At 53.1% G+C, this 278,699-nt stretch overlaps 8 protein-coding genes, 1 long non-coding RNA gene and 2 other non-coding genes across 18 annotated transcripts; 1 reads left to right on the plus strand and 10 right to left on the minus strand.

Annotated features, from left to right (window-relative positions):
• Window positions 1–9,129: 9,129 nt before the first annotated feature.
• On the minus strand, window positions 9,130–39,226 carry CRK (CRK proto-oncogene, adaptor protein). Of its 3 annotated transcripts, none has more exons than XM_021671311.2 (3): window positions 38,947–39,226; window positions 28,290–28,825; window positions 9,130–9,580 (listed from the first exon to the last, which is right to left on the minus strand). In XM_021671311.2, the coding sequence occupies exons 1-3, from the start codon at window positions 39,185–39,187 to the stop codon at window positions 9,443–9,445; spliced, it is 915 nt and encodes a 304-aa protein (XP_021526986.2). In that variant the 5' UTR covers window positions 39,188–39,226; the 3' UTR covers window positions 9,130–9,442. The 3 variants fall into 3 exon arrangements, with proteins under 3 accessions (XP_021526986.2, XP_021526987.1, XP_021526988.1); XM_021671312.2 differs by lacking the exon at window positions 38,947–39,226 and adding an exon at window positions 36,574–37,119; XM_021671313.2 differs by having other exon boundaries at window positions 9,491–9,580; window positions 28,460–28,825.
• Window positions 39,227–40,218: 992 nt separating this feature from the next.
• On the minus strand, window positions 40,219–44,046 carry LOC135275684 (uncharacterized). The gene is made up of 2 exons (XR_010343274.1): window positions 43,115–44,046; window positions 40,219–41,208 (listed from the first exon to the last, which is right to left on the minus strand). It is a non-coding gene; the product is annotated as an uncharacterized LOC135275684 (long non-coding RNA).
• Window positions 44,047–49,990: 5,944 nt separating this feature from the next.
• On the minus strand, window positions 49,991–78,822 carry MYO1C (myosin IC). Of its 2 annotated transcripts, none has more exons than XM_064378090.1 (32): window positions 78,551–78,822; window positions 70,593–70,748; window positions 70,369–70,484; window positions 69,002–69,200; window positions 67,868–67,948; window positions 66,281–66,460; window positions 66,103–66,201; window positions 65,493–65,606; window positions 65,335–65,406; window positions 64,353–64,472; window positions 64,172–64,254; window positions 63,845–63,950; window positions 63,419–63,499; window positions 63,047–63,138; window positions 60,883–60,977; window positions 60,759–60,805; window positions 60,578–60,658; window positions 58,144–58,249; window positions 57,806–57,923; window positions 56,843–56,956; window positions 56,695–56,771; window positions 55,842–55,910; window positions 55,662–55,746; window positions 55,403–55,562; window positions 54,718–54,801; window positions 53,861–53,954; window positions 53,713–53,768; window positions 53,452–53,587; window positions 53,306–53,376; window positions 53,125–53,222; window positions 52,921–53,020; window positions 49,991–51,516 (listed from the first exon to the last, which is right to left on the minus strand). In XM_064378090.1, the coding sequence occupies exons 1-32, from the start codon at window positions 78,623–78,625 to the stop codon at window positions 51,490–51,492; spliced, it is 3,192 nt and encodes a 1,063-aa protein (XP_064234160.1). In that variant the 5' UTR covers window positions 78,626–78,822; the 3' UTR covers window positions 49,991–51,489. The 2 variants fall into 2 exon arrangements, with proteins under 2 accessions (XP_064234160.1, XP_064234161.1); XM_064378091.1 differs by lacking the exon at window positions 78,551–78,822 and adding an exon at window positions 72,464–72,529.
• Window positions 78,823–80,640: 1,818 nt separating this feature from the next.
• INPP5K (inositol polyphosphate-5-phosphatase K) lies at window positions 80,641–103,403 on the minus strand. Of its 2 annotated transcripts, XM_012448349.3 has the most exons (12): window positions 103,305–103,403; window positions 100,322–100,429; window positions 99,902–100,010; window positions 95,734–95,850; window positions 95,237–95,412; window positions 94,594–94,705; window positions 93,443–93,552; window positions 83,881–84,067; window positions 82,625–82,762; window positions 82,322–82,405; window positions 82,084–82,188; window positions 80,641–81,911 (listed from the first exon to the last, which is right to left on the minus strand). In XM_012448349.3, exons 1-12 carry the CDS (start codon window positions 103,346–103,348, stop codon window positions 81,855–81,857), a joined length of 1,347 nt encoding a protein of 448 aa, XP_012303772.1. In that variant the 5' UTR covers window positions 103,349–103,403; the 3' UTR covers window positions 80,641–81,854. The 2 variants fall into 2 exon arrangements, with proteins under 2 accessions (XP_012303772.1, XP_064234162.1); XM_064378092.1 differs by lacking the exons at window positions 99,902–100,010; window positions 103,305–103,403 and having other exon boundaries at window positions 100,322–100,408.
• A 2,034-nt stretch (window positions 103,404–105,437) lies between these two features.
• Window positions 105,438–147,133, minus strand: PITPNA (phosphatidylinositol transfer protein alpha). The gene is made up of 12 exons (XM_064378093.1): window positions 147,083–147,133; window positions 143,495–143,525; window positions 137,265–137,410; window positions 134,442–134,533; window positions 128,346–128,353; window positions 125,638–125,712; window positions 123,121–123,204; window positions 120,944–121,021; window positions 120,684–120,794; window positions 119,762–119,884; window positions 109,057–109,124; window positions 105,438–108,021 (listed from the first exon to the last, which is right to left on the minus strand). The coding sequence occupies exons 1-11, from the start codon at window positions 147,100–147,102 to the stop codon at window positions 109,080–109,082; spliced, it is 813 nt and encodes a 270-aa protein (XP_064234163.1). The 5' UTR covers window positions 147,103–147,133; the 3' UTR covers window positions 105,438–108,021; window positions 109,057–109,079.
• Window positions 147,134–155,494: 8,361 nt separating this feature from the next.
• SLC43A2 (solute carrier family 43 member 2) lies at window positions 155,495–210,298 on the minus strand. 2 transcript variants are annotated; one of them, XM_064378094.1, is made up of 13 exons: window positions 210,128–210,298; window positions 199,211–199,418; window positions 196,854–196,909; window positions 194,721–194,797; window positions 178,464–178,556; window positions 176,885–177,018; window positions 176,127–176,329; window positions 175,677–175,823; window positions 170,596–170,734; window positions 168,278–168,407; window positions 163,739–163,812; window positions 162,098–162,221; window positions 155,495–161,362 (listed from the first exon to the last, which is right to left on the minus strand). In XM_064378094.1, exons 1-13 carry the CDS (start codon window positions 210,285–210,287, stop codon window positions 161,201–161,203), a joined length of 1,707 nt encoding a protein of 568 aa, XP_064234164.1. In that variant the 5' UTR covers window positions 210,288–210,298; the 3' UTR covers window positions 155,495–161,200. The 2 variants fall into 2 exon arrangements, with proteins under 2 accessions (XP_064234164.1, XP_064234165.1); XM_064378095.1 differs by lacking the exons at window positions 196,854–196,909; window positions 210,128–210,298 and having other exon boundaries at window positions 199,211–199,335.
• On the minus strand, window positions 198,842–198,945 carry LOC135275796 (small nucleolar RNA U13). Its single transcript, XR_010343376.1, has one exon. It is a non-coding gene; the product is annotated as a small nucleolar RNA U13 (small nucleolar RNA).
• A 5,705-nt stretch (window positions 210,299–216,003) lies between the features above and the next one.
• Window positions 216,004–230,416, minus strand: SCARF1 (scavenger receptor class F member 1). 2 transcript variants are annotated; one of them, XM_021671314.2, is made up of 11 exons: window positions 230,307–230,416; window positions 229,927–229,988; window positions 229,589–229,690; window positions 228,215–228,740; window positions 223,376–223,594; window positions 222,844–222,972; window positions 222,601–222,704; window positions 221,465–221,588; window positions 219,525–219,646; window positions 219,302–219,448; window positions 216,004–218,316 (listed from the first exon to the last, which is right to left on the minus strand). In XM_021671314.2, the coding sequence occupies exons 1-11, from the start codon at window positions 230,414–230,416 to the stop codon at window positions 217,463–217,465; spliced, it is 2,499 nt and encodes an 832-aa protein (XP_021526989.2). In that variant the 3' UTR covers window positions 216,004–217,462. The 2 variants fall into 2 exon arrangements, with proteins under 2 accessions (XP_021526989.2, XP_064234166.1); XM_064378096.1 differs by having other exon boundaries at window positions 218,106–218,316; window positions 219,302–219,411.
• Window positions 227,097–227,200, plus strand: LOC135275828 (U6 spliceosomal RNA). Its single transcript, XR_010343398.1, has one exon. It is a non-coding gene; the product is annotated as a U6 spliceosomal RNA (small nuclear RNA).
• Window positions 230,417–231,119: 703 nt separating the features above from the next.
• On the minus strand, window positions 231,120–234,457 carry RILP (Rab interacting lysosomal protein). The gene is made up of 8 exons (XM_012448347.2): window positions 233,986–234,457; window positions 233,822–233,915; window positions 233,614–233,720; window positions 233,315–233,536; window positions 232,965–233,110; window positions 232,486–232,608; window positions 231,561–231,644; window positions 231,120–231,313 (listed from the first exon to the last, which is right to left on the minus strand). Exons 1-8 carry the CDS (start codon window positions 234,211–234,213, stop codon window positions 231,136–231,138), a joined length of 1,182 nt encoding a protein of 393 aa, XP_012303770.1. The 5' UTR covers window positions 234,214–234,457; the 3' UTR covers window positions 231,120–231,135.
• A 562-nt stretch (window positions 234,458–235,019) lies between these two features.
• On the minus strand, window positions 235,020–268,299 carry PRPF8 (pre-mRNA processing factor 8). Of its 2 annotated transcripts, none has more exons than XM_012448345.2 (43): window positions 268,212–268,299; window positions 267,901–268,010; window positions 266,955–267,123; window positions 265,827–265,991; window positions 265,524–265,742; window positions 265,182–265,394; window positions 264,625–264,750; window positions 264,422–264,527; window positions 263,165–263,355; window positions 262,859–262,978; window positions 262,583–262,772; window positions 262,328–262,447; window positions 262,111–262,245; window positions 261,153–261,282; window positions 260,545–260,741; window positions 259,904–260,110; window positions 259,612–259,775; window positions 259,335–259,461; window positions 259,020–259,212; window positions 258,590–258,777; window positions 258,227–258,465; window positions 257,845–257,991; window positions 257,456–257,666; window positions 257,144–257,260; window positions 245,347–245,594; window positions 245,052–245,231; window positions 244,714–244,849; window positions 244,436–244,605; window positions 244,143–244,272; window positions 243,884–244,030; window positions 243,537–243,697; window positions 243,064–243,255; window positions 242,281–242,518; window positions 242,014–242,142; window positions 240,755–240,868; window positions 240,448–240,621; window positions 239,770–239,963; window positions 237,892–238,131; window positions 237,671–237,812; window positions 236,014–236,154; window positions 235,739–235,878; window positions 235,436–235,638; window positions 235,020–235,322 (listed from the first exon to the last, which is right to left on the minus strand). In XM_012448345.2, exons 2-43 carry the CDS (start codon window positions 267,998–268,000, stop codon window positions 235,168–235,170), a joined length of 7,008 nt encoding a protein of 2,335 aa, XP_012303768.1. In that variant the 5' UTR covers window positions 268,001–268,010; window positions 268,212–268,299; the 3' UTR covers window positions 235,020–235,167. The 2 variants fall into 2 exon arrangements, with proteins under 2 accessions (XP_012303768.1, XP_012303769.1); XM_012448346.3 differs by having other exon boundaries at window positions 268,229–268,281.
• Window positions 268,300–278,699: the final 10,400 nt, after the last annotated feature.

A 278,699-nucleotide genomic window follows, 5' to 3' on the forward strand; every position in this document is an offset into this window, starting at 1 on the left:
GGGACTTGCTGTGATCCATAGGATGCCAGGGAATTGACATTGTGGCAGTTCCAAGGCTAGACCTTAAGAGACCTTGTGTGATGCTGCCTGCTCTCCTGGAACCCCAACAATAGCCACGGACGCAGTCCAGGCTGCCCTGCTGGAGGACGAAGTAGAGATAAACTGTGTCAGCTGAGGGTCAAGACCCACCAGCCCTGGCCAATCAGCAGCTGACCTCATCCATAAGTGAGACTGGCCAAGGCCTGGAGAACCACCCAGCTGAGCCCAACCCCAGCTGCTGACCTGCGTCACTGTAAGATGACTAAGTGATTGTTGTTTTAAGCACTAAGGATTGGCATGGTTTACTTTGCAGCAAAAGCTAACAGATATACTTTGTTTTTTTGTTTTGTTTTTTGAGACGGAGTCTCGCTCTGACACTCAGGCTGGAGAGCAGTGGTACAATCTCAGCTCACTGCAACCTCCCATTCCTGGGTTCAAGTGATTCTCCTGCCTCAGCCTCCTGAGTGGTTGAGATTACAGGTGGGCGCCACCATGCCCAGCCAATTTTTGTATTTTTAGTAGAGATGGGGTTTCATCAATTTGGGCAGGCTAGTCTCGAACTCCCCACCTGAGATGATCTGCCCACCTCGGCCTCCCAAAGTGCTGGGATTACAGGTGTGAGCCACATGCCCAGCCCCACATGGCATTTTTTTTTTTTTTTTTTTTTAAAGACAGAGTTTCGCTCTTGTCACCCAGGCTGGAGTGCAATGGCGCGATCTTGGCTCACCGCAACCTCCGCCTCCTGGGTTCAGGCGATTCTCCTGCCTCAGCCTCCTGAGTAGCTGGGATTACAGGCATGTGCCACCATGCCCAGCTAATTTTTTGTATTTTTAGTAGGGACGGGGTTTCACCATGTTGACCAGGATGGTCTCAATCTCTTGACCTCCTGATCCACCGCCTTGGCCTCCCAAAGTGCTGGGATTACAGGCATGAGCCACCGCACCTGGCCATCCCATATGACTTTTGATGGCCTTTAGCCCACCTATCGTTGGTTTGCATTCTTTGATTCAGAATACAACCCCTGGGTATCTGCTGTGTGTCTAGCAGGGCTGGGTGTTGGAAATACAGCAATGAATAGCCTTGGATGGACAATTTCAGTTCAGTGTAAGGTCACAGCAGTGAGTACATGTTAGCAAGACAGGACACAGGACAGGCACCTAACCCAAATTAGGACATTAGATAAGACTGATCAGCCAGGCGCAGTGGCTCACGCCTGTAATCCTGGCACTTTGGGAGGCCAAGGCAGGCAGATCACCTGAGGTGAAGAGATGGAGACCATCCTAGCCAACACAGTGAAACCCTGTCTCTATTAAAAATACAAAAATTAGCCAGGCATGGTGGCACGTACCTGTAGTCCCAGCTACTTGGGAGGCTGAGGCAGAAGAATTGTTTGAACCTGGGAGGTGGATGTTGCAGTGAGCTGAGATCGCACTACTGCACTCCAGCCTGGTGACAGAGCGAGACTCCATCTCAAAAAAATGGCTGACGACCTTTTTGGCCTCAGCCTGCCTGCACCCAGGTGAATAAACAGCCATGTTGCTAACACACACACTCACACACAATAGGCCGGGCCCGGTGGCTTGCGCTTGTAATCTGTAATCCCAGCACTTTGGGAGGCTCAGGAGAGTGGATCATGAGGTCAGGAGTTCAAGACCATCCTGGCCAGCATGGTGAAACACCATCTCTACTAAAAGTACAAAAACTAGCCGGGTGTGATGGCGTGTGCCTGTAATCCCAGCAACTTGGGAGGCTGAAGCAGAGAATCACTTGAATCTTGGAAGTGGAGGTTGCAGCGAGCTGAGATCGCACCACTGCACACTCCAGCCTGGGCAACAAAGCAAGATTCTGTCTAAAAAAAAAAAAAAAAAAAGGAAATGGCATGAAATCCCAGTGTGGCTGGAGCTCAGAGCACCAGCGGGAGACTGAGGAAGATGAGGCGGGGAGGGAAGGAGCTGGAGCATGAAGAGCTCCACTTCCCCTGGCAGGGAGTTTAGACGCCGGCTGAAGGAGAATCTAATCTAATAGGAGATGAGTCTCACAGGGCTGCGATGTGGAGGATGGACAGGAAGCCCAGTCAGCCGGCTACTGTCCTCCAGACGAGAGGCGCTGGCTGCATGGACAAAGGTGAGGGTTCGTGAAGTGTGCAGGAGTAAGGACCTGGTAAGTCATGACAAAGAGGAAAGCGGAGAGGACGGCCTCCAGAGCTGGGGTCGGCCAGTGTGACAGACACTGAGAGAAAAGTTGAACATGGAGCAAATGGGGAAGGAGATCATGAATTTGTTTTTGAGATGGGGTCTGACTATTTCGCCCAGGCTGGAGTGTAATGGTGCGATCTCAGCTCCCTGTAACCTCCATCTCCCAGGTTCAAACAATTCTCCTGCTTCAGCATCTCGAGTAGCTGAGATTGCAGGCACCCACCACCATGCTTGGCTAATTTTTAAAATATTTTTACTAGAGACGGGGTTTCACCATGTTGGCCAGGCTAGTCTCAATCTCCTAACCTCAAGTGATCTGCCCACCTCGGCCTCCCAAAGTGCTGGGATTACAGGTGTGAGCCACTGCGTCCAGCCTATTTTTATTTTGTAGAGACAGGGTCTCACTTTGTTGCCCAGGCTGGTCTCGAACTCCTGAGCTCCACTGATTCCCCTGACTCCACTTCCCAAAGTGCTAAGATTACAGATGTGAGCCATCACACCCACCCGGGATCATAAATTTGGCTTGGAATATGTTGAGCTTGAGGTGCCTTCACGACTTCCAGAAGGTGACATCCATTCAGTGAGACATGACAGTAATTTTTTTTAACAGACAGGGTCTTGAGCTTGGTGTGGTGGCTCACGCCTGTAATCCCAACACTTTGGGAGGCCAAGGCAGGCGGATCACCTGAGGTCAGGAATTTGAGACCAACCTGGCCAGCATAGGGAAACCCCGTCTCTACTAAAAATACAAAAATGTGGCGGGCGCCTGTAATCCCAGCTACTCAGGAGGCTTAGGCAGGAGAATTGCTTGAACCTGGGAGGTGGAGGTTGCAATGCGGCAAGATTGTGCCACTGCACTCCAGTCTGGGCAACAGAACAGACTCTTGAAGAAAAAAAAAAAAAAGAAAATGTGATCAAAGACGGAATTAAAGTCCATCACGTCAGGAGCGGTGGCTCATGCCTCTAATCTCAGAACTCTGGGAGGCCCAGGTGGGTAGGTCACCTGAGGTTGAGAGTTTGAGACCAGCCTGACCAACAAGGAGAAACCCCATCTCTACTAAAAATACAAAATTAGCCAGGCATGGTGGCATATGCTGTAATCGTAGCTACTTGGGAGGCTGAGGCAGGAGAATCGCTTGAACCCAGGAGGTGGAGGTTGTGGTGAGCTGAGACTGTGTCACTGCACTCCAGCCTGGGTGACAAGAGCAAAACTCCATCTCAAAAAAAAAAAAAAAGACAGAACATCACTTTGGTTGGGCACAGTGCCTCATTCCTGTAATCCCAGCACATTGGGGGGCCAAAGCAGGTGGATCCTTTGAGTTCAGGGTTCAAGACCAGCCTGGGCCACACAGCAAGACCCCATCCCTACCAAAAAATCCCAGTTCCTCTGGAGGCAGAGGTGGGCAGACTGCTTGAGCCCTGGAGGTCAAGGCTGTGTGAGTCCTCCTTGCGCTGCTGCATCCCAGCCTGGGAAACAGAGTGAGTTTTGTCTCCCAAAACAACAAAAACCCATCACATTCATTCCTTTTTTCGAAGTATCATAGTTTTTTTGCTTGCTTGTTTTTTTTGAGACAGAGTCTGGCTCTGTTGCCCAGGCTGGACTGCAGTGGTGTGGTCTTGGCTCACTGAAACTTCTGCCTCCCAGGTTCAAGCAATTCTCCCACCTCAGCCTCCAGAGAAGCTGAGATTACAGGTGCCACCATGCCTGACTAATTTGTATTTTTTTGGTGGGGGGATGGAGTCTCGCTCTGTTCCCTAGGCTGGAGTACAATGGCGCAATCTTGGCTGACAGCAACCTTTGCCTCCCGGGTTCAAGCGATTCTCTTGCCTCAGCTTCCCGAGAAGCTGGGACTACAGGCGCCTGCCACCATCCCCAGCAAATGTTTGTATACAGGGTTTCCCCAGCAAATGTTTGTATACAGGGTTTCACCATGCTGGCCAGGCTGGTCTCGAATTCCCAACTTCAGGCAATCCACCCGCCTCGGCCTCCCCAAGTGCTGGAATTTCAGGCGTGAGCCACCATGGCTGGACTAAGTATCATAGTTTTTTGAATGGCCAAAAGTGTCACCTATTAAATTGATCTCAACAGAGAAAATATAAAAGGTTCATCCTGCTGTTCCAAATTCTAGTTGCCAGCCCATTAAGTTGGTGTTTTATCTTTCCACTAAGATGAAATTTGCCACAAGTCATTCCAAACTACAGCTTTCCCGGTTCTTGCTTATGTAAATGTCGATCACCATGACAACAAAAAACGACTGCCCTTGATCACATGGCAGGGCTTGCTGAAGGACAAGAAGCAACTAGCTGGTCCAGCCACAAACCTGGTCCCACGGCATGCCCAAGAGAAATGGGAAACTGGGGCAGAGTTTTCTTCAAAAGAAAAACCCAAAGTAGAGGCGGCACTGATTCTAATGGGAGAAAAGATGGGACCAAATCATTTAAACAAACCACTTCCTCTTCCATTTTTTGAGGATGGTATCTAGCTTTCTTCTTTTTCCTTGGTATATTTCAAGGCTCCTAAAAGGATGCGGTCCCAGGATCAGGCCAATTCTACCTTGTTTTTTGATGGGAGTCTCACACTGTCGCCCAGGCTGCAGTGCAGTGGTGTGGTTTCAGTTCACTGCAACCTCCACCTCCTGGGTTCAAGCAATTCTTCTGCCTCAGCCTCCCGAGTGGCTGGGATTACATCACTATGATTGCTAGTTCTGTATCTGTAGTAGAGACAGGGTTTCACCATGTTGCTCAGGTTGGTCTCGACCTCCTGACCTCAGGTGACCTGCCCATACCAAAGCACTGGGATTACAGGCGTGAGCCACTGCGCCCAGCCTGCTGTTTTTGAGCTTCACTTCTAGATGGCTGTTTTTTCCTCTCTACCTTCTCATTTCAACGTCTTCAGGACATGGGTGGCAACAGCACTCGGAATTCTTGGCCTCCCCTGTCAAACTCAGCGGGTTTAACGGTTATTTTCACATTTTCTTCTCTACTGCCCCCCTCTCATCTTTTCATACCTGTAGGAGGAACAGAATTTAACCTGAAGTCAAGGTCACAAAATATGACAGTTTGTATGAATACTGCAGACCACACCACTCAATGTGGGTTTTGGTGTTTGTTTCAGGCAGGGCTGCAGTGCAGTGGCACAATCTCACTGCAACCTCAGCCTCTCAGTTTCAAGCAATTCTCCTGCCTCAGCGTCCCAAGTAGCTGGGATTACAGGCATACGCCACCCCGCCGAGCTAATTTTTTGTATTTTTAGTAGAAACAGGGTCTCACCACGCTAGCCAGGCTGGTCTTGAACTCCTAACCTCAGGTGATGCACCCGCCTCATCCTCCCAAAGTGCTGAGATTACAGGCATGAGCCACCACGCCTGGCAAGAGCTAAATCTTAGTAGAGACAAGGTTTCAACATGTTGGCCAGGCCGGTTTCCAACTTCTGACTTAAAGTGATTCGCCCACCTCCACCTCCCAAGTGATAGCATGACAGGCGTGAGCCACCTCGCCTGGCCTGCTTTCAGACCTTTATATAATAATTCATATTCTCTCTTGGAATCATAATTTCATGACTCATGGAGACTCTTAAAAATATCACCAATGGCCGGGAGCAGTGGCTAACGCCTGAAATCCAGCACTTTGGGAGGCTGAGGCGGGCCGATCATCTGAGGTCAGGAGCTCAAAACCAGCCTGGCCAACAGGGAGAAGCCCCATCTTTACTAAAAATATAAAAATTAGCTGGCCATGGTGGTGGGTGCCTGTAATCCCAGCTACTTAGGAGGGAGGGGCAGGAGAAATGCTTGAACCCAGGGGGCAGAGGTTGCAGTAAGCCAGGATCATACCACTGCATTCCAGCCTTGGTGACAAAACAAGACTCTGTCTTAAAAAAAAAAAAAAAAAATGGCCAGGTGCTGTGGGCTCATGCCTGTAATCCCAGAACTCTGGGAGGCCAAGGTGGGCAGATCACCTGAGGTCAGCAGTTTGAGACCAGCCTGACCAACGTGGAGAAACCAGTCTCTACTAAAAGTACAAAATTAGCTGGGTGTGGTGGCGCATGCCTGTAATCCTAGCTACTCGGGAGGCTGAGGCAGGTGAATCACTTGAACCTGGGAGGTGAAGGCTGCAGCGAGCCGAGATTGTGCCATTGCACTCCAGCCTGGACAACAAGAACAAAACTCTGTCTCAAAAGCAAAACAAAACAATACATATATATATATATACACACACATATATATATACACACACACACAGATACACACACACAAACACATATATATACACACAAATACAGATATATATACAAAATCGCCATTGATTAATCCTATCTTTAATAAGCACCCACAGAGCTTGTATAACTGTTTGTTTATCTAATTATATGGCTGTAGGCTGCTGAAGGCACACACCTCCTATTCCCTAAGCATAAAGATTTAGCTTTGCCGGCGCAGTGGCTCATGCCTGTAACCCCAGCACTTTAGGAGGCCGAGGCGGGTGGATCAACAGAGTTAAGGAGTTTGAGACCAGCCTGGCCAACACGGTGAACCCTCGTTTTTACTAAAAATACAAAAAATGAGCTGGGCATGGTGGCAGGTGCCTGTAATCCCAGCCACTTGGGAGGCTGAGGGAGGAGACCTGCTTGAACCCGGGAGGCTAAAGCTGCAGTCAGCCAAGGTCGCATCACTGCACTCCGCTTGGGCAGCAGAAGTGAAACTCCGTCTCAAAACAACAGCAACAACAACAAGATTTAGCTCTTCTGTGAAAAATATTCAAAGATTACTTTTTCCAAAAGATCACCAAGCCAAACATTTGGCCATATTTTTATTTACTACATATACTATAAACATATACAATACATGCTACAAAAAAACACATTTTTTAAAATTTAACTGTCAAGAAAGTGTATAGTGTTATAATACAATGGCACATGTTTATACTTTATTTCAAATTGGTTTGCTTATCACCTATTTCAAACCATTAATAGTGAAATGTTACTTGTGGATAATTAAAAATTATCTATTTGCATTATTAACAATAAACAATTCCAACAAATTAATAAGAATTAACCATGTCAAATATTAGTATTCAAAAAACGGGATTTGCAGAAATGATTAAATAAAATATAGCAGCCAATTTCAGTTTACTTTGCCAATATGATTTCAGCATTTGCTTTTTTTTTTTTTTGGAAGACATGTGTAAGACATCCTTTGATTTCTTGAGGTGCAGGACTGCCACATGCAGCCCAATCGAACCCAGCAGTTCATCAGTGGCTCTGGACCACACCCACTGAGGGGCCTCAGGACGTGAGTGGCGCTGCATGCTCCTCTGAGATTACATATGATGAAAAGAGACACAACAAGCCGAGACCAAAGTGGAAGGAAAAGAAAATATGAATATTCGAATCAGTTGTGACAAGGCTTTTCTACAAATATTTTAGATGGCATACTTTCAGGAAAACAAGATTTAAGGTGTATCTGGATTTTACAGTATCTATGCTCTAACTGGAAAGTTAACAAAGCAGTCAGATGGATGACATCTAGTATCGGGGATTTGTTCACTCAACATTACTGAGCACCCACTGTGCGCAGAGCACTGTGCTAATATGTCTTTATCAAGCATTACCTTAGTGTGAGGTAAAAATACTTTAAATTAGCGTCAACGCACCAGTCTGCTTGTGGCCATGTGGGGATCCTGTGCCACGTAACCAGCTTCTCAGTCTCCTCATTCACTCAGACAGACACGTGCACACTGACTGTGTGTCAGGCAATGTGCCAGTCCCTGGTATACCATAATTTAGTGAATGTTCAAAGAATGCAAATTTATCATATTCACCTATGCAGAACAATTAGAAAGGTAGATTCTTCTTCCAAAACGAGGTCCAAAGCAAACGATAAGGTGTTTCTATTGTCATGCCACACCACAGACCAGTAAGGACCTTTACGGACTGAGAACTCACCTGGAAGTTTCATGCCGTAGTCTAAATTGCCTAGCTCATTTTTGGTCTCATCTGTCTATTTTTTGGAGCACCTGACCCCATATAAATCATTCCATACTTAAATGGGTTTGTAAACGAAACCTGAACATGAACAGAAAGAGCCAGAAATGAAGGCGGTTTATAATGTAATGTACTTCAATAGCATCACTCTGCCCATAAGACATGAGGGATACGTAAGTAACTTACCATTGCTTCAAACACTTTTCAAAGCACTAACCCTACCCCAAACTCATGTAATACTAACTTGACTTTTATACAAGTTGCACTGAATACAGAGGGCAGAATTTGGCCTCAAAAACTTCCACAGAATATTAGAGGTGATTGGTCCTTCCACTCCGAGCAGAACCTAAGAATTCCAATAGTCTCCTGATAGGATACTGGCACTCGGCAGAAACGGCCCTGCTGGATCCCATTAGTTAGGACTCTGTTGAGCTGCTCTAGAAGGGTGACCTACCACGACCCTTTTGGGGAAGGCAGAGAGCTGGGAGACTGGCTGTCCACTTAGTGAATCCAACACTGGCTTAAAGCTATGCACTGAATAAAGTGCTCGGTACATCCTCCTTCTCACCTGGAATGAAAATACAAACTCATCTTAGGAATTAACCTACTTACAGGTTTGGGGGAAAAGAATGACAAGGGCTAAAAGAATCCCAAGAAAAAGTATGAAGCACTGACTAAGAAGGAAGACAAATGCTTCTAGTAGTGTTCTTAGAATTCTTAGGGTCTGCAGTGTCAGAATGAGTCATACGACGGTCATGTTCCATAAATGAAAGCGGTCCTGCTCAATACTATTCACACGGTGCATGATTACTTCATGGGGGTGGTAGGGAACAGTCTGTTGCCATTCGATAGTATGGTTCCAGAATGAAAACAAAACCACTGAATAAATCAGGGTAAGCAGTGTGTAACACTCCTTCCTGTCCGTCGGTTTTCCACAGGTGAGCTGCACTGCCTGAGAGAAAGGAGGCAAGACACCTCTCCCTCCTGATACACGGGCACCGCCACTACCTCCTTAAATCGCCAATTCAGAAGCTAACACACAGCCCTCCAGTTCGTACCCTGAATGTGCTAAGTAAGACTAGGAATGGAGTCGTTCAGTCTAAAAAAGGTCACAGGTAACAGAATGCTTATATAAACTAGACTGCTTTTGACATCTGTAAGAAAATTGTATAGATGGCAGTTAGAAAAAAAAATATTGTTCCCATGTGTCAGCAAAACTGTTGAGCTCTACTCAGCTGAAGTCCTCATCGGGATTCTGTTGATCCAGCAGACGGACATGTGTGAAAGGGAAGTGACCTCGTTTGCCATTGCACTCCCCTTCCCACTGACCACTCACATTAATCTTCGTAACCTTTACCAGCTCACCGACCTGCAGGAGGAGAATAAGGACAGCACTTTATTTCCAGTTAGGAATGCAGCGGACAAACTCCATTCTCTGCTTAGGCATACTCTGCCCATGTGATCGCTCTAGGGATGTCACAGAAATGGCTATTTGCTGCCTCCCCAGCCCCAGCCACCAGACTGATTACTTGTGGTTAATGCAGGCAGAAGAAGTGTTTTTAGCAGTGCAGAAAAACACAGAGAATATAGAAAGTAAAAGAGGATCCCAGATAACAATACTTTTTGATTAAAAAAGAATGATAATGAACAGAAAACTCAAGCTCTCTGCATGAGCAATCCCAGTATCAGTGAGCTCACTAGTGTTCCCTTTCTTTGTACTAACTGCCCTCAGTGTTCTGCCTGCCTGCAGGCCCTGTCCCAGGAGCAGCAGCCTTCCCCTCTCTTTGGCATGTGGTAGCAACACAATCCCGCCGCCCACTAGCACACACATGTCCTGGCCTGTTGCTGCTTGCACAGCATTAGCGATCATGGCAAGCATACGGTATGTGGTCCTAGAAAATCCCGTGTTCCTATCACTCCTGACGAAGGTAAGCCTTTTCCCGTATGGGCAGATAGAGGCCAAAACTCCAAATCCAATTAGCTTCCTGAGAAACCCCGACCTAATTCTGCCAGCTCTACTTGACAAGCCACTGTCCGCCTCGCCAGCAATCCCACCCTCAGACAGACCTTGAGGCTCCCTCAATGCCCCTTGGTACCCAAGCATTACCCAATGAGGGGACAAAAAAACAACCATGGTCAGGCACAGTGGCTCATGCCTGCAATCCCAGCACTTTCTGAGCCTAACACAGATGGATGGATTCCCTCAGCTCAGAAGTTTGAGACCAGCCCAAGCAACATGGTGAAACCCGTCTCTACAAAAAAATACAAAAATTAGGCTGGGCATGGTGGCTCATGCACTTTGGAGGCCAAGGCGGGCGGATCACCTGAGGTCGGGAGTTCAAGACCAGCCTGACTAACATGGTGAAATCCCGTCTTTAAAAAAAAAAAAAAAAAAAATACAAAAATTATCCTTACAAATAGCTTGCTTAAAAATAAATTTAAAAATATACAAAAATTAGCTGGGTGTGGTGGTGGCTGTCTATAGTCCCAGCTACTTGGGGGGCTGATGTGGGAGAATTGCTTGAGCCCAGGAGGCAGAGGTTGCAGTGAGCCGAGATTGCGCCACTGCACTCCAGCCTGGGCAACAGAGCCAGACCCTGCCTCAAAAAAACAAAACAAACAAACAAAAAATCCCTGTTTTGGCACATATTTATAAAATGTCTTTTGTTGCAAAATGAAATATGAAGTTCTATCAATCTACGATACACTTCTATCCTGCTACAAAACTTAAGAGGTCAGCCTGATGAATGGATTCACCCTGTGGCAAAATACTAAATGGTGAGATAAAGCCTCAGATGTCACTGGACTAGAGTTTTTTCTGGTTGTTGTTTTTTTGTTTGGTTGTTTTTTCTGAGATGAAATTTTGTTCTTGTTGCCCAGGCTGGAGTGCAATTGCGCGATCTCGGCTAACTGCAAGCTCCGCCTCCTGGGTTGAAGCGATTCTCCTGCCTCAGCCTCCCGAGCAGCTGGGATTACAGGGGCACACCACCATGCCTGGCTAATTTTGTATTTTTAGTAGAGACAGGTTTTCTCCATGTTGGTTAGGCTGGTCTCGAACTCCTGACTTCAGGTGATCTGCGCGCCTCGGTCTCCCTACGTGCTGGGATTACAGGCAGGTGTGAATCATTGTGCCCACCAACTAAAGAGTTTTATGATCGGCCAGGCGTGGTGGCTCATGCCTGTAATCCAAGCACTTTGGAGGCCAAGGCGGGCGGATCACCTGAGGTTGGGAGTTCAAGACCAGCCTGACTAACATGGTGAAACCCCGTCTTTAAAAAATATATAAAAAAATAAAAAAAGTTTTATGATCATCCTTTAGGTAACAATATTTGAATTCTGAGCATACTCTGTTTATTTGGTTTTATTAAACTAATTACTACTTACTGAATTATTATATAGTATAGTAGAGGGCATTCTTTTTTTTTAAGACAGTTTCACTCTCATTGCCCAGGCTGGAGTGCAATGGCACAATCTCGGCTCACTGCAACCTCTGCCTCCCAGGTTCAAGCAATTCTCCTGCCTCAGCCTCCTGAGTAGCCAGGATTACAGGCATACACCACCATGCCCGGCTTATTTTTTTGTATTACTAGTAGATAGAGGGTTTCACCAAGTTGGCCAGGCTGGTCTCGAACTCCCAACCTCAGGTGATCCACCTGCCTCAGCCTCCCAACGTGTTGGGGGATTACAGGCAGGAGCCACTGTGCCAGGCCAAGGGGATTTTATATTTTGCAATATAATAGTTGATGTTAAAATAAGAAGTATTTTTTAAACCTCATAATAATCCTGCAATACAGTACTATTTTCATTTTACAAATGAAGACAGCAGTTTAGAGAAATCACATGATATATGTGAGGTAGCCCAGTTAGTGACGGGGCTGGGAATTTGAGCTCAGCACTACCTGGTTCCGAAGCCCATTTATGCTTTTTTGAGACAGGGTCTTACTCTGTCACTCAGGCTGGAGTGTAGTGACACCATCATGGCTCACTGCAGCCTGTAACTCTTGGGCTCAAGTGATCCTCCCACACTCGCCTCCCAAGTAGCTGGGACTACAGGCACACTCCACCATGCCCAGCTAATTACAGGCATGAGCATCTGCACCATTTATGCATTTTATATAGTATCAGAAACTCAAATTATGCTCCTGGGGCTGTACTGGGTTCTCTAAAAACGTCCGCAGGCCACAGCCAACCTACGTCCAGGCGCAGGCCTCTTCCAGGACCAGTGTGGCCTCACTCACAGACGGACAGCTTGCCTACTAGCCCCTCTGATGTTTCCTAAAGAACTCTCTAAAGATTACAGAGGCCTGGCTGGGCGCAGTGGCTCATGCCTGTAATCCCAGCACTTTTGGAGGCCGAGGCGGGCGGATCATGAGGTCAGGAGATCGACACCATCCTGGCCACGGTGAAAGCCTATCTCTACTAAAATACAAAAAATTAGCCGGGTGTGGTGGCACGCGCCTGTAGTCCCAGCTACTCAGAGTGCTGACGGAGGAGAATTGCCTGAATCCAGGAGACGGAGGTTGCAGTGAGCCAAGATCATGCCACTGCACTCCAGCCTGGGGAAAGAGCAAGACTCCATCTCAAAAAAAAAAAAAGATTACAGAGGCCTAAAGTCATGGTATGGGTCATAGGATTCTGAGAAAAAAGGGACAGAGATAAGCAGATAAGATACAGAGGCTGAGAAAAAGCAGCAGCTGGCCGGGCGCAGTAGCTCATGCCTGTAATCCCAGCACTTTGGGAAGCTGAGGTTGGGGGATGGCCAGAGCCCAGGATCTTGAGAGCAGCGCTGGCAAAACAGTGAGACCTCGCCTTTACAAAAAAATTAAACATCAGCCAAGCGTGTTAGTGTGCGACTATGGGCCCAGTTACTTGGGAGGCTGAGGTAGGAGGTCACCTGAACCACTTGGGAGGTTGAGGCTGCGCTCTAGCCTGGGCAACAAAGACCCTGTCTCAAAAAAAAGCAGCAGCTACATCTGCCTATATTGTGAAGATTAACGCTGAGCACACGTGTAAAGGAAGGAGAGGAAGGGATGAATGATGTGCTATTCTTACAAACAGATACAGTCCTTGTAGGCTGTTATCACCAGGGTTCTGTTCATTCCTAGCAATTTTGTTTGTACTTATGTTTATGTTTGTTTGGGATGGAGTCCCAACTGTCACCCAGGCTCGAGTGCAGTGGCTCCATCTCAGCTCACTGCAGCCTCTGCCTCCTGGGTTCAAGCGATTCTCCTGCCTCAGCCTCCTGAGTAGCTGGGACTACAGGCGTGTACCACCACTCCCAGTTAATTTTTATACTTTAGTAGAGACGGAGAGCCCTGTTGGCCAGGCTGGTCTCAAACTCATGAAGTCAGGTGATCCAGCTGCCTTGGCCTCCCAAAGTGCTGGATTACAGGAGTGAGCCACCGTGCTTGGCTGGCCAGCAATTTTAGAATTCAAGGTTTCTCACATCTGGGCAGGGTCCTGTGGTTCACACCTGTAATCCCAGCACTCTGGGAGGGCAAGGAGAGAAGATCACTTGGACTCAGCAGTTCAAGACCAGCCTGGGCACCACAGTGAAAACCCATTTCTACAAAAAATAAAAAAATTAGCCGGGCATAGTGGTGTGCACCTGTAGTCCCAGCTACTCAAGAGGCTAATGTGGGAGGATTGTTTGACCCCGGGAGGCTGAGATTACAGTGAGCCAAGATTGTGCCACTGTACTCTAGCCTGGGCAACAGAGCAAGACCATGTTTCCAAAAAAAGAAAAAAGAAAAAAAGATTCTGGCATGCCCCAGCCTGGTCAGGCTAGGCAACAATAGCAAGACCATGTCTCTTGAAAAACAAAAAAAATTAGTAAGGCACCGTGCTGTGCACATGCAGTTCCAGCTCCCCAGGAGACTGTGGCAGGAGCACCACCCGAGCCTGGGAGTTCGAGGTTGCAGGAGCCCAGACTGTGCCACTGCACCCCTACCCTGGTCAACAGAGCAAGATCCAGTCTAAAAAAAAAAAATCTTGCAGTATTTCAAGTGAGACACCAGCCCCTTCAAATGAGACTGCTCCTTGGTGAATTATCTGTACCGCTGACCTGCCAGCTGGCAACTCTCCACCCTCTGCAAACACTCATACACACACTTCGCACGTCTTACTGGGACTAATATCTCTGTGATACTAATCCCTGGCTATGTTAAGGTAAATTACATTAAATGCAGCACTTCTTCCCTCACTTTTAGTATTTATCTGTACTGTCTGTTAAAAACTCATGTCACAGGCCAGGCGTGGTGACACACGCCTGTAATCCCAGCACTTTGGGAGGCCGAGGCAGGTGGATCACGAGGTCAAGAGATCAAGACCATCCTGGCCAACATGGTGAAACCTCGTCTCTACTAAAAATACAAAAATTATCTGGGCATTTGGCACACGCCTGTAGTCCCAGCTACTCGGGAGGCTGAGGCGGAAGAATCGCTTGAACTCAGGAGGCAGAGGTTGCAGTGAGCCGAGACTGCGTCACTGTGCTCCAGCCTGGCGACAGAGCAAGACTCCGTCTCAAAAAAAATAAACAAACAAACTCAGGTCACTTAAAGTGCTCTTCTGCTAGCTGGAGCTGGAATCATATGTTCCAGACCTGAAGAAAGAGAAACATGCCTGAGGGGATGTTTTTGATGCTCAGGTCAAAAAATTTAAACTGCCTGAGCTGAGACTGCACCACTGCACTCCAGCCTGGGCCACAGAACGAGACTCAGTCTCGAAAAAAAAAAAAGAAAAGAAAAGAAAAAAAATTAAACTGCTACTCAGACTAGGCTGGCCTCTATTTGAGAACTAAGGGGTCAGTCAGTTTCTTTCAAGAAGCTGGTTTGATGACTTAAGGCCTGCCTTCTCCGCTAACATCCCCAATATTGGCTATTATCTGAATCTGTTAACGTACTCATACTGGAAACACACACAGGAGGCCGGGTATGGTGGCTCACACCTGTAATCCCAGTACTTTGGGAGGCCAAGACAGGTGGATCATGAGGTCAGGAGTTCAAGACTAGCCTGACCAAGATGGTGAAACCTCACCTCTACTAAAAATACAAAATACAATTAGCCAGGTGTGGTGGCAGGCACCTGTAATCCCAGCCACTTGGGAGGCTGAGGTAGAGAATTCCTTGAATCCGGGAGACGGAGGCTGCAGTGAGCCGAGATCATGCCACTGCACTCCAGCCTGGGTGACAGAGCAAGACTCCGTCTCGAAAAAAAAAATGGATGCTTGTTATATTTTAGTCAGCTTTTCCAGGTGTTTTGTGGAAGGTGGATCTTTAGAACACAGCCTTAAGTCCACCCTTCTACTTGATAGCAAAATCTGTTTAATCACCTCAATGTTATATTGTCTTTATTCTTAAGCATTCAAAGTGTAGTCTTGAATCACATCCCACATAGCTCTAAGAGGTGGAGGGCAGGGTAAAAAGTGGACCAGCCCACCCCTGCTGTTACCACAGAACCACATCAATTTCTCAAAACGTAGGGCAAAGGCTACTGATGTGCCTCCAGATCTTTCTTCTTTCAGCCTTCTAAGGGATAAATGAGTAGGGATTCCTATGAGGCAAGATGTTGCTGGGGAAAGGAATTATGTGTAAATTAGACCTTTGGACTATATAAGAACTATCTTTAATGTACAGATTCTCTTGGTTCTATCCTACAGAGGAAAACCACACCAAAATCCAAAACTTCTTTTTATGCCAGGTGTGACAGCATGCACCTGTAGTCCCAGATACTTGGGGGACAGAGGGGAGACGACCCCTCAAGCCCAGAAGGATTTTTCTTTTTGAGACAGGGTATTGCTCTGCCAACCAGCTGGAGTGCGGTGGCACAATCTTGGCTCACTGCAAACTCTGCCTCCCAGATTCTCCTGCCTCAGCCTCCCGAGGAGCTGAGATTATAGGTACACGCCACCACACTCGGCTAATTTTTGTATTTTTAGTGGAGACCGGGTTTCACCACATTGGACAAGCTGGTCTGAAACTCCTGACCTCAAGTGATTCACCCACCTCAGCCTCCCAAAGTGCTGGGATTACAGGCATGAGCCACCTTGCCCAGCTGAGCCCAGGAGTTTGAGGACTTCCTCAGCAACATAGTGAAACTCTTGTCTCAAGAAAAGGGAAAGGGAGAGAAAAGAAAAAATAAAAATAAATAAATAAATTTTTTAAAAATTAAATAAAATGAAGAGAAAAGAAAAGGAAAAGGGGCCACAGCTGGGGGGGGCGGGGGGGAAGGAAAAAAAAAAGAAAAGAAAAGGCCAGATGCAGTGGCTCATACCTATAATCCCAGTTCTTTAAGAGGCCCAAGCAGGACTGCTTGAAGCCAAGAATTCAAGATCAGCCTAGGCTAAAAAGCGAGACCCCCATTGCTACAAAATTTAAAGTACAAAATTAGCCAGGTGCAGTGGCACATGCCTGTAGTCCCAGCTACTTGGGAGGCTGAGGTAGGAGGATCACAAGCCCAGGAGTTTGGGGCTGCAGTGAGCTATGACTGGGCACCCTAGCTTGGGCAACAGAGCAAGCTCAGATCTGAAAAAAAAAAGACAAATCTTTTCTTTACAATTGATCAGGTTCTTGGCAGAGAGGTTTAAATATCAGGGGATGAGATAATGGCTATGCCATAACTGAAATGACTCAGATTTTTTCTTTGAGATGGAGTTTTGCTCTTGTTGCCCAGGCTAGAGTGCAATGGCACAATCTCAGCTCACTGCAACCTCTGCCTCTCAGGTTCAAGTGATTATCCTGCCTCAGCCTCCCAAGGAGGTGGGATTACAGGCATGCACCACCATGCCCAGCTAATTTTGTATTTTTATTTTTCTTTCTTTCTTTAAGATGTAGTATAGACCCAATAATTTTGTACTTTTATTATTTTTTTGAGATGGAGTTTCACTCTTGTTGCCCAGACTGGAGTGCAATGGCGCAATCTTGGCTCACTGTAACCTCTGTCTTCCGGGTTCAAGCGAGTCTCCTGCCTCAGCCTCTGGAGTAGCCAGGATTACAGGCATGTGCTACCACACCCAGCTAATTTTTTATTTTTAGTAGAGACGGGGTTTCTCCACGTTGGCCAGGCTGGTCTCAAACTCCTGGCCTCAGGTGATTCACCTGCCTCGGCCTCCCGAAAGTGATGAGATTACAGGAGTGAGCCATCAGGCCTGGCCTGGTTCTAATTTTTTAATGGATAAAAACGAAAAGTTGTAAGCAATCAATTGGGCTAATTAGCCTGACCAAATGGCCTTTAAGTAAAAATACCTCAAGGAAGATCTTACTAAAATTAAATAACCCTTGCACTTTTTGGGGTCTTTTTCCTGAAATGTTTAAAGCACATGAAATTCTCCTAAGGTCAAGAAGAGACAAATCCCAAAGGCAGTATAATAATATTAGAGACCAGGGTTTCCTGTGGTCCACATGAGGCCTTGGGTCTTCAGCAGTTTAGAAGAAGGAGTGGTGGCCAACTGGCCGGAGGGTAGAGGACGAAGGCCGGAGGGGTGACGTATTCTAAGAACATTTGGCCCCACTAAGAGCAGTTCTTTCTCTAATTCAGAAATGGTCAGAATTGTGACTCTTCCTGTTAATTCACTAAAGCATAATTCTCAAAGACCAGATCAGGGAAGGTGGCGGGTTGCATACACGGGTTTGAAACTTGGTGTACTACGACTTCTTTTTTCTGAGGCAGGGCTGGAGTGCAGTGGCGCAATCACAGGTCACTACAGACTCAACTTCCCAGGCTCAGTCATCCTCCCACCTCAGTCACTAGAGTATCTGGGACTACAGGCATGCCACCACACCCAGCTAATTGCTGCACTGACCAGTTGCATGATGTTGCCCAGACAAGGGTGTCCTAATTCAAAGACAAAGACAGTGAAACCTAGTACCTGCCCCAGAACTGTTACAATCTTACAATACAGAGGAATGTACTCATCAGTGAATGTAGTAGTAACAGCAGTTCTAACACTACTGATTTCAAAATTCAAGTTATAAATAGTAAAGAAAAATACTAATACGAATTACCAATGAACAAGAAAGAGTTCAGACAGGACTTGGAGTACTACAAGGCAGTTCGCCTTTCTTTCCAAGAGGGAGACCTCACTACAGGAAAGTGACTGCTGAGTCTCTCACCAGAGGAACTGTTTTATCGTCCAGTCTGGTCCTCAGCCTCCTGATCCTGTAATATATCCTTAGGGGCTTCTTACAGCTCTGTGGCATGTGATTTGAGACTGCACTTTGAGTGCCTAAGAATAAGACAATATAGGCTGGGCGCAGTGGCTCACGCCTATAATCCCAGTACTTTGGGAGGCTGAGGTGGGCGGATCGCTTGAGGCCAGGAGTTTGAGACCAACCTGGTCAACGTGGCAAAACCCCATCTGTATTAAAAATACAAAAATTATCCAGGCATGGTGGCACACACCTGTAATCCCGGCTACTTGGGAGGCTGATGCACAAGAATTGCTTGAACCCAGGAGGCAGAGCAAGATCACGCCACTGCACTCCAGCCTGGGTGATAAGAGTGAGACCCTGTCTCAAATAAACAAACAAAAAACAACAACAAAGAATAAAGACAATGTAACACTGAGGTATTTAAACACAGATTTTGCTATTAAGTAGAATGGTAGACTTAAGGCTATATCCTAAAGAACCACCTTTCACAAAACACCTAGAAGAGTCGACTGTAACAAGCACCTTTCTCTTCGCTTCTGTAGGAAGCAAGTCCGACTGTGTGTGTGTGGAGTCATTCGTAAAGGCAGAACGTGGTTACCACAGCCCCTTTGCTCCCAAGGAACGTAAAAAGTCTGCCTGCTTCCCTAGCTCTGTGTAGTTCTCAAGGCCGTCATGATCCTGGTGCAGTGAGATCTGGAACTGGTCCAGGAACAAAAGATTACCCAGCTGATCTCTGCCAGTGAGTTCTGGTGATGATAACACAATCAGAACCCAAACGGCATTCATTTCACAATCAGAACCCAAACGGCATTCATTTCTGGAATTCACTGTACCGGAGCCAGCACAGAACTCTGATTTTTTTTGCTGCTACAACCCCAGGTGATGGCTTTTCTACGTCCCTATCACCAACCAGAAGCACATCAATGACAACATTCCTCTGATCCAGATATGCTGCAGGACTTCAGTGAGCTCAGGGCAGGAAGCACACACACATTCACAGACACGAGGCCAGGGAAAGCATGTTCAGAGAGGCACTACAGCAGCCCTGTCTTCCAACGTCCTGGGCTCAAGCCATTTTCCTACCTCAGCCTCCCAGGCAGTTGGGACCACAGGTGCACAACTCCACAGCTGGCTAAGTTTTTAAAAAGTTTTTGTAGAGACCAGGTCTCACCACGTTGCCCAGGCTGGTTTCAAACACCTGGACGCCAGCAACCCTCCCACCTCTGCCTCCGGAAGTGCTGGGACTACAGGTGTGAGTCACAGAGCCTGGCCACACATCAGCCTGTTGCTTCTGTAGCTTTACTGGAACACAGCAAGCTCATTTGTTGTTTTATCTATGATTTCTTTCTTGCTACAATGGCAGAGTTGGGACATAGAATTTAAGGCCCTCAAAAATCTTTACAGAAAAGGTCTGCAGACCCCTGATAGAAGCAGCAGGTAGTATTTAGGGCCCAGACAGTCCTTCAAAGAGATGGAAACAAATAAGGACGATTCAGCCTTAACTATTCACCTGCATGAGACTGGCATGGGTGGTACTGGTGGAGAGCTGCAGGTCTTTGAGATTTAACTGGTAGACTTCCACATGAACAGAAAAAATACCCCACAGAATCCCGGGAGACAGGCCTTACCCTGGTTCTGGTGTGAGTCACAAAAGATCTCTAGCTTACCAGCTGATAATGCCTGAAACTAAGCTCCCCACCCCCTTGATGAGTGGTGACCGTATAGTACACACGTTTTAGCTCAACATAAAGAAATTTCTCTCAACAGGCCCAGCGCGGTGGCTCACGCCTGTAATCCCGGCACTTTGGGAGGCTGAGGCAGGCGGATCACCTGAGGTCAGGAGTTACAGACAAGCCTGGACAACATGGTAAAACCCTGTCTCTACTAAAAATACAAATATTAGCCAGGTGTGGTGGCACGCACCTGTAATCCCAGCTACTCAGGAGGCTGAGGCAAAGGCATCACTTGAACCCGGGAGGCAGAGATTGCAATGAGCTGAGATCACACCACTGCACTCCAGACTGGCAACAGAGCGAGACTCCATCTCAAAAAAAAAAAAAAAAAAAATTGTTTCTCTAAAAATGGGAATACAATCAACTTTATCTGAGTTTCCCAAACAGTAGTATCAGAGGCATCATAGTTAACTCACACAGATGCCACGAAGTATTCTAAATGTTCGAGGTAAACACAGTGTTACTGTGACATCTATGATGCCACGGGAACTACTAACTCAACACAGTTCTCCATTTTCACATTAGCTCATGATATGCACCTTCCAAAGATGTCATATCCTTGTAAAGCTCAGTTCTGGAAGCTGTGATGATTAAAAAAAAGCAAGGGCCAAGTGTGGTGGCTCACGACTGTAACCCCAGCACTTTGGGAGGCTGAAGTGGGCAGATCATGAGGTCAGCAGTCAAGACCAGCCTAACCAACATGGTGAAACCCCATCTCTACTAAAAATACAAAATATTAGCTAGGCATGGTGGTATACACTTGTAATCCCAGCTACTGAGGAGACTGAGGCAGGAGAATTGCTTGAAGCCGGGAGGCAGAGGTTGCAGTGAGCTGAGATCACACCACCACACTCCAGCCTGGACGACAGAGCAAGACTCCATCTCAAACAAACTTTAACAAAAAAAGCAAGGACCTCCTGAAAAAAAATATGAAACAGGAAATGAGGGTAGCAATGTTCAGCACGATCCCAAAGTCTGAGAAAGTACACAGTGTCTAACAGATGTACACATCTCAATAGTTAAGTACTTATAGTTATTTAATAATACAGTAAGAATACAATTTGCTGGGTACAAAAACCTGGAAAGAATGAATACGATCTAGTATTTGATAGCACAAGAGGGTGACTACAGTCAATAATTACCAATGTATTCATTTGTTTATAAACGACAGGGTCTCGCTCTGTCGCCCAGGCTGGAGTGCACTCGTGCAATCACAATTCACTGCAGTCAACCTCCCGGGCTCAAGCAATCCTTCCATCTCAACCTCCCTAGTAGGGGGGATTACAGGCTCAGGCCACCACACCATGTTACTTTTTGTATTTTTTTTAGAGATGTGGTTTCACCGTGTTGCCCAGGCTGATCTCAAACACTGTGGCTCAAGCAATCCACCTGCCTCGGCCCCTCAAAGTACTGGGATTACAAGTGTGAGCCACTACACCCAGCCAACAATAATTTATTGTATAAAGAACTAAAAGAGTGGGGCCGGCCATGGTGGCTCACATCTGTAATCCAAGCACTTTGGAGGCCAAGGCAGGTGGATCACCTGTGGTCGGGAGTTCAAGACCAGCCTGACCAAAAAGGTGAAACCCTGTCTTTAAAAAAAAACAAAAAAAAAAAGTAAAAGAGTGGAACTGGAATGTTCCCAACACAAATGATGAGTGCTTGAGCCAAGATACCCTGCTGTGATTAGACACTGTTATGCCTATTTCAAAGCATCATATGTACCTCATAAATATGTACACCTACTATGTACCCATAGTTACACAAAATTTTTAAAAGGCTGGGTGTGGTGGCTCACACTTGTAATCCCAGCACTTTGGGAGGCCGAGGTGGGTGGATCACAAGGTCAGGAGTTCAAGACTAGCCTGGCCAAGATGGTGAAACCCTGTCTCTACTAAAAATACAAACACTAGCTGGGCGTGGTGTCAGGCGCCTGCAATACCAGCTACTCAGGAGGCTGAGACAGAGAATTGCTCGAACCCTAGAGGCGAAGGTTGCAGTGAGCTGAGATCATGCCACTGCACTCCAGCCTGGTAGGAACAAAGCAAGACTCTGTCTCAAAAAACATAAAAATAAAAATAAATACAATTTTCTAATTATGTTTATTATTTTGTTAAATGGCTAGTAAGTTATTAGAATATAAACACGTCGGTTGTAGAGACCTAGCTACTTAATGAACTGTGAGTTAGGTATTTCTTTTGGCCTAGGGGCACTATGAAATATTACTGAGACACTAGGGTTGCTATGAACCAAGTTTGGCGCCTCTGAACTACACTGTTGTGGTTGATAGTTCTCCCACTGAAGAGATATTCAAACAGATTGTTAAAAAATAATCTGGGCCGAGCACTGTGGCTCATGTCTACAATCCCAACACTTTGGGAGGCCCAGGCTGGAGGATTGCTTGAGCCCAGGAGTTTGAGACCAGCCTGGGCAACATGTTGAAACCCTGTCTCTATAAAAAAATATATAAACTAGCCGGGCATAGTGGCACACACCTGTCCTCTCAGCTACTAAGAAGGCTGAGGCGAGAGGATCACTTGAGCCCCATGGGTCAAGGCCACAATGAGCAGAAGCCGAGCCACTGCATGCCAGCCTGGGTGAGAGCGAGTCCTGTCTCAAAAACAAAAACAGCAACAACGAAAGGATATACCCTTTACTCCAATTCTCCATACACAGCTCAAAAGGCCTTCACAATTTTGGGGTAATACAGAGCTGATATACTCACTGCTGCATATTACCAAGAACCCAAAGCATTTTACCTTCCCTATCTGTACCCTGAAGACCAGGTTCAAGCCTGAGAATACCCATAGTGCACCCTAGTTCTCCTCAAGTCTCATCACCATCTATCCAATGCAAAATGCCATGCTCAATCAGGGAACGAAGTTACACAATTACTGCATTTAAAGAAAGGGTCAGGTAGATGCAGTGGCTCACACTTGTCATCCCAGCACTTTGGGAGGCCGAGGTGGACAGATCACCAGGTCAAGAGATCAAGACCATCCTGGCCAACATGGTGAAACCCTGTCTCTACTAAAAAACTATAAAATATTAGCTGGATGTGATGGTGTGTGCCTGTAATCCCAGTTACTCGGGAGGCAGAGGCAGGAGAATTGCTTGAACCAGGGAGTCAGAGGTTGCAGTGAGCTGAGAATATGCCACAGCACCCCAGCCTGGGCGACAGAGCAAGGCTCTGTCTCAACAACAAAAACAAACAATTCAAAAATTAGCTGGGTGCGGTGGGCCACGCTTGTAGTCCCAGCTACTCGGGAGGCTGAGGCAGGATAATGGCCTGAACCTGAGAGGCAGAGTTTGCAGTGGGCTGAGATTGTACTATTGCACTCCAGCCTGTCAACACAGTGCGACTCTGACTCAAAAAAAAAAAATCAGTCGGGCGCGGTGGCTCACACCTGAAATCCCAGTACTTTGGGAGGCCGAGGCAGGAGGATCATGAGGTCAGGTGTTCAAGACCAGCCTGACCAATATGGAGATACTGCATCTCTACTAAAAATATAAAAATTAGCTGGGCATGGTGGTGGGTGCCTCTAACCTCAGCTATTCAAGAGGCTGAGGCAGGCAACTGCTTGAAGGAGGTTGCAGTAAGCCAGGATCACGCCACACTGCACTCTAGCCTGTGCAACAGAACAAGACAGTGTCTCAAAAAAAAGGGAAAAAAAATGTTCGGACACGGTGGCTCATGTCTATAATCCCAGCACTCTGGGAGGCTGAGGCAGGTGGGTCACCTGAGGTCCGGAGTTCAAGACCAGCCTGGCCAATATGGAAAAACCCCGTCTCCACTCAAAATACAAAATTAGCCAGGCAATGGTCATAGCAAATACACCATGCAGAAAACATCCACCTATGAGATGAGTGGCACACGCCTGTAGTCCCAGCTACTCGGGAGGCTAAGGCAGGAGAATCACTTGAACCTGGGAGGTGGAGGTTGCGGGGAGCCAAGATCGCGCCACTGCACCCCAGACTGGGCAACAAGAGCAAAACTTTCTCTCAAAAAAAAAAAGGGCCGGGAGCGGTGGCTCACGCCTGTAATCCCAGCACTTTGGGAGGCCGAGGCGAGTGGATCACAAGGTCAAGAGATCGCGACCATCCTGGTCAACATGGTGAAACCCTGTCTCTACTAAAAATACAAAAATTAGCTGGGCATGGTGGCGCATGCCTGTAGTCCCAGCTACTCGGGAGGCTGAGGCAGGAGAACTGCTTGAACCCAGGAGGTGGAGGTTGCAGTGAGCCGAGATCGCACCATTGCACTCCAGCCTGGGTAACAAGAACGAAACTCCGTCTCAAAAAAAAAAAAAGCATAGTATAAAAATGAATGCCTGCATATACAAGATAAGATTTGCCACAATACAAGCTCCCAAAGGAACCACGAATCAAAAAGCTGGAATCTAAGATCAAACAATGAATGATGCCTCTGCACTGTTCCAATGTTACTGTTCTCTCAGTATCTCTTCTTCACAGCACCAGTGTATCTGTGTGTTTTCGTCAACAGCTCCAGGATGGGGAAGATGGAGTCTATCTTCCTCACTGTTACATTGCCCCAGAATATGTGACTGCTTGACCCACACAACTACGGTGGACAGAGGACTATCTCTCCTTTGCTAACTAGTTAGTCCCTTCTGTCTAAAGCCTTCTTCCCTACTAAAGAAATCTAGTGGGTGGGGAAAGGGAAAACATTTAATAACTTATGTTCTTTTTTTTTTTGAGATGGAGTTTCGCTCTTGTTACCCAGGCTGGAGTGCAATGGTGCGATCTCAGCTCACCGCAACCTCCGCTCCTGGGTTCAGGCAATTCTCCTGCCTCAGCCTCCTGAGTAGCTGGGATTACAGGCGCACGCCACCATGCCCAGCTAATTTTTTTAATTTTTAGTAGAGATGGAGTTTCACCATGTTGACCAGGATGGTCTTGATCTCTTGACCTCATGATCCACCCGCCTCGGCCTCCCAAAGTGCTAGGATTACAGGTGTGAGCCACCGCGCCCGGCTTTTTTTTTTTTGAGACAGAATTTCACTCTTGTTGCCCAGGCTGAAGTGCAATGGTGCAATCGGGGCTCACCGTAATCTCTGCCTCCCGGGTTCAAGCAATTCTCCTGCCTATTACAGGCGCCCACCACCATGCCCAGCTAATTTTGTATTTTTAATAGAGATGGGGTTACTCCACATTGGCCAGGCTGGTCTCAAACTCCCGACCTCAGGTGATATGCCTGCCTCGGCCTCCTGAAGTGCTGGGATTACAGGCATGAGCCACCAGACCCGGCCTACTAACTTATATTCTAATGAAAGACTCTGGTCACAGCAAATACACCATGCAGAAAACATCCATCCGTGAGATGACGGGGGGTGGTTCTTGAAACAGTGTTTTCTAAGTTTATTTATTTAAAAAAAAAAAATACTTTTTTTTTTTCTTTTGAGACTGTCTTGTTTTGTCTCCCAGACTGGAGTACAATGGCAAAAACATGGCTCACTATCGCCTCAACCTCCTCGGCTAAAATGATCCTCCTGCCTCAGCTTCCCAAGTAGTGAGCCTGGCATACCACCATACCAGGCTAATTTTTAAATATTTTGTAGAGACAGGGTATTGCTACATTGCCCTGGCAGATCTGGAAATCCTGGCATCAAGTGATCCTCCCATCTAGGCTTCCTAAAGTGCTGGGATTATAGGCCTCTTTATTTATTTAGAAACAGAGACTCTGTCGCCCAGGCTGGAGTGCACTGGCATGATCTCAGCTCCCTGCAACCTCCACTGCCCTGGTTCAAGAGATTTTCACGCCTCAGTCTCCCAAGTAGCTGGGACTACAGGCGCATGCTACCACACCTGGCTAATTTCTGTATTTTTAGTAGGGACAGAGTTTCACTATGTTGACCAGGCTGTTCTCAAACTCCTGACTTCAGGTGATCAAGCCATCACACCTGGCCAAATTTATTATTATTTTTTTTTGGAAGCACTGAAACTTTCTTCAAAGAAAATCTTAGTGACCTCAATATATAAGACAATTAGAGGTGTGGGCCGGGCGCGGGAGCTCATGCCTGTAACCCCAGCACTTTGGGAGGCCGAGGCAGGCAGATCACAAGGTCAGGAGTTTGAGACCAGCCTGACCAACATGGAGAAACCCCATCTCTACTAAAAATACAAAAATTAGCTGGGCATGGTGGCACATGTCCGTAATCTCAGCATTTTGGGAGGTCAAGGTGGGCGGATCACCTGAGGTTAGGAGTTCAGGACAAGCCTGGCTAACATAGTGAAACCCATCTCTACTAAAAATACAAAAATTAGCCAGGTGCGGTGATCCCAGCTACTTAGGAGGCTGAGGCAAGAGAACAGATTGAACCCAGGAGGAGGAGGTTGCAGTGAGCTGAGATCTCGCCACCGCACTTCAGTCTGGGTGACAGAGCAAGACTCCATTTCAAAACAACAAGATACCCAAAAAGGAAAACTTACGAAGATCATAAACTAGCTTTCTACTCAAATCTTTATTTGTAAGACATGTACTTCACAGCAGGGAGAGAAGCTCAACCATTTTTCTGAGCAGTAACGCCTCTAATCAAGGCAGGCATGATTAAACCTCTTGGAGAAAGGAAATGCCAACAGGAGCAGAATTAATGAGATAACTAGTTTCTCCTGGGTGTCAGCTGGCTTGTTCCGTGGCTTTTTTTTTTTTTTTTTTTTCCCTTTTTTGAGACAGAGCCTCACTGTCACCCAGGCTGGAGTGCAGTGTTGTGATCTCGGCTCACTGCAGCCATGGTCTCTCAGGTTCAGGTGATCCTCCCTCCTCAGCCTCCCGAGAAGCTGAGACCACAGGCATGAGCCAAGGCACGTGCCATCCGCCTGGCTCATTTTTCGTAGAGACAGGGTTTTGCCATGTTGCCTACGCCGGTCTCCAACTCCTGAGCTCAAGTGATCTGTCCACCTTTGCCTCCCCCAAGGTGCTGGGATTACAGGTATGAGGCTGCTGTGCCCGGCCTTTGTTTCATGTTTCCATACTTACTTCAACCCAGTGTTAACAAAATCTGTAATAAATGTCAAGAGTTTCAGCTAGTGACTCAGTAAAGCCAGATAAAAATAAAGAGAAAGAAAAAAGAATCACATCCATCATATGTACAGCACCATGTTGGATGCTCATCTGAACTTAAGGGAAAATCTGAGGCTAGAAATGTATTTTTCTTAACCTCCAAACAATAGTAGTGCTAACCCCAGACAGCACACATTCACTTCTCATCAAAGCTGGGACTACGGGTGCATGACCATGCCTGGCAACTTTTTAACTTTTGGTTAAAAAAGCTGGGGTCTCACTGTGTTTCCCAGACTGGTCTTTAACACCTGCTCTCAAGTGGTCATCCTGCCTGGGCCTACCAAAGCACTAGGATTACAAGTGTGAGCCACTGTGCCCAACCTGTACTAGCTTTTACACTGAACCATCAGCTCTTCTGAAAAGGAAGGAAGGGAGAGAGGAAGAAAGGAAGGAGGTGAGGGACAAAGGTATGAGTGCAAAAGAGAATTAACATGATATAATGGCTGGCCAGAAGGAAATGGGTTACCAAAGATACTTCACCAGCAAAAGGCAAAAATTAATTCCTCAGGAAGAACTGGCTTCTTGTGTGTGAAATGATTTAACAACAAAGACCATGTGCAGCTGCTGCTCCTCCTCGGAATGAGCAGCTTTGGGTCTCAATCTCTGCACACCTCGACAAGGCCTCACTGTTTCCTCCTGGGTTCTTACTGAATGCACACAGTTAGTGGTAAGGAACTTCACGCCCCCTGAAGCAAAACATGTTTTTGTGGGAAAATCCCACGTAAGTGCTTTGCTAGAGACCACTTCTTACACTCAAATCCATCTGAACCCACCTTCTTTCAGACAACAACAAACAGAAAGCAAGAGACAGGTGAGGATGCAGATGAGGAAAAGCATTTGAGGTTAATTCTGTGAATTCAGGTGGTGTTATGAAAGCAGTCCACGTGTGTTTAGCAGAGCAATTAAGAACATTCAGTTACACAGTTTTAAGCTTACTCATTCCCAAACAGGTTTTCTATGAAAAAGAGAAAACCCAACATTCAATGCCAACATCAGTACTTAACGGTTTGACATCTGCAACATCCCAGTGCTGCCGAGTCAGCATTCCTACAAAGCTCTAAGAGGACCGAGGCCCTGCGGCAGATCTCTTCCTTCTACGTTTTGCACATTATGTACCTCCAAAGCCAAGGCTGTCTTGTCGTAGGCATTGGGGACTCGCTTCTGGATAACCCTGGCATATATGGGCCCATTCTGGAGGTTAGGGAGCGGAGTGTTGACGCTGGGTTGCGCATAGGGCCCCGGCTCCGGCCCACCCAGTGGCTGCGGGTGGGAACCCTCCTGGTTACCTCCAATCAGAGCCGACACTGAGGCGGAGGCAGGTCTATACTTCTCGACGTAAGGGACTGGGATCATCCCCCTCTTGCCTTCGCTGTCCTCCGCATTCCACCACTGCTCTTCAGGCTTATCCCGGATTCTCAGGATGTCTCCTTTCTTAAAGGGAAGATCTTCTTCATCATTCCCATTAAAGTCAAAGAGGGCTCGCACATACTCCGCCTCCTCCTGCCTGAGAATCACTCCACTACCCTGCCTGGATCTGGAAACCGGTTCTATCAACGTTGTAGTGTCCAAATAGTGTATTTTGTAGAATTCCAGTAAAGCAGGCAATGAATCAAACTCTTGATCTCCTATTCGGAGTCTGGAGGGGCTCACCCCTGGAAAAAACAGAGCAGGGTGTTATTTAATGATGTACTACACTGGAGACGAAATGCAGATTTTATTTTTCTTTTTCAGAGTTGAGATCTCACTGTCACCCAGGCTGGTCTCGACCTCCTGGGCTCAAGCGATCCTCTCACCACAAACTCCCAAGTAGCGGGGACTACAGGAGCTCACCGCTGTGCCTGGCCAAAATGGAGATTTTATGCCTGCCCCATACATGTTTAGTCCAGATTTAATCAGCAAAAAAAACTCTAGAATAAAGATAACCCCTTCTCTTCACAGCATATCAACATCACAGCTGGAAGCAGAAACACCCCTGAGAAGAAAGACGCCCATCACTCCCAGCCCCAGAGAAGGATCAAAGGCCAGGACAGACGAGGCCACTCAGGACATGCTCGAATCTCCATCAAAGACAGGGAGACTTTTGGCGCATTCTCCAAATATGTTCTGTTGCCAACCCATTCAAAGAGCAGCACAGGGCTCATGGTTCTGTTGCATCTACTTTTTTTTTTTTTTTTTTGAAACTGAGTCTCACTCTGTCACCCAGGCTGGAGTGCAGTGGCACAATCTTGGCTCACTGCAACCTCTGTCTCCCGGGTTCAAGCGATTATCCTATCTCAGCCTCCCAAGTAGGTGGCATTATAGACATCCACCACAACGCCCAGCTAATTTTCGTATTTTAAGCAGAGATGGGGTTTCACCAGGTCGGTCAGGCTGGTCTCAAACTCCTGACCTCAGGAAATCTGCCTGCCTCAGCCTCCCAAAGTGCTGGGATGACAGGTGTGAGCCACCGTGACCTGCCTACATCTCCTTTTCAACCTCAGGAAATGTAGCCAGCTCTTGTTTTTCATGGGTCCCCGCAGCTTCTCCAGAAGAAAGCGGAGATAGCTTAGTATCTACACTGAGCTCGTACATTTTTTCTCTTCACATCTAGAATGTACAATTCCAACTTAAGAAAAACTATTTTTGTTGTTGTGGTTTTTGTTGTTGAGACAGGGTCTCACTGTGTTGCTCAGGCCGAAGTGCAGTGGCACGATCACAGCTCAATGCAACCTTGACCTCCCAGGCTCAAGCAATCATCCCACTTCAGCCTCCTGAGTAGCTGGGATGACAGGCACACACCACCACACCCGGCTAATTTTTAAGTATTTTGTAGAGACGGGGTCTCACTATGTTGCCCAGGCTAGTCTGAAACACCGGGGGTCAGGCAATCCTCCAGCCTCAGCATTCCAAAGTGTTGGGATTAACAGGCATCAGCTGCAGCGCCTGGCCTTTCCTATCTTATTTGATCTAAGATAGCTAATCTCAATTTTCTCTCTGACAGTTAAAAGGCAACAGAACCAAGAAGCTGAAACCAATAAACTAACGGGCTAACTGCTTAAAAATCAATTCCCAAGATCTTCAATAAAACATAGAAACTAGACTGCTATGAAGCTAACAGGTCATTGAAAGAAAGAATGCTTGAAAGAAAGAACACATTAAAATAAAGTGTTAAAATATCATCTGATAACACACTGAGGATGCAGAGAAAGATATTAGGGACACTTAAAATTCCTAAGACACAAGCGTGTATGTGGCCCTACACACAGAACATACTTGAGGATGCATTTCATCTATGCTGATTCTAAAGTTCAAGGAAAATAAATGAACATATTCAAACAAAATGAGTAAGTTCAAACAAGAATCAGTTTTGTTTTTTTTTTAATGAGTCAGAGTCTCACTGTGTCACCCAGGCTGGAATGCAGTGGCATGATCATAGCTCACTGCAGCCTCAGCCTCTCGAGCACAAGCAATCCTCCCACTCCAGCCTCCGGTGTAGCTTAGACTACAGACACACGCCACCACATCTGGCTACTTTTTGTATTTTTTGTGGAAAGGGGTTTTGCCATGTTGCTCAGGCTGGTGAACTCCCCGGGTCCTTGGGATCTCGGCTTCCCATAGTGCTGGGATTACAGGTATGGACCACCATGCCGGTAAGAAACAAAGTTTCTAATTAGGAATACAAACCTTTAACTGCACTCAGTTAAGCGCCCAAAAGAGCAAATTATCTTCACTGGATTTTTCACGTTTCGGTTTCCTGAAAAAATAATAAACAACTTATAGAGAATGAGTTCTGGCTGGGCACGTTGGCTCACTTCTCTAACCCCAGCACTTAGGGAGGCTGAGGCGGGTGGATTCCTGGAGCTCAGGAGTTCAAGACTAGCCTGGTCAACATGGCTGTCACTGCAAAAAATTTAAAAATTAGCTGGGCGTGGTGGCACACGTCTGTAGTCCCAGCTACTAAGGACGCTCAGGTAGGAGGACCGCTTGAGCCCGGGAGGTCAAAGGCTACACTGAGCCATGATCACACTGCTGTACTCCAGCCTGAGCAACAGAGCAAGACTCTGTGTCAAAAAAAAAAAAAAAAAAAAAAAGACAAGAAGGAAAGAGAAGAGATGAGATGAACAGAGAAAAGGAAATGTATTGGGCATGGTAGCTCACACCTGTAATCCTAGAACTCTGGGAGGCTGAGATGGGAGGACTGCTTGAGTCCAGGATTTTGAGACCAGCATAGGCAACACAGCCAAAACCTCATCACTATAAAAATTATTTAAAAATTAGCTGAGCGTAGAGGTGCACGACTGCAGCTGCAGCCACTCGGGAGGCTGAGGTGAGAGAATCACTGGAGCCCAGGAGTTCTATGAGTGTACAGTGTGCCAATGATCACGCCAAAGCACTCCAATCTGGGTGACAGAGTAAGACCCTGACTCTAAAAAAAAAAAAAAAACATAAAGAAGCTGGAAAAAAACAAAATGACCAGGCACAGTTGGCTTACATCTGCAATCCCAGCACTTTGGGAGGCTGAGGCAGGACTGATGCCAGTAGTTCGAGACCAGCCTGGGCACTAAAGTAAGACCCCATATCTTCAAAAACAAACAAATAAAAAACATTAGCCAGGCATGGTGGTGCATGCCTGTGAGTCCCAGCTAATGGAGAAGCTAAGTGGGAGAATGGGCTGCCCCCAGGAGTTCAAGGCTATGGTGAGCCATGATCATGCCACTGCATTCCAGCCTGGACAGCACAGTGAGACCCTGTCTCAAAGAAACAAAAATGAAAATGAGTTTTGTGGGTTTTGCCTGTTGTTTTTGAGACAGTGTGGTCTGGCTCTGCCATCCAGGCTGGAGAGCAGTGGTGTGATCTCAACTCACTGCAACCTCCACCTCCCGGGCTGAAACCAGCCTCTCACCTCAAGCCTCTCGAATAGCTGGGACTACAGGAGTGCACCACCACACCCAACTAATTTTTTGTAGAGACAGAGTTTTGCCATGTTGCCCAGGCATCTCAAACTCCTGAGCTCAAGTGATTCATCTGCCCTGGCTTCCCAAAGTACTAGGATTACAGGCGTGAGTCACCACGCCTGGCCTTGGCTTTGTTTTTTGAGACAGGGGTCTCCCCATGTTGCCCAGGCTGGTCTAAAACTCCTGGTTCCAGCGATCCTCTCACTTTAGTCTCCTGAGTATGCGTTTTTATTTTTATTTATTTATTTATTTTTTGAGACAGAGTTTCGCTCTTGGTACCCAGGCTGGAGTGCAATGGCACGATCTCGGCTCACCGCAACCTCCGCCTCCTTAGTTCAGGCAATTCTCCTGCCTCAACCTCCTGAGTAGCTGGGATTACAGGCACGCGCCACCATGCCCAGCTAATTTTTTGTATTTTTAGTAGAGATGGGGTTTCACCATGTTGACCAGGATGGTCTTGATCTTCTGAGCTCAAAGTAATCCTCTTCCCTCTTTAAGACACTGAAAGGGGTATGAGTGCCAGGACTGTTCTCTATGGCCAACGCTCCTCAGGCCTCCCAAAGTGTTGTGATCTTACACATGAGCCACTGTACCTGGTCTTATTAATTTTTAAAAGACAGGTTTTTGCTATGCCATCCAGGTTAAATTGTGTGGCTATTCACAGGACAATCATTGCACACCGTGGCCTTGGACTCCTGGCCTCAAGTTATCCTCTCGCCTCAGACTCCTGGGGAGCTGGGACTATAGGTGTGCACCACCACACCCAGCTAGAGACCTCATTATTTTGTTCAGTGTTAGAAAACAGCTCTTCCGGGTCAGGCATGGTGGCGCACGCCTTTAGTCCCAGCCACTTTGGAGGCTGAGGTGGGAGGATCATTCAGGCCTGCGAAGCAGAGATCGTGCTACTGCACTCTAGCCTGGTCAACAGAGTCAGAGCCTGTCTCAATTCAAAAAAAAAAAAAAAAAAAAAAGTTCTTCCAGAATGATCAGGAAAAGTACATTTTAAATTCACTACTGGAGAGAGGTAAAAAGATAAAACGTTAACTTCGGAAGCGAATCAAAAGTCCTTAACGCAGAATGAGCACTGTGAGGGCCTCTCTTTCCATCCAAATGAATGAGACCAAGACACAATCTCAAGGATAGTCACACATTTCTTACACTACACAAGGTCCACCTGTGGAACTCATGGCTGTTAGCTTAAAACAAGTTAACAGCCCAAACCCAGGAATACTGGCTGTTTCTCCAATTTCAGACACTGAAAGGCGTGTGAGTGCCAGGACTGTCCCCATGGCCAACACTCCTTGGGCACCAGCAAACGATGATCACACTAATTCTGAGCGCAGGACTGGAGAGGTGAGCTTGGTTATGGTCATGGCAGAGCACGGTGGTGCTATATTCTGGAGATTCTTTACTGAGGAGGATCACTGATGGAGAATGTCTGGTAGTCAAGGAGATTCATGGCCACCTTGCCTGTCACCATTAGGCTAATGCAGGATGACCTTTCAGGCCTATGGAGAAACTGTTCAGGACAGGGTCAGTGTGAGCACAGGGACCTACTTAGCACTGCCTGGTCAAGAAAACTCTAGGGCAGAGTGGTAGGGAGGCCACCTGAGCACCCACATCTTAGAAAGGGTTCTGATCACACCTGGGCGGAGAAACGCTCCCTTGCTAAGGTTTACCCATTAGTTGTCCTTTTGGGACAGTGTCCTTTTGGGACAGTGGTTGGCAGATAAGAAGTGCTTGGTAAGTGTTAGATACTATTCTTTCTGTTGTTGTCTTTGAGACAGTCTCACTCTGTCACCAGGCTGAAGTGCAGTGGCGTGATCTCGGCTCACTGCAACCTCTGCCTCCTGGGTTCAAGCGATTCACCTGCCTCAGCCTCCTGAGTAGCTGGGACTACAGGCACACACCACCACACCCAGCTAATTTTTTTGTATTTTTAGTAGAGATGGGGTTTCACCGCGTTAAGCAAGGATGGTCTCGATCTCTTGACCTCATGATCCGCTCACCTTGTCTTCCCAAAGTGTTGGGATTACTGCTGTGAGCCATCGCGCCCAGCCAGGTATTATTCTTAATGAATGTAACTCTAAAGTGCTGGAAAGAAGCTAAACACAACATCCTCCAAGATTTGAGAAGCTCATAGGATTGCTGGAGATACAAAGCAAGCACAGTGTGGCTGGTGAGCAAGGAGCAAAGCAGCGCGTCCCAGGAAGACAGCCTCCCCACCTGGCCTTCACTTTCAACCGGAGCCAAGTTCCTGTAAAGAACAGTAGCAGCAACAATACAGTGTCCCAAGACACAACAAAATCGCAACAAGCAGCTGCGACCATCCGTGAAGGGTTCCAAGGCACGCTCTTCACCCTAAGAAGGAAGGCAGCCACTCCCTGCCGTCCACTGCTGCGGTTCCTCAGTTGCCACAGCAGGCCGAGTGAAACGCATTTTGGGGCAGGGGAAGAGAACAAAGACTATGAAGCCAAGTCCCTTTGAAAGATCACCTGGCACGAAGGTCGGAGGCAGGCTCAGTGCTCTTGCTCCAGTGCCACATGGTGTGAACTGCACTCACTACAACTTTCCTCTTGCTCGACATCCCAATATACACAGAAATGCAAGCAAAATGCCGTGGGAACCCTTTGATGGACTTGACTTACACAGTATTATCACTTCACAGAGAAATGCCCATGTCTGTGCACTGCTGGGGCAGTTAGACTCACGGGGCCATCGAGCTTCACTGACCCAAACTCCAGAAGGAAGGGAGGAGAACAGAACATAGACAAGTCCCAGATAAGCCCAAACCTCACCACAGCTGTGTGTTCCGGCTCCCTTTTCTCTTTCCTCTCCTTCCAACCACAAACAGCCAAAGGTAGGAAACAGAAGGGCGGGAAAGGAAGGAGACACGGCCAGCCAGTCTAGAGAACAGAAGCAACCACAGGACTCACAGATGTCTGGGACCTGGAAAACCTCCTGGCTTGTTCTCCATCACCCTGTGCTAGATTCTGAACGTGGAGTTACAAATTCACACATACTGAAATCAAAATCAATGCAAGGAGAGGATATCCTTATGGCTTCTCTGTACCTGCTCAACCCATTACTTCTAAGCCTTCTAAGCACTTCAACCCTCAGGTTACAACAATTTTTACACCACCACTCCCACCCAGAAAGTTTCAGGAAGAACACCTAGGGGCTCTGTGGCTAAAACAGGTCAAATCACTTGTGGCAAGGCTACCCAGAGAGTGACTGGAGCATCAGACTCTCCTTGATCTCACAGCACTTTCTCTTTTGGTGCCATGTCTGCTCACTGCAACCTCTGCCTCCCGGGTTCAAGCAATTCTCCCTGCCTGAGCCTCCCAAGCAGCTGGGATTACAGGCGCCCACCACCACACCTGGCTAATTTTTGTTTTAGGAGAGATGAGGTTTGGCTAGGCTGGTCTCGAACTCCTGACCTCAAGTGATCCACCAGTCCCTTTCTTCCCTTCTCTCCTCAATTGTGGCTCCCTCCCTTCCTTCTTTGCCCATGGTATTTACAGGAGTGGCTTAAATACCCACCACCACCTGTCCAATACAAAAGGCTAAAAAGGCCAATGGCTTCCATTTGAGAAAGTATCCCAAAGAGGTATCAAGATGTGCAGCCTCCTAAGCAAACAGAGCGTTCTGAAGACGGTGAGGATGAGGATGGGCCTTTGCAGGTTCCACGTATTTGGGCTCTCATTTGGGAGCTGTCTGAGTTATCTAACTTCTATGTCCCTCCACCCCTAACTCTGTCAATTGGGGTCAAACACCCATCTAATAAAGTTCCTACAAGTGGCTAGTGGCTGGGTGCGGTGGCTCACACCTGTAATCCCAGCACTTTGGTAGGCTGAGGCGGGTGGATCACCTGAAGTCAGGAGAGGAGACCAGCCTGGTCAACATGGTTAAACCCCATCTCCACTAAAAATATAAAAATTAGCTGGGCATGGTGGTGCACCCCTGTAGTCCCAAGCTACTCAGGAGGCTGAGGCAGGAGAATCACTTGAATCTGGGAGGCAGAAGTTGGAGTGAGCTGAGACAGAGCTATTGCATTCCAGCATGGGAGACAAGAGTAAAAACTGTCTCAAAAAAAAAAAAAAAATGACAGCAACTGGTCAGGTACCGTGGATCACAGCTGTAATCCCAGCACTTTGGGAGCCTGAGGATGACTGAGCCGAGGAGATTTGAGACCAGCCTGGACAACACAGTGAGAGCCCTCATCTCTACAAAAACGTTTTAAAAAGTTAGCCAGGCATGGTGGCACACACCTGTGAGTCCCAGCTACTCAGGACGCTAAAGTGGGAGGACGTCTTGAGGCTGGGAAGTCAAGGGTGCAGTGAGCAGTGCTCATGTTACTGCGCTCCAGCATGGGTGACAAAGGCCCTGTCTCAGAAGCAAGAGAGAAAGACAGCAACTGAATCATGGAATACGGGGTACATAGCAGAAAGAATTATCACAATTACTTGTGAATTTTCCACACTCCATCCACAAGCTTTGGCAATCTTCGCCTTCTGTCCAGGGCCAAGGAACTGAGCTCTTATCTGTTTTGAAAAGGTGGTGCTCAATATCAAGGTAAGTGCTGAGAGAGAAAATCATTACGCTGAGGTGTGAAACAAAAGGCTGAAAAGTGAATTTCAACAACAGTTTGCCATCATGTTACCATGTGGAATGCAAAACCCTAGATACCATGCAGGTGGCATCAAAGTAGAATAGAATCTGGTTCAGGGCAAACACATGGGTATCAATATTCCCATCTCATATTATAATACTATTAAGCTGACCAGAATGAGAAGGACCCAGGATAATTTGTGAATATAAAGACCCCATATTCATTTTTAAAAATTGGTATGTGCTGAGCCAGGAGTGGAGGCTCATGCCTGTAATCCTAGTACTTTGGGGCAGGCGGTTCACCTGAGGTCAGCAGTTCGAGGTCTGCCTGGTCAACATGGTGAAACCCCGCCTTTACTTAAAAATAAAAATAAAAAAATTATTTTCCTTCTCCCTCTGGAAAAAAAAAAAAAGAAAGAAAAAATACAAAAATAGCCGGGCGCTGTGGTGTGTGCCTGTAGTCCCAGCTACTCTGGAGGCTGAGGTGGGAGGATCGCTTGAGCCCAGGAGTTCTGGGCTGTAGTGCGCTATGCCGATCGGGTGTCCGCACTAAGTTCAGCATCAATATGGTGACCTCCCGGGAGCGCGGGACCACCAGGTTGCCTAAGGAGGGGTGAACTGACCTAGGTCGGAAATGGAGCAGGTCAAACAACTCCCGTGCCGATCAGTAGTGGGATCGCGCCTGTGAACAGCCACTGCACTACAGCCTGGACAACATAGCGAGACCCCGTCTCAATAAAAACAACAACAAAACAACAAAAAAATACAAAAATTAGTCGGGCGTGGGGGTACGTGCCTATAATCCCGGCTGCTCGGGAGGCTGAGACAGGAGAATCGCCTGAACCCAGGAGGTGGAGGCTTCAGTGAGCCAAGATTGCGCCACTGCGCTCTGGCCTGGGCATCCGAACAAGACTCCGTCTCAGAAAAAAGTAAAATAAAAATTGGTATGTGTTAACCACAAAGAAACTGCCCATCCAGTTCTCTTATTTCTGGCCAGAGCAAGTACATCTAAATCAGAACTATCCTACAAGGGCAAGCGTACAAAGGCTGGCTCAGGAGCTTCTAGATTCATAGGAGGCTAGTCCGGAGCTAGTCTCAGCTGGCCGAGAAGAAGCTGCTTGGACTTGGCAACAGCGTGAAGGCACGAGAAGTCCTGACTATGTTCCGCAGACATACACATTTAACGGGACCTCAGAATGACTCTGCACCTCACAGTCTGAGCACTGAGGACACGTATCTACTCCCTTAATCCTCCCAAACAACTCAATGTCACCGGCAAGACAGTCACCTCCCTGGGGTCCCCGGCAAGTAAACCCCGCGCAGACCATTCATGTCCTCTGCGCAGTCTGTTCCCAATATCCAGGAAGATCCAGCCCGCAGCCTCAGCTCACTGAGCAAGGTCACGCCCTGGAGTACACACGGACCCTGTTCAAGTCCAGGGAATATCAAGTTCCAGGTCCTTCCAGGGACGGGGCTGTTTCCATTGCCTGACTTCGGGTTTACTTTCTGGAATAAGATGTCTTTCCTCCACTAAACACTTTGAGAACCAGAGCCTGTAACAGCGGAGGACAGCTTACGGGACGCTTAGACCGCTCCGACACCGCCAGCATGCCCCGACACTGGGTCGGGCTAGTTCCTGAAGGCGTCCTCCGATCACCCAGGCACTTAGTTCACCACCTTCGGCCTCCACCGGGGAAGAGGACGGTGGAAGTATTTTGGAAAAATGCCCAAGAAAGGAAAAAACGGACCGGCTTCCTGAGGGTGTCTCCATCCCTCCCGGCCAGTACGTGGTGACTTCCCACCCCAGGCCACCAGGGGAGCACGGCCAAACCCGGCAGGAAACGATTCCAGCCTAAAAGCCATTTGCAGGATTACCGGATTCATTCTGGGCATCGCTGCCAAGGGATGCCCCCGCAGTGCCAACAGCTCCCTCGGCTCTTTGTCCGCACGCTGCCCTGCCCTCCCTCCCCTACCGCGGGGCCCAGGGGCCAGCCCCACCCTGGGCCGAAGCAGTTCCCTTTCCCCGGGCCGCCCTCCGCAGGCACACCCAGGGGCCTCGGCCCGCGGCTCCTCCTCTCCACGCTCCTGCTCCCCCGCTGGGTGCCGCAGTCCCCCAGCCCTCGGCCCGCGACCCCCGAGGGTCTGCTGGAGCAGCCGGCCGGGCTACCAGTTCCGCGGGCCTCACCCCGCCCAGCCCCCCCGGCCCGTCCGTCCCGTCCGTCCCTCACCGGGCGGAGGCTGCGCGGGCGACGGCGGCACCGGCGGGCGCGGGCCGCTGCTGTTGATGATGTAGTGAGAAACGCGCGAGTTCTCGGACACGCTGAGCACATAGTCCCCGGGGCTGGTGCTCGAGTCCCGCACCAGGAACACCCCGTGCCGCTGGCCCTGCAGCAGCGCCACCGCCTCCTGCCGACTCAGACGCCCCCAGTACCAGCTACTCCGCTCCTCCGAGTCGAAGTTGCCCGCCATGGCTGCCTCCGCGCCTACACGCTGGGCTGCCGCCGCAGCACGCGCCCCTCCTGCCCCTAGCGCCCGCCGCCCAGCGGACCGGCTCCGGTTTCAGCCTCACAGCAGCACCCGAAATGGCGGCGGCGGCCGCGGGCCTTCCCCACCGGAAATGACGCGCTCCCTGCCCGGGGGAGGCTACCGGGAAGGGGCCCGCCGCCCGCCATTGGGAGAAGGGAAAGACGGCCTCGCGCCCGCACTGCGCACGCGGCCTCATGGGCGGTGCCGCCAGGCAGGGCTCGACGCTGCGGAGTCTGGGAGGCGGGGTCTAGGGCGTGGGGGCGGGGCCTCACCGCCTCCCGCAGAGATGTGCGCCTGCGCCGCTGGCTGCGGTGTTTTCCTCGCCCGTCCCCTAGCTTCCCAGGCTCGCGTTCTTGGACAGCCTGGGTCTTCTAGGCAGCGACTCCCAGACAAAACTGGACGAGAAAAGATGTATGTGGCCCCCGGAGTTTTCGGCCAGACTTCCTAAGGTGTCAGTCTTTTTTTTTTTGAGACGGAGTCTCGCCCTGACGCCCAGGCTGTAGTGCAGTGGCGCGATGTCGGCTCACTGCAACCTCCGCCTCCCGGGCTCAAGCGATTCTCCCACCTCCGCCTCCTGAGTAGCTGGGACTACAGGCGCGCGCCACCACGCCCGGCTAACTTTTTTTGGTATTTTTAATAGCGACGGAGTTTCACCATCTTGGCCAGGCTGGTCTCGAACGTGTGACCTCGTGATCAGCCCGCCTCGGCCTCCCAAAGTGCTGGGATTACAGGCGTGAGCCACCGCGTCCGGCTTCTTCCTACTTTTGTTTTTTTGTTTTTTTTTTTGGAGACGGATTCTCGCTCTGTCACCCAGGCTGGAGTGCCGTGGCCCAGTCTCTGCTCACTGCTACCTCTGCCTCCTGGGTTCAAGCGATTCTCCTGTCTCAGCCTCCCGAGCAGCTAGGACTACAGGTGCCTGTAAGGTTTGTTCTCACCGAGTTTAAAAGGAAGAGACTGAGGCCAGCACAAGAAGATCCAGTGCGAAGGAATTTATTCAGGCTCCTGGGTGAGGTTCTGCGGTCTGACAGGAGGGGCCGGAGAAGTCGCACGGACTCCTCTCAGACATGGTTTTGTTTTTTGTTTTTTTTTGTTTTTTTTTTTTTTTTTTGAGTTGGAGTTTCGCTCTTGTTACCCAGGCTGGAGTGCAATGGCGCGATCTCGGCTCACCGCAACCTCTGCCTCCTGAGTTCAAGCAATTCTCCTACCTCAGCCTCCCCAGTAGTTGGGACTACAGGCGCACGCCACCATGCCCAGCTAATTTTTGTATTTTTAGTAGAGACGGGGTTTCACCTTGTTGACTAGGATGGTCTCAATCTCTTGACCTCGTGATCCACCCGCCTCGGCCTCCCAAAGCAGACATGGGGTTTTATAGGGAGTGAAATAGCTCGATTGGTTTGGGATAGCAGGGTGCGGGCAAAGCAGGACTACTATTGGGTATGGTTACAAGCCTTTGTTTGAAGACCAGGCTGTGCGAGAAGGGGAGGAGAGGACATGTCTGAGCATGTCTAAGCTTATCTGAGCTTGCCCGAGCTTGTCCGAGCATGTCCGGGCTTTGGGGAAAAAAAGCGGGCGGGGGTGGGGGCGGGGTGCGTCCGAGCTCCCGGCGAGGCAACCGGCCTTACAGTGCCCACCACCACACCCGGCTAATGTTTGAATTTTTAGCAGAGATGGGGTTTCACTTTGTTTGGCCAGGGTGGTCTCAAACTCCTAACCTCAGGTAATCCACTTGCCTCGGCCTCCCAGAGTGCTGAGATTACAGGCGACAGCCATTGCGCCAGGCCACATTGGTCTGTTTCTGCGCATTCCTCTCGATTCTCCGCAGGCCGCTGACGTTCTCGTTTTCATTGATCCATTCAGCACATTGTTACTGACAGTCTGCCTGCACTGCTGGTGCAAAGGTGATGGAGGCCGGGCCCTGTCCTCCTCATCCTCCAACTCACAGACCACTGAGAGCAGCCTGGAAACTGGATGACAAAAGGATGAGAAATGCTGACGAGTGCTATCGTGGGAGACGGATATGGACACAGAGCAGCGCCCCCAGTCCACTCTATGGAGTAATCCAGGAAAGCTTCCCAGAGGAGGTGGCATGTGTTAACTGTTGAATGGCAAATGGGGAAGGACATTCAAAGCAAAGGGAGCAGTGTGCCAAGCCATGTGAAGTACAGAGTTCTCCTCTCTTTTGAGGCCTTGGGATCACCTGCCCAGATAATTCCAAACACTAAATTGTGGCCAGGGGCATCTCCTACTCTCACTGCCATCATGTTCACCTCTGGACTGTGTTCCTATGAGCAGCTTGCTCGCTGGTGCTCTTTTCTTAGACAGAGTCTCACTCTGTTGCCCAGGCTGGAGGGCAGTGGCACAATCTCGGCTCACTGCAACCTCTGCTTCCCGGGTTCAAGCGATTCTCTTGCCTCAGCCTCCCCAATAGCTGGGATTACAGGCACCAGTCAACACGCCCGGCTAATTTTTGGATTTTTAGTAGGGATGGGGTTTCACCATCCTGGACAGGCTGGTCTCAAACTCCTGACCTTGTGATCCGTCCTCCTTGGCCTCCCAAAGTGCTGGGATGACAGGCGTGAAGCACCATCCCGGCTAGCATTGCTGGTGCTCTTTTGTATGGCTGCCCCAATTGCACTGCAAACAGCTCCCCCTGCGTTTTGTAAAATACAGATCTGCCTAGCACCGTGGCTCACACCTGCAATCCCAACACTTTGGAAGGTTGAGTCGGCCAGATCACCTGAAGCCAGGAGGCAGAGGTTACAGTGAGCCAAGATCACACCATTGCTCTCCAGCCTGCATGACAGAGGGAGATACTGTCTCAAAAAAAAAAAAAAAAAAAAAAAAGGCCGGGCGCAGTGGCTCAAGCCTGTAATCCCAGCACTTTGGGAGGCCGAGGCCGGTGGATCACGAGGTCAAGAGATCGAGACCATCCTGGTCAACATGGTGAAACCCCGTCCCTACTAAAAATACAAAAAATTAGCTGGGCATGGTGGCGTACGCCTGTAATCCCAGCTACTCAGGAGGCTGAGGCAGGAGAATTGCCTGAACCCAGGAGGCGGAGGTTGCGGTGAGCCGAGATCGCGCCATTAAACTCCAGCCTGGGTAACAAGAGCGAAACTCCGTCTCAAAAAAAAAAAAAAAAAAGACCAGGCGCGGTGGCTAACACCTGTAATCCCAGCTCTTTGGGAGGCTGAGGCAGGCAGATCATAAGTTCAGGAGTTTGAGAACATCCTGACCAACATGGGGAAACCCCATCATCTCTACTAAAAATACAAAGGCCGGATGTGGTGGCTCATGCCTGTAATCCAAGCACTTTGGAGGCTGAGGCGAGTGGATCACCTGAGGTCTGGAGTTCAAGACCACCCTGACCAACATGGTGAAAACTCGTCTTTAAAAAAAAAAAAAAAAATACAAAAATTGTCCCGGTGTGGTGGCAGACACCTGTAATCCCAGCTACTCAGGAGGTTGAGGCAGGAGAAACAGTTGAACCAGGGAGATGGAGGTTGTGGTGAGCCAAGATCACGTCACTTTCACTCCAGCATGGGCGACAGAGCGAGACTCTGTCTCCAAAGAGAGAGAGAGAGAGATGAGGTCTTACTATGGTGCCCAGATTGGACTCTGATTCCTGGGCTCCAGGGATCCTCCTTCCTCAGCCTCCTTAGTAGCTGGGATTACCGATGTGCTGCCTGCTGGTCCACAGTCTCATTTAACTGCTCCTGTGTGAGTGCTGTGTTTCTTTTTCCTGGGATGCTCTTCTTTCCACTCTGGAGTCTCAAATTCAAATGTCATCCCTTTCTTCGCCAGCCCATCACACACTCTGGCTCCGCATCAGTGGCTGTATGTCCAAATTCTTCCCATGACAGCTCTTACCTGTTCTGCTGTAATTTTTCATTGGCAGTTCCATCTGTGTCCCATGCCACGGTTCCTTAAAGGCCAAGCAGCTAGTGTACGAGGTGCTCCATCCATGTTTCAGGACAGCTGCCATTTACTCAGAGATGACTATCTGCCAGGTGTGGTGCTGACGGCCTGTGTATGGATCATCTCATTTAATCCTCTCAGCAACCTTATTTGACAAGTCTCCCCATCTTACAGAAGACAAAACCGAAGCTCAGAGTGTTTAAGTAACTTGTCCAGAGATACACGGTGGCAGAGAGAGGAGCTAGGATTCCAGTCCTGGAAGGAGAAGCAGCTATGGTCACTGTGCTACAGCCTCAAATTTCTGAGATAGGAATTGGGAGGAGGGGATGGCAGAAATCTACATTTTAAAAAATCAGTCAGCTGTGGATTATGGTCTAATGAATAACGCAGCCCTTCTGCACTCACCTTACACACCCTCCAGCCTGTTCTGGGGAAGCAGGGGTGGGGGCTGGGAGGGACAAGGGCACCTTTCCTGGTGTAGGTGACTCATCATGACCCTGGCTTAGTCACAGCCTGGCAGCATGAGCCGGCAGCAGCAGTCATCCCACTGTGAATTCTGGCTGGCCTGTGAGCTCTGGACCTTACCCAGAGACGGCCTGTTCCAAAGCAGTACTTCTAAGATCCCTCCCTAGGGCACATGGAAATTATGAGAAAAAGATTTTTTTTTTTGAGACAGACTTTTGTTGTGTTGCCCAGGCTGGAGTGCAGTGGCTTGATCTCGGCTCACTGCAACCACCGCCTCCTGGGTTCAAGCGATTCTTCTGCCTTAGCCGCCCAGGTACCTGGGCCTACAGGAAAGCACCACCACGCCCGGCTAATTTTTGTATTTTTAGTAGAGACGGGGTTTCATCATGTTGGCCAGGCTGGTCTCGAACTCATTACATCCTGTTTTGCCCACCTCAGCTTCCCAAAGTGCTGGGATTATAGGCATGAGCCACCGCACCCGGCCAGAATTTTTTTTTTTTTTTTTTTTTTTTTTTAAGACGGAGTTTCACTCTTGTTGCCAAGCTGGAGTGCAATGGCGCAATCTTGGCTCGCCGCAACCTCCACCTCCTGGGTTCAAGCAGTTCTCCTGCCTCAGCCTCCCAAGTAGCTGGGACTACAGGCATGTGCCAATACGCCCAGCTAATTTTTGCATTTTTAGTAGAGACGGGGGTTTCACCATATTGACCAGGATGATCTTGATCTCTTGACCTCGTGATCCACCCGCCTCAGCCTCCCAAAGTGCTGGGATTATAGGCGTGAGCCATCACACCTGGCCCCGGCCAGAATTTTTTTTTTTTTTTTTTTTTTGAGACGGAGTTTCGCTCTTGTTACCCAGGCTGGAGTGCAATGGCGCGATCTCGGCTCACCGCAACCTCTGCCTCCTGGGTTCAGGCAATTCTCCTGCCTCAGCCTCCTGAGTAGCTGGGATTACAGGCATGTGCCACCATGCCCAGCTAATTTTTTGTATTTTTAGTAGAGACGGGTTTTCACCGTGTTGACCAGGATGGTCTCGATCTCTTGACCTCGTGATCCACCTACCTCGGCCTCCCAAAGTGCTGGGATTACAGGCGTGAGCCACCGTGTCCGGCCTGAATTTTTTTAAGAATAGGCTGGGTGCGGTGGCTCACGACTGTAATCTCAGCACTTTGGGAGGCCAAGGCAGGTGAATCACTTGAGATCAGGCGTTTGAGACCAGCCTGGCCAAGGAGTGAAACACTGTCTCTACTAAAAATGCAAAAATTAGCCAGGCACAGCAGCAGGTGCCTGTAGTCCTAGCTACTTGGGAGGCTGAGTCAGGAGAATCGATTCACCTGGGAGGCAGAGGTTGCAGTGAGCCAAGATTGTGCCACTGTGCTCTAGCCTGGGCGACACAGCAAGAGTCCATCTCAAAAAAAAGAAAAAGAATAAAAAGAAAGAAGAGGCTCAGTGTGGTGGCTCACGCCTGTAATCCCAGCACTTTTGGAGGCCGAGGTGGGCAAATCATGAGGTCAGGAGTTCCAGACCAGCCTGGCCAACATGGTGAGACCTCGTCTCTACCAAAAATACAAAAAATTAGCTGGGTGTAGTGACGTGCGCCTGTAATCTCAGCTACGTGGGAGGCTGAGGCAGGAGAATCGCTTGAACCCAGGAGGTGGAGGTTGCAGTGAGCTGAGATCTTGCCACTGCACTCCAGCCTGGGTGACAAAGCGAGACTCCATCTCAAAAAAAAAAAAAAAAGGAAAAGAAAGAAGTAATCACAGTGAGCTGGAAAATAATGAGACTGACAAGAAGGGAAGACCCAGCCATCAGCCAACACTCAAGTGTGTCTTCCCTCCTTGTAGACGGAGGAGAACCCACAAATTCAGACCCACAATATGGGAGCAGGAGTCAACCCTGGGACAGTAAGTGAACAAGCCCACCCCTCTCTTTTCTCATCCTCCTCCCTCACCTTCAAACATGAGGATTTGCAGCTACAAGGGAGGCTTCTGCCCTCTGATAAGCTGGAGACCTGTCCTACAAAGAAACTGACTTTCTTGCTTAGGAAAGCTTCCTGGTGTGTATTTCGGGTGGGGAAAGGAGAAAAGGCAGGTTCCTGAAAGGAGGCGTCTGAAGCAGATGGAGGGGGAAGAGAATGGAAGGCTGCTCATCCCAAGAGAAAAATACACCCAAATCTTCCACTCCCAACTCTTCTGACAAAAGAAGACCTTTTTTTTTTTTTTGAGACAGAATCTCGCTCTGTTGCCCAGGCTGGAGTACAATGGCGCAATCTTAGCTCACTGCAACCTCTGCCTCCTGGGTTCAAGTGATTCTCCTGCCTCAGCCTCCCAAGTAGCTGAGATTACAGGTGTCTGCCACCACGGCCGACTAATTTTTGTATTTTTATTAGAGATGGGTTTCACCATGTTGGCCAGGTGGGTCTAGAACTCCTGACTTCAAATGATCCACCCACCTGGGATTATAGGCATAAGTCACCACTCCCGGCCTAAAAAGACAATTATTTGTAGCAAGCAAAAATTGCTATTTAAAGAGAAAACTGACAGTATCACCTTCCAAAATGTGTGTAAGAGAGAAAAAGAGAAGGTGTGTGTGTGCAGGTACAATTTACGGTGGTGGGAAAATACATTTCAGCCCTGTTCTCATCCAGATATGGAAACAGGAAGGGTACAAAGGGGACAGGGAAATGTCTAAGGGATTGACTATGAGAAAGGGGCACCCCAGTCACCTCAATGGGTAGCCTGTAGTTTTGCAGAGACAGGGACCAGTCGTCTTGAAATGTGCAAAGGAGACTGGGTGTGGTAGCTCACACCTGTAATCCCAGCACTTTGGGAGTCCGAGGTGAGAGGATCACCTGAGGTCAGGAGTTCGAGACCAGCCTGGCCAACATGGTGAAACCCGTCTCTACTAAAAATACAAAACTTAGCCGGGCGTGGTGGCACACACCTGTAGTCCCAGCTACTCGGGAGGCTGAGGCAGAAGAATCACTCGAACCCGGGAGGCAGAGGTTGCATCGAGTTGAGATCACACTACTGCACTCCAGCCTGAGCAACAGAGAGAGACTCTGTCGCAAAAAAAGAAAAAGGCAGAGCTCTCACATGCATTCTGGTTCGCTAGAGAAAGGAATGTGTCACAGTTATGAAGGGTGTAATTGCCCTTAACCTCAATACCTATCTTATCTATCAGCTTCTTGGAGCCACTGTTACTACTGATAAAGTGGACAAATTATTGTGGTGCTTTCATTTCTCCTTGGGAAAATTAGTCGTGGGGAGAGGCATCAACATTTAGGGGTGCAGACAGGAGCGTGTGAAGCCCAGGGTGTCATACGTTGCGTGGTCTCTCACGTATCTCATTGAGATCCTCTGCCGCAGGTTAGAAATCTAAGCTCCTCAGGCAGCTGTCCTGACACCGGGCTAAACCTTTTCTTGCCTCTAAGCCCCCCACACACCGTTCCCTCCACCCACAGCATGCCGCTCTCTGGAAAAGCAGCCATCTGCTGGCACCGTGGTTGCAGCCTGAAGCCTTCATTCTCTCTCTCTTTTTTTTTTTTGAGACGGAGTCTTGCTCTTGTTGCCCAGGCTGGAGTGCAATGGTGTGATCTTGGCTCACCGCAACCTCCGCCTCCCAGGTTTAAGCGATTCTCCTGCCTCAGCCTCCTGAGTAGCTGGGATTAGAGGCGCATGCCACCACAACGAACTAAGTTTTGTATTTTTAGTAGAGAGGGGGTTTTACCATGTTGGTCATGCTAGTCTTGAACTCTTGACCTCAGGTGATCCACCCGCCTCGGCCTTCCAAAGTGCTGGGATTACAGGCGTGAGTCATGGCGCCCGGGCCACTCATTCTCTTTCTTGTGGAGGTGACACTGATTTCATTTTGGGGAGCCCTCTCCTCCCACTCTTAGTCCTCCTGGCTTCCGGTGAGGTTCACAAGGCTCCCTTGGGGGGCTGGCACTCCAGGCCTGACCAATCAGAACCGGCCCTTCTCGCTCACTGCGGTGATTGGCTCGGGGCGGAGTACCTCCTTCAACTTGGTGCACTGAGAATCTGCTCTGAGACTTTCAAAATTTGGGAAAGAGACACTTCCTCTTTCTGCCTCCAATGCTGAACTGACAGAATAAAAGCCTGGAGCTGTGGGTGGCTGTTGCTGCCACCTCACCTCGAGGTGAGAATCTGCTTGGGAAAGGAGCCGCCGTGGACGAGGCTGAGCCAAGCGACAGTGGCAGACACATTCCCGAAAACGTGTGAGCACCAGCAGCAGCCCTGCCCTGGGACTAAGGTGCCAGTGCTAATAAATGCCCGTTTTTTGTTTTTTTTTTTGCCCAAGCCAGGGTTTATCACTTGCAACAGAATTTAAACAAGGAGTGGCCAGGCGCAGTGGCTCACTCCTGTAATCCCAGTACTTTGGGAGTCCGAGGCAGGAGGATCACCTCTGGTCAGGAGTTTGAGACCAGCTTGGCCAACATGGTGAAACCCCGTCTCTACTGAAAACACAAAAATTAGCCGGGTGTGGTGGTGGGCACCTGTAATCCCAGCTACTCAAAAGGCTGAGGCAGGAGAATTGCTTGAACCTGGGAGGCGGAGGTTGTAGTGAGCTGAGATCTTGCGCCATTGCATTCCAGCCTAGGCAACAGACCGAGATTCCATCTCAAAAAAAAAAAAAATTTGAACGGGAGAACAATCCCCCTTTTTTTTTTTTTGACACGGAGTTGTGGTCCTGTTGCCCAGGCCGAGTGCAACGGTGTGATCTCAGCTCACCACAACCTGGGTTAAAATGATTTTCCTGTCTCAGCCTCCTGAGTAGCTAGGATTACAGGCATGCACCACCACGCCTGGCTAATTTTTGTTTAGTAGAGACAGAGTTTCACAATGGTGGCCCCCGTCCTCAGGTGATATGCCCGCCTTGGCCTCCCAAAGCGCTGGGATTACAGCCGTGAGCCACCGCGCCGGCCAGAACAAGGGAGCAATCCTTTGGGACCCAGTTCCTACATCACTTCTAGGACATGTGTACAACCCCCCCTTTCTTTCTCCACCATCTGAGCCCGTCTCATCAGCGTGCTCTTGCTACTCTACCACCTGCATGGGGGCTCTGTCCTGCCCACAGCTCTGCCCACCCGGCTGAGGACCACAGGGCCAGGTCTGCGTGTGATGCTGGTTTCTCCTCAGCCACACACCGGGTCCACAGTGCCCCTGCTGGCCACTCCCCTTCCCTAGGGTGGGGGCCCTGCCTCGCTTCTTCTGAGGACAAGGCCAACACAGCAATGCAGGCCAGGTACAGCGGCTCACACCTGTAACCCCAGCACTTTAGGAAGCCGAGGCATGAGGATCACCTGAGCCTAGGAGCTCGAAACCAGCCTGGGCAATGTAGAAAGAAAAAAAAATTTAGCCAGGCATGGTGGTGCGTGCCTGCAGTCCCAGCTACTTGGGAAGCTGAGGTGGGATCACTTGAGCCCAGAAGATCAAGACTGCAGTGAGCACTCCAGCCCAGGTGACAGAGCAAGACCCTTTAAAAATAAACAAAAAAATTAGCTGTGGCTGGGCACCATGGCTCACACCTGTAACCCCAGCACTTTGGGAGGCCAAGGCAAGTGGATCACCTGAGGTCAGAAGTTCAAGACCAACTTGATGGATACGGTGCAACCCCATCTCTACTAAAAATACAAAAATGGCCGGGCTTGGTGGCTCACACCTGTGATCCCAGCACTTTGGGAGGCCAAGGCGGGTAGATCACAAGGTCAGGAGTTCAAGACCTGCCTGACCAACATGGTGAAACCCCATCTCTACTAAAGGTACAAAAATTAGGTGGATGTGGTGGGATGCCCCCTGTAATCCTGGCTACTTGGGAGGCCGAGGCAGGAGAATCGCTTATAGCCGGAAGGCGGAGATTGCGGTGAGCCAAGATCACACCACTGCACTCCAGCCTGGGTGACAGAGCGAGGCTCCATCTCAAAAAGAAAAAAAAAAAAATTAGCTGGGAGTGGTGGTAGAGGCCTGTAATCCCGGCTACTCATGAGGGTGAAACAGCAGAACTGTTTGAACCCAGGAAGCGGACGTTGCAGTGAGCTGAGATCACACCCCTGCACTCCAGCCTGGGCAACAGAGCAAAGAATCCGTCTCAAAAAAACAAATAAATAAAATTAGCTGGGCGTGGTAGCGGGTGCTGGTAATCCCAGCTATCGGGAGGCTGAGGCAGGAGAACCACTTGAACCTGGGAGGCGGAGGTTGCAGTGAGCCGAGATTGTGCCACTGCACTACAACCTGGGTGACAGAAGACTGTTTCAAAAACAAAACGGAACACAACTCCCTGCAACCCAAGGCCCTCGGCCGCCTCCCACAGGCCCTCTCTTTTCCTAATATTTACAGGGAGACCACGTTGGCAAACACATATTGCTTTATTTAGTGTTTCTCTGGATTGCAGAAGTGTCAGCAGTGGGCTGAGACCCCCAAAGGGTACAGAGGCAGCTGGGCAGCCCCCAGGCCCTGAGAGCAGGGGTGGGGAGAAGCAGCAGAAAGAGGTGATGCCCCTGCCGCTCCTCCCATGGCCAGTCCCTTCCCCAGGCTCCCGTGCCAGGGAGGGGTCAGAGGCCAAGAAAAGCCCTACGTCCTCGAGTGGGGCCCAAGTGTGTGGGCAAGGTGTCTGCCGTGCCAAGGCATGGACCCAGGCAGAAGCGCTCTTCCCACCTGGCGGCCCCCAGGGCTAAGGGCTGGTCAGGGAGCCAGATCCACTCTTAAGAGGAGACCTGTGTTTTACAGGACCCCCGTCCCTGGGAGCGGCGGGGAGGCACTCGGAGGAGGCTGGCAGTCCTGGTTTTGCGGCACCTGCTGTGTGACGTGGGCAAGCCCTTCCCCTTTCCATCTTCCACTCTGAAACATCAGGGTTGGGCTCGACGATCTCAAGGGTCTTCGGACCTCTACAGTCTGAGACATCTTTCCCCACTCCAGCACGCCCTCAGAGCGGAATGATCATGACAGTGAAAGGGCATTCTTTCTTGTTTTTGAGATGGAGTCTCGCTCTGTCGCCCAGGCTGGAGTGCAGTGGTGCGATCTCGGCTCACTGCAGCCTCCACCTCCCGGGTTCAGGCGACTCTCCTGCCTCAGCCTCCCGAAAAGCTGGGATTACAGGCGCCCGCCACCACGCCCAGCTAATTTTTGTATTTTTAGTAGAGAAGGGGTTTCACCATGTTGGCCAGGATGGTCTCAAACTCCTGACCTCAGGTGATCCACCCGCCTCGGCCTCCCAAAGCGCTGGGATTACAGGCATGAGCCACCGTGCCCAGCCTAAAAGGGCATTCTTAAAGCAGGAAGGAGGCGGGCAAGGGTGGTCTCAGCCCCCAGGTGGAAGTCAGAGTGGGCCGCACGAGGTGCAGTGGGCAGGCAGGGGGACAGGCGGACAGACAGGCAAGGCGCCAAGGGAATGAGGAGGGTGGTGGCCTGGCCAGGGAAGAGGGCACCAGAGCCCAGCCCGCCCCACCTCTCAGCCACATTCCCTGCCCTGCTAGAGTCAGGGAAAACACATCCAGTGTGTCCTGGGGTGGGAAATGGCTTTTTAAAAAATAGTTTCCTATAAAGCATCAAAACATCTCAGAGAAAACCTCAGCAAAAGATCCCTTCTCTCAAATATTTGGCATCGGCAGTAGGGCTGGCACGGGTCACTCTGGCCCCGGCTTTGCCATTGCTGTGACCCGGCCTGGCCCACCCCCGGGGAGCTCCCGGCCCCTCTGCTCCCTCGGGAGAGGGCTGGGCAGGAGTCGGGAGTCTGCAGGGGGGGCTTTGGGGTATCCCTGGGTCCCTGTCTGAAGTTTGAGTCTTTGGCAGCTGCGGGGGGAGGTAAGCGAAGCACTGGGGGTTGGGAAGGTCTGGCGGGCGCCTTTATCACCGGGAATTGAACCGTGGAGCGACCTGTGGGGGCAGAGAGAGACGCTCAGTGGTGAGGGGAGCAGATGGGGGCGGGCCAGCACTTACGACTCTTTTTTTTTTGAGACGGAGTCTCACTCTGTTGCCCAGGCTGGAGTATAGTGATGCTATCTCAGCTCACTACCACCTCCACCTCCTGGGTTCCAGCAATTCTCCTGCCTCAGCCTCCCCAGTAGCTGGCATTACAGGCACTCACCACCACCCTCGGCTATTTTTTTTGTATTTTTAGTAGAGTTGGGGTTTCACCATGCTGGTCAGCTTGGCCTCTAACTCCTGGCCTCAGGTGATCCACCTGCCTCGGCCTCCTAAAGTGCTGGCATGACAGATGTGAGCCACTGTGCCCGGCCTGTGTGTGTGTGTAAGTGCTGGCATGACAGATGTGAGCCACCGTGCCTGGCCTGTGTGTGTGTGTGTGCGCGTGCACGCGCACGCGCGCACGTGCACGCGCATAGTGGGGCCTTGCTATATTGCCCAGGCTGGTCTTGAACTCCTGGGCTTTTGCCTCCCTAAGAGCTGGAATTACAGACATGAGCCACCGTGCCTGGCCCCAGCACTTAGGTGCATGGGTTCAATGCAGGCAGGAGCTGGGGGGCCTAGTGGCCTCCAACCTGGAGACTGGCACCTGACTCCCAGAGGAATGCCCACCACCCTGGCCGGAGTGGGCCTCTCCTCCCTCCTGGCACCCCCGTCATCCTGTACCTTCCCTGCATTGCTGCACTGCCTTTTTTTTTTTTTTTTGACAGGGTCTCACTTTGTCACCCAGGCTATAGTGCAGTGGTGAGATCTTGGCTCACTGCAGCCTCAACCTCCCAGGCTCAAATGATCCTCCCACCTCAGCCTCCTGAGCAACTAGGACTACAGGCACCCACCACCATGCCAGGCTAACTTTTTTTTTTTTTGAGATGGAGTCTCACCCTCTTGTCCAAGCTGGAGGGCAGTGGTGCCATCTTGGCTCACTGCAATCTCCCCCTCCCGGGTTCCAGCAATTCTCCTGCCTCAGCCCCCACTAGCAGCTGGGATTATAGGCACCTGCCACCACGCCCGGCTAATTTTTGTATTATTAGTAGAAATAGAGTTTCACCATGTTGGTCAGGCTGGTTTCAAACTCCTGACCTCAGGTGATCTGCCCGCCTGGGCCTCCCTCGGTGCTGGGGTTACAGGTGGGAGCCACTGTGCTGCCCTGTGCTGCCATCTTTACAACTTTCTGCATTGAGAGGCTGGAACGGCCTCTCTCTCTGGCCTTCACGGGTGGGCCAGAGGATGGGGGAGGAGGTATGGTGCCCGCTGGATTAAGGCCCATGGGTGAGATGCCCGGGTCTGCAAAGCACAGCCAAGGAAGGCTTGGCCATCGCCACCCAGGCCCAGAGCAGGAAAGCAGGCCCCACTCACCACAGCCAGGTGCCCGTTCTTGGCCTTGGTGATGCGCAGCTCCGAGCCGGGGGTGAAGTCGATGGTGCCATCCCTGCCAGGGCCCCCTGCAAATGTGATGCTGGGGGAAAAGGGTGGGTGAGGGTTTCTCATAGAGACAGACCCCAACTCCAAGGTGGACCTCGCCCTGCCCCCGTGTGCCCGCCCGGCCCCCTCACACCTCACCTGCCCTGGTTGATGTTGATGTTGTTCACTCGGTCGGCACTGAGGGCCGTCTTGGTCAGCGTCTCAATCACATGGTCACTCTGCAGCACCACATCTCCCTGGGGGACCAGGCAGGAGGAGGGGTCAGGCCCTGCCCAGAACTTGAGGACCCCCCATTTCCCCCTCATCCACAAAAGGGCACCTTTTGCTTATTGTCCTCACGCTGTACGTGAAGCACAAACAGGCCGTCGCTCAGGCTGCTGACAGAGATTCCTGAGGGGGAGGGCAGAGGTCAGAGGTGGGGCGTCAGAGCAGGGCCCTCCCCCACTGCCCTGGACTCTGGCTGACCGGTCAGGTTGGCGTAATCGATCCTCTGCTTGACTTTGGCGTCCTCCACGATGACCACGGCGTTGGGCGTGAGCAAGAGCTGCCGCGCGCGGGGCTTGTAACCCTTGCGGTCGTATTTCACGACAGGCACGGCGTACTGAGGACAGAGGCCAGGCTGAAGGGCTGGGCAGAAGCTCCCGCTGCCGCCTGTGCCCGACCTGCCCTCCAGCTCCTGGCGACAGAAGCGTGCTGCTGGACTGCGTGCTGCGGGCAGGCTCTTACCTGAATGGGCTCAGAGCCCAGGGCCTGCAGCACTCTGGGGCTGATCTCGTCCGCACCTGCAACCCAGATGGCGGGGAGGGAGGTCAGAGGAGGCGACGGGGGACCAGGACAGCGAGGAAAGCCTGGAGTGTAGAAGTCAGGGGCTCACCAAGCCGAGTGCTGATGAAGAGCCTGGGCACGCTCTGAGGGTAATTATCCTTCTTGCCCTTGAAGATCTCACTAGCCACGGCCTTCTGCTGCAGCTGAGGAGGAGGCGGGGAAGAGTGTCACGCTGGGGGTGGGGGGGCACCATCTTCGGGGGCAGGGCCAGCCTCAGGACCTGAGACAGCCTCCCTTCCCCGCTCTCTGGTCCCAGCACCAGGTGGCTGAGCCCTGCCTCTCACACTCCCATCAACCCCCCACTTCCTTACCCTCTGCTCCCACCAAGCATTCCCAGCAGCTGTTAGGCTGTGAAACTGGCTTTGGAAATGATTCCCCACCCCATCAGGCCCGGGCGCCCCTGAGATTCAGCTCCAGCTTGGGGTCTTGTAGGTAACAGATCACTAATATTCAGGGTTACTGTAGGTTATCTAAGCTGGGTGGGTCCCTGAGCATCATCCAGTACTGAGTTGGCAAATACAAGGCACATCCACCAATGGCTGTAACCAGGGCAGACATCACCAATAGATCCCAGTGAAGACACAGACTTTTCAACACAGGGTTCTGAGCAGTCTCTACCAATCAAGGGCAGTTGGCCCATGAGATGAACCCTATTTGCCACCCCAAAGGTACTCCAGTCTCCACTTCCTACATGAGACCTAGCAGGGCCTGGCATCCAACTGAGGTCGCCAGTAGACTAGGGTAAATACAGCAGACCAGAGTAAATATGATAGACTGGGGTAAACACGGTAGACTGGGGTAAATATGGTAGACTGGGGAAAGTGCCCCTCCAAGCCGACACCCTTTGAGCGACGCCTGTGGCTCCCAACTCCACTGCCATGTCCTCACCCAGCCCTGCTCACCTACCTGCTGCTTCCACTCGGGGCTGATGCTCCGGCAGTATTTCCACACCATGTTCTTCACGCACAACTCCCGCAGAAGCTCTGAGGCCTGAGGGGAAGAGTGGGGTCAGAGCTCCTGGACAGCGCGGGCCCTTCCCTCTGAAGACATCAAAGCCATGCTACCCTGGCCTTCGGATAAGCAATGCCCCCTCCATCTGGATGATGCTTCCCCTCCTAAGTCCTCTCAAGAGACCTTACTCTTGGTGGGCGTGCTGTCTCAGGCCTGTAATCCCAGCACTTTGGGAGGCCAAGGCGGGTGGCTCACAGGGTCAGGAGTTCAATATCAGCCTGGCCAACATGGTGAAACCTCATCTCTACTAAAAATACAAAAAAAAAAAAAAAAAAAAATTAGCTGGGCGTGGTGGCAAGTGCCTGTAATCCCAGCTATGCAGGAGGCTGAGGCAGGAGAATCGCTTGAACCGGGGAGGCGGAGGTGGTAGTGAGCTGAGATCGGGCACTTGCACTCCAGCCTGGGTGACCGAGCAAGACTCCGTCTCAACAAAAACAAACAAAAAAAGACCTACTCTTCACTGCCCAGCTCCGGTCCTGGCCGTCCATGAGCCTCCCCTACTGATCCTTCAGCCCCAAGAAACCAGATCCTTCTGCTGTGTACTCTGAGGGCCCCTCACGTGGTGGGGGCATCCACAAACCTCTCGCAGGGCAGGTGGAGGCGTGGGCCAGGACGTGTCCAGGACATTCTGGGGCAGCTGCCGCCGCAAGCTTAGCAGAAAAGAGGTGCGCACGTGGTCCAGGAAGAAGGCGTTCTCGGGGCAGCGCGGGGCGTGGCGCAGGATGAAGCCTCGGAGGAGCCTGGGTGGGGCCAGATGGGGCAGGGGTGAGGGGCCTGGTGCAACCGTGCAACCCCCTCACGCCCTGCTCTGCAGCCCCCACCGGCACCCTGGCGCTAACCGTCGGATGGTCTGCGCAGCCCACTTCCTCTTGGCTGCCTTCCTCCGGCCCAGCGTTCCACGCCACCATGACTGGATGCAGATGGCTGTGGAGAGGGACCAGATGGCTGACCTCCATCTTCTCACCACGGGGGCCCCACCCCAGACCCCGCCCCTCGCGAACACCCACGGGGCCACGAACCCGATCGCTTCGCCCGCAGGAATTTCTGCCGCCAGTGAAAGCCCCTCCAGGCAGCCTGGATCTTGGTGGCTGTGTTGGAAAAGAAAGGCAATTGGCCAGAGCATGGGGAGCCAGCGGGGGAGCTGGGCGGAGTCTGCACTCCAGGAGTGGCCAGACTGTGAGAAGGGAGAAAGCTGGAAGAGTTGTAAAGGAGAATGAATGTGACTTCCCTACTCCCCAGAACAGACCCCAGTGTTGGGGGCGGGGAGGGGGATGGGGAGGTTGGGGGGTGGTGTTCTTTTTTTTTGTTTTTTGAGACAGAGTTCTGCTCTGCAACCTCTGCCTCCCGGGTTCAAGCGATTCTCCTGCCTCAGTGTCTCAAGCAGCTGGGATTACAGGCACGCACCACCTTGCCTGGCCAACTTTTGTATTTTTAGTAGAGACAGGGTTTTGCCATGTTGGCCAGGCCAGTCTTGAACTCCTGACCTCAGGTGATCTGCCTGCCTCAGCCTCAGCCTCCCAAGGCGCTGGGATTACAAGCATGAACCACTGTGCCTGGCTTTTTCTTTTTCTTTTTTTTTTTGAGATGGAGTCTTGCTCTGTTGCCAGGCTATAGTGCAGTGGTGTGATCTTGGCTCATTGCAACCTCTGCCTCCCGGATTCAAGCAATTCTGCTGCCTCAGCGTCTCAAGTAGCTGAGATTACAGATATGCATCACCACACCCGGCTAATTTTGTATTTTTAGTAGAGATGGGGTTTCTCCATGTTGGTCAGGCTGGTCTCGAACTCCCAACCTCATGATCCGCCTGCCTTGGCCTCCCAAAGTGCTGGGATTACAGGCGTGAGCCGCCGTGCCCGGCCGCCTCTCTCTTACCCAGGCTCTGCCGCCGGAGCTCCAGAGCATCCTCTGTGGCAAACAGGGTCTTGGGGAAGCGGATGAAGATCTTGGTCCTGGGAGGGCAGCAGTGATGAGCCCTGGGTTGCCACCCCTCCCCCATCCATCAGGCTCGGGCACCACTCACCTGCCCATCTTATACTCTTCTGGCTTGTAGCCCAGGTGCCGCACCAGCACAGCCACTCCATCCTGCGGCCGTCCTGTCCACGAGGGCCATGTCTCTGGGCACAGTGACTTGTATCTGGGGACAGGAGGAGGGGGAATGCACACAGTCCCACCCCAGGCAGCACCCTGCTCTGGGCACCTGCTGGGTGCTCCCATGGACTTGTTCACCGCTCACAGGGGGCTCACTGGGTCACTGCCCCCATTTTTGTTTTTGTTTTTTTGAGATGGAGTCTCACTCTGTTGCCCAGGCTGGAGTGCAATGGTGTGATCTCAGCTCACTGCAACCTCTGCCTCCTGGGTTCAAGTGATTCTCCTGCCTCAGCCTCCTGAGTAGCTGGGACTACGAGCATGTGCCGCCATGCCTGGCCAAGGTTTTTTTTTTTTTGCTTTGTTCCCTGTGAATAATTTTGTGTTTTGAGTAAAGATGGGGTTTCTCCATGCTGGTAATGCTGGTCTCCAACTCTCGACCTCAGTTGATCCACCTGCCTCAGCGTCCTAAAGTGCTGGGATGACAGGTGTGAGCCACCTCGTCCAGCATCCCCCGTTTTAAAGATGAGGAAACCGTTATCTACCTAAGGCCAGGAGACTAAAAGTGGCAGAGATGGAATTCACATCGATTGAGGCCCGGGCCTCAGCTCAGAACCACAAAGCTGCTCCACCCTTTTTGAGCTCCTCGGAAGCTGCCTACAAGGCTTGCTACCGTCGCCTCTGGTGCCCGGGGCGTGGGTCAGGCCTCAGGTTCCCGACCAGGTGCTCCTGCAGGGCACGGCCTAGGGGACCGGCCAGGTGTTCTTTCCACCAAAGGCTCCTGCCGCAAGTCCCACAGCGGCCCAGGGCCCCTCGTCCACATTCTAAAATGGGGCCCAGGGGCTCCTTCCCTCCCGCCCGCCCCCACCCCGGGCGCCCCAGCGGGACCCGTCCCGACCTTTGCAGGAAAGCTTCGTATTTGCGGCGATAGGCGAAGCCGGCTCTGCGCACGCGCAGGTTCTCCATCAGCCCCAGGTACTTCACCTGGTGCCGGATCAGCACCTCGTCAAAGCGGCCTGGGGATGGGGAGGGGCGGTCAGAGGGCTGGGGGGGCGGTAAGCGGACTGGGGAGGGGGAGGGGGAGGGGCTGTCAGCGACCTGGGGGAGGGGGAGTCAGCGGGCTGGGGAGGGGGAGGGGCGGTCAGCGGGCTGGGGAGGGAGTGGTCAGTGGCTGGCGCTGACCGCCTGTCGCCTGCAGGGGACGCCGGGCCGAAGTCCCGGGTAGGAGAGGCCTACCGGGCTGCTTGGCGTCGTTGGGCTTGATGCAGCGGACGTAGGCCGGCTCCTTAGACTGCAGGATCTCCACCAGCTGCAGGAGGCTCATCTTGAACTGGGTGGCAACCTGGGAGGCCAGGAGGCAAGGAAGCTTGGCGGGAGCTGGGCTAAAGCTCATGACCCCAGCAGCGAGTAGCCCACTCCCCCGGCTGGGGACCCGAGCAGCAGCCCCTAACTCCGCCTGGCCTTATTCCTCCCACCACACCTTCCCCGCAGAAAAGGAAGGGGCCAGACTCCACCCCAGACCCCTCTGGCTGGGCGAGGGACCTCCGCTTACAGCAGCGCTCCAGCCTCACACTCCTGCTCAAGTGTCCCAGCAACCCCCTTTAGCTGCCCTTCTTTTTCTTTCTAGAAGTCCAGGGCTGCATTCCCAAGCAGCGTGTCCCATGCTATGCATTCGGATATGATCGGGGTAAACTGCTCTGCCGGACCCGGAATATCTCAGGCCAGGGGGAGAAACACTTAGCAAAGACCCACAACCCCGGGTGGCCGGTGAATAACAGGTGTATTCCTGGGGGTTCTGAGAGCGCCAGAAAGGGACAACACATCCAGTCCAAGGGGCAGGGAGCATCAGGAGAGTCTTCTGGATGTTACAGGATGAGGAGGAGGGCCAGCGCGGTGGCTCACGCCTGTAATCCCACGGGGAAGGAGCCAGAGACAAGGGAAGTTGCTGAGGACTCAAGCAAGATCCAGCAGCTGTATGAGGGAGGCAGGAGAGTAGAGAACCAGGGAGCCGGGTAGCTCACGCCTGTCATCCCACCACTGTGGGAGGCCAAGGTTGGTGGATCACCTGAGGTCAGGAGTTCGAGACCAGCCTGGCCAACATGGCAAAACTCTGTCTCTACAAAAATACAAAAATTAGCTGGGCATGATGGCAGGTGCCTGTAATCCCAGCTACTCGGGAGGCTGAGGCAGGAGAATCACTTGAACCCAGGAGGCGGAGGTTGCAGTGAGCCGAGATCGCGCCACTGCACTCCAGCCTGGGCAACAGAGCAAGACTCTGTCTCAAAAAAAAAAAAAAAAAAGGACCAGGATGACACCCAGGTTTCTGGCCTGGGGGACTGGGTGGAGAGTAATCCCTGTCCTGAGTTAGGGACAGAGAAGGAGGAAGCCTGGAGAAGAGACCAAGGGCCCATCCGTTATAGACCAGTGGGGTCCAGGGTGCCTGGGACCATGTGGGGAGAGAAGAGATATAGGAGTCTGTGGCTTGCTGGAGAGGCCTGGGCCGGAGGGGTGTGCACGCATCCTCAGCAGGGAGATGCTAGTGCAAGGAGGATGTGGGCACTTCAGGAGACGGTGGGGTGGACAGCAGCAGCAGGCAGGGCCCAGGGAGCCAGACCATGGGCGGAATGGCGCCTACATGCCCTCCCTGGTGAGCAGTCTGGCCTCCACCTCCCTGCCGACCGACCCCACTCTTCTTGGAGCTGCCCTGATCCTCTCCTTGCCAAGCCCAACGGCCACCCCTCACCCCCAGCTCGCTAGAGCTCTCCCTGCCTCTGGCACTGCGGCCACGCCTGCCTTTCCTGGTCCCTCTCCTTGACGCCATCGCTTTCCGGCACAGCTCCTGGCCTTTTCGAATTGAGTGTCTGGGTTGGGCCCCCACTATAGGTTCATCTGACATTCTCAAGTGATATCCAATGCTCCCTCCTCCAGGGAGCCTCCCAGCCCTCACTCCTTCTGCCCCTGAGGCCGTCTGCTGTTCCTCTTCTAAGTTCGCAGAGCACCCTGTGCACATGGCTGCAGGTGCACCACCCCACCGGGTGCCTGGCAGCGTCTGCTATAAATGTCGGCTGAGTGGGTGGACATGAGAGTGCCCACACAGAGGCAGGTGTCAACATATGGACACCCACACGGAGACAGGAGCACACACAGATTCCCCTACAGGCATAGCCCCCCGCTTAAGAGACAGGGCCCCACTACAGACACAGCACACACAGAAGCAGGCAGACAGGGCCGGAAGCCGAGGCTCACGCCTGTAACCCCAGCACTTTGGGAGGCCAAGGCAGGCGGATCACCTGAGGTCAGGAGGTCAAGACCAGCCTGGCCAACATGGCGAAACCCTGTCTCTACTAAAAATACAAAAAATTAGCCAGGCGTGGTGCTGCGAGGCTGTAATCCCAGCTACTTGGGAGGCTGAGCCAGGAGAATCGCTTGAACTCGGGAGGCGGAGGTTGCAGCAAGCTGAGATTGTGCCACTGCACTCCAGCCTGGGCAACAGAGCGAGACCCAGTCTGAAAAAAAAAAAAAAAAAAAGGAAGCAGGCAAAGAGGCACCTAGAAGCAGCCCCCTAGACACCCCCAGACGTGCACACGGGCACCAACACAGGCTCACACGCATGCTGCCAGCTCCCAGGCTCGCTCAACCCTCACCCACGCCCGGCCCCACCCCTCCTCACCGTCTCTGGCCGCTTCTTGTCACTGAGCTCGCTCCGGTCGAAGCACTGGCTCATAATGGGATTCTTCGAGCTGCACATGGTCTGTGTGGCAGAGCCGGGGTCAGGCTGGGGCACAGGGACACAGGTGCAGAGCTGTGGGGGGCCCCCCTCCCCCTCGGCCCCCACCGCAGGTCCCCCTCACCTCCTTCAGGTTCCGGAAGAGAAGGTCGTTGTTTTTGTCCAGAAACCCTGGGAGGGGAGAGCACATGTGAGGTGAGACAGAGCCTCCCTGTGGCCCCTGTGGGGACCCAGCCCAGAATCCTCACCGGTCACGCTATAGGTCACCTCCCCAGCATAGTGCAGAAGGCGGAATTCCCCTCGGCCCAGAGATTTCCTGGTCCGCTGGTCAGCGAGCTTGTGCCTAGGGTGACAGGGAGGAAGCTGCAGATGGCCAGGCTGCAGGAGGGACCTCAGGAGCGGGAGACAGCCACCCAGCAAAGAGTAGGTGCACCCCAGGGCTGGGTCGCAACCCCTGTGCTGTGTGGGAAGCCAGGCAGGGCCAGCAGTCTCCCCCAGTAGAGCAGACCACAGTGGCTCAGAGAGGTAGACAGCCTTGCCCAGGGCCACACAGCGCCAGGACCAGGGCCTGTGCCTCCTGACCGCCAGGGCTGCTGCTGGGAGGGCAACTCTCGATGCTTCGGGCTCTGCTCGCAAGGGGGTGGTGAGCTGCCCGCTGCTTTTCAGAATGGAATCTGCTGCCTGGAAAAAGTACTTAAGTCCAAGGTGTGTTTATACCCTTTGGTCCATACTTTTAAGAACTATTCCAGGCAATAACCAGAGATACAGACAAAGATAGAAGCATGGAGATAGGTGGTAGCCTTGAGATTGCAGCAGAAACCTGGGATTGGCCTGGGGCCCCGAAAGGCCAGGGGAAAGGGGAGTGTGTGGGTCAGAGCCTCGGCAGGAAGGGTTTTGAGGAAACTTTCTGTTTGATGCTGCAGGAAAACACTCAGGATACAGCATTGCCCTGAGCCTTATACACAGTAAGTTCCCGACTACGAAAAAAAATGTATAGAAAAAGGCCGGAGGGAAATGCCTGGCGCTGTTGACAGCCAGGGACTGCAGCTGACAGGCTCATGGGGCTTTTGCGAACATTCCAACGCTTCTCCAACGAGCAGGATCATTTTTATAACCAGAAACAAGTTTTTTATTATTTAATGAATCGCGCGGCCCCCAAACCAGCATAGATTCAGAGAGACTCCCAGAAACAAGTTTTTTCCTTTTTGAGACAGAGTCTCACTCTGCCACCCAGGCTGGAGCACAATGGCGCGATCTCGGCTCACTGCAACCTCCACCTCCCGGGTTCAAGCGATTCTCCTGCCTCAGCCTCCCAAGTAGCTAGGATTACAAGTGCGCACCACCACACCTGACCAATTTTTGTATTTTTAGTAGAGACGGGGTTTCACTATGTTGGCCAGTGAAACTCCTGATGTGAGGTGATCCGCCTGCCTCGGCCTCCCAAACTGCTGGGATTACAGGCGTGAGCCACCACACCCGGCCAGAAACAAGACTTTAACATATTATTACACAAAAAAATACTATGGCTTTGGCATTCAATGGCCTTGGGACTGAGCCCGGCTCAGCAACCCAGATGAGAGATGACCTGGGGAAAGGACAACCCCCTGGAGTCTCGGTGAGATGCAGGAACAGCAGGACAGCTCCCTACAGAGCGGTTCAGGTTCAGCAATGACGCACAGAACGCCCCGGCCGCTGGTTCCTGTTTCTACCTCTCCCCACTTTAGGGGATTCCTTCAATAAAGAGCAATTTCCAAATAAGGAAGCTAAAAAAATCTCAGCAAGTTTCATTCTCAAAAAAGAACAGGGAGGAAATCAGGCTACTAGTGTCGTCTTTTTTTTTTTTTTTTTTGGAGACGGAGTTTTGTTCTCGTTGCCCAGGCTGGAGTGCCGTGGCGCGATCTCGGCTCACTGCAACGGTTCAGGCGATTCTCCTGCCTCAGCCTCTCAAGTAGCTGGGACTATGGTTGTGAGCCACCACACCCAGCTAATTTTTGTATTTTTAGTAGAGACACGGTTTACGTTAGCCAGGCTGGTCTTTAACTCCTGACCTCAAAAGATCCACCCTTTCAGCTTCCCAAAGTGCTGTGATGACAGGTGTGAGCCACGCGCCCAGCTGTCTTTTTCACTTTTTGAGATGGGATCTCGCTCTGTGGCCTAGGCTGGAGGTGGACTGATCCTTGCTCTGCAGCCTCAAACTCGGGGCTCAAGTGAAGCTGTGGCCCCAGCCTCCTGTGCAGGTGAGACTCCAGGCGTTCAGCGTGCCTGGCTAAGCTTCTCAGTTTCTGGGTGCTTGTGAGGGGTCCTTAGCTCGGTACCTTCCCTGGACACCCTCTTGAGGCCATGAGGGACGCCCGCGCTCCACAGGCTCTGCCCCACAGGAGCCTTGCTCCAGCCGCCTGCAGCCCCACTCACGTCAGGAAGTGCGGGTGGTGCTTGACGGTGTCCTCCAACTTCTCCAGGAATGTCAGGTCTGTGGCCTCGCCAGGGCGCAGACACTCCTCATCCTGGGGGGTGTGGCACGGGGGAGGGATGTGTGGGGGTAGGGCCGGAGAGCAGAGAAGATGGGGGCACCATGCTGGGAGGCACAGACACAGGGAGAGGTGGATCTGCAGGGGGCCTCAGCAGGGAGCTTCCAACCCTAGCAGCAACTCCCTCCACCCTCCATTCACAGCCTGGCTAGGCCCTGACTCCGGCCCTCTGTGGGCCAGCCTGCAGAGGAAGGAGAAAGGGGACTTGGGGGACTCCCCTCACCCAGCCTCCAGCCTGGAGGAGTGGAGGACTCACCAGAATGGAGATGATGCCCTTGAACTTCTCCTCCACCAGATCGCAGATGACCTTGTTGTTGAAATACAGGACGGGCTCCCACTGAGGACAGGGAAGGAGGTGTCATCGTGGTGGCCCAGCACCCTCCTGTCAGGCTGTGCCCACGGAGAGCGCCCCCAGGCTGTGCCACGGAGAGCGCCTTCAGGCTGTGCCACAGAGAGCACCCCCAGGCTTTGCCCACGGAGAGCGCCCCCAGGCTGTGCCCACGGAGAGCACCCCCAGGCTGTGCCCACGGAGAGCGCCCCCAGGCTGTGCCCACGGAGAGCGCCCCCAGGCTGTGCCCACGGAGAGCGCCCCCAGGCTGTGCCACGGAGAGCGCCCCCAGGCTGTGCCCACGGAGAATGCCCCCAGGCTGTGCCACGGAGAACGCCCTCAGGTTGCACGCACCGCAATGCCCTCGGCCTCGTACTCCTCCTGCTCCGACTTGAGCGTGAGCTCAATGAACAGCTGCTGCAGCTTCTCGTTGCAGTAATTGATGCAGAACTGCTCAAAGCTGTGAGGACAGAGAAGAGCCCAGCGTGGCTCAGAGGGCACAGAGGACCAGGAGGGACGGAAGGCAGGATGGGGCCCCTGAGCACAGATGATATAAAACACAGAGCCAGCCTCTGGCTGGCTGGGCAATCCCAGAGCACGAATCAGAGGCTGGGGGACAGAAGAGAGGGGCCACGCCAGGAGACCCAGGAGGAGGACGGGACGGCGGAAGGCGGCACTGACCTGTTATGCTGAAACACTTCAAAGCCATAAATATCCAGCAGCCCGAGGACAGTGGTGCTCCGCCAGCTGGGGCTGTCCGAATCCTAGGGCAGTCATATTGCAATGTCTGCCAGCCCACATACAGCCCCGGCCCCGCCTCCGCCTCCCTCCCACCTCGGAGCAACCCGGACCAAACCCTCACCTTGGAGGCCAGTGACCTGTTGATCTTCCCGACCAGCCAGCTGAAGGTGCGGCTGTACACCGCCTTGGCAAGGGCGTCCCGCGCGTAGGCGGCCTGCTCCAGGTTCAGCGGGCTCAGGAGCTGGGGGCGAGGCGTGAGGCGAGGAGAGGAACACCACCAAACCTGTGCACCCCACCTCCCGCAGGCTCAGGCAGAAGACCAGGGAGCCGTCACCACTGCACTCCCAGCTCCAGCGAGCCTGCGGTGCGAAGAGGGGTGCTGGCAGTGGGACCCCAGCGGGAAGGTGTGGAGGGACAGGAGGCCTCATTCCCAAGGCAGGAGTCTGCTGCTCTCTTCCTGTGTGACCCTGGCCAGCTCACTGTGCTTCATTTTTGTTTTTTTGAGACAGAGTCTGGCTCTGTCGCCCAGGCTGGAGTGCAGTGGTGCGATCTCGGCTCACTGCAACCTCCACCTGCCAGATTCAAGCAATTCTCCTGCCTCAGCCTCCTGAGTAGCTGGGATTACAGGCACACACTACCACAACCAGCTAATTTTTGTATTTTTAGTAGAGACGGGGTTTCACCATGTTGGCCAGACTCGCCTCGAACTCCTGACCTCAGGTGATCCACCCACCTCGGCCTCCCAAAGTGCTGGGATGACAGGTGTGAGCCACCGTGCCCAGCTCTCACTGTGCTGCTCTGAGCCGCCTTCCTTAAGTCCCTCCAGCACTGCTGAGGGGACCCGGGGAGCAGACCGGGAAAGGGGAGTGATGGGAGTGGGGGGTGCCCTGGAGCACTTGCACATCCACAGCCGAAGCAAAGGCCTGGCCTTACTTTTTCCCCTCCCCTCCCCCTCGCCTCCTCCTTCCCCCACTTCTCCCCTCCCCCCTCGCCTCCCCTCCCCCTTAGCCTCCTCCCCCATCTCTTCCTCCTCCCTCCCCTCCTCCCCTCCTCCTCCCCTCCTGCCCCCTCGCCTCCTCCCCTCTCTCTCCCTCCCCGCTCACCTCCTCCCCCTTGGCGATGATCTTCCTGTGTGTCAGGGCTTCTCGCAGCGTTGAGCCTTCTACACTGAGGAGCTGCCGAGGGCAGAGGGTGAGGGTAAGGTGAGGGTGCACCCCCGCCCCCACCATCCCCCCCCCCGCCCTCTGCCCACCCCACTCACCCTGGTCAAATACTTGAGCTGGTTCTCGGTGGTGACCTGGGCATTGCTCTCCTCGTCGGCAGCAAAGTGGATGTTGCCTAAATGCAGGACGCTGGCCACGATACTCAGCAGGTCCTGGGGGAGCAGGCCGGGGGTGGGTGGGGTGAGTGGGGCCAGAGAGCCCCAGGAGGGCAACCAGCGACCACCACGAAGGGGTAGGGGGAGGGTCTGAGAGGAGAAGGGGCTGAAGTGGGAAAGGGCGTTAAAGGTAGAAGGTGACTGGGGGGGCCGGGCATGGGGACTCAGGCCTGTCATCCCAGCACTTTCGCAGGTCTAGGCGGGCAGGTCACCTGAGGTCAGGAGTTTGAGACCAGCCTGGCCAACATAGTGAAAGCCCGTTTCTACTAAAAGTACAAAAATTAGCTGGGCGTGGTGGCGGGTGCCTGCAGTCCCAGCTACTTGGGAGGCTGAGGCAGGAGAATCCCCTGAACCTGGAGGCGGAGGCTGCAGTGAGCTGAGAATGCGCCACTGCACGCCAGCCCGGCTGACAGAGTGAGACTCCGTCTCAAAAGAATAAAGAAGGTGATGCGGGGTGTGGCAGGAGGAAAGGGGGTCCTGGAAGAGGCCTCACCTCTACCTCGTCCTCTGTGAAGTCGATGACCGTCAGGGCCTTGTGCACGACCTTCCAGTCACTCTTGTCATTGATGGAGGACACTTTGGCACACTGGCCCTGGAGGAAGGCACAGCTGGGTGGCCAGCCCTGGCGCCGGACCCCCGGGCGGCTCCTGCCCTGCCTGCAGGCCACTCACCTTCACCAGGTACAGGTAACTCTGCGGGTTCCGCTCCAAGCCCAGCCTGCGAAGCGTCTCCTCCTCGCCGCCCTCCAGCAGCTGGTAGAAGACGTGGAAGTTCCGCTCCCCATGGTTCTGGTGCACCACTCGGGACTTTTCCAGGAGGTAACTGAGGATGTGGCCGCCCACGGGGGCACCCTGTGGGCAGGGCAGGGCACGGGGCCTGGTCAGGGGGGCCAGGGAAAAGGCCCTCTTCCCTCCTGCACGCCTGGCCCTTGCCGTCAGCCAGACCTGGGCTCCAGTTCCAGCCCTGTCACGAGCTGTGTGGTTCAGGCACGCCACCCACGTTGGACTCAGCTACTTCATCTAGGAAATGGGGACACGCCACTCCGTCCACCTGGCAGCTCCGCCCAGATGCCTGACGGGCACCCCAAATTCAACAGGCCTGAAACTGAACACCTCACCCTCCCGTCAGCGCCTTTCCGTCGCACCAGTGGTGGCCACATCCTTCTTGCTGTTCGAGCCAAGGCCTTGGCCATCCTCCTGGAAGCCTGTTTTCCTTCCAGACTCTACGTCCCATCAGGCAGCTGATACTGCTGCCTTAACCCTTAAAACATCCAGAATCACCACTTCACTGCACCACACTGGCCGGAGCCACCATCACCTCCACGATGACATCAGCCTCCTAACTGGTCTCCCCGCTTAGCCTGCTCCCCCCACCATCCATTCATCTGATCCCAATCTCCCAAAGAAGCAGCCACAGTGATGTTTTTTGGAGACAAGGTCTTGCTCTGTCGCCCAGGCTGGAGCGCAGTGGCGCAATCACAGCTCACCACAGCCTCCACCGCCCGGGCTTAAGCCGTCCTCCCACCTCAGCCTCCAGAGTAGCTGGGATCACAGGTGCACACTGGCACGCCCAGCTAATTCTTTTTTTTGATAGAATCTAGCATTGTCACCTGGGCTGGAGTGCAGTGGCGTCATCTTGGCTCACTGCAACCTCCGCCTCCTGGGTTCAAGCAATTCTCCTGCCTTAGCCTACTGAGTAGCTGAGATTACAGGCGTCCACCACGCCTGGCTAATATTTTGTATTTTTAGTAGAGACGGGGTTTCACTATGTTGGCCAGGCTGATCTCAAACTGCTGACCTCACTATCCACCCACCTTGGCCTCCCAAAGTGCTGGGATTACAGGTGTGAGCCGCCGCGCCAGGCCTATTTTTTATTTTTTTGGGGGACAAGGCCTCTGTCGCCCACGCTGGAGTACAGAGACGTGCTCACAGCTTGGGGTAACCTCGGACTCCTGGCCTCATGTGACCCTCCCGCCTCAGCCTCCAGAGTAGCTGGGACAACAGACAGGTGCCACCCCACCCAGCTGTCAGGCCTTCATTAAAACTCCACTTTCTCAGCAAGGCTCACCCTATCCCAACCGCAACTGCCCCCTACTGCTTACTATGTTTCATTTTCTGCCAAGGCCTACATTTCTCTGTTTACTGTCTATCACCCTGGGAGGCAGGATTCCTGGAATTCCAGCACCTGGAATGGTCCCTGGTACATAGTAGGCGCTTCACACCTAATGGGAGCCTCTCACAGCAGACACATAGCCGTACCTTGAAGTCAAACTGCACGTCCATGTACTTCCCGAACCTGCTGGAGTTATCGTTCCGGAGGGTCTTGGCGTTTCCAAAGGCCTAGAAGTGGACGGGGTATGAGGGACGCTTGCATTCTCTCCCAGCCGTTCCCAACCTGCCCTGCAGCTACTGCTGCCTCTCACCTCCAGCACTCAGATTCTCTCCTCTCCTCCTGCCCTCACCTCCAGCAACAGCCTCTCTCCTCCCACCCTCACCTCCAGCACCGGCCTCTCTCCTCCCTCCCACCCTACCTCCAGCACCGGCCTCTCTCCTCCCTCCCACCCTCACCTCCAGCACCGGCCTCTCTCCTCCCTCCCACCCTCACCTCCAGCACCGGCCTCTCTCCTCCCTCCCACCCTCACCTCCAGCACCGGCCTCCCTCCTCTCCTCCCTCACCTCCAGCACCGGCCTCTCTCCTCTCCTCCCTCACCTCCAGCACTGGCCTCCCTCCTCTCCTCCCTCACCTCCAGCACCGGCCTCACTCCTCTTCTCTCCTCCCTCACCTCCAGCACCGGCCTCCCTCCTCTCCTCCCTCCCTCACCTCCAGCACCGGCCTCCCTCCTCTCCTCCCTCCCTCACCTCCAGCACCGACCTCCCTCCTCTTCTCTCCTCCCTCACCTCCAGCACCGGCCTCCCTCCTCTCCTCCCTCCCTCACCTCCAGCACCGGCCTCCCTCCTCTCCTCCCACCCTCACCTCCAGCACCGGCCTCCCTCCTCTCCTCCCTCCCTCACCTCCAGCACCGGCCTCCCTCCTCTCCTCCCACCCTCACCTCCAGCACCGGCCTCCCTCCTCTTCTCTCCTCCCTCACCTCCAGCACCGGCCTCCCTCCTCTCCTCCCTCCCTCACCTCCAGCACCGGCCTCCCTCCTCTCCTCCCACCCTCACCTCCAGCACCGGCCTCCCTCCTCTCCTCCCTCCCTCACCTCCAGCACCGGCCTCCCTCCTCTCCTCCCACCCTCACCTCCAGCACCGGCCTCCCTCCTCTCCTCCCTCCCTCACCTCCAGCACCGGCCTCCCTCCTCTCCTCCCTCCCTCACCTCCAGCACCGGCCTCCCTCCTCTCCTCCCACCCTCACCTCCAGCACCAGCCTCCCTCCTCTCCTCCCTCCCTCACCTCCAGGACGGGGTTGCTCTGCAGCAGCCGGTCCCGCACAGCACCTCCGCGCTCGGGGGCCGGGCAGGTCTCCGCGTAGAACTGTAGCAGCCTCTTGGTGGCCTCCGTCTTGCCTGCCCCGCTCTCCCCCGAGATCATCACCGCCTGGTCCCGCCGCTCTGTGCGCAGTGCTCGGTACACGGTGTCAGCCACAGCAAACCTGGGGCACAGGCTCGTCAGGGAGATCGGGGACGGGGGTACGCGGAGGGCCGCAGGGAGGCTCACTCCCACCCCTGGTGGAGTCCTCGAGGGTGGGGTCGAGCACATCTTTGAGGACAGGGACTGGGCTGTGTGGGTCAGAGATGCCTCACGGTTGAGGGCGGGCATCGCTTTCAGAGGGAGGACAGGACCCTGCGCAGTCGGAGTCTGCGGTGCTTAGGTGGAGGCGGGAGTCACTTGCAGGGAGGCCTGGGAGGGCTTTGCAGGTGGCGTTCAGAAGTCGCTGAGATTGGGGGCCACTCCCGGTTGTGGGAGAAGTCTTGGGTGTGAGCTGGGGTAGGACTGGGTCCCACCCAGAGAGAGCTGAGCTGCCACATTCATCTCTGGTCACTCCGGGGTGGGAAACCACGGGATTCCTCACAGATGTGACATGGGAGGTCAGGTCGCCTCAGATGGGATGGGGTCACTCAGAGGTGAGGGGGGACTTCGGGGTCACTCAGAGGTGGGGGGACGTCGTGGTCACTCAGAGGTTGGGGGGATGTCGGGGTCACTCAGAGGTGAGGGGGGATGTCGGGGTCACTCAGAGGTGAGGGGGGACTTCGGGGTCACTCAGGTGAGGGGGGACGTCGGGGTCACTCAGAGGTGAGGGGGATGTCGGGGTCAGAGGTGAGGGGGAACTTCGGGGTCACTCAGAGGTGGGGGGACTTCGGGGTCACTCAGAGGTGAAGGGGACGTCGGGGTCAGAGGTGAGGGGGGACTTCGGGGTCAGGTGAGGGGGGACTTCGGGGTCACTCAGAGGTGAGGGGGACATCGGGGTCAGAGGTGAGGGGGGACTTCGGGGTCACTCAGGTGAGGGGGAACTTTGGGGTCACTCACAGGTGAGAGGGACTTTGGGGTCACTCAGAGGTGAGGGGGAATTCGGGGTCACTCAGGTGAGGGGGACTTCGGGGTCACTCAGGTGAGGGGGGACTTCGGGGTCATTCAGAGGTGAGAGGGACTTCGGGGTCACTCAGAGGTGAGGGGGGAATTCGGGGTCACTCACAGGTGAGGAGGGACTTCGGAGTCACAGGTGAGGGGGACTTCGGGGTCACTCAGAGGTAAGTGGGACCTTGGGGTCTGGGGGACTTCGGGGTCACTCAGAGATGAGGGGGGACTTCGGGGTCACTCACAGGTGAGGGGGGACTTCGTAGAAGCTGACGCCGCGGTACCGCTCCATGTGCTGCCGGCTGTAGATCTGCAGGTCTCGGTAGGGGTTGACGGAGACCAGGACGGGGCCGATGTAGGTCTGGGGTCAGGCGAAGAGGGCCAGACGCTGACCCGCTGACCCGGGTGCCTCCCTCCCGCCACCCCGTCTGTGCCCCCAGCACCCCGCCGGTCTCCCCAGCGGCCTCACGTAGATGAGGTTCTCCCGGAAGCGCCGCCGCAGGTTCTCGATGAAGGCGGCCTCGCTGGTGAAGTTCTCCAGCAGCACGAAGTCCTGCACCCCCACCCGGTCCCGGGCGGTCAGCCCGCTCTCCATGGTCACCCGAACCCCGTCACTGCCCAGGGCCTGCAGAGAATGGGCCACGGAAGAGAGTCAGAGCAATCAGGGTGGGGCAAGGCCACGTCTCCACTGCACCTGCGGGACTGAGAGGGAACGCAGGGGCTCGTGGACTCAGGGCTGGACATGGGGTATGAGCATGCCGAGTTCGGAGGGCCTGGGTGCGGGGGTGCAGGTGCGGAAGGAGTGGGTGGGGAAGCAGTGGGTGAGGAGGGCGTGGTTGCGGGCGGCGTGGGTGCCGAGGGTCTGGGTGTGGGGGCATGGGTGTGAAGGGTCTGGGTTTGGGGGTCATGGGTACAGAGTCTGGGTGCAGAGGGCGTGGGTGCGGGCGGCCTGGGTGCAGAAGGCGTGGGTGCAGGCAGCGTGGGTGCGGGGGAGGGCCTGGGTGCCGGGGGAGTGGGTGCAGGGAGCCTGGGTGTGGAGGGTGTGGTTGTGGGGGGCCTGGGTGCGGGGGGTGTGGGTGCTGGGGGCCTGGGTGTGGAGGGCCTGGGTGTGGAGGGCCTGGGTGCGGAGGGCATGGGTGCCGGAGGGCATGGGTGCCGGGGGCGTGGGTGCGGGGGGCGTGGGTGCGGGGGGCGTGGGTGCGGGGGGCGTGGGTGCGGAGGGCGTGGGTGCGGGTGTGGAGGGCCTGGGTCCCAGTGTGGAAGCAAAGGGATCGCCAAGGATGTGAGCACTCAGAACAGAGACCACACAGGCCACGAAACACACGTGACCAGAGGACTCGGAGCAAGGCCGCAGAACCTGGGAGGCGCTGGTTTTGGGTGGAGAAAGCAGGGTCGCAAGAAGGAACTGCTTAAAGAATGCTCTGTTGACCTTGGGCCAATCCCCTCCTCTCTCTGGATGGTTTCCTCCTCAAGGAGGAGTTGAGTTAGACCAGGTGACCTCAGGTCCCTTAGCTCTGAGCCACGTGTGACAGGTGCTTTGGAGGACAAATGGCTCAGGGTGAATTCTGCAGGCAGGGTGGGGCCTCCTCTCCGCCGGGACCCACCCACATGTCCACAGCAGAGCAACAAGTGACTCCCAGACCACAGCACGGGGTTTCCCCGAGGGCCTCCCGCCCCCGCGGGGCTCAGCTGCCGACTCCAGAAGGCAGCCAGAGTGGGCCAGGTGGGCGCCTCCCTTCCCTTCCCTTCCCTCCAGCTGCTGGGTTCCCCAGCCACCTCCCTCACCGAGTCCTGAGAAGCCTCAGGGTGGGGGTTTTCCCAGGCGAAGCCAGCGGCCTCTGGATCCCACTGGAGGGTGAGCGGGGTACAGGCCCCGCATCCAGGGCTGAGATCCCCCTTCAAAGAGGGTCTGACGGCTCCAGGAAACGGACACCCAGAGTGTCCAAGCTCAGAGAAGCGCAGGGTGGTGGCTCCTCGGGGTGGCGGGGGAGGGGGAACCCCGCAGAGGCCTCGGGTCTCCTCTAACCGCGAAGGGCCCAGATCCTGGCCTGGGGCGTCGCTCGGGCCCGGCTCCAATCCCGCCCCAAATCCGGCCGCAGTCCCGCCCCTCGCCCTCGGGTCGGGGGTCTCCGCGTCCTCAGAAGCCTCCGCAGCGCCGCGTCCCGCCCCGGGTCCGCGCGTCCCGCGCGCCGTCCCGCCGCGGCCTCCTCCCCCGGCAACTTCCCGGGACGTTTTTCCACCCGGAATTCCCGGGCCGCGCCCGCTTCCTGGCAAGGCCGAGGCGGCGCCGCGGGGCGGGAAGGGGCGCCCTGGACCCCCGCTGGCCGCGCCCCCGCTCACCGACGCCCGGTAGCGCATCCTGCCCCGCCGGCCTGGCGCCCGCTCCGCTGCCCGCGCTCTGGGTCCGGGACTCGGTGGCGGCGGAGGCGTCAGCGAGGGAGGGGCCGGCCCGCCCCCCGCACCGCCCCCCACTCCCGCCCCCGCCTCCCGCGCGGCCCGGCCAGGTCCCCTCCAGGTGGGGGCGGGGTGGGTGGGGGGCCGGAGGTTTCGCGGGCCGGAGCGGGGCGGGGTCTGCCTGAGTCAGGATTTCCAGGAGGGGCTGTGTCGGTGCCGGGGAGGAGCCCGGAACCCGCGCGGCCGCCGCGTCTACACCGACCCGGAACTCACTTCCGGGCCTGGGACGAAGCTCCGTGGCGGGGCCGGGCCCCAAGGCCCGCGGGTCCCAGAGGAAGCAGATCTTCCTCCCCCAACCCCGAACTCCAGTCCCGGGAAAGTTAAAAATAGAACCAATGTCCAAATACGGCCGGCGCGCCGGGCGGGCGGAGCGTTTTCCGCTCGGGACCCCGTCCAACTCCCACGCGCGCGGGGCCGGGCTCGAGCCTCGAACCCAGGGAGATCTCGGTTCTCCTCGTCAGCGCGGAGCGCGCGCCCCGGGGAGAGGGACGGCCACGGTGAGCCCCGGCAGAGCGCGCTGAGTCCCGGCCCCTCTGGAGACTGAAGTTCGCATCTGGGAGATCGCGCTCCACCCCCACCAAAGGCATTTGGGGCCCACAGCCTCCCCAGCCGGGACACCCCACTCGCCTCCGGGCCGAGGCCTCCGCCCTCCCTCCCGCTCCCCTCTGGAGGGGCCTTCCCGGTCCCTCTGTACCCCTCGCGGCCCAGCCCAGGATGCCCCCGACCCCGACCCAGCCTCGGCAGCCCCGCCCTCCTCCGCGGGGGGCGAACCCTGGCTCGGATCCCAGCGCGGGCGGGGCAGGGCGCCTAGAGCCGGCCGGAGGCTCAGCGGGTTCTTCCCCGCTGGGGGACTGTGTACCAGAGTCCCCAGAGTCACTTCACTTTTCCGCTCCAGGCCCAGGAGGGCCGCGGGGTGGGTGGCCTGAGCCCGAGTGCGAAGGGACCTCCCAGGCCCCCTGTAGACTCCGCCGCCCTCCCTCGGCCGGACACTCGGTCCTCACTTGCGGGCAGAGACCCACTAAGAGCCAGGCCCGGGACACGCTTCCGATCCGGCGAGGAAACCTCAGGCGCGCACCTGCCCCACGCCTGAACACAACGGCGGACACGGACTTGCCCTGGGGGAGAAGCAGAGCCGGGACCCAAAGCCCCAGCGCGCCCCGCCCCGCCCCTGTCCGCGAACCCGGCTCCCTGGGGAGAGCGCGAGGCTGCGGCAGGTGCGGGCTGCATCCCCGCGGGAAAGGGAAGGCTCGTTACTGCAACAGCAGCAGCCGGGGCGGAGCGGCGGCCCTGGGGACCCCCGAGCGGGGGCGCCAGCTGTGAGGCCGGGAACGAGGGGGATGGGGGCGCCTGGGACAATATGGGGGGAGGAGGCGCCCGCTGCGGTGTCCCCAGTTTAAAATCCAGAGGGGGGACCGGGCGCAGTGGCTCACGCCTCTAACCCCAGCACTTTGGGAGGCCGAGGCGGGCGGATCACCTGAGGTCAGGAGTTCAAGACTAGCCTGGGCAACGTAAGGAAACCCCGTCTCTACTAAAAATACACAAATCAGCCGGGCGTTGTGGGGCGCCTGTAATCCCAGCTACTCAGGAGACTGAGGCAGGAGAATGGCTTGAACCCGGGATGCAGAGGTTGCGGTGAGCCGAGATCGCGCCATTGCACTCCAGCCTGGGCGACAGAGCGAGGCTCTGTCACAAAACAAAACAAAACAAAACTCCAGAGCGAGCAAGGAGAGGACCCAGGGGTGAGGAGCGCCTTAGCAGACTCGGGGCACAGGGTCGAGAGCCGCCGGCAGACGCTCCCTCCCCTCCGGGCGAGGCGTGGGGCGGGACCGTGGGGGCGGGGACAGGGGCGGAGCCTCGCGGCCGCAGTTCCGCCCCATCCCCACGTCACGCGACTGGAATGAGGGGAATCCGCGCGCGGACGGGCCGCGCTGCCGCATTCCCGGGATGCCCGCTGGCGCCCCCGCAGCCACCGCCCGGCGGCGGAAGGAGGGAGCGTCTCCACGGCGGCTCCAGCCCCGGCAGCCCCCTCCGGCCTCGCCTCACTGGACAGAAGCGCGAGTCGCGGTCGGGGAGGGAAGCGGGGAACCCGGGAGTGAAAGACGCCACGACCGAGGCTGCAGCGCCAGGCGCTTCCCGCGTTCCCTGCGCTTTCTTAGGTTACTCCGTTCAGTGCCCCCAGTCAAGCCATGAGGTCTGTATTATCACTCCAATGGAGAAGAGGAAACTGAGGCAGGTGACTTGTGCGATCCCAGTCTCAAGAGTGGGATTGGAACCCGGGAACTCGAACACCTTGCAGGGCTTCCTGGAGCCTCTCTGTACGGTTGCCAGGGCTACCGGGGCTGTGACCTTCAGTAACAGCATAGGCCCCTGTCGTGTGGTTCTGTTATGTCACCTGTAGGCTTTAGAGGTAGCAGCTGGGCCTTTGGCTCACTGCAGGCGAGGGTGCAGCCACGGCCCCGGTGACCTAGGAGCCTTGTCCCCCAAGGCTGCCTCTGGGTCTCCTCCCACCTGGAGAGATGTTTACTGGAACCGCAGGGGATGGGCTATCTAGTGACCTTCAGCTCATACAGGCCGGCAGGGGCCCACAAGCCTGACTGCTGGGGACAGCAGGAACCTCAAATATTCCCCCAGCCTAGGGGCCGCACAGATCTTGCCGTGGGGTGGGGTGTTGGGGGCTGGGAGGGGGTGTCATCTGAGCACCCGGGACTGCCGCTATAAACCCATGTCCAGAGCCCCCAGGTACAAAGACAGCCACAGACTGTCTCACTCTGGCACAGCATGGGCACAGAGCAGGGACTCAACGTCTATTTATCAAACGAATCTTAGATATGGGCCTTCCTGCCCACCAAGGACCGTTCCAGTCCTCAGGGAACTGTTGTGAAGGGAAATGGGGAGAAAGTGGCGACTCAGGGTCTCTCCCCCAATGGCTCAGAGGGCCTCAGTCAGCGCTGTCCACTCTAGCTACACAACCACGGGCCTTTGGCTGCCAGACACCTCTGCCTGGGGCCGGGTGGAGGGGACCAGCAAATGTGAACAGAGGCAAGGTGCAATGAGTGGCTCATGCCTGTAACCCCAGAACTTTTGAGAGGCCGAGGCAGGAAGCCAAGATTCAAGACCAGCCTGGGCTACCTCGTGAGACTCCTGCCTCTACCAAAAAGTTTTTTTAAAATTAGCCAGACGTGGTGCAGTGTGCCTGTGGTCCCAGCTACTCAGGAGGCTAAGGTGGGAGGATCCCTTGAACCCAGGAGGTTGAGGCTGCAGTGAGCCCTGATGGTGCTATTGCACTCCAGCCTGGGTGCCCCAGAAGACCCTTTGTCAAAAAAAAAAAAAAAAAAAGTGGCCAGGCGCGGTGGCTCACGCCTGTAATTCCAGCACTTTGGGAGGCCGAAGCGGGAGGATCATGAGGTCAGGAGTTGGAGACCAGCCTGGCCAACATGGTGAAACCCCATCTCTACTAAAAATACAAAAAATAGCCAGCGTGGCAGCAGGCGCCTGAGGCTGAGGCAGGAGAATCGCTTGAACCTGGGAGGTGGAGGTTGCAGTGAGCCAAGATCACACCACTGCACTCCAGCCTGGGCGACAGAGTGAGACTGTTAAAAAAAGAAAAATGGCTGGGGTGGCTCACGCCTGTAATCCAAGCACTTTGGAGGCCAAGGCAGGTGGATCACCTGAGGTTGGGAGTTCAAGGAAAAAAAAAGCAATAAACCCATAACACCTTAACATAAATTTGTAGGGGAAAAAAAAAGTAAACAAACCAGGCGAGGTGGCTCACGCCTGTCATCCTAGCACTGTGGGAGGCTGAGGTGGAAGGATCACTTGAGGTCAGGAGTTCAAGACTCGCCTGGCCAACACAGTGAAACCCCATCTCAACTAAAAATACAAAAAATTAGTGGGCTGTGGTGGTGAATGCTTGTAATCCCAGCTGCTTGGGAGGCTGAGATAGGAGAATCGCTTGAACCTAGGAGGCAGAAGTTGCAGCAAGATGAGATCGTGCCACTGCACTCCCGCCTGGGCAACAGAGCGAGACTCTGTGGGAAAAAAAAAAAAAAGGAAACAGCGCTCCTCACCCCTAACCTGTACTCCCTATTCAATGTCCTTGTAGAGAGAAGGGCAGCACTTTCAGCTGGTCACCACCGCCTGGGTTAACAGGCCTGCTCTCCACTTCCCACACCAAGTGGCCACGCCCCGCGAACGCCTCACCTCCATCACTGCCCCTTTCCTGGTGGAGACGGCAGTCTCCTAACATCCTTGCCTTCCTACTACCAATCCATTTCCCCTCGGGCAATACAAATCACATCAACATCCCCTGTTCGTAGAGTGAAGGTTTACAGGGCGCCCTCCATGTCCCAGGCCCACGATTCACACCCCCTGCTTCTGGTCAGGACGCCGCCTATGAACTCCCAAGACCCACCCCCCCACCACGCTGTCCTGGGTTTACCCCACTGCTCCTGCATTCCGGTGTGACAGGCGGCCCTCTCAGTCCCTTCTCTCCCCACCCACCACCTGCAGCCTGCCCGAGCGTCAGAGCCTGGGCCTGCACCTACGGCGCCCTCAGCCCGGGCACTCCCCTCCCCACGCGCTGAGACTCGGCCCAGGTATCGCCTCCTCCAGAGTCCCTTCCTGATTCTCCCCGACGCGCGGCGCCTTCTTATCGCACCCAGCAGGAATCGACTGTTTCCTGATGGGTCCCTCCCAGGAGGCTGCTGCCACCCCCTTCGCGCAGCGAGGCACTGGGCAGGGCTGGGTGACCCCTTCCTGGCCGCCTGGATGAATGAATGAATCTCAGGGCCCCGAGGGTGCGCGGGAGGCCGGGGCGAGAGGAGCCGCGGGCGCGGTGGCCAGTCCCCTCCCGCCACTCTCGGGGCGCGCGGGGCCCCAGGGGCGGAGGACGGGAAGGGGCGGGGTTCAGGCAGCTCCTCCGGAACCAGAGGCAGGGCCGGGCTGCGGGCGGGTTCCGAAGGGCGCGCGGTCCCGGGTCCCGCCGCCCCGGCCGCTCTTCCCGGCTTCCCGCCCCCGCGGGTGCGCTAAGTCTTCACCCGGCTGCGCCGGTGCTTCCGCGTCCCGGGATCCCGCCCGGATCCACGCGGCCGCTGTTCCGCCCCAGCGATCGCGGCGGTGACCTCTGCTTCGCTCCCCGCTCGGCCCCCCAGGCCCGCCCGCCGGCGGAGGCTTCCCGGGTCCCGCGCGCGCAGTCCCCGCGCCCCGAGTACCCACCGGCTCGGCTCTTCCGGCACGGGCGGGGGCCGGGCTGGGCGGCGTGGCGGGCTCGGAATCCGCGGCCCAGGCGCGCTCTCCCCGCCCAGGGCCCGCCAGGGGCCGGGCCGCGCCTGTCGTCATCCCGGGCAGGGCCGCGCGCCCTCCGGCCCCGCCCCGCCCCGGCCCGGCCGCGTCCGCGAAGCCTCGGTGCGAGCGGCCCCCGCCTCGGGCAGCTCCGGGCAGGCGCGTCCGGTCACGGCGAACACGCGCGCCCCAACCCCGCCGCGCTGCTGGGGCCGTGGGGGCGCCTGGCGTTCTCCGTCCTCCCGGCCCTTTGCCTCTCCAGCCCCTTCCCTGCGGGCCGGGCCAGGGCCGCTGTCCCCATTTCCACCCGCCCACCTCCCACACCGTTCCCCTGGGCAGCCCCAGCTCTGTGGACCAGAGCGGAGCGGGGCATGCACCGAGCCAGTCCCGCGTGCCTGGAGCTTTCCACGCCCTCCTCCTGCGACCTCGCAGCAGCCCTCACTTGTCTTTGTGCCCAGCATTCACGGTTGTGCCCACCGAGGTTCAGGGAGCTGGAAAAGAGTCAAGTCCCGACCTCCACTTCCAAAAATCCTGGTGCCCTTCCATCCTGACTCTTCCACTCACCCTGTCTGTTCAGTCTGTTCCGTCCCTCCCCACTGCTCACCTCTTGCGGGAGGGCTTTGCTTGAGAGGGGCTGCCAGGCCCTAGGGAGACGCTACCACCCTCCGCCCAGCCCAGAGCACCCCAGCTTACAAGCTTGCAGGGCCTGTGGGGATGAACCACGCGGATGATCTCCCCGGTGGGTATCAGCTCTACTTGCAGCGCCATTCTGCCCTCGGAGAGCCTGCGCTGTGCACTGGGGCCTGTGAGCAAAAGCCGCCTGCCCCCTTGCTGGCTCTGCCTGCTCCAGGAGCCAGGAATCTGTGTCTAACGCCGGGATGGCCACTTGGTTTTGCTTCGACTGCAGCCCCAGGGGATGTGGCTGGTCCAGCGCCTCAGTACACAGCTGGAGCCGTCCAGGTCTGATTGGAGGCCTCTTGGCCCGGATGGTTGGAGCAGGAAGAGGAGGGGCTGGGATGGAGGAAATGCCTGTTGTCCCAGGTAACCAGAGGAGCCGATGCAGCCACCCATGGGGGACCCTGGGCTCCAGGTCAAAGGGTAGGACACCTTTCCCCTTCCTCGCATCCCACAGCAGCTCTCTGGCTGCCCCTCCTCCTGCCCACTCTCCAGTCCTAGCTAGAGAGCAGAGGGGCCACTCCCCAAAGCAGGCCTTTCCTCCCCTAAGCCAAGAAGACCCCTCGGTGGGCACTGCCTTTCCTCACATCCCTCTGTGGGGCTGCCTCCCACAGCAGGTGAGCCCCACCATGAGTGTGACGGGCTGGGGGCTGGTCATGTTTGGCAGAGGGGTTGTTCCGCTGTGAGGAAGTCCTGTCTTACCTCCTCTGTGCCTCAGATGATTGTGAGATTCATTCTTGGGTTCCTGGGTGTGGGTAACCTCTAGCCCTGGGCATCCCCTGCGTTTCAACAGCACCCACAGGAGCCCCCCACCCCTGATGTTCCTGCTCTTCTATTTTTATTGTTGCTAAATCACAACTGACACTTTCCTGGCCTGAGACTGAGCCCTCATCTCCAGCCATTCCTTATAGGAAGTAGGAACGGGGAAGTGGAGAGAGGAAACAGGCCTTTCCAAAGAGAGAGAGGCTGGCACGGGCAGGGCTGGGTCCCTCAGGCCTGTGCTGGTCCCGACAGCCCCAGAGGCAGGGGCCTCCCCCAGCACCCTTCTCTCCCACAGTTTCCCCCGCCCCGGAAAGGCGAGCAAGTCCTCCTTCCTTCCTTCCTTCCTCCGGGAAGCACATCCATCCCGGACAGGCTCATCCCCGGCGGCCACACAATGGCCCTTATCAGCCTCGGAGTCAGGCGCAGACCCAGCGCACACCGAGTTTCACATATTTCCTGTTTCCACCCAGCAGGTCGGGTGGACCCAGAGCGGCCATATCCTGACGGGATATATAGTGCCCAGAGGTTGGAGAGCACTCCCCTTCCCCCTTCTGCCTCTCAACCACTGCTGGGCTCACCCCTCCCACACCAGGAGGGGCCGAAACAGGAGGCAGGGCGTCGGGACTCCAGTTCACAACCCAGGAGGGAAGCAGGTGGGGGTCCCTGGGGTCATAGCTGGGGTGGCATTGACTGAATGGGGAGGCGTGTATAGTGTGATATGCTTTCCACAGCTACTCTCCCGAAGTAACCTTGCGAACAGGTGCATCACCTGTACTTCGACTGAGGCCCCTCTGCGGTGGGCTCAGGCCCATGCCTATGCTTCTGGTCCTGCAGAAAACCGAAGGAGCCTGTAACTGTGAGGAGATCCGCCCCCACCAGCTCTGGCTTTCCCGTCTGCCAGATGAAAGGTGCTGTGTGGAGACACTCACGACAGCTGTACGTGCAAGAGGAACAGGTCGCCCAGTGACGGCTCTGGAGGTCCCCGAGTGTGTGTGAGTGGCAGGGACAGGTCACTATGGGGGAAGACTCAGCAAGGGTCTGGAGAGAAGTGGGGCAGAAAGAGATGGCAACAGTCTGGACTGGTTAACCAGGAAGAAGGCTCATGACTGGGGCATGAGCTGCAGCAACAGGCCAGGAGGGATGAACCAGGAGTTCTTCTACTCCGCAGAGGCAGCAAGCCCCACCTGGGCCAGAACCCCAGCGCTTCCCATGCTAGAACCCCATCCTAGGCACATCATAGCGGCATCTGCAAATCTCAGACACAAGCCTAGCTTGGGTCCACAGGGCCCTGTCCCTGGAGTCCAGCCGTGAGCCCCAACCCCTCAATCATGAGTCACACACAAGTGTAAAAGCCACGCTTGTAATTCCCCCTGCACAATGTAACAGTCACAAAACAGCCAGCCATGGCTTGCGGGAAGCCAGGGGATGGTTCTGGATACACACGGCTTGCAGCACAGAGCAAGTGCAGTGGGCCTCAGCCTCGGGACAAGGGACGGCAGGACAGGCACTCACAGGCTCCCAGAACCATCTTCTCCAGGAAAAGGGCTGCCGAGAGACCACGGCAGGAGGCAGGTGGTGGAGGTGGCAACAAAGCCCCTCGAGAATGCTCTCTGCAGACCCCCAGGGCCAGACCCTCCCACACGTCTTGAGCTGGCTCTCCCTTCTGCCTGCCCCCACTTCGAGGTCCTGGGGGGTCCAGAGGGAGGACTGTCATCAGTGACTCTTGACAAGGGTGAGGCAGATGCACTTGACCTGACAAGCACCACCTGGGAAAAGTCTGTGGCCACAGCTCCTGACCACCCGTCACCCCTTCCTTCCTCAGATGGTAGGCTGGAGGCACGGGACTCGAACTACCAGCAGACTCGAACCTGGATCCTTCCCAGTTCTCTCTGTTCGGGCTCTGGAAGTCCCTGGGTGAGCCTCCATGTGGTAGGGAAGGAGGAACACTGCTGGCCGCAGGGCCCTCATCAGCCTGCTCATCGCCATGGCGCAGGAGCCTGGCTGCAGGGGCCCCTCCATCCTGCCCACTGAGTCATACCGCTTTTGCAGAAAGCAGGAATCCCAGACCCTCTCTTCACTCCTCCTGGGGACAAGCTGTGAGACGCCAGAACTCCTGGAATCCAGCACTGCTGTCGCCAGTCTATGCAGCCTGTACAAATGTGAGCATCCCCTTCCCAGACAGCCCGAGGCCCAGGACGACACGACAAGAATGCAGACCTGTGCCAAATGGGGCATGTGCTTGGCAGGACTACTTGGGCCAGACTAGCAGAGGGGGTAGGAATCCAGAAATGAGATGAGAACTGTCCCCAGGTCTACACTGTGGACAACTAGCTGGTCTCACTCACATCTCAGCAATAAAAACCTGTATTTAAGTGGCTAACTCTAGAGATCAGTAGTGGAGAGAGCAAAGGAGCCTGGCCAGAGCTCACTGTGGGAGGAGGAGGTGGGCGACACTTGGCTGTCTCTTCAGGGGCCAGGCTGGGCCCCTAGCCCTCCTGCAGTGGCAAGGCAGAGCTAGCTGCCAGCTCTGGCCTCCGCCTGGGATCCACTCCCACCTGGCTCAGATCTGTGGCTGTGCTTCACCCAGTGGGTCCTCCCTCAGGGAGAAAAGCGGGATCTGTGAGATAAAGCAGGCGGCAGAAGTGGGAGAGCAGGTCTTCCTCCTGCTTCCCGTCAGCCCATTCCCCCACCGGAGCGGCTCCTTACGTGCAGGCTGGGTCCCAGGCCTGGGCCTCAGGGAACCAACGATGGGCTCAAGCCCCTCCCCTGCCCTCCCCAACATCCCTTACCTGGAAGGGTCTGCTTATCCCCGCCACAGAACGCAGGTTGTTGCTGTAGTAACAGAGGAGAAACTCTTCTTCCGTTGCAGGGATGTTGCTGATGTCGATGTAAACCTGGAGGGAGGATGGACGGGACTGGGGTCAGCTCCAGGCCCTGGGTGCCACCCAGCTCTGATTGACAACCTATCCAGCTCTGTTCCTCCCATGACACAGGAGTGCTGAGGCCAACCCATCTGCAGTGACATACCTGGTTGAGGTTGTCACTGAAGGAGACCTGGTTGTCCCCGACCCAGATGTAGGACACGTAGTCATGAATGTCACGAAGCCCCACCTGTGGGGGGAGTCATGCGATGAGTGGTCAGGGAGGACATGGGACCTAAGGCAAGTCCTAAGGAGGAGACGGTCTCACTGCTGGGCCCAGCTGTTGTACCGGATGCCTCCCCGCAGCCCTTCACTGCCCTTCCATGCAGAAGAACCCCTGGGATGGACAAGGGCGGGTGCCTCAGAGTCTGCCCAGCTCCCAGGAGCCCTCGGGAGGGATGAATCTCACCTTGTACAGTCCGATCCAGTCCCATGGGCTCCTGGGGAAGTCTGAGGTTGAGGAGTAGCTGACCATCAGGTCGTTCTCCAGGGTCCACAGGTCCTCTGGCATCAGAATGATCAGTGGAGCAGACAACAACGGCTTCAGCTAGACACAAGGGTGGAAGGGCTCAATCTGAAGCAGCATTCCTTCCTCAGAGGCCAAATGTTCCTCCCTGCCCTTCCAACACAGCGGGGAGGGTGGGGCACCCAGAGGGGTGGGCACAGAACTCCTGGGCTGCTCCAACTGACCGTGGCTGGCCAACACCAGTCACTGCGGTGGCTGGGCCTGTCAGGGAGTCACAAGGCCCAGTGCTGAGGGATAGGAATTGGGGAGAGCAGAGGCGTGGTTGAGAGGCTTAAGGAAGCGGCAGGCAGCTGCTCTCAGGCCACTAGAGTATCTGACCCAAAGCCCCACCTGGGAGATGCTCTGGTGAAAACAGCTGTGAACGAGCAGGAACACAAGAGAGAAACTAACGCGGGCTGGGCACGGTGGCTCACACCCATAATCCCAACATTTTGGGAGGCCAAGGTAGGAGGATCACTTGAGCCCAGGAGTTCAAGACTAGCCTGGGCAACATGGTGAAACCCTGCGTCTATAAGAAATACACAACTTAGGCATGGTGGCATGCGCCTGTAGTCCCTGCTCCTAGGGAGGCTGAGGTGGAAGGATCAGTCACTTGAGCCCAGGAGGTCTAGGCTGCAGTGAGCTGTGATGGCACCACTGCACTCCAGCCTGGGTGACAGAACGAGACCCTGTTGTACATATATATATATAAAGCCAGTAAGCCGGTATGAAAACGTGAAGGCTGAGCGACGGCGGCAGCCTGAAGGAGGCCCGCACTGCCTTGTTCAGACAGCAAAACACAAGGACGCAGGGATGGAGGGAGCTCCCTTTGCAACTTGATCCAGATAGATTCAGGACAAATAAAAGAAGGCCTACTTCCCACAGTGGGTAATAAGCGTAATGGAACTCATTAGCTCCAAGGGAGAATACCCAAAGGAAATAGAAACCTTTTCACAAAGGGTTTGAACACATTTTTGACAGACAGAGCCATCAACGGCTCCTAAGAAGAGCGAGGATATCTGACCTGGGGGAAAGGCAATTATGGCCTCCACAGGCCTCCCTGGGGGACTGGCTGACAGTAGAATGCAAGGATGGAGGGCTGGGGATGGGGCCCAGCACAGCTATTCCTCTGGCAAGTATCAGGCAGCCCCAAAGTTCACCTCCAAGTCAAAAGTGCCTGCAACAGGCTTATGGTCACTGATGGTGTACGTCATGTAGCTGCCATAGTTCCTCTGAGACAGGGAGAAGTCTGGGGCCGGCAGTCCGGGGGTGTGGGGGCCAGCCTGGGGCTGCCGCTTCAGCCTCCACAGGATGCGGTCTGTCCATGCGGGCTTGCGTTTCTTCTCACTGCGGGGGCGGGGGGATGAAGAGGAAGAATGGGCAGGCATAAGAGCAGAAATGAGCCCACAGGAGCTTGCTGGAGCCCCTAACTCCGGCATCTATTAGCAGCCACAGAGCCCTGGGCCAGAGCCGGAGGGAGCGTGGCAGCAGGCAGGGAGGTGCCCAACGGAACCAAAGGGATGCCGGCCCTCATCAGGCTTCGCTAGGACCCTGTGTCTAGCTCACTTTTAAGGATCAAATTGTGACTCAGAAACACTCAATTTCAAAGCTTTGCTTCTTTCTTGAGCAAAAGCAGCAATGGATCAAAGCAGCTGAGGTTTGGGATTCTGAAGCTGGACGGACCTGAGCTTGACTCTGGCTGCCCTGCTTACTAGCAGTCTACCTCAGGAAAGGGAAGGAAGCATTTAGGAAATGCTTAGAGATGTAGCTGGGACTACAGGTGCATGACATCATGCCTGTCTTGAACTGCCGGCCTCAAATGATCTTCCCATCTCAGCCTCCCAAAGTGTAGGGATTATAAGGCCTGGGCCACTGTGCCTAGGAGAAACTGAGGCTTAGCTTCGAAGAGAAGCACCGTTCCCAAAGTCACAAGCTACAAAGTGGTGGAACCGGGATTCAGGGCCAACCAGCATGACCACAGGGCATGTGCTCCTCCCACCGGATGAACCCCTCTCAGGCCTCAGCTTCCTCGCCTGCAAGTGGAGGGAAGAGCAGGAGCTGCCGCACAGGGGTGCTGAGATGACGCCATGAGATCAAATACATAAAATGCAAAGTGAGCTCCCTGTGCACGCTGGCCATCATGATTTGTTCTCAGTCCACTGAGGCCTCCCACCTGCTCTTCACCAGCCAGCTTCCCTGAGGGGTGTGAAAGAGGTCGTACAGCCCCTGGAGACAAAACGCTTTCCTTCTCTAGGTAACTGAAGTTGACCAAAGACTAGTCTCTGACCCGTAACCCAGCCTTCCCAAGCAACTATTGGAGCAGTTTCTAAGGCCAGCTTGGTCCTGAGGCCCTGCCCTCCTGGAGACTACCAGCTGAGTCCTGCCTTGGAGTTGGGGTGCATGTGTGGTAGGGGTAGCAGGACAGCTGCTATTTCTGGGTTCCCTCCCCTTGGTGGACAATTCCCTTTCTTGAATGAATCCAGAGTAATAAAGCCTGACGGGATCAATCAATCAATCAATCAATCTATAGACAGGATGTCACACACTATCTTATCTATCATTTGACAGGGCCTTGAATATCTAGCTAGCTAGCTATCAACCAGCAGGGTCTCACTCTGTTGAATCCTATCTATCTATCTATCTATCTATCTATTAATCGATGGATTGACAGGGTCTTGCTCTGTTGGCCAGGCTAAGTGCAGTGGCACAGTCGTAACTCACTGTAGCTTCAAATGCCTCGGCTTCAAGCAGTCCTCCCACCTCAGCCTCCTGACCAGCTGGGACCACAGGCATGTGCCAGAGCGCTGTTTAAAAACGTTTAAGGAGCTGGGAGCGGTGGCTCACGCCTGTAATCCCAGCACTTTGGGAGGCCGAGGCGGGTGGATCATGAGGTCAAGAGATCGAGACCATCCTGGTCAACACGGTGAAAACTCGTCTCTACTAAAAATACAAAAAATTAGCTGGGCATGGTGGCACATGCCTGTAATCCCAGCTACTCAGGAGGCTGAGGCAGGAGAATTGCCTGAACCCAGGAGGCGGAGGTTGCGGTGAGCCGAGATCGCGCCATTGCACTCCAGCCTGGGTAACAAGAACGAAACTCTGTCTCAAATAAATAAATAAATAATAAATAAAAACGTTTAAGGAGTCTTCATTGCCTCCAGAATTAAGTTCAAGTCCCCAAACAGGGCTTTCAAGGGGCTGAGGAGTCTGACTACCCCCGCCCTTCATCTCACACCGCTGCCCCAGACCCACTCCACCTTGGCGCCTCTCTCAAGCCTCTGGACCTTTGCTCTTGCAGTTCTTGCTGCCTGGTTCACCCTCATTCACCAGGGAGAGGCCTCTGTCAAAGCCAGCCCGGACTTCACCTTTCTGCTTCCGAAGCATTTTATACAGTATTACCCGATTTCGTTATATTGCAGTTTTCCTCTTCCTACTCAGCACATCACTGGTGCGTGAACTCTGAAGGCAACGACTTGGCTCTCGGGGTCTCCTGTGTGTCCTTAGCATTACGGCAGATCCTGGCATGCAGGTGCTCCATGACCACGCACTTTCTAGAATCCCACGCTCAAGCTCTCCCTCAAAAATGCCCATCTCATCTTCATGTTTACAGCTCAATATACTCGTCATCAATTGGAAACTCTGTCTCCTCCTTTATTCAACTGTTATTATTTTTTTTAGATGAAGTCTCGCTCTGTTGCTCAGGTTGGAGTACAGTGGCACAATCTCAGCTCACTGCAACCCCTGCCTCCCGAGTTCAAGTGAGTCTCCTGCCTCAGCCTCCCAAGTAGCTGGGACTACAGGCATGCACCACCATGCTCGGCTAATTTTTGTATTTTTAGTAGAGATGGGGTTTCACCATGCTGGCCAGGATGGTCTCAAACTCCTGACCTTGTGATCTGCCCGCCTCAGCCTCCCAAAGTGCTGAGGATTACAAGCATAAACCACCATGCCCGACCTATTCAACCACTTTTTTTTTTTTTTTTTTTGCGATGGAGTTTTGTTCTTGTTGCCCAGGCTGGAGTGTAATGGCGCCATCTCAGTTTACCGCAATCTCCACCTTCTGGGTTCAAGCGATTCTCCTGCATCAGCCTCCCAAGTAGCTGGGATTACAGGCATATGCCACCATACCTGGCTAATTTTATTTTTGTATCTTTAGTAGAGACGGGGTTTCTCCATGTTGGTCAGGCTGGTCTCGAACTCCCAACCTCAGGTGATCCGCCTGCCTCGGCCTGGATCAGTGCTGGGATTACAGGCGTGAGTCACTGCGTCCGGCCTTCAAGTGCTTTTTTTTTTTTTTTTTCTGAGGCAGAGTCTCACTCTATTGCCCAGGCTGGAGTGCAATGGCAAAAACTCAGCTCACTGCAACCTCTACCTCCCAGGTTCAAGTGATTCCCCTGCCTCAACCTCTCGAGTAGCTGGGATTACAAGCACCCGACAGCATGCCCAGCTATTCTTTGTATCTTTAGTAGAGAGAGGGTTTCACTATGTTGCTCAGGCTGGTCTCAAACTCTTGACCTTGTGAGCCACCCGCCTCAGCCTCCCAAAATACTGGGATTACAGGCGTGAGCGCCCGGCCTGCTCAACTGCTATCTTATTGTTTTTTTGGTTTTTGAGACAGTCTCGTTCTGTAGCCAGGTTGGAGTGCAGCGGCGCAATCTTGGCTCACTGCATCCTCTGCCTCAAGTGATCCTCCTGCCTCAGCCTCCCAAGTAGCTGGGACTGCAGGCACGCGCCACCATGCCCAGTTAATTTTTTGTATTTTTCGTAGAGACAAGAGTTTCAACCTGTTAGCCAGGATGGTCTCCATCTCTTGACCTCGTAATCTGCCCGCCTCGGCCTCCCAAAGTGCTAGGATTACAGGCATGAGCCACTGCGCCCGGCCTCAACTGCTATTTTAAGTAAACTTTCCCAGTGTACTGTTGTCCCTTTAACAGCAATAGAGTAAGTATTCCAGAAATGGCAGAGAATGGCCACGGTGGTGAACTCAGACTTTAGAACTGGAAGCCAGCTGGGGAAGGCTCTGTCCTGTTAAGTAAGAGCTGTATGCCCCTGGGCAAATGACTTCATCTCTCCAAGCCTTAGTTTCTTCAACTGTTAAGATGGGGTGATAACAGTACTTACTTCAAAGAGCAATAGGGAAATTAAAGAGCGTCAGGGAGTGGTCGGGAAGTGGTAACTGACCCAACCGTGGTCTGCTTGCTGGCTCCTTGGTTTGTTCCCAAACTTCCACTCTTCTAAGGAGTGCTCCGAGGGCACTGGAATGTGCTGTTCCCATCCCAGAGACTACAGATGCTGCACCTCTGAATCTGCCGTGGACACCAGTGCCTAGAATGCTTAAAACTCGGTAATGAACTACATTACTGCACCTTCCCTCCAAAGCACTCTCCCTCCCCAGCTTCCCTGTGATGGGCTGGAGCCCATACCTGCTGTCACTGAAGGATCCTCCCCAGGTCCTGACCACAGTCTGTCTCTCCTTCCTCCTCAGGACCTCTCCACCTGCCCCCACCCCCAACACCTTTTCCTTTTCCTTGCCACGGCCAGGCTGATCAGTGGGCACCTGTATTGCTCATTCTTTCAACCAAGATTGACTTAGCGATTCCACACGCCCCGCAGCTGGGGATATGAGAAACAGGACAGACATGGTCCTTGACGAGCTCGTTGAACAAAACCCAAGAAACAATCAAAGCGAGTGTGCACAGATTCACCAAGTTCCCTCTGCCCCACCTTGTCCTTTAGAGACAGGGTCTCGTTGCCACCCAGGCTGGCGTGCAGTGTTGTGATCGTAGGTCACTGCAGCACTCTTCAACTCCTGGGCTCAAATGACCCTCCTGCCTCAAGCCTCCCGATCAGCTGGGACGTCAGGGGTACACAGCACTCCTGGCTATTATTTTTAGACAGGGTCTCACTCTGTTGTCCAGGCTGGAGTGCAGTGGTGTGATTACAGTTCACTATAGCCTCAACTTCCTGGACTCAAGCGATGCTTCCACCTCAGTCTCCTGAGTAGCTGGGACTGTAGGTGTGCCCTATCATGCCCAGCTAACTTTTGTATTTTTTATAGAGATGGGATTTTGCCATGTTGCCTAGGCTGATCCTGAACTCCTGGGCTCAAGCGATCGTCCTGCCTCTGCCTCTCAAAGTGAGGGGTTTAGAGGTGTGAGCCACCACACCTGGCCTCTAAAAAAAATGTTTGTAGGGGGAAGGGTCTATGTTTCATGGGCTCCCATTTCTAATAAAAGTAATAACTAAAAATTGGGTAGTTCTGGCCGGGCACGGGGACTCACGCCTGTAATCCCAGCACTTTGAGAGGCTGAGGCAGGCAGATCATGAGGTCAGGTTCTAGACCAGCCTGACCAATATGGTGAAACTCCAACTCTACTAAAAATACAAAAACTAGCTGGGTGTGATGGCACACGCCTGTAGTCCCAGCTACTTGGGAGGCTGAGGCAGGAGAATCACTTAAAGCCAGTAGGCAGAGGTTGTAGTGAGCCAAGATCGCATCACTGCACTGCAGCCTGGGCAACAGAGGGAGACTCCATCTCAAAAAAAAAAAAAAAAAGTTTGTCTAAGGCTGGGCATGGTGGCTCATGCCTGTAATCACAGCACTTCGGACGGCCAAGGCAGGTGGATCACCTGAGGTCAGAAGTTCAAGACCAGCCTGGCCAACATAGTGAAACCCCGTCTCTACTAAAAATAGAAAAAATTAGCCAGGTATGGTGGCGCATGCCTGTAATTGCAGCTACTTGGGAAGGTGAGGCAGAGAATCGCTTGAACCCAGGATGCAGAGGTTGACGTGAGCAAAGATCGTGCCATTGCATTCCAGCTTGGTGACAAGTGTGAAACTGTCTCAAAAAAAAAGTTTATCTGGGCTTATAGAGGCAACTGTAACAAAACTCCAGTGTAATCCCAGACTTGAGCAGGATTTCCGCCTTTCCCTATGAGGAGCTGCCTCGTTTCTCATTACATCTTGGCTCGGGGACACTGGAATGGCTGGCCCAGCACACTGACACCCAGTCCCTTCATCAAGCCGGGACCTGCCAGGCTCTGCAGTCAGGCCCTCCAGGTGCCTCTGGTCAGTATGCTGACTGATGGGAAAGCCTGCCCTTCTGCTTTCTGCCAAACTCTGCTGCCTCCTTCAAGATACTCTCCTTGACAGAAGTCCGACAAGCTTCTCCAGCTTTACTGTCTACCACCTAAGGAACATTTGCCCCAACCTTCTGCACGGAGTCCTGGAAACCCACTAACTCCCAGGCTTGGTACACATGCCAGGCACTGTGTACTGCCAGGGATGGCCCTAAATCAGATCGTCTCTGCTCTCTGGGCAATCACAGGACAGGAAGAAAGGCACACTGTGTCTTAAAAGCAACACTGGAAGCATGGTGTGTGCAATGCCAGGGCAGCGCAGGCAGGAGAGGAACCCTCAGTGAGATGGGGTCAGAGAGGCATCTTAGGAGAGGTGATGTCTCAACCTGGTTTGCAAGGATAAAGTCAAGTTTCATTAGAATGGACTATCTCTGTTCCCCAGGTGGGCTCAGGCCCTGCTCACTGCAGGAACTCCCAGCTGCTTCTGGACCCTGGCCCCTGCCAGGAATAGTTCAGTTATGATGTCCCCTGGTCCTGCCCAAACCTTTCATTTCCTGGGCTCTGCCAAAGGGAAGAAACACTGAAGGCTCATGAGACTAGAGACACAGGAAGGGAAGGAGGCTGAAGGCTCAGGAGTCTAGAGACGCAAGAAGGGAGGAGACTGAGGCTCAGGAGTCTAGAGACGCAAGAAGGGAGGAGACTGAGGCTCAGGAGTCTAGAGACACAGGAAAGGAAGGAGAGTGAGGCTCAGGAGTCTAGAGACACAGGCAGGGAGGAGACTGAAGGCTCAGGAGTCTAGAGACACAGGAAGGGAGGAGACTGAGGCTCAAGAGTCTTGAGACACAGGAAGGGAGGAGGCTGAAGGCTCAGGAGTCTAGAGACACAGTCAGGGAGGAGACTGAGGCTCAGGAGCCTAGAGACACAGGAAGGGAAGGAGAGTGAGGCTCAGGAGTCTAGAGACACAGGAAGGGAAGGAGACTGAGGCTCAAGAATCTAGAGACACAGGAAGGGAAGGAACCTGAAGGCTCAGGAGTCTAGAGACACAGAAAGGGAAGGAGACTGAGGCTCAGGAGTCTAGAGACACAGGAAGGGAAGGAAAGTGAGGGTCAGGAGTCTAGACACAGGAAAGGAAGGAGACTGAGGGTCAGGAGTTAAGAGACACATGTGAATTCCAATCCATGTTAGATTACGAAGTCCATCACTCCTTACTATTTATTCTTTGGGACTCAGTGGCCTTATTTGTCAACAGTCAATAATAACAGTCTGCCTCCTAAGAGCATGGTGAGAAATGACAAGGCGGAGCCTCTGCCCACAACTGTGCGCCAGTCACAGTGAGCTGTTATTTGGAAATAGGTGTGTGCCTATGTGGGCCACAGAGCCAGAGAATCAGGGCTGAGCCGCAGCTTACCACTCACTGGCTGAGCCACCTGGGGGGGTCCTCTCACTTCTCCTAAGCTCTCCACCCTGCCAGACCCTGCCAACTCCAGCCCAGACCCAGCTTTTGCAACAAGCTCCAGTGTCCTGGAGGTCTCTCTGCCATAGGGCTGCGAGGAAGGGACACCTGGCTACAGGGCCTGCCAGCAGCTCTCTTCATGCTGCATAAAGAGGTTTTTTTTTGTTTTTTGAGACAGGGTTGCCCAGGCTGGAGTGCAGTGGGTCAATCTCAGCTCATTGCAGCATTTAACTCCTGGGCTCATATGGTCCTCCTGCCTCAGCTTTCCTGAGTAGCTGTGACTACAGACACATCCCACTACACCCAGCTAATTTTCAAATATTTTGTAGAGATAATGTCTAACTATGTTGCCCAGGCAGGTCTTGAACTCTTGTCTTCAAGGAACACCTCCCCACCCACGGTCCCACCCATCCTTATTGCTCCCACCGTGACTCTCATTGCTAATGGATGGCTACGGAGACTGGCAGTCCCCCTGCAGCTGTGGATCGAGGCCAGCCAGCCTGCCGTGGCCTGCCCTCCTACCTCCTTTCCTGCCCGCCCTGCGGCCCAGGGCGGGTCCTGCTGCCAGTGCCCCTGCCTCCTCTTCTGGGGACTGCCCTCGTTGTGACCCCACTGTCTTGCTCCACACAGCTGAATTGGCTCACTCTTGCCCCCTTTCCTTGGCAAGGCTATTTTGGCTTTGTTGTGCCACTTCCAGAACCAAGCTTGAGTGCTACCTCCTGTCCTGGCCTAGCAGTAGAGATGTTTCTGCACTGGCTAAATCCCAAAAGCCTGGGCTGTCCTGCCAGCACCCCCGCTTCCCTCGATGAGACGCTCCGGTTAGGAGGAAGGAAGGAGCTGCTCCACTGAAACGAAGACCCTCATGACATGTAAGGCCTCTTCTTTTCTTCAAAGAGATTAGGGTCCTTGCCCCAAACTGAGTCAGGGACATGTTGCCAGCGGTTCTTTCTCAGGTTTTGGTGGTTGCTTGGCCCCTTCTCAGCTGCTTAGAAAGGTTTTTAGTAAAACTATGGCGGGAAGACATGGATCTAAGAATAACAGCAGCAGTTACTTCCCGTGGTTACTGGGTGCCGAGCACCGGGCTAGGCATACACAAGGCCTCCTTCAATCCTCGGCCTCATCTACATCTCAAAGATGACAAAATCGAGGCCTAAACACTTTGTCTGAAGTCATAAAGACCTGTGCTTCCAATTACCAGACTCGCGATCTCTGCATTGACCCTGATGAAACTATCTCCGACCGCTTCATCTTCTCACATGCTACCGGACCCACTCGCAGGCTGGGGCAGGGGTACTTAACACCAGAAACTGGCTGGGCCAAGCTTTCTGCCCCACCTGGGAACCAGAAGGTCCTGGGAAGTGGGGCCTGGGGTTCCAGAAGGTCCTGGAAAGTGGAGCCTGGGGTTCCAGAAGGTCCTGGGAAGTGGGGGTTGGGGTTCCAGAAGGTCCTGGGAAGTGGGGGTTGGGGTTCCAGAAGGTCCTGGAAAGTGGAGCCTGGGGTTCCAGAAGGTCCTGGGAAGTGGGGGCTGGGGTTCCAGAAGGTCCTGGGAAGTGGGGGCTGGGGTTCCAGAAGGTCCTGGGAAGTGGGGGCTGGGGTTCCAGAAGGTCCTGGGAAGTGGGGGCTGGGGTTCCAGAAGGTCCTGGAAAGTGGGGGCTGGGGTTTCAGAAGGTCCTGGGAAGTGGAGCCTAGGGTTCCAGAAGGTCCTGGGAAGTGGGGGCTGGGGTTCCAGAAGGTCCTGGAAAGTGGGGGCTGGGGTTTCAGAAGGTCCTGGGAAGTGGAGCCTAGGGTTCCAGAAGGTCCTGGGAAGTGGGTGCTGGGGTTCCAGAAGGTCCTGGAAAGTGGGGGCTGGGGTTTCAGAAGGTCCTGGGAAGTGGAGACTGGGGTTCCAGAGCTGAAGTGCGGTCCCTCCTAGGTCAGAAGGCAGCTGCTGCACCCTCCCCTCTGGCTCTATCTGTAACCACCCCCCACACCTCTCTGGCCCTTGCTGGCACTGGCTTTCCTCCCGTGCTCTCTGAGGACATCTGAGACGGCTCCCACAGTCAGTGCCTCATGAAGTGGGCAGGAGGCGGCACTCTGGAGAGGGGATGGCTAGACCTCTTCCTGCCCCCCAACGCTTCTATTCCATCCTGCGACAGCTCCCATCCGGTAAGCTGACTTCCTAGAGCTTCTGGCCCCTACTTTCTCCTCACCTGGTGTCGTAGTTGCTGGAGTTCCTATCAAACTTGTAGGTGGGCGGGAAGAGCAGGCGGCCCTCCTGGAACTCCCGGAGCAGTGGGTCATGTTTCTTGGCAATGCTGAGCTGCAGACAAAGTCACAGGCCCCGTCTCCCAGCAGTCTCGGGCCCATGGCCCAGCACCACACTCCATTCAAGGAATCAGCACATCCCGTCACGGATGGGGCAAGAGTCAAGCACTGCCACTCCACTTCCTCACTGCCTGGTGGCTACTCAGCAGCCCGCCCCAACCAGAAAGAAGGTGGATCCTTTCAGAAATGTTACCAAGGCCCAGGGGAGGCGGCTGCCGCCATTTCCCCAGTCCTTAGACTGAGGGACCAGACATTGAACTCCATCTCTAGAGGAGGTCACTAGCAGACATGCGTCAGAGGAGAGCCGGGGTAGCCAGGGTCCTCCAAAGGGGTAACTCACCCTCCAAGAGGGAAACACGGCTGGGGATGGGAAAGACAACAGGACTAGGATGGGCTGATGCACGTGCCGAGCCAAGGCACGCAAAGCCTGGTGCAAAGCCCTTGTGCTTCCCTATTCTTCTTTTTTTTTTTTTTTTTTTTTGAGACGGAGTTTCGCTCTTGTTACCCAGGCAGGAGTGCAATGGCGCGATCTCGGCTCACCGCAACCTCCGCCTCCTGGGTTCAGGCAATTCTCCTGCCTCAGCCTCCTGAGTAGCTGGGATTACAGGCACGCACCACCGTGCCCAGCTAATTTTTTGTATTAGTAGAGACGGGGTTTCACCATGTTGACCAGGATGGTCTCGATCTGTTGACCTCGTGATCCACCCGCCTCGGCCTCCCAAAGTGCTGGGATTACAGGCTTGAGCCACCGCGCCCGGCCCCTATTCTTCTTTTTTAAAAAATTCATTTCATGCCTGCATCTGGCTCCCTATTCTAGAGCACACCCAGGGCTGTGACCCTGGCTCTTCCATGTGAAGATCAGGCACTGGCAGGCATGGCTACCTCACCCCTAGATGCGAGGTCCTGCTAGACACCCTCCCACAGCAGACCAGGGCGAAGGAGAAGAGCGGCGAGGGTATGTAGCAACACTGCACATCTTACATGGGCCTCCACCGTGCATTCAGACCACCCCTGGGGACCCTCCTTCACTCAATACCTGATCTTTCTCCCACAGGTCACTGTAGCACCGATTTTTAATGGATTCCCGGACAAAGTGCAACCCAAAGTCCTCGATGCGAAAGTTCATGTCTCCAAACCAGATAATGAGGCTTCAGAAAAAAGGAGGGCAGCCTGAGGATTTGTGATGAGGTCAGAGAAGGGAAACCGCCAGGTGGCTAGACCTGCTCCACCTGAGGGCTGCCGGGACAGAGAAAGCCCGAGGGGGAGGGGAGACGCCAGATGCCAGGGCACACATGGGTCTGCTGGAACTGTGCTCATGGCTCCCAAACCACCGTTCGAACTGAAGACACCCGCCAAAGAACCTGCTTTGGCAAACAGACAGCAAGCTGTGGCCCTTCCTTCCTCAACTGGTCACGAGGAAAGGCTGAGGAGCCCTCCTGGAGACCTCAGGAACCACAAGGTCCTTGGTCTGTTCCAAAGTGTTCAGGGTTTCTAGGCAGGACAGAGGGGCTGGAGGAAGGGGACCCCAGGCAGGCAAAGCAAGGGCAGACAGCAGACGGGGCATGAGGGAAGGGGCACGGAGAGGGTGGGAGCCAGACCACTGACTGCTGGGCAGAGGATGCTGGCTTGGGTCAGCGCAGGGCAGAGGGCAGGGTAACAGTGTGCAGATCCAGGCTCACTCATGGTCCAGGATGTTGGGGATATCTTGTCCCTGAAAATTCTGCATCTCCAGGATCCGGTCAAAGTGCTCCAGCCGCTGGTAATTGTTGGAAATGTGGGGAGGCAGGTGGCAGTTGATGATGCTAACGTAGTAGCCATAAAGCTTCAGGCAGATGTTGACTCCTCCTTTGTTCCCCTGGAAGACAGGGACGCAGAAGAGTGGCTGGACACGCCTCTCTTTTCACATCCTGGGCTTGAGGGGAGATAAGTCTCACCTCCCGCAGGGTCTCCCAGGGACAGAAACAAAGCTTCCCATGTGATCTCTCCATGCACAGAGCCCAGGTCACCTAGCCTGGGCCTCAGGGGCAGCAAGGCCACTCTGAGGCACAAGAACAGATATGCAGGGCACTGGGCCGGACAGAGTACTGAGATTCCTTCCCCTTCCTTTTTCTTTTGCCCAGCTGCACAGTTCACAGCACTTCCCAGCTCACTACTTGGACAATAGCTCAGTCCTTACCCAGTACCCAAACAGGCCGGTGGGGGTGGATTTAGTAGAGAGAATCTGGAGATAGGGCAAATGCTGATACTTGGCAAAGACCAGTAAGAGGATCCCCTGCATACGCACGTGGGAGACCTGCAGGAGAGAGAGGGCAAAGGTCGCTCATTAAACCGAACAGGCCAAGGGCACCCTTTCCAAGCCCTGCACTAGGGACTCTAGAGAGCCCTCAGCTACAGGCAGCATCCTGCCCAGGGACTATGATATCCCAGTTTCAATCGCAGAGTTTCAAGCCTTTCTATTCTTTTCCTGAGCTGCCAAATGATACACTCTGGAAACTGAGGTTTTAGATGCTGCTCCTAGGCCTGGGGGTGGTGGGAAGAGAAGAGAAGGCTGCCAGGGTACCCTGCCTTCAGGAGAGCGCCCCTGCCCCAGGGATGTCCAGGCCCCTCTCAGCAATGCTACCCTCAGATCCTCTGGGCACTCTGAGGCTGCAACCCTGGCTGGCTGGGACCTCAAAGAGAAACGTGAATGTAAGAGGACAGTGGCCAAGGGTACCGGCTTTGAAGTTAGATCTGGGTTCAAACCCTGGCGCTGATTCTCAGTATTTGACATTGAGGAAGTTTCTCAGCGTATTTTCTCATTGATAAAGCAGGAATCTCTCATACATGCTGTGGGGATTATTTGACAGCTATTATTTTTGGTTTAAGCATTTTTTTTTTCTTTTTTTTTGAGATGGAGTCTTGCTCTGTCACCCAGGCTGGAGCACAATGGCACAATTTTGGCTCACTGCAATATCTGCCTCCGGGGTTCAGGTGATTCTCCTGCCTCAGCCTCCCAAGTACCTGGGATTACAAGCGCCTGCCACTAGGTCCAGCTAATTTTTGTATTTTTAGTAGAGACAGGGTTTCACCATGTTGGCCAGGCTGGTCTTGAACTCCTGATCTCAGGTGATCCACCTACCTCGGCCTCCCAAAGTGCTGGGATTACAGACGTGAGCCACCGCGCCCGGCCTGCATTCTTAAAAGTAAAGGAAGGAATATGAGAGGTTTCCAGGGTGCCAGAAATGCTCTTTATTCCCTTTCCCCTGGAAATATTCTTTATCCACCCTCTGCCCCTATCCCTCCCTTTTTATTTAGAGACAGGATTTCGCTCTATCTACCAGGCTGGAGTGCAGTGGTGCAATCATGGCTCACTGCAGCCTTGACATCCTGGGCTCAAGCAATCCTCCCACCTCAGCCTCCTGAGTAGCTGGGACCACGTGTACACCACCATGCCCTAATATGTTTGTTTTGTATAAACAGGGTCTTGCCATGTTGCCCAGGGTGGTCTTGAACTCCTAGGCTCAAGCAATCTGCCTGCTTCTGTAATCCCAAAGTAAGTGTTGGGATTACAGGCGTGAGCCACCTTGCACCGCCTGCTCTTTATCTAGATGTGGCTGATGGTAACATGGGTACGTATGTATATATATAAATCCATCAAGGTGTACACCGAATTTCTGCACACTTTTCTGTGTACATTACAGCTCAGTGAAAAACAACTAAGAAAATGTTCCCCCAAAACCCCATAACTATAGACTGTGTGCAGCTGGAGGTCCATACACCAATACCCAGGGAATGCCGGTGAGTAAGGACACATGCTCACAGGCTGTGGAGAGAAATTAGCTCAAGCGCCTCCTCTCTCATTACTCCTCATGCTACCCCATAAGGAGGTACCGCCCCTGTTTTGCAGAGGCGGGACTAAGACTCAGGGAGGCTAAGGAACTGGTAGAGCTACCGTACTGTAGAACAACATCATGGACTAGGAGCCCTACTATCTGCCGCTGCAAAAGGTGGGGTGGGAATGGGCCGCAGCCAGTAACCGCCTTTCAGGTTCAGGCTGTCTACACCCAGCATCCGAGTAGCTGCTTCCGGAGAATGAAGTGTGGAGGCCAAGGAGGAAATCCCCGGGTGGGGAGCGTGTACTGGGGCCTTCCAGGAATTATGAAACTTGATCCTGCAGGCCACGAGCCCTAGCACAGCGGAGGAGTCAAAACAGGGGCACCTCAACCAGCACCGGCCAAGGGAGGCATCAGAACTTCCGGATGGGCAGGTGTTGCTGCAGATGTGTCCTCAAGCCTTCCTCCACCTCAGTCTTCTGTCTCCCACCCCCAAGCAGGATGACAGCAGGAGTGGAGGACAGGCTGGACGGTGAGGGGCTGACTCCCAGGGTCAGGACTGAAGTAATGGGACTGATAAAGACTCAGGAAAAGTTTCAGGCTTAATCCCCACCCACAAGGCAGCTTTAGGCCACTGGGTTCCACCACAAAGACGCTGGCTCACTTTGTGCAGGAGCAGCAGGGATGTGGGGCGGGGAAGGCACAGTGGGGCAGGACAGAGTTAGACTGGGAGAAAGGGTGGGGCTGTGGGAAAAGCAGCAGAGTTCCAGGGCAGGTTCTAGTTGGAGGAAATGGAGGAGGAGGAGCAGAGGACGGATGAGCAGGAGGCGGCTGGGGGCTGCGGAGCCGTCCTAGGGGTCAGCCCTTCTCAGTGGATAAGGCTTAAGCAGAGCTCACCCCTCCACTCACATTCTTGGCTGGGGGAAAAAGGGCACCCGTTTTGGGTGCCAGGCCCTCAGGCTGGCCTCCCAATCTCAGTAGGCCACATGGGTAGAAAGGGCTACGTCCCTGCCACAAGCTGAGCTAATTTCCTTGGCTCAATTCCATCCTACCAATCCCTTGCCAGTCAGCCGAGAAGCAAGGAGGCCTGCAGTCCTGGGAAGGGAGTGGCTGGTGAGAGAAAGGGTTCTGTCTTCTGGAAGGATCTAGCTCCGTGTCTACAGAAGGAGGCCTCTGGGTTTCATTTGGAGGGGACCAAGGACCCAGGCTGGCGTTTTCTGTCCTCAGCAGAAGTTCCAAACCTTGGATTCTTTACTCCCCATTCTGTCCCCTCCAAAGGACACACAGCTCTTGCCCCAGTACTCTCAGGCAAAGGAGGCTGACAGAGTTCATTCTGAAGAAAAAGAGGCATCCAGGAAAGGGGGAGAGGGAATTCTGGCATTTCTAAGCAGCTGTACACCAGGTGCTACGAAGGGGAGTGTGTTTCCGCTCTCAGGTGTGTGGGGCGGAAGCCAGGGGAAGACCCAGCAGCCCAGAGCCTTCCTGTGGACTCTCCTGTGGGCTACAGATGCCCCAGAGTATGCCCACCACACCTGACTGACTCCCCTCTCCTAACCTCTGGAGCCCCAGAATTTGAGATGCACGTTTTGTATGACCTGAGGATACTGTATGACACCAGCACGTTAGCCATGTTTAGACCTGTCCATTTTTTTTTTTTTTTTGAGACACAGTCTCGCGCTTGTCGCCCAGGCTGGAGTGCAGTGGCGCGATCTCCACTCACTGCTACCTCCGCTTCTTGGGTTCAAGAGATTCTCCTGCCTCAGCCTCTTGAGCGGCTGGGATTACAAGTGCCCATCACCACGCCCAGCTAAGTTTTGTATTTTTAGTAGAGGCGGGGTTTCATCATGTTGGCCAGGGTTGACTCGAACTCCTGACCTCACCTGCCTCAGCCTCCCAAAGTACTGGGATTACAGGCGAGAGCCACTGCGCCAGGCTAAGACCTGTGAGTCTTGGAGTTCACCAGCACAGCAACAAAGTATTAGCAGTGAAGAACTCGGGTCATGAAGTCTGAAAGACCTGGATCCAAATCCAAGATAGCCCACGTGACTTCTGAGCCATGGCTCTGTCTGTAAAGTATCTCTATTTCAACAGACTTGTTGAGGTTTTAGAGGAACATATATAAAGAGCTACTTATGATGTTTAACACCAAGTAAGCACCTGATAATGACAGCCATCATTATTACACTTAGAGGCTTCAGGACCGGCATTTGAGGAGAGACTGGTGGCTGGGGCAGGGGCCAGCACTGAGGTGTTGACAAGCCCTGCTGCACCTCCCGTCAGAATCTTCTCAAGCCGAAAAATATGCAGGTGTTAACCTAACCCGTGGAGACTCAGCTCAGCTCTACCTACTTCAGAAAGGCACAAGGCAGGCAGGAGCCCCAGGGATGCACGTCTAAGTGAGGTTTAGCCCTTTAAACAAATGGGAAACAGCAGGAAAGGCTGAGGAGTAAGAGGAACACATCAGACCAAACAAATGGGGGTCAGTGGAGAGGGGAAAACACAGCTCTCAATTGCCCACGAACTGCCAGTTACCTTGACGAAGCTCAGAGGGGAAAGCGTATCCATGAGGAAACTGCTCCATGAGTCATTAAAGGCAGCATCGGAAAGGAGGCTTATAATCCCAGAGTTCAATTCCTGCAAACTGATCATGCCAGCTCAGAGGCTTGTTCCCGGCCTCCAGGGTGCTTCCCCTGCCACAGATATTTCATCCTGTCTTCTCGGACTTCCAAGCCCTGAGTTGTGATGACCATGAGGTCCCCCTCCCCTGCCTGCTGATCGCCCACCCCTTGTTGTTGCTGACCCAGGACAAGAGACATGGGATGGGCCCAAAGCAGGCTGAAGGCTCCCAGCCCTCAGACTCTAGAGTGCAGGAGGGCAGGCTATAGTGCTTCCTTCCCCACAGGGAAACTTGGGACTGGTCAGGGATGGGTGAAGGAGCCTGCAGATACCTACCCAATGATATATATGTCAAGATTCGCATTCTGGTTGTTCAGCTGAAGCAGGTCACTGAGATCTAGAGGGGGTGCTGCTGAGGCCACATTCCAAGTCACGACATGGATGCTGTGGAAGGGATGCAGGGGGAAGTCATGCAGGAAGGAAGATAAGATAGGTCACTGGGTGGGCCGGGCGCGGTGGCTCAAGCCTGTCATCCCAGCACTTCAGGAGGCCGAGGCGGGCAGATCACAAGGTGAGGAGTTCAAGATCAACCTGGGCAACATGGTGAAACCCCGTCTCTACTAAAAATACAAAAATTAGCTGGGTATGGTGGCAAGCTCCTGCAATCCCAGCTACTCGGGGGAGACTGAGGCAGAATTGCTTGAACCCGGGAGGTAGAGGTTGCAGTAAGCCGAGATCATGCCACTGCACTCCAGCCTGGGCAACAGAGCGAGACTCTGTCTCAAAAAAAAAAACCAAAACAAAGATAGTGCACAGATGGGGTCTAGGCCTGCTCAGGTCACCACAATCCTCTGCACTCATGATGGGAAATGTGGGTTTCTGCACTGGTGGAGGGAAAGGGGATACTGAACGATCGGCTAGCCGTCCTCACCTTTGTCCACTGAAGCAGGAAACCGCACCGTGGACTGGCTCCTCCATGCAAGCGCACAGCTGCAAACAGCTGGCGGCCCTGGTGCTGCTGACACAGCAGAGGTGCCGAAGGGAGCCCAGGACTTCCAGGTCAGGCAAGGGAAGGTCAGGGGGCTGAATGGATTAACTCCATCAGCTCCTCGAGCCACCCACACACAACTTTGATCATCTATGGCTCAGTCAGCAACTTACCACCCTACTTCTCACCCCAAGTGTTCCTAAGACCACCAGGAAGTACCTGGGGACTCAGATTTTACCTTGTGCTAGGCCTCAGCACCACAAGGGCAGATGAATTTAAAACATAAAAGAGATAAAAACACCATATTGCCTTCCTCTCTCCTCCCTAGCAAATCCCTGGAGCAAACCAATTTTGCCAAGCACTTCAGTGAGCCTAAGGAGAAGCTTCTTTTTATTTATTTATTTTTTTTGAGATGAAGTCTCATTCTGTTGCCCAGGCTGGAGTTCAGTGGCATGATCTGGATCCACTGCAGCCTCCACCTCCCGGGTTCCAGTGATTCTCCTGCCTCAGCCTCCCAAGGAGCTGGATTACAGGCGTGTGCCACCGCACTTGGCTCATTTTGTATTTTTAGTAGAGATGGGGTTTCACCATGTTGGCCAGGCTGGTCTCAAACTCCTGACCTCAGGTGATCTGCCCACCTCAGCCTCCCAAAGTGCTGGGATTACAGGCCTGAGCCATCACGCCTGGCCAAGGAGAAGTTTCTAAGTAACAGGTTTCTCTGCATATGTCTTAAGAATATATACTCTATGGCTGTGTAGTATTGCATGAAAAAAGAAAAAAAGAATACTCTCTCGGGAAAAGTCATTACTTGGATAACATTTTAACCTCAGCATACAAGTCTTAGGGAGGCAAGAGACTTCCTAGGTGATCAGGGGCCTCAATGACACTGGACCCACTTAGAGGCTCAGAGGAAGGAGAGACCAGGAGAGGCCGACAGATGTCTTTAGCGGAATACTGACAGCAGCCCTACAAGCAGTGCCAGACTGTGCAGAGCACAGAGCAGGCAGGAGCTGCAGCCCCTGCAGAGACCAGCAACAGCTGGCCTGAGTGCTAGGCGAACAGTGAGGAGGAGAACCTGCAGCAGCTGGAGATCCGAATGGGGGGAGGTAACAGGAGACTGGGAGAAAAGGGCAAATGAGGCCAAAACATCTCTTCTCCAACAGACCTTGCTCTTAGAGGTCGACGTTCTCCAAAGCACTTCAAGAAATTCTTGGCCAGTTTAAATCAACTTCCTGTCCCTCCCTATTAGCATAAACAACACCATACAGAAACCACCTTCCCAGGCACTGGGCCTGAGATTAAGTGCTTCATTTGTCTACGATCTCCCCCTGCTGTCCGACAGAGGCTTAAGGAACAAAGACCTTTGGCTCAAAGACTTATTTTCCCAGACTTGCTCTAAGTGGATGGAGAGCACAAGTCCAGATTTCTTGTTCCCACTCTCAGATCCGACGATTAGCAGCAAATCCGTGCATCGTGACTTAGACTAAGTAGGCGATTAGCACTGTTCACCCTTTCTGTGAAAGAGCAGGCAAGAGACCAAGCTAAGTCACTTCACTAAAGGATCTTATCTCAATCTGATTGTGGATTTCCGGGGGTCACCGTGGAATCAGACAGAACTCATGATGTATGTGTTGATGAAAAGTAGGAACGCCGGGCGTGGTGGCTCACGCCTGTAATCCCAGCACTTTGGGAGGCTAAGGTGGGCGGATCACCTGAGGTCCGGAGTTCGAGACCAGCCTGACCAACGTGGAGAAACCCTGTCTCTACCAAAAACACAAAATTAGGAGGGTGTGGTGGCGCACGCCTGTAATCCAGCTACTAGGGAGGCTGAGGCAGGAGAATCGCTCGAACCCGGGAGGCGGAGGTTGTGGTGAGCCAAGATCGCGCCACTGCACTCCAGCCTGGGCGACAGGGCAAACCTCCATCTCAAAAAAAATAAATAAATAAATAAAAGGAAAGTAGGAACGAGATTCCTAACCTAGCGCTAAAGGGTGACGGCCTTGTTATGTCTCTAACCTCACAAACCCAACACAGTGGTCCTCTCCAGAAAGCAACCGCGACACCCGATCGCCCCAGTGGGAACCAGCTTGGCGGCCTCGGCTTAGGGGGCGCGCGAGGCTCGGGCCCAACACAGCCCACCTGGCACAGGCCTGGGAGAATGTGAGGGCGCCCCTGAACCCAAGGCAGTCATGGAGGTCTGCAGCCTTGCCTCCCAGGCTGCGCCCACCAGCAGCCTGCAACCTGCAGCCTGCAGCCGGCAGCCCGCAGCCCGAGGGGGTCGGTGGCCGCCATCCGCGCCAGCAGGCCGCCCCTCCGCCAGCGCCTCCTCACCCCAGCCTCCTGCCTTTCGGCCCGCCCGGCTTCCGAGAGCTCATGGCCGCCGTCGTCCAGCGCGGTGGTCCGACAGGCTCGCGTCTGGCAGCCAGAGCAGCTCCACGGCCGGCCGGTCTCACGCGCCCCGCTGTCGCGGACTGTTTTTCTTCCGGACTCCGACCGCCCGCCCCGGCTTCCGTCAGAGACGGGCCATGGGCGCACCGCAGGCGCTGGGTGGTGCGGCTCGCGGGAGGAGGCGGGACTCTCCCACAAGCGCGAAGCTGCGAGAGGCTGAGCGAAGACGGCTTCGGGGACGTCAGGGGGGCGTGTCTAGCCCGTCATCAGCGCACAACGCCACACAGCCGCAGCCGGCCCGGGTACACGGCCTCCACTGGACTCCGCGCAGCCCGTGCCCGGTGCCCGGTGCCCGGTGCCCGCCGCCCGCCGCCCGCCGCCCGCGACTCCCAGCGTGCCCCGCGCCAGGGGCCGTCTTCCGGCGGAAGTTGTCGCTCCGCCGCCGCGGCCTCTGCCCCACTCGTGAGGGATCCGAGAGTCCGGTCTTTGTGCTGTTTTCGCCCCGGCTTGCCGCCGTCCAGAGACCCAGGGAGCAAACGAGGGCCGGGGGTGGGGACATGCAGCCTAGCCACCGTTCTGCCTGGAACCCGGCCTCCCCGCTGCGGGTAATCTCCCATTCCCGTGGCGCCCATGCCGCTCCTGGAGCGTCTCCATTCTCCACCTCCACTTGCAGGCGGCTTTGGCCCTCCTAACTGATGGGGTTCCCCATTGCATGTGGGACGTTTGGGGGATTCCTAGACTCCTAGAAAATTAGCCATCAATAAACGAGAAGGCCGGACGCGGTGGCACGCGCCTGTAGTCCCAGCTACTCCGGAGGCTTGAGGCCGGAGAATCGCTTGAACCTGGGAGGCGGAGGTTGCAGAAAGCCGAGATCGCGCCACTGCACTCCAGCCTGGGCGACCGAACGCGACTCCGTCCCCCCGCCCCCCCAAAAGTAACTCACTGCTTCCATATGGTCCGTTTTCAAGACCAAAAGGCTTCTATGTAGTCTGTATTCAAGACCAAACGCGAAATGGTTACTTTGCTAAAGATTCACTGTGATTTCCTTTAAGTCATTGTTCTTAATCAGTTTTTCTGGGGGGTGGGGTTATTTATGGGATTCCTTTGACAGCACTTTCCTCAAAAAAATGCACACACAATTTTACAAATAAGCTTCCTGAGGTTCACGCACCAGGGAGCCAGGTTAAGAACTTTTTTTTTTTGAGATGGAGTCTTGCTCTGTTGCCCAGGCTGGGGTGCAGTGGTGCAATCTCAGCTCACTGCAACCTCCACCTCCTGGGTTCAAGCAATTCTCCTGCCTCAGCATGGGAGGCCGCCACCAGGCCCAGCTAATCTTTTTGTATTTTTAGTAGAGACGGAGTTTCACCATGTTAGCCAGGCTGCTCCCGAACTCCTGACCTCAGGCGATCCAGCTTCTCAAAGTGCTGGGATTACAGGCATGAGCTACCAGGCTTGGCCAAAAACTACTTTATTTATTTTTTTGAGATAGCCTCGCTCTGTCACCCAGGCTGGAGTGCAATGGCGAAATCTTGGCTCACTGCAACCTCCACCTCCCGGGTTCAAGCAATTCCCCTGAGCCAGCCTCCGGAGTAGCTGGGACTACAGGAGCTCGCCACCATGCCCGGCTAATTTTTTGTATTTTAGTAGAGAGGGGGTTTCACCATGTTGGTCAGGATGGTATTATCTCCCGACCTCGTGATCTGCCTGCCTCAGCCTCCCAAAGTGCTGGGATTACAGGCATGAGACACCACGCCTGGCCAAGAACTATTTTAAATAAATGTTTTGCTTGCTTGGTATGGTGGATAAAGAGGAAGATGTGAAGAGGGGAGACAAAAGCAAAAGGAAATACTGTCAGTAGGAAACGGCCAAATTACAACTCAGATGTGCAATGTTTCCATAAGTAAACTGACAAGGGACTATTAAAATTTGCAGAAATCCACGTGCAGAAATTTGCAGATACATCTTTGTGCCTCTTCCTAATCCTGCCTGGTAAAATGAGGGATATCAGTGCAAGTTTGAGGAGATACACAGTTGGAAAATGGACATATGGACATCACCAAACTGGACTCCTGAAAGCTCTGTCTAGGATTTTATTAGACTGCTTTTTTCTCAATATACCTGTGTTGGAAGATTGAGACAAAAAGGCACAAACTCACATTAAATAAACAAGATAATCTAATCAATTCTACAAAGTGTAGTTTGTAAAAGAAGTAGCACTAGGAACCAACCAAAATAAGTCAGGGAGTCCCAGCGGGGACTGTAAAAGGAGAACTCGGGAAGATACACATGCCCGCGGTACTGACCCTGTCCCGGACCTCTCTCCAGAAGGCCAGAGCCCAGCACCCCTCCTCCCTGTCCCGGACCTCTCTCCAGGAGAAGACCAGAGCCCAGCAATCCTCCTCCCCGTCCCGGCACTGCTGCTCTGCTGGGGCTGTGACCCTGGGATCCTCATGGAAGCAACTGGTCTGAAGGGGCATGGCACACGCTCATGTGCTACCCCTGGAGCTGAGCCTTTATTGTAAGTCCTTCTGAATGCTGGTCAGTTTGGGGTGGACGAGGAGGAAATGGGGTACTTAAAAGCAGCCAACACTGTTGCCCAGCAGCAGCACCATCCATGGGGATGGAACAGACCAGGGATATCCCTCGTCTATGTTTATGTGGGCTAGAGTTCCAGATCCAGGCTGACAGCTCATCATGGATGCTTTTAAACTGGGGCAACAGGTGGAGGTGGGAGGAGCCCTCATTAGGGTTAAAGTGATATGTGTGGGTCTCAAAGAGCCAAAGGAAGGATATTAACAGTGCTGACCCTCAAACCATGTAACAACTGTCTGCCTAGAACGCCACAGTTTTTCTTTCAAGATAACCCCCATCTGAACTTCCCCTATTTGATGAATGAAGAAGGGAAATCTTTAAGCACAAATATAATTAAGAGCTAATACAGAGCTTATAGGAAAACATTTTTCTCCAGTAGGATTGCCTCTTCTCCAACTTTCCAAGTCAGATAAATGCTACCAGCAGTTGAGATGCTACCCAGATGCCTTACTAAAGTCCCCTAAAGGTGAGGAGACTCACACAAGGAAGGTGCCTGTAACAAGACATCTGGTTCCAAAGGGACCTCAATGAAGGTCAGAGCTAACCATGCTGGGGGGTCTGAGTCTGTCCACCCTTGCCCCCGGAGGGCCAGAGGGAAGCATTCATCAGGACGTCGTAGGTGCAGTCCTGTGAGACACTCCCTTATTGCACTTAGAAATGAGTAAGGCAAACAAACTGACAAAAACATAAGGGTACATCATCCCACCCCACTTCTTGCTTCCCGGACAAAGATTTGGTCTCTCATTAGCAGATGCACCCAGGCTAGTGTGGGCTTGGATCATGGCACACTTAGGCCAACATGCTTCACAAGGTTTGGGGAATGTCAGGTGACAATACCGCTATCTCAGATTCTCCCAGTAAGAGGCACACTCAGGCCCTGCCAAGTTGTAGGGAACTGTGAACACACAGCAGCGTCTATGCCGCTGGAGCCTGGACTTCCTCACCTGCCTGCTTTGGTAGAGTTCTGTACTATGACCACTATGTGCTTTTGAATTTCCAGGACAGAACTCAGCATGGGAGTAGGACAAGCTAAGTTCTTGATCCCCAAATTCCTTTCCGGCAACTGGAGACAGGGAAGCATGTTCTGGAAAAAAGCTTTTTGCATGCTCATATTGTGCAACATGAAAGACCAGGACTCTTGTGTCCTGACCAGCCTCAAAGACAAACGACAGGGACCTAAGAAAGCACAGAGAAGAGAGGATTATTGCTGAGTGGCAGCACCAGCCCGAAAGGGAAGAGGAGGAGCATGGACTTACGGAGCTCCTCAGGGTTGGACAGTTGGCATTTAGAGGGCGACTCAATTCTAGGGGCCACACGGGACAGTTCCCTCCAGGTGGAGAGCTGACTGGGGCGATTTTGTAGGCTCTGCAGAGAGATTCAGAGTGGGCAACAGGAGGGCCAAGAAGCCACAGGTGATTCTAAGAAAGCAGTAACTAAAGAGTCAGTGACTGGGGCAGGTTATCTGCATTTGTTAAATTTTCTTAAACAGACCGGCTGAGCCTTGGGTACCTCCATGTGCTAGAGCACACTAAGGAAGGGTTACTGGGAGCAGAAGTCAGAGTTACAAAAGCACATTGCTATTCTGCGGAAGTGGGGAAAACAATGGATCTCTAGCTCATCCCCTCTCCCCACATGAGCACTCAAAATTGCAAAGATCTGCCCAGGAAGCAAATACCTCAGTTTATCCCAAGGCTGAGAACAAATGAACTTAAATCATTTAAATCACCATATCACAAAAGGCAGCTATCTGAAAGACTGAAAATTTCACTTGGAAATAAAGGTCGGGGGCACACACAGAAATGGGTCAGAACACAATGGAGAGACGGAGGAGCTGTAAATACAGCAGCCTGCACGCCAGGTACCTGGGAGGAGCAGGCTCCTGCACGCGCAGGCTCTGTAATACCAGACGGTCTATCTGTTCACAATGTTAAAGGGCATCTAGAATTAGCTACAGGAAGGGGTTGGAAGTTGCCTGGAGAACCGGCACAGAACGGCTGCTTCTGAAGATGGCCTGTCACGTGGGAGGGTGGAGCTGCTGGGCCTTCCTGTTGACCACTGTCTTGCAAAACTAGAAGAAAATAAAATGATTAAGGAAGTAACGGGCGCAAACGGACACAACTGTACATCATACTCAACGGGAGTTTCAAAAGGAGGAAGGACGCTGGCTGGTGGGTACGGAAGGGAGTGGGGGAGAGCACTAAGGCCCGAGCAGTAACTGGGAAGCTGCATCACACACTCTACCTAGTCCTACCCTCCTGCCCCCCATAAGCTGCTTTAAGAACACAGGCCAGGGAGAGCGAGCTGAGCCTGGCATCACAGCTGGTGAGACACTGTGGAGTCAGAAAACTTTCTCCTCTGTCAGAAAACCTGGCAGAGCCAGGTTTCAGTGATGAAGAGTGCTTTGAGCTGCTGGAATCCCATGAGTGGGGAGGTGTACAGGGCACTGGGGAACCAGCACCAAGAGCTAACGGAGGAAGGAAGGGGCTTGGGGAAGAGTGACAACATGGAACAAGGGGCCACCAATCTGGGCCCGTGAACTGAGCAGAAGCACCCTCCCAGCACCTGAAAGACGCCACCTCTTATGAGGGCAACTTAGTATGGGATCAGGGGGTATAAAGAGGAAGGAAATGCAGCACCTGACGCAACAGTGGATGCTGACAAAAGCTGTCTGGCCAGCAAGTTTTCCAAGGGGAAAGGGCAGGTCATGCCAGCATTTGGGAGCTAGGAACTGGCGGTGGCATGGGAGGGCCAGGGAGTGCCCAGCATGGCAGCTTCCACTTGAGATGGATCAAGTTGCCAGAGGTAAGAGTGATTAGCAGCAGATGAACCTGGCTTCTGTACCCCCCACTCCCACCTCCACTTCCCACCACCCTCCCTGTCCATGTCTCTATCTGAGTGGTCTTTGGAAAACGTCCCTGAAATGTCCCAATAGCCATCATTTCTTTTAGTGGAAGCTGAGAGCTGTTTGGCGGGGCAGACATCATTACTAGAAGGAAGGAGGAGGAGAAGGTTTTTCTGACTCCACAGTGAGCTGCTGAGGCCTTGAAAACCCAAACTCATTTTACAGGTCTGTGACACACATAATGAGAAATTTGGTACGTACAGTGCAGAGGGGGAAGGGTGGCTTTAGTCATCTGCTGTCATTCCTTTCACTGGGTCCTTTTGTCTCATCTGGAACAGAAAAAGCAGGAAAAATGGAAGGCTCCTGCTGCTTATGAAATTCCACCAAAAATACATCCAGCCTTCTCAATCCTGCCAATAGGTAGGGTGGGGCATTTTTTGTGTACAAAGCAAAACACTGGAAGGACAGAATTCTGCATATATACTCCAAAGCCATCCATCTACAGCTCTGTGCCACTGGCCTCAGCAGCCATGATTCCTATTTCTCTTCCTTGCGTCATGGTGTTTGGGTCAGTTCATAAGCAAGTCTCTCTTTTTTTGGTAGAGAGGTGTGGGGTTGGGATAGGTCTTCCTATGTTGACCAGGCTGGTCTGGACTCCTGGCCTCCCGAGATCCTCTGCCTCAACCTCCCAAAGTGCTGGGATTATAGCACAGGTGTCAGCCACCACACCTGGCCCCTCTGTTTCATTCATTTATTCATTCAACAAATATTTATGAAACTTTTTTTTTTTTGAGACAGACTTTTGCTCTGTCACCCAGGCTGGGGTACAGTGGTGTGATCTCGGCTCACTGCAACCTTTGCCTCCCAGGTTCAAGCAATTCTCCTGCCTCAGCCTCCCAAGTAGCTGGGATTACAGGCGTGCACCACCATGGCCGGCTAATTTTTGTATTTTTAGTGGAGACAGAGTTTTGCTACATTGCCCAGGCTGGTCTTGAACTCCTGACCTCAAGGTATCCACATGCCTGGGCCTCCCAAAGTGCTTGGATTACAGGTGTAAGCCACCGCATCTGGCCTCAACGAAGCATCTCTTTAGTTCTAAGAACTTCTACAGGGCTGGGGATATTTAGCTGTGAACTAAAACGGACCAATTCTCTCAAGAAGCTTATATTCTGGGGCAGGGTGGGCAGAAAACAAACACACAAATATATGTCAGGTGGGACTAAGGGCTGCTCGGATAGAGAATGACTATGGGTAAGTGCTATTTAAGATAGTAATGGAAGCTTGTAGTAAGGTTTGAGAGGAAACCTGAAGAAATGAGGGGGAAAATCCTGTGGTGCTCTGGGTTAGGTGCGTTCCTGGCAGTAGAACACGCTTGCAATCCCAGCACTTTGGGAGGCTGAGGCAAGCAGATCACGAGATCAAGAGATCGAGACCATCCTGGCCAACATGGTGAAACCCTGTCTCTACTAAAAATACAAAAATTAGCAGGGCGTGGTGGCATGCGCCTGTGGTCCCAGCCACTCAGGAGGCTGAAGCAGGAGAATTCCTTGAACCTGGGAGGCTGAGGTTGCGGTGAGCCGAGATTGTACCACTGCACTTTAGCCTGGCAACAGAGTGAGACTCCATCTCAAATAAAAAAAAAAAAGTGGGCACAATGTTGTGGCATAACGATGCAGATGTGGGAAGTACAGGGGCAGGTATGGGTCACAGAAGTGCAAGGCTGCTGGAAAACAGGATGGAGGCTTCTCTGGAAGCACCAAGTGGTCCCTGTCACTGGCACCTTCCAGGCAGAAGCAGACGTCACTTACTGGAAATGCTGTAGATCTGATCTCTCTAAATCAGTTATGACTTGAAAACTTTATCCTATTTGAAGAATGTCAATAACATAAGTATTTCTTCACTATCCATTAGTTTTCTGCTCAACTTTTGTTCTTTATAATGTTCAACAAATTTTGAGCACCTAAGAGCATAGCTCCTAGAATCAAACTCCCTGGACTGTATTCTGTTTTGTTTGTTTGAGACAGTGTCTGGCTCTGTTGCCCAGGCTGGAGTGCAGTAGCGCAATCATGGCTCACTATAGCCTTGACCCCCACCCCGAGCTTAAGTGATCCTCCTGTCTCAGCATCCCAAGTAGCTGGGACTACAGGCATGTGCCACCACGCCAGGCTGATTAAAAAAAATTTTTGAGGCTGGACGCAGTGGCTCACGCCTGTAATCCAGCACTCTGGGAGGCCGAGGCGGGCGGATCATGAGGTCAAGAGATCAAGACCATCCTGGCCAACATGGTGAAAACCCGTCTCTATTTAAAAATAAAAATAAAAATAAAAGAAAAAGAAAAGGCTGGGCACAGTGGCTCATGCCTGTAATCCAGCACTTTGGGAGGCTGAGGTGGGTGGATCACCTGAGGACAGGAGTTCAAGACCAGCCTGGCCATCATGGTGAAACCCCATCCTTATATAATTTATATAAACCCCATCCATATATATATATATATATATATATAATTTTGTGTGTGGGGACAGGGTCTCATTGTGTTGCCCAGGCTGGTCTTGAACCCCTAGGCTTAAGTAGTCCTCCTGCCATGGCCTGTCAAACTGCTGGGACTACAAGCGTGAGCCACTGCGCCTGGCTTGGATTGTATTCTGGTTCCATCACTAATTGTATGACCTTGAGTAATATACTGCACTGCTCTCTAAGCCTAAATTTCTTCTTGTTCGAGACAGGGTCTCACTGTGTCACCCACGCTGGACTGCAGTGGTGCAATCACCATGCCAGGCTAATTTTTGTATTTTTTGTAGAGACACGGTTTCGTCATCTTGCCCAGACTGGTCTCAAACTCTTGGACTGAAGCAATCTGCCCACCTCAGCCTCCTAATGTGCTGCGATTACAGGCATGAGCCATTACGCCCCAACTTTTTAAATTTTTTTTTTTTTCTTTTTTGAGACAGTTTCACTCTTGTTGCCCAGACTGGAGTGCAATGGTGCGATCTTGGCTCACCACAACCTCCGCCTTCCCAGTTCAAACGATTCTCCTGCCTCTGCCTCCCCAGTAGCTGGGATTACAAGCACCTGCCACCACACCCGGCTAGTTTTGTATTTTTAGTAGAGATGGGGTTTCTCCATGTTAGTCAGGCTGGTCTTGAACTCCTGACCTCAGGTGAAGTGCCTGCCTCAGCCTCCCAAAGTGCTGGGATTCCAGGCATGAGTCAGAGCACGGGGCTCTATCCCATGTGAAGGCCTGGGAGCAGCAGTAACCCAGTAGTAATAAGCACACCCAGCACCAGACCTCATTTCCAAACAGCATTCTCCTCTCTACGGAAGCAGGGCTCCTTGAAGGTGGCCAATTACAGGCTGGGTCATGGAAAAACAAGACAAACCTGGAGCACCGTGTGCTTCGAGGGCACAGCAGGGACCTCACCAGTAACTGGACAGACAGAAGAGGATAAAAAGAACACTGAGGTGGTGGCAGCCGGGCTAAAATACACAAGTGGGGACTAATTGTGCAGAAACATCAGACAAATCTACGTTCAAAGACATTCCACAAAACCACCAGCATGTAACCTTCACAAACACCACGGTCGTGGAGGTCAGGACACTGAGGAGCTGCAGCAGACAGACGGAAATGAGAGCCGGACACTGGGAGGCAGTGTGTCCTGGCTGCAGCCTTTGCTCTATCGGAGTAGACAGGAGCACTTGGTACTCTTCTTGCCTGTTTTCTGTAAGTCTGAAAGTCTTTCAGAATAGAATTTTTAAAAGACAACTTGCTCACTAATGACCGTTGACATAAATTTTCAGTCATCAGAGAATTTAATGTCATGGGAGCAAAGCTCCTTGGGCCTCAACAAGAGAGTTCACCACCTTGCTTCAGTTTGTGAATGCAGAGCCAGGTCTTGTTTTCCCACTGCTTGAAGTAAGATGGCACCTCCTACCAGGAATGTGAGAGCTTCCCCTACTGTCAGAAACAAGCTCTCCACACCCACAGAGGCTACCACTGAAATAAAATTCATTACTTCAATCTTTTTTTTTTTGAGACGGAGTCTTGCTCTGTTGCTCAGGCTGGAGTGCAGTGGCCCCATCTCGGCTCACTGCAAGCTTCCAACTCCTGGATTCAAGTGATTCTCCTGACTCAGCCTCCCAAGTAGCTGGGATTACAGGCACCTGCCACCATGTCCCAATAATTTTTGCATTTTTAGTAGAGATGGGGTTTTGCCATCTTGGCCAGGCTGGTCTCGAACTCCTGACCTCAGGTGATGCACCTTCCTCAGCCTCCCAAAGTGCTGGGATTACAGGCGTGAGCCACTGCGCCCAGCCCATTACTTCAGTCTTATAATGAACAATAGGAATGCTTATTTCCTATTTCGTGGGGCCTATATGACATGCAGGATTTATCTGATGTTTGTGGTGTTCCTAAGATTTAGCCAATGTAGGCTATATATACACATATAACATGGTTGAAGAAAATATGTGTATGTGAAAACAAGAAAACAGCAACTTCTCGGGGGGTGGAGGGCTAGGGGAGGGATAGCATTAGGAGAAATACCTAATGTAGATGACAGGTTGATGGGTGCAGCAAACCACCATGGCACATGTATATCTATGTCACAAACCTACACTTTCTGCACTTGTACCCCAGAACTTAAAGTACAATTAAAAAAAAAACAGGCCGGGCGCGGTGGCTCAAGCCTGTAATCCCAGCACTTTGGGAGGCCGAGGCGGGTGGATCACGAGGTCAAGAGATCGAGACCATCCTGGTCAACATTGTGAAACCCCGTCTCTACTAATACAAAAAAAATTAGCTGGGCACGGTGGCGCGTGCCTGTAATCCCAGCTACTCAGGAGGCTGAGGCAGGAGAATTGCCTGAACCCAGGAGGCGGAGGTTGCGGTGAGCCGAGATCGCGCCATTGCACTCCAGCCTGGGTAACAAGAGTGAAACTCCGTCTCAAAAAAAAAAAAAAAAAAAAAAAATACAAAAATTAGCTGGGCATAGTGGCACACGCCTGTAGTCCCAGCTACTCGGGAGGCTGAGGCAGGATAATTGCTTGAACCCAGGAGGCAGAGGTTGCGGTGAGCCGAGATCATGCCATTGCACTCCAGCCTGGGTAACAAGAGCGAAACTCCGTCTCAAAAAAAAAAAAAATTAGTAAAAGTATCAATGTTAATATACTAGTTATTACATTGTGCTATAGTTTTGCAAGATGTTACCATTGGCAAAAACTGGGTAAAGGGTACATAGATCTTTCTGCATTATTTTTTATAACTGCCAGTGAATCTTTCAATCATCTCAAAATAAAAATTTCAGTGCAGAAATGCAACTTGCTGGGTGTGTTTGGGAGGCTGGGGTAGAAGGATCATATGTGGCCAGGAGTTTGAGACCAGCCTGGACAACATACCAAGATCCTGTCTCTACAAAAAAAAGGGAAATTAAAATTAGGTAAGCATGGTGGCCTGTGCCTGTAGTCCCAGCTACTTGGGAGGCTGAGGTGGGTGGATCACCTGAGGTCAGAAGTTTGAGAACCAGCCTGGCCAACATGGCAAAACCCCATCTCTACTAAAAATACAAAAATCACCTGGGCATGGTGGCACACGCCTGTAATCTCAGCTACTTGGGAGGCTGAGGAAGAAGAATCGCTTGAACCAGGGAGGCGGAAGTTGCAAATGAGCTGAGACTGCTACTGCACTCTAGCCTAGGCAACAGAGTAAAACTCCTTCTCAAAAAAACAAAACAAAACAAAACAAAAAAGCCATAAGACAGAGCTCAAAAGCAGGTGATGAGAAGGTCAGGTACACTCACATCCAAGCAGACAGACAGGGAAACCAGCTGTGAAGAGGCTCAGAGAGGGTATCTGAGGTGGGCCAGCTGAGCAAGGGCATCACACAGACTCTCAGCTCCATCGCAAAGGGGCAAGCCCAGAACAGACTGTGGAGGGACCAGAGGGATCATGGAGCCAATAGGGACTTCAAAAGAAGGCAAGAAAATTCTGCAGAATCTTACTCGTGCAGTCTAACACAGAGGATCTTTGCTTTGCTATTTTTCAGCAAATGAAAGTCCAGTAAATAGGAAAACAACAACTGGCTGGGCGCGGTGGCTCACAACTGTAATCCCAGCACCTTGAGAGGCTGACTCGGGTGAATCGCCTGAGTTCAGGAGTTCGAGACCAGCCTGGCCAACATGGCAAAACCCTGTCTCTACTAAAAATACAAACATTAGCCAGGCATGCTGGCACGCTCCTGTAATCCCAGCTACTCGGGAAGCTGTGGCATGAAAATTGCTTGAACCGGGGAGGTGGAGGTTGCAGTGAGCCGAGATTGCACCACTGCACTCCAGCCTGGGTGACAGAGTGAGACTCTGTCTCAAAAAAAAACAACAACCAATACCTCCTTCCATTTTTCAGATTATGGACCTCTTAAGAGAGCAAGAGCATGGGAAAGGGAGGAAAAAGGGAAGCTGGGGAGAAAGAGAGAGAAACAAAAAGAAACTGCTTTCCTATAGGCACATATTTCCATTAGTTTTTTCTTTTTAGGGCAAAGAACTCATCTCTTGATCACTTGCTTCCCAGATCTTTAAACCTCATTCAAGAACGGTGGGTCCACCCCGACAGGGACTAGTTTCCGCGGTGGTGACTGTGGCCTTACAGTGACCCTCATAACTCACAAAAAAAATCTGCCTGCACTAGACAACTATGTATTGGTTTAGAGAATAAGTCATAATTCCTACTGCAGTTGCAGTTAATCCTGGCTCATGGAAGATATGCATTTACCTCTATTCCTCCCCCAAACCCTATGACAGCGAAGGAATTTAAAAATATATAAAACTATGAAGACAACAAGAACAGAAGAAGCCACTGCAGGTTAAGAGCCAGGAACAAACTTCTGGAAGGTGGAAAAGGGACAGAAGAGTCAGCAACTAATGTGCAGAGCAGCAGCAGCTGAAACCTAAGTTCCTGGAGGATGGGGAGCCAAGGAGCCAGCCGGCTTGTGCTGCGGGTTTTCCGAAGGCTCGGAGCTGCAGGCAGCAGGTCCTGCTGCAGGGGGAGTGCCAGGTGAGGCTGAAAACTGGAGACGTGTTGAAAGTCCAAATGGAGAATGGTTAGGGCCTGGTGTTGCTTCTCCTGCTCTGGAAGTCAAGCAACCACCCTGCTTCCTACCACAGCAAAAGGCAGGAGGTTCACTCTCTGAAGCACTGGGGGAATCCTGAACTCAGGACCGCAGGTGCAGCAAGGGGCAAGGTGGGCACGATGCAGAATCTGAGGGGATTAAAGTCAACTGATGGCATGACCAGCCTACTGGGGCCCCTCCCCAGCTTGGCATACGGAATGCTGGCTACCTGCCTGTTTCCCCTAGCAAGAGATGGAGAGCCCTCTCTAGCGAAAGCGAGAAGCCCCCACCTCAACACCCTGACAAAAAAGACTCGAGGGTCCTGAGGCAGAGTTTCCCCACTGTAACTACTGAGTACCCTACAGTGAAGCCACCTACTGATCTGTGGAAGGCCGCTAACATGCAACAGAATCCAACCCAAACTGGACAGAGGAGCTCAGCAGAAACATTACTGAGGGAGCAGAGAGAAGTCTCACCAAGCAAAAACCAAAACTGTCGCTTCAGAAAAGGAGGTAAAAGGAGAAAAAGTGCATTAAGAAAGAACACAGAGGCCGGGCGCGGTGGCTCAAGCCTGTAATCCCAGCACTTTGGGAGGCCGAGGCGGGTGGATCACGAGGTCAAGAGATCGAGACCATCCTGGTCAACATGGTGAAACCCCGTCTCTACTAATACAAAAAATTAGCTGGGCACGGTGGCGCGTGTCTGTAATCCCAGCTACTCAGGAGGCTGAGGCAGGAGAATTGCCTGAACCCAGGAGGCGGAGATTGCGGTGAGCCGAGATCGCGCCATTGCACTCCAGCCTGGGTATCAAGAGCGAAACTCCGTCTCAAAAAAAAAAAAAAAAAAAGAACACAGAAGAAGAAACGCTCAAAAATAATTAATAGAAGAGAGAAATGTTAAAATTGGAAAAAAATCTCCCAGAAAGGAGGCTGGGTGTGGTAGCTCACGCCTGTAATCCCACTTTGCGAGGCCAAGGTGGATGGTTCACCTGAGGTAGGGAGTTCAAGATCAGCCTGGCCAACATAGCAAAACCCTGTCTCTATCAAAAAGACAAAAATCAGCTGGGCGAGGTAGCACACTCCTGTAGTCCCAGTTACTCGTGAGGCTGAGGCTAGAGAATCGCTTGAACCTGGGACACGGAGGTTGCAGTGAGTTGATATCATGCCACTGCATTCCAGCCTGGGTGACAGAGCCAGACCCTGTCAAAAAAAAAAAAAAAGACAAAAAACAACTCCCAGAAAGCAGAGAAAACATAAAAAAATTAGAAAGTCAATTCACAGGGTTCAACTTCTGGCTAAATAAAAATTCTACAAAGAAAACAAAACAGGAATGAAAATTACAAAAACATTTTCCAGAACTAGAGAGACTTTATTTTGAGATGGAGTCTCATTCTGTCACCCAAGCTAGAGTGCAGTGGCGCAATCTCAGCTCATTGCAACCTCTGCCTTCCGGGTTCCAGCGATTCTCCTGCCTCAGCCTTCTGAGTAGCTGGAACTACAGGTGCCCGCCACCACACCCAGCTATTTTTTATATTTTTTAGGAGAGATGGGGTTTCACCATATTGGCCAGTATGGTCTCAAACTCCTGACCTCGTGATCTGCCCACCACGGCCTCCCAGAATGCAGGGATTATAGGTGTGAGCCACCTCGCGCAGCATGAAGGGATCTTTTGATTTAAAGAGTAAAACAAGGCTTTTTAAATGTGCCTTTAAATCTGCATTTGGTTGAAAATAATCCATTTGGATTTGACCTCGTGATTCGCCCACTTCGGCCTCCCGAATTACTGAGAATTACAGGCGTGCCCAGCCGAGAAAGATTTTCAAAAGGGGGAGAGATTAAAAAAGAATTCTCTAACACTGAGGGCTCTCAAATTGTGGATCTGAAGAAAGCAGATCCAGTAGATCCTCTGGAGAGTTCTTCTAGCTCCAAGAATTTGAATTCTACCCAAATGAAAGGTGGTAGGCAAACACTTCCACCAACCCCAATGTATGTTATGCTGGCCTTTGTCAGGCAGTGGATGCTGAAGCTCCAGGCTACACCCCAATGAAAGTCTCCTTGTTTCTTCATTTGGTGACGTTTTCCCCTTCTTTCTGTCAGGACTAGGGTGACCAAAAGACTCAGGCGCCTCTTCCACAGTCAGAATCACCAGATCCCTGGACACTGAGGTCTGCCCCTTCCTAAGGATCCTCAGCAAAAGCATCAGGGATTGTGCCTCAGTGAAATCCTGCCATTTCACTGCTAAATGTAGCTAAATGAATAACCACAACACCTGCCTTCCACATGAAGCAACTCAGTGCACCGCTCAGCAGTGAGTCAGCCCAGGAGCAGTGTCATCCTGGATGGGAAAAACAGCTCCCCGCCGGGCTCCAGAGGAAGAACTTGTGGACCTAGTCTCTGCCCCAGCCCGCATCGTGAAGCAGGGAGTGTCTGCAGCCAGGCAGCATGGGAGCCCGAGCCTGTCTCTCACTGAGGCCCTGCAGGAGAGCTGGGTGGGCTGTTGCAAAGCCAAGTCTCTACTGGATACCCAAACTCCATGCCAACCTCACCTGGGGCAGGGAGGGAGGAAAGATGGCAATTCTTATGAAACAGGGCTTCCGCCTTATTACAGTTTTAGCTCCAAGAGGGCAAGGTGGCCCAAAATTACATTCAGAGGGAGGAGTACAGGAGAGTGATTCAGAGCTGTGGTTCTGGGGCCAGACAGTCCTGGGCTCCTCCCCGACCACACCGGCTGCAAGGCAGTGTGGCCCAGGGCGCAGCAGCATCCAGCTCTCTGGGCCTCCACTTCCTCACCTGAGGGTGGGGATGGCCACAGTGTCTCCTCACTGGGAACCGTGCAGACCACAAGATGGTGTACGCAGAAGCCCTTGGAATGGTGCACAGCACACAGTAAGTGCCTGAATGTTACTGACTGACCATCTCCTCGGATGGGCCTCTCAGGAAGCATCAGCATCTCCCCATGAGGCATGAGGAATGCTGGGTCTTTAGGGTCTTTAGGCTCCTATGGAACAGAGACCCCTCTTTCTGCAATCCATGCCAAGCCCGAAAACAAAAGCAAATGCTCCAAACTCTGACGGCTCATAACAACTGCAGGGAGCGCCAGCTGTCAGCTCCTGCACGTGCCCTTGCCCTCTTCTGTGGCAATGTGCATGATATGCACGGTCAGCCCAGCCTGCCTCCCCCAGGGTCACCTCCAGCTCCGCAGCCCTGCATGCTCCTCCCACCCGGCTCTGAAGAATCACTGTCGCAGCTGTATTACCCACGTGGCATTCGGCACAGACTATTTGTCTCTGTGGATATGGCAAGACTTCAACTAAACTGTCAATTCAAGAGCACAGGCTGTTTTCTTCCTCAGAATGCCCACATACCGCCTAGCGCTATACCTTACCCGCAGCAAATACTGAGGTGTTCCTAGAACTATAGGACAGTGCTCAGTGAACTGCTCCAGCAAAACAGGCTCCCTCATCCTCGTGTCTTTATCTAACTGAGAGCCCTCAGTCTCCCTCATCCTCGTGTGTTTATCTGAGAGCCCCCAGTCTCCCTCATCCTTGTGTGTTTATCTAACTGAGAGCCCCCAGTCTCCCTCATCCTCGTGTGTTTATCTGATGGAGAGCCCCGAGTCTCCCTCATCCTCGTGTGTTTATCTGATGGAGAGCCCTGAGTCTCCCTCATCCTCGTGTGTTTATCTGATGGAGAGCCCTGAGTCTCCCTCATCCTCGTGTGTTTATCTGATGGAGAGCCCCGAGTCTCCTTCATCCTCCAGCCCCGAGTCTCCCTCATCCTCGTGTGTTTATCTGACTGACAACCCCGGGTCTCCCTCACCCTCACATATTTATCTGACGGAGAGCCCCGAGTCTCCTGCAGAGCCACTTACTTCGTCCAGCTGTCTCTTTGTCTCTTCTTCCATCCTTCGAATGTCGTCCATGGTCAGGTCCACCCACTTATCGAGCCAGCAGAACAGCTGCCTGTGGAAGTTTGTAAACAGACGCCTCTCTTGCTGTAAAGGACGGAACCAGCTGGAACTCAGAAGGGGAAGGCCACGGCCACAGCCCTCCTCCCATGCTCTCCACACTGAGACCCACACTTTGCTGGGGAAGGGAGGAGGAGTGACACCAGGCTGGCTTATCTGTATTAGCCAGAGGTCAATGACCTTTGCCTTCATGTTCCTAATAGGTATAGCTTCACATAGGAGGGAGCCCCCAAGAAAGAATGGATGCCTACCTCACGCTAGGCCTCTGCCCAAAGTACTACCAAGACAGGCAGCCCCTGAACTCCCAGGCAAGCCAAGGCCCCAGACCACAGTCACATTTCCTCCCGTCTCTGGCGTCTAATGCCAGATTAAAACTGGGCTCAGCTATGAAATGCGGCCCGAGAGGGAGGCTCCAACACATCGGAGAATTAAAAGGCTATAAAGTCCTTAGGTCTGCCCAGCAGAGTAATTCAGGGCACTGGCGAATCTGGCTCACAGTACCTCTTGCCTTTTGGCTGCAAGAAAAGAAAGAGAGTTTTATTTGTAGGTCAGCTTTTGCCTCGGTTTCCTTCCCTGTCACAGGTGCTGCCCCGGAAGGACAGCATTAAACTGTAAGACACTGGAGTGCAAGGGGAGGCGGCATCTGGGAAGCCGGCCTGTGAAGTGCTCTGATACTGGCAACCCTGCAATGTAGGCCCCATGGGCTGGACCATCTTCTTCTGCTTGGCAAAACAGCCCCCACCACACACACACACGCACACACACACACACATGCACACACGCAGGCAAACACAGTCACTGGGAAGGCCTCACCCTAGTCACTTACCTTGTGTATAAAGTTTTCCACTTTGTTCTGCAGGCCCCACCACTTGAACTTGACAGTAACCAGTTTGTATGCACACATATACGGGCAGTCTTTCTGATTTACAAGTTCTTGCTGCATTAGAAACATACCCAGAGGCAGGCAAGTAACTAAGGGCAGACCTCAGGCTGTCCCCTGGCTCACCCCAGCCATTCCCCTCCTCCGCAGGGAGCGGCCCACCCACATGCTGCCCAGTCCCCTGGCAGTGAAGCTGTGAATGGTACCTTCCAGTTGGGGCCCAAGGGTCCTCGGCCTGTTTTGATAGATTTAAATTTTGCTGGGTCTTCCTCTGCCTTGTAATCCTGAGAGAAATTGTGGAATTGGGGTTGGAGGGAAGTGGGAGACGGAGTGAGAGGTGGGGAGAGCAGATTTTTCATTAGCATTCACTTCATACCAGTTCCCGATGCTGATGGCGCAAAGCAAATATGGGAAAATGTTCTAAACAAGATGTTGAACTGTTTACATTAGCCTCAGAGGAGAATTCTATGTGATTTTCTCTGAGTGTTTGTTTCGAATTTTGCCAGTGTGAAAGCATCACCAGACGGTCTGTGGAGGCACACATTTACAGTGTTGAAGACAGAGACATTCAGTCTGGGCTGAGCTTCCACATCACCAGAGAAGACTTTAAAAATACAGATTTCTGAGCCACTCCACCCAAAATCCAGTGACTGAGAATATCTGAAGGTGAGGGCAGCACAGATTTTTTTTTAATCTCTGCAAGTGACTCTAAAATACAGTCGGCACTCAGATAACTGGCTGTCATTCCCTAAATCTTCTAGCGAAATCCCTCTCTGGCTTGTTTTAACAAAATAATTACTGGAAATGTTCAATGTCGAAAACCCATCCACTATTGGTGAGTCTCACTCGACTGATTTCTAATGCAGTGAATTCCCTATGTTAATTAACCACAACAAAAGTTTAATTTTCAGCTGTCCCTCTACACTGACTGATGTGGGCTCAGGAAATACAAACTCATAACGAAGATCATACATTTGTTTCTCTCTCTCATAAAGTATTTCCCAAAGCTCAAATTTTCTTTTTTTTTTTTTTTTTGAGACGGAGTTTCGCTCTTGTTACCCAGGCTGGAGTGCAATGGCGCGATCTCGGCTCCCCGCAACCTCCGCCTCCTGGTCCTGGGTTCAGGCAATTCTCCTGCCTCAGCCTCCTGAGTAGCTGGGATTACAGGCATGTGCCACCATGCCCAGCTAATATTTTGTATTTTTAGTAGAGACGGGGTTTCACCATGTTGACCAGGATGGTCTCGATCTTTTGACCTCGCGATCCACCCGCCTCGGCCTCCCAAAGTGCTGGGATTACAGGCGTGAGCCACCGCGCCCGACCCTTTTTTTTTTTTTTTAAAGAGACGGAGTCTCTCTCTGTCTCCCAGGCTGGAGTGCAATGGCACAATCTCAGCTCACTGCAACCTCCACCTCCTGGGTTCAAGCCATTCTCCTGCCTCAGCCTCCTAAGTAGCTGGGATTACAGGCGCCCACCAACATGCCCAGCTAATTTTTGTATTTTTAGTGAAACGGGGTTTCGCTCTGTTGGCCAGGCTGGTTTTGAACTCCTGACTTCAGGTGATCTGCCACCTTGTCCTCCTAAAATGCTGGGACTACAGGCATGAGTCACCACACTCAGCCCCAAAATATCTTAAGTGCAGTGTGACCACAGGAAAGAGGTATCACACCCCTGGGATGCAAAGAGCAAACACACATTCCCTATCAATGGGCAGAAAGTTAAAATTCCTGTCTTTTAAACCCAACAAGGCCTCTGCCCAGTAAGAACAGGAATGAATGAGGAGGAATCTAACCCCCTCATTCCCTGAGCAAATACTTCCTGGGTGCAAAACAGTGAGCAAGCAAGACCGGGTCCCTCTTCTGACCAAGCTTTCGGTCTAGCAGTGGACTGTCCTCCAGGCGTCTACTGCAACGTGTGTTACTCTAAAAAGCCACCACCAACTTCTTGAGGGCAGGGGACCTGTCTTTTCACATATTCTGCATCCCTCACCTGGAACCCCAAGATCCTAACAGTAACCCAAACACAGTAGGCAGGCAATACATGTTTTTTTAATCACTGAGTTGGGAAATAAATTTGGGAATTGGCGCTCTGACTTTCCAGGCTAAACATCATTTTACCAGGGCAAAACTACCTACAGCACCTACATAGTCCAGTAATCATTTTCAGAGGCCAAACAGGACACGTAAATTTCGGGCCACTGATTTCCGGTGGTATCCCCAGCTCAAGACAAGAAAACTAATACTCACTTTTAAAAGTAAAACAAGCCATACACACCAGAGAGAATTTCCTTTTGTGCCAAGTTGGGTATGGCTTCCTGGTTTCTCTAACATTTATAAGCCATTTCTGCATCTCAAAGGCCAGCCACATCTTAAAATAGTCCTACCTTGCTAAGCACTTGACTTCGGTCTGCGATGTCTATGTAAATGGCTTCCACATGTTTCCATGCCTCAGGCTCCAGCTTATGCACCTGCGGGAAGCAGTGGGAACCACTATGCAGCTTGTCAGCTACAAAACACCCTCTAGTCAGAATGGACACCTAGGAACTGCCATTCCCAAGGCCACCAATGTAAGAGTCCTACTGCTAAGTAATTGTAGAATTACATACAATTATCCAAAGAAATGGGATAATGCATTTGTTTTTTTAAAGATACGAGGTCTCATCATGTTTCTCAAGCAGTGGCTATTCATAGGAGTGATCACAGCACACTACAGCCATGAGCTCCTGGGCCCAAGTGGTCTTCCTGCCTCAGCCTCCTGAGGAGCTGGGACTATAGACACACAACACTATACCCAGCTGGATATTTTGTTTGTTTGAGATGGAGTCTAGCTGTGACGCCCAGGCTGGAGTGCAATGGCATGATCTCAGGTCACTGCAACCTCCACCTCCCAGGTTGAAGCAATTCTTCTGCCTCAGCCTCCCGAGTAGCTGGGATTATAGATGCCGCCAACACACCCAGCTAATTTTTGCATTTTTAGTAGAAACGGGGTTTCACCATGTTGGCCAGGCTGGTCTCAAACACCTGACCTCAAGTGATTCACTGCCTTGGCCCCAAAGTGTTGGGAGCCACCACACCCAGCCCGCGCTGGATTTTAAGTAGACACGGCTGAGAATGAATGCACTGATTTTTCAGAGCAAGCATCACTTCTGCAGGTCAGAACGCTTCCAGGAGATGACGGTGCCCGTACCATTTCCATATGCTCACCGCTGTCCAGACTGCGAGCACTTTTAGAGATGCTGCCTGTTTAGCAACACGGCTTATGGTGATCAGGCTGTACATGTGCGAATACAAAATTATGACCAGATTCGTAATGTACCAAAGGATACGATATAGAGCAACTAGAGTAACTCTTCCTCCTACTTGTCCCCTGGCCCCCATTCTAGTAGCCGCCACCTCTAAGAGATGTTTGTTTAATGTACAAACATCCATGTGTGTGGAGTTTTCTTCTAATATGAAGAGCAGCACATATACACAGTTTCATAACTTCCATTTTTTTTTGGGGGGGGGTGGGGACAGAGTCTTGCTCTGTCACCAGGCTGGAGTGCAGTGGCGCAATCTCAGCTCACTGCAACCTCCGCCTCTTGGGTTCAAGCGATTCTTCCACCTCAGCCTCTCAAGAAGCTGGGACCACAGGTGCATGTCACCACGCCTGGCTAATTTTTTGTATTTTTAGTAGAGACGGGGTGTCACCGTGTTGGCCAGGATGGTCTCGATCTCGACCTTGTGATCCACCCGCCTCGGCCTCCCAAAGTGCTGGGATTACAGCATAACTTCCATTTTTAACCAAACAGCATGCTTGAAGACTGCTCCCTACTGGTTCTTTTTAATGGCCACAAGTATACCAGTATTTGGCAGCTCCACGATTCATTTAATGTTGACCTACTAATGGACTCTTATGTTGTTTTTTGTTTTTGAGACAGGGTGTCACAAAAAACAAAGGTCAGGAGATCAAGACCAGCCTTGCCTAGGCTGGAGTGCAGCGGTGCAATTATAGCTCACTGTAGCCTTGACCTCCCAGGCTCAAGCGATCCTCGAGCCTCAGCCTCCAGAGTAGCTGGGACCACAGGCACATACCACCATGCCCAGCTATTTTTTTTTTATTTTTAGTAGAGACAGAGTCTTGTTATGTTGCCCAGGATGGTCTTATATTGTTTATAATCTTTGGCCACACAAAGATGACTGCAACGAGTCTCCTTGTATACATGTTATTTCACACATGTGAAAATAACTAATACATTCTTGGGCATAAAAAAGCTGAGGTAGGCCGGGCACAGTGGCTCATGGCTGTAATCCCAGCACTTTGGGAGGCCGAGGCGGGCGGATCACCTCAGGTTGGGAGTTCGAGAACAGCCTGACCAACATGGAGAAACCTGTTTCTACTAAAAATACAAAAAAGGTGGGCGTGGTGGTGTGCGCCTGTGATCCCAGCTACTCCGGAGTCTGATGCAGGAGAATCGCTTACACCCAGGAGGTGGAGGTTGCAGTAAGCTGAGATCGCGCCATTGCACTCCAGACTGGGCAACAAAAGTGAAACTTCATCTCAAAAAAAAAAAAAAAAACACCTGGGGTAAAGGATAGGTAGGTGTATTTTAAATTTGGGGAGTTACTGCAAATTGTGCTCTAGAAAAAACTGTAATTTTGGTCTTTAAAAAATATAGCTCCTCTGTGCCAGAAATTGCACCAATTCAAGCAGTACCAGAAGGCCCCATAAAGTTCTGGAGATCACATTCTGCAAATCACAGACATAGCAGTCCATTCTGATAAGACAGGTCTAGGCAGAGGCCACTGGTTTTCTGGCCAGGCAACAGAGGACCACAGAGAGAACCCCGTGGTAGCGCTGGATAAGCTACAAGCAGAGACTCAGGACCTCACCCCTGGGGCTCTTGGGAAATACTACTCACATTCTCCTGCGTGCCAAGATCTGGTTTGTGCCAGGTTTCAATTTTAATCAGAAAGTCTTCTTTCATGTACTCATTCTGGAAAAGGAAAAAATATATATATTAAAGTCACCAGGTTCACGGTTGAGAGTAACCATCACCCATTACTGGAGATGGACGTCACCGGGCCTTAGGCAGTTGGGAGAGTCCAGCCTCTGCCTTTTAACAGCTAACTTGATCAGAAGCCCACGGCACACTAGGCACACATTGTCCCATTCAATCCACACCCCAGCCTGAGAGGTCTATGGAATCACCCTTATTTTACAGATGACCAAAGTGAAGTTCAAAGAGGTTAGGTGACTTAACCGAAGTAACGGATTGGGCCAGGTGCGGTGGCTCACGCCTGTAATCCCAGCACTTTGGGAGGCTGAGGTGGGCAGATCACTCGAGGTCAGGAGATCAAGATCAGCTTAGTCAACCTGGTGAAATGCTAGCTCTACTAAAAATACAAAAATGAGCCAGGCATGGTGGCATATGCCTGTAATCCCAGCTACTTGAGAGGCTGAGGCAGGAGAATCGCTTGAACCCAGGAGGCAGAGGTTGCAGTGAGCCGAGATCGCGCCACTGCACTCCATCCTCCTTCCACAGAGTGAGACTCCATTTCGGAAAAAAAAAAAAAAAAAAGTCACAGAGATCATGACAGAGTTGGGCCTGAAAAACAGGTTTGTCTGTCTTCAAAATCCATGCATTAGCAGGCTACCATAGTGTGACGTGCAGAGTGCTAGTGGGTAACAAGTGGTGTGGAAAGAGCACAGGGGACTTCCTAACCCATCAGAAATACTCACCATGGCCCCTTTTCCTCCAAAAGGCCTTCTGCTGAGGTCTTAAGTTCTCTCCTCAGTAACTCAACCCTTCAAGCTCATTAATGCCTCCCTCCCTTCCTGCTTCTTAAACACTGGAACTACTCAAAGGAGGAACACATTTGCCATTCACTCCTCAGCAGGAACCAGTTTCCCAGACACAGCCTATGTTTTATCAACAGGGACAAGGCACTGAGATGAGTGTGCTAAAGGCGGGGGGTGGGGGGATGAGAGAGGGGATGGCGGTGGGAGAGGTGAGAATGCTGAATGGTGGGGGGAATGAGAGAGGGGATAGTGGTGGGAGAGGTGAGGATGCTGAATGGTCAGGGGAATGAGAGAGGGGATAGCGGTGGGAGAGGTGAGGATGCTGAATGGTGGGGGGAATGAGAGAGGGGGTGGTGGTGGGAGAGGTGAGGATGCTGAATGGTGGGGGGAATGAAAGAGGGGATAGTGGTGGGAGAGGTGAGGATGCTGAATGGTCGGGGGAATGAGAGGGGATAGCGGTGGGAGAGGTGAGGATGCTGAATGGTGAGGGGAATGAGAGAGGGGATGGCGGTGGGAGAGGTGAGGATGCTGAATGGCAGCGGGGATGAGAGGGGATGGCAGTGGGAGAGGTGAGGATGCTGAATGGCGGGGGGGATGAGAGGGGATGGAGGTGGGAGAGGTGAGAATGCTGAATGGCGGGGGGGATAAGAGAGGGGATGGCGGTGGGAGAGGTGAGGATGCTGAATGGTGGGGGGGATGAGAGGGGGGTGGCGGTGGGAGAGGTGAGGATGCTGAATGGTGGGGGGGATGAGAGGGGATGGCGCTGGGAGAGGTGAGGATGCTGAATGGCGGGGGGGGTGAAGGGATGGCGGTGGGAGAGGTGAGGATGCTGAATGGTGGGGGGGATGAGAGGGGATGGCGGTTGGAGAGGTGAGGATGCTGAATGGTGGGGAGGATGAGAGAGGGGATGGTGGTGGGAGAGGTGAGGATGCTGAATGGTGGGGGGGATAAGAGAGGGGATGGCGGTGGGAGAGGTGAGGATGCTGAATGGTGGGGGGGAATGAGAGAGGGGATGGCAGTGGGAGAGGGTAGGATGCTGATTGGTGGGGGGAATAAGAGGGCATGGCGGTGGGAGAGGTTAGGATGCTGAATGGTGGGGGGAATGAGTGGGGGTGGCGGTGGGAGAGGTGAGGATGCTGAATGGTGGGGGGAATGAGGGGATGGTGGTGCGAGAGGTGAGGATGCTGAATGAGTGGGAATGAGAGAGGGGGTGGAGGTGGGAGAGGTGAAGATGCTGAATGGTGGGGGGGATGAGAGAGGGGATGGCGGTGGGAGAGGTGAGGATGCTGAACGGCGGCAGGGATGAGAGAGGGGATGGCGGTGGGAGAGGTGAGGATGCTGAATGGCGAGGAGGATGAGAGGGGATGGCGGTGGGAGAGGTGAGGATGCTGAATGGTGAAGGGGGAATGAGAGAGGGGATGGAGGTGGGAGAGAAACCCTATGGACTTCACGCTTTTGCCAAGGGTCAGTGCTCTGTGGGGTCAACAGATGTACAGATGAGGAAGGGATGTTGGTCAGGTCAGCTGAATGGAAGTTTCTATACAGTCATGAAGAGGTGTGACCTGGAGTGGAGAGGGGAAGGGAAGGCTGGAGCCATTCTGTACATGTACGACCTACAGCCAGGATGCCCCGATGGAGCTCCATGCCAGTGCAGCGTAAAGCAGGGGGTCATCATGCAGTTCACAGATTCCTCGTCAGGACTGAGTCTCAGCCACTCCAAATGTCACCCAAGGGAAAGAACACCCAACACCACCAGTGCAAGTTACATTTTTATTTCTCCTTTTCTTATAAATCACCTACAGTTCCAACCCCCTTGACAATACTTACTGTAATCACTGCTCCCAGACAAGGACATGGAAAGAAGAGAGAAAAAGATTAATGAGGATGAAGAAATATCCACCCCCCACTCCCAAGGACCACGCATGGCAGAGTTTTTTACTCCCTGTGGCTTATCTACAGTCACAGCCAAGCCCCAGTGAGTCAGAAACACCTCAGTGTACCAACCGTCAAATTTCACTCATACAGATGTCCCAAAAGACCAAATAGGGAATTTAATTAAAACAACGCCACTACAGGCTTCTTGGGATTCTTTTCAGCAGGGCAAGGACAGGGACTGGCTCTGATCAGCCGAGGCGCTGCCACCCATCACTCCGCCCTCAGAGCATCCCAGGGTGCCTCCCATCCCACCCCAACCTCTACCTCCCGGGGCAGCAGAGCAGGGTGCTTTGGGCCAGGTGTTGTATCTGCCTCCTGCACCCTTGCACCCTTCCTCCTGTTGTAACCAAACCTCCCACGCACTCCTCTGCACTCCTGCTCATTGTAACGGGAACCCTAAGACAGCATGGTTCAATTATTTATCAGGGAGAATGACTGCAGCTCTCGTGTCACTGGGGCTGGACTAGTTCTGCTCTCAGGCCACCTGGTTCATTCTGGACCCTCTGATTTAGGAGCTATGGCCATTTCTGCCAGACTAGCTCTGCTCTGAGGCCACGTGGTTCGTTCTGGACCCTCTGAATTTAGGACCTACGGCCATTTCTGCCAGACTAGCTCTGCTCTGAGACTTCCTGGTTCATTCTGGACCCTCTGAGTTTGGGAGCTATGGCCATTTCTGCCAGCTGCCCCACTGCCATGTTTGTAGAGTACACGGGGCTGACAAACCCCATAACTGCAATGGTTACCCCTGAATACGAAATGAGGAGAAGTTGAAATATAAGAGATCAGAGCCATCACGTACAGAAATAATCCAAAAGACCGTCAGTAATTTCCCCAAACCCAAGGAAAGATACTTAGAAGGAAGCACCAGATTAAGATGATAACTGAAAGGCCTACGCTCAAGTAACTGCCCCGTTTCAGCCTCAAGGAAACCACTTGACAGTAAGAAAAGGAAATGATGGGTATAAAATCTACCAAAGGGATGTCCACAGGCGTCGGCAGAAACTCCTGTGCCATGGTGGCACCTCTGGCAGCACCATCCCTGGAGTGGGGGCAGCAGTGCCAGGCTGGCCTGGTCTGCTGACACCAGCCCTTCAGCTTCTCCAGCCACCCACCTTTTCTGAATCCATCTCCTCTAAGAAAGCCTCTCCTCGTTTGGCCTCTCTGAGAATGTGCTGATCAATGGACACAAAATCTGATCACTTAGCCAAGAGGACATTCTTCACTACACATTGGTATTCTGATCATAATTCGGTTTCTCACGTAGAAGAATCCACAGAAAAAGAATGCCTTGATCAGCAAACAGGAATACCTGGTTTCGTAGTAATTCTGTGTTTTAGTATAACCTCATAGACTGGCATTGAGTTTTTATATATTAGTCTTTTGGAGACCCTGAGAGACAGATCCACTCAGTTCTGACAAACTGGTTTTCTGAAACCATGAGGGTGCAACTTGAGCGACCCGACAATCTTCCCCAAACCCACTCTAGCCCTTCCGGACCCTCACACAGCTCTGCTTCACAGCATTCCCTTTTGTTCAAAACATAACCCGAGGTGCTCAGAAAAGCCGCGGGAAATCTTTTGCAGTGGGAGAGCAGAGCTTTCCAAATAAAATTAATAAGGCTTTTTTTTTTTTTTTTGAGACAGAGTCTCATTCTGTACCCCAGGCTACAGTGCAGTGGCGCAATCTCAGCTCACTACAACCTCCACCTCCCGGGTCCCGGTTCAAGCAGTTCTGTCTCAGCCTCCTGAGTAGCTGGGATTACAGGCACATGCCACCATGCCCAGCTAATTTTTGTATTTTTAGTAGAGACGGTGTTTCACCACGTTGGCCAGGCTGGCCTTGAACTCCTGATCTCGTGATCCGCCCTCCTCGGCCTCCCAAAGTGCTAGGATTACAGGCATGAGCCACCACCCTGGCCTGCATTTTTTTTCTTTTTTGAAATGGAGTTTCGCTCTTGTTGCTCAGGCTGGAGTGCAAAGGTGCACTCTCAGCTCACTGCAACCTCCGCCTCCCGGGTTCAATTCTCCTGCCTCAGCCTCCTGAGTGACTGGGATTTCAGGCATGCGCCACTATGCTGAGCTAATTTTTATATTTTTAGTAGAGATGGGGTTTCTCCATGTTGGTCAGGCTGGTCTCGAACTTGCAACTAACTTCAGGTGATCCACCCACCCCAGCCTCCCAAAGTGCTGGGATTACAGGCATAAACCACCACGCCTGGCCCTAATAAGGCATTTAAAAAGTATGGCAGGGCTGGGTACAGTGGCTCACACCTGTAATCCCAGCACTTTGAGAGGTCGAGGTGGGTAGATCACCTGACTTCAGGAGTTTGAGACCAGCCTGGCCAACATGGTGAAACCCCGTCTCTACTAAATATACAAAAATTAGCTGGGCATGGTCATGTGTGCCTGCAGTCCCAGCTACTCAGAAGGGTGAGGTAGGAGAACTGCTTGAACCCGGGAGGTGGAAGTTGCAGTAAGCTGAGATAATACCACTGCATTCCAGCCTGGGCGACAAGAGTGAGACTCCGCCTCAAAAAATAAAAAATAAATAAATAAATAAGTAAAATAAATAAAAGCATGGCTTAGCGATACTGTATCGAGCTGAGGGCTATGGCTCCAGGGAAAGATGGAAGGAGAAACAAACTTTCTTTTCCTTTTCCCACTTTCATTCATTCACAGACCAACTCCGATCTGACCCTCTCCTCACTTTCCAACCCATCAGCTTCCAGGGAAAAGAGCGAGGGAAACAAGCTAAGAGAACAGCAAGGCTGATAACTACTAGGGTATTCCCAATGTATTTTCATTCCACTCAGAATAAGGAGAATAAGCCTCCCAAAAGGCACAGGACATTTACTTCATGCTACTTCATCTAGCTTACTTCAAACTTTAATCTACTGAGGGCAAGCTAAGACATCTCAGCTGATACCCTCTGCCCCATCAGCCCCCAGAGGGAAGTGGAAAGCAGCCTTCCTTGCCTGTCTGTCTCTCTTATTTTAAAAGAGCAAGTGTCTAACTGAAGAGATCTAAGATTCAACACACCCATTCTGTGTGAAGTTGTATCCTGAATGTGAAGTCAGCCCCCACTGAAGAAATGGGGCATGCATATACATGCCTCATGCCTTCCTCCTACTCCCTATCTTCATGAAGTATTTAGAAATTATATTTTTCTAGTGGAGCTCCAGTGGTGCAATCGGTTAACGCATGGAACTGACACAGAAATTATGTTTTTCTTTTTCTTTTGGCCAAGGATCAACATGTGAGCTAACATTTAGCGTGCAGAAAGATGCCTGTGTCAGCTGCAGTCCTCTCCCCAGAATTACACAGAGAACAGTGGCATCTCTCAGTTGGCACAAGCTGTGTACCCAGAACCCTGTCCCAGGCAGGGAGGTATGCATGCTATCTGCTGGCCTCCTTTATGCCAAGTTGCTACGGTTCTTGCAACGCATGCTCACTCTCACTGCAACTCTCTCAGACAAGAAAATCCACCTTTGGCCCCAGACCAGACACACCCAGCCACACCACATAATGTCTTTTAAGAACACATATGCATGCCTCATTTCCAAGAACTTAACTTAGGGAGCAGGATATCTGCATTTTCAGCTACAGCAATAAAGCTCTAAAGGTTACACACCCCAGATCCCACCAATGACTGTACATCTCCTGATACAAGGTCCTTGAACCTGTGAAGGCCACTGAGGGTTGGAAAGAACAATGACCCCGCGTTCTGGATTTCAGTTATTCCCAAAGTCCAGTCCACAAGATAAGGGTGATATGTGTCATAGAAGGATCACATCCTCATCAGATAGACTCTAGGGAGGGTCAAGTCCAACAAATAAAGCAGATAAAGGAGTCCAGGTAAGCAGAGGCTGCAGGGAGGACCCCTGCCCAGCACTGTCCACACCCCCACATGGAGGCTGGCAGGAGGAAAGCTCACCCACCTCAGACAAGTTCCAGGGGACCTCTCAGGATCCCCCAGGGTTATGAATCAGAACCAGCTTAGGCCCTCCCAAGAGGTCTATTCCTAGATGGCCCTGGAAACCTAGGAATCTTGGAAAGCTAAGAATCTGAATCACTCAAAAGAAATCCAAGAATGTCTGGACTAGAACAGAAAGTTCTCTGTGGAAGTTCAAATCTTTTCTCTGCTTTCCAGAAACTCTATGCAGGAGACTGGCCGAGATTAAGGAAATAATTCCACCCTATCCTCAACTACAGAACATGCTGTTCCAGTATAAGCCACATTTCATTCATATGACGGAATACTATGCACCTACTACAAATTTAAAAAAAATACTAGACACCCTAGTGACAGGGAAAATGTTCTCCATTCGATGAAGAAAAATTAGAAATTTAGGCCAGGCACGGTGGTTCATGCCTATAATCCCACCACTTTGCGAGGCCAAGGTGGGGAGCATTGCTTGAGCCCAGGAGTTTGAGACCAGCCTGGGCAACATGGTGAGACCCCATCACTACAAAAAATAAATAAATAAATAAATACAAAAACTAGCCAGGCATGATGGTACACACCTATAGTCCCAGCTATTTGGGAAGCTGAGGTGGAAGGATTACTTGAGCCTGGGAGGTTAAGGCTGCAATAAGCTGTGACTGTGTCAGTACACACCAGCCTGAACAACAGGGTGAAACCCTGTCACATACACACACACACACACACACACACACACACACACACACACAAAAGCAATGAAAAAATTAGTAATCATATTAGTAATCCCAGGATTTTGGGAGGCAGAAGGGGGTGGATCACTTGAAATCAGGAGTTCGAGACCAGCCTGGCCAACATGGTGAAATCCCGTCTCTACTAAAAATACAAAAGGTAGCTGGGTGTGGTGGCATGTAATTCCAGCTACTTGTGTGGCTGAGGCACAAGAACTGCTTGAACCCAGGAGGCAGAGGTTGCAGTGAGCTGAGATGGTGTCACTGTTCTCCAGCCTGGGCAACAGAGCCAGGCTCCACCTCAAAAAAAAAAACAACAACAACAACAAAAAACAACCAAACAAACAAACAAAAAAGGCTCGGTGCGGTGGTTCATGCCTATAATCCCAGCACTTTGGGAGGCCAAGGCAGGCAGATCACCTGAGACTGGGAGTTCGAGACCAGCCTGACCAACACAGAGAAATCCCGTCTCTACTAAAAATACAAAATTAGCTGGGTGTGGTGGCACATGCCTGTAATCCCAGCTACTCAGGAGGCTGAGGCAGGAGAATCACTTGAACCCAGGAGGCAGAGGTTGCAGTGAGCCGAGATCGCGCCATTGCACTTCAGCCTGGGCAACAAGAGCGAGACTCCATCTCAAAAAAAAAAAAAATTTGTCAAGAGATTTTGTGTGCGTGTGTTCTTTTAAAAAGGACTAGAGGCCATGCACGCTGGCTCACGCCTGTAATCCCAGCATTTTGGGAGCCTGAGGTGGGTGGATTGCCTGAGGTCAGGAGTTCGAGACCAGAATGGGCAACACAGTGAAACCCTGTCTCTACTAGAATACAAAAAATTAGCCGGGTGTGGCGGTGTGTGCCTGCAGTCTCAGCTACTTGGGAGGCTAAGGCAGTAGAATTGCTTGAACCCAGGAGGCAGAGGTTGCAGAGAGCCAAGATCATGCCATCGCACTCCAGCCTGGACAACATAGCAAGACTCTGTCTCCAAAAAAAAAATAAATATATACAAATACAAATAAAAAGGACTAGGAAAATATACTAAAATGTTATAATCAATCACAACAATCAGAATTATTATAGCATCCCCAAGCAAGAGAGTTGGTTCTGTGGTCTCAGGCCATGACTACCCTACTGTTCACCAAGTCATGCTGGACAGCACTGACACCCACCATCAGCTTGGAGGGTTCCCTGCCTACTCCTTTCCCTAACCTGGAGAATGCAGGTGGGACACAGAGCCCTGCCACATCCCCAGCCCGGCTGATCTGGCCACACCCTGTCCACCCTGGGCCCCAGCTCCAGCCTCCAGCCAAGTCTGCACTCACCAGTTCTGCAGTAAGGATAGGCATTCCATGCTTTTTCATGTATATTCAGAGCTCCCTCTGGGGCCAGCATTCGGACAAACGTGGGTACTTTGCTACAGTGCGGGGGGAAAAGGGTTATAAAGAGAAATGGAAGAGAGGAAGACACAATAGGCTTTTCAGATCCAGCTTCGTCATGGGGAGTTGACAAGCAAGTTTCCATGAGATAAGCAGGCTACCAGTGGGTGTGAGACGTTACCTGTCAGAGCCTGAAGCCCCACCTTGGCTGGCTCCTAGCACACACCCACCTGTGCTCTACCAGCCACCAGAAACAGGACAGCACAGGGGACCCCAGGTTCCCTGCTGTGGCTTATCACCCCTTCCATCAGCGTGGCACCTTTTTCCAGAGCTTGCTGGGCCCAGGGAGTTACACTACACGGTGCAAGGAAAACACAGAGGGAACACCTCCAAGCAAGTACCAGCCTAGGTTTACGGGCCAGGGAGATGGCTGACTAACTTAGAATATGGGATCCAGGATTGTCTGATCTGCTGTATCAGTTCTGAGAGGCCAGGAGGGCCTCAAACCATTTGCCTCCCAGGACAAAACATTTTCTTCTACTCAATTCTTATCTCAGGTTACAGAACAACATGTATAGGATAAGCGCCTCCCCCAGCCTTTTTTTTTTTTTCGAGGTAAGTGGTTTAAATGACCAGAGTGGGAAAACATTTAGAAAAATTTAAAAAAAGTAAAACGGTACATATATTCCTTTTCCTTGTTTTCTTTTAGATGGAGTCTCACTCTGTCCCCCAGACTGGAGTGCAGTGGTGCGATATCGATTCACTGCAACCTCCGTTTCCTGGGTTCAGGTGATTCTCCTGCCTTAGCCTCCTGAGTAGCTGGGACTACACGCAGGTACCACCACATCCAGCTAATTTTTCTATTTTTAGTAGAGATGGGGTTTTTCACATTGGCCAGGATGCTCTTGAACTCTTGACATGATCTGCCTGCCTCAGCCTCCTAAAGTGTTGGGATTACAGGCGTGAGTCACTGCGCCTGGCCAGGTCCATCTTTTCTATGTAGAGGCCTCGTCTCTGTCACTTTGGTTGGATCAACATAGTCTTAAGCAAACATTCAGTCCTTTCTACCTAAAATACCAACTTCACCATCTCTTTTCAAAATTCTCTTTAAGAAATACAAATACCAGAGGAGGGGCAAAAGGAGACATGGAGGAAAAGTACACTGGTGAGGAGTCCGGGTGATGGTGGGATTCCTCCCCACGTGGAGAAAAAATGTATTGGTGAGGAGACCGGGTGATGGTGGGATTCCTCCTCACTGCACAGTGCTGTTCTCCCTCCCCAGCACTGAGGTCCTGGACCCCTCTGGGGTGAGCACTTCTATACCATCAAAGTGACAGACCACAATGAAGTAGGGCTTTCACCAAATGAAAGTAAACTGATTTTAGTTCAGTTTTGAGACTAGAACTTAAGATTCAGGTTTCAGTTTCACAGCAGTGTGGATGTACTTAAAGTTACTGAACTGTATACTTAAAAATGATTAAAATGGTGAATTTTATGTTATGTGTACTTTTTTTTTTTTTTTTTGAGTCAGAGTTTCGCTCTTGTTACCCAGGCTGGAGTGCAATGGCGCGATCTCGGCTCACCGCAACCTCTGCCTCATGGGTTCAAGCAATTCTCCTGCCTCAGCCTCCCAAGTAGCTGGGACTACAGGTGCACGCCACCACGCCCAGCTAATTTTTTTTGTATTTTAAGTAGAGATGGGGTTTCACCATGTTGACCAGGATGGTCTCGATCTCTTGACCTCGTGATCCACCCGCCTCGGCCTCCCAAAGTGCTGGGATTATAGGCGTGAGCCACCACGCCCGGCCTGTCATGTGTACTTTATCACTATTTTAAAAAAAGACTCAGGTTTACCTTTTCCAGCTCCGGATAGTTTTTAAAACTAGCTTGGTTTGACTTCCATTCAAGCTGATGTATGATTAATATCAACGGCCTGTGGGTCCACTCATAGTTTACTGAACTATTACTGTTTTGGTTAGGCATGCAGTAAATTTGTGCAGTTTGGTATGGATTTCAGTACACAAATCAATTCAAGCTTTATTTAAAAATACGGATGCCTCTGATCCAAAGAGAGGTGCCAAAATTTCTCTGGCAACTGATTTCACAATATCAGAATTTAAAATACTACCAGCCCAGCAATTCTAGGAATTCAATTTTAGGAATATTTGCTAAAGATGTGCATATACAAGTACATGAGAAGATTTATGCAGGAGTTTTACTCAATTATGTCAGCATCTGGAAATAACTAAAAATATGTATCAAGAGTGGAGAGTCAGACCACTCACAGCACATCTGTGCCACACGGTACTATACTACAAATACGCATCAAGAGAGGAGGGTTAGACCGCTCACAGAACATCTGTGCCACACGGTACTCTGAATGACACTATGAATGATGATACTATGAATACTACATGTACCCTAACCTAAAGACTGAGGCAGAATAGGCTGAGAGTCACCATGATAAGTCATAAAAGAGAAAAAGTAGTATATTCCCATCTACATAAATGTTAGTATAACATTTACATAGTTAGTATATAACTATTAACATTAATCGTTATGACAATTAATATAATCCCATCTATATAAAACAATAAAGGAAGTAACATTCATTTACACACACATACACACACACATTCACACACACACACACACACATTCACACAAAAGCAACCTGAGCAACCAGCTACTAACTTGGAAACACCCCAATTAGCCACTGTCGCCACCTCCACCCGAGGCCATGGTCTGGCCTGCTGCCGGGCCACGTACCTCTGCAGGTGGTAGATCTTGTGCGTGTACTGGCCTTTCTCACCGTCTTTCTCGTAGGGTTCATTCACCAGGACCTCCACGCCTTCGCCACCACCAGTTTCATTTTTACTGGCCTCAGCCACAGAATACAGCTGCCCTACTTGATACTGAAGGAACAGAGACAGGTGTTATTCTCAATACGGAGTCTTCTCAACAGTTCCACAGAATCCAGCGGCCGTAACTATGGAAAGAAATCACCCTGGGGGCTCCTCACCCAGGGGCTCATTTTGGAGTTTGACATCAGAATTGCCCAAATCCACTCAAAGCAACTGAGCGCTGCTTCATGGCCTCTTTACCCATCAGGTATCTTTAATTTCATCTTTCTCATTTCCACATCATCCATCAGGGTTTATTTATTTACTTATATGTTTAAGAGACAGGGTTTCACCATCTTGGCCAGGCTGGTCTTGAACTCCTGACCTTGTGATCCACCCACCTTGGTCTCCCAAAGTGCTGGGATTATAGGCGTGAGCCTCCGTGCCCAGCCCATCAGGGTTTATTTTTATTTTCATTTATTTACTAATTTTTTTGGTAGAGACAGGGTCTTGCTATATTGCCCAGGCTGGTCTCAAACTCCTGGTCTGAAGTGAGCCTCCCACCTTGGCCTCCCAAAGTGCTGAGATTATAAGCATGAGCCACTGCTCCCAGCCAATACATCGGGATTTAAAGAGGCAGGTGAATCTACTTAACCTCATACCACCATGCAGAAAACAGATTAGAGTCCAAAGGAGCTTTTGTGCTGAACCTGCTTCTGGTATTAAGACCCCATAAGATCTGGGTTGGTTGCCAGAAATCACTTGTTCTTACTCATTTAAATAGACTCTGAGACATGACTTCTTGTCAAAGAAAGGTGCTCAGGGCTCTGTGAGCTCCACAACCTCTACTGTAAAGCTGACTCATCTACTTGCTTATTCTCTAGTGTCAGGCCTCTCCTCACCCCCCAAACAGCTCTTTTAGGCAATTAAACTTCTTTGACACTTTCCAGGTTCCTGCTGGGGCCGAAGCAAGTATTCCTGCTTTCTGTATGAGATACTTCAGATTCCTAGCCCACAGCCTGTGCCAGCTGGGTACGCCCTCTGTGCTGGCACTTACTACATGGCAAAAGCCTGGTTTTCCTTTATTTGGGTCACACGCCACCCTATCAAGTCACCCGTCAAGATTATTGGCCTCTTCTAACCCTGTCGGAATGGCTCCGTGTTAGGGCTGATGACCTGGGCAGTGCCCAAGCTTAGCCCTGCTGCCTTCTTCTCTCTGAGAGAAGCTGTACAGAAGGGAAAACAAGATGAAAAGAAAATGAACAGCAATGTTTAACGCAGGAAGTCATGTCTACACCAAGGAACTCATCTTTCCTATCACTGCCAGTTCCAATTAGGCATGACAGCTTAGGGGATGTGAGCAACAGGGAAAAAGGGCCTGGACCCCCATATGCTGGAAGTACAAGGGAGATAAAGGGTTTCCTCACCCTCTGTGCCCTCTCCCCCAATGCCTGGTACTCCCAAGGGGGAAAGGCAAGGGTGTTTCTCTCTTTTTTGAGACAAAGTTTTGCTCTGTTGCCCAGGCTGGAGTGCAGTGGCACGATCTCAGCTCACCGCAACCTCTGAGTTCAAGTGATTCTCCTGCCTCAGCCTCCTGAGCAGCTGAGATTACAGGTGTCCGGTTTTTCTCTCTTTGAGAATAAAACGGAAAGCCTGTATCTCTAGGCAGCTGCCACGTAAATCACTGCCTGCAACACCAAGGAACAGAGGCAGCTTTCAGAGCTGCTTCACCTCAAACTTAGAAACCTGCTCTTCCAGGCAGCTTTGTAAGCACTGCAGGGAAATTTCTGGGCAAAATCTGGAAAGTGAAGCAGAGGACCAGGAAAATTCACTGCTCACAACAAAGCTGAAAGAGCCCTAACTTTCAAAGCAAAAATCCAGAGCAAAATGCGTGAAAAGGCCCAGGCAAGCAACCAAAGCTCAGCGAAATCCATAAAGAGGAGCATCTGGGTGGAAGCCAGGCACCTCGACCTTGCTAATCCTAAGCAGTATCAGTGCTGCCTCAATGCCTGCCTGGAGCCGCAAACTGTCCCTGTGCCTTTCCCAGTCCACCACCCAGCTAGGCACACATGAAAACCCGTCAAGTGGGTCAAGGCTGGGCTGAGCCAGGGGTGCCTACGGAGGAGCAGTAGCTCTGTTTCAGTGAAGAGTGGTAAGAACATCTAACCACTGACTCAGCAATCCTAAAGGGCAGCTGGGGAGAGGGCCTGGTGGAGGAGACAAAGTTGCTGCCTAGCGGTGCCACTTGGGAAGGGGGCCCCCAGGCAGAGACTAATCGCTTTCATTTGGTTTCTCTTCAGCTGCAGGAATCAGAGGGCAGGTTCTAAGAGGATCAGCCTGCTGGCTGGCATCTTCCCCCTTTAATCTCTCTTGATATTCTGATCTTTTAATCCCAATGAGACAAGTGAAGGCAGTTTAGTTAATCTCAAGGGGTAAGCAAGACTGGCCTGCACAAGCTGCAAGTGAAGGGCGCTTTTCATGTTAGAGAGTTCCTTTCGGCATAGCTGCTCTGCACCCTGGGAATGCAGCCAGACTCGGATGGGATGGAGACAGGAGTGGGGAGTCAAACCATTAAATCAGATTTTTAAAAAACCCCAAGAAGACTGGGCCTCCAGCCTCCTCTGACCTACGACGATGCTCCCTGCTCTTGAGATTTGTTTGCTTGTCCCAAAGAACTAAGCCATTCAACTAAGAAAAACAGAGACTCCATCACTTTGGCAATCTGGGAGAGGGAACACAGTGGGTGGGCCTGAAATACTGACATGAAACACATCATAAAAAACAGTATAGTTAGGGGCCAGGCGCAGTGGCTCAAGTCTGTAATCCCCGCGCTTTGGGAGGCCGAAGCCGGCTGATCACCAGAGGTCAGGATTTTTTTTTTTTTTTAAGTTCTTAAACATGGATTTTATGCAGTATAAGAGGTCAGGATTTAAGACCAGCCTGACTAACATGGTGGAACCCCGTCTCTACTAAAAATACAAGAGTTGGGCCAGGCGCGGTGGCTGTAATCCCAGCACTTTGGGAGGCCGAGGCGGGTGGATCATGAGGTCAAGAGATCGAGACCATCCTAGTCAACATGGTGAAACCCCGTCTCTACTAAAAATACAAAAAATTAGCTGGGCATGGTGGCCCATGCCTGTAATCCCAGCTACTCAGGAGGCTGAGGCAGGAGAATTGCTTGAACTCAGCAGGCGGAGGTTGCGGTGAGCCGAGATCGCACCATTGCACTCCAGACTGGGTAACAAGAGCGAAACTCTGTCTAAAAAAAAAAAAAAAAAAAATACAAGAGTTAGCAGGGCGTGATGGCTGGTGGCTGCCTGTAATGCCAGCTACTTGGGAGGCTGAGGCAGAAGAATCACCTGAATCTGGGAGGCAGAGGTTGCAGTGAGCCAAGATCGCGCCACTGCACTCCAGCCTGGGCAACAGGGTGCGACTTCATCTCAAAAAAAAGTACAGCTTTGGTCCCAGCCAAAGGCCCCATCAGGCTGGGTACCAGAGGTGGAATGGTGTCACGTATCTCTGGAAACAAGAAGTAAAACAGCCCTGCCCGAAGCAGAGGGCGGGCCGACCTGAGCCAGGAAGCACTGGAGGCCACACCCATGCCAAACACCCAAAGCTGTCTTGCTCTGCTGCAGAATGCATGGACACTCTGGCCAGCCAGAAGCTAATTCTGCCCCCAAAATATTGATGCAAGCCATCAGAATGATTACAGGGACATGAACTTCTCTTTCTTCACTTTCCCTAAATCAGAACACTGCAGGGGCCTCAAGTCACGGCCTCCAATTTAGGACGTGAACCCGCTAGTCACATGATGCTGGGCTGTTCCCACAGGAACTGTGAGTCAGGATGGGGTGACTGACAAAGATTCTGAGAAGGCTGATGATTCCTCGTTTCTTCTTTGGCCTTCCCCTCCAGGATTTTTCAGATCCTCTGAAAGGACGTCCCTGGCCAGGCCACGTACTACTCTCTTGTCAACGGTTCTTGCTGAAAACGGGCTAACCATCACCAGGCAGACAGCTGAATCCCGATCAGCACGCACTTCCCAAGCGTCTGCTTCAACTTCAGGCTCTGATTACCCATCTCTGCCCCACCACTTCCTCAATGGTGGAGAAAAACCATCACGGGCGAAAACCCACCAAGGGTGGATGCTCTCAAGGTGGAAGTTTCCCTTCCTTCCAGTCTTGGCCCCACGATGAGCTGTCAGCATGTTGGCCCCTTCAGCCTTACTGCGAGAGCAGACACACGGTGCCCCAGGACAGGTCTGCAGCCTTCTCAGACACACTCCAGCCCTCGTTCCATCAAGAAATCCCTGTAAAAGGATCCACTTCACCCCAACCCCTACACTGAGGAAATCCCGAGTTCCTGGGGCACATATTCCTAACAATGGGGGTGGGACTGTCCTGTAACACAGAGAGGAAGTCACCGGACACCTCTCCAAGAGCTAAGTTTCAGAGCAAGGGACATGCTAGGCTCTCCTGCTTGGCCTTCTGGTTTGGAAAATCATCACTTGCTATTTTTAATAAAGACAGCACAGGCTGGGTGCAGTGGTTGACATCTATAATCCCAGCACTCCGGGAGGCTGAGGTAGGAGGATTGCTTGAGGCCAGGAGTTCAAGACCAGCCTGGACAACACAGTGAGACCCTATCTCCACTATTTAAAAGAAATATTATAAAGTAAAAAAAATAAAGACAGCATGGCCAAAGCAGGTGGGTTAACAAGACCCCTTCCAAGCCAACACTTGTCAGCCCTGGCACCCGCCTCTCAGGCCCCAGGTATACCCCACGCCTACAGCGACCAGAGCATCTACCAGCCATTCCCTCTTTTCCCCAGGTTCCCCCGTCTCCTTTCTCTTTTCTGCCCTTCCCAGAACCCCCAAATCATGGTCAAGGCCTGCCTCTGGCCCCCTCCCCGAGGTCTCCACAGCTCTTATCAGATTCGTAGTCCACCCCTGGAGGCAACCCTTTAGCGGGCCAATGTCTGCCCACCCCTCTTGGGGGCCAACAAGCCTGGATGTCTGTTCAGCTAAATGTGCTGCAGGCTCTGTTGGCCTGATTTCATTTTTCAAAGGTCCAGTTCATATTTGGAACAGAGTGGAAGTTATCATGGAGCTTCATGCTCACACTGCAGGAGAGAGAGGAAGCCCAGTGACTGGAGGCACTATACTGCCTGATGAGCCTCACCAAATTCAAGTTTAACTGGAAGCTGGGGTGGGGTGGGGCTGTGGGTTCAGAAAGGAGCAAAGAATGAGGCTGCCCCAGGAGAGGAGAGTGGAGGAAGTTCAGAGGAAGAGACGAGGCTCCATGACAGTTTTCTGTTGTCCAAGAGGCTGGCTCTGAGTCAGCATGGCCTATGAACCTTCTTACAGCAAATCCTGCTGCCAGATCCCCATATACAAGGATGTCAGACCCAGGAAACATAAAAGGACAGAGGGCAAGCCAAGCCTATCTGTTATTACCTGCCCTCCGTAAAAGAAGGGTTCTGTGTCTTAGTCTCTCCAGCAGTCACCTATCGTGGCTAGGGAGGGCTCAAGAGATTTCCTGCCCTGCTGGTTTGCTGCACAACCAGAGAGAGCCATGCACACTTGCCAGCCAAGTCATGGAGGTCCCAGAAAGCACACACTTGATCCCATCAATAATGTGTCCCTGGCCAGGCACAGTGGCTGACGTGTGTCATCCCAACACTTTGGGAAGCTGAGGCGGATGAATCGCTTGAGGTCAGGAGACTAGCCTGGCCAACATAGTGAAACCCCCATCTCTACTAAAAATACAAAACTTAGCCAGGTGTGGTGGTACACACCTGTAATCTCGGCTACTTGGGAGGTTGAGGCAGAAGAATCTCTTGAACCCAGGAGGCAGAGGTTGCAGTTAGCCAAGGTGACGCCACTGCACTCCAACATGGGTGAGGGTGAGACTCTGTCTCAGAAAAAAAAAAGTGTCCCTAAACATGCACAGTCCCAGCAGATACAAGGGGCTGGTTTAGTCTCTACTCAGTCATCCAGCATGCCAACAGCGTGAGGCAGGTTGACAGAGCCGCCCAGACATACAAAGTGAGTGCCATTTTGCAACTGAAAGTGGCACCGGGAAAATTCACGTTGAAATCTGTATGTTAGAACAAATAAGAAAACAATATATGGACCAGAAGGTAAAAGGACTTACCTCATCTACAGACACAGGCAGGATTACTCGACTATAAGAAAGGAAAAAGAGAGTAACAACTTTAGGCTGTGCGATCTGCCCCAGGCTCTTTAAACCATCATCCCTAAACAGTCAGCATTTTGCTGTGTAAGACACTGAACTCAGTGATGAACAGGCCGCAGAGAATGGACCTCTGAGTGCTCCGACGAGGGGACCCTCTGTGCCGCAGAGGCACCCACTTAGAAGCCTGTGGTTCAGTCCAAACCTGTCCTCCCACCAGCTACTTCCCAGGCCTCGACCTCACTACTGGAATTGGACATCTGCATGATAAACTTCAGCCAAACTCCCCAATGACTCGTCCCCAAAACAAGACTTGCCAATGAGCCTAGTAAGACAGGTGAACACGGGAGGACCTATCACGGTGAGGATTCAGACCCAAAGAAGAGGCCCTGGGGACTTCCGTTTCTGTGGACCCAACCTCCCAAAAGCAGCCCTCCAGGGGCAAGGCCAGGAAGGGAGCAAGTCGCTTGAAGCCGGAACCACACTAAGAAGCGCACCAACCACCTCTGCCCCACAGCAGGATACTACAAGACAAGCTGCTACCACGAGGCCACCAAGAGGGCCTTCGACGAACGTCCTGACCTCCAGGAGCTGTCCAGAGGAATTCCAATTACCATTTTCTGTTACTCTTCTCCACCTCAATAACCGCCAACTGCTGGCGACGTCAGCAATAACCTGATGGAGAAGCCGTGGCCAGGGAAGTCTCCACAGGGGTCCAAACCCCACAAAGGTGCCATGGCTGGTAGCACGGCATTTGTAATTCAGACCAACAGCCAAGTCCCAGTTCAAAGCTGTGAGGCTGGGGAGCTAAGACAAAAACCCTTGGTTTCACTCATACAAGTCAGGCCAGTTCCCAAGCTTAGATTCTCAGTCCCCAGACCCTTGCCGGAACCCTTTGGGTCCTTTTGTGTCTCGCGTGCTTAGTGCAGCATGAGCTGCTATGCCTTCCTGATGCAGTGGGCTCGCCATGCAGGCTACTCACTCCAGGCTGGAAAACAGCTGTTTTCTAGTTCCACAAAGGTCCCCCAGGAAGCAAGAAGGACACGGAGGGGTCTGGGGAAAACATCGCATGAAAGGCAAGGCACCGAGCAGGAAAGCAGCAAGAAACAAAATGGGCTCCCGGTCTCAACTGCCTGCTAGCAACTCCCTTCATCCAGAGCGACTCAGGGAACGGAAAGCCTCCAGTTCACTGGGTGCTGCCACTGACGCTCCCCTCCCGTTAGAGAAAGCCAACCGTGCAGAAAAACACTACCAACTTGGAGCCCAGAATTTCTGCACCCTCAGAAGAAACTTCCTAGAAAACAATAAGCCTTTTATCTTCAAGAACAGCAGTAAAAATCACATCCGATTTTGCAGAAATCAAATTGGGTAGAATCCTGCTAGAAGAAATGTCAGAAACGTCAACAGGGGCAACCTGCAGACGCTGGGTGGGTACCAAGTCTCACCCCGAAAGAGAATGGCATCAGCCAGTTCCCGACGGGATGCCCGGAGGCTGCTTCCCTTCTGGCTGCACACTCAGGCATTCCCCCCTGCTCCTTAGGAGCAAAACCACTTCAACAGCAATAGGGTACAATTGCAAAGGACAGGGCCACAGAGACGCTGCCGGGCTGACACTGGAGCAGCGCTCACTCTAACATGACCTTCACTCGCACCCTTTCCAGAGCTCCAGAGCTGCAGCCACGGCCAAGCATCTCAGACGCCCCTGCTCCCCCTCGGCCCCCACCCAGGGATGCACACACAGGGCACAAGTCAGGCAGGAAGGAAACGTGGATGCTAGGCAGGCTCTGCATCTCCCGCACCTTGGACTTTTCCCTCGCAGGCTTCAAGGGGAGGAGAACAAAGAATGGGAAAGGAGGGCCTCTCTCCCAACCTCACTCATCTCTTCAAAGGGTCATTCCCCTCCCTGCCTGACCTTTACTTCAAAACCACACATTTCTACAGATTCTAGGATTCATCTAGGAGCAGGAAGAAGGATCAGAAGAATGGGAAAAGCTTGTCGGTCTGGACACTGGAGATTCAAATCCAGAGTGCACCACGTTCTCCTGTGGGCATTCCAAAGTTCTTCCTCCTCACCAGGAACAGCTCTGAGCCCTGGCTGAATTAACATCAGACTGCATGTCTTAAGAAACAGAGGCGGTGAGGCTTCAAAATAATGCTCCTCAGATGAGGTGTTCAGCTGGGATACGTGTGGGGCTCGGCTCCGTTACCCCAGGGCCACTCTATGTCCTCAGTGTCCTGAACGCCTCCAAGGAGCAAGCCTGGTGGGAATGGTCAAAGTGCCTTCACTGCCGAAGCGGAAAGAGCCCTCTCCAGGCCTGGCCTGGCTGCTCTCTATTTGAACCTCTCCCGCTCCCGAAGTTCTGGCCCTATGCTGCCCATCTGCCCTCCCTCCAGGAAAGCAGTTTCCCTGCAAATTCTGTGCACACATACACACACACATCCAGCCTCTCCTCTTTGGGGGGGAAAAATGACCCGCGATGTTTACTTGGAACCCTGAGCTTCCACAACGTGTCATCTTGTACTCGAAAGGTTTAGCATTCCAAATGCCTCCACCTGTCACCCAGTCCCAGGATTTCAGGAGCAAACCCTTCATCCTGCAATTCCTGCCAGAAGTCACCCGTTTCCCACCCAACCCTCTTCACTACTCCACAGCTCCCCTAGACCATTCAGTGTCTCTCCTCAGTTCACGGCCTCGTGGACCCCTCCATTCCTCAAAGAGTTCCCCATCTCTCTGCACCAAGCCTGAGAATCCCTCTAACAAGCTGGCCCTGCCCTGGTCTCCCCATCTCCACCAACAGGTCCTGGTCCCCAGCCGCGCCCCGGGACAGCCTGCACCTGCCGCCCCGGCCTCTCCCTCGCCACGCAGGCCTCATACCACTCCTGACCCTGCGCAGCGTTTTCTGGGCTCCTCACCTGAGCGCCCCCAAGTCCCTCCCAAGCCTGTTCCCAAAGCGCCCTCTTCCGCACCTGCTGCGTGAACGCCGCGGACACGCCGGCCCCATCTCAGCCCCCCTGCTCTCTCCTCAGACCCTCCCCTGTCACCCGAGTCCCCAGTCCCCAGCTCGCCCCGTCCCCTTTCCAGCACCCCGGAGCCCTGGCCACGGCGGCCACTCCTCCCTACCTGGCCCCGGAGCCCCCGAGCCACCCGCCTAGTTCTCGGCGGGGATCGTTCGGCCTCCGCCCGTCCCCTCCGCGGCTCCGACTCCTCCGCCTGCCGGGGCCTCTCAGCGCCGCCTGCAGTCCCGGCGGAGCCCGCGCCCTCGGCCCGCGCAGGCGACCCCGCAGCCGTCCCGGCGCTCGGCGTCCCTTGACCCCGCCTCGGGCCGGGCCCGACCCGGCCTCGGTCCACTCGGGCCTCCGAGCGCCCCGAGTGCCCTCTGTCCCCGCCTCAGGGGCCGCCGCCCGGGTCCCCTCCGGCCCCGCCTCAGGCGCCCTCGTGCCCGGGGCCCCCCGCCCCTCGCGGCCGCTCATCCGGGCCTCGCTCCGTCTCCGCGCCGCCGCCGTCCCCACCCTCGTCCTCCCGCTCCCGCGCGGCGGCCGGACACTCACTACTCCTTGAGCAGCACCATGTCGCTTCGCGGCTCGGTGGCTGCCCGCGGCCCGCCCGGCCGCCCGCCCGGCCTCCCGCCCGCTGCCCGCCGGCCGCTCTCGCCGTGGCCCAGCCCGGCCCGGCTGCCTGCGCGCCTTCGTCGTGATGTGCTCTGTCCCCGCCGCGCTCGCCGCGCCGGCTCCAGCCGCCCGGGCCTCGTCGCCTCTCGCGCCGCTGCAGACGCCGCCCGGAGCTCCGGTTCCGCAGCGCCGCGCGGAGGCGGGGCGTCTCTGCGGCAACCAGAGCGTCACGCGCCGGGGTGCGCGCTGACGTAACGGGGGCGGGGCCCCACCGGGCCCGCCCCTCCGTCCTTAAATGGGCCGCGGCGCCGGCGTCTGTTCCTAGGTAGGGCCCCGCGGCGTGCGCCGGAGTCTGCCGGAGGCGGAGCAGACGCCGGGTGCCCGTCAGAGCCCTCGGTGTGAGCCACAGCTGAGGCACGCGGGTGGTGGCTGGGGGCCTCCCCGGTTGAGGGAGTTGAGACCCAGGGAAAGGTTGTGTCAAAAAAATACGAATAGCCGGGCGCAGTGGTTCACGCCTGTTATCCCAGCATCTTGGGAGGCCGAGGCAGGCGGATCACCTGAGGTCAGGAGTTCGAGACCAGCCTGGCCAACATGGTGAAAACCCATCTCTACTAAAAGTACAAAAATTAGCCAGGCATAGTGGCACGTGCCTGTAGTCCCAGCTACTCCGGAGACTGAGACAGGAGAATCGCTTGAACCCGGGAGACAGAGGTTGCAGTGAGCCGAGATTGCACCACTACACTCCAGCCTGGGTGACAGAGCGAGACTCCGTCTCAAAAAAAAAAAAAAAAAAAAATTAATAGCCGGGCGCAGTGGCTGGCACCTGTAATCCCAGCACTTTAGGAGGCCAAAGTGGGAGGATCACCTGAGGTCAGGAGTTGGAGGCCAGCCTGGCTAACATGGCGAAACCCCATCTGTACTAAAAGTACAAAAATTAGCTGGGCGTGGTGGCACGTGCCTGTAGTCCCAGCTACTTGAGAGGCTGAGGCAGGAGAATCGCTTGAACCCGGGAGGTGGAGGCTGCAATGAGCAGAGATCACAGCACTGCACTCCAGCCTGGGTATCAGAGCAAGACTCTGTCTCAAAACAAATATAAATAATAGCCAACGTGCGTGCAAGCGCTCCTGTAAGTGCTTGGCTCCTCACAGCGACTGTCAGAAGGGCACTTCACTATTCCCATTGTACAGGCCGGTAGGAGAAGGACTCAGGCAAGGCCTCGATAGTGTGTGACGGAGCGGAGGCTTTAACCCAACAGCCTCGGGGTAACCTCATTCATCCAGTAAACAGTGTCGGAGTGTCTGCTGTGTACCAAAGCCTGTACTTGTATTGAGAGGGGGAACAAAGCGGATGCCATCTACCCCTTAGGGAGCTCAGGGTCAGGTGCAGGGTGGCTGGAGGAGACAGAACTATGAGATTAGAATGAAAAGGGCTGGGAGGCCGGGCACTGTGGCTCCTGCCTGTAAATCCCAGCACTTTGGGAGGCCAAGGTGGGTGCATCACCTGAGGTCAGGAGTTCCAGACCAGCCTGACCAACATGCTGAAACCCCATGTCTACTAAAAATACAAAAATTACCCCGGCATGGTGGCATGCACCTGTAATCCCAGCTGCTGGGGAGGCTGAAGCAGGAGAATCGCTTGAACCTGGGAGGCAGAGGTTGCTGTGAGCTGAGATCACACCACTGCACTCCAGCCTGAGTGACAGAGTGAGACTCTGCATAAAAAAAAAAAAAAAAAAAAATGAAAAGGGCTGTGAGAGGTGAGACACAGGCTTAGTGGGATTACACAGGAGGGAGAGGCACCTAATTGAGCATGAGGGGTGTAGTCAGGGAAGCTTCCTGGAGGAAGAGATTCTCAGCTGAGATCTGCAGGGTGCTTCGGAGAAGAGGGTAGCAGTCAGGGTGAATGCAAAGACTGGAGGCAAGAGGGAGAGAGTGATGCATCTGGAGAACTGACAAGTGAGTGGAACAGAACGTTTTGGAGCTGAGCAGCTGGTTGGGGGAGGGTTCCTGGTGGGTTGTGATAAGGTATTTGGACTCCACCCTAAGGGCCATGGGAGAGCATTTCAGGGCTCTGAGCAGTGACATGCGCCGGTGTCCTGGGCGAAGGCTTACTCTGGTGGCTGGGTGGACAGAAGGGATGCATGCCAGAGTGGAGGCAGGGAGGCCGGCAGGTGAGGAGGCTGCTACAGAAGTGCAGGTGTGGGTGGACCAGGACAGTGGGAAGGAAGGAAAGGGATTGCATGGATTCAGGAGCAACTTGGAAGGTAAATCCGTGGACTTGGACAGTGGGAGGGAAGGAAAGGGATGCATGGATTCAGGAGCAATTCAGAAGGTAAACTCCGTGGGATGTGTTGGCTCATTGGCTGAGAGGAGGAGAGAAAACCACCCAGGCTTCTGGCCTGGGAGCCGGGGTGGACAGTACTGCCTTCTCTGAGAACACAGGAAAGACAGGCGGGCATGGGGCAGGTAATGACTCCAGTGCTGGACTCACACTCAGCGCAGGACGCTAGAGGGGCATCCAGGGGCGATGGCAAGACAGGGGCTTGGGAGGGGAGGGTGGAGCGGCTGGCCATATTGCTATCAAGATGTGACTGGCACCCCGGGACCGCCCTGAGCATTGCACCCACTCATCAGATCCTAGAGTGGAGGCCGGGCGCGGTGGCTCATGCCTGTAGTCCCAGCACTTTGGGAGGCCGAGGCGGGTGAATCACAAGGTCAAGAGATCGAGACCATCCTGGCCAACATGGTGAAACCCCGTCTCTACTAAAAATACAAAAACTCAGTCTGGCATGGTGGTGCACGCCTGTAATCCCAGCTACTCAGGAGGCTGAGGTGGGAGAATCGCTTGAACCTGGGAGGTAGAGGTTGCAGTGAGTCAAGATTACGCCACTACACTCCAGCCTGGGGGAAAGAGCGAGACTCCGTCTCAAAAAGAAAACAAAACCAAAAACCTACTTCTGCATTTCTGCACGCCACAGGCTTAACAGAGGAAAGAAACAAGCAGCCCTCCAGTGCCGTGGCTCAGTCTCTCTGTGCTCTCTCTGTCTCTCAAGCTCCCTCTCTCTTCTTGTCCTGCCTGTCCCTTTCGTATCTGTCTCTCACTGTGTCTCTCTGTCTCTGTCTCTCTGGGCCTGTCTCCCTGTCTCATTCGCCCTGTTCTCTGAGTCCCCCTCTACATCTCTCTCTCCCTTTATGACCGTTGTCTCACCGCTCTGGGCTCTCTGCGTTTCTGCCTCACTTTACCTCTCTTCCTGTCTCTCCTCTTTGGGCCTCTCTGTCCCCCTCTCTCCCACTTCCTGTGGTCTCAGACTTTGGTTTTTGTTTTTTTTGTTGTTGTTGTTGTTTTATTTTGAGATGGAGTCTCACTCTGTCGCCCAGGCTGGAGTGCAGTGGCGTGATCTCAGCTCACTGCAACCTCCATCTCCTGGGTTCAAGTGATTCTTCTGCCTCAGCCTCCTGAGTAGCTGGGACTACAGATGCCCACCACACCCAGCTAATTTTTTGTATTTTTAGTAGAAACGGGGTTTTACCGTGTTAGCCGGGATGGTCTCGATCTCCTGACCTTGTGATTCGCCCGCCTCAGCCTCCCAAAGTGTTGTGGTTACAGGCATGAGCCACCTCGCCCGGCCTAAGTCTTTGTCTTTTTTTTTTGTTTTCTCTTTTTTGAGAAAGAGTCTCACTCTGTCGCCCAGGCTGGAGTGCAGTGGCATGATCTCGGCTCACTGCAACCTCCGTCTCCCGGGGTTGAAGTAATTCTCCTGGCTCACTCTTTGTAGTAGCTGGGATTACGGGTACCCGCCACCACGCCCAGCTAATTTTTCCATTTTTCGTAGACACAGGGTTTCACTATGTTGGTCAGGCTGTCAGTCTTTATTATATTCTATTCTGGGTAATGCACCTCAGCTTGTCTTCTTTCCTCCCTCCCCCCAATCCCTCCCTTTCTTTTCTTTTGTTTTTTTTTTTTTTTTTTTTTTTTTGAGATAGGCTCTTGCTCTGTCACCCAGGAGAGTGCAGTGGTGCAATCATGGCTCGCTGCAGCCTTGAATTCTTGGGCTCAAGCAATCCACCTGCCTGACCATCCAAGTGTAGTGGCCGGGACTACAGGCACAGGCCACCACGCTCAGCTAATTTTTTTTTTTTTTTTTTTTTTTTTTGGTACAGGCAAGGTCTCGCTATGTTGCCCAGGCTGGTTTCAAACTCCTGGGCTCAAAGAATACAATCCTCCTGGCTTGGCCTCTCAAATTGCTGGGATTACAGACAGATGAGAGCCAGCAGGGCCTGTGTTTCTTCAGCTCTTTGCAGCCATCTCTTTCCCCTGTGTCTCCTGTCTGTGTTCTGTCTCACTCTGTCTCTTTCTCACTCCTTCGTCTTTTTGTTTTGTTGTTGTTGTTGTTGTTTTTTGTTTGTTCGTTTTCTGTTTTCTTGAGATGGCGTTTCACTCTTGTTGCCCAGGCTAGAGTGCAATGTCGTGATCTCGGCCCATTACATACTCTGCCTCCCAGGTTGGGGTGATTCTCCTGCCTCCGCTTCCTGAGTAGGTGGGGTTACAGGCGCCCGCCATCACACCCGGCTAATTATATATATATATATGTATATATATATATTTTTTTTTTGTCTTTTTTTTTTTTTTCCTTTTTGTGGAGAACGGGGTCTCGCTATATTGCCCAGGCAGGTCTCGAACTTCTGGGCTCAAGTTATCCTCCCGCCTCTGCCTCCCTAAGAGCTGTGATTACAGGTGTGAGCCATAGCGCCCTGCCAATTTTTTATATTTTTAGTAGAGACAGGGTTTCCCTATGTTGGCCAGGATGGTCTCGAACTCCTGGGCTCAAGCGATCTGCCCGCCTCCGTCTCCCAAAGTGCTGTGGTTACAGTCTTTGTGTCTGTGGCTTTCATGGTTCCAGCCCCCAGCATGGCTTCTCCCGGCCAGTTGACCGGCCATGTTACTGCTTCGGTTATAGCCAGCCCTGTAACCCATCTCTGGGTATCCTGGGGAGACTGTATTTCACTGTTTCCATCTTCTGCGCTGCTCTTCTCCCAGCCTCTTAGTCTATTTTAGCTTCTTTTCTGTTTATTTCTGCCTCTCTCTCTTTTTAAACTTCATCCCCCAAATATTTATTGAGCAGCTATTCCATGCCAGGCATGACTCTAGGCACTGGAGGTGGAGTGGGGACCAGGGCGGAGCATGCGCCAGCCTTCGGAGAATGTTCCTTCCAGTGGAGAGACAGGCAGCAGGCCAAAGAACAGCAAGAAGTGACCTGACTGCCCAGCTCGTCCTATGGGGCAGAGAAGTGTTGGCCAGGCCAGGCCAGGCTGTGGGCAGGGACTCAGGCCTGTGAGGGGGGCTGGCTGTGCTCTGAGCTTCGCCTGACAATTCCCCATCCCTAAATAGCAACCGCGGCCGGGCGCGGTGGCTCACGCCTGTCATCCCAGCACTTTGGGAGGCCGAGGCGGGTGGATCACAAGGTCAAGAGATTGAGACCATCCTGGCCAACATGGTGAAACTCCATCTCTACTAAGAGTACAAAAATTAGCTGGGCGTGGCCACCTCTGCCCGTAATCCCGGCTATTGGGGAGGCTAAGGCAGGAGAATCACTTGAACTCGGAAGGCAGAGTTTGCAGTGAGCCGAGATCACACCACTGCACTCTGGCCTGGGCAACAGAGCAAGACTCCATCTCAAAAAAAAATAAAAAATAAAAACAGCAACTGTGGACCACTTGAGAAACTAGACTGAAGTGTTTAACCCATGTGCTCACTCGACAGCATTCATGATGAGCTAGGCTGAGGGAGACAATAGCAAATGTCTGGCCGGGCGTGTGGCTCACACCTGTTATCCCAGCCTTTGGGAGGCCGAGGCGGGAGGATCTCTCGAGCCCAGGAGTTGGAGACCAGCATGGATGACATAGGGAGACCCCATCTCTACAAATAAATTTAAAAAAATTAGCCAGGTGTGGTGGCATGCACCCGTAGCCCCAGCTACTTGGGAGGCTGAGGTGGGAGGGTCACCTGAGCCTGGGAGTTCGAGGTAGCGTGAGCTATGATGGCATCACTGCACCCCTGACTGGGCAACAGAGTGACACCGTGACTCAAAAAAAAGAAAAAGAAAATGGGGATATTGTACATAAAATTCAGGCATTCCAGTTTCTTTTCAAAGAAAAAAATCAGCTCTGGCAACATTTGGCTTATTCCACATGACAATAATTAGTTGGTGCTTTGTCAAGGCTGTCCCTTTGTCGGGGGGTTGCAGCCTCCAGGACCCCTAGTCCCCAGCAGGTCCTTATGTTCCCGACACGGGGGTCCAGGTCTGCCTGCCTGTGTCACTGCAGAGCTTATGCTGTGGCTCTTTCTTTTCTTTTTTTTTTTTTTTGAGATAGGGTCTCACTCTTGTCACTCAGGCTGGAGAGCAGTGGCACAATGTCAGCTCACTGCAAACTCCGCCTCCCAGGTTCAAGCCATTCTCCTGCCTCAGCCTCCCAAGTAGCTGGGATTACAGGCACCCAGCACCACGCCCAGCTAATTTTTTGTATTTTTAGTAGAGATGGGGTTTCACTATGTTGGCCAGGCTGGTCTCGAACTCCTGTTCTCAGGTGATCCGCCGACCTTGGCCTCCCAGAGTGCTGGGATGACAGGCGCGAGCCACCGCGCCCAGCCTGTGGCTCTAGTTTCACTCAGACTTCCGATGATCTGAGGGGGCTCTCTTTATAAGCAGAATTCACCAGCAGAATTATCCATCCTGTCTCCATCAAAAGTGGAGAAATGGGGGCACGGTGGCTCACTCCTGTAATCCCAACACTTTGGGAGTTTGAGAACAGTCTGGGCAACATAGCAAGAATGTGTCTCCAAAAAAAATTTTTTTTTAAGCAGAGTTTTGTTCTTGTTTCCCAGACTGGAGTGCAGTGGTGCGATCTCCTCTCATTGCATCCTTTGCCTCCCGGGTTCAAGCAATTCTCCTGCCTCAGCCTCCCAAGTAGCTGGGACTACAGGCGTGTGCCACCACACCTGGCTAATTTTGTATTTTTGGTAGAGATGGGTTTTCTCCATGTTGATCAGGCTGGTCTCGAACTCTCGACCTCAGGTGACCCACCCTCATTGGGTTCCTTGGCCTCCTAAAGTGCTGGGATTACAGGCGTGAGCCACTGCGCCTGGCCCTCAAAATAATTTTAGAGACCGGTGTGGTGGCATACACACCTGTATTCCCAGTTACTCAGGAGGCTGAAGTGAGAGAATCACCTGAGCCCAGGAGGTAGAGGCTACAGTGACCCATGATCACCCCACTGCACTCCAGCCTGGGCAAATGAAGTAGGAAAATGAAAAGTTACATCAAAGGGTCGTGGCAGAGCCCAGCTTTTGAGCTTGCAATCCCAACAAACTCAATCTAGCCTCCCTCTAGCATCTTTCTGACTGCTCTGCAGGAACTCCCCAGGCTCTCCACGCCCGCACTGGGCCTCAGCCAGGGGCCAGCCCTCAAATCACACAGCCCCCTCCCCTATGGCCAGGTGGAGATCTCCCTGGGGCTTCTCTGGAGAGGCCTGGGTCAAAAGAAAACAGGCTGCCAGACTGGCACAGTGGCTCACGCCTGTAATCCCAGCACTTTGGGAGGCCAAGGCAGGTGGATCACCTGAGGTCAGTGGTTCAAGACCAGCCTGGCCAACATGGTGAAATCATGTCTTTACTAAAAATACAAAATTAGTCAGGCATGGTGGCGTGCATCTGTAGTCCCAGGTACTCCGGAGGCTGAGGCAGGAAAATCACTTGAACCCAGGAGGCAGAGGTTGCAGTGAGCTAACATCATGCCATTGCACTCCAGCCTGGGTGACAGAGTAAAACTTCATTAAAAAAAAAAAAAAAAAAAAAAGCAGGGAGCTCTCTTCTTCTTTTTTTTTCTTGAGATGGAGTTTTGCTCTTGTTGCCTAGGCTAGAGTACAATGGGGCAATCTTGGCTCACTGCAACCCCCGCCTCCCAGGTTCAAGCGATTCTCCTGCCTTAGCCTCCAGAGTAGCTGGGATTACAGGCACACATCCACACCCGGCTGATTTTTGTATTTTTAGTAGAGATGGGGTTTCACCACGTTGGCCAGGCTAGTCTCGAACTCCTGACTTCCAATGATCTGAGGGGGCTCTCTCTATAAGCAGAATTCAGCAGGAGCCTTGGTCTTCCCACCCAAAAGGCCCGTTGCTCTGCCCTCCCACACTTCAAATGGCAGCACAGATCAAACCAGCAAATGCAGCCTGGGAGGAGTGGGGTCAGGAGCACACTCCAGTAGTCAAGTGACAGGGAACCGGGCACCAGACAAGAGGCGAGAGACGTGTGATGTCGGGAGGAAGAGACACAAGAGCCAACGAGGAAGCCGCTCAGTCATTCTCAGCATACATTTATTGAGTGCTTACTGTGTGCCAGGAAGTAAGCCAGGCGCTGGAAACAGCAGAGGAGCAGGGAAGAGGCGAGTCAGCCGCTGGGTTGACCCTGGTTCATACCAGGCACGGATTAACCCTTCAGGCTCCCTTCTGAGGGCCTGGCTGGGGCTTTGGGCTGCTCCTGCTTAGCTGCCCTTTCCAGCAACGGAAAGGGACTCATCGAGGCTAGACCCTTCCCCTCTCCCGCACTGGGGTAGAGGCACACGGACAAGCTCCTCCACACGCCTCCAAACACGTACACGCCCTGATGTACCCAGGACGCATGTCAGATACACGCACGCATAGTGGGAGGCACGGCCACGCAGCCGTGTGAGGATGTGGCACACAGGTGCCGCCTACATGGCAGTGCCTTGAGCCGCCCCACTCAGCACTGACCTGTCTACCAGTGATTGATTATCTCCAGCAGCTATTTGGCCAAGTTTTACCAAAATGTGAAAGCCACGAAAGAAAAGTGAACAAGGGAAGAATTTCTTAAGGCTTTGCTCAGAGAGGGCTTCTGAGAAGAGCAGGGGTCAGCAGATACAGAGCTTTCTCTCTTTTATTTTTTGGAAACGGAATCTCTGTCCCCCAGGCTGGAGTGCAGTGGCATGATCTCAGCTCACTGCAACCTCCCCCTCCCAGGTTTAAGCGATTCTCCTGCCTCAGCTTCTGGAGTAGCTGGGATTACAGGTGCCCACCACCACGCCCAGCTAATTTTTGTATTTTTAGAAGAGGGGGTTTCACCATGTTGGTCAGGCTGGTCTTGAATTCCCGATCTCAAGTGATCCACTCACCTCGGCCTCCCAGAGCACTGGGATTACAGGCGTGAGCCACCATGCCCAGCCCAGATCTTACTTTCTTGACTTGGCCAGGAGTCTGTCCTGCTCGGAGCTGCTGTAAGTGGCTCTCTGGTTCTCTGGATGTGGGCATGAGGTGTGCCCCTTTCCCTGTGCCGGCTGCCTTCTTCCAGGGCACTGAAAACAGTGCTCATCGTGGAGGCCAGTGTCCCACCGTGCAGTTCTTCCCTGTGTGTCCACGAAGCCGCGCCACGCAGGTGTTATTTCCTCAATGTTTCGGACGATGGCGGCGAAGCTCAAGACTCGCCCAAGACCACCAGGACGGTCCTTCAGCCTTTGGTCTCCCCTGAGAAGGGTCGGGGTCTGGGCGCTGAGGGTGGGCCTGGCTGAGTCTCAGCACTGCCCGGGCGGGTGGGGATGGCTCACTGAAGCGGTACGGGCAGTGGCTTCGTGCTGGCAGGGAGAGGTCTGCGCAGTGGTGGGCCACCCACGGGGACTGCGTGCCGCCTCCTCCAGTGGCCTTCGGGAGGCTCCGTCCTCACCCAGGGATTGGAGTCAGTAAGGCATGGGGAAGCAGGCTCACAGAGCCACTTGCTCAGCCTGACCACCCCACCCCAGGGGAGGGCAGCAGCCTGGGAGTAACCCACTTATGTTGGGGGTCCCGGGCCTCTAACTCTCAGAATCCCATGGTCTGTACTGGGGGAAGATGGGCTGCCGCCCTTGAGTTGGGCCCCTGATCGTTGGCACAGATATGGGAGCTGCTGCCAAAGGAGCCCCGAAGGCTGACTCTGCTGAGGCTTCTCAGAACCCCCTCGAAGGAGCCCTCACCGTAGGGAGCCCACAGCGTGTCCCCAGCCCCTCCCAGCTGCGTATCTGCCCACATTCCCATGGCTGTCACACACAGGCATTGGAAACGCTGCTTGGCTGAGCGCGTCTGTGCCACCGAGTCTTGCACACATAAGCCCAACACTGGGCGTCCCGACATTTTCAGCGTCCCCAGGGCCTACGGCAAAGCGACACCCTCCTCGGAGTGCACCGTGCGGGGCTGTGACAAGGAAGGTTTAAACGGAAGTTCTGACCAGGATGATGCTGGGTGCAAGAGGGGACGGGGGACAGAGCAGAACAGAAAGGGTCCGTGAGGGCCACATCTTCGGGCCTGACAAGGGTAGGGGCCTGTGTCCAGGCGGCGGAGGCTGCAGACGGAAGCCAAGAGGGTTTGGAGAAGGCCAACTACCAAGAAATGCCCAGACCCCAGAGTCTAGCGAGGAGGGGCTCGGGGCAGGGTTCCTGCAGCAGACCCATCCCCTTCCTCACTGATCAAACCACAGGCCAGGGAGCCCTTCCTGCTCCTTCCCGCCAGAGCCTGGAGGATGAGGAGATGGGGGGGCCTGGTCACTCAGTGCTGGCGGCCCCGACCAGCTGTGGTCCCTTCTCCGGCACAGGCCACTTCTCCTGTGGGTTGGGGTCACCAGAGATTTGCTCCCCCAAGTACCCATCAGCCTCCAGAACCAAAATGATTCAACTCAGGAGATCTCGCCCCACTCCTCTGAGAAAGCTCTCGGCTCCAAGAAACAGAGACCGTGCCTGGGCCTGCTCCCCTGCCACCAAGGCCTGGTGGCCCTGAGCTGCCGCTGTGCTGCTCAGAGAGCTGCCCAGAGAGCTGTGCTGCTCCAGCGACTTGAGACCCGTATGAGAGTCCTGGCTCTGACCTTGAACAAGTGACTCCATCGCTCTAGGCCCCGTTTTTCAGTTGTAAAGCAGGGAGGATACTATCTATTTAACTCCTAGACTGTCATCAAGTCAAGGACAACACTAGGAAAACATGTCACCTGTCAGCTCTATACAAGGCAAAGTAGGATGGGTGGCCCTGCCTAGTGGGGGGTGGGGTGCAGGGGGACCCAAGCTGTCTGGCCACCCACAGTTTCTGCACCCTGCTCCCGCTTTCCGGCCTCAAATCTCCAAGCACTGGTGGCCCTGCACTGCTGTCCACCCTCGATTCTAGTTTCTCAACACCCTGCTTCCTCCCAGTAAGTGCCACGCCCTGAGGGTGGATGGGAGAACGAGGCAGCAGTGCCCACCCTGGCTGGCCCTGGGCACTGGAACTCATGCCTGTAATCTCAGCACTTTGGGAGGCTGAGGTGGGAGAATTGCTTGAGCCCAGGAGTTCCGGACCAGCCTGGGTAAAATCGGGAGAACTGGTCTTTATGAAAAAAAAAAAAAAAAATTAGCCAGGCATGGTGGCACACACCCGTAGTCCCAGATACTTAGCAGGCCGAGGTGGGAGGATCCCTTGAGCCCATGAGCTGGAGGCTGCGGTGAGCTGTGAATTGCACCACTCACTCCAGCCTGGGTGGCAGAGCAAGACCCCAGCTCACCGAAAAAAAAAAAAAAAAAAGATGGCCTTTTCCCAGCTGGCAGCAGCCTTGCTAGTTAGGGCTTCCTGAAACTGCACTCCTGCTTGATGGCGGGTCTCAAACGCCGGGAGGCAGCAGAGTCAGCAGCCGGCGGCAAGGCCCGGAGTCTATGTGTGGTACCAGCTCCCGGGAGCCTCTGCTGCAGGTGGCCATGGGGCGCAGTGGGGGCGGGTGGTTTCAGCCACTCCTCAGCAGCACCGCACGCCAACTCAGGGAGCCCCAGAGCTCATGAGCGTGGGAAAGGACTGCCAGTGCTGGGTGTAGCAAACAGGCCGGACTTGATCTCAGCCTTTCCCAAATTTCACTCTAAAACTTCCTTGAAAATGAGGATAACCACTAACATCACAAAACGAGCATTCTCAGGAGTAGACATGTTGACTAGCTCTATTTTTTTTTCTTTAAAGATGGAGTTTCACCATGTTGGCCAGGCTGGTCTTGAACTCCTGATCTCAGATGATCCACCCACCTCAGCCTCCCAAAGTGCTAGGATTACAGGCGAGAGCCACCGCGCCTGGCCTCTCTCAATTAAAAAAAAAAATTATTTATTTAGAGATGGAGTCTTGCTCTGTTGTCCAGGCTGGAGTGCAATGGTGTGATCTTGGCTCACGGCAACTTCTGCCTCCTGGGTTCAAGCCTCAGCCTCCAGAATAGCTGGGATTATCGGCTAATTTTGTATTTTCAGTAAAGGCAGGGTTTCTCCATGTTGGTCAGGCCGGTCCCAAACTCTCAATCTCAGGTGACCTGCCTGCCTTGGCCTCCCAAAGTGCTGGGCTTACAGGCATAAGCCACAGCGCCTGCCTTTTTAAAATATTTGAGTGAACAAAAGCCTAGGAGATGTGTGTTTCAGGCACCCAAGCTGGTAATGAGGAGCTTGAATGTGGCCTGGCCTGCCCCTTCTTCTCCCTTCATCCCCCACCATCCTAAACTGCTCTGAGCCTGCAGCTGTCCTGGGCTACCCTTCAGCTTAAACGCACAGGGAGTCCTCAGGGTTGCAGAAGGGCGCAGGGAGGGAAAGGAGCCAGGGCTCGCCTGTTTGGCTGGACAATCGGCAGAGGAGGGCGGCCCACACTCTAAGATACCTGCGCAAGCCCCGCTGGTGTCGGGGTGGGGAGTGAGGTCTTTGCCTGGCCCACGGCCCCTCCCAAGAAGGCAGATTCACAGAGAGATGAAGAGCAAGCTGGGCATGGCCGGGGCTGGTCAGTGGCAGGAAATCTTGTCCTGCATTTTCTTCTCCAGCTCAAAAGAGGCACATGCAGCTAGACTGATACACTAGGATGGGCATCCCTTACCCGGAGGAGAACGGATTTATTGCTTTATAAAAAGAAGTCTGATAAAACTGTTGAGAAAAAAAATAACTAAAAACCCAAACATCAGCTCACCCCTTTAAGCACGCCCAGGAGGTCTCAAGACACATTTCTGGGGGCAGTCAAGGTGCGTGGGTTGATGGGCCAGGCGCCCCTGCCTCTCCCGTCATCAGCTCCAGGGCCCCGCGGATCCCGCCAGCAGGGGGTGCTATGGGCCTATGGCCTCAGATGAGCTCCTGGCCCCATGCCAGGGTGGCTCCTGGGCACTGGCTGGGCTGGAGGCCTGGCGGCTCCCGCCTATACACCCCAGCCCCATACACGGATCCACGGCCCCACCCGGGCCTGGACCTCCATGTCTGCCGGCCACAGCCTTACGTCCACCCCCACAAAAGCAGCTGTGTGTATGCCGGCGGTGCCCTGGCTTTGGCGGTGCTCCTGAAATTCCCTTCAGGTGGCAGACAGGACGAGGGTGGCCATAGAAACATGTCCCCGCGTAGGCCCTGGGGGAGGAGGCGAGGGCCACGGCCACCATGTCCACCCAGCCCACTCTCCCATCCCCAGGCTGTAAGCCAGGGGGCTTCTGCACCGGCCGGACAGGCCCTGGCCAGACCACAGGGGCTGGAATGACAAAGGAGTTAGCACCAACAACAGGAAGCAGGCCCTTCCTTCCTCAGGCAGCCGAGATGAGCTGGGGAGGGAGTGGGGCCAGGCGCGGCGAGACAGTGCAAGCCTTTGTCCTCAGGCAGGTGTGGCCATGGACGCGCAGCCGGGGGCAGGTTGTGGGCAATGGATGGCAGCCCCCTCTGCTTTGGCAAGAGGCAGAATCCAGACACTGGCGGGAGAGCGCCTGCCTGCCGGGAGGGGTTCCTGGCTCCTCCTGCAGACACCACGGAGACCCCAGCCCCCAGTCCCTCATGGGTGGCAGAGCAAAGCCAGGACAGCCCCTGCATTCAGCAGGAGGAAACAGACGCGTCCCAGGCCCTCTCCCGTCCTTCCACCACCGCGCTCCGAGGCAGGACCGGCCCCAGGAGGGAGCGTGGACTCCAACACGGGGATGGCGAGGGTCCTGGGGTGCGTGGGGTCCTCTGGGGTGGGCAGGGCAGGGTCAGCCGCAGACGCACAGGCAGGGCCGCAGTCCCGAGGCGGTGGCTGCTACACGAAGGCCTCCTGGTTGGACGAGCCGTTGATTTTGAGGAAGAGCTTGTCGTCCTCCTGCCTCTGCCGCAGCTGCCGCTCCAGCTGGCGCCGGTAGCAGATCAGGTAGAGAGGCAGGCAGAAGCCCAGCAGGCTGAGCGCCAGCAGCCCCACATTCACCTGCAGAGGCAGGGGGGCTCCGCATCACCGGGCTGCAGGCCTGCCCTCCATCGGGTTTGGGAAAGGGGACAGGGTCACAGGGGTGGAGGGGGAACCAAACAGGAAGGCCATCACTCCGCATTCCAGCGTCCCAATTTCTGGCTCTTCACAGGCCACGCGGCATCCTCAGGGCTGCACCTACCCCCTCCCCTCCCCGCCGTGAACACCCTGATATGAATCTCTGGGACAGGCCTGGGACAAGCTCCTGATCTCACTCTGTTGCTTAGGCTGGAGTGCAGTGGCACGATCTCGGCTCACTGCAACCTCTGCCTCCCGGGTTCAAGTGATTCCCCTGCCTCAGACTCCCGAGAAGCTGGGACTACAAGCATGCACCATCAACCCTGGCTAATTTTTGTATTTTCAGTAGCAGCAGGGTTTCATCATGACCAGGCTGGTCTTGAACTCCTGACCTCAAGTGATCCTCTCACCTTGGCCTCCCAAGTGCTGGATTACAAGCGTGAGGCACTGCACCCAGCCCAGGAACTCTGTTCTGTTTACCCCCAAATCAGGTCCAGAGAGGACATGTTCCTCCTCCCACCTGGCCTCCATGCACAAAGGGACCCTGAACTGATCTGAACCAACGTTCCCACATCGCCCATCCTCGGGGCCCTGAAGCCCCCTGAGTAGCATCTTGCAGCTCCCAGTTAGCAGAGGGGAGCAGGAGCCCGTGACCCACCGCCCCCGGACCCCTCTTACCCACAGAGGGTCTCCCTGGAGGGGACCCATCATGGCCAGAAACAGCGGCTGCTGCAGGAGGGCAAAGAGTGCGCTGACCAGGGACTGCAGGCCCGTGAGGCTGCCGAACTGGGTGGAGGGGTACCTGCCGGGCAAGCCACAGCTGTCACAGCCAGCCTCCTCCCTCCTGGGCTCTGTTTGGCCCCCGATGACTGGTGACCCCAGGCTGCACCACTGGTGCCAGACAACGGGAGGTGCTGGCCCTTGGATTTCTGCCAATGGGCAGTTCTTTGTTTTTTTTTTTTTTTTGAACAGAGTCTTGCACTGTTGCCCTGGCTGGAGTGCAGTGGCACGATCTTGGCTCACTGCAACCTCTGCCTTCTAGGTTCAAGGGATTCTCCTGCCTCAGCCTCCTGAATAGCTGGGATTATAGGCATGTGCCACCACATCCGGCTAATTTTTTTGTATTTTTAGTAGAGATGGGGTTTCACCATGTTGCCAGGCTGGTCTCAGACTCCTGACGTAGTGATCCACCGGCCTTGGCCTCCCAGAGTGCTGGGTTATAGGTGTGAGCCACCGAGCCTGGCCCTGCTGGGCGGTTCTGCAAAGTGTTTCTCTTTGGGACCAGCCCCAGGCCCCAGACACCGGGGAGGGCCGGCCCCACTCAGCGTGCCCAGGGCTGCGGGTGTCTGGCTGAGCCGAGTGGAAGGTGTAGTGCCAGGAGGAGTCTGTGGTTTGGGAAACAGCCCCAGAGACGAGCGTGGAGGCTGGGCTGGGCTCAGCGGTGCCTTCGCCCAGAGGAGCATTGAGTAATCGCGGAAACTCAGCCCCACAGACCCTGCCTCCCATCCTCAGACCCGGCCAGAGGAGCCACAGCTTCCTCCAGGCCTGGGGTGGGGCAGGCGGAGGACGAGCAGAGCTGGGAGGACCTCACGGGACATTGCGGGAATGGGGAGAGTCCTGGGTGAAATCTTAGCACACTGCAGGCTCTGCTGGCCCAGAGGTGGGAAAGGAATCCCGGCAAGGGATGAGCTAGTCCCACGTCAGAGCCCGTGGATGGTGGCGTTTGAGTTTCAGTGTTTGCGTCAAGCCCTGAGCCAGAAAAGGAGGAACAACTGTGGTTCCTTATGTTTCTGCGGCCTCTTGGAAAAAGACACAGGTTTCATTTCAGCCAGGGCTGGACAAAGCTACGGCCAGGCTGGGTGCACAGAGGCTCTGGATGGGGCCACCTGGGACATTTTGGGCTGAGTCACCCATGTTGTTGCCCTCGGTGAGGGTCATTTGAACTCAGTGTTGAGCTTCAAGCAGCCAGAACCTACCCCTGTCCTCCCTGTGACCAGTCAGGGCCAGCCCAGGACTCAGCTGAGCAGTGGCCCCTGAGGCTGTAACGAACTGCACAGGTGCCTGACCTGGCTGGGGGAACTGACTTCGTGCTGAATGCCAAGGCTGGTGGGCACCCAACTGTCTGCCCACTGACCTGCCTCCCACCAGGTGTGGCCTCCCCCTAACACACCCAGTGGAAACCCTGGCACCTGCCCCAATGCAGGAAGATGAGCCCTGCCGGGACAGGCCGACCCAGCTCCGAGTCTCAGTCCATAAGCAACCTCCCCCTGCCATTCCCATACCCTCGCCCACCAGGTACCTGAAGCTTCTAGGACTTACACGGCAGCATACAGGCCCCCGACAGCAGAGTGGATGAATCCTCGCACAATCGTGTGCAGGATGAAGGAGAGGATCTGAGAGAGGGAAGGCACACTGTGAGCAGAAGGCCTTAAGAGTCCTCACCTCGCCCCTGCCCTCCAATTCCTGGGGGCCCTTGCCCAGGAGCAGTGTCAGCCTGGAGTGGGATCAACCCTGTCCTCCAGAGCCAATCGTGAATTTTTGGAAATTTCACAAGCCAGTCATTAACACAGTCATTATTAAAAATTAAATTATAGTCCGGGTGCAGTGGCTCACATCTGTAATCCCAGCACTTCGGGAGGGCGAGGTGGGTAAATCATCTGAGGTCAGGAGTTCGAGACCAGCCTGGTCAACATGGTGAAACCCTGTCTCTACTAAAAATACAAAAATTAGCCAGGCTTGGTGACAGATGCCTATAATCCTAGCTACTTGGGAGGCTGAGGCATGAGAATCGCCGGAACCCAGGAAGCAGAGGTTGCAACGAGCTGAGATCAGGCCACTGTACTCTAGCCTGGGTGACAGAGTGAAACTTCATCTCAAAAAATAAATAAATAAGGCCGGGCGCAGTGGCTCACGCCTGTAATCACAGCACTTTGGGAGGCCGAGGCAGGCGGATCACAAGGTCAAGAGATCGAGAGCATCCTGGTCAACATGGTGAAACCCCGTCTCTACTAAAAATACAGTAATTAGCTGGGCATGGTGGCGCGCGCCTGTAGTCCCAGCTACTTGGGAGGCTGAAGCAGGAGAATGCTTGAACCTGGGAGGCGGAGGTTGTGGTGAGCCAAGATCGCACCACTGCACTCCAGCCTGGGCAACAGACCAAAACTCCATCTCTAAATAAATAAATAAAATAAAATTACAGGCTGGGTGGCTCACGCCTGTAATCCCAGCACTTTGGGAGGCTGAGATAGGTGGATCACTTGAGGTCAGGAGTTCGAGACCAGCATGGCCAAGATGGTGAAACCCGACCTCTACTAAAAATATAAAAATTAGCTGTGCATGGTGGCAGACTCCTATAATCCCAGCTACTCGGGAGGCTGAGGCAGGAAAATTGCTTGAACCCGGGAGGTGGAAGTTGCAGTGAGCTGAGATCACACCACTACACTCTAGCCTGGGTGAGAGAGCTAGACTCCATGTCAAAAAAAAATTACATTATATACATTTATGACTAAATAAATAAATTATATTAAAAGAAAGGTAATGAATACTCAAAACTCATCACTTGATGGCCTGGTGCCATCAAGTGATGGCATTACACCTGTAATCCCAGCACTTTGGGAGGATGGGAAGGATCGCTTGAGCCCAGAAGTTCCAGACCAACCTGGGCAACGTGGCAAGACCCCATCTCTGCAAAAAATGTAAAAATGAGCTGGGCTTGGTGGCACATGCCTGTATTCCCAGCTACTCAGGAGGCTGAGGTGGGAGGATCACCTGAGCTCGGGAAGTCAAGGCTGTAGTGAGCCAAGGTCCCACCACTGCACTGGAGCCTGGCTGATGAGAGTGAGACCGTCTTAAAAAAAAAACAACAACACATACACACACAGAAAACCTCATCCCTTCCTAATCACTGTATTTGGGTCACCGGTCTGAGCATTTCAGGCTTTTCCATCTGCTGTAGATGTATGGTAGAAACACCATGTGACTGTGAAGCTCCTTCCAATTCCACATCTGTGACATCACATGGGTGGCTTCAAATCAGCCATGCTGAGACCAGGTACACCACGGAAATCTGCAAACACTAACCTGGAGCCCCGCCGCTGTTAGATGTGTGGGCACAGCACTGAGTGGGAGGAGGTGGCTGAGCACACCTCAGGCTGCCTTTGCCCACCGCGGACTGTGTGCCCAGGTCTCCACGCCGGCTCCCCCCGCCCTCCCAGTGGGTGGCTGCCCTCTCATCTCCCTACTGAAGGGTTTCTTCCTTGTGTGTGTGGTTTATTTTGTTTTGTTTTGAGACAGTCTCTCTCTCTGTCCCCGAGGCTGGAGTACAGTGGTGTGATCTCGGCTCACTGCTACCTCCGCCACCGGGGTTCAAGCGATTCTCCTGCCTCAGCTTCAAGAGCAGCTGGGACTACAGGCATGTGCCACCACACCTGGCTGATTTTTTTTGAGACAAGGTCTCACTCCGGTTGCCCAGGCTGGAGTGCTCTGGTGTGATCTCAGTTTACCGCAGCCTCAACTTCCCAGGGTGCAGTGAGCCGAGAATCCCCCACCTCAGGCTCCTGAGTAGCTGGCACTACAGGTGTGCGTCCCAACACCAGGCTTGTTTTTATTTTTAGCAGACACAGGGCGTTGCCATGTGGCCCAGGGCGGTCCCTCCTGAGGTCCTATTGCTGTCTGTGGGAGGGCCCCTGTCCAGGAAGGCTGCTGCTGGCAGGCCTCGAAAGCTCCAAGAGGTGCTTTTTAACGCTTCCTGGCAGGCATGAGAGCCATCCCCTTGGCCGCCAGGTCCCTGTGGTTGCCTTTTTTTGTCTTTTGTACAAAACCCTGCCATCCAGCTCAGCAGCCAGGATCTGTTCCCAGGAATGCGGAGAGGGAGGGGGAGGGGGAGGGGGAGGGGCTGCTCTTTGCCACGTTGAGGGCTGTGCCCAGTGTGCACATGCACACACACACATGCATGCACACACACACATGCACACACACACATACATGCACACACACATACACAGGCACACGCACATGCATGCACACACACATGCACACACACGCATGCATGCATACACAGGCACACACACAGGCACACACGCATACACACAGGCACACATACACACAGGCACATGCACGCATGCACGTGCACATGCACACATGTACACACATTCACACAAACACACAAGCACATGCACATGTGCACACACAGGCACATGCACGCACACACAGGCACACACACACATGCACACACACCTGCCTCAAATGCCTTGTTGCCTTTTTACAGCTTTTCTTTCAGCGAGAGCAAAAAGGAGATGACTGTCTCCACTGAGCACTGCCCCTTGACTGGACAAGGTGGTCAGGGCAAAGGTCTGCCGGTCTTGCAGAGAAAGCCACCTGGGAGGCCAGGGAGGGCAGGAGGGCTGCAGCACCCCACCCCCCGGGGCAGCACAAACATTCATGGGGTCACTTCGGTCTGCACGCCCAGTGTCGGCACCCACATAAACTTCCTACGGGCGCGGCACACCTGGGTGCTGAAGGCCCCTCAGTAGCTGGCCACCTGTAGGAAGGGAGGGACTCTTACTTCCCTCTTGGACTTGACCTGAGATACCATCTGGATACACCTATCTGGAAGCAAGAGTGTCACTCGTGTCCTTCTACCATCTTTAATTTAAGGACTGGGCCACACCTCCTGCTAGCCCACTTCACAGACCTGCAGGGGGGCCAGGTCAGTGACAAAGTCCACCTTACCCAAAATCTCTGCCAAACGTCGGGTTGCAGAAGCCTCAGAAGTTTCGCAAACAAATTAAGCTTTTTTTTTTTTTTTTTTTTTTTTGAGACAGAGTCTCACTCTGGGGCCCAAGCTGGAGTGCAGTGGCAGGATCTCAGCTCACTGCAACCTCCACCTCCCGGGTTCAAGTGATTCTCCTGCCTCAGCCTCCCAAGCAGCTGGGACTACAGGCGCCCACCAACACACCTGGCTAATTTTTGTATTTTTTGTAGAGAAAGGATCCACCTCAAGCAATCCACCTGCCTCTGCCTCCCAAAGTGTTGGGCTTGCAGGCGTGAGCCACTGCACCCAGCCTTGAATGAAGCTTTTGAATCCAGATCTGAGAACACCACCAGGTCCTTCTCCACTCTGTTCAGTGTAGAAACCCTGTGAGACTCTGGCAACCGGAGCAGAGGTTCCCACTGACACCACAGATCCGCCAGACATCTCTGGACATCAGCTTCCAGCTGTCTGAGCCGATGCAAAACAACCCCGCAGCAACCCCACGCACTTCCGGGAAATGGGATGATGATGGCATCAATGGTGCTGCACGATGCCCCCAAAACCAAGACCGATGTGGCTTCCTGGAGAGGAGTGCCCATGTAGACAATCCAGCAGTGAGCAGAGCCTGGCGGGTGACAGACCCTCTGCGGACAGCCAAGGGCTGGTGGGCTGCTTGGTTAAATGAACGAATGAAAGTCACTATCTGCTTTTTGATGGTATCCATGAAACATTACATACTTTTTTTTTTTTTGAGATGTTGTTTCGCTCGTTACCCAGGCTGGAGTGCTGTGGTACAATCTCGGCTCACCACAACCTCCGCCTCCTAGGTTCAAGCGATTCTCCTGCCTCAGCCTCCAAGTAGCTAGGATTACAGGCACATACCACCATACCTGGCTAATTTTGTAATTTTAGTAGATACGGGCCTTCTCCATGTTTGGCCAGGCTGGTCTTGAACTCTCGAACTCAGGTGATCCGCCCGCCTTGGCCTCCCAAAGTGCTGGGATGACAGGTGTGAGCCACCACGCCCGGCCCACACGTTTGAGCCTTCACACATTCCTTCTTATTGCCTGGAACCCCCCACAGCCTCTCCTGCTCCCCATACCCACCTGTAGAGGCAGGTTGGGAATGAGGCAGGTCACCCCGAAGCCCACAAGCAGCAAGTTGGTGAAGGCGAAGGCCCGCATGGCGTTGGTGACCTTCTGGATCTGCCGGTCCCGCGTTGTCTTCTTCTCGCTTCTGCAGAGACACAGAACATGCAGGGGTGGGAGGGCTCCCGGGAGGAAGCCGGTGCTCCCGAGAAGTCAGGCCCCAAGAGTCACAGCACGTGAACTGACGCAAGACTCAGAAGCCACCCGGCCAGGTTTTAGGGACTGTATCGGGGCTAGACCAGCACTGCGGGCACTCCCTGGTCCCTCTCAAAGAAGTGGGGTCTGGAGTATGAGAAGATGGCCATTGATACGCTGCAGCACTGCTGTGAAGGCCGAGCTAAGATGACAGGGAGGGAAGGAGCAGACTGTGCCTGAGCTGGCACATGGCAAAGCCTCACTTCACCACTGGCTTCAGGTTTACCCAGATCTTCCAGGATGCTGATAATAAGCCAGATATAAGCCAAATAAGGGAGTGAATGGGTTTCCCCTTGGCGGGGGGGCAGGAGAGGGTAAAGGGGAAACGGGCAGGCAGCAGAACCTGAGTGGGCAGAAATAACCTCCTGGCTGCAGGAGCTAACCTAGCTAGCAGAGCTCTCTCTGTAATTATCTCCTGGTGAATTAACTATTAGCAATCCCAGCCTCACACCCACGCAGACACCCGGGTGATCACACAGCATCCAGGAGCGGACCCCAGGTACTCAGAGATTTACAGGGAGTCTCAGGCCCCCCACCTCCTGTGTGGCCCCAGGCAAACCACTCAACCTCCCAGCCTCAGTTCCTTCATCTTTAAAATGGGTCTAGCAATTCCCTGTGGTGCTGGGAGGCTTCACTGAGATTCTGTGCATTAATTGCTCGGCAAAGAGCCTCATGCAATAAACCGTAGCTTATTATATGAAGGTGGAGTTCTAGAAAACAGCGTTTAACTCATCCTCTGATCTCAGAGCCTGTCCCTTATGTACAGTGGGACTACTGAGCCTTGTTTCACCTTCACAATCGTGAAAGACTCTATTAACACATACTATGCTTATAGCAACGTACTACTCAAACTGAGTGGATAAACCCTGCAGACAAGTGGGGCGCCTTTAAGATGGTGTATATACCACTGCCAAGGGGCGGGGGGGATGCTCTCAGGAGCAGGATGCTTTGCTCTCCATTCTCCACACACTCACCTGCTGTCTCTCTTTCTTTCATCTTGCTCAATGCTTCTTCTTCTTTTTTTTTTTTTTGAGACAGAGTCTCGCTCTGTTGCCTAGGCTGGAGTGCAGTGGTGCAATCTCGGCTCACTGCAACCTCTGCCTCCTGGGTTCAAGTGACTCTCCTGCCTCAGCCTCCTGAGTAGCTGGGATTACAGGCGTCCGCCACCACGCCCGGCTAATTTTTGTATTTTTAGTAGAGGACAGGGTTTCACCTTGTTCAGGCTGGTCTCGAACACATGACCTTGTGTGATCCGCCTGCCTGGGCCTCCTAAAATGCTGGGATTACAGGTGTGAGCCACCATGCCCGGCTTAAACTTTTTTCTAAGAGACATGGTTTTGCTGTGTCACCCAGACTGGAGTGCAGCAGCACGATCACAGCTCACTGCAGCCTCCCAAGCAGCCCTGCTGCCTCAGCCACGTAAGTAGCTGCCATCATGCCTGGCTGATTTTTAAATTTTTTTGAAACACGGTCTTGCTCTGTCACCCAGGCTGGAGTGCAATGGTGGGATCACAGCTCACTGCAGCCTCAACCTCCCTAGGCTCAGGTGATCCTCTCACCTCCCGAGTAGCTGGGACTACACGTGCGAACCAACACACCTGGTTCACTTTTGTATTTTTTGGTGGAGATAGGGTTTTACCATGTTGCCGAGGCTGGTCACTAACTCCTGGGCTCAAGCAGTTCACCCACCTCGAACTTCCAAGGTGTTGGTATTGTAGGCATGAACCACCAGGCCTGGCCAATTATTAAATTTTTGTAAAGATAGGGGGCTGGCCATGTTTGCCAGGATAGTCTCGAACTCCCGACCTCAAGTAATCTTCCAGCCTCGGCCTTTTAAAGTGCTGGGATTATAGGCATAAGTCAGCAGACTCAGCCTCAAACTTCAGCATACCAAGGAATTTCCATAAAGAGGGGAGCAGCTTAATAAATTTCCATAAAGAGGGGAGTTGAGCTGAGTGAGTGGAAGGACCCGGAGAGGAGCTGGAGTGCACCCCTCTCTCCCTCCCACCTGCCCAGCCCCGCCTGCCTGACACGCAGCTCTGGGGTCTCTGTGCAGGGCCGAGGGCTGGGGGCCTACGCACTGGGTGGCGTCTTTGTCCTCGGGCTCCTCGGAGGCGTCTTCACACTCCTTCAGCCTCCAGTCCATGATGTAGCCGATGACGGGTGCCGTGAGCAGGCACAGCAGCTGGAGCACGCCAAAGATGGAGGTGTAGAGGCCAACTGCGGGGGAAGGGGCTGCATCACGGGGGTCCCGGCAGACAGCCCTGGGGGCAGGGACTGGGCACCAGCTGGGAAGGGGCTGGTGCCAACAGGATCTTTGGGGGTCTGCCCCAGAACCCCGTAACTGTGAGTCTTGCAGGGAACCCAGAAGCCTTAACTCTGAAGTCGAGGCTGGAATGGGGCAGGGAACCTTCTTCTAAGCTCCAAATCCTGTGCTTCTTTCTTTTTTTTCTTTTTTCTTGAGATGGGGTCTCGCTCTTGTTGCCCAGGCTGGAGTGCAGTGGTGCGATCTTGGCTCACTGCAACCTCCGACTCCCTGGTTCAAGTGATTCTCTGCCTCAGCCTCTCGAGTAGCTGGGATTACAGGCATTCACCACCATGCCCGATTTTTTTTTCTTTTGGTATTTTTAGTAGAGACAGGGTTTCACCATGTTGGCCAGGATAGTCTCGATCTCCTGACCTTGTGATCCATCTGCCTCAGCCTCCCAAAGTGCTGGGATGACAGGTGTGAACCACCGTGCCCGGGTGTCACAATGGCCTTCCCAGAGCTTCGGGAAGCCGTCGGGACGTGGGAGCTCCACAGCTGCCGATGCCCGTGACAGAGGCATTCTAAGCCACTGGCCACTAGTTTCTGCTTCTAGAAACACCCCAGGAAGGCACCGCTCAAGGGGGTCTAGTGGGAGGGCTTCCGTGTTCAAAGACTTACAACTACAGTGGGTTTTCCAGGAAAACAGACGCTGAGTGTTGACTGCCCCCTCTACCCCCACGGCTTTAGCCAGGAGGGATGTCTGGAGCTTGAGGCAAGGAGCTTCTGGGTTGAACAGACTGGATGGGTGAGGATGTCATAAGGTTCCCTGACACCCCCCTACCACTTACCCGTGGCCATCACTGCATCAAGATAGCACAAGTGAAAAAGCAGAAAGAATTGAGGTTAGTGACAGAAACCTGAGTGCTGCAGAGATTGGGGAAGAGGCGGGCTCCTTCGGGCCCAGCACACACTCCGTTTCCCACCAAGCATGACTTGGGGCCCTGTGGGGGGCAGCGAGCTTCAGCCAGGCACCTGGAAGTGGACTCGGAACAGCGCCCGGCCCAGGCCCTGCAGACATCCTCCTGTCTGCTGGTGCTAGGTCACAGGCGGGCTGGTGAGTCAGGCCCGTGATGCTTGGGGGTATCGTGGTACGAAGTGGTGGGTGAGTGCAAGGCCTGGTGCAATCCAAGTCCCTGCTGCCACGGCCTGCAGGAGTGGCTATGTCATAGCTCCCGCCTGCCCTACTGGCTCAGAGACAGGGAAAGGACACAGAACCTGCCCCAGATGCCCGGCTAAGGCATCTGACACCACAGGTCTCCCCCAGATGGCCAGAGTGGCCTCCTTTCCACTCTGTTAGGAAACGGAGACGGTGCCCGGGCCTGCTCCCCTGCCTCGGGCCGTGGCCCCTGCTACTGAGGCCCGGTGGCCCTGAGCTGCTGCTCCGAGTGGAATGTGCCAGTCTAGAGGGCCATGCAGCTCCAGTGACCTGAGACCCATATGTGAGTCCCGGCTCTGACCTTGAACAAGTGACTCCATCACTCTAGGCCTCGTTTTTCAGTTGTATCTGATGATTGTATCTATCTTAAATGATGATGTAATAGATGATAGTATCTATTTTAACTCCTAGACTGTTATCGAATCAAGGACAATAGAAGAACTTGTCACCTGTCAACTCTGTACAAAGGCAGGGCAGGACAGGTGGCCCTGACTAGCGGGGGGCAGGGGGACCCAACCCATCTGGCTACGAATGGCCTCTGCACCCCGTTCTCACTTTGAGGCCTCAAATCCCCAAGCACTGGTGATCCTGGATTCTGGTTTCTCAACACCCTGCTTCTTCCTAGCAAGTGCCACACCCTGAGGGTGGGTGGGAGGATGAGGCAGCAGTGCCCACTCCGGCTGCCAAACACCTCAAGGCTGCATTTTCGCCCGGGCGAGGTGGCTCACACCTGTAATCCCAGCACTTCCGGGGGCCGAGGTGGGAGGATCACCTGAGCTCAGGAGTTCAAGACCAGCCTGACCAACATGGTGACACCTGTCTCTACTAAAAATACAAAAATCAGCCAGGTGTGGTGGCACATGCCTGTAATCCCAGCTACTTGGGAGGCTGAGGCAGGAAAATCACTTGAACCTGGGAGGTGGAGGTTGCAGTGAGCCGAGATCGCACCACTGCACTCCAGCCTGGGCAACAAGAGTGCAAATCTGTCTCAAAAAAAAAAAAATTGACTGCATTTTTGGGTGGGCACTGTGGCTCATGACTGTAATCTCAGCACTTTGGGAGGCTGAGGTGGGAGAACTGCCTGAGCCCAGGAGTTCTAGACCAGCCTGGTTAAAATTGAGAGAATTGGTCTTTATGAAAAAAAAATTAGCCAGGCGTGGTGGCATACACCCATAGTCCCAGATACTTAGCAGGCCGAGGTGGGAGGATCCCTTGAGCCCATGAGCTGGAGGCTGCGGTGAGCTGTGAATTGCACCACTCACTCCAGCCTGGGTGGCAGAGCAAGACCCCAGCTCACCGAAAAAAAAAAAAAAAAAGACGGCCTTTTCCCAGCTGGCAGCGGCCTTGCTAGTTAGGGCTTCCCGAAACTGCACTCCTGCTTGATGGCGGGTCTCAAACGCCGGGAGGCAGCAGAGTCAGCAGCCGGCGGCAAGGCCCGGAGTCTATGTGTGGTACCAGCTCCCGGGAGCCTCTGCTGCAGGTGGCCATGGGGCGTAGTGCGGGCGGGTGGCTCTGCTGGTTCCAGCCGCTCCTCAGCAGCACCGCACGCCCGCTCTCGGGGAGCCACAGAGCTCATGAGCATGGGGAAAGGGACCCGGACCCAGCAGCCGCCTCTCTGGGCAGAGCTAGGGCCATGGTGTTGGGTGCAACAGGTCATGGGAGGAGGACGGGGAAATCCAATGGCCTGTCTGCCACGGACCAATCTTCTGGCCTGGCTTCCTCTAACTTCCTGAAATTGACTTTTCAAACATAGGAAACAGTTGGAAAAATTCCTCTTGGGCAGCAAAAGATGTCTCAAGAGCTTTCGTAAAAGACCCTGACTCAGCGGCAGGAAGATGTGCCTCTCAGGGCCAGGAGCCGGCTCTCTGCACACTTTGCAGTTTCCACCGCTCTGGGCCTGAGTATTTATCAGGCCAGCCATGGCGGTTTACGTCTGTAATCCCAGCACTTTGGAAGGCCAAGGCGGAACAATCCCTTGAGCCCAGGAGTTTTGAGACCAGCCTGGGCAACCCAGCAAGACCTATCTCTACAAAAAATTTTAAAATTAGCTGGGTGTGGCAGCATGCCTATGGGGAGCGCTGAGAGGTCAAGGCAGCAGTGTCTAGATCACCGCAGTCCAGCCCAGGCAGCGCAGAAACGCAGAAAGAGACCCTGTCTCAAAAAAACAAGGAAAAAAAAACACGATAGATTGGCTTTCCCCCAATTGTGTTCCACAGATTTTTTTTTTTTTTGGAGACAGAGTCTTGCTCTGTCGCCCAGGCTGGAGTGCAGTGGTGTGATCTTGGCTCGCTGCAACCTCCACCTGCAGGGTTTAAGCAATTCTCTGCCTCAGTCTCCTGAGTAGCTGGGATTACAGGCGCTCGCCACCGTGGCTGGCTAATTTTTGTATTTTTAGTAGAGACGGGGTTTCAGCATGTTGACCAGGCTGGTCTTGAATGCCTAACCTTGTGATCCACCCACCTTGGCCTCCCAAAGTGCTGGGATTATAGGCATGAAGCACCATGCCCGGCCTTTTTTTTTTTTTGAGATGGAGTCTCACTCTGTTGCCCAGATTGGAGTGCAGTGGCATGATCTCGGCTCACCGCAACCTCTGCCTCCTGGGTTCAAGCGATTCTCCTGCCTCAGCCTCCTAAATAGCTGGGATTATAGGCGCCTGCCACCACGCCTGGCAAATTTTTGTATTTTTAGTAGAGATGGGGTTTCACCACGTTGGCTAGGCTGGTCTTGAACTCCTGACCTCAAGTAATCCGCCCACCACAGCCTCCCTAAGTGATGGGGTTACAGGCTTGAGCCACTGCGCCCCACCTAGACGCCCATTTTCACAGTAGAACCGGCATGTGTGATCTGATTCCGTCTGCTATCTCACTTTTATTAAAGCTGGATGTCTCACCCCCTAAAAAACTGGTTACCAATTCTTCACAAGGCCGAGGGAATCTGTACCTTGATAAAAACAAGTAAACCATCAAAAAACAGTTGCACCCCATGGAGGCTGCCAATAAAAAGGGTTTTGAGTGTGTGTCCCGCCTGGGGATGACTAGGGCTGACTCAGCTCAGGCCCCAGGAAGTCCTGACTTTCTTTGCAGAATCAAAACCTCTAATCAGCTGCAGTCCTGTGTTGTTTTGGAAAAGTGGAGTGTGGGTTATCAGCCGTGTCTGCTGGAGCCGGCAAGCCTCGACTGGATCCCAGGCTTGGAGAAAGCCTGTGCCCCACCCTGTTTCTCGGTGAGGGACGAAGATCAGTGTCAGCCAGTTGCCCCGGCGTCTCCAGCCACACCGTGACCTCCATGCACAGGGTGTCCATGCAACCCATGTGCTGCTTTCTGAGAGGACTGAGGGCGTGACCTGCTGTCTTTCAGCTGCACTGGGGTGCAGGGCTCTGTTCTGTGCCACGTTTTCCTTTACAGCACACACAGCACTCTCCCCCTCAGGCATGGAAAACGCACACCCCACATCCCATGCACAGGCAGCCATTTTGGGCCTTCCCTCCCTCCTGAACCAGGAAACCCTGATAGGGACATGAAAGAATGGGTGGGGCTGGTGGTGATGAAAGAGCTCTGCCAGGCAAGCAGTGCCCAGGAGGCGGCCGTCCGCGGCCCTGCCACCCTAGCTCAGCTTCACATGTCCTGGCCGCGGCCAGTGGCTGGGCTCAGGCCGGAGTGACCGTGACTGCCTTCCTGGGAGGCGACCGGGGTGCCTACCTGTCTTCTGGTCGCCGCTGACCAGGAACTTGAGGATGTTGTTCATGGCTCCCATGTAGAAGATGAGCCGAAGCTGGGTGACACACATGGTGACGAGGCTGAGCAGCAGGATGGGGCTGAACACGCTTTGCATGAAGGACGGGGCCGCTGCGGGAGAGGCTGTGGGCTCAGGGCCAGGCACACCGTCCCCACCACCCGGGGCTGTGCAAATCCCTCCACACTGGAGGCCGGGAGGCCCCCTGGGATGGGTCTGGTGAGGGTGATGGGCTTGGCACTGCCGTGGGGTCACCCCTTGTGTGAAATCAGTTGGGCAAATCCCTTTCCCTTCCCAGGCCTCTGCAGAATGGGGCAGGTGGGGCTGCCTCCCCTTTTGGGGTGAAGTGGGAATGGGGCGAGCCGATACCCACAGAGCCCCCTTCCCGTCGCCCGGCTGCCATCTCAGGCGGGTACCTGCAGCGTCTGGCTGGCACTTCACCTCCAGGTCGACGGTGGACAGGCACAGCTTGTGGCCCTCCTGCAGCGCCACCTGCTCCTTGGCACTCCTCATGGAGCTGCCCACGCTCAGGCGGCGGCCCACCGTGGTCACTTGCTTGTAGAACTGCTTCCCTGTGATCTTGTGGTCAAAGCCCAGCCAGCTGAACTTGATCTTCACCCTGGGGCCCGGGAGAGTGTCTGTGGGTGCCAGCTGGGACCCCAGCTGTAAGAGTGTCTGTGATGCTGCCCGGAACCCCAGCTTGGGGGAAATAGGGCCAGAGTCCTGGGAGAGAGTCTGTGAGCACTGCCCGGGACCCTGGCTTGTGGAGAATAGGGCCAGGGTCCTGGGAGAGAGTCTGTGGGCACTGCACGGGACCCTGGCTGGGAGGGGCAGGACAGAGGGCCAGGAAGAGTGACTGTGGGCACTGCGTGGGACCCCAGCTCGGTCGGGGAGCAGGACAGAGGGCCGGGGAGAGTGACTGTGGGCACTGTGTGGGACCCCAGCTCGGGGGGGGCAGGGCAGAGGGCCAGGAAGAATGACTGTGGGCACTGCGTGGGACCCCAGCTCGGTGGGGGTGGGGGGCAGGACAGAGGGCCGGGGAGAGTGTCTGTGGGCACTGCGCGAGACCTCGGCTCAGTGGGGCGGGAGGCAGGACAGAGAGCCTGGGAGAGTGTCTGTAGGCTGCCCGAGACCCTGGCTGGGGTGGGGTGGGGCCCAGGGCACCTTTACTTACGAGTAGTCCATGTCCTCCGGCCCAGGGAAGGGCTCCAGGGGCCAGTTAAAGAAGCAGTTGAGGAAAACCAGCCCGGAGCAGCCGGCCCAGACCACAAGGATGACAACGAAGGAGACGCCAGCATCGTAGATGAGCTGACAAGCACCATGGGGTGGGGATGGGGTGGGGGAGGGACAGAATTAGCTGAGGGAGACCAGAGCCGATAGGCAGGGGCATCCGGCAGCCCCTGCTGTCCCTGTGCCGAGCCGCATGAGGAGAAACGGCCCTGCCAGCCTGGGCGTTTGGTCATCAGACCCCCAATCTTCAGTCCTCCCACCGTGCCTGCCCTGCTAGTTATCTGGGCCTGGCATGTCATGAACGCCCCGACTTGGAGGCCTTCCTGATGGCCCACCGAGATCACGGCATGGCTCTTGGGCTCTAGTGAACAGTCTGGCAGAGGCAATGGTACCTCGGGCCCATCGGCTTGTCTGGTGTGAGTGGAGCTCCCTGAAGACAGGCTGGCCCTGTCCATGGATGTTTCTCCCGAGCCCTGGAGAGCTCACATGGCAGAGAACAAAGAAATGCTCCCTCGGACCCCGTGTGGTGGGCATGCACCGGCCCGGGTCCCCAGCACTGTGGGGGCTGCTGGGTGTGGCCCTGGCCAAGTGCTTGGCACAGGACCTGGCCAGCTGGCAGCCTACTGGCCACGTTCGCTGCAGTCATGAGTACCAGCGACTTCCAGCAGTGACTGAGAGTCCCCGAGGCATTGGCAGACAGTTACCCAGCGTGCCAGGGAGGACCTGGCAGACAGTTACCCAGCGCGCCAGGGAGGACGCCGCCATGAGCTACTGAGAAGAGGAGGAGGAGGAACTTGTGGGATCCGCCCTGTCCAGGGGCACAAGAATCTCGGCAAGTCCACAGGGTGGCTGGCGCCGAGTCCCAGCTCCCACCGCCTCGATGCCCAGGAGGCCACTCCGTGCCGTGGCGTCTGAACTCTCCCAGCCAGCAGCCTTCCCACACGCACCCCTGAGGAAAGGGGCTTCTTCCCAGTGTCAGGGCCAGAGGCAGGAGTAGCCCCTTCGGGGCCCTGGGCAGAGCCACGGGATTTGGGGTAGGAACTCGGGCAGATGGGCTGTGAGGTGTTTGCTTCATCCTGACCCTGTGTGACTTCCACAGGTCGGAGTCCTGCCTGGGAGGGAAACAGCTGAACCAACTTGGCCAGGAGCAGTGCTTTGGCGGACAGAGCAACGGCACAGTAACAGCCGCCAGTGGGTGGGGGAGACGGGGAGCTGGGGCCCAGGGAGCCAGCGGGAGACAGGAGCTAGATTCAAGTCTGAGACAAACTCACGCCCCGCCCTTTCCCTGCCCCAGCCCAGAAATGCACAGGCGCCTGCAGCACAGCCCACAGCACGTGTGTGAGTCCTGCCCCTGAGGCCACAAGGTTCTCGTTTCCTGCTCGTGATGCCAGGTGCATCCTGCCGGAGTGGGGGTGCTGGGGAGGGGTCACCCCCGGTGCCCGCAACTGCCTCCCTCTAGAGAGGGTGGACGGAGGCTGGAGCAGGGCTTAGCATGGACGCCAGTGCTACATACTCGTGCTCACCTTGATTCCCGGGAAGGTGACAGCCGAGGAGGCGTAGGACCCAATCATCAGGGCAATAAACGTGGACCGAAGGTCTCCGAACATGTTGGGCAGCTGAGAGATAAGAAGCAGGGAAGCCTCAGCGGGAGGAGGCACTGGGGAAGCACAGGAGGAGCGGGCAGATGACCAGGCCCATCGGCCCCTCTTCACCTGCGCCCCTCCTGTATGACTCACAGGGCAGTAGTCCAGGCGTGATGACCACTCACTCAAAGTGTCTCCTCTCTGCACTGGGGCTGATAAGGGCAAGGAGGGAGGTCACACAGGGTATAAGCGGCTGCCTGACTGCAGCGGGCAACCCTCCCCGCCTCTCTGCTCCCAGGAGAACCCAGGAGCCTTCTTATCCTTCCAGGGTAACGCTGAGATGCCAGAGAACAAAGCCCTCAAAGGGAGAGAGCCTGTTAAAAATAAGCATCTATTTGAGGATAATCGAGTCATTTTATAAATAAAAATATCAGCATCCCAGAAAGATCAGATGTCAGCAAAAACTGTTTTTGGTTTGGAGAGGGTAGGTTTTTGGAAGGTGTCAATCAGAATTCAACATTTCTCTCTGGTTTGGTGATGAAGATGGCCCAGGAGTCCTGCTTCTAAATTTCTTTTTTTTTTTTTGAGATGCGGTTTCGCTCTTGTTGCCCAGGCTGGAGTGCAGTGGCGCAATCTCAGCTCATTGCAACCTTCGCTTCCCGGCTTCAAGCGATTCTCCTGCATCAGCCTCCCGAGTAGCTAAGATCAGAGGCGCCCACCACCACGCCTGGCTAATTGTGTATTTTTAGTAGAGATGGGGTTTCTCCATGTTGGCCAGGCTGGTCTCAAGTGATCTGCCTGCCTCGGCCCCCCAAAGTGCTGGGATTACAGGTGTGAGCCACTGCACCAGGCCCCCAGCTAGCCTTTAATTATTTTTGTAGAGATGTGGTCTCATTATATTGCTCAGGCTAGTTGTGAACTCCTGGCCTCAAGCGATGCTCCCAGCTTGGCCTCCCCCCAAAAAAACTAAACCATTTTGTGTTATCAAACCTGCCTACCTACAAGCAAATTAATCGCAGCTGAGGAGATGCAGTCTGCACGTGGAGACATGCTGTCTCCAATCATTTCCGCCTGTTTTGCAAGGTTAAAAAAGAGATATCGTCAAAATTTACACCTTCTGTGCTTTAAAGGATGGCATCGAGAAAGTGAAAAGAGCCGGGAGTGGTGGCTCAGGCCTGGCATCCCAGCACTCTGGAAGGCTGAGGCAGCAGGATTACTTGAGGGCAGGAGTTGGAGAAAGCGAAAAGAATGCACAGAATTCGAGAAACTTCTTACAAACCATCGCTCTAATCAGGAGCTTGCATCTAGAGTATGTAAAGACAGCACCCAATAGTCATTCAAAAAACAAAAAATAGAACATACAAGAACCCTTACAACTCAATAATAAAATGATAAATAACCCATTTTTTTAATATGAAGTCTTGCTCTGTCTCCCAGGCTGGAGTGCAGTGGCGCCATCTCAGCTCACTGCAACCTCTGTCTCCTGGGTTCAAGTGATTCTCCTGCCTCAGCCTCCCGAGCAGCTGGGATTGCAGGTATGTGTCACTGTGCCCAGCTAATTTTTGAAATAACCAATTTTTTAAGTGGGTAAAGATCTGAATAGACATTTCTCTAAAGAAGATATACAAATGGCCACTAAGCATATGAAAAGAAGCTCAACACCATTAATCACAGTGAAATGCAAATCAAAACCACAGTGAGATGCCACCTGACACCCATTAGGGTATCAAAAGGTCACAGTCAGACTGGGTGCAGTGGCTCACACCTGTAATCCCAGCACTTTGGGAGGTCGAGGCTGGCGATCACTTGAGGCCAGGAGTTCAAGACCAGCCTGGGCAACACAGTGAGACCCCGTCTCTACCAAAAATACAAAAAATTAGCTGGGTATGGTGGAACACGCCTATAATCCCACCTACTTGGGAGGCTGAGGCAGGAATCGCTTGAACCCAGGAGACAGAGGTTACAGCAGTGAGATGAGATCGCGCCACTGCACTCCAGCCTGGGTGACAGAGCAAGACTCCATTTACAAAAAAAGAAATGAGGCCAGGCACAGTGGCTCACACCTATAATCCCAGCACTTTGGGAGGCTGAGGTGCATGGATCACCTGAGGTCAGGAGTTCAAGACTAGCCTGGCCAACATGGTGAAACCCCATTTCTACAAAAATGCAAAAATGACCTGGGCATAATGGCAGGTGCCTGTAATCCTAGCTACTCTGGAGGCTGGGGCAGGAGAATCACTTGAACCTGAAAGGTGTAGGCTGCAGTGACCCGAGATCACACCACTGCACTCCAGCCTGGTGACAAAGCAAGACTCTGTCTCAAAAAAAAAAAAAAAAGAGAGAATGCTCTGCAGACAGCGTGCCAGGGAGGCCTTTGCCCTACCTTCTTAACCTCAAGCCTGGCTTAACCCTACCTAGGCTACAGACCAACAGAGTCACAGGGCTTTGGGGTGAGTGAGCTCATGGCTCTGCCCAGTCGTCTCCCCAGCACCAGATCCAGGATGGGGAAGAGCAGAACCCAGGGAAAAGGCCGACTCTCCATCTGTCCACGGATGAGGCCCTCACCTGCAGGCCTGGACAGGGCAGGCGCCTCCCCGATGCTCCCTTTGATACCCTGTCTCTTGCCGCCTGGAACATTCTTATAAGCACCAAGAAAATTCTTCCCAACATGTGATTCTAGTCAGCAGGGCCATTCCTTAGCAGGGTAGAGTGCCTTAGGGGAGTCCACACTAGGCAGCCTTCAAACCAAGACCGACATCGTGATTTTAAATTGTGAACTTTTCCTTACTAAAGTAATGCATGGGCTGGGCGCGGTGGCTCACATCTGTAATCCCAGCACTTTGGGAGCCCAAGGTGGGCAGATCACAAGGTCAAGAGACCGAGACCATCATGGCCAACATGGTGAAACCCTGTCTCTACGAAAAATACAAAAATTAGCTGGGCGTGGTGGCATGTGCCTGTAATCCTAGCTACTGGGAGGCTAAGGCAGGAGAATGACTTGAACCCGGGAGGTGGAGGTTGCAGTGAGCCGAGATTGCACTGTTGCACTCCAGCCTGGCGAAAGAGCGAGACTCTGCCTCAAAAACAAGAAAAGTAATGCATGTCCATTGCAAAATGTTTGGAGCAAAATATAAAAAGAATAAGGTGAAAATCACCCTCAGGCCACACATGGTGGCTCATATCCATAATCCCAGCACTTTGGGAGGCTGAGGCAGGCAGATCACTTGAGGCCAGGAGTTCAGGACTAGCCTGGCCAACATGGTAAAAACTGTCTCTACCAAAAATACAAAAAATTAGCCAGACATGGTGGTGGACACCTATAATCCCAGCTACTTGGGAGGCTGAGGCAGGAGGATCACTTGAGCCTGGGAGGCAGAGGTTCCCATGAGCAGAGATTGAGCCATTGCACTCCAGCCTGGGTGACACAGTGAGACTCAGTCTCAAAACAAAAAACAAAACAAATAACAACTCTGTGTGTGTGTGTGTATACACGTTTGAATGGACTTCCTTGAGGATGAACATATGTGCACACAACTATTTTTATTTTCTTTTTTTGCCATGGACCATACCTGAGACTTAAAACTATTATTTCTTTAAGGTAAATGCCTGAAAGTAAAATCATTAGGCAAAAGAGAATATACTTCTTTTTTCTGAGACGGAGTCTCACTCTGTTGCCCAGGCTGGAGTGCAGTGGCATGATCTCGGCTCACCGCAACCTCCGCCTCCCAGGTTCAAGCAATTCTCCTGCCTCAGCCTCCTGAGCAGCTGGGATTACAGGCGCCCACCACCACCCCTGGCTAATTTTTGTATTTTTATTGGAGACAGGGTTTCACCATGTTGGTCAGGCTGGTCTCAAACTCCTGACCTCAAGTGATCCGCCTGCAATTCTGACACCTAACATTTTACCCTTGAAATTTTACCTGTAGATACAGAAAGAATGGGTCTGTATGAGGGTATCATTAAGCTTTTGCATAGCACATCTGCCACTTCTGCAGGGTTGTCATGGTAACGACTGATTTTCCACCCTTCCCAGTTTGGTGGGTTTTTTTCTTTTCTTTTCTGAGATAGAGTGCCCCCCTGTCGCCCAGGCTGGAGTGCAGTGGTATGATCTCGGCTCACTGCAACCTCTGCCTCCTGCGTTCAAGCAATTCTCCTGCCTCAGCCTCCCGAGTAGCTGGGACTTACAAGTGCACACCACCACGCCTGGCTAATTTTTTTTCTTGAGACAGAGTTTCACTCTTGTTGCCCAGGCTGGAGTGCAGTGGCACGATCTCTGCTCACTGCAACCTCCACCTCCCAGGTTCAAGCCATTCTTCTGCCTCAGCCTCCTGAGTAGCCAAGATTACAGGTGCCTGCCATCACACCTGGCTAATTTTTCATTTTCAGTACAGATGGGGTTTCATCATGTTGTCCAGGCTGGTGTCAAACTCCTGACCCTCAGGTGATCTGCCCACCTCTGCCTCCCAAAGTGCTGGGATTACTGGCATGAGCCACTGTGCCTGGCCCCGGCTCATTTTTTGTATCTTTAGAAGAGACAGGGTTTCACCATGTTGGCTGGGGTGGTCTCGAACTCCTGACCTCATGATCCACCGCACCCGGCAGTGTTTTTTTCTTTTTAAGTAAAATGTCTGAAATAGAAAAATGCTGCACTTATTTCTCTTAATGCATTGAAAACAGTGGAAGTTTGCAGATTTTAAATTCTTAAGTCCAAGCTGGGACAAGACAGCTCTCAAAGGGGTCTGTTCAACACACTAACTCCAGGTTTAGGGGGCCTTAATTGACCTGCGATTAAACCTGCAGGCATGCATTTTACAGAGTGGTGGAATCTCATTCCCATATGCAGCCAAGCTTCCAGATGTAGCCAGGAGAACCCAAATGTTCCCTGGATCCCGAGACGGCTAATAAGCACTCAGGCCTGCCACGCCACCGAAGACGAGCCCCACAGCCAGGGAGGCACACTGCCTGCCTTCGCGCAGCCGACGCCAGCAGAAGCAGGTGCTGTGCAGCCCAGGCCACAGCAACACTGAGGCACGGCTGAGCGGGAGCCTCCCGCACCAAGACCACCCAGCCCTGCGCCGTCCTCCCGGAGGTCTGCACAGGCCCACAAGGGCGCAAGAGCTGCGGGGGTCTGGGCAGCACGGTCTCCTTCATCTTTCTTTGTTTTCATTCTTTCAGTTTTATAAAGACAGGGTCTCACTCTATTGCCCAGGCTGGTCTTGAACTCCTGGACTCAAGTCATCCTTCCACCTCGTCTTCCTAAAGTGCTGTGATTACAGTTATGAGCCACTGCGCCCGGCCAATCTTTATATATTGATTTTGTGAAGGCTCTTGTATTAAAGACAGGCCAGGCCCGGTGGCTCATACCTGTAATCCCAGGACTCTTTGGGAGGCAGAGGTGGGCAGATCACTTGCGGTCAGGAGTTCGAGACCAGCCTGGCCAATATGGTGAAACCCTATCTTTACTGAAAATACAAAAATTAGCCAGACATGGTGGCAGGAGCCTGTAATCCCATCTACTCAGAGAGTTGAGGTAGGAGAATCACTTGAACCCAGGAGACAGAGGTTGCAATGAGCCTAGATCGTGCCACTGTACTCCAGCTTAGGTGACAGAGAGAGACTCTGTCTCAAAAAATAATAATAGCAATAAACTAAAGACATTTACAGTTCTTCTATATACTATAAGTTTTTCTAGTTTGTCATTTAACTTCTTAATTTATGGTGTTTTTTTTTTTTTGTTTTTTTTTTTGAGACAGAGTTTTGCTCTTGTTGCCCAGGCTGTAGTGCAATGGCGCGATCTCGGCTCACTGCAACCTCTGCCTCCCGGGTTCAAGCAATTCTCCTGCCTCAACCTCCTGAGTAGCTGGGATTATAGGTGCCTGCCACCACACCCGCCTAGTTTTTTCTCTTTTCAGTAGAGATGGGGTTTCGCCATGTTGGCCAGGCTGACTGTGAACTCCTGATCTCAGGTGATCCGCCCACCTCAGCCTCCCAAAGTGCTGGGATGACAGGACTGAGTCACCGCCCCTGGCCTCATGGTGTTTTTTGACCAATAAAAGTCTTTAAATAGGTGGTCGAAAGTGTGTTTCATCTTTTAGGGACTACCTAGCATTCATGCCAAATGAAATCTCTCTGGAAAGAACATGAAGGATGACCTTGACCAGGGAAACCCAAAGCATAAACATCCTGGCAAAAGTCAACGTGTGGCCACGAAAGAACAAGGACAGGAGAAGAAAGCTGTCTCTGTGGACGCTGATTATTTATGTCAAGGGTAATACGCATCGGAGTTGTAGCCTGGAGCCAGCTTCCTTTTCTTCCTCCCAAAGCAGCTGCGCCTGCCAGAGGCCACTTCCCCCGCTGGCTGTGCCACAGTGGCTTGACCAGGACATTTTCCTTGCTATTAAGTCATAACACATATGATAATGGCTACCTTTTTTTTTTGAGACAGAGTCTTACTCTTGTTGCCCAGGCTGGAGTGCAGTGGTACGATCTCAGCTCACTGCAACCTCCACCTCCTGGGTTCAAGCGATTCTCCTACCTCAGCCTCCCAAATAGCTGGGATTACAGGCATGCGCCACCACGCCCAGCTAATTTTGTATTTTTAATAGAGACAGGGTTTCTCCATGTTGGTCAGGCTGGTCTCAAGCTCCCGACATCAGGTGATCTGCCCGTCACCTCACCCAGCCCAACAGCAACTATTTTTAATACCCACCCTATTTACGATCTTAAAAACCCTCAGCCAGGCGTGGTAGCTCATATCTGTAATCCTAGCACTTTGGGAGGCTAAGATGGGCAGATCACCTGAGGCCAAGAGTTTGAGACCAGTCTAGTCAACATGGCAAAAATCCTTCTCTACTACAAATAAAAATAAAAAAATTAGTCAGGTGTGGTGTTGGGAGCCTGTAATCCCAGCTATTTGGGAGGCTAAGGCAGAAGAATCACTTGAACCTGGGAGGTGGAGGCTTCAGTGAGCTGAGATCATGCCACTGTACTCCAGCCTTGGCAGCAAGAGTGAAACTCCGTCCCCGAAATTAAAAAAAAAAACAACTGTATGAGGTAGGTGTCACTTATGACCTCACTTAATAAGTACCAAACTTAAAGATTAGAAAAGTCAAGGAACTCTGCCAAGGTAGTAATGGTCAAATTTGGGATTCAAGCCAGGCCAAGCGTCTGTGCGTAGCCCCAGGCCACATTGCCTCTCGGGAGCCTCGTGTGGCCCCAGCCAATACACACTTCAGTTTGGATCCCACGCCTTGTGTGTGTTACTATTAAGCATTCAACCTTCGCCCTCCAACTAGTGCTTTATTTTTCATTCATTCATTCATTCATTCATTCACTCATTCATTTTGAGACAGAGTCTCGCTCTGTCACCCAGGCTGAAGTGCAGTGTCGCAATGTTGGCTCACTGCAACCTCCGCCTCCCGGGTTCAAGCAATTCTCCCACTTCAGCCTCCCGAGTAGCTGGGATTAAACGCATGTGCCATCACACCTGGCTAATTTTTGTATTTTTAGTAGGGACAGGGCTTCACTATATATTATTGGCTAGGCTGGTCTCAAACACCTGACCTCAGGTGATCCACCCACCTTGGCCTCCCAAAGTGCTGAGATTATAGGTGTAAGCCACCAAGTCTGGCCAACATGGAGAAACCCCATCTCTGCTAAAAATATAAAAAATTAGCAGGGCATGGTGGCGTGTGCCTGTAATCTCAGCTACTTGGGAGGTTGAGGCAGAAGAACTCCTTGAACCCAGAAGGTGGAGGTTGCAGTGAGCCGAGATCGCTCCATTGCACTCCAGCCTGGGCAACAAGAGGGAAATTCCATCTCAAAAATAAATAAATTTATTTTTAGGATGAGATCATGCTATATTGCCCAGGCTGGAGCACAGTGGCTGTTCACAGGCATGATCCCACTACTGATCAGCAAGGGAGTTTGGACCTGTTCTGCTTCTGACCTGGTCCAGTTTGCCCCTCCTTAGGCAACCTGGTGGTCCCTGCCCCACCATGTCACCATATTGATGCTGAACTTAGTGTAGACAGCTGGTCAGCACAGCGCACTACCGTGCAGCGCTCCTGGGCTCAAGTGCTCCACCTGCCTCGGCTGCCCGAGTAGCTGGGACTACGGGGGGGGGGGGCGGGGGGTGCCACCACTCCCTGTCTCATCTAGAGATTCCTTGTATTCCTTCCCAAGCTCCTTTTATCCCTGTCTGACCTCTGCCCTCCCCTCCCGCTGGCCGCCTTCGGCTGCCCTCCCAGTGGTCCGCACCACAGCAGCAAGTGGTTTCGCATCTGCCTGTGGACCCTGTGGGTCCTCCTCATATCTGGGTCCCTCCCCACATCTCCCAGCAGCTTCCCCGCCTCTGCCAGTCTCAGATGCGCAGAATGGCTCCTCGGAAGCCGTGGTGCTGGAGCGAGGGCTGATTGCTGAGCAGGGCGCCCCAGTGCGAGCCTCGGGATGGCAGAGGGAAGAACCAGGTCTGCTTCCAGGCAGGAAGCCGGCACCGTGCTGCAGTGACAGATGCCAGGAAGACACTCAGCAGAGGCCGTTTCCTGACTCACAGACACACTCATAGTGGGCATGCAAGCCCCTCTGCCAGGACTTGGGTGCTTCCCACAGCCCTCTGGCTACCTCCGTGAGGGTCAGAGCTAGAGCAGGCAGTATCTGTCCCGCCGGCCCGGGCTGCATGGCCTCCACATGGCCTCAGGCACACAGCGCCGCCCGTGACTCTCTCTCTCTCAGGCCCCTGGCTGCACCATACACAGGCCGGACTGTGTGACCTTCCCAGAGGGGAAAACAGCAGCTGCAGGCGGCCCCTCCCCTGGCGTTCTGGCGCAGAGCAATGCCACCGGACAGGCGGCCCCGGAGGAGCTTCTCTGCGATGCGGGAGGTGCGTGCCTTTTGGCCCAGCGCAGGCAGAAACGAGGGGCTGCTATGGCACCCCGGCCCTGACTTTCCACATCCACGGCCTCCTGAGTCCTCCCTGGCCTGCGGGAGCTGAGCAGTGGGTGGGGGGTGGCATTCTGGCCCTCAGGTCCCTTCCAGAGGGAGCCTTGTCCTCAGGTGGCTGGGGGCACACCCAGAGTTCTGTACAACCTGCACAGGCCGGGACCCCAGGACCAGGCCACACAGGCAGGCTCAGCGAGGCGGGGCTGTTTCCTACCCAAATCACCAGCCCCTCCGAGCCCACACTGCCCATGAGAAGGTCCTTGTGTCACCTTTCTGCTTCACTGCTGAAGGGGAGGGGAAGGGCCACCCTGTGCCTTCCCGGCACAGTCCAGCCCTGCCAGTGCCACCATCCTTTCTGTCCAGCCCTGACCGTGGTCACATGCTGGAGCAAATTCATGAGGCAGAACCCTTGGATGGCAAATTCTTCCCAAACCAATGGCAAGCAGCTGACTGCCTGAGGGTCCCCAAGCACAGGACAGAAACAGGAGGCAGGGAGGCAGAGTTGGCACTGGGCGCTGGCAAGTCCACTCACCAGGCATCTGGACCCTCCAGAGCTGGTCGGGGGGCGCCGCGGGACCCTCTCCTGGACCCTCCAGAGCTGGCCTGGAGGCGTCGTGAGGCCCTCTCCTGGCTGTAGACTCGAGGTCTACTGAGCCAGGGCACTAAAGCCCTGTCCCCTTTCTGGGGGCACCTGCTACCCTGCCCTCCTCTTCAGGATCGAAGAGGCTGTTTATCCCCTTCACCTCCCTCGGATCCTGACTCCCACGGGCTCGTCTTCCTCAGGTTTCAAGTCAGACCAAGGGATCAAAAGGGAAAAGCCACAGAGAAGTGTTTCATCAGGAGCCGGGCGACATTCTGCAACCTGCTTTTCTGTGTGGTTTCTGCTCAGAACTCCCGGTTCCACCCACGGGGACGGGGGTCAGGGCAATGGAGTAGAAACGGCAGCTTCACAATTCTGGCTGCAGCGGCTCCATCTCTAAGCAACCCAGGCTCCAGGCTGGAGGGTGGTCACCCGACAGCGTGTCAGTTGCCAGCCGTGTTTGTGTTCGGGCCGATGAAGCGAGTTGAAAGGCTGTGCAAATGCGGGCCCTCAGCAAACACGAGTGTGCCGTCCAGATGGCCCCGGGAGGCGGAGGCGCCACAGCGCGGGGCGTGCTCTGCGCCCACCCTCCAGGGACGCCAGGCAATGGCCCGGGCCCTGGGAGAGCCAGCCCTGGCTATGGGCAGCCCACCTACCGTGAGATCCACCCTCGCCCATCGGAGCCTCCACTGGGGAAGGAAAAGCCACCCATGGGTGCCGACCTCTCAGGCTTCGGAAGGAGGGCTCGTGGCCGCCTCCTCCTGGACCATGAGGAAAAGGCGTTTGCCCATGTGGGGCCCCTCTCCACCAGTGGGGTCAACAGCTCGCAGCCCCTGGTCACCCTTATTTAGACCGCAGCCCATGCAGCACAAAGCCCCTGGGGACCCAGGAGTCCCCCAAATCAATGCTTCCATGGCAACGCCGCCATCCCTGATTCCTGGGTTATCACAGAGCTATCATCCCTGGCCCCAACATGGCTGGTGGAGATTGGATTTTAGAAATTCCTAAAGGCGACCCTGGAGACTCTTTTGTCCCCAAAATTAGAACACGGGTGGGAGACACAAACAGAAAGTGCCATTGTGCTGCATGCGCCACATCTCTGGGAGCCGATCCCCACGGTTCTGCTTTCTAAAGGCCTGGCTGTATCAGAACGAGATTCAGCTCTGCTCAGCAGAAGCCCCGGTCAGCCCGAGGATTGCTCAACCGCTCCAGCCCTGCCCTCACTGACCTCATTCCCCTCTCGGGGTCTGTTCTCAAGGAGCAGCCACTGCAGCCCTCAGCAGAGGCCTCATGGGACAGGGGAATGCCCACGGAGCTCCCTCCGGGCCCAGGGGGAGGGGCGGAAAGAGATGACTCAGAAAGAGCTGGCCCATGCAACCACAGGGTGTGGCGTGGGGGAGGGTCAGCCCCTGCCCACAGATGGGCAACAGTGACCTGGCAGCCTCTTGGGGCCTCTAGACCAAGGGTTGGCAAACTTTTTCCATAAAGGACCAGACAGTAAACTTTTGTTTTTGTTGGTTTTTTTTTTGAGTTAGAGTCTTGCTCTGTCGCCCAGGCTGGAGTGCAGTGACGGGATCTCTCAGCTCACTGCATCCTCTACTTCCTAGGTTTAAGTGATTCTCCTGCCTCAGCCCCTTGAGTAGCTGGGACTATAGGTGCATGCCACCACATCCGGCCAATTTTTACATTTTTAGTAGAGAGGGGGTTTCACCATGTTGGCCAGGCTGGTCTCAAACTCCTGGCCTCAAGTGATCTGCCTGCCTTGGCCTCCCAAAGTGCTGGGGTGACAGGCGTGACCCACCGCACCCAGACAATTTTTTTTTTTTTAAATACAGAAAGGCTTTCGCCATGTTGCCCAGGCTGGTGTCGAACTCCCAGGCTGAGGCCAGCCACCTGCCTCGGCCTCCCAACATGCTGGGGTGACAGGCGTGACCCACTGCGCCCAGCTGAGATAACAGACCACCTTTGGGCCTCACAAGCCATAATTGTGTCTCTGTCACCAGAGTGTAACTGCCACTGTAGCACAAAAGCAGCCACAGACAGGAGCAAACGGGCACAGCTCTGCCCCCATGAAACTTTGTTTACAAAAGCAGGCAGTGGTCTGGGTTTGGCCTGGTGACGGCGGTTTGCTGACCCTGCTCCAGATCAAAGAATGAAAACAGTGGAGAACAAACCACCAGCCTCCCTTGGGCAGACCCCTGGGAGCCAAATGCTTTAAATGGTGACTAGGCAACTCTTTTGCCTGGTCACTATCTAACCTGGGCAGCTTTCTGCCTCCAGTGGGAGAGTAAAGAGTGAACAGAAATGCTCCTGCTGCAGTGGTTTCTGGTTTTTTTGAGACCGAGTCTCCCTCTGCCATCCAGGCTGGAGTACAGGGGCATGACCTCAGCTCACTGGAACCTCTGCCTCCCGGGTTCAAGCAATTCTCCCACCTCAGCCTCCTGAGTAGGTGGGATTACAGACACCCACCACCATCCCAGGCGAATATTTGTATGTTTAGTACAGATGGGGTTTCACCATGTTGGCCAGGGTGGTCTCAAACTCCTGAACTCGCCGAGCGCAGTGTCTCACGCCTGTAATCCCAGCACTTTGGGACCAAGGCACGCGGATCACCTGAAGCCAGGAGTTCGAGACCAGCCTGATCAACATGGAGAAACCCTGTGTCTGTTAAAAATACAAAATTAGCTGGTCGTGGTGGTGGGCACCTGTAGTCCCAGCTACTCGGGAGGCTGAGGCAGGACAATCGCTTGAACCCCGGAGGCAGAGGTTGCAGTGAGCTGAGATTGCGCCATTGCATGCCAGTCTGGACAAGAGCGAAACTTCATCTCAAAAAAAAAAAAACAAGAAACTCCTGGCCTCAGGTGATCCACCCGCCTCGGCCTCCCAAAGTGCTGGGATGACAGGCGTGAGCCACCGTGCCCAGCCACAGCGGTGGTTTTTAGCCTTTACACAGACCTGCCGGAGGCCAGTGAACATAATGAACCCTCCCCTCCCGAAAGACGCAGCTGAGCGACACCTACACACAGTGTGTTGGCATGGAATTCCAAGGGTGTGCACGGCCCTCCTGAAGCCGACTCATGGACCATGAAGAGACCTGAAGAACCCAGGGAAAGATTTCTTGCTCACTTGGAAAGCACACTAGTTTCTTTGTATTTGAAAGAGCTCTTACAAGTCACTAAATAATAATAATAATAAAATCAAGAGCACTGTAGAAAAACAGACAAATGACACAAGGAAGCAATTCACAGAAGAAATGCAAATTACCAAAAAAGCAGAGATAAGATGATCTGTCTTACTAATAATGAAAGACATTTTTTAAATCATGGTATATCATTTTTCACCAGATCAGAGTGGCTAATGTTTAGAAGATGAATGGAACAGACTGGAAAGGACATGGAGAAAAAGGCACTCGTATGCACGCCGGTGGGCTTGTGGCAGCAGGCAGGCTTTGCTTTTTGAGACAGAGTCTCACTCTTGTCACCCAGGCTGGAGTGCGGTGGCATGATATTGGCTCACTGCAGCCTCTGCCTCCCAAGTTCAAGGGATTCTCCTGCCTCAGCCTCCCAAGCAGCTGGGATTACAAGCACCCGCCACCACACCCAGCTAATTTTTGTATTTTTAGTAGAGATAGGGTTAAACCATGTTGGCCAGGCTGGTCTCCAACTCCTGACCTCAGGTGATCTGCCCGCCTCAGCCTCCCAAAGTGCTGGGATTACAGGCATGAGCCACAGTGCCAAGCCAGGTAACCTTTTACAAGACCATTTAACAGTACATATTAAATTTTAAAATATGCTAATCCTGTGGCCCAGCACTTCCACTTCCAGGAACTTATTTTACAGAAATACACGCACAGGGATGTTCACTTCAGCAGCATTCATAAGTCGGAAAAATTGGAAACCAAGCCAAATGTCCATTGGTAGGAAACTGGTTGAATAACTGATGATACATCTATATTACAGAATAACACAGAACTGCTTAATAATAAGGCAGACCTCGAAGTAATGACAACAAAAGATGCAAAAGATACATTAAAGGAAAAGGCGAGTTATCACGGTTCTTTTTTTTAAGAAAAGAATAACATTGGTATATGCAGATCTTTTAAAAACTAAAGAAATATATTCCAAACTGATTGTAAGACAGACTTATAGAATTTTTTTTTTAAGATGGAGTTTTGCTCTTGTTGCCCAGGCTGGGGTGCAATGGCACGGTCTTGGCTCACTGCAACCTCCGCCTCCTGGATTCAAGCAATTCCCCTGCCGCAATCTCCCAAGTAGCTGGGATTATGTGCCACTACACCACGCTAATTTTTTTGTATTTTTAATAGAGATGAGATTTCACCATGTTGGTCAGGCTGGTCTCGAACTCCTGACCTCAGGTGATCGGCCTTCCTCAGCCTCTCAAAGTGCGGAGATTACAGGCATGAGCCACCGTGCCTGGCAGGCTTACAGACGTTTAGTCTACAATTCATGTTTCTGAAATGTTGAATTTTTACTCTTATTTTTGGGACAAGGTCTCGCTTTGTCACCAGGCTGGAAATGTAGTGGTACAATTATGGAATACCGTGGCCTCAAACTTCTGGGTTCAAGCCTTCCTCCCACCTCAGCCTCCTGAGTAGCTGTGACTACAAGCACCTGCCACTGTGCCCTAGCTAATTAAAAAAAATATATGGAGAGACAGAGTCTCACTTTGTTGCTCAGACTGGTCTCAACCCTGGCCTCAAGAGATCCTCCCACCGTAGCCTCCCACAGTGCCGGCATTGCAGGTGTGAGCAACTGCACCCAACTCGAATTTTTAAAATAAAAACCACTTTTGGACCACGTATGGTGGCTCACACCTGTAATCCCAGCACTTTTGGAAGCCAAGGTGGGTGGATCACCTGAGGTCAGGAGTTCAAGACCAGCCTGACCCACACAGTAAAAGCTCACCTCCACTAAAAATACAAAAAGTTAGCTGGGCATGGTTGTACACACCGGTAATCCCAGCTACTCAGGAGGCTGAGGCAGGAGAATTGCTTGAACCTGGGTGGCTTGAACTCGGCTCATTGCAATGCCATTGCATTCCAGCCTGGGCAACCGAGCAAGACTGTCTCAAAAAAAACAAAACAAAACAAAAAAAAAACCAGGAGAGGCCCAGAGGCCCTCAGACCTCCCTCAAAGCTAAACAAGAACCCTTCAACAGCACCACTCCTGACTCAGCGACAAGGGAAATCAGAAACCAGAGTGTCCTACAAATAGTAATGGTAGGTATTATGTCTTAAAACCCTTTTTACTGGGAAACAGACACGGGTGAGGTTTCCTTGCTGGAGAGAACTCTCTCTGAAGAGGTTGCTATTCTCACTCCTTTCCAAAGGCCAGCTCTGAATGGCACCATTGCCCAACTAGGCAAACCCACAGAGAGTTCTCTTCTTCCTTCTGGGACAGACTTTTTGTTCTTTTTTTGACTTTCTTTTTTTTGAGACAGAGTCTCGCTCTGCCGCCCAGGCTGGAGTGCAGAAGTGCGATCTCGGCTTGTGGCAACCTCCGCCTCCTGGGTTCTCCCACCTCAGCCGCCGAGGAGCTGGGATTACAGGTGCCTACCACCACACACGGCGATTTTTTGTATTTTTTAGTAGAGACAGTTTCGCCATGTTAGCCAGGCCAATCTTGAACTCCTGACCTCAAGTGATCCACCTGCCGCGACCTCCCAAAGTGCTGGGATTTCAGGCGTGAGCCACCGCACTGGCCCCTTTGTTGACTTTCTTTCTTCCAACCCGTACCTTTCTTCTGCCTCCCCAACTTCAAGAAGACGCACATTTTGTGACATCCTGATGCTCTCAACGAGGGGGTGCTTAGCACCCGAGGAGATATCTCCCTTCCCAGACAGCTGGCTGTGCCCTGGCACTCAGGAAACCAGGAAGAGCAGAAGCCCAGGTGTCCCCCTGAGTTTCCCACCGGGCTCTGGACAAAGGCAAAGGCTGGGGCTGGGCAGTTCCATGGGAGGTCTGTGTGGAGGCTGCTCTATGAGCCCAAGCTCCTGGAGCCCCCGGTGACAGCTGCCATGGAAAACAGGAAAAGAGAGTGGGCGGCAGCATCTTGTTTTCCTGCTTCTGCCTTCCTTGGGCACACAGCTAGTAAGCTGCTTCCTCAGCATCAAAGCCCTGATCAGAGGCAGGGAATGTCGGCCGGGCGCACTGGCTCACACCTGTCATCCCAGCACTTTGGGAGGCCGAGGAGGGCAGATCACCTGAGGTCAGGAGTTGGAGACCAGCCTGGCCAACATGGTGAAACCCCATCTCTACTAAAAATACAAAAATTAGCCGGGTGTGGTGGTGGGCGCCTGTAATCCCAGCTGCTCGGGAGGCTGAGGCAGGAGAATCTTTTGAACCTGGGAGGCAGGGGGTGCAGTGGGCTGACATCACACAACTGCACTCCAGCCTGGGCGACACAGGGAGACTCTGTCTTAACAAAAAAAAAGGAAGGCAGGGGATGGTGAGAGCCATGCCCTGCTGCCTGTAGGACCTCAGTTTAGGAGGCCCTGCCGTGCTCTGTGGCCAGAACACTTCACCCAAGCCCCTGTACTGTTGGGGACACCCAGGCACACGCAGGCAAATGGAAGGCAAGGACGTAGAAACAATCACAGCAGCCTCAAACGTAGAAGCAGATTACTGAATTAGAGAGCTTTAAGAAGTCCGTACTCACTGTTAATGAGGTGAAGGTCATACACATCCCACCAAAGCCATTCAGAGCCAGGGCGATGAAGATGAGCACCGAGAGGGCTGTGGGGAGATGCGAAGCTCGTGAGTCAGTGGAAACCCCAGCCGAGCGCCTGGGAAGCGGATCCGGCCCAGAGTCCTGAGCAGTGCAGGCTCCAGGAAACCCAGTGAGGCAGGCCGGGGTTAGTCCTGACACCTGGGGAGGGAACCGCCTCTTTCTCACTCCCCTCCTCTTGCCTATTTTTTTTCTGGGGAGGGACAGAGTCTCGCTCTGTCGCCCAGGCTGGAGTGCAGTGGCGCAATCTCGGCTCACTGCAACCTCCGGCTCCCAGGTTCAAGCGATTCTTCTGCCTCAGCCTCCTGAGTAGCTGGGACTTCACACATGGGCCATAATGCCCAGCTAATTTGTTATATTTTTAGCAGAGACAGGGTTTCACCATGTTTGTTGGCCAGGATTGTCTCGATCTCTTGACCTCCTGACCCATCTGCCTCGGCCTCCCAAAGTGCTGGGATTACAGGTGTGAACACTGCACCTGGCCTCTTTTTTTTTTTTTTGAGATGGAGTTTCGCTCTTGTTGCCCAGGCTGGAGTGTATTGGTGTGACTGTGGCTCACTGTAACCTCTGCCTCCTGGGTTCAAGTGGTTCTCCTCCCTCAGCCTCTCAACTAGCTGGGACTACAGGCATGCACCACCATGCCCAGCTAACTTTTTGTATGTCTCACCATGTTGGCAGGCTGGTCTTGAACTCCCGACCTCAGGTGATCTGCCCACCTCAGCCTCCCAAAGTGCTGCTGTGATTGCAGGCGTGAGCCACCATACCCGGCCTCCACATGCCTATTTCACAGAGCCTGGGCTCTTGCAAAAGAGGCACCCCGTCTTCTTCTCTCCAATTAACATTAGCAGCGGCCAGGTGCAGTGCTCACACCTAGAATCCCAACACTTTGGGAGGCTGAAGCCACAGAATCGCTTGAGCCCAGGGGTTAAAGACCAGCCCGGGCAACAAAGTAAGACCTCCTCTCTAAAAAAAAATTAAAAATGAGCCAGGTGCGGTGGTGTGTGCTTGCAGTACGAGCAGTTCTGGAGGCTGAGGTGGGAGGATCACTAAAGCCTGGGAGGTCCAGGGCACAGTGAGCTGTGATGCATGACTGCACTCCAGCCTGGGCGACAGAGCAAGACCCTATCTCTAAAACAAAACAAAACAACAAAAACAAACATTAGCTTCACCTGTCAACTTGAAAAAACAAAACAAAACAGAACATTAGCAGCAAGCAGAGGCCTAAAGAAGCTACTTCACTGAATCCAAAAACAGAGGTGCCTGAAAATCAGCAGATGAGCCTGGCTGAGATTTTGGGGAAACTCAAGTCCTTTTTTGGTGTTTGTCCTACAAGTCCTTAAAACAACGGCTCTACCTGAGCAGGGCTGTGGACCAGGTGGCTTCTAAGTCATCCTTAATGCTGTGGCCTGTGCTGCCTGGAGGGGACTCAGCTCATGACTTCTGCACACACGGAGGACCGTGCCCCTGTGGCCAACCTGGTTCTTAGAACTCGCCTCAGCCAGGCGAGGTGGCTCACGCCTCTAATCCCAGCACTTTGCAGGGCCAAGGCAGGCAGATCATCTGATGTCAGGAGTTTGAGACCAGCCTGGCCAACACAGTGAAACCCCGTCTCTACTAAAAATACATAAAATTAGCTGGGCGTGGTGGCGGGTGCCTGTAATCCCAGCTACTTGGGAGACTGAGGAAGAATCACTTGAACCTGGGAGGCAGTGGTTGCAATGAGCCGAGATCACACCATTGCACTCCAGCCTGGGTGACAGAGCAAGACTATGTCCAAAAAAAAAAAAAAAGAATTGGCCTCCCGGGTTGGCATCAGTGAGGAACTGGCTTGGTTTGGTGATGAGATGAAGCTGTGTTTACCCTGGAAGCTTCTCTCTGGGGTGGCTGCTCTCTGACCCAGCCATCCATTTGAGATAAGTGACTGAGGAAAGGCCTAACAGGTGCCCCTCTAACTCGAGCAGCGAGCGCCAGGCCCAGTACCATGTCCAAGAGCAGGGGGCCGGGGGCAGCTTGGGGCACTCTCTCCCCAGTCCCTGACAAAAGATGGAGGAAGACGACACTCACAGTTCGGGTTGCTCGCTCCGTACGCGATCAGCAAGCAGGAGACAGCAAAGCAGGCGCTAAGACAAGCAGAACGGGAGGGATGTTACTTACCATTACAACTTCATTAAGTGTTTTTATTAAACAACTTTATTATTTTTTTTCTGTTTTTGTTTGTTTGTTTGGAGATGGAGCCTCGCTCTGTCGCCCAGGCTGGAGTGCAATGGTGCAACACCAGCTCATTGCAACCTCCGCCTCCCAGGTTCAAGTGAGTCTCCTGTCTCAGCTTCCTTTGTAGCTGGGATTACAGGTGCACACCACCATGCCCAACTGATTTTTGTATTTTTAGTAGAGACGGGGTGAGTTTCACCATTGTCGGTCAGGCTTGTCTCAAACTCTTGACCCCAGGTGATCCACCCACCTCAGCCTCCCAAAGTGCTGGGATTACAAGCGTGAGCCACCGTGCCCATAATAGTCAGCGTTACCATTAATGTCAGTGTTACTTTGGGGTGTGTACTGTGTCAGATGCTTGCAGAACATTTACATGCATTATTTCATTTAATTGAACAATTCTAAGGAGAATAATTGGCCCCAATTTACTGATGAGAAACATAAACCTCATTAAAAAACAAAAATTATCTGGACATGTTGGCTCACACCTGTAATCTCAGCACTTTGGGAGGACAAGGGGTAAAAAAATCACTTGAGGCCAGGAGTTCAAGACCAGCCTAAGCCACATAGTGAGACCTTGTCTCTAAGAAAAAATTTTTTTAGAGAATCATCTTGTGCAGCTTAGGAGGCCCTGCCAGGCTCTATAATCCCAGCACTTTGGGAGGTCCAGGCGGGTGGGTCACCTGAGATCAGGAGTTTGAGACCAGTTTGACCAACATGGTAAAACCCCGTCTCTACTAAAAATACAAAAATTAGCCAAGTGTGGTGGCAGGTGCCTGTAACCCCAGCTACTCAGGAAGCTGAGGCAGGAGAATCACTTGAACCTGGGCAACAGAGGTTGCAGTGCGCGGAAATTGCGCCACTGCATTCCAGCCTGGGCGACTCTGTCTCAAAAATAATAATAAATAGCCGGGCGCGGTGGCTCACGCCTGTAATCCCAGTACTTTGGGAGGCCGAGGTGGGTGGATCACGAGGTCAAGAGATCGAGACCATCCTGGTCAACATGGTGAAACCCCGTCTCTACTAAAAATACAAAAAATTAGCTGGGCACGGTGGCGCGTGCCTGTAATCCCAGCTACTCAGGAGGCTGAGGCAGGAGAATTGCCTGAACCCAGGAGGCGGAGGTTGCGGTGAGCCGAGATCGCGCCATTGCACTCCAGCCTGGGTAACAAGAGCGAAACTCCGTCTCAAAAAAAAAAAAAATAAAAAATAATAATAATAATAATAAATAATAATAACACAAAAAATTAGCTGGGCATGGTGGCATGTGCCTGTAATCCCAGCTACTTGGGAGGCTGAGGCAGGATAATCAGTTGAACCTGGGAGGTGGAGGTTGCAGCGAGCTGAGGTTTTGCCATTGCACTCCAGCCTTGGCGAAGAGAGCAAAACTGTGTCTCAAAAAAAAAAAAAAAGGCACGGAGGAGCTGGGGGTGGTGGCTCACATCTGTCATTCCAACACTTTGGGAGGCCAAGGTGGGTAGATCATGAAGTCAGGAGTTCGAGACCAGCCTGGCTAATGTGGTGAAACCCCTCTCTACTAAAAATACAAAAATTAGCTGGATGTGGTAGACGGCGCTTGTAATCCCAGCTACTTGGGAGACTGAGGCAGGAGAATCGCTTGAACCCAGGAGGCGAAGGTTGCAGTGAGCCGAGATCACGCCCCTGCACTCCAGCCTGGGCGACAGAGTGAGACTCCATCTCGGAGGGGGGAAATGAAAAAGAATGGCATAGATCATTTACAATTCCAAGTGTTTATTATATTGGGGTACATGTTGAAAATCTCTCTGGTGGAGGGAGGTCTAAGGTCAAACACACTGAGGAAAGCAGTGTTGCTGTTTCTGCATCACATGGACACCGTGCCAGCCTCAGAACTAGGTTTGAGGGAAACGTATCTTACACGTGAGAGTGAATCCCCAGCAGTCGCGCTTCTGAACTAGAAAAGGATCGGAAACCCACGTTCCTAATGCCAAGCAACTCCAGATCCCCCTGGCCGGCCCGGAGCCTGGTGCTTTTCTTATTCAGCATGGGAACACAGCGAAGACCACAGTACCTGGCACCCGGTGGGTGACGGGGTAGGAACTCCACTCTGGATGGGCCTTTACGGAGCCCCACAGCACACCTGAAGCAGGTACGACCAGGATACCCTTCTGTGTGGAGCTCAGCCCAGGCGCCCACCTGCCCACCCCCTGCCCCCAGGGACCCGCACTGACCTGCCCAGCAGCCGGAGCTTCCTCGGGCCATACTTGTCCATGACGATGCCGAGGGGCAGGGTGATGGCACTGAGCAGAAAAGAGCCTACAGTGAAGGCCAAGTTCAGCATCTCATCCTGGGCCTGGCAGCTGAGCCAGCCGTTCATCCAGCTCACGTCCTCATGCCCCGGCTCTGCTGTGCCACCCACTGTGCCATTGGTGACATTCTCTGTGTGAAGAGGGAAGGAAACCCTGACCTCAGGGTCACGGCAGGGGCAGGTGCCCACTCAGAGCCCCCCCACTGGGAATGCCAGGGCTGGCTCAGGGGCTTGCCAGAGCTCAGGCTACCCCACAGCAGGCTTGGATGGCCATTTGGCCCAAGTCCCTGGAGTGAAAATAACTTCTGTGGGGGCCATGGGCCCTTTGAAGAATCCAGTAGAGACCCAGGAAATGCACACCAAGGTTTATCCACAATTTCAGGAGCTTTGTGTGTCCCTCGAAGAGCGACGAAGCCCAGGTTGAGAGCCCTGTTCCAGCTGTTCTAGTGCAGCCTCCACCCTGAACGGCAGACCTCGGGGCGGGGCCTCAGCCTTGGCTGGGAGCTCCTCACCGCACCTGTGTCCGTGGGACAGACTGCAGCCAGCAGGCGGGCAGACGCCAGACCACCTGGGATGGACAAGCTGCTGGTGTACCCCAATACCCTGATGCTCCTCTGTCAGGGTGGGGAGACTGAGGCACCTCCTTCAACGGTGAGCCCGGTGGCCTTCGCAAACGCAGAAGGACAGATGCCACATTCTGCCCCTAAAATTTTCATAGCATCAAATACCACATGAACTGTGTCTTAGAACCACTTTGGAAAGTTTTGGTTTTTTTAATCATCCTGTGTTATTTGCTTTCACTCACTGAGACGCCCCCCCCACTTTTTTTTTTTTTTGAAGACGGAGTCTCACCTCTGTCACCCAGGCTGGAGTGCAGTGGCATGATCTCGACTCACTGCAACCTCCGTCTCCCAGGTTCAGGTGATTCTCCCGCCTCAGCCTCCCCAGTAGCTGAGACTACAGGCACCCGCCAACACACTCAGCTAATTTTTGTATTTTTAGTGGAGACAGGGTTTCAACATATTGGCCAGGCTGGTCTTGAACTCCTGACTTCGGGTGATCCACCCGCCTCAGCCTCCCAAACTGCTGGGATTACAGGCATGAGCTGCTGCACCCGGCCAAGATGCACCTTTCTAATTTTCCTTTTTGGGGTCACCGTGTTGCCATCCTGTGCCCACGCCCAGACCCCACTGCGTGCTGCGCCTCCAAGTCTGGTGTGTCTGACACACCCAGCCCTTAATGGCCCCCTCCAAAGTCCACCCAGCCACCCAACAGCACAAAAAGGAAGAGAAAAGTGCTGTGGCAGCGGAGGGCAGGAGGGCAGAGGATGGGCCAGGAGCGCGGCTGAGGAGCTCTCCTCGCCGGGACTGCTAGTTAAGAGATGCTGACTAATCCTGCAGAAAACAGGAGCAGACTTTGATTAGATGCGAGGTCACACTGGGAGAGTGAAGGAAATGCTTTTCTCCAGATAACTGCCTGCTTTCCAACTGCAGCCCTCTGGCACCAGGGCCGTGAAGCTGAGGTTTGCAAAGGCTTGCTCAGGCCTCTCGGGGCTGCCCCAAGGTCACTGGAAGGGATTCACAGGGGTGGAATCGGGCCTCGTGCCAGCGTGTGACCAGGGAGTCCCGCTGGGGGCAGGTGGATGGAGAGCTCGGTGCTGGAATCTGGCTTCCAGGTTCCAGTTTCGGTTCCTCCACTTTCTACCAATATGACCTTGCTCTAGCTCGGTTTCCTCGTCCACAAAATGGAATCGTATAATAATAACATCCACCTCCTAGAGTTTAGGGGAAGATCCATGAGAAAATCCAGAAAACCAAAGAAAACAGAAAAAAAGAAAAAAAAAAACAGAGAAAATCCAGAAAACCTTCTGGAGCTCACCTAGGCATAGAAAGCACCCAATAAAGGCAGGACGCGGTGGCTCCCGCCTGTCACCTTAGCACTTTGGGAGGCTGAGGCAGACGGATCATGAGGTCGAGAGTTCGAGACCATCCTGGCCAACATGGTAAAACCCTGTCTCTACTAAAAATACAAAAATTAGCTGGACATGGTGGTAGCTCATGTCTGTAATCCCAGCACTCTCGAAGGCCAAGGCAGGTGGGTCACCTGAGGTCGGGAGTTCAAGACCAGCCTGACCAACATGGAGAAACTCCGTCTCTACTAAAAATACAAAAATTAGCTGGGCATGGTGGTGGTGGGCACCTGTAATCCCAGTACTCTGGTAGGCCGAGGCAGGCAGGTCACCTGAGGTCAGGAGTTCAAGACCAGCCTGGCCAAGATGGAGAAACTCCGTCTCTACTAAAAATACAAAAATTAGCCGGGCATGGTGGTGGTGGGCACCCGTAATCCCAGCACTCTGGTAGGCTGAGGCAGGTGGGTCACCTGAGGTCGGAAATTCAAGACCAGCCTGGCCAACATGGAGAAAGCCCATTTCTACTAAAAATACAAAAATTAGCCGGGCGCTGTGGCTCATGCCGTAATCCCAGCACTGTGGGAGGCCAAGGCAAGTGGATCACCTGAGGTCAGGAGTTCAAGACCAGCCTGGCCAACATGGTGAAACCCCATCTCTACTAAAAATACGAAAATTAGCCAGGCATGCACCTGTAGTCCCAGCTACTAGGGAGGCTGAGGCAGGATAATTACTTGAACCGGGGAGGTGGAGGTTGCACCAAGCCGAGATTGCACCACTGCACTCCAGCCTGGGTGACAAAGTGACACTCCGTCTCGAAAAAAACCAAAACCAAAAGTGAAACCAGATCACAATGGCCAAAAGGCAAAGGATCAAGAGAGGAATCAACAGAACCAAGCTGAATCTCAGGGGATTTAAGGAGATCAGAGCCACAAGGTGAACCACTCAGAGCCATAGAAACAAAACCTCACAACCTGATTCCCCGCTCTGCCAGTTTCTCTTGGTTTCCCAAAAGAAGCCCCCCGACACTGTCAGCCAAAGCACGTGGCAAGCAGGGTCCTCAAGCCAGCAGCAATGGGAATTAGCTCTGAAGTGGGGGAAACAGGGTCTCTACAGAGCAACAGTCATTTCCAGGAGGACATGCAGAGAGGAGCAAACTGGCTCTGAGGTGACAGAGGGGACGGGTGGAGAGGGCGCTCCAGGGCCCGGGAGGGTGGCCTGCGGGGCCGTGCAGGGTCTGGAGGCAGCACCACCCATGAGCAAAGGCATGGGGACCTCCAGTTACCCCAGGGAGGAGCCACAGCTGGGTCCCTAAACACATGGCTTTTCTCATCTAGAGCCAGAAGGTAAAAATCCCAAGGCTCTGTACCCGAGGCAGCCTCCTTGACATTTTTTTTTAAAGATGGGGTTTCACCATGATGGCCAGGCTGGTCTTGAACTCCTGACCTCAGGTGAGCCACTCACCTCGGCCTCCCAAAGTGCTAGGATAACAGGCCTGAGCCACCGCGCCCGGCCAGCCTCCTTGATTTGCCAGCAGCAAGGATGGGGTAAAATGTCTTAAGGCCAGGCGCAGGGGCTCATGCCTGTCATCCCAGCACTTTGAAAGGGCGGATCACCTGAGGTCAGGAGTTCAAAACCAGCTTGGCCAACATAGTGAAACCCCGTTTCTACTAAAAATACAAAACTTAGCTGGGCATGGTGGTGGGTGCCTGTAATCCCAGCTACTCAGGAGGCTGAGGCAGGAGAATGGCTTGAACCCAGGAGGCAGAGGTTGCAGCAAACAAACAAACAAACAATAAAAATGTCTTAAATTGATTAGAGATCTGGTCACTCCTTTAACTGCATAGGGGAGAGGTGAGAGTATCTGTCCTTCCCATCTTTACCCTGGAGCCACCACACACAGGTGCAGGGACCTCACGCTCTAGACCACCATCCTTCTCCCCTTAAACAAATCCCTCCCACGTGGCCAACAGGCCCTCTGCCCGCCTCCTGCCTCCAGGCAGTCCTGTCCAGCCACAGATGCTTCTGGGTGGGCCGGGGGAAGGTGAGTGGCTTCTCCTGCTTATAGAGCAATTGAGAGTCTCCCTGCTCCTGGAGGGAACAAAACCCTTGGTGAGCCCAGCAGCTTTGTTGACAGTAACAGCCCACATAGCCCCAGCAGATGGCCACACACAGTCACACCCAGGCTGCTCCTCTCCCTCTGCTCCCACCTGGGCACTGTGGGCCAGGAGAGAGACAAACAGATTAAGCACCCAGGAAGTGTCAAGGCCTGGAATGCCCCTCTGTTCCCTGCCTGGAGCTTGGGCCTCACCCTGGGCCAGCCTGCTGCGCTCCTCACCTGCACCTGTTTATTCAACAGACGCCTCCTCAGGGGCAGCCAGAGTGGCCCAGCCCGGCCAGGGAAGGTGAACCGAGGGGACAGGCAACAGCTGCAGTGGCCAGCGCGTGCCAAGAACAGGAGCAGGGCTGTTCACGAGGAGAGCCGGGCAGGGAGGCGGGGCGCTGCCCGCCCACTCACAGGAGATGCGCCAGATGTTTACGCAGAGAAAAGAGGGTGCTGTGACCCTGCTCGGGCTCCCCCGAGTCAAAGAGGAGCCTCCCCACATCCCAGGGAGCCAAAGGAAAGGGGGGCCTCCAACATGAGGCTTTTGGGGACCAAGGAGTACTTGGCTTGAGGTCCCCTCCAAGTTCCTGAGCTGCCCTTGCCTGACTTGCTACTTCCAGAGCCCCTGCTCCAGGCTGCGCCCCCGCCAGGGACCTCCCGTCCCTCCAGTCCCTCCCGTCCCTGGAATCTTAGTCCATCCGGCAGGAAGCCCCATCTCCATCCTCAGCCGGTAGGGCACATGTAGGTGAGAGGTCGGCTCAGGCACACAGCAAACCACATGCAGGAGGGCACGGGCAGGCGGAGGCTGTGCTGGGTGGACCGGGCCTGGCCCCCGAGCGGCGGGCGGGCCCAGCAGCAGGTGCCACGTGTGGAGTGCCAGTGTGTGCCGGCTGTGCACTCAACGGGAGAGCCCACGCGCACCCCATAGTCCCCACGAGGACACAGTCAGGGTATCCCCAAAGGACGCTCAGGGCAGGTGAGTCACTTGCGGAGGTCTCCTGGAGGGCCCCTGGGGAAGCTGGCTTCACTGCAGGCCGCCAGACTCCGAAGCTCCGTGCCGATGCTGGCCTACCCAGGGAGAGGCTGGTATCCCAGAGAGAAGATGCTGAGAGCACAGCCGGGAAAAGGCTGCCTGTGGTGTTGGGCAGCCCCAGGAGGCCTGAACCTCGCTGGGTGAGAACAGCACCAAGAGCCTCCCGCGACGCCCCGAGAGCCAGCCTGAGCCAGACAGGACCTTCACGGACACCAAGACGCCAGGGTGCCCGAGGGGCCCTGCGAGGGAAATCAGGTCACGAGCCGGGGAGAAGGGAGGCTGGGGTGTGGGAGGCCAAGGGCGAGGTCTTCCCTGAGACGCATCTGGAGGCCGGCGGCCCAGTCTTTCAACCTTCTTCCCCATTGCTAAGGAGTTTTTTAAATTCCAAATAAACTGGGGAAAAAGTTTAAAAGTCATATTTACAGCAATAAAAATGAAAGGCTGGATTTAAGAAGGCTATCCACACTGGCCTGTGGGTGTGGGGAGAGACACAAAAAAGAGAAGTCCTTGGGCAGGGCATGGTTGCTCACGCCTGTAATCCCAGCACTTCGGGAGGCTGACGCAGGTGGATCACCTGAGGTCAGGAGTTCGAGACTAGCCTGGCCAACATGGCGAAACCCCATCTCTACTAAAATACAAAAATTAGCTGGGTGTGGTCGGGGCACCTGTAATCCCAGCTACTCGGGAGGCTGAGGCAGAAGAATCACTTGAACCCAGGAGGTGGAAGTTGCAGTGAGCTGAGATTTCGCCACTGTACTCCAGCCTGGTGACAGAGTGAGACTCCTTGTCAAAAAAAAAAAAAAATTGCTAGGCGTGGTGCCTTAAGCCTGTAATCCCAGCACTTTGGGAGGCTGAGGTGGGCAGATCACCTGAGGTCAGGAGTTCAAGACCAGCCTGACCAACATGGAGAAATCCCGTCTTTACTAAAAATACAAAATTAGCCGGGCATGGTGGCACATGCCTGTAATCCCTGCTACTCGGGAGGCTGAGGCAGGAGAATCACTTGAACCCGGGAGGCAGAGGTTATAGTAAGCCGAGATCACGCCACTGCACTCCAGTCTGGGCGACAAGAGTGAAACCGTCTCCCTTCTGGCCAAAAAAAATAAAGAGGTCCTCAAACCAGCAGAGAAGTCTCCTGTCAACATCCACAGCTTCACTCAGCCCATGGGGACCAAGAGTGGCCCTGTGTTCCCAGTGTGGGCGGCAGCACCTCTGCCCTCACAGGGACCCCTGTGCCAGGCTCTCTCCTGGCACCATAGGCAGAGCAGCAGCAGTGGTAAGGAGCATACAACCACGGTCTGCCTTCACGGCCATGGTCAGACCATGAGTGCCTTCCTCGGGCAGGGGCTTGATGACTTCTGCTTTCTACACCACCCACACCCCAGCATGCGGCAAGCCATCAGCAATTCCCTTGAGCCTCTAACAGGGGAACTGGACCATCACCCTCCTCCACCTCCCCGGCTTCCTCCTGCCTTGGGAATAAAATCCAGTTTCCCCAGAAGGCCTCCCAGGCCTCGCAGGCCCAACCCCTTCCCACTTCTCTCCCTCCTCCAGGGTGGACTCTCCTCTCCTGACTCACCCCTCCTCAACCTCCAGGCTTCCAGCTGAACGCAGAGAGGCCCTCCCACCCGGGGGAGCCAGATCCCTGCTGCTGTTCCAGCTCCTGGCACCCTGCTTTCTTGGGGCCCGACCACCACCTGGAATTACACAGGTGTTCCTGTGATGACGTGTTTGCTCTGTACCCCCAGCATGGCACCTTCGTCAATCTTTACTGAATATTTAGGTTACAAGAAAGAGGGGATTCAATATCCACACACGGGCCAGGAGCGGTGGCTCACACCTGTAATCCCAACATCTGAGAGCCCAAGGCAGGCAGACAGACTGAGTCAGGAGTTGAAGACCAGCCAGGGCAACATGGTGAAACCCCCTATCTCTACAAAACATTTGAAAGTTAACAGGATATGGTGGCTCGCAACTGTAGTCCCAGAACTTTCAGAGGCTGAGGCCGGAGGATCACTTGAGCCCAGGAGCTGGAGACCAGCCTGACCAACATGGTGAAACGTGTATCTCTACAAAAAATTTGATTGGGCACGGTGGCTCAAGCCTGTAATCCCAGCACTTTGGGAGGCCAAGGCGGGTGGATCACCTGAGGTCAGGAGTTCAAGACCAGCCTGACCAATATGGTGAAACCCTGTTTCTACTAAAAAATACAAAAATTAGCCGGGCGTGGTGGTGGGCGCCTGTAATCCCAGCTACTCGGGAGGCTGAGGCAGGAGAATTGCTTGAACCTGAGAGGCAGAGGTTGCAGCGAGCCGAGATCACGCCATTGCACTGAAGCCTGGGCAACAGAGTGAGACGCTGTCTCAAAAAAAAAAAAAAATTAAACCTAACTGGGTATAGTAGCTCATGCCTGTAGGCCCAACACTTTGGGCAGCTGACGAGGGAGGACTGCTTGAGCCCAGGAGTTTGAGACCAGCCTGGGCAAGATGGTGAGACCCTGTCTCCACAAAAAAAAAAAATTCAAAAATTAGCTGGAGGCCGGGCATGGTGGCTCACGCCTGTAATCCAAGCACTTTGGAGGTCAAGGTGGGCAGATCACCTGAGGTCAGGAGTTCAGACCAGCCTGACCAACATGGTGAAACCCCGTCTTAAAAAAGGAAAAAAAAAGTATAAAAAAAAAAATATTAGCTGGGTTGGTGGTGCCCACTTGTAGTCCCATTACTCAGGAGCTGAGCGGGAGGATCGCTTGAGCCCAGGAGTCAAGGCCGGTGAGCTGTGACTGCACCACACATTCAGCCTGGGCAGCAGAGTGAGACCACCACCCACAGGTAGCCGCAGCCCCACAAGCCCACCCTGACCCCGCTGAAGTGGGCCACTGGACCACAGACCAAAGGAGGGAAGGGCTCGGGCGCAGCCGGTGACGGCGCCATCCCAGAGGCCAAAAAGACACAGCTCTGGGAAAGCCCCGCTTCTGGGGCTGAGAACCCAGTAGGTCTCCTGCCCTCGCCAGGGGCCTAGGGAGGCGCCCAGCAACAGCACCTGGTGGATGTCGTGCAAAGCCCGTCGTCAAGGCCCGAGCCCAGGTCCGCAGACCCCACCTGTCACCTCTCCCAATGGGCAAGGAAGAAGAAACGGAGGGGAGCGGAGAAATGAGCTGTCTCCTTACTTCTGCCACTGCCCCACGCTGGAGCCAACACCACGCCTGTGGCCAGATTCTGGCTGGAGTCCTGAGAACGAGTTCTAAGAACCCTTCAACAGGTTCAGGCGAATTTTCTTCGGAGAACAGAAGACTTCGTCTGAGAGCCACACAAAGCTGACCAATTTGCATCTCAATCAGCTGGGGACTGCCCGGGACTGCTCAGCCTTTCATGAGCCTAATTCAATAAATTGGAAAAATGGCCTGAGTGCTTCTCTGCAATCCAGCCATCCGCCAAGTTTGAAAATGTCAGACCCAAGCAGAAACCTTCACCCTGACTTTGCAAGGCACTCCCAGACAAGCAACGTGTGGGGATTTCTGGCCTGAAAGAGAACTGGTGATGCCGACTCCAAGAATCAAGGAGCAGAGAGGCCACAGAGATAAGCTGTGTGGACTCAGCAGCCTTCCTGCCCGGGACGGGGGCTCAGTGGGTTTGCCAGATCGTCAGAAAAAACAAAATTGGAGGCAGGAGCAAACGCCCAGGATAAGAGGTTGATGTTCAATCCACAGTCCTGACCCTTCACCTTCACTTCGGTTTAGAGGAGCAATCTGTCAAGTCTCCCCGGGCTTAACCACCGACTCAGCACCTCACCGGCACGACAGAGACCGTGGGGAAGAAGCTGAGGTCCCTTTCTTAGAGGAAGAGGCCGAGGTTGAGGCAGGAATGAAGGAATTTGGAATTCTGCCAAAACCATACAGTAAGTTAAATCAGTGGACAATCTATGAAAAAAACCACCTAGATGTGACCTTCCCGACACCATGGCGAGTCCAAAGGAAAAAAAACTCTACCCACAACAGTCCGCTGGTCTGGATGAGACACTAAAAGCTTTTTTTGGAGATGATTTTTTTTTCTGCCTTTTTTTTTTTGAGATGAAGTCTTGCTCTGTCACCCAGGCTGGAGTGCAGTGGCGTGATCTTAGCTTACTACAACCTCTGCCTCCCAGGTTCAAGTGATTATCCTGCCTCAGCCTCCTGAGTAGCTGGGATCACAGGCACGCGCCACCACGCCCAGCTGAATTTTTGTATTTTTAGTAGAGATAGGGTCTCACCATATTGGTCAGGCTGGTCTTGAACTCCTGACCTTGTGATCTGCTTATCTCAGCCTCCCAAAGTGCTAGGATTACAGGTGTGAGCCACCGTACCCGGCCTGCTTATTTTTTTTTAAAAAAAATGGCAAACAGGAAGGGTCATATCTATAAAGGAGGAGGAGAGAGGCGAGGATTCCCACCTGTGCCCTTAGGAGAGAAATTAATCTCCTACCATCTCTTGGGCAAAGCAGAAAGCTTGCTCAGGGAACAAGGTCTGACTCTTCCCAACTCCTAAGGTTTCTTGCTGATGTGGAGAAAGGCCTGCCAAGAACCCTTAGGCTATTAGGAAATATTTTTGAGTGGCTAAAGGCTAAAGGTTAGTTATAAATGATACACTTTCTGTCCACTCCCCAGGGCCTCTGCATTCCCCGCTTTCTCCTGCTCGAACCTCTCCAGCGAAGCCTCCCTCCCTAGAGACTTGGATACACAGGGGACTCCGGGCAGATCAGAGAAAGGAAACAGGGAGGCTTCCACAAAGGATGACACCCAGCATGAGCTGGCGCAAAGCCTTCTCTTCCTGCAAAGAGCTCTAGAAGGAAAAGGCCTGCTGGTGGGGACTCAGGAAGTCAGTCTTGGGCTACCTCCATCTAATGGCTCTCTGGCCCTGGGGAGAGAGGTGATGTGAGTTCAGCTGTTATGCAGCTACCGTTGGGATCAAGGAGAGCACAGAGGGAAGCATTTCCTGTTACGATCGCCTAAAGAGCAGGGTAGGAGGCCAGAGGCTGGGCTGCTGTGGCCCTCCTGTGGGGCTGAGCCTACTGCCCTGTAGTAACTGGGATCCTCCCAGAGGATGTGAAGGTGTGAAGGTGAGCGTGTGTGTTGGGTAGTGCAGATGTCAGGCACAGAAGCGTGCCCAGCCTGCCTTCAGCAAGAAGACAGCAGGCCGGACTATCTCCACAAACGTTCCCTTCTCCTCTTCCCCTTCATCCCCACGGGGCTGGGAAGCCACGGAGATGTCCTCACAGCCCGTGGGAGGGAATGTCCTTTGGAGAATCATAAGTTGGCAAAAACAGACAAGAAACTGTGTCCAGCAAGCACTTGGGAGACTCCACAACCGCCTAAGAAGAAACTTCTAGATTCTAGATGAGCCCTGCCTGGGGCGGAGGCAAGGCCACTTCCTCTCCTGCTGCACCCCAGCCCCTAAACCAGGAGTTCCTCTTTCTCACCATCCAAGAGCAACATGTTTACTACAAGGCAAGCCGCGTTCCAGGCGCGGGGAGGAGAGGAGGGGAGCCCAGCAACGCTCCTGGGGTGGAAGGAACACCCTGGACAGCAGCTGTGGCTCTGTGGCCTTGCCCAAGACCGAAGATGGCTCTGAGCCTCCATGTCTTTGCCCACAAAACGGGGCAATGATAAGTACCCGGCAGGGCCGGGTGAGGATCCAGTGGGCCTTTAGATGCCCGAGAGGCGCTGGGCGGTGAGTGAGGTACTGCTCGTAGGTCTTCGCCCCCTCCCGCCCCCACCCAGAGCCCCGACTCCGGGAGCCCCCCGCAGCCCCAGGCGCCTGTCTCACCTGGCTCGGTACACAGGTAGGAGTAAAAGCCTTCCGACTTGAGCATGATGAGCAGCGAGCCCCAGCCCAGGAGGACTGCCGAGAAGAGGAGGTTTTCCAGCACGGCCGTACAGGCCATCCACCAGCGGCGCCGATGGGCAGTGGCCAGGGTGGGCGCCATGGCGAGGCGCGGCTCGGGCTCCGGCTCTGCACCACCTGCGCACAGACCTCGGCGTCAGCGGCCGGCCCTGCCCAGCCTCTGCCGCCCCCCGAACCGACCCGGCCGCTGCCGCAGGGCTCGTCACCCCTCCGTGGCTGCGGTGGCCGGAGCGCGCAGCGAAAGAGGTCAGGCGAGGCGAGCCCCAGCCCTGCCCGGCCCTGGGCCACCGACCCGCGGCCGGCCCGCACCGCCGTCCTCCGCGCCGACCGAGCCGCCCCGGCCAGGCAGGGAGGCGTCTCACTCCGAGGTAAACTGAGGCACGGAGGCACGAAGGGACCCACGCATGCTCAGGGCCGTGGACCTGGCCCTGGCCCCCAGCAGGACTGACACGGCTTGGGGCCAGCCTGGACAGCGGCGCGGGGCGCGGCCACCTGGGCCGGGGGATGCCCGAGGGCGGCCACTCCCCGGGGCCCTGACAGGCGCCCTCCCGCCCGCACCCGAGACCCTTCTTCGGAGCGGGTTTCCTCAACCACAAGATCAGCGCACCGAGCTCCAGAACGGCCCGCCCCGCCGCGCTGATTGGCCAGACGGCTCAGGAACTGCCACGCCATTGGCCGCCGTCTAGGTCGCTAGGCGCTGCGGCCACGCGAACCCGGCGTGGGAGACCAGGAGCCGGTTCAAACCGGCGGCGCGAGACCCCCAGTGCGGGCGTTCCCCGGCGCCTCGCCCGTTTCCATGATAGCGGACCCCCGGCCTCCATCCCCGGCCCTCCGCTTCTCGTGGTCTCCCGCGGCGGCCCCTCACCGCTCCGTCCAGTTCCTCGGGTTCCGTCGTTTGCTCCCCGCGCCGCTTCGGTGCCGCCTCTGCCCGCGCGCCCTCGCCGGCCTCGCTCCCGGCTCCCTCTCCCGGCTCCCGCTCCCCGGCTGCTCCGCGCGTGTCGGGCCCGCCCGGCGCCTTTTCTGCCCTCTTTTATTCCAGCCCTTTTATTCCGACCCGAGATGAAAACACTGTCGCCCGCTGATTGGCTGAGCGGGGGCTGGAAACAGGCGTCGACCAATCAGCAGCCAGCCACCCGCCCGCCCCGCCGCGAGCAGAAGCCGGTTCCGGCCGGACTCGGAGACAAACAAGAGAGACGAGGGGTCGGGGGGGCCGCGGCGCTGTGGGCTGGGCCTGGGCTCTGCCGCCTTCACGCCGAATCCCAGCGCGGCGGAGCCCCGCGACATCGCCCCGGTGCCTCCCCAGCGCCCTGACTCTGCGAGGCTGCGGCTTCCGCTCCGCGTCCCGGCGCCCCGCGGACCCCCACGAGACCCCCGAGGCCCCCGGCCGGGCTCTCCCGCTCCCGCCTCGGTCACCACGCCCAGATGCGCCGGCTCCGCGCGGCCGTTCCGCTCTCCGGTCCCCCACGCTGCTCCTCTCGGCGCTGTCGTCCCTGCGGCCTCGGGCTTCGGGTCCTGTCTTCTCGCGCTCCCGCCCGGCGGCTCCCGTCCCGGCGCACTCCGGGTCTGGGATCCCGGACGCGGTCCACGCGTGGCGCCTCCTGCCGGTTCACGACCCCTCCCCCTCCCGGGCGCCTGGAAATTGACCCTGGAAATGTGTGAGGGAATTTGGGGCTTGTCTGTCCCGTCCTAGGATTTGGGGTCTCCCGAGGCCCCCCTTGTCTGTCCCGTCCTAGGGTTTGGGGTCTCCCGAGGACCCCCTTGTCTGTCCCGTCCTAGGATTTGGGGTCTCCCGAGGACCCCCCCTTGTCTGTCCCTCCTAGGATTTGGGGTCTCCCGAGGCCCCCCTTGTCTGTCCCGTCCTAGGATTTGGGGTCTCCCGAGGACCCCCTTGTCTGTCCCGTCCTAGGATTTGGGGTCTCCCGAGGACCCCCTTGTCTGTCCCGTCCTACGGTTTGGGGTCTCCCGAGGACCCCCTTGTCTGTCCCGTCCTAGGATTTGGGGTCTCCCGAGGACCCCCTTGTCTGTCCCGTCCTACGGTTTGGGGTCTCCCGAGGACCCCCTTGTCTGTCCCGTCCTACGGTTTGGGGTCCCCCGAGGACCCCCTTGTCTGTCCCGTCCTACGGTTTGGGGTCTCCCGAGGACCCCTTTGTCCCGTCCTAGGATTTGGGGTCTCCCGAGGACCCCCTCGTCTGTCCCGTCCTACAGTTTGGGGTCTCCCGAGGACCCCCTTGTCTGTCCCGTCCTAGGATTTGGGGTCTCCCGAGGACCCCCTTGTCTGTCCCGTCCTAGGATTTGGGGTTTCCCGAGGACCTCCTTGTCTGTCCGGTCCTAGGATTTGGGGTCTCCCGAGGACCCCCTTGTCTGTCCCGTCCTACGGTTTGGGGTCTCCTGAGGACCCCCTTGTCTGTCCCGTCCTAGGATATAGGGTCTCCAGAGGCCTCCTTGTCTGTCCCGTCCTAGGATATGGGGTCTCCCGAGACCCCCCTTGTCTGTCCCGTCCTAGGATTTGGGGTCTCCCAAGGTCCCCCATCAGACGGAGCCTTCTCCGCCCCTGTTCACGCACTGCTCGGTCCCCCGGGGACCCTCCTCCCACATCCGTCATCTGGGTGCTCCCTGCCCGCGTTGCCACCTGCTGCCCTGAGCCCCACTCCCCACCTTCATCCTGTTCCCGGTCCCAAAGGGAGGCCCTCTCCGCGGGGCGATGCCTCAGGGACAAGTCCGTGCGGGGTCAAAGGGGCTCCGGTTCCCAGTCTGATAAGCCCGGGCACCAAAAGCTCAGCTGCCCGTCTTCGTCCCCTGCATCAGACACACTAGCCCGACCTGGAAGACCCTCTGACTGCCCCAGAATCGGCTTGGTCTCCGTGGCCCGCCCCGGGGGGCTGGCTTAGCACCCCAGAGCTACCACCGCGCGGTGGCCACGTCTGGAATCCCAGCGCTTTGGGGGCCAGGAGTTCGACACCCGCCTGGGCAGCATGGCGAGACCCCCATCTCTACCAAAAAATATACATAATAAAACAAAACCCCACCACCCCAGGGCTGTGGGAGCCCCAGATGCCTCCCGCTCCACCTGCCCCAGTCTGAGTGTGCCCCCTACCGCCTAGAACCCGCCCTGGCTACCTGGCAAGGGCAACCTCTCCCAGACATGGATTGGTGCTGTCAGCCTGCGGGGGCGGGGGGAATGGGGGTGGGAGTGGGGAGCGGCTCCAGCTGGTAACCTATCTGGTTCCCCACCCTGTGGAATCTTTCCCACCCACAAGTTTTCGACTGCCACCTGGCAAATCTCTTCCTTCACCCTCCCCTCCTCTTTGAGCAGCCTGAGGGCCCTCCAGGGCTCAACCATCCCTCAAATATCCCCCAGAACTACCGTCCTCCCCATCTTCTCTCAGATAACCACACTACTATCTACTGAAGTTAGATGCCAAGAACCATTTTTCTTTTCTTTTTTTTTTTGAGAAAGGATCTCAGGCACCTAGACGTTGGAGTGTGGTGGTGTGATCATAGCTCACTGCAGCCTCCACCTTCTGGGCTTAGGTGATCCTCCTGCCTCAGCCTTCCAAGTAGCTGGAACCACAAGTGCGTGCTACCATGCCTGGCTAATTTTTGTATTTTTTTGTAGAGATAGGGTCTTGCCTTGTTGCCCAGACTGGTCTCAAAGTCCTGGGCTCAAGTGATCCCCCGACCTCGGCCTCCCAAACGTTGGGGATTACAGGCATGACTCACAGTGCCCTGCTGAGAACCATCCTTTCTTTTTTTTTTTTTTTTTTGAGACAGAGTCTTGCTCTGTGGCCCAGGCTGGAGTGCATTGGCATGATCTCTGCTCACTGCAACCTCCGCCTCCTGGGTTCAAGTGATTCTCCTGCCTCAGCCTCCCGAGTAGCTGGGACTACAGGCACCTGCCACCACGCCAGGCTAATTTTTTGTGTTTTTGGTAGAGACGGGGTTTCAGTGTGTTAGCCAGGATGGTCTTGATCTCTTGGCCTCGTGAACTGCTGGCCTCGGCCTCCCGAGGTGCTGGAATTACAGGCGTGAGCCACCGCGCCCGGCCAGAACCATCCTGTCATCAGACATACGTTAGGCAATCGCTGTGATTCTGCCTCTCCCCCACCCCATCCCCACCACACTGATACAGCTGCTCTCCTACAGATTTGCCTAATCGCTGCATCTGTGCCCTTAGGCCTGCAACTGCTGGTGTTGAGCCACCTTCAAATTTCAGCTCCTCAAATTCAGCCCCCATCACATCCCAGGGCACCAAGGGAATTGTAAATTCCAAAATCCTTCAGAAACTATGATTTGTAAATCAGGATAAAAGTTCCAGTTCCTGGCTGGGTGTGGCAGCTCACGTCTGCAGTCCCAGCACTTTGGGAGGTCGAGGCGGGCAGATCACTTGAGGTCAGGAGTTGGAGACCAGCCTCTGGCCAACATGGTGAAACCCTGTCTCTACTCAAAATAGAAAAAAGGGCTGGGCACGGTGGCTGACGCCTGTAATCCCAGCACTTTGGGAGGCTGAGGCGAGTGGATCACGAGGTCAAGAGATCAAGACCATCCTGGCCAACATGGTGAAACTTTGTCTCTACTAAAAATACAAAAATTAGCCGGGTGTGGTGGTGTGCGGCTACTGTGGTCCCAGCTACTTGGGAGGCTGAGGCGGAAGAATCGCCTCAGGAGGCGGAGGTTGCAGTGAGCCAAGATTGTGCCACTGCACTCTAGCCTGGCAACAGAGCAAGACTCCATCTCAAAAAAAAGAAAATAGGCCAGCACAGTGGCTCACGCCTGTAATCCCAGCACTTTGAAAGGCTGAGGTGGGTGGATCACAAGATTAGGAGTTCAAGACCAGCCTGGCCAAGATGATGAAAGCTTGTCTTTACTAAAAATATAAAAATTGGCGAGGCGTGGTGGTGGGCACTTGTAATCCCAGCTACTTAGGAAGCTGAGGCGCAAGAATCCCTTGAACCTGGGAGGTGGAGGTGGCAGTGAGCCGAGATAGAAAAGAAACTCAACCTTAGAATAATCATAGAAATTTAAATTGTAATGAGATATAATTGTTGGTGGTTAAACACACACACAACATTTTATATATAAGGATTATAACTTTTTAGAAGCTTAGTGGCTGGTCTCAGTGGCTCATGCTTGTGAGCACTTTGAGTGTACGCTGGAGGCTGAGGTGGCGGCTCAGCCCTGTAACCCCCGTACTTTGGGAGGCCAAGGTGGCTGACATGGTGAAACCCCAGCTCCACTAAAAACACAAAAATTACCCGGGCATGGTGGTGGGCGACTGTAATCCCAGCTACTCGGGAGGCTGAGGCAGGAGAATCGCTTGAACCATGGAGGCAGAGGTTGCAGTGAGCCGAGATCATGCCACTGCACTCCAGCCTGGGGAACAGAGTGAGACTCCGTCTCAAAAAAAAGGGACTGCCTCTTTTCTTTTCTGACTAGGTAATACAATATGTGAGCAAAGAATTCTTTTTTTTTTTTTTTTTTGGGGGGACGAAGTTTGGCTCTTGTTACCCAGGCTGGAGTGCAATGGCGTGATCTCGGCTCACCGCAACCTCCGCCTCCTGGGTTCAGGCAATTCTCCTGCCTCAGCCTCCTGAGTAGCCGGGATTACAGGCACGCACCACCATGCCCAGCTAATTTTTTGTATCTTTAGTAGAGACGGGGTTTCACCATGTTGACCAGGATGGTCTCGATCTCTTGACCTCGTGATCCACCCGCCCCAGACTCCCAAAGTGCTGGGATTACAGGCGTGAGCCACCGCGCCCGGCCCTGTGAGCAAAGAATTCAAACAAGACCAGAAAGCAGTCAGGCAAAAGGAGATTCAACCTCTGTCTTCACTCACAGATGCCTCTGGGGAGAAGGGAAATCTCCGTTTTACTTTCCACGTGTCTGTAATGTTAGTACTTTTTTAATTTTTAACAAAGGTCACCGCTTTTTAATATACTTTATGAAATTCAATCTAGTCACAAAAGTATAAAAGAATTTTCACTGTAGAAAATTTGCAAACTATACAAAAGTTTCAGAGGAAAATAAATATCACCTACAATCTCATCTTCTGGAGGAAAATACCATTTAGTGCCTTTCCCTTGAATCTGTTTTATGCACATACATCCTTTTTAAAAAGTTCATAAAACGGCTGTGTACAGTGACTCACCTGTAATCTCAGCACTTTGGGAGGCCAAGGCAGGTGAATCATCTAAGGTTAGGAGTTTGAGACCAGGCTGACCAATATGGTGAAACTCCGTCTCTGCTAAAAATATAAACAGCCAGGAGTGGTGGTGGGCAACTGTAATCCCAGCTACTCGGGAGGCTGAGGCACAAGAATCGCTTGAACCCTGGAGGTGGAGGTTGCAGTGGGCAGAGATCCCACCACTGCACTCCAGCCTGGGTGACAGAGCAAGACTCCATGTCAAAAAAGAAAAAAAAAAGTGGCCAGGCTCGGTGTCTCATGCCTGTAATCCAAGCACTTTGGGAGGCCAAGGTGGGCGGATCATGAGGTCAGGAGATCAAGACCATCCTGGCTAATATGGTGAAATAGCCTCTCTCCTAAAAATACAAAAAAAATAGCTGGGCATGGTGGCACAGGCCTGTAGTCCCAGCTACTCGGGAGTCTGACTCAGGAGAATCACTTGAACCCGGGAGGCAGAGGTTACAGTGAGCTGAAATCATATCACTGCACTTGAGCCTGGACAACAGGGCAAGACTCTGTCTCAAAAAAAAGAAAGAAAGAAAGAAAACAGTGCAAGCGTACTGCATCCAATAACTCGGAACTTCCCTGTCATACACTTAACCGCATAGCGTGGGTGTTCTCCCATACCTCCCAGCTTAAGTATTCTTGCACGACATGATTTTAGTGGTTGTGTAGTCATTTATCATAAGAAATATTTGTTTAGCCAATCTTTTATCAGCAAACATTTAGGTTGTTTCCCAGTTCAGAAAAATGTTTTGCACATAAAAGAAAGAATAGCCCTTCTGCGGCTGGCCGGGTGCAGGACGGCAGAGGAGAAGTCCCTGCAGCCATCCCTCCCCAACTCTCCCGCAGGGTCTCTGCCCCTGGCCTCCCCAGGCCCCTCCGGGAGCACCGCCAGGGCCCTGAGCCAGCTGGCCTCGAACCCTGCCTTTTCCCTGTGGAAGGGCAGAGGCTCTGGGATGTCTGTCCTGGCCCTGGGACTGTTTCCAGCACACAGCACAGTCTAGTCCACGGGCAGTTCTGGTGCCCCCTCTTGTCCCCTCCAGTCTTCCCACTCCCCAGATTCAAGGTCATCAGGGCTGTGGTAGCCTGGGGATGGGCATGACATTCTCGTACTCAGGTTCCTCCTGCCTTTCCTCTTCAGCCTGCTTCTGGGGATCCTGTTCTGGGAAGTCACCCCCAGAGACTGGCTCCTGGGTGCCCCCTGAACTCTCCATGCCAGCCCCCAGCCCCTGGGCCACTTCCTCTGGCCCGGCTGCTGGAGACTCTGTGGCCCCTGGGAGCCTGGCATTTGGGGCTGAGCTGGGGCTCTGGCTGACAGAGGCCACACCAGGGCTGCCCTTTTTCCGATTCAGGGCCTGGCGTGGAGGCTTAGGGATGGCTCTCTTGACCTTGGGTTCTGCCTGGCCTTTCTGAAAGCCACCAAAATGGCGCAAGACAGACCGGACGGGGCCTTCAGATCCCTGAGGCGTCCCCGCCAGCACGTAGATTGTGGTCACAGGGCCTGAGGCCTCCTGGACACCGCCCTTGATGGCTTCCACATGCTCAGCCGCTGTCTGGCCACACAGTGGAGGCCGCCGGTGGCTGGTGGCTGAATCCCCGGGGCTGGCAGCCTCGGGAAGGGACTTGCCCGCTTCTGCTTCCTCTGGGCCTGTGGACTCCTCGGCTTCCTGGCCCTCGGGACCTGCCTGTGCCCCCCGGGAGAGCCTCTTGGGCTTTCGGAGCGGGCTGGAGAGCTCCCCTGAGCTTCTGCGAGTCTGCGGCGCAAACTTGGTACCTTCGGCGAAGGAGACGGACGGCCGCTTGGCTCGAGCTAGGCTGGAGGTGCGCGGGATGGCGAATGGCGTGGAGGCATCCTCGGGGGGAGGGAAAGCACCTCCAGCCAGGCTGGCCTCCGACGACTGTGCCTGGGCCACAGGGGCCATCCCTGGCAGAGGAGACAGAACAGCTTGGCTGGAGCCAAGCTGGCCACCCCAGTTCCTCCTACCTACAGCTCAGCATCTCCCAGAGGCCCCAAAATAGGGCAAGGAGAGGGTGAGGGTGGAGAGAGAGACAGAAGGAGCAATTCAGGTAGACACTTTCTTTTTACACTCTTTTTTTTTTCACTTTTGTAGAGATGGGGTCTATGTTGGCCAGGCTAGTATCAAACTCCTGGTCTCCTGTGATCCTCCCACCTCAGCCTCCCAAAGTGCTGGGATCACAGGTGTGAGTCACCACACCTGGTTTCTATACTCTTTGAAATACCGTCATGCTCTCACCCAGCTAAAATTCTTTCAGTGTCACAGAGCCACCTCCCTGTCACCTCTGGGCCTTCATGTATGCTGTTCCATCTTCCTGAAACACCGTTCCCTCCTCTCCCTGACTTTCCCTTGGCTAACTCCTACTGATTCTGCTAGACTCAACTAGGATACCAGAAACATCTTCACTGACCCCCAGTCACCCCAATGTGGCTAGCGGAGTCCCCACCTGTATGTCCCCCATCAAAACACATGTCACTCCATCCTATCTTTGTCCGACAACTGCCTGTCCAACTCGAAGCATGGTGGGGTCAGGAATCTATCTTGTTCTCTCTTGCGTCCCCGGAGCCAAGAACAGGGACTGGCAGAGAACGGGCCCTTCTAACTGTTTGCAGGCCAGGCACCGTGGCTCATGCCTGTCATCCCAGCACTTCGGGAGGCCGAGGCGGGCGGGTCACCTGAGGTCAGGAGTTCAAGACCAGCCTGACCTATTGGTGAAACCCCGTCTCTACTAAAAATTAAACATGAGCCTGACATCACGCCATCGCACTCCAGCCTGGGCAACAAGAGAGAAACTCCATCTCAAAACAAACAAATAAATAACCGTTTGCTGGAGGACTGAAGAGGAGGTGGCAGTGGAAGGGCGCACAGGGTAAGTGGGCTCTTGGGGGCTACCTTCCTGGGGTGGCACACAGTAGGCAGGAGCCTCATCTGCCTCTGCAGACTCAGAATCGGATGAGAAGGAGTCGTCGGAGGCCCAGCCGGCGGAGGGCGGCTCAATGAAGCTGTGGTTGAAGGGGAGGTCCGGGTCGTGGTGCGAGACTGTGAAGAGGCCGGGTCAGGCGCCTGCAGGGCCTGACACGGAGCCCTGTCCCAGCCCAGCCCCCAGCCCACTGACCCGTCACCCAGGGGAGCTTGTGGGCGCCAAGGGAGCCACACGGCAGCGAGGAGCACAGGCTGGTCAGCGTCCCCCAGACCTGCAGCTTCATCCTGGACACCGTGGTTCCATCTCTCGCTGGCCTGAGGGAGGAGGGCAGGGACAGTGGTCAGTACATAAGACCCAAGGTGGCCGGGTGCGGTGGCTCACGCCTCTAATCCCAGCACTTTGGGAGGCCGAGGCGGGTGGATCACGAGGTCAAGAGATCGAGACCATCCTGGTCAACATGGTGAAACCCCGTCTCTACTAAAAATACAAAAAATTAGCTGGGCATGGTGGTGCGTGCCTGTAATCCCAGCTACTCAGGAGGCTGAGGCAGGAAGAATTGCCCTGAACCCAGGAGGCGGAGGTTGCGGTGAGCTGAGATCGCGCCATTGCACTCCAGCCTGGGTAACAAGAGCAAAACTCCGTCTCAAAAAATAATAATAAAAAAAAAAAAGACCCAAGGTGACCCGGGTCACCATGGCAGGGTGTGACAGGCAGAATAAAATCCAAACGACCGAGCCCAAAACTCAGGCCTGCCACAGAACAAAGTGTCGTGCTAGGGCCAGACAGCCCGGAGTAACAACTCTGGCTGAGGCTTCACCTCCCTGGGTCTCAGTTTCCGCATCTGTAAAACGGGGACAACAATCCTGTCTATCAGAGCTTCGCGCGGGACCAGGAGGCCGCCCCGCATTTGGTGGAGCTTCCCCAAGATGTGGCTGTTTGTTTCATCATCCTAGCTGAGCCCAGCTCGCCTGTCTCTCTCTCTCTCTTTTTTGAGATGGAGTTTCACTCCTGTCGCCCAGGCTGGAGTGCAGTGGCATGATCTTGGCTCACTGTAACCTCCACCACTCGGATTAAAGCAATTCTGCTGCCTCAGCCTCCCAAGTAGCTGGGACCACAGGTGCCCACCACAGCTCCTGCCACCATACCTGGCTAATTTTGTGGGTTTGTTTATTTGTTTGTTTTGAGACAGAGTCTCGCTCTGTCGCCAGGGTAGAGTGCAGTGGTGCAATCTCGGCTCTCTGCAACCTCCACCTCCCAGGTTCAAGTGATTCCCGTCTCAGCCTCCCGAGTAGCTGGGACTACAGGTGTGCGCCACCAGACCCAGCTTATTTTTTTGTATTTTAGTACAGATGGGGTTTCACCAGGTTGGCCAGGATGGTCTCGATCTCCAGACCTTGTGATCTGCACACCTTAGCCTCCCAAAGCGCTGGAATTACAGGCGTGAGCCACCGTGCCTGGCCAATTTTGTATTTTTAGTAGAGGCGGGGTTTCACCATGTTGGCCAGGCTGGTCTTGAACTCCTGACCTCAGGTGATCTGCCTGCCTCGGCCTCCCAAAGTGCTGGGATTACAGGCATGGCCCATCTATTTATTTCAAATAACACCTCCTCCAGGAAGCCTTCCCTTGTTCCCACTCTGCTCTACTCCCACATGTGGAGACTGCTCCACCCTTCACTGTTCCCCAACGGCCTCTGCCCCTGTCCTTGTGTCCCTGCAGGGGGCTTCTCGCCACCCCGGGCTCTCTGACCTGGGCCGGGGCAACTGCGTCTGCTCATTTGTGAGTGCCCCACAAGTGCAGGGAGGACGTGCTAGAGGACTAGGGCAGGAATGAGTAAGAGCGGCCCAGACACAGAGTCCAGGACGCTGGGGAGGGGCTTCCTGTTCACTAGTGACTGGCCAGGTCACCTTGGGCTGCATGGCCTCTGGGAATTGAGGAGGATGGTCCTCCCGGCCCCACACTCGCTGCTCCGAACCTCCATGCTGCTGTGAGTCTCAAAGGAGCCCCGAGTGTGAAGAGCTAGCCCTTGTGGGTGACAAGGCTAGCCCTCCTCACCCCTACAAGGAAACCAGAGGCCCCCTGCTCCCTCACCGCACGGCCTGAGCTGGGTGTGGAAGGGACAGGCTGGTGCTCACCTGTCCTTGAGGTCTGAGCGGGCGGTCCAGCAGCAGCAGCAGGCACAGCAGGTGAGGCCGAGGAAGAGCAGCAGCAGGGGCACGAGGATGCCCACGAGGAGGGCGGCAGCGTGGCCACGAGAGCCTGGGGGAGCCGGGACAGGAGTCTCAGCCCTTCCTGTCTCCCGTGCATCCTGTTCTGTCCTTCGCTCTGAGTTGCCTCCTACGCAGAAGCTTCCTCCTGGGGGGTCTCTCCCTGCCTCCGGACAGCCTCTCTCCTGCTGTGTCCCCTCCGCACGGTCTGTGGCCCATTCCACAAATTCTTGCCCTGATTCCACGTCAGTGTCTAGCCGCCCACTGCCCATTCCATGGCTCTAGCTGGTTTCTCGGGGGGCAGGGGCTCTGTCACATCTTCAGGGCATCCACACAGAGATCAGGTATAAAGAATGTCTCAGCCGAGTGCGGTGGCTCACGCCTACAATCCCAGCACTTTGGGAGGCCGAGGCAGGCAGATCACCTCAGGTCAGGAGTTCGAAACCAGCCTGACCAACATGGAGAAACCCTGTCTCTACTAAAAATACAAAATTAGCCAGGCGTGGTGACAGGTGCCTGTAATCCCAGCTGCTCTGGAGGCTGAGGCAGGAGAATCACTGTAACCCAGGAGCTGGAGGTTTCGGTGAGCTGTGACTGCGCCATGGCACTCCAGCCTGGGCAGCAAGAGCAAAACTCCCCCTCAAAAAAAAATTGTCTCCGGGCCGGGCTCAGTAGCTCACGTCTGTAATCTCAGCACTTTGGGAGGCCGAGGCGGGAGGATCACTTGAGGTCAGGAGTTCGAGACCAGCCTGGCCAACGTGGTGAAACCCCGTCTCTACTAAAAATCTAAAAATTAGCTGGGCGTGGTGGCTACCTATAATCCCAGCTACTCTGGAGGCTGAGGCAGGATGATTGGTTGAACCCGGGAGGCAAGAGGTTGCAGTGAGCCAAGATCATGCCACTGTACTCCAGCCTTGGGAACAGAGCGAGACTCTGTCTCAAAAAAAAAAAAAGGAATGTCTCTGAGGTGAGCCAAGACTCCCCGGCAATGGACTGGCCCTGGAGCCTGCGTGGCGGGCCCGCCTTCCCTGCCTAGTGCACCCTGCAGGCTCCCTCCACCTTACCCGGCTGGCAGGACCCGGAGACAGGGTGGCAGAGTCCCTCTGGGCATTCACAGGGAACCGAGCAGTTGTTTCCATAGAAGCCGGCTGGGCAGGATGCGTTGCAGCTATGGAGTGACATGGAGAGGCAGGCTGAGGACTGGGGGAAGGGAGGCAGGCGGGGAGAGCGGCAGGGAGATTTCTGGGCATGCCTGGAGGCCTGACCTGGGACCTTGTACCCTCCCGACCCAGGACTCCCGTGCTCACCTGGGCCCCCAGTAGCCGGCACTGCAGACACATTCCCCTGTCACAGCGTCACATGCCCCCTGAACACAGGTGGGGCAGGTAGAGCCGCAGTCTTCCCCAAAGGTGCCCGTGGGGCAGGGGTCATTACACCTGGGTGAGGGAAGACTCAGGGGCACGGCAAACCAGGCCCGGCCCCAGCATGGGGCCCCACCCATCCGCCCCAGGCTCCTGGACTCAGGACACGTCTGGCCACTCCTCAGCGTGAAGCTCAGGTGCAGATAGGGCCTTGAACTTGGGGCCAACCCAGCAGGTGACAGACTGTGCATTCCCAGAACGGGAGGAGGGCAGGAAGCCTCAGAGGGGAGGGGGCCGGGATCCTGCCCAGCCCCCCAGAACCCACTGCCCTCCCTCAGTCTTCATCAGGAGGGAGGCCCCTGGGGCTTCAGGGTGCATGAACCTGTGTGTCGGGGTGGGGTGGCGCTCCCAGGAGAGCCGCTGAGGTGAGGGTCTCGCGGGGAGGTGTGCCCCACCCTGAACAGAATGGTGTCCTCACCTGGGCCTCAGCCAGCCCGGGTCACAGTGCTGACAGTGGCCAGTATCTGGCTGACAGGCCTCCCCGTGTCGGCAGTGAGGGCACTGCTGCCCGCAGCTCTCACCAAAGGTGCCAGGTGGGCAGGGCTGCTGACACTGGGTCCCATTCCAGCCCGGCTGGCAGGACTCACAGCTCCCCATGTCTGGAGAGCACGGCTCATCATGTTTGCAGTGGCCACAGCTGAGAAGAGAGGGGCTTCGTGGGAGCACTGGGGGTGGAAGGAAGGAGCACCCACCCCCTCCAATTCCTGTACTGGCCACGCAGGCCTCAGGGGCCCTGGAGAGTGTTCGGGTCCCACCTGGGTCACTCAGGCAGGTTTGGGCCTCAGTTTCCCCATGCCGTACAGTGAAGAGGCTAGACAATGAGGGCTCTCACAGGACCCCGTCCCTCTCCTTCGAAGCACCTGCTCTGTGACCACCTTTCCCTGAGTCCCAGGGTCATCAGGAGCCAACAGCCCAGCCAGGGCAGCCGAGGCACCACCAACCTAAGGCCCATCTGCCCAGCCTTCCCTCCTGCCCTTTCCCCTCTCTTCCTTCCACACTGAGCTGCCCTGAGGTCTGCAATGGGACTCAGTATTATCTTCTTTTTTGAGACCAAGTTTACTTTTGTTGCCCAGGCTGGAGTGCAGTGGCACCATCTGGGGTCACTGCAACCTCCATCTCTCAGGTTCAAGAGATTCTCCTGCCTTAGCCTCCCAGGCAGCTGGGATTACAGACACATGCCACCATGCCTGGCTAATTTTTCATTTTGTTTTTTTTTTTTTTTTTTTTGAGACGGAGTCTTGCTCTGTTGCCCAGGCTGGAGTGCAAATGGCATGATCTGGGTTCACTGCAACCTCTGCCTCCCGGGTTCAAGTGATTCTCCTGCCTCAGCCTCCTGAGTAGCTGGGATTACAGGCATGCACCACCACGCCCGGCTAATTTTGTATTTTTAGTAGAGACAGGGTTTCACCATGTTGGCCAGGCTGGTCTCAAACTCCTAACCTCAGGTGATCCACCTGCCTTGGCCTCCCAAAGTGCTGGGATTATAGGCGAGAGCCACCACACCCGGCCCTCGGTAGTGCCTTCTACTTCATCATATGAAACACAAAAGATATAAAGTTTTCTCACCCAGAGGTTTCTAAACCCTGGTACAGTCCGTGGGCTGTTAGGAGCTTGGCGGCACTGCAGAGATGAGCGGCCAGGGAGCACAACCACCTGAGCTCTGGCACCAGGCAGATATGCCGTGCGTGGCCTTAGATTCTCATAGGAGCCCAGTCCTACTGTGAGCTGTGACGGGAGGGATCCAGGTTACACGCTCTTTATGAGAATCTAATGCCTGATGATCTGTCACTGCCTCTCATCAGCCCCAATGGGACCGCCTAGGTGCAGGAAAACAAGCTCAGGGCTCCCGCTGATTCTGTATTATGGTGAGTCGTATAATGATTTCATTACAGATCACAGTGTAACAATAGAAAATCTGTCTTCCATGAGACCAGTCCCTGGGGCCAAAAGGTTGGAGATCACTGTTGTCACTAATATAATTTCACATTATACAAAAGTACGTGTTGTCTGGTTAAGTCCTTATGTCAAGCCAGATGCGGTGGCTTATGCCTGTAATCCCCGCACTTTGGGAGGCCAAGGCAGGCGGATCACAAGGTCAGGAGTTCGAGACCAGCCTGGTCAATTTGGTGACACCCCATCTCTACTAAAAATACAAAAATTGTCCGGGCGCGGTGGCTCACGCCTATAATCCCAGCACTTTGGGAGGCCAAGGCAGGTGGATCATGAGGTCAAGAGATCGAGACCATCCTGGTCAACATGGTGAAACCCCGTCTCTACTAAAAATACAAAAAATTAGCTGGGCATGGTGGCACGTGCCTGTAATCCCAGCTACTCAGGAGGCTGAGGCAGGAGAATTGCCTGAACCCAGGAGGCAGAGGTTGCAGTGAGCCGAGATCGTGCCATTGCACTCCAGCCTGGGTAACAAGAGCGAAACTCCGTCTCAAAAAAAAAAAAAAATACAAAAATCAGCTGGGTGTGATGGCGTGTGCCTGTAGTCCCAGCTACGCAGGAGGCTGAGGCAGGAGAATCTCTTGAACCTGGGAGGCAGACGTTGCAGTGAGCTGAGATCACAGCACTGCATTCCAGTCTGGGTGACACAGCGAGACTCTGTCTCAAAAAAAAAAAATCCTTATTTGAGGGCTGGGCATGGTGGCTCATGCCTGTAATCCCAGAATTTTGGGAAGCTGAGGCAGGTGGATTGCTTGAGTGCGGAAGTTTGAGACCAGCCTGGGCAACAAAGTGTCGCTACAAAAATTGGCCGGGTGTGTGGCACGAGCCTGTAATTTCAGCTGCTCGGGAGGCTGAGATGAATCGCTTGAGCCTGGGAGGTGGAGGCTGCAGTGAGCAGAGATGGCGCCACTGCACTCCAGCCTGGGCAACAGAGTGAGACTCTGTCTCAAAAATAAATAAATAAATCCTATTTTAATTAAATAAAACGTGTTATATATGTTGGATCAGATGACTTTTTTTTTTTCATACATATTCTCGCTCTGTTGTCCAGGCTGGAGTGCAGTGGACTGATCTCGGCTAACTGCAACCTCTGCCTCCTGGGTTCAAGTGATTTTCCTGCCTCAGCCTCCCAAGTAGCTGGGACTACAGGCACGCCACCACACCCGGCTACTTTTTTGTATTTTTAGTAGAGATGGGGTTTCACCTTGTTGGTCAGGCCGGTCTTGAACTCCTGACCTCAGGTGATCCACCCGCCTCGGCCTCTGAAAGTGCGGGGATGAGCCACTGCACCCAGCCAGGGATGAATTTTTTTTTTTTTTTTTTTTTTTGAGACAGAGTTTCGCTCTTGTTGCCCAGGCTGGAGTGCAATAGCACAATCTCAGTTCACCACGACCTCTGCCTCCCGGGTTCAAGCGATTCTCCTACCTCAGCCTCCTGAGTAGCTGGGATTTCAGGCGCGTGCCACCATGCCCAGCTAATTTTTTGTATTTTTAGTAGAGATGGGGTTTCTCAGTGTTGGTCAGGCTGGTCTCGAACTCCCAACCCTCAGGTGATCTGCCCACCTCGGCCTCCCAAAGTGCTGGGATTACAGGCGTGAGCCACCATGCCCATCCAGGGATGAAATTTCTTACTGTGAGTGGAGCCGGTCAAAGTTTGAAAGCCACTGAGTCCTAAAGGGATCTTGCCCAGGACCTGTGGTCACTCGACCCATTCATTATCTACATCTGGCTTGTGAGCAGGACTAGTACTTTTTTCGAAGCAGTAATCAGATGAAATGAGCAGGCAGGGCTGGACCTGGGGCAACAAAGGGTTTTTTAAATTTTTGACTGGGTGCGGTGGCTCACGCCTGTAATCCTAGCACTTTGAGAGGCCGAGGCGGGTGGATCATGAGGTAAGGAGATAGAGACCTATATGGTGAAACCCCATCTCTACTAAAAATACAAACATTAGCTTTGTATGATGGGCGCGTCTGTAGTCCCAGCCACTAGGGAGGCTGAGGGAGGAGAATTGCTTGAACCTGGGAGGCAGAGATTGCTGTGAGGCGAGATCGCACCACTGCACTCCAGCCTGGGCAACAGAGCAAGACTCTGTCTCAAAAAAATAAAAATAAAAAAGTAAAAATAAAAGCGTAAAAATAAAAATAAAATAAATTGTTTTCTTTTTTTGTTTGTTTGTAGAAAATCATTTATGTGCTCGCTTCGGCAGCACATATACTAAAATTAGAATGATACAGAGATTAGTATGGCCCCTGTGCAAGGATGACACGCAAATTCGTTAAGCATTTCTTATTTAAAAAGAAAGAAAGAAAGAAAGAAAGTCATTTATTTAGGGAGACGAACAGAAGAAAGAGAGAGAAACAGCTAACTCTCAGGCTGAGTGACAGAATCCAGAAAGATGGGATCCAGGAGAGGAAAGCAGCTTCCACACTGAGTGGAAGGGAATAGAGAGAGATGGAGTCTAGGAGGGGAAGACAGGCTTCCACGAGAGAGTGTGGAAGGGGACCCCAGAGGGGAAATCCAGGAAAGAGAAAGACGGCTTCCACTAAGGGAGTGTTCGTGGAAGGGGACCCAAGCATGGAGTCTCTGTTTTGTTTTCTTGAGACGGAATATCGCTCTGTTGCCCAGGCCGGAGTGCAGTGGGGCGATCACTGGAACCTCCGCCTCGCGGGTTCCAGCGATTCTCCTGCCTCAGCCTCCCGAGTAGCTGGGACTACAGGCGCCCGCCACCACGCCCGGCTGATTTTTGTATTTTTAGCAGAGACGGGATTTCTCCATGTTGGCCAGGCTGATCTCCAACTCCTGACCTCAGGTGATCCTCCCGCCCCAGCCTCCAAAAGTGCTGGGATTACAGGCGTGAGCCACCGCGCCCAGCCGTTCTTTCCCCTTTCACATCTCTGCTTTTATGTTTTTTGAGGGGAGCAACGCGAAGCCCAGACCCCTCCTCCCGGCGCCCCCGCCCCGCCCACCTGTGTCCGCCCCGCCCCACTCACCTGTCTGCCCCACCCCGCCCACCTCTGTCCGCCCCGCCCCACTCACTGGGTCCGCCCAGCCCCGCTCACCTGTGCCCGCCCCGCCCCGCTCACCTGTGTCCACCCCGCCCCACTCACCTGTCCGCCCCGCCCCCTCACCTGTCCGCCCCGCCCCACTCACCTGTGTCCGCCCAGCCCCGCTCACCCGCCCGCCCCGCTCACCTGTGCCCGCCCCGCCCCGCTCACCTGTGTCCGCCCCGCCCCACTCACCTGTCTGCCCAGCCCTGCCCACCTCTGTCCACTCCGCCCCGCCCACCTGTGCCCGCCCCATCCGCTCACCTGAGTCCGCACTGCACCCCGTAGCTCCCGGCCGGGCAGGACAGCTCGCAGAGCGCTCCGCGGAAGCCCGGCGGGCAGGTGCACTGGCCGGAGGCGGGGCTGCATTGGCCGCGCTCGCACTGGCACTGCTGCCGGCAGTCGGGGCCCCACCAGCCCGGCCGGCAGGCGCAGCGGCCCGAGTCCTGCTCGCACGGGGAGCCGTGGCAGGCGCAGCGGAAGCTGCAGCGACGGCCCCACCAGCCCGGCTGGCACACGCAGGCGCCCGTGGCCTGCTCGCAGCGCGCCGCCGCGGGGTTGCACTGGCACGGGCGGCGGCAGGTGGACGACCACCAGCCCGGCTCGCAGCGGCACACGCCGGTGGCGGGGTCGCAGCGCCCGTGGGGGCCGCAGGCGCACGAGAACTCGCAGCGGGCGCCCCAGCGGTCGGCTTGGCACCGGCAAGCGCCTGTGGCCGGCTCGCACTGGCCATGTGGGTGGCAGGGACAGCTCTCGCGGCAGTCGGGGCCCCAGTACTGGCCCGGGCAGCCTGCGGGGTGGGAAGCAAGGGGTCAGCGGGCTCAGGGCGCGCGCGGATCCTGACCCTGAATCCCCTTCCACAAGAAAAAGGGGCGCCGGGCCCACCCTCCGAGGGCGGGGGACAGACCCTTGGAACATCCGGCAGCCTGTCTGGGCAACAGTCACTTCCTGCTGTGCTCTGGCCTACAGAAAACCCTTCACCATGGCTCAGCCTCCCACCTCCGACTCCAGAACACACTCAGAGATCCCGAGTGGGCAGGGGACTTGCCCAGAGTCCCGGGCAGAGGTGGGGGAAGGGGCTGCCTTCATGCGGCTCCTCCCCGCAGAGATCGATCCCTAATGGGCTGGAGGAGAGCAGGACTCCCTCTTGATCTCAGGCCTGGATGCTGCCCACCAGGGTGGCAGGAGAAGCCGCCCTTCCCCTAGTGATCCCTTGATTGCTGGTGCCCACCCTCTGGCTCTCCTGCTACCCAACCCCTTCCCCTTCTCTGTTTCTGCTAGAGAAGGCACACAGCCCAGCAGGGCCTCCTTCCCTCCACCGTCCATGTAAAAGGCGTATGTGGGCAAGACCAGCAATACAGTCATGTTGTAGTTAACAAGAGTCACAGGTTTTCCGAGAAGTGGAACAGAAAGACACTCAGGTGGGCAGGGCTTTGTGGATGTGGGTGAAGACCCAGTGCCCCAGGCCATCCCCCAGGAGTGTGTCACTTCCTGTCTCTGGACCTTGATTCCTCGGACGCTGGGAGGGGTCCTGACCCCGCTGTACTGAGGCTGCTCGGTACCTGCCTTGCCTGCCCCTACACCACTGCCCCCGTGCCCAGCTCTGCCCAGCAACCTCATCCTGCCCCTGAGACTCACGGGAGCTGCAGTGGGCCCCAAAGAACCCAGGTTTGCACCGACAGAGGCCCGGTTTCACACACACCTCATCTTCCCGGCAGGCGTCTGGCCCCTCACAGATGGCTGAAAGACACCCACCCAGGTTGGAAAGATGGGCAGGACCAGGGGACACCCCCGCCCTCTCACTGGCTCTGCGGGCCAAGCCTCCTCAACGGGTGCCCTTTCAGGGCTGGGGGCATCGCAGGAGAAAGCCTGGCTCCTGGGCGGGAGGGAAGCAGGCCCCGGTGGGTAGGCAGGAGGGGCTGTCGCTGGCTGCATCCTCCCTTCTCCTTGGCTGGGGGTCTGTCCTGGATACTCACGGATGCTGCATTCTTGGTCTTTCTGCCTCCAGCCTGCGCAGCACTGCAGCTCAGCAGAAGGGCTGTGGGGCAGAAAGGGGTCAGCGGGAGTGGCGGGGTGTGGCGTGGCCCCGGGCAGGGTGGATCACTGTCTCTGGCTGAGGTGGGGGAGGCCGCCTTAGCCTCCTGGGGAGGCCTAACCGACCCGTACAGCTCTGGGGTCCCCAGCTCCCCCCCACTCCTTCCCTGGCCCTTCCACCATCTGCCCTGGCGAGCCACTGCCTGCCAGGCTGCCCACAGCAGCCCATCCTTTCAGCGCCAAGACCTCTTCCTATGCCCTCCTTCCCCCAAAGGCCTTAGCACCGGTTCAGCCACCCCCGTCAGACTCCCATGAGACCCACCTGCTGGCCACACAGACGTGCTGCCCACTGGGGTCCAGCTGGGACCCCTGAGTCCCTCGAGGCCAGAGCAGCAGCATTGGGAGCAGCAGCTGCAGCCCCATGGCAGCCATGCAGGGAGGGCTGGGTTATTCTGGCCCCCACAGCTCCCGACCTCCTCCCTGCTTCCTCCCAGGGCTTTTCCTGAGGAAACCAGGCCGGAGGGGCGGGCAGCCCTGAGGCGCCTCCCTGAGGGGGCGGGGGTTGCAGGACAGACCGACACTCAAAACAAGAAAGGGAAAGGAAGGCCAGAAGCATGGCTGACTGGCCTCGGCCTGGAGGGGCCAGAAGGGTGAAGCTGCAGGTCCCTGGATGCTGGGACCGGGGAAGCGGGTGGAGTGAGTGTGGGAACCTCGGCCCTCCATCAGGCTGCAATCCCAAAGCAAAGATGGGGCTGCAAGAAGCCTCCCCACCCAGTGACTGACCAAGGGCGCCCTGAGGCCTTCTCAGCCTGCCTCTGCTCCTGGCGGGGCTTGGAGGTGAGACGGACATGGACAGACAGGCGAGGGACAGTTTCTCCGAGTTTCGGGCAGTTCTTTGTTACATGAGCTCAGGCCGTCCACACAAAGCCCTGGGAGCCAGCTCTCATTTCGTGGATGGGGAAACTGAGACTCAGAGAGGCACTCTTATGTCTGGCCCCAAAGGTCTGGTACACAGACGTAGAGAGGGAGGTGGCTGAACCCCCTGCTGCCCTGGTGCAGGCCAGAACTGGGGAAGACGCCTGGGAGGCCACGAAGGAGGGAGCCCTGTCCTCGTATGAGGTAGCACATCCAGCCACAGCCAGATCCCCAAGTCAGGCCTCTGGGGCGGCTGAGGCCCCCAGACAGAGATGTTCCTGGTGGGCAGGACAGGGCAGCTCAGGAGCTGGAGACTGTGATTGGGTCTCCTCTTCTCTCCCTGGCTTGCCAGGAGCAGGGCTGTGGGTCTCATCCTCCGGGGATTCGGCTTTCCCGCGATACCACAGGCCAAAGCTGGAGAGACAGCCAGACAGGAAGCCGGAGAGGTCGAGGATGTTGGCTGAGGGCGGGGTGGGGGGGTGAGAACAGGGAGAGGGGCAGGAAAGGGCAGCCTGAGGGAGTGGATGGTCAGTTGAAGAAGCAGGAGGGGAGGGCCTGCTTAGAGCCAAGGACAGCAGGGTGACAGGCAGGGAAGCGGGAAAGGAGATCCAGGACCCTTCCTCCCTCCCCCACTCTTGCCCTTCCCCTTCCCCCAACATACAAACTTTGTATTTTGGACTCCGGGGGTGGGGGATGGTCGTCCTTATCATCGGCGAGCAGGAGCCAGGAGCCATCCTCATCGTCACTGAGACAGGAGAGAGGAGACGTGAGGGTCAGGGATCAAGGCCTGAGGGACAGCGGGAATCCAGCAGGGGGGATGAGGGAGAGCAGGGCTCCCAGAGCCGGAGAGAAGGCGACCCTGGGAAGATGCAGGATGTCTTGAGGCTTTATTTATTTTATTTTATTTTATTTTATTTTTGAGACGGAGTCTCACTCTGTTGCCCAGGCTGGAGTACAGTGGCATGATCTCAGCTCACTGCAACCTCCGCCTCCTGGGCTCAAGTGATGCTCTTGCCTCAGCCTCCCGAGTAGCTGGGATTACAGGCGTGCGCCACCACACCTGGCTAATTTTTGTATTTTTAGTAGAAACGGGGTTTCACCATGTTAGCCAGGCTGGTCTCGAACTCCTGACCTTGTGATCTGCCTGCCTCAGTCTCCCAAAGTGCTGGGATGACAAGTGTGAGCCACCGCGCCCGACGAGGCTTTATTTTATGTCTCGACACACAGCAGGCCCTGACACAGCTACAGTGTCACCCCCGTAAGAACAGACAGAGCCAGCCAAGGCCGGGAGCTGAAGGCTGAAGGTGGGGAGGCAGCACTGGCAGGCAGGATAGCCTGCAGGCAAGGAAAGGGGAGCCGTGAGATCCAGGGAGAAGGACACAGGCTGGACCACAGCCACAGGACCCAGTCAGACCAGGTCAGCAGGCCCTAAAAGTGGCCAGGCTGGGAGGCTCGAGGGGACAGCAGGTTGGGGTGACAGGCTCAGTGTGAGACAATGGGCTCAGAGGGTGACCAGACCAGGTCATCAGGCTCAGCAGAACTCGGGAGGGGGGGCTGGCTCGGTGGGGATGCAGGCAGGGACCCACCTGCTCTCTGCTTCCTCTGGCGTCCCTAACATCTTGGCCTTGATCTTCTTCCTCTGCTTCCTGACAGCCACCTTCATGGCTTCCAGCAGAAGGCCGGGGACCCGGTGGTCGGTGAGCAGCTCCCTGCAGAAGAGGGGCAGGGCAGGAGAAAGCAATGGAAATGCAGCCGTGGGCCTCACTTCTGGTACCGATGAAGCGGCTCCTCCCTGGACACCTGAAACCTGTGCCTTGCTGACACCCTCAGACCTTCGCTTAGGTGCCCCTCCTAGGAGAGCTTCCCTGGCGGCTGCAGCGGTGACCCTGTGCACTGTCCCTCTTCTGTGTCTGGGTGATGTTGTGGAGGGGAGGGGCTGTGCAATTTACATCCTCCCACTACCCAGCACAGGCCTGGCACATGTCACCATGTCACTGTGGACATATCGATGATGGGAGAACGAGGTGGGGGTGATCGGAGGCCCTCAGCTTCCCAGTGCCCTCACCGCTGGAAGTAGGCCAGCTCCTCCTTGAGCAGGAACACTGTGGCTTTGAGTTCATTCCGCTCCTGAAGGATCTGCTCAAACTCCTCTCGGCTGAAGCGGCACTGCCCTGCCTCCAGGGGGCGCCCTGGCGGCTGCGCGGCCTCTGCCTTTAGAAGGACAGGCACGGTCAGAGGGTCGCGCTCGAGGGCCATCGCGGGAACGCTAGAGGAATTGACGGGCAGGGAGACTTGGGGGACACGGGTGCCCCAATAGGTAACAGAGGCCGGCCCAGAGCGCGGACCTGATGTGCCGATGCGGACCTGGCCCGAGCGCCCTCCTGGGCTGGATCCTTGCCCTCGTGCGGCACTCACCGAGTCCTCAGGGGTCGCCCGTTCCGGCTCCTGCCCCTGCTGGTGCCCCGGCCCCCCGGCCTGGTCCCGCGCTCGCTCTTCGGCCAGCGGGGCCGCGCCTCCTCCAGGCTGCTGTCGCTCCGTCTCGCGGTCCTGCGCGGCGCGCAGCTGGGTCTGCACGGCCGCCAGCTTCTGCCGCAGCTCGGCGTTCACCAGCAGGAGGCGCTGCAGCTGCTCCTGCAACTGGGGGCGGAGCAAAGGGTGAGGTGGGCGGGGCGCCGAGGTGCCCGAGGCCCGGCCCCGCCCCGCCCCGCGCTCACCGCCTCGGTCTCCTGGCCGCGCTGCCGCAGGTCGCGGTTGTGCGCCCGCAGTTCGTCCCGCTGTCGGTCCGTCACCTCCTTGAGCTGCCGGAGCAGCGCGCGCTCCTCTGAGGAAGGGGCGTTCTTAGCGGCGGCGCGCGGCCCGCGAGAGGGAGGAGAGGACCAGAGCCGGCCGCCACCCGCCCGCCCTGGCCGGGACTGCGCTCACCCTGCGGCCCCGCGCGTAGCTCCCAGCGGAGGCGCTCGTTCTCCTCCCACAGCCGCCGCAGCTCCCGCTCGGCCAGCTGCGCCGACACCTGCAGCTGGGGAGCCCGGGTCTCAGGCTTCCGCCCTGTCGGCCCCGCGGGTGGCGAGGGGAGGGCGGTGACTCACCGAGTCCGGGGCGGGCCCCACGGCAGCCTGTTCCAGGAGCTCCAGCGCGCGCACCACGAGCGGCACCAGCCCGGCCGCCGCCTCCGGCCCGAAACGACGCGCCAGCTCCTGTAGCTCAGTGCCCAGGGCCCCGGCTAGGTGGTACACAAGCTCTGCCACCGTCCCTGGCCCCGCGGGCCCTCGAGGGCCCCAGCCGGGCGCCCCAGACGCCGCCCTCCTGGGTTCCATGTCCCCTAAAGGCCTGGGGCCGCGACCCCCCCACCGTTAACTGGGACAGGGAAAAGCCAAACAGTTCCGGCCCAGGAAGCCGTTTAGGGCGGTGGGGGCGGGGTAGAAGCAAGAAGGCGGGGAGGAGCGAGGGAAGGAGGCGTGGGGAAGGGAGATCGTGCCTTAGGCCCCTGGGCGCGTCCTTCCACCCCCAAGGTCACAGGAAGCAGGACAGCCACCTTCCAGCCAGGCGCCAGGAGCTGAGCTCAGGGCTGCCTGTGGTCACTTAAGTGGAGCCCTCCCGACAGGCCCGATCCAGGCTCCGCCCCCGTTTGGAGTCATGGGGACAACTTGGCAGCGGCGCGCTCTGGGCAAGAAGTGACAGGTAGGCGGCAGGTCACTGGCCTCCACGCGGCTCTACACAAAATGCCTGCCTGTGTGCTTGTTTTCCTGACCAGGAGTGACCAGAAAGCTTAAAGGGCTGGGCTGGACAACCCAGCACTCAGCACAAGCCACGGAGCTCCGAGACCCGGGAAAGGGCAGCGCTGACAGAGCTGTGGAAAGGAGGCGAGGCCTTCCAGCGCTGTATTGTCGGGAACCAGCCAATGTGGCCCAGGAAGCAGAGTGAAAGCCCCGCCCTGCCGCAGGTCTCCACCGAGTCCACGGGGTCTTTAGACCCAATCCCCGAATAGGGAGGAAGGGGCCTCAAACTCCCCATCACCACAGCTGGGCCCAGCATCTTGCTGTGAACCGCCCAGTCCTGCTACCTGTCAGACCTAAATCGAGAATCTGAGTTCAGGGGAAAAAAAAAAAAACAGCCCCCAAACTCCTAGTTATACAAAATTTATTACTATATTTTATTCAGGATAAGACCATCAAGAAGTCAACAACACAATAAGCACACGCAGAGGGAAAGGGCCAAGCTGCTGAATGTCACCAGCCTGTGGGGGGCTGAGGCAGGGGGCAGGGAAGAGACTAGGCATATAGGTCCTCCCGGTCGGCGGAGTACACCTCCCCTTCCTGCAGGAGGGCAAAGTTGAGGAAGTGGGAGGGCCTGTGCACCTCGTGGTAGAACTCTTTGGGGTTCGCCAGCTGCAGCTCGTACTTCATGTTGGGGTCATGCCGAACGCCTTAGGAAGAAGGGAATATGAGATGTTAACGGGCCCTCTGCCTCGTGCAGCCAGCCGGGCCCCAAGCATGCAGGGCGATGGCCTCACATACCCCTAGCACCACCCCCACTTACCCATGAAGTTGTAGTTCCATGAGGACTGGGCAGGGACCATGAAGAAGCCGAGGAAGCGGTCGGACAGCAGCATCTGGACCCGCTCGTAGTGCGAAGGCAGGTAGCCCTTGGGGTTGTTGCCCTTGTCTGTGTTCTGGCGGCCCCATTCGTAGCCACTGGGGGTCAGCTTGTAGGCTGTCAGTGTACAGGAGCCTGGAGTGAAGCTGGGGGAGGGCGAGGACACACAGCAGCTCAGGCCACGTTCTGGGCCCTGGCCTGCAGTCTCTGCGCCACCGCACTCCTCCCGAGGAAGCCCAAGCCCACCTGCACGTGATGATAATGGTCTTCTCGCCATCCCAAGATGGGTTGTCAGCCATGATCTTGGCATGGGTGGTGACATCCTGGGGTGACAACTGTGGGGACTCATTGGGCTGAGTGTGGATCCAGCCTAAGGGTTCCATCTCCTATAGACAGAGTAGTAGAGAGCTGTTTAGAATCGCATCCGCAGACAGGAATTGCACCCACGAGGGTAGCACGCCTGCCTCGTGGCAGGAAGCTCCAGCTCTTTCACACTCCCAAGCTCTGTCACTGCCACTCACCTTCAGGTACTCGTGCTGGGGCAGCTGACCAGGCAGGTGTACAGTCTGGTGGGTGCCCCACTGCGGCACCATCACGATGCAGCGGATCTCCTTCACCTGCGGGTTATCTGGTGGGCTCACCCCATACAGGTACCCTGCGATCTGGAGACAAAGGGGTCAGGAACCAAAACACTTCTTAGCACCAGCTCAGAGTTGGAGCTGCAGCCATTTCCTTCCTTCCCCCAAGAACGAGGACAGAGTTTCTTAAAACATGATCAGAACCCTGTCTGAATCAGCCGGGGGCGCTTGTTCAAAATGTCAAACATGGACCTCATCTCAGACTCACCACATCAGCATCGCCCAAGTGCGGTCCAGGGATCTGCACTGCTCACAGCTCCCCAGCTGATTATTAAGTACAGTGTTCATAAGCAAATTAGCATACAAACATACAGCCCAATGTACTTTCACAAGCTGAAAACATCTGGAAAACCAGCACTTGGTGGTATTTTTAATTTTACATTTTCAACAAAGAGGATCTGTTTACTAGAAACTCACCCACACAGGATATTAACAATCTTTTCAAATTTGCCAACCTGATGGCCACAAAATAGTAGGTTTGAGATGGAGTCTCGCTTTGTCGACAAGTCTGGAGTGCAGTGCGCGATCTCGGCTCACTGCAACCTCTGCCTCTTGGGTTCAAGCAATTCTCCTGCCTCAGCCTTGAGTAGCTGGGATTATAGGAGCCCAACGTGCCCAGCTAATTTTCATATTTTAAATAGAGACAGGGTTTTGCCATGTTGGCCAGGCTAGTCTTGAACTCCTGACCTCAGCTGATCCACCTGCCCCGGCCCAAAATGGTATTTTATAAACTATGAATATCCCTGATACACTAGTAGTTAAGTGTCTTTTCTCCTTTTTGAAGCAGGGTATCACTGTAACCCAGGTTAGTGTGCATGGCACAATCTCAGCTCACTACAACCACCACCTTCCAAGCTCAGGTGATCCTCCCACCTCAGCCTCCTGAGTAGCTGACATTACAGGTGTGCACCACCAAGCCTGGCTAGTTTTTCTATTTTTTTTTTTTTGGAGAGACAGCGTTTCGTCACATTGACCAGGCTGGTCTTGAACTCTTAGGCTCAAGAGTCCTGCCCGCCTCAGCCTCCCACAATGCTGGGATTACAGTCATGAGCCACTGCGCCCAGGCTCTTCTTTTTCTTTTGTTAGAGACAGAGATTGGGTCTTGCTGTTGCCCAGGCTGGAGTGCAGGGGTGCCATCTAAACTCACTGCTTGGACTGCCTGGGTTCAAGTGACCTCAGCCTCCTGAGATGGAACTACAGCCGCTTTTGTTTTTGTAAGAACAGGGTCTTGAACTTACCTGTGCTTAAGCAATGCACCTGGCTTGGTCTCCCAACGTGTTGGCATTACAGGCGTGAGCCACCACACATGCCTGGTCAGGAATTTTCTGACTTAAGTGCCAATACTACACTTACTACCTTCTCTCAACTTCCACAGCTTTTAGTATCTCACAGGGGCCAAAACCCCACTTGCTGTTCTCCTTGTATAATTATTCATCCATGAATCTTAAAAGCAGTATCTCAAGTCCCTAACCATCTCAGGTCTGCATTTCAGGCACAATGTGGGGCATGCACTGCGGCCCAGCAGGGTCCACTTACTCACTTGGGCCCGAAGGTCAGATATGCAGATGAACTTCTTAAGCACATTCTTGGGAAGGATGTAGGTGTAGCCCGTCTCCTTGATGTCATCAGATGAAACATAGATGTGATTGGTCCTTAGGTGCAGGTTGGCAGCAGAGATGGCCCTAAACGCAGGTAGGGAACGTCAGCACTGGCAGTAGTGCCACCGGCCTTTCCATCCCCACGTGTTGCCCTTCGCAGTACCTGACCCTCCACTCAGTCTTGGATGAGAAAGTCTGGGTCTCATAGTTGCTGGTGGTGGAGGTGATGATCTCATCGCCATGCTTGTTGACGGTGCGAGTCTGGGTGGCAGTCAGTTGCGACTGTTCCTTGGTCTGCTTTTCAATCTCAGCGATTTGCTGCCGCTGCTGTGATGGTGCCGAGATCTCCATACCCAGGATGATGTCTCGAATTTCCGACTGTGTCAGTGATGCCACGTTCACACTGTGGGGATGGTGTGGGTTATATCACAAGGATCCCTCCCCCTGGTCACTTCTGCCTCAGTGGAAAGGATGTAACTTGGTAGGACAGGGCAGCCTATATTCGTGCCCCAGACAGTCCGCCAGTGCTGCTTCCACAGGAAGTGTGAGATGAACGTGCACTAACACTTCCAAGAATCGTCAGACCCAAGGGGGCAGCAGGCTTCGTGTGCCCCTTCTACTGTTTGGCATCCATATACCCCCGCTTCCTTGACCAAAACAATGCTCTGGAGTGGAACAATTCTCAGAAATGGAAACCCCAGAAACCCCACAATACTGGCTCGTAATCAGAGGTGGTACTGTCACTCACCCTAGGAGATACTTCGAAATCTATGGACAGCTTCGGCTGCCATGAAGGGAGCGTGGAGGAAAGTGTGCGTGTGTTGGCAGTAGTCTCCAACACTTAGGGTCTCGGATGTTAAAACTTACCGTGTATGGACAGTAAAGAAATGCCCTGCTCTGGACGGGCACGGTGGCTCACACCTGTAATTCCAGCATTTTGGGAGGCTGACGGGGGTGGATCACAAGGTCAGGAGTTCAAGACAGGCATGACCAACATGGTGAAACCCCATCTCTACTAAAAATTTTAAAAAATTATCTGGGCATGGTGGTGGGTGCCTGTTATCCCAACTACTCAGGAGGCTGAAGCAGGAGAATCACTTGAACTTGGAAGGTGGAGGTTGCAGTGAGCCGAGATCACACCACTGCACTCCAGCCTGGGCAACAGAGCAACACCCCGTCTCGAAAAAAAAAAAAAAAAAAAGGAACCACCCTTCTCAGAATGGCAACAGTGCCTCCACTGAGAAACAATGGCCAAGAGAGTTTAGCTGAAACCCTAAAACACGGACGCTTCCCATACTATCGGAAGACACTGCCGATCTCTCTTCTATGAAACTAAGATAATTTCTTTCCTTTTTTTTGAGACAGGGTCTCACTCTGTCACCCAGGCTGGAGTACAGTGCTACAGTCATGGTTCACTGCAGCCTCAAACTCCCGGGCTCAAGCAAGCTTCCCGCCTCAGCCTCCAAGAAGCTGGGACTACAGGCGTGCACTATCATACCTAAGTTTTAATTTTTTTCTTTTGTAGAGATGGGGTGAGTCTCTTGTTGATCAGGCTGGTTTTCAACTCCTGGCTTATGCAATCCTCCTACCCTGGCCTCCCAAAGTGCTGGAATTACTAGCATGAATACTCAAGTCTGGCCAGGATAATTTCTTGAGAAATTTTTTTTTTTTTTCTTGGAGATAGAGTCTCACTCTTGTCACCCAGGCTGGGGTGCAGTGGCATGATCTCAGCTCACTACAACCTCCACCTCCCAGGTTCCAGCGATTCTCTTGCCTCAGCCTCCTAGGCTGGGATTACAGGTGCATGCCACCACGCCTGGCTAATTTTTGTATTTTTAGTAGAGACAGGGTTTCACACCATGTTGGCCAGGCTGGTTTCGAACTCCTGACCTCAAATGATCTGCCTGGCTGGCCTCCCAAAGTGCTGGGATTATAGGCATGAGCCACTACGCCCTGCCTTCTTAAGAAACTTCCAAGCCTAACTCCTTCAAAACCCCAGAAACCATACACAGGCCTGCTGTCTCCCATCACCACTGCTCACTTGTTCTTCTTGCCGTAGTCTGCCAAGATCAGATCCTTGAGCTGCACCTCGACCTTGATCCACTCTTCGTCAGTCAAGGTGGGCCAGATGTGGTGTGGTTCTGTAATGGTAGTCTTGTCTGGCTTCAGAATCACTTTTGCCCGGTCATTGTTTACATGCAGGGCACGGAGAATCAGGATGAGACGGGAGAAGGCCTGGGAAGAGATTTGGAAGAGTGGGTAAGTCAGCTACTTGAGGCTCTCCCACTTTAATCCTAACCTTTCACAAAACTCAAGAATTTTCTTTTTTTGAGACAGAGTCTTACTCGAACTCCTGACCTCGTCATCTGCGAACCTCAGCCTCCCAAAGTGCCGGGATTACAGGCGTGAGCCACGGCGCCCAGCTAATTTTTTTTTTTCTTCAGTAGAAATGGGGTTTCACCATGTTGGTCGTGCTGGTCTCGAACTCCTGACCTCATGATCTGCCCACTTTGGCCTCCCAAAGTGCTGGGATTCCAGGTGTGAGCCACTGCGCCTGACCCTGATTTTTAACTTTAAGGTCTTAACCCTTCATGAGTCAACAGAGTTCCCATGCAATCCACAGGCAAAAAATGTGAAAATGGCAAAAACCTAAGAACAGATCTTCTCCTAACCCTAAACCCCTCCTCCTACAGCGATCTTCTCTTCCCAAGGTTCATACCGTGTAAGATGAAATAGTCTTGAGCCAGTCATCATAGAGGTTGAACAGAACCATCTGAGGTTCAGTGGCTTTAAGGATGAGATCCCCAAACTTTTCCACCTTGAGACACGCCTGGAAAGGGAGCTGGAGCTCCGATCCTTTGATGACAATATTGGGGAAGTCCAGCAAGTGCACCTAAGACAAGATCAAGTCCAAGCTTAGAAACAGCCTCAAGGTCTCAGGTCTCTTTTCTTCTACCCCCCGCTTACCTCCAGGGGTCCAGCAGGCCCTTCCTGGTGACAATGATCTACCCCACCCACCCTCTTACCTCCAGTGGGTCCAGCATGCCCTTCCTGGTGACAATGATCTGCTTGGGCTGCTCCTCCACAGGCAGAGATCGGATCAGGGCAGCCACCTCCTCAGCTGTCTTCCACTTAGCCAACTTAAAAGCAACAGAGAAAATGGAAATTTAGTCTCCACCCTCCCAGATGAACTAGAACAGAAATGTTTCTATTGAACACTGATGTTAAATGTTAGGCACTTAGAAGGTAGAAAGAGTACCAAATGGCCTTGTCTAAAGGGTGTTTTTCAACTAGGTATCTTTCTTTTTTTTTTTTTGAGACGGAGTTTCGCTCTTGTTATCCAGGCTGAAGTGCAATGGCGCGATCTCGGCTCACTGCAACCTCCGCCTCCTGGGTTCAGGCAATTCTCCTGCCTCAGCCTCCCGAGTAGCTGGGATTACAGGCACGCGCCACCACGCCCAGCTAATTTTTTGTATTTTTAGTAGAGACAGGGTTTCACCATGTTGACCAGGATGGTCTCGATCTCTCGACCTCGTGATCCACCCGCCTCGGCCTCCCAAAGTGCTGGGATTACAGGCTTGAGCCACCGCGCCCGGCCTTCAACTAGGTATCTTTCAACAAGATAATGCCACAAGCTGGCATGAGTATGTGCTAAACTATATACTGTATTACAGACTTTAGGAACAAAAGAAATTAATGCTACTAGGATCAGAAAAAGCTGCACAAAAATATGTGTCTTAAGGAGTGACTGTGATTAACAGAGCAAAAGGGAGTTCATTCTAGAAAGAAAAATACAAGCAAAGCCACAGATGTGGAGATGAGTGTCAGTGGGGATACTAAGATCCTGGACTGAGTCTAAGATAAAACATGCCATAAATGTAAAGGAAGAGAAACTGGCTGGACAGATATAGCCCAGCCAGATAGCGAACATCTAGGAAGCTGAAGAAGAGTTAATTCAGCAAGAGTTCTGAGGTAGAGAAGAGATCTGGATCAAATCTGGATCAAATGGATATTTCAAGAATATCTGTTGCCTTTAGAAAAGTGATTTTTGATAGCACTGTTCGAGAATGGTTAGAACTTCAGGAAACAGACCAGCTGGAAGGGAATGAAACAGCTGGTCCACTCTTGGGCCTCCTACAGAATACTTCCCAAGTGATTTAGAGGATAAGTTCAAATGACACATTCTCAGTCGTTCATTGAAGAAAACCAGTAACTACTACCCTGTCCACCCCAAGGATAAGGGGCAACGTGGTTCCATGGCCTCTTCATCTTTAAACTTGCTCACCTGCCCCAAACGCTTCTGTCCAGCCCACACAGATGTGTGGATGATCTTGAGGAACAGCTGCCCTGTGCGTGGGTTGAAGATGAAGATGGCGCCATTGATGGGCTTGGTTGTCAAATTCCCTTCAAAGGTCTAGAGAAGGACGCATTGGTGAGCATGGCCTACACACCACCATGCTGCCTTCACCCCAGCATGTGTCCACAATTAGCCTGTTACCCTCCCACAGACAGACACAGAGCCCCACACGCATACACTGCTTCGAACACTCACCTTGTGAATAGTCACTCTGTAGACGTTGGTGTCATCCACAAACCAGATAATCTGGTTGGAGAAGAGCTCACCATAGTTCTGGGATGACAAGTAAGGCTCCGTGGGCTCAGATGAATAGAGCTGCAGGCCCTTGCGGATCCGTTCACGTAACACGTACAGGGCAGGGTTTGCCTTCATGATCTTGGCCATGGCCTGCTGTATGAGAGGCTTGCTGCCTGGGAACCAGTTTCCATAGGCACTGTGAGGGTAAAGGGTCAAGGCAAGTTAAGACCAGGCTGATAGCCCCAGGAACAAGACAAACCGCAACTCAATGGAGAAAGACAGACAGTTGGCCAGGCTGACAATACTCTGCTCGTGTACATAAAGGCTGGGAGAATAGAGTCAGTGACCCACAGGAGGAAGGGGCCAAATTTCCTCTCACTCAGACAAAGAAAGAAAGTATGACTACATTTAAGTATGGGGCTAATGGAAAACACTTTTTTATTTTTTTTTGAGACAGAGTCTCACTCTGTGGCCCAGGTTGGAGTACAGTGGCGTGATCTTCACTCACTGCAACCTCTGCCTCCCAGGTTCAAGCAATTCTCCCACATCAGCCTCCTGAGTAGCTGGGACTACAGGTGCAGACCACCATGCCTGGCTAATTATTTGTATTTTAATAGAGATGGGGTTTCACCATGTTGCCCAGACTGGTCTCAAACTCAGGCAATCCTCCCACCTCAGGCTCCCAAAGTGCTGGGATGACAGATGTGAGCCACTGTGCCATTGTTCTGGGTCTCAACTCACCTGTGCAAGTTATAGGCCAGGTCAATGGCAATGAGCACACCTGTGGGCGAAGGGTAGATACTCATGTTGTCTGTGGTGTAGTCCAGGAACTTGGCACGGGCGTAGCGCTCAATGTCATGGGAATCGTAGTCCCCCCAGCGCAACTGGATGTCAATCCAGTATTTCTGGGTGGTGGTGCTGTCCATCACATCCCTGAAGATGAAGAGGGCTCAAGCTTCTAGGAAACCATGTGCATAACCCACCTCCCCAGAACCACAGACTTCCTCATCACTTAAATCCCAAAACCATCCCACCCACCCCACCAAATTGTTCCAGATCAGCAAGAACCCAGAGGATCAGCAGATCTGTCTAAGGGTGTTGACAGGCTCCCAGTTTGAGAAAGGCAGACAGGGCCAATTCCTCAATTAGCAGTGCTGGAAGAAGAATCAAACTAAAGTTCCCAGATGCCTAGGGCTGTGGCCTGAGGCACTTACTTGGAGTCAGCCAGCAATGAGGGCCGGGAGACATTCCACTTATAGGAGGCAAAGAGCAGGATATCTGCACAGGACGAGTTCATCTTATACGACTTTCGGGGATGGATTGTCTCCTTTTGTACTGTCTCGATTTCCAGTGCATCGAGTTCCTGGTCAAACACCTGAAGGAAAAGATGGAGAGATGAAGACTTGTCAGGGAAGCCCAATGAGAACGAGAGTGTGCAGAATTTCAGATAATGAGGCAATGGGAATCTCATCCTCAGAGCTTCCAGCATGGATTTCCCATATGCAAGAGAGCAAGCCAGCCTGACTTTTGATGGCACCCTCTCCCCCTGATCCCAGCCCACCTGACATAAATCCATGACAATGCTCTCATGGATCTTCTGCCACAGGTGAGCTCGGAAGATCTGGATGAGTGATATCTTCAGCGTGGGGATCTTGCCATGCATGAAGATGCCGGTCAGGTCTAGCTGCACCTGAAAGCCTACATATACCTGGCAGGAAAGACAGTGTGACGTTAGAGATCAAGACTCGGGCACTCGTGACATAACCCAGGAGAAACAACTGTTTTCAGCTTCCCATCTCCAGTCTACCAGTCACACTCACATTGGCTCGATTGATGGTTGGGGACCACCAGAGAGTGAATCTACGATTGGGAATCTGGTTCAACCCTGATCGCTGAGCATTAGTTAGCTTCTTCCACTTCATAGACTCCTCAAAGCCACTGGCCTTCTCCCTGGGGAGCAAGAGAACCAGGTGAGGTGATATCCTTCCAGCTCCCAGCACACAGCTGACCTCCTGGAGTTGGCTGTGTGAGAAACACCACAGGAGACCACAGAGGCACACAAGAGATGAGCTCAAAGGGCTGTGACGGATCCCTCTGAGAGGAGAATCCTTACCAGAAAAGCCCCTCCCAGGTAGGGAAGTAAGTGCCCTTGAAGAGTGTGTGTTCCAGAATGCCTTCCACACCACCCAGGGCCTGGATCATGTCTGTACGATAGTTGTTCAGGTTCCAGAGCTTCCCATCATGCCGCTGATGTGTCCACCAGAACGGATTCTGCTTCAAAACCTAAAAGGCAAGGCAGGCATGGTCAAGCTTCTGGGTGCCCACTGCCCCAAGCTTCCGGGACAGCCATGGATTTTCCTGATTCAGGGAAAATCTACTCCCTCCACATACCTGATACTGCTTAAAGTCAGTTCTGACACGCCAGCCCTTATCATAAGCCAGTGTGTGGCGGTCCTTCTGGAAGAGGGTATTGATTCGAGGAATGCCACGATCCCATGAATCTTCTAGGTCTTCTAAAGTCAGCCGTCTTCCAAGAAAGAAAGATTAAAGTCAAAACACTTTCTCACATCAAGAGCTCAGCACTCCTTCCTGGCCAAAAATAATCAGGGTCAGGAGTAGAACCGGCCTCTCACCTCCATAAAAACATGGCATGCTCCAGGCCTGAACTCCACACAAGGTTCAAAGGCCACCCCCTGCCCCACGGTTGGCATGCCATCTGAGGTACCCACCTGTTCTGAGCGATGGCCTCCTGCCTCTTGAGTGCATACTCAGCCCAGACCCGCTGGGAATCAATGAACTCGCTCTCCCATGGCTGTATATAGCGGTACAAGTTGGGAATCAGTTGGTCTTCTTCATGGCTCATTCCTGAACGGAAGTGTGTGATACCTACATCTGTCTGCTTGGACCACCTGTTTGGGGATACAACCAAGATGAGAGAAAAAATAAAGTCTAAGACTAAAGAAATACCCACTTCCCTTAGGGCCTGAGCAACAGGGGTTAGAAACAGGTGTAACCAGACTGTACCTGAGGTCGGACTGGGGGATGAGCACGTGACCCATGGAGAGCATGCCGAGTCCACCCAGCTCCTTAGGGGTGTAGAACACAACTGGGGGGAACCGACTTGGCATCTTGGAGTTGAGTCCAATCTTGATACGTGTCTGGATCTTGTTCTCACACTTCACCAGCAAGTCCAAGAGCTCTTGGGTGTTCACCACAGCCTCCCGAAAGTACGTCATGAGGCCAATGAGAGCTGTATTCCACTTATTCACGATCTAAAGACAGTAGGAAAAAAAGCAAATGACAGATGGGCCAGGGGCGGGGAGGGTGGAGATAACTTGACCAGTTAGTTTTATCCCTACCACTCAAGAAAGATTTGAGTTCAACATCACTAGTCACTAGGGAACTAGAAAGCAAAACCACAATGAGGCTGGGTGCAGCGGCTCATGCCTACAATCCCAGCACTTTGGGAGGCCAAGGTGGGAGAACTGCTTGAGCCCAGGAGTTAGAGACCAGCCTGGACAACATAGGAAGACCCTATTCAGGAGGCTGAGATACTAGGATCGCTTCAGGCCAGGAGTTACAGGCTGCATGAGCCATGATCATACCACTGCACTCCAGCCTAGGAGACATATGATTCCGTTTCAAAAAAAAGGAAAAAGAAAAGAGAAAGCAAAATACTTTTTTTTTTAGGCAAACAAAAAGCAAAGCCTTTTGGGCCAGGTGTGGTGGCTCACGTCTTTAATAATCCCAGTACTCTGGGAGGCCGAGGTGGGTGGATAACCTGTGGTCAGTAGTTTTGAGACCAGCCTGGCCAACATGGCAAAACCCCGTCTCTACTAAAAGTAAATACAAAAATTAGCCGGGTATGGTGGCAGGCACCTGTAGTCCCAGCTACTCGGGAGGCTGAGGCAGGGAGAACTGCTTGAACCCAGGAGGCAGAGGTTGCAGTGAGCCAAGATCGTGCCATTGCACTCCAGCCTGAGAGACAGAGTGAGACTCTGTCTCCCCACCCCCCAAAAAAAAGGAAAAACAAAAGAAAAAGTACACCAGATGGAGCTATACAAAGTAGTGAAGAACACCAGAAATAGTAATTTTGTGGGTAAAATGTAAAAGATATTTTTTCTCATTTTGCAATTTCTATAAAAGATAAAGGCTGTTTAAAGCAAAAAGAGTAAGAAAGTATTGTAGCACTTATAATTCATGTACAATTAAAATGTTATGACAAAAATACTACTAAGAGTGGGAGTGGAAGTTAAAGTGTACCTTGTAAGGCTCTTGTATCATATGTAAAGTGATTGGCAGTAGACTAACGGTCACAGATCACGGTAAATGAGGGATGTATACTGTAAACCTCAGAGCAAACAGTAAGGAAAAACCATGTAGCCAAATAAGTGAAGAGTGGAGATAAATTAGAATCACATAACAACTGAATTCAGAAGAAGGCAGGATAAGGAAAAGCAGAAAGAAACAAAAAAAAGAAGATGGATAAGATGGTAGATATAAACTGAACTACAATGCTACACTGATAGTTACATGAACCTTAATTGAGATATTTACACCATATTTGTACAGTAAACATTGTCAAATTGGATTAAATAAAAGTCAGGCACGCTGGCTCACACCTATAATCCCAGCACTTTTAGGAGGCTGAGGCGGGCCTTGGGGTCAGGAGTTCGAGACCAGCCTGGCCAGCATGGTGAAACTCTGTTTCTACTAAAAATACAAAAATTAGGTGGGCATGGTGGCATGCACCTGTAGTCTTAGCTATTCGAGAGGCTGAGGCAGGAGAATCACTTGAATCTGGGAGGCGGAGGTTGCAGTAAGCCAGTATCACACCACTGCACTCCAGCCTGCCTGGGCGATAGAGAAACTCCATCTCAAAAAAAAAAAAAGAAAAAAAAAAAAAAACAGGCCGGGCATGGTGGCTCACACCTGTAATCCCAGCACTTTGGGAGGCCAAGGCGGGCGCATCATGAGGTCAAGATATCAAGAACATCCTGGCCAACATGGTGAAACCCCATCTCTACTAAAAGTACAAAAAATTAGCCGGGCGTGGTAGTGCGTGCCTGTTGTCCCAGCTACTCGGGAGGCTGAGGCAGAAGAATTGCTTGAAACCGGAAAATGGAAGTTGCAGTAAGCCAGGATCACGCCACTGCACTCCAGCCTGGAAACACAGCGAGACTCTGTCTCCAAAAAAAAAAAAAAAAAACCTAAGATCCAACTATATGCTGTCTGTAAGAAAAAACTTTAATTACAAAGACAGATTAACAGTAAAAAGATAGAAAAATACACCCATGCAAACACAAAACAAAGCTGGTGTGGCACTACTGATAAAAGACAAAGACTTCAGACGATGGAATACTATTAGGAATACAGAGGGACATTTGATATAATAAAGTAGTCAGTTCATCAGAAGACACAGTAATCCTAAATACCTTATGTAACTAATAATAGACTCTCAAAAATGATAAACCTGAAAAAAAAAACAAACCCACAGCTGTAGCTGGAGACACCTCTTTCTCTTTTTGGAGACAGGGTCTTGCTCTGTTACCCAGGCTGGAGTGCAATGGCGCTATCTCCACTCACTGCAAACTCCACCTCCCAGGCTCAAGAGACTCTTCCACCTCAGCCTCCCAAGTAGCTGGGACTACAGGCGCATACCAACACATCCAGCTAATTTTTGTACTTTTTGTAGAGAGGGGTTTTCGCTATGTTGCCCAGGCTGGTCTCGAACTCCTGGGCTCAAGCAATCCATCAGCCTCAGCCTCCCAAAGTGCTGCAATTACTAGAGATTTCCAATACTCCTCAGTAATTGACACAAGTATACTGAAAATATCACAAAGGATATAGAAGACTTAAGCAATGTAACCAATTGACTGAACCTAACATCTGTAAAACACTCCACCTAACAATAGCAGAATACAGATTAACAGATCTTTTCAAGTACACATAGGACAGTCACCAAGATAGACTGTATGCTAGGACACTAAAAATGTCAGTCTCAGCCAGGTGCAGTGGCTCACACCCGTAATCCCAACTCTTTGGAAGGCTGAGGTGAGAGGACTGCTTGAGCCCAGGAGTTTGAGGCAACAGAGTGAGACCCCACCTCTAAATTAATTAATTATTATTTTTTTTTGAGATTGTGTCTCGCCCTGTCACCCAGGCTGGAGTGCAGTGGCGGGATCTTGGCTCACTACAACCTCCGCCTCTTGGGTTCAAGTGATTCTCCTGCCTCAGCCTCCTGAGTAGCTGGGACTACAGTCAAGTGCCACCACACCTGGCTAATTTTTTTGTATTTTTAGTAGAGACAGCGTTTCACTGTGTTAGGATGGTCTCAAACTCCTGACCTCAGGTGATCCGCCTGCCTTGGCCTCCCAAAGTGCTGGGATTACAGGCGTGAGCCACCACCCCCAGCCCTAAATTAATTAATACATTTTTTTTCTTTAATTTTTTTTTTTTTTTAGACAGAGGTTCGCTCTTGTTACCCAGGCTGGAGTGCAATGGCGCGATCTCGGCTCACTGCAACCTCCGTCTCCTGGGTTCAAACAATTCTCCTGCCTCAGCCTCTCGAGTAGCTGGACTACAGGTGCGTGCCACCATGCCCAGCTAATTTTTGTATTTTTAGTAGAGACAGGTTTTCACCTTGTTGACTAGGATGGTCTCGATCTCTTGACCTTGTGATCCACCCTCCTGGGCCTCCCAAAGTGCTGGGATTATAAGCGTGAGCCACCGCACCCGGCCTTAAATTTTTTTTTATAATTTTTTTTTCTTTTTCTCAGGTGTCAAGATACCCGATAATTAATACATTTTTAAAAACTAAGATCATATAGAACATGTTTCCTAACCATAATGGAATCAAACTAAAAACTAACAAGGGAAACCCCCCAAATATGTAAACAGTATAATTCTTTTTTTTTTTTTTTTTTTGAGACGGAGTTTCGCTCTTGATACCCAGGCTGGAGCGCAATGGCGCGATCTTGGCTCACCGCAATCTCCGCCTCCTGGGTTCAGGCAATTCTCCTGCCTCAGCCTCCTGAGTAGCTGGGATTACAGGCACACGCCACTGTGCCCAGCTAATTTTTTGTATTAGTAGAGACGGGGTTTCACCATGTTGACCAGGATGGTCTCGATCTCTTGACCTCGTGATCCACCCGCCTCGGCCTCCCAAAGTGCTGGGATTACAGGCTTGAGCCACCGCGCCCGGCCGTAAACAGTATAATTCTAAACAATCTATGGTGAAATATGAACTCATAACTCATAAGGGAAATTAGAATATACTTTTTTGGGGGGAATGGAATCTCACTCTGTCAGCAGGCTGGAGTGTAGTGGCACAATCTGCTCTCTGCAACCTCTGCCTTCCAGGTTCAAGCAATTCTCCTGCCTCAGCCTCCCAAGTAGCTGGGAGTACAAGCGTGTACCACCACATCCAACTAAGTTTTGCATTTTTAGTAGAGACAGGGTTTCACCATGTTGGCTAGGATGGTCTCAATCTCTTGACCTTGTGATCCGCCTACCTCGGCCTCCCAAAGTGCTGGGATGACAGGTGTGAGCCACCACACCCGGCCTAGAATATACTTTTAACTGAATACAAATGAAAACGCAACATTATTAAAATGTGAGGAATGCAGGTAAAGCAATGCTGAGAGGAAAATTTATAGACGTGAATAATTGTACCAGAAAAAGAGACAAGTAGGGACATGGATGAACCTGGAAACTATCATTTTCAGCAAACTGACACAAGAACAGAAAATCAAACACCGCATGTTCTCACTCATAGGCGGGTGTTGAACAATGAGAACACATGGACACAGGGAGGGGAGCATCACACACTGGGGTCTGTTGTAGGGGAACGGGGAGGGACAGCGGAGAGTAGGGAGGTTGGGGAGGGATTACAGGGGGAGAAATGCCAGAAATAGGTGATGGGGAGGAAGGCAGCAAATCACACTGCCATGTGTGTACCTATGCAACAATCTTGCATGTTCTTCACATGCACACCAAAACCTAAAATGCAATAAAAAATAAATATAAAAAAAAAAGAGGGCCGGGCGCAGTGGCTCGCGCCTATAATCCCAGCACTTTGGGAGGCCGAGGTGGGTGGATCACGAAGTCAAGATCCTGGTCAACATGGTGAAACCCCGTCTCTACTAAAAATATAAAAATTAGCTGGGCATGGTGGCGCGCAACTGTAGTCCCAGCTACTCGGGAGGCTGAGGCAGGAGAATTGCTTGAACCTGGGAGGTGGAGGTTGCGGTGAGCCGAGATCGTGCCACTGCCCTCTAGCCTGGGTAACAAGAACGAAACTCCGTCTCAAAAAAAAAAAAAGGAAAGAAAAGAAAAAGAGACAAATCCAAAATTGATCATCTGACCTTTTACCTCAATAGAACTTGCAAAGGGAAAGATATGATAAGAGAAGAAAGCAATGCAGTAAGGCCAGGCACGCTGGCTCACACCTATAATCCCAGCCCAGGTGGGTGGATCACCTGAGCTCAGGAATTCAAGACCAGCCTGGGCAACATGGCAAAATTCTGTCTCTACCAAAAATACAAAAAAAAAAAAAAAAACAACCAACATAGTTGCATGTGCCTGTGGTCCCAGCCACTTGGGAGGCTAAGGTGAGAGGGTCTCCTGAGTCTGGGAGGCAGAGGTTACTGTGAGCTGAGACTGCACCACTCCAATCAGGGTCACAGAGACCTGGCTTCAAAAAAAAAAAAAATCAATGTAACAAAAAAAAAGAAAAAACATAAAAATTAATGAAACCAAAGCTGTTTCTTTGACAAGCTCAATTTAAAAAAAGACAGCAGCTGGGTACAGTTGCTCATGCCTGTAATCCCAGCACTTTGGAAGGCCGAGGCAGGCAGATCACTTGAGATCAGGAGTTTGAGACCACCCTGGCCAACATGCTGAAACTGTTTCTACTAAAAATACAAATATTAGCCAGGCATGGTGGCACACTCCCATAATCACAGCTACTCAGGAGGCTGAGGTAGGATAATCGCTTGAACCGAGGAGGCGGAGGTTGCAGTGAGCCAAGATCAAACCACCGTACTCCAGCCTGGGTGACAGAGCGAGACACCATCTCAAAAAAAAAAAAAAAAAGACAGCAAACCACAAAATACCAAATGACACAGTCAAGACTTTAAAGCAAAAAATGTCTTCTGAACAATTATGGAAATGAAAGCGTGCATTGGCTGGAGTTACCATAGAAATCTGCCTTGAGCAAATAGTATTCAGACAAGCAAGGAGAAAGGACTGCAGGGTGAGAGAACAGCTCAAACGCAATCACAAAAGCTCGACTGAGCGTCTAGCACGTCCACAGGATGAGACAAGCACAGCAGATCTACAGAAAGGAGGGCCAGGGGCCAGGATGGGCTAGACAGTGGGTGAAGGCAAGCAGACAACTCCCAGAGGCCTTAGTAAATTCTCTGACTGCACTTGGAATTGCTGATGTGTGTAACAGAACACAGTAGTTCTGCTGTAGTTACCAGTGCTCTATCCCTGGAGGGGAAGAAGTATAAATTCCTGAGGAGTCCAGTGTTCCTTTATTATAGCAGAAATTCCCGGGGAACAAGGGGAGTCAGGAAGGAAAATAGTATTTATTCAGGTCTATGTGTACTAGACACCATGTAAGAAATTTATATATATCTTTTTTAAGTCTTCATAAAAAAAACAAATTATAAGGCCAGGCATGGTGGCTCCAACTTGTAATCCCAGCACTTTGGAAGGCTGAGGTGGGTGGATCACCTGAGGTCAGGAGTTCAAGACCAGCCTGGCTAACATGGTGAAACCCCGTATCTAAAAAAAAAAAAACAAAACAAACAAAAAGTGTTATAGAATTTGCCCATGACATAGCTTTTTAAACACATTTTTAAAAACCTATCTTATTTTATATTATTTATTTATTTTTTAAATATAAGGATCTTGCTATGTTACCTAAGCTGGTCTCAAATTCCTAGGCTCAAGCAGTCCTCCCATCTCAGCCTCCAAAAGTGCTGGGATTGCAGGCATAAGCCACTGTGCCCAGCTTTATCAAGCAATTTATCAAGTAATATGGCTTACTAAATACACTATTTCACTTAAGTTTCACAAAAGCCCTCTGAGCTACGTAATACCAGTATCCCTATTTTACAGATGAGGAAATTAAGGTCCAGCACAGGCAATTTTCCCAAGATCTCAACTAGTAATATGACAAAGGTATGATGTGAACCCAATCTGCCTCCAGAACCTGTGCTTCTAACTACTATAGTCAGCTGCTTCCTTAACCTCTCAGACCTTCCACTCCTCAGGCTCTCACTTCATTTTTTTTTTTTTTTTTTTTTTTACAGAGTTTCGCTCTTGTTACCCAGGCTGGAGTGTAATGGCGCGATCTGGGCTCACCGCAACCTCCGCCTCCGGGGTTCAGGCAATTCTCCTGCCTCAGCCTCCTGAGTAGCTGGGATTATAGGCACGCGCCACCATGCCCAGCTAATTTTTTGTATTTTTAGTAGAGATGGGGTTTCACCATGTTGACCAGGATGGTCTCGATCTCTTGACCTCGTGATTCACCCGCCTCGGCCTCCCAAAGTGCTGGGATTACAGGCGTGAGCCACCGCGCCCGGCCTCATTTTTTTTTTTTTTTTTTTTGAGACAGAGACTCACTCTGTCACCAGGCTGGAGTACAGTGGTGCAATCTCGGCTCACTGCAACCTCCACCTCCTGGGTTCAAGTAATTCTCCTACCTCAGCCTCCCAAGTAGCTGGGATTACAGGTGCCCGTCACCACACCCAGCTACTTTTTTTGTATTTTTAGTAGAGACGGGGTTTCATCATGTTGGCCAGGATGGTCTCAATCTGCTGACCTCGTGATCCGCCCGCCTCAGCCTCCCAAAGTGCTGGGATTACAGCTGTGAGCCACTGTGCCCCGCCTGCTTGCTCTTTATTCTACCCCTAGTGAAACCCTCTGCAACTCTACTCATCAATTACCAAACTTTCAATTTTTTTTTTTTTTTTCTCCCAAGACAGAGTCTTGTTCTGTCATCCAGGTGGCTGGAGTGCAGTGACATGATCTCAGCTCACTACAACCTCCACCTCCCAGGTTGAAACAATTCTCCTGCCTCAGCCTCCAGAGTAGCTGGGATTACAGGTACCTGCCACCGTGCCCAGCTAATTGTTGTATTTTTAGTACAGACAGGGTTTCACCATATTGGCCAGGCTGGTCTCAATTTGCTGACCTCATGATCCGCCCACCTCAGCCTCCCAAAGTGCTGGGGTTACTACAGGAGTCAGCCATTGCGCCTGGCCAATCATCACACTTTTCTATTGTACACTAAACTCTACTGGGCTCCTTAATTAAAACATACTCATGTCACTGCCATCAAACATCCCTGCACTGACTTACAGCTCCCTCTAGATGGCATCTAAGGTCCTTCCTTCTCTTAAACTGGCAAATAGACTGTCCTTGCTGTCTCCACTCACTCACTTCCCAGAAAGCCTCACCCACTGCCATCTGGCTTCCATCCCCACTATTTCTGTAACAGCTTTTGCTAAGGTCACCAATGACGTCCTAACTGCCAAATCCAATGGATCCTTTTCAGTCCTTATCTAACTGAAACGCTCTGAGGCAACTGACACTGCGAAGCATCCACCCGACTCTGGCACTTGCTCCTGACAGCCTTGCTTCCCAAGACCCAGCACTGTCCCATGGGCTCTGGCACACTTAATCTTGGTATTACCCACAGGCCAAATTCGTTCCTCTCCTCTTCTCACTCTGCATCCTCCCTGGGTGATGTCACTCATTCTTCGGCTTTCAATTTTTATTCTGACAGGCTCCTAAATCGACATCTTTAATCCAGACCTCCTCTCCATGCTTAGACTACCACTCAGACATCCTAGGAACCTCTAGGTTATCTCTGCTCTTAACTTTCTAGTTTCATTTCTCTCCCTGGAATGTCAAACTCATACTTTTTAAAAATCAAATCTAACAGATCATCAATTAAAGAGGCACCATTAAGGGAGTAGGAGGAATATACATAGATGTGTATACATGTACTTACGTGCATATCTTCGAACTGAAGAAACATGATATAAATAAATGCCTGCTGGGCACCTCCATCTGAATGTTCTTGGGAACTTCACACTTTATAGATCCTAAACTAAAAGTCTTTATCTTCCTCCTAAAGCTACGGTTGCTGACGCAGTCTTCCAGCTGGCAGCACTAACATCTACCTGGTCACCCGCGCCAAGATCTGCACATCATTTTCTTCTTTCTTCCAGCATCCCCATGACAACAAAGTTCTGCTGATTTTACCTGCTAACTTCTTATCAAGTCTGTTCCCCTCTTCCTACCTTTACTTTCACTGCTCTCATCATTTTTATTTAACTTTATTTATTTAGGAGACAGACTCTCACTCTGTTGCCCAGGCTGGAGTGCACTGGCACAATCTCAGCTCACTGCAACCTCCGCCTCCTGGGTTCAAGCCATTCTCCTGCCTCAGCTTCTCAACTAGCTGGGATTACAGGTGTGCAGCACAAAGCCCAGCTAATTTTCGTATTAAAAGTAGACATGGGGTTTCACCATGTTGGTCAGGCTGAGCTCAGGTGATCCAGACACCTGGGCCTCCCAAAGTGCTGGTATTACAGGCACACACCACCGCGCCTGGTTCCTTTGCTCTCATCATTTTTATCTGGACTTCTGCAGCAGTCCCCAAACCTGGTCTCCCATCTTATCCTTTAGTACTGTCTTTCTCACAGCTGTAAGAGTGAATCATCTAACACAGAAATCTCAGGAAGTTTACATCTGCAGCGTAAGACATTAAAAAAAAACAAAACAAATCTGACAAACTCACTCTGTGCTTAAGACCCTCACATACTTCTTCATAAGGTGTCCAATGCTCTCCATGATATGGCTCTCCACTATTTATCCAGCCTCATCTCTGAACATTCCCAATTCCACAGTTTATCCAGCAAACCTTGAACTTTCCATAGCCCCACATACACCAAGCTAGTTACGTCTCCACACTTGGCTAGAGGAATGCCCTCCCTCACCTGCCTCATCACATGTAATTCTTTCAGAAATCCTTTCCTCTTCCACTTCCAGACTGGCTAGAGCAATCATCAACTCTGGTGCTCTCACAGATTCCTCAGATACAGGTTAATCACAAACCCAAAATGCTCAAAAAGCTGAAATTTTTTGAGTCCAAACATTCTGAGCACCAGCATGATGCTGAAAGGAAATACTCACTGGAGCATTTCAGATTTTGGATGAGGGATGCTGAAACTACGAGTATAATGAAGATATTTCAAGGCTGGGCACAGCGGCTCACACCTATAATCCAGCACTCTGGGAGCCTGAGGCAGGAGGACTGCTTGAACCCAAAGAGTCTGATACCAGCCTGGACAAGACAGTGAGACCCCAGGTCTACAAAAAATTTAAAAATTAGGCCTGGCGCAGTGGGTAATCCCAGAACTATGGGAGGCGGATCACCAGAGGTCAGGAGTTCGAGACCAGCCTGACCAATGTGGAGAAACCCCATCTCTACTAAAAACACAAAATCAGCCAGGTGTGATGACACATGCCTGTAATCCCAGTTACTCGGGAGGCTGAAGCAGGAGAATCCCTTGAACCTGGGAGCTGGAGGTTGTGGTGAGCGGAGATCATGCCATTGCACTCCAGCCTGGGCAACAAGAGTGAAACTCCATCTCAAAAAAAAAAAAAATTAGCCAGGCATGGTGGCATATGCATCCATGGTCCCAGATACTAGGGAGGTTAAGGTGTGAGGATCACCTGAGCTGCAATGAGTTATGATAATGCCACTGCACTTCAGCCTAACTGACAGAGTAAGATGCTGTCTCTAGTAATAATAATGAAAATTAAAAAAAAAAAATCTGAAATCAAAACATTTCTGGTCCCAAGAATTTTGGATAAAGGAAACTCAACCATAAGGCAATAGTTCTATAACAACATACCCTTAACAGAAAACTTACTAAAAAAGAGAAAACATTCTACACATGCAATTGCTGCACATTTACAGATACGAAGTTCAGAATGCAAGAAAAATGTTATAGTGAATGGAATCCAGAGTGAGGTAACTTTTTTTTCTGAGACAGAGTTTTTGCTCTGTTGCCGGAGCTGGAAGGCAACGGTGCGATCTCGGCTCACTGCAACCTCCACCTCCCGGGTTTAAGGAATTCTGCCTCAGCCTCCCAAGTAGCTGGGATTACATGTGCCTGCCACCAGGCCTGGCTAATTTTTTTATTTTCAGTAGAGACAAAGTTTCACCATGTTGGCCAGCCTGGTCTCAAACTCTTAACCTCAGGTAATCCACCAGCCTCAGCCTCCCAAAGTGCTAGGATTACAGGTGTGAGCCACTGTGCCCGGCCAAGGTAACTTTTTAAACCTTGCAAAAACTTAAATATCCACAGTTCAAAATTCCTCAGATTTTTCTTTCTCCATTCTGAAGGTAACTGGGAGAAACACACACTGAGATACCTAGAGAGAACTGTTTTTTCACAGGTTCTTTATGCCTGGTTAACATGATTTAGATAAACAAGCCAGCCCCTGAGTAAATGCAAAAACAATACTTTTTTGTTCAAAATAATAAATCCAACTTCTACTCTTGCCTTAATTTAGAATCATCACAACTCCACAGGAGACTGTAGAAATCCTACAAGGAATGATCAGAAAATCACTTCGAAGTGACTGACACTGTAAGCCACTATTGCACAGAGCATGGAAACTGGTACACGGAGCAAAGCTGGGAAGAAAGGAGAATCAACCAGGGGCAGAGCTGAAAGGGATGTGAGGTGAGCACAGGACAGGAGGGAAGCTGGGGGTGAAGGCCTTGTACCTTGGTGAAGGTGGTGGAGCCAGAGGCCATGAGAATTTGACGCACGCGGTTGTGGAAGCGCTGCATTGACTCATCATCCACACGCAGGAAACACTGAGCTGTCCGCTCCTTAGTGACCTGAACCACAGAGTCAAGGTTAACTTGCCTCAGGAACCCACTGAGGCAAGAGCCAACCGTGACCCCCACTGAGCCCTTTCCACCCAACGAGGCGCAAGTGACTGACAGTGACGAGGGACGCCTGTGTGCCTTGCTCACACCTACCCCGGAAGCACAGGCATGCTGGCGCCCATCCCAGCCCCTCCCGGGCGGTACCTCATTCTGCAGGTTCCAGACCCCGTCCTTGTGGGTGAACTCCTCATAGCTGGTGCGGCACTTGGGCAGGATGCGGCACTCGAAGCCACACATGTTGAACAGCAGGTTGGGGTTGTCCTTGCTGTACACAGACACGAAGCTGTTCTCCCACTGAACCGTGGTCACTGACCGTGGCAGGCGGTTCTTGATGTCCCAGAATACTGCTCGACCCCTGCCACAGAGAACATATGGTCACATTAGTCTCTTGGAAGGAAATTCCCTTCCATGGCCAACCGATAATATCCCAACACAGCTACGCTTCTCTGCCCAGGACACAGCCTCACTGCTGCCCTCTCTGGGTCCCTCAGCCTCCATGTCCTTCTAGTCCGCACAGCCCAACCTAGACTTACAAGTTAACATCATGTTTCATGAGGCGCATGCGGGCATCTCGGGGCCAGCATTTCTTGTTATTATAGCCAACGATGTTTTCATTGTTGGGGTCAGGGTGCTCTGTCAGGTAACGCTGAATCAGGTCCCGAGCCTCATCTGCTGTGAACCTACACCAGACCAGGTACATTGCTGAGGCCCAGATACACTGAGATTTGGGACCCCCCGGAGTCCTCCAGCTCCAGAGGCAGAGACTCTACCCCATCCTACCCCGACCCTCCCCAGCCTTCATTCCATTTTGAAGTCCCAGCAGCAGTTACGTCAGCTAAGGTACCATAGCTGATTCCAGAAGCAAGGCATATGCCTCAGTACCCTGCAAGGCTAGGAATCCAGGCAGGCCCTCACCTGAAAAAAATATGGATGCGATCGATGTATCTGCAGAAGAGACGGATGGGGTGGGCAGCCTCGGTGGCTATGTCCTGGAAACTGAGGAAGTCATTTGGCATCTGAGGGGGCCCAGCCATCTCACTGGCCCGGTGCAATCCCAATACAAGCAAATCCATCACCAGTCCGTAATACTGCACAATGAACGAGGCAAACTGCAGGCCTCTGATGATCCCGTATGAATTCGTATGGTTCATGTCCTAGAAGGCAAGAGCCACGATTCTCAACAACCTGGGCCACGTCCCAGCATTCTCTAGGGCCCACCTCCTCTGTTCTCTCTCAGCAAATTCTGTGTCAGTGGACCCGACAAGCCCCGAGACACACCTTGTAGTTGATGACGACGTTGTTCTTGGCTGTCATGTAGTCGGCTATGTTGTGGTCCACGATGAGGCGCAGCAGCCTGTTAAGCAGGGTCAAGTCGATCTTTTCATACATCTTCTCAAAGCGTGATTCCAGCATGACATTGCACTCGCCTTCACTTGTCTCCCACACGTCCTGGAGGTTATTGATGCCTGAGGAGTAGCAATGCAGGTCTCCAGCAGTTAGAAATCCTCTCAGGACTAGACCCACAGTAACTATCACGACACTCCACGTATTCATCCAGATCGCTATGACTCAGTTTAACATGAACACTACTTTCCTTCTATGACCATTTATCAAGAAAGGAAACCAATCACGCTGCCCAGGTAAGAATTTTGACGTCGAACTAAATTCACCCCCCACTCCTCACAGGGCAATCTTGGAAAAGTTCTACCTTGGCACCACTTGTAAACCAGCAGTGGCGGTGGCTCTGTGTCTGCAGGCTTAATCCAGGGTGGAAAGAGGCGGCGCTTGTCAGCTTCGTACCACAGGTATTGGTCCAGGTAGGCATCAGTTATCTTCTCTAGAGGCTCTACGTCGTACACTGGAACCAGGTGGCTATAGAGATCCATGAACTCGATGCCCACCTGTAGGACAAGGAGGCTGGTTCACACCAATCCACCCATCACCTGAGGCAACCTGCTGCCTTTGGTTCTACCAAGAATGAATGGCAGAACCAAAAAGAAAACTTGGACGGCATCTCACTCACTTCTTTGAAAGCTCTCTGTGTGAGGAGGTGACGCTTGATGCGGGACAGCGCCTCGTGGGGGTTATCATAGGCTTGCTCAATCAGACCTAGTTCCTCCCTCTGAGACTGGTTTAACCGAGACTTCACACTGATAAAGCAATGGGAAAGGTGAATGGGAAAACCAAGAGGAAGTCAATCCAGAAAAGAGCGGGGTTACACCTTCTTTCTTTGGACTCTGATGAGGAGCCCACTCCCTGCTCTCCCTTCCCAGCAGGAACCTATCTACCCTGCTACTCACCTATAAGCCTCCTTGAGCCGCTCCAATGCCAAGATGAGCAACTTGGTGTCATGCTTATAGGAGAGTGGGGGGAATGGGATGGGGGAGAACCTACGGCTTTCCAGCCAATGCACAGTGGTGGTGTACACTGCCACTGCCTCCTCCGCCGTGATGTAAGGCCCGTCCTGCAAGGGGGACATGAAGTCAGCCTCCGCTACAGCCCGATCCCCCGACAAGGTCTAGTCACAACGCTGCAGTCCTCGTTCCCGTGCGCTCCCCACCACTCACGCCAGCCCAGCCTCCTCTGCCCCACCTTCAGGTAGTTGTGCTGCCGCTCCTGTTCTGCCTTCAGGTAGAGCCGGGTGAGGCGGCCCAGGTTCTTTTTACAAACAGTCTTGTCCACAGTGGCCCCTCGGCGAATCCGCTCGCGGTTGTAGTGGGCAGTGTTGGTCCACCAGTCGGCCTTGGCCTTCACGTACCGAAGGATCATATTCTCTATGGGCGTCGGGAGCCCAGGGACCTGAAAGTCCAAAAAACACCATCAAGCCAGGTACTGTGGCACACATCTGCGACCTGGCTCCTCAGGAGGCTAAGGAGGATCACAAGCTCAGGAGTCTGAGCAGCCTAGGCACCACAGCAAGTCCCCTCTATAAAAGGGAAAAGAAGAGACAGGAGCCAACTAGCCCCCTAATGAGTCCTGAAGTGGTGATCCTAACCTAAAGACGGATGAGGCCGGGTGCGGTGGCTCATGCCTGTAATCCTAACACTCGAGGAGGCCGAGGCAGGCGGATCATGAGGTCAAGAGTTTGAGACCAGCCTGGCCAACATGGTGAAACCCTGTCTCTACTACCACTGCACTCCAGCCTAGGTGAAAAAGCAAGACTCCATCTCAAGGAGAAAAAAAACAACAAAAAACGGACGTTTACACCTCCAAGAAAACAGAGAGACACTCACCTTCCAAGGAATGTTGGCTTTCCAGCAGCGCCAGGCTTCGCTGAGGTGCTGCAGGATCGTCCGGGCCTTGTTCTGTTTGATCCCCTCAGGCATCATGTCCAGAATATCATGCATCACAGCTGCCCGAAGCTCCAGGTCAAAATGCGACTCCACTCGCTGCTTCGTTACTGTCTTCGCCACCCCCTTTGAGTGTCGACCTAGAAGTAGAGTGTCCCATGGTGATTACAAGCAAGATTCCTTGCTTTTAGTAAGGGTCTCTACCTTCATGCCCCTCACTCATTATGGTTACAATCAAATTAGGTATTAACAAAGTGTCCATGTGCCCGGCATACCCAAAAAGACCAGCTACCTTAAACATTCACAAGTATGCTTCTGAGGAATGTCCACTCTCATGCAAATGCATGACTGCCTCTCAAGGCCCCAGAAGGAAGCCCAAGAAATAGAATACTAGGTCATTTGAGAATTGGATCTAAAGGCAATCCAGTAGGAAGGGGTGCTCATACAAGAGCAGGGAACAGACTCAAACGAGGACAGGGGACAGAGCAGAAACACACAAGCTACCTTTGAAATAGTAACAGGAGAAGGTGGACAGAGAGAAAACCACTCACCTTCAAACTGCCGAGCCAGGAGGTTACCCAGCCATCGCTCCAGTAAAGGCGTAATGCCACGCATGAAAAACAGCCAGACTCGCCAGCCGGCAGCCCAGAAGCCACAGCCAGGACCCTTCCCTACAGGGCCCTATGAGCCAAGCAAAAGTTCAGAACACAAATCAGCAACACGTTTAAAGAACAACAGAAACCTAGGCAGAGGTGGGGCATCTATGTATATATACATACAGAGGAACATGTGTATGGCAGTAGAGGAGAAAAAAGAAAAACTCTGGGACCTCAACATCTAAAACAAGAAAGTAAGTGAGAAACCTTAAGGCAAAAACCACGAACTAAGAACTCCCATAAAAATTTAAAGGAGCAGTAAGGACAACACTCATAGCTGCTCTCCAAATAGGTCCCCAGAAAGAGCCGGTCTAAATGTATAAATGAAAAAAGATCTGAGAAAGTCAGTCGGTAAGGCCAGGCACAGTGGCTCACGCCTGTAATCTCAGCACTTTGGGAGGCCAAGGCGGGTGGATGATGGGGTCAGGAGTTTGAGACTAGCCTGGCCAACATAGTTAAACCAAGTCTCTACTAAAAATACAAAAATTATCCAGGCATGGTGGCGCACACCTGCAATCCCAGCTACTCGGGAGACTGAGGCAGGAGAATCACTTGAACTCAGAAGGCGGAGGTTGCAGTGAGCCGAGATCAGTGACACTGCACTCCAGTCTGGGCAAAAGAGCAAGACTCAGTCTCAAAAAAAAAAAAAAAAAAAAAAAATTGGCCAGGTGTGGTGGTGGGCACCTATAATCCTAGCTACTTGGGAGGCTGAGGCAGGAGAACTGCTTGAGCCCAGGAGGCGGAGGTTGCAATAAGCCGAGATCCTAATATGCCATTGCTCTCCAACCTGGGCAACAGAGTAAAACTCTGTCTCAAAAAAAAAAAGTCAAAGTCAGTAAGATCAGGGCCTCACCGTGTTGAAGCGATAATAGATGAGATGCTTCAGGTCCTTGCACATGCGAATCTGTCGCATCAGTTTGTATTTGTATCGATACATGCCCGTCAACTGCCCAACATGGGCAAATATATACTGCAATCCATCTGCCAGCTGCAACACAATTGCCCCATGGTCAGCACAGGCTTCATCCAGCCTCCTCACCTGGGCGGGGGTTGGGAATACCTAGCCTCACCTGGAAGGCATCCACATTGCCCAGCCGGTACTGCACATGACTATCCACAACCAGTTTAGTCAACCGCAGAACCTCCCGACACAGATGGAAAGCATTCCCAAAACGAGATTTCTTTCTTTCCTGGAGAAGATGCAAAACACAGAGAGAACATGAATGAGCAATGGTCCCACCTGGGCATACGCCTCCATAGGAAGCCAGAGCAGAGACAGCTATCCGCCCTCAGGCCCAGGAGACCCCAAGCTCCAATGCAGGCACCTTGGTGGTGAGCGTTTTCACAGGCTTCAGATTAAAGTTGTAGTCCAGGTGCAGGTAGTTGAGGTTTTTACGGTGAATGAGAAGGTTGAGCATGTTGTAGCCCTGGCGGCAAACCTGAAGCCCAACCTCCACCCAGTCCAGCTTTGTGGACTGAAAGAATTTGGTGGCTTTGAAGGAGCGGAACAGATACCTGAGGTGGGAACATGGAGAGTGAGAGTTAGCCACTGATGATCTTCAGAACAGAGGCTAAGCAGGGCCTCTGGCTGGGCACCTTACCTCTTCTTTTGGGCCTTAGGGGGCCGATGCTTCAGGGCATTCAGTACGTAGTACTTCAGCAACTTCTGGTAGGAGACCCTCACTTTCACAGGCTGCCCTGCTGGACAATGCTCCCGATACCTGGAAAAATCAGCCCAGCAGAGTTTGCCCATCTCTTCTTCCAGCCACTTCGCTAAAGGCTACAAGCCTTCAGTTGTCTACCAGTTTTATGGGGGGGAAAAAAAAAAAGGCTACATGCCCACCTAGTTGGAATCTTTCCTCCTATACATCCACTACCACTCCCCCTGCCCCAGGTAGGAGCCTTACCAGTTCTTGACAAGGGGTATGTCCAGGGCCCGGCGGGTGCGACCAGAGCGTAGGTTGAAGGGCCGTGGGGCCCAGAGCAGGGCAATGCCATTGGCCGTGTTGTCAGTATAGAGGGGTGTGTCCTTCAGGAAGGGCTCCACAAACTCTGGGAGCTCAAACTCCTCATCATCATCTGGCAACGGTTCCTGGCTCTGCAAAAGGAAAGGAATCCCCCTAAGGGTTTAGCTCCTGCTGCACGAGGCACAGACTTGAGATGAAATTCTCTGGGGCCAAGCACGAAGCTCACATCTGCCATGGCAATTGGGCTGCCTGACAAAAGCAGCCCTAAAGTGCCCATGCCAAGGGACCCGAGGAAGCACAGGGCACCAGGAAGCAAGCCTCACTTCTCACACCTCCACTAGTTCACCACCAGAAAGCCTCCTAAAGGAGCCCACATCACCAGAGGTCAACATGCATCATCTCCCACCCAAGCTCCAAACACCGGGCTTGGACATTACGGAACACAGATGGACATTGAAAACATCATGGGAAGCTTAAGAAGCCCGGCGCCAGAGACTACACAGTGTACGGTTCCATTCCATTCCATTATATAAAATGTGCAGAACAGGCAAATCTATAGACAGGAAGTAGATCAGTGGTTGCATGCGAAAGTTGGGGAGAAACGGAGAGAAACCGCTAAGTTTCTTTTTGGGGCAATAAAAATATTCCCAAATTGGATGTGGTGACAGCTGAGACAACTATGAGAATAACCTAAAAACCATCAAATTACACACTTGAAATGGGTAACCTGTATGGTACATTTCACTATAAAGACTAAAACAAACACACACAAAATAGACCCACCAGATCAGATTATCTATAGCACCCAAGAGGAGAACCATCAAGTCCAGAAGGATAATCACAGAAACCAAGAGTATACCAACGACACGTTTTAAGGCAAATGCTGGATTCTCAAATCAGCTTATAGCTCAAGGGGAACACTTAGCAAGATGGAAAACATGTCTCCCTCCGCCTGAGTATTTATCTAGTAATACTGGCCGAGCGTGGTGGCTCACGCCTGTAATCCAAGCACTTTAGAGGCCAAGGCGGGCAGATCACCTGAGGTCAGGAGTTCAAGACCAGCCTGACCAACATGGTGAAACCCCGTCTTTATTTTAAAAAATAAAATAAAAAATAAATTATCTAATAACACTTTAGCCAACCTCAGGCCATTGCTCCTAGAAAAGCTAAGAGCAAGTGTCCCTCCCTTCCTCTCACCTTGACGGAGTGTCTGTGGGAGATGGGGTTGATCAAAGGATCGAAGTAGAAAGCTGGCAAATCAGGGTCCTCAGTTTTGATGAACACAACATTGGGAGTATGGTACCTAAAACGAAAGGAAGAGTCAGCCAAAGTTTCCCTGCCCTGGCCCAACCTAAACACCAGCCTTCTCCTTTCCAGCTGTGATGCCACAGGTCTCTTACCAGGTGAGGTGGACATGGTGTGGGAGATTGTTGTACAAATAAGGAAAAGCAATCTTGTATTCAGTGCGGATAGGCTGCCGGATGATAATCTTGTTAATATCATTGAATTCATTCCAGTCTTCATCCCTAGGGTACAAAATCGAGTATAAGCAGACTATTTTTGTTTGTTTTTTGAGACACGGTCTCACTCTTGTCACCCATGCTGGAATGCAACGGCATGATCATGGCTCACTGCAGCTGTGACCTCCTGGGCTCAAACAATCCTCCCAGGTCAGCCTCCCAAGTAACTGAGACTACAGGAAGCTGGGAGCACCACCACACCCAGCTAACGTTTGGTAGAGACAGAGCTAATGTTTTGCCATGTTGCCCAGGCTGGTCTCAAACTTCTGGGCTCAAGCAGTCCTCCTGCCTCAGCCTCCCAAAGTGCTGGGATTACAGCATGAGCCACTGCGCCTGGCGCAAACAGACTGATTTGGAAGTTATATCGGGACTTTAAGGATGAAGATTACATTTCACTCAACTCGAAATGCCTAAAATCCCTAATCTCTCCAACTTACTGTAGGTTGATGTCTCGAACAAGAGGTTCAAATTTGGGGCCTCCAGGAATGGCCATATTGAGTGCCTTGGACGTGAAGAAGGCCTTCAGATCAAACAGGTAGAAGTAGTTGTCATCCACCAAGTCTGTCAGGAGCTGATTAGCCAGGCGGTAGAGAGTTGACATCATAGGCAGTGTGAACTGCCAGCGCTGGTAAGTGGAGCCATTTACATACCTAGGGTAAAAAAAGAAAGGCCCACATCAAGCAAGCAGCTAGACAAATCACACCGCCTACTCATCTCCCAGGACTCCTTCTGGGTTTCCACAGCTCCTCTCAGGAGCAGCATCTCCATCTGTCACTCACTTCCTGCTGTCCCTTAATGGCTGGTGGTCATAGAACCAGTCCAACACAGGGGCATCCTCCTCGGGGTCCAGCTCCAGCTGAATGGCCTCCAGGGGCTCAACATCCAGGATGTTGTCAGCATAGTCCAAGGGCGGCTCCTCATCATCAAAAGGGGGAAAACGCATCCTCTTGAAATGCCTCCTATCTCTCTTTTCTCGACGCATCATAATCCACATTGACCTGGAAGGCAAGAATGTCACACAACCATCACCCACTGCCTTCCAGCCACCACCACCACCGCACACCCTAGTTCAGCCTTCTCACCCCCACTGGGAGATGTAGACAGGTTCGATGACCCAGGGAATCTCATTGACAAAAGAAATGGCTCCAGTGATGTGGTACAGCACAGGCACGTCCCGGATCTGCTCCCAAGGCATAGGCATGTTCTCCAGCAGCTTGAGAACCGCATGCGGCATGTACTTCAGGGCACTGCCGTATCAGAAAAAGACAAGGCTATCAGAAATGACACACTATTCTGCTGCCTGTCCCCTGCAGAGAAGCCATGAGTTCATGTTCCACAGTAAATGCTACCTTACAATCCAAACGCCCAAGCTTAGCATACAGGCCCTTCATAACCAGAAACCTTGCCTCTCCCTCTCCAACTTCACCTGGTTAACACTCTTCTTAAACTTCACAGTCCCACAATGCTGATCTCAGCTCCCCTAAATCAACGGCTGTCCCTCCGAAGACAGCTTTGAGGCTGTCTCACATTCTCTTCTCTCCGCATCTTCTCACAAGAATAATAAAACATTCACCATGCTTCACTGTAACTAGTTGTCACCTGTCTGTCATGCCACTAGACTGCACACTGCACAAAGGCGGAGACTGGTACTGTCTGCTCGCCACTAGATCCCCAGCACCCAGCACAGTTCTTAAAAAAAGTATTTTTTTTTTAAATAAACAAAACTTCCAGTTAATTACACGGCAAACATTTTTGGGTCCAAATAGAACAGGGATCTGTTAAGACATCTGTACCTGTACTTGTCCAGTTTAGAGCCTTAGAAAAACAGGAGTAGAGATACCTCTGGAGTTAAATATCCCAAACACAGAATTCAGGTCCCTGAGTAGTGGCTGGCTGCCACTGTACACAGTATCCCACTCTGGGCTTCAGCCAGTTCAATGACAGGAGTGTCTTACAATAGCAACAACAGGACAAATTAAAGCACCAGGCCCAAATCAGGAAGAGAAGGGAGACAGACTGCATAAGTGGAAGATGCAGAAATTACCAGAGAATCCTACTGGTTTTCTCCTTTCTCATATCCACCAAGATGAGCTGTCAAAAGCAGAGTCCTACTACAAGATGACAGCACGTCTATCCAAGGATGCAAACTGGGACAGGGAGAAGGCAAAAGGGCCAAACTCCAAGTAAAATTGTTTCAGGGTGTTCCTTACCCCAAGTAAACCCTTTTGTCATGGCGGAACTTCCTGTTGGTCATGTCTCCATGGTCCCGAATGATCTTCCTGACGTGTTCTGGGGGCATGTCTTCCTTCTGGGCGTCCACAAACCCAAACTTCCGCTTTTCTGCATAGCGCTTGGCCTGCAATTGCTGCCATTTTCGAGCTACAAAGGCACCTCAGTTTAAAGGACTGCATACCCTCAGCCTAATCATCTTCACCCCTTGCCCTAGGGTAAGCTCCTGCCAGTGTATGTGAGGGAGGAGCAGGCATCCGGCAGGAAGAAGCACTCCTTGCCAATTCCCTTACCATTTTCCTCTATTTCTCCCTTCATCACATTTATCACTAGCTGACATTATTTATTTATTTATCTTGAGACGTTGTTTTGCTCTGTTGCCCAGGCTGGAGTACAGTGGCAGAATGTCACTCACTGCAACCTCCCCCTGCCGGGTTCAAGCGATTGTTGTGCCTCAGCCTCCGGAGTAGCTGGCATTACAGAAGCGCCACCACAGCTGGCTGATTTTTGTATTTTTGGTAAGAGACGGGGTTTCACCATGTTGACCAGGCTGGTCTCGAACTCCTGACCTCAGGTGATCCAACCGCCTCGGCCTCCCAAAGTGCTGGGATTACAGACGTGAGCCACCGAGCCCGACCTAACATTTTTATAACAGATCTTCAAGGTTTTTTCATTGTCTGTCTCTCCCGCCATAATCTGAACCCCGTAAGGACAGGAATTTTGTCTCCATCACTACTGTATCCCCGCTGGATCAGCGCCTGCAAATAACACGCGCTTAAAATGGCTTGATTAGATAAAAAATTCAACGAGGTATCTAGGGAGCTGACACAAAACGAGCTGTCCAAAAGCGGGGGGGGGGGGTCCCACCCCGCCTGCGCGCGCACCCGCCCCGCCTCCGGCCCGCGCCTTGCTCCAGTCTCGCCTCACCTTTCTCCTGCAGCTTCTCCTCCGACATGTAGTCCGGCAGCGGGGCGAGAGGGCCGGGCACCGGGTTACCCGGCCCTCGGTAAGGAAATACTCCGGCCATCCCGGAGAATCTGCGGAGCGGCGGGAGAGAAAAATTAACGAGCCACAGGCCCGGGCCGACAAGAAGCGCTGCAGAAACGCGCCTGCGGTCCCGGGCCTACACTGCCGCCATACTACAAGTGCATCCACCCCGGCCCGGCCTAACCCCTCCGGTCACCCCGCCCGACCCGACCGCGCCTCCCGCAGCCCGATCTTAAACGCCCGCCACGCACCCCACAGCCCCTCACACAGGACAAGGCTTTGCCCACAGCGCAATGGCGGCCAGCCTGCGTCCGCTCCGCGATCCCAGCGCTGGGAAGTGCGCAACCCCAGTTCAGCAGTTGATCCAATCGGCGCCGAGGTGCTCAGATGGATTAGTGAGATGACCAATTAGAATTACATGCTGCTCCGAGGGGGCGGGCCCATAGGCGGAAAGGCTTTGAATGCCAGGGGGTGTGGTCGGAGTGAAGCCCCGCCTCCTCCGCTTGCCAGGCTGTTTCTGGCGCCCGACAGCCCTCAGTGCCTGATAGGCTTCTGGCGTCGCACTGCGAGAGACCGAAGTCTACAGGGTTTTAATAAATTTGCCAAGACTGCACACTGCACGATGTCTGTTTTCATAAATGTGGACATGAAATGCAGTGCTAGCTCCAGGACAGTCATTTGTTCATGCGTTCATTCATTCAACCATCCTTTATTGAGTGCCCACTGTGTACCAAGAGCTGGACACAGCAGGGAAAAAGACAACCAGTGGCGTTCACAGGGGAGCAGAAAGGCAGACAGGAACCAAGAATTCAGCCGGGCGCGGTTGCTAACGCCTGTAATCCCAGCACTTTGAGAGGCCGAGGCGGGAGGATCACCTGAGGTCAGGAGTTCGAGACCAGCCTGACCAACATGGAGAAACCCTGTCTCTAAAAAATAATAATAATAAAATAAAAAAATAAAAATAAAATAAAAAAGAGTTTGGGAGTTGAGACTAGCCTGGTCAATATGGCAAAACCCTGTCTCTACTAAAAATATAAAAATTCACCGGGCACGGTGGCTCACGCCTATAATCCCAGCACTTTGGGAGGCCAAGGTGGGCGGATCACGAGGTCAAGAGATCGAGACCATCTTGGCCAACATGGTGAAACCCCGTCTCTACTAAAAATGCAAAAAAATTAGCCGGGTGTGGTGGCATGCACCCGTGGTCCCAGCTACTCGGGAGGCTGAGGCAGAAGAATCGCTTGAACCCAGGAGGCGGGGGTTGCAGTGAGCCGAGATTGCGCCACTACACTCCAGCCTGGTGACAGAGCAAGACTCCATCTGAAAAAAAAAAAAAAAAAATTATCCAAGGGTGGTGGCGCATGCCTATAATCGCAGCTGCTCTGGAGGCTGAGGCACAAGAATTCCTTGAACCTGGGAAGCAGTGGTTGCAATGAGCCGAGATTGTGCCACTGCACTTCAGCCTGGGCAACAGAGCGAGACTCTGTCTTGAGAAAAAAAAAGTCAAGACTTTTATAATGTATAATAGTACGATAAGAGTTTGCGGGCAGGGCATTTAACCCTGCCTGTGAAGTCAGGGAGGAGTTAGTGAACCTAGAAACATAAAAAAGGCTGTGGAACCAGGCGCGGTGGCTCATGCCGGTAATACCAACACTTTGGGAGGATGAAGCAGGCGGATCACGAGGTCAAGAATTCAAGACCAGCCTGGCTAACATAGTGAAACCCGCCTCTACTACAAAAAAATACAAAAGTTAGCTGGGTGTGGTGGTGCGGGTCCCAGCTACTTGGGAGGCTTAGGGAGGAGAATTGCTTGAACCCGGGAGACAGAGATTGCAGTGAGCTGAGATGGGGCCACTGCACTCTAGCTTGAGTGCAGAGTAGGACTCTGTCTAAAAAAAAAAAAAAAAAAAGAGGTTGTGGGAAACTCCATTGGCAGTTGTCTGTCCCCGTTCCCTCTCCATTCCTTTCTCTCTGGCAATGGTTACACTACAGGGTGAATAGTGGACACTCTATAAAATACTTCCTTTGTGTATTTATTTATTTTTGTTTGTTTGTTTTATTTTGTTTTGCTTAGTTTTGAGACACAGTCTGGGTCTTTCACCTGGGCTAGAGTTCAGTGGTGCAATCTCAGCTCACTGCAACCTCCACCTCCCGGGTTCAAGTGATTCTCCTGCCTCAGCCTCCCGAGTAGCTGGGATTATAGGCGCATGCCACCACATCCGGCTAATTTTTGTATTTTTAGTAGAGGTGGGGTTTCACCATGTTGGTCAGGCTGGTCTCAGACTACTGACCTCTTGATCTGCCTGCCTTGGCCTCCCAAAGTCCTGGGATTATAGGTGTGAGCCACAGCACCCGGCCTATTTTATTTTTAAATATAGGTTCTTGCTCTGCTGGGAGACCGGCATTCAGGCTAGAATCATAGTTCACTAACGCCTGGACTTCCCAGGACCAGGCGATCCTCCCACCTCAGCCTCCTGAGTAGCTGGGACTACAGGTGCGTGCCACCATACCCAGCTAATTTTAAAATTTTTTTTGCAGAGATAGGATCTTGCTATGTATCCAGACTGGTCAAGTTCCTGGCTTCAAACCATCCTCCCACCTCGGCTTCTCAAAATGTTGGGATTACAGGTGTGAGCCACCACTCACAGCAAACAACTTTGAATATTAGTCAACTGATAAGTTTGTTTGAAATTCCCACCAAGGGCTGGGCATGGTGGCTCACTCCTGTATTCCCAGCACTTTGGGAGGCTGAGGCAAACGGATTACTTGAGATCAGGAGTTCGAGGCCAGCCTGGCCAACATGGTGAAACCTTATTTCTACTAAAAATCCAAAAATAGCTGGGCATGGTGGTTCGCACCTGTAGTCCCAGTTACTCAGGAGGCTGAGGCAGGAGAATCGCTTGAACCCTGGAGGTGGAGGTTGCAGTAAGCCGAGATCACACCACTGCACTCTGTCTCAAAAAAAAAAAAAAATCTGAAATTCCCACCAAGTTTATTGTGGAGGATGCAGAGGAATTGTAACCCGTACAGCCCCTCAATCTAGTTAAGAATTTAGGAATCAAAATGAAATAATTAGAACAAAATGCAAGAGATGTCAATGTTTTTTACCGTTTTTTGAGAACAGTAAAAAACACTCTGTCACCCACGCTGGAGTGCAATAGCGTGATCTTGGCTCACTGCAACCTTCACATCCTGGTGCAAGAGATTCTTAGGTCTCAGCCTCCCAAGTAGCTAAAATTATAGGCATGCGCCACTATGCCCACTAATTTTTTTTGTTTGTTTGAGATGGAATCTCACTCTATTGCCCAGGCTGGAGTGCAGTGCTCACTGCAACCTCTGCCTCCCAGGTTCAAGCGATTCTTCTGACTCAGCCTCCCAAGTAGCTGGGATCACAGGCACGTGCCACCACGCCCAGCTAATTTTTGTGTTTTTAGTAGAGACGGGGTTTTGCCAGATTGGCCACAATGGTCTTGATCTCTTGACCTCATGATCCGCCCGCCTCAGCCTCACAAAGTGCTGGGATTACAGGTGTTAGCCACCGTGCCCAGCCTATGCTCCACTAATTTTTGTGTTTTAGTGGAGATGGGGTTTCATTATGTTGGCCAGGCTGGTCTCAAGTTCCTTTTCTTTCTTTCTTTCTTTCTTTCTTTATTTTTTTAATCGGGAGGGAACTGAGCCTGACGAGGCTGCAGGGCCACGAGGCCCCACCCCCACTCAAATTCCTGACCTCAGATGATCCACCCTCCTCAGCCTCCCAAAGTGCTGAGATTACAAGCATGAAAGAACTGTAAAAATTTTAAAATAATATTCTTTTTCGCTGGGCGTGGTGGCTCACGCCTGTAATCCCAGCACTTTGGGAGGCTGAGGCGGGTGGATCACGAGGTCAAGAGATCGAGACCATCCTGGTCAACATGGTGAAACCCCGCCTTTACTAAAAATACAAAAAATTAGCTGGGCATGGTGGTGCGTGCCTGTAATCCCAGCTACTCAGGAGGCTGAGGCAGGAGAATTGCCGGAACCCAGGAGGCGGAGGTTGCGGTGAGCCGAGATCGCACCATTGCACTCCAGCCTGGGTAACAAGAATGAAACTCCGTCTCAAAAAAAAAAAAAAAAAAAATTCTTTTTCTTTTTGAGTCAGGGTCTCACTCTGTTGCCCAGACTGGAGTGCAGTGTCACAATCTCAGTTCACTGCAGCCTCCACCTCCCAGGCTCAAGCCATTCTCCTGCCTCAGCCTCCTGAGTGGCTGGATTACAGGCATGCACCACTACTGCCAGCTAATTTTTGTACTTTTGGTAGAGACAGGGTTTCTCCATGTTGGCCACACTGGTCTGAAACTCCTAACCTCATGAAATCCTCCTGCCTTGGCCTCCCAAAGTGCTGGGATTACAGGTGTGAGCCACTGCGCCCGGCCCGAGGGCTGGGTATTCTAAAGTCCCTAAAGTCAAAGAAGACAGAGAATTGTGAAAGATTTGATGGAGATGGATGATGTGGAGGATTTCATAGAGGTAAACGGAGAGGAAGGAAAAAAGGAATTCCAGGTGGTGGAGCTACTAGAATGAGTTAGGAAAGAGGCTGAGCACCGTGGCTCATGCCTGTGATCCCAGCACGTGGGGAGGCAGAGGCAAAAGAACAGCTGGAGCCCATGAGTCTAAGACCAGCCTGGACAACATACTGAGAACCCCATCTCTATAATTAATAAAAACATTAGCCAGGCATAGTGGCATGTGCCTGCAGTCCCAGCTATTCGGGAGGCTGAGATGGGAGGATCATGAGGCACCACTGCACTCCAGCCTGGATGGCAGAGCAAGACCAGTTTCAAAGAAAAAAAGGGGGCTTTTGGGATTTTTTTGTTTTATTTTTTGAGGCGGAGTCTCGCTCTGTTGCCCAGGCTGGAGTGCAGTGTTGCAATCTCGGCTCACTGCAACCTCTGCCTCCTGGGTTCAAGCGATTCTCCTGCCTCAGCCTCCCTAGTAGTTGGGATTACAGACACCTGCCACCACACCCAGCTATTTTTGTATTTTTAGTAGAGATGAGGTTTCACCATATCGGCCAGGCTGATCTTGAACTCCTGAGCTCAAGTGATCTGCCCACCTCGGCCTCCCAAAGTGCTGGAATTTCAATCGTGAGCCACCATGTCTGGCCAAAAAAGAGTTTAAAAATAGAAACTGCGGGGTACCATGGCTCACGCCTGTAATCCCAGCACTTTGGGAGACCGAGGCAGGCAGATCACCTGAGGTCAGGAGTTCGAGACCAGCCTGACCAACATGGAGAAACTCCATCTCTACTAAAAATACAAAATTAGCCGGGCGTGGTGGCGCATGCCTGTAATCTCAGCTACTGGAGAGGCTGAGGCAGGAGAATCACTTGAACCCGGTAGGTGGACGTTGCAGTGAGCAGAGATCGAGCCACTGCACTCCAGACAGAGTAAGACTCTGCCCCAAAAAATAAAATAAAAAAGAAACTAATATGGTGTGCTCTGAAAATAGGCAGCAGATCAATCTGGCTGTGCTAGAAAGTCCAACATCACCATTATCATCTTCATCACTATCATTGTAGTGAAGTCGTTACCACCTGTATGAGGTTCACCATGTGCCAGACATTGCTCTAAGCCCTGGTGAAATCCTAATATGGTCTGTAGTTTCATGAAGAGTGTTGTACTGGCCAGGCACAGTGGCTCACTCCTGTAATCCCAGCACTTTGGAGGCTGAGGTGGGTGGATCACCTGAGGTCATGTGTTTGAGACCAGCCTGGCCAACATGGTGAAACCCCATGTCTACCAAGAATACAAAAATTAGCTGGGTGTGGTGCCAGGTGCCTGTAATCCCAGCTACTTAGGAGGCTGAGGCAGGAGAATCACTTGAACCTGTGAGGTGGAGGTTGCAGTGAGCCAAGATTGCGCCACTGCACTCCAGCCTGGGTGACAAGAGCAAAGCTCCATCTCAAAAAAAAAGTATTGTACCACTGTCAATTTCCTGGTTTGATTGTTGCACTATGGTTATGTAAGAAGTTCTCGGCCAGGTGTGGAAGGTCACGCCTGTCATCCCAGCACTTCGGAAGGCTGAAGCAGATGGATCATCTGAGGTCAGGAATTCGAGACCAGCCTGACCACCATGGTGAAATCCCATCTCTACTAAAATACAAAAATTAATGGGGCATAGTGGTGCATGCCTGGAATCCCAGCTGCTTGGGAGGCTGAGACACAAGAATCACTTGCAACAGAAGGTGGAGGTTGCAGTGAGCCAAGATCGCTATATTGCACTCCAGCCTGGGTGACCTAATGAGACTCTCTCTCCAAAAAAAAAAAAAAGTTCTCAAGCTGAGTGAACGGTTCACAAGAACTGTCTGTACTATTTTCAAAACATCATTATTGAGATAAAATTTGCACTCCATGGCTGGACATGGTGGCTCACGCCTGTAATCCCAGCACATTGGGAGGTTGAGGCGGGCAGATCACCTGAGGTCAGTACTTCAAGACCAGTCTGAGCCACATAGTGAAATTCCATCTCTACTGAAAATACAAAAATTAGTGGGGCATAGTGGCAGGAGCCTGTAATCCCAGCTACTTGTGAGGCTGAGGCAGGAGAATCGTTTGCACCAGGAGGCGGAGGTTGCAGTGAGCTGAGATCTTGCACTCCAGTCTGGGCAACAGAGCTAGACTCTGTCTCAGAAATAAAATAAATAAATAAATAAAACCCAGAACTTAGAAGTGGCTGTGGTTCATACAAATGAAGGTGTCCTTGGGCAAGAAATGCACAAATGGTAGTCCAGGAACTCAGGCGAGAGGCTTAGTCATCAGACTGAAGGTGATACCACAGGCATGAGAAGGACTCAGTTCACTGAAGAAGGAGTAAGGAGAAAGCAGGTGAGGAAGGCCAGAGGCACACACAGTCAGAGAGATAAGAGAAGGCCGGGAAAAAGCCAGGGAGGAATAGCTGGAGAAGTTGAGAGAGGCCCACGGAAGGAAGAGGTTTTAGACAGGGCCCTGTGGTAATCCCAGCAATTTGGGAGGTCAAGGGCGGGTGGATCACCTGATGTTAGAAGTTCGAGACCAGCCTGACCAACATGATGAAACCCTGTCTCTACTAAAAATACAAAAAATAGCTGGGCATGGTGGAGGGCTCCTGTAATCCCGGCTACTTGGGAGGGTGAGGTAGGAGAATTGCTTGAACCCGGGAGATGGAAGTTGCAGTGAGCCAAGATCAAGCCATTGCACTCCAGCCTGGGCGACAGAGTGAGGTTCCATCTCAAAAAAGAAAGAAAAGAAACAAACCACTTTCACCCATTTTTGCTGATTATTTGGCATTCATTTTCACATTGTATTTCTACGTTTATTTCCACGTTCGGCATCCTGTTTCTGAGTAATAGGCTTGTATTGCAGCTTCTCGACTTCGCCCTTTTTTTTTTTTTTTTTTGAGACGGAGTTTCGCTCTTGTTACCCAGGCTGGAGTGCAATGGCATGATCTCGGCTCACTGCAACCTCCACCTCCTGGGTTCAAGCAATTCTCCTGCCTCAGCCTCCCGAGTAGCTGGGACTACAGGCACGCGCCACCACGCCCAGCTAATTTTTGTATTTTCAGTAGAGGCGGGGTTTCACCATGTTGACCAGGATGGTCTCGATCTCTTGACCTCATGATCCACCCGCCTTGGCCTCCCAAAGTGCTGGGATTATAGGTGTGAGCCACCGTGCCCGGCCTCCCTTTTTTTTTTTTTTTTGAGATAGAGTCTTACCCTGTTGCCCAGGCTGGAGTGCAGTGGTGCAATCTCGGCTCACTGCAACCTCTGCCTCCCAGGTTCAAACGATTCTTCTGCCTCAGCCTCCCTAGTAGTGGGGTTACAGCCATGTGTCACCACTCCTGGCTAATTTTATATATTTAGTAGAGACGGGTTTTCTCCACGTCGGTCAGGATGATCTTGAACTCCCGACCTCAGGTGATCTGCCCAGCTCGGCCTCCTAAAGTGCTGGGATTACAGGCGTGAGCCACGCACCCGGCCACAGCTCATCCTTATACAGCACCTACTCTGTTTCAGGCATCAGCTCAGCCTCTGTTTCAGACATCTACTCTGTTGCAGGCATCAGCGTTTTTGTTTGTCTGTTTTTTGAGTTAGAGTCTCACTCTATTTCCCAGGCTGGAGTGCAGTGGCGTGATCTCAGCTCACTGTAGCCTCTGTCTCCCAGGTTCAAGTGATTCTCCTGCCTCAGCCTCCCGAGTAGCTGGGATTACAGGTGCCAGCCACCATGCCAGGCTAAGTTTTATATTTTTAATAGAAGCAGGGTTTCCCCATGTTGGCCAGGCTAGTCTTGGACTCCCGGCCTCAACTTATCCACCCACCTCCCACCTCAGCCTCCCAAAGTGCTGGAATTATAGGCATGAGCCACCGCACCCAGCTGATTAATCCTCTTTTTAAATGTTCAAATACATAAAGAGGTCTATTGATTTCACCTTCATCCCTCAAAAAAGTATTTCCAGATTCTCCTAATCTGCAGTAGTATGTATATTTTCTCCTCTGCTTGGTGTACATCCTCTTCCCAAAACTCCCCTTCCCTATCTTCCTGGGAAGTCCCTTTCTTCTTGCCTGTGTTGAATTCCCTGTTTTCTGTATCCATGACTTCCTTTTCTGGTGAATTTCCTCATTTCGGTGAAGTGTATCTTCTCATAGCTTTCTGGGAAGGGTGCATGGAAGATAAATGTGTTGGAGACATTGTATGTCTAATAATACCTTTATTTTCAACACTCACATTTGATTGATAGTTTGGCTGGGTATCAGTTCTACTTGGAAATAATTTTCCTTCAAATTTTTGGTGGCTTTCCTCCTATGCCTTTTAGTTTCCAGTGTGGTATTGAGAAACCAAAGTCATTTTTTTTTAGATGGAGTTTTATTCTTATTGCCCAGGCTGGAGTGCAATGGCACGATCTCAGCTTACCACAACCTCCACCTCCCAAGTTCAAGCGATTCTCCTGCCTCAGCCTCTCGAGTAGCTGGGATTACAGGCATGCGCCACCACACCTGGGTAATTTTACATTTTTAGTAGAGACAGGGTTTCTTCATGTTAGTCAGGCTGGTCTCAAACTCCTGATCTCAGGTGATCCGCCTGCCTCGGCCTCCCCAAGTGCTGGGATTAGAGGCATGAACTACGGCACCCAGCCAAGGATGACCTGACTCTTACTTTCCCCATTTCCCACTCTCTAGCAAAGTCCTGACTGCAGGTTCTCTGATGCCCGGGCTCTGGCTCATTGACTCACTATTATATCTCATAGTTTGTGCTTGGCATGTAGTAGGACCTTTATATTATATATAAATTTTTTTTTGAGCCAGAGTCTCACTTTGTCTCCAGGCTGGAGGGCAGGGGCGCAATCTCAATTCACTGCAACCTCTGCTTCCTGGGTTCAAGTGATTCTCCTGCCTCAGCCCCCCAGGTAGCTGGGATTACAGGCGCGTGCCACCACGCCCAGCTAATTTTTGTATTTTTCGTAGAGATGGGGTTTCACCATGTTGGTCAGGATGGTCTCAATCTCTTGACCTTGTGATCCCCCGACTTCAGCCCCGCAAAGTGCTGAAATTGCAGACATGAGCCATCGCGCCCAGCCTTTAAATATTTATTTAAAAGAGAATAAAGTCTGGACATGGTGGTTCACACCTGTAATCCCAGCACTTTGGGAGGCCAAGGTGGGAGGATCACTTGAGACCAGGAGTTCAAGGCCAGCCTGACCAATGTGGTGAAACCCAGTCTGTAGTTAAAAAAAAAAAAAAAAGAGTTGGGCATGGTACCTTGTGCCTGTAATCCCAGCTACTCAGATTGAGGTGGGAGAATTGCTTGAAACCAGGAGGCAGAGGCTGTAGTGAGCTGAGATTGTGCCACTGCACTCCAGCCTGAGTGACAGAGCTAGACTCTATCTCAAAAAACAAAAAGAGAGAATAAAGAAAAGTGAACTGTGCCAGTGATAGTTGGAGCCACAGAATAAAATGGGACATCTTCCTTATATCATAAAATTGACAGTTTCACTTGATGTTTTGTAAAGTTTTTGGAAAACCAAGTATTGTAATTTTATTTCAAATGGTGTACTATCTTATTTTGTCTTTTTAATTTTGTGTGTGTGTGAGAGAGACTTCACTATTGCCCAGGCTGGAGTGCAGGATACACTTACAACTTACTGTAGTCTCCAACTCCAGGAGGCTGAGCGACCCTCCCACCTGAGCCTCTTGAGAAGCTAGGACTGTAGATATGCACCACTGTGCATGGCCTTTTTGTTTTTTTAATAAGACAGGGTTTCTCCATGTTGGTCAGGCTGGTCTCAAACTCCCAACCTCAGATGATCCACCTGCCTCAGCCTCCCGAAGTGCTGAGATTACAGGCATGAGCCACTGTGCTTGGACTTTTTTTTTTTTTTTTTTGAGACAGAGTTTCACTCTTGTTACCCAGGCTGGAGTGCAATGGTGCGATCTCGGCTCACCGCAACCTCCACCTCCTGGGTTCAAGCAATTCTCCTGCCTCAGCCTCCTGAGTAGCTGGGATTACAGGCACACGCCACCATGCCCAGCTAATTTTTGTATTTTTAGTAGAGACGGAGTTTCACCATGTTGACCAGGATGGTCTGGATCTCTTTACCTCGTGATCCACCCGCCTCGGCCTCCCAAAGTGCTGGGATTATAGGAATGAGCCACCGCACCCTTTTCTTTTCTTTTCTTTTTTGAGATGGAGTCTTCATCTGTTGCCCAAGCTGGAGTGCAGTGGCACAAT

This window comes from Aotus nancymaae, unplaced genomic scaffold (genome assembly GCF_030222135.1).
Source record: "Aotus nancymaae isolate 86718 unplaced genomic scaffold, 86718_ANA_hifiasm-v0.15.2.pri h1tg000018l, whole genome shotgun sequence".
NCBI lineage: Eukaryota > Metazoa > Chordata > Mammalia > Primates > Aotidae > Aotus > Aotus nancymaae.

What these genes read in the sequence shown, in the direction of transcription:
- CRK (XM_021671311.2), bottom strand. Translation starts at nt 39,187, where the DNA reads ATGGCGGGCAACTTCGACTCGGAGGAGCGGAGTAGCTGGTACTGGGGG. An exon ending in GCCCGCGCAGCCTCCGCCCG is followed by an intron (nt 28,826 to 38,946) that starts GTGAGGGACGGA and finishes TGTTTTTTCCAG; the next exon opens with GGGTGAGCCCCTCCAGACTC. An exon ending in AGACAGCCTTGGCTTTGGAG is followed by an intron (nt 9,581 to 28,289) that starts GTACATAATGTG and finishes CTCCTCCTGCAG; the next exon opens with GTCGGTGAGCTGGTAAAGGT.
- MYO1C (XM_064378090.1), bottom strand. Translation starts at nt 78,625, where the DNA reads ATGGCGCTGCAAGTAGAGCTGATACCCACCGGGGAGATCATCCGCGTG. An exon ending in CTTCATCAGCACTCGGCTTG is followed by an intron (nt 53,769 to 53,860) that starts GTGAGCCCCTGA and finishes TCTGGGTTGCAG; the next exon opens with GTGCGGACGAGATCAGCCCC. An exon ending in ATCAACATCAACCAGGGCAG is followed by an intron (nt 53,021 to 53,124) that starts GTGAGGTGTGAG and finishes CTTTTCCCCCAG; the next exon opens with CATCACATTTGCAGGGGGCC.
- INPP5K (XM_012448349.3), bottom strand. Translation starts at nt 103,348, where the DNA reads ATGAGCTCTCGGAAGCCGGGCGGGCCGAAAGGCAGGAGGCTGGG. An exon ending in CCCAACATCCTGGACCATGA is followed by an intron (nt 94,706 to 95,236) that starts GTGAGCCTGGAT and finishes TTTTTTCTGAAG; the next exon opens with CCTCATTATCTGGTTTGGAG. An exon ending in CAGGCACTTTTGACTTGGAG is followed by an intron (nt 82,763 to 83,880) that starts GTGAACTTTGGG and finishes CCTTGTGTCTAG; the next exon opens with CTGAAGCCGTTGTTGTCTGC.
- PITPNA (XM_064378093.1), bottom strand. Translation starts at nt 147,102, where the DNA reads ATGGTGCTGCTCAAGGAGTA. An exon ending in GAAGTCAAGTGCTTAGCAAG is followed by an intron (nt 121,022 to 123,120) that starts GTAGGACTATTT and finishes AATTTCTCTCAG; the next exon opens with GATTACAAGGCAGAGGAAGA. An exon ending in TGGAAAACTTTATACACAAG is followed by an intron (nt 119,885 to 120,683) that starts GTAAGTGACTAG and finishes CGTCCTTTACAG; the next exon opens with CAAGAGAGGCGTCTGTTTAC.
- SLC43A2 (XM_064378094.1), bottom strand. Translation starts at nt 210,287, where the DNA reads ATGGCGCCCACCCTGGCCACTGCCCATCGGCGCCGCTGGTGGATGGCC. An exon ending in CCGGAGGACATGGACTACTC is followed by an intron (nt 176,330 to 176,884) that starts GTAAGTAAAGGT and finishes CCCGGGCCCCAG; the next exon opens with GGTGAAGATCAAGTTCAGCT. An exon ending in TTCCCAACCTGCCTCTACAG is followed by an intron (nt 163,813 to 168,277) that starts GTGGGTATGGGG and finishes TCCCTCTCTCAG; the next exon opens with ATCCTCTCCTTCATCCTGCA.
- SCARF1 (XM_021671314.2), bottom strand. Translation starts at nt 230,416, where the DNA reads ATGGCTGCCATGGGGCTGCAGCTGCTGCTCCCAATGCTGCTGCTCTGG. An exon ending in CCGGGCTGGCTGAGGCCCAG is followed by an intron (nt 222,973 to 223,375) that starts GTGAGGACACCA and finishes TCCCTCACCCAG; the next exon opens with GTGTAATGACCCCTGCCCCA. An exon ending in CAAGCTCCCCTGGGTGACGG is followed by an intron (nt 219,449 to 219,524) that starts GTCAGTGGGCTG and finishes GCCTCTTCACAG; the next exon opens with TCTCGCACCACGACCCGGAC.
- RILP (XM_012448347.2), bottom strand. Translation starts at nt 234,213, where the DNA reads ATGGAACCCAGGAGGGCGGCGTCTGGGGCGCCCGGCTGGGGCCCTCGA. An exon ending in CCAGAGGAAGCAGAGAGCAG is followed by an intron (nt 231,645 to 232,485) that starts GTGGGTCCCTGC and finishes CTCCTGTCTCAG; the next exon opens with TGACGATGAGGATGGCTCCT. An exon ending in GAGTCCAAAATACAAAGTTT is followed by an intron (nt 231,314 to 231,560) that starts GTATGTTGGGGG and finishes CTGTCTCTCCAG; the next exon opens with CTTTGGCCTGTGGTATCGCG.
- PRPF8 (XM_012448345.2), bottom strand. Translation starts at nt 268,000, where the DNA reads ATGGCCGGAGTATTTCCTTACCGAGGGCCGGGTAACCCGGTGCCCGGC. An exon ending in GACAAAAGGGTTTACTTGGG is followed by an intron (nt 265,992 to 266,954) that starts GTAAGGAACACC and finishes CTGATACGGCAG; the next exon opens with TGCCCTGAAGTACATGCCGC. An exon ending in CCTGGCTCGGCAGTTTGAAG is followed by an intron (nt 260,742 to 261,152) that starts GTGAGTGGTTTT and finishes CTCTACTTCTAG; the next exon opens with GTCGACACTCAAAGGGGGTG.